The sequence below is a fragment of the Theropithecus gelada genome, chromosome 14 (genome assembly GCF_003255815.1).
Source record: "Theropithecus gelada isolate Dixy chromosome 14, Tgel_1.0, whole genome shotgun sequence".
NCBI classification, from domain to species: Eukaryota; Metazoa; Chordata; class Mammalia; order Primates; family Cercopithecidae; genus Theropithecus; species Theropithecus gelada.
The window spans coordinates 77,995,914-78,284,271 of NC_037682.1; the positions used below are offsets into that span (position 1 = coordinate 77,995,914).

At 39.6% G+C, this 288,358-nt stretch overlaps 1 protein-coding gene, 2 non-coding genes and 2 pseudogenes across 13 annotated transcripts; 4 read left to right on the plus strand and 1 right to left on the minus strand.

The window, feature by feature from the left end:
• The first annotated feature begins 3,120 nt into the window (after nucleotides 1-3,120).
• Nucleotides 3,121-4,103, plus strand: LOC112606508 (annotated as a pseudogene). Its single transcript, XR_003115643.1, has one exon. The product of XR_003115643.1 is annotated as a tricarboxylate transport protein, mitochondrial pseudogene (transcript).
• Nucleotides 4,104-28,339: 24,236 nt separating this feature from the next.
• PICALM (phosphatidylinositol binding clathrin assembly protein) lies at nucleotides 28,340-139,934 on the minus strand. Of its 9 annotated transcripts, none has more exons than XM_025355845.1 (21): nucleotides 138,714-138,943; nucleotides 103,023-103,165; nucleotides 97,899-97,974; nucleotides 93,925-94,027; nucleotides 86,308-86,401; nucleotides 83,345-83,456; nucleotides 82,093-82,199; nucleotides 78,845-78,886; nucleotides 74,664-74,749; nucleotides 72,334-72,457; nucleotides 71,950-72,086; nucleotides 68,423-68,526; nucleotides 61,844-61,993; nucleotides 55,144-55,251; nucleotides 53,469-53,585; nucleotides 53,343-53,373; nucleotides 52,420-52,519; nucleotides 49,071-49,094; nucleotides 47,631-47,690; nucleotides 45,743-45,847; nucleotides 28,715-30,197 (listed from the first exon to the last, which is right to left on the minus strand). In XM_025355845.1, exons 1-21 carry the CDS (start codon nucleotides 138,841-138,843, stop codon nucleotides 30,183-30,185), a joined length of 1,968 nt encoding a protein of 655 aa, XP_025211630.1. In that variant the 5' UTR covers nucleotides 138,844-138,943; the 3' UTR covers nucleotides 28,715-30,182. The 9 variants fall into 9 exon arrangements, with proteins under 9 accessions (XP_025211637.1, XP_025211630.1, XP_025211629.1 ...); XM_025355844.1 differs by having other exon boundaries at nucleotides 53,469-53,600; XM_025355849.1 differs by lacking the exon at nucleotides 61,844-61,993 and having other exon boundaries at nucleotides 53,469-53,600; nucleotides 138,714-139,161.
• A 24,558-nt stretch (nucleotides 139,935-164,492) lies between these two features.
• On the plus strand, nucleotides 164,493-164,596 carry LOC112607503. The gene has a single exon (XR_003115842.1). It is a non-coding gene; the product is annotated as a small nucleolar RNA U13 (small nucleolar RNA).
• Nucleotides 164,597-219,416: 54,820 nt separating this feature from the next.
• On the plus strand, nucleotides 219,417-219,522 carry LOC112607425. Its single transcript, XR_003115779.1, has one exon. It is a non-coding gene; the product is annotated as a U6 spliceosomal RNA (small nuclear RNA).
• Nucleotides 219,523-262,487: 42,965 nt separating this feature from the next.
• LOC112606723 lies at nucleotides 262,488-264,117 on the plus strand (annotated as a pseudogene). The gene has a single exon (XR_003115681.1). The product of XR_003115681.1 is annotated as a protein farnesyltransferase/geranylgeranyltransferase type-1 subunit alpha pseudogene (transcript).
• Nucleotides 264,118-288,358: the final 24,241 nt, after the last annotated feature.

Below are 288,358 nucleotides of genomic sequence, written 5' to 3' on the forward strand. Positions count from 1 at the left end.
CTGAAAGAAAGGCAGCAGCCCCAGTCAAGGGCTTAGAGAAAAAAGTCCCATCTCCCTGTAACAGAGCACCTGGGAGAAGGGGCGACATTGGGCACAGCTTCAGGAATCAACAGACACCTCATAGAGAAGAGCTCCAACTGGCATCTGGCAGATGCCTCTCTGGGATGAAGCGTCCAGAGGAAGAAAGAGGCAGCAATCTTTGCTGTTCTTCAGCCTCCACTGGTGATACCCAGGCAAACAGGGTCTGGAGTGGACCTCCAGCAAACTCCAGCAGACCTGCAGCAGAGGGGCCTGACTGGTAGAAGGAAAACTAACAAACAGAAAGGAATAGCATCAACATCAACTAAAAGGACCTCCACACAAAAACCCCATCTGAAGGTCACCTACATCAAAGACCAAAGGTAGATAAATCCACGAAGATGAGGAAAATCAGCATGAAAAGGCTGAAAATTCCAAAAATCGTAATGCCTCTTCTCTTCCAAAGGATCACAACTCCTCGCCAGCAAGGGAACAAAACTGGACAGAGAATGAGTTTGATGAATTGACAGAAGTAGGCTTCAGAAGGTGGGTAATAACAAACTCCTTTGAGCTAAAGGAGCACGTTCTAACCCAATGCAAGGAAGCTAAGAACCTTGAAAAAAGGTTAGAAGAATTGCTAACTAGAATAACCAGTTTAGAGAAGAACATAAATGACCTAACGGAGCTGAAAACCACAGCACGAGAACTTTGTGAAGCATACACATGTATCAATAGCAGAATCAATCAAGCAGAAAAAATATCAGAGATTGAAGATCAACTTAATGAAATACAGCAAGAAGACAAGATTAGAGAAAAAAAGAATGAAAAGGAATGAACAAAGGCTCCAAGAAATATGGAACTATATGAAAATGATGGGGAGAATGGAACCAAGTTGGAAAACACTCATCAGGAGAACTTCCCCAACCTAACAAGACAGGCCAACATTCAAATTCAGGAAATACAGAGAACACCACAAAGATACTCCTCGAGAAAAGCAACCCCAAGACATATAATCATCAGATTCACCAAGGTTGAAATGAAGAAAAAATTGTTACTGGCAGCCAGAGAGAAAGGTCAGGTTGCCCACAAAAGAAAGCTCATCAGACTGACAGCAGATCTCTCTGCAGAAACCCTACAAAGCCAGAAGAGAGTGAGGGTCAATATTTGACATTCTTAAAGAAAAGAATTTTCAACCCAGAATTTCATATCCAGGCAAGCTAAGCTTCATAAGCAAAGGAGAAATAAAACCCTTTACAGACAAGCAAATGCTGAGAGATTCTGTCACTACCAGGCCTGCCTTACAGGAGCTCCTGAAGGAAGTACTAAATATGGAAAGGAAAAACCGGTACCAGCCACTGCAAAAACATACCAAATTGTAAAGACGATTGACACTATGAAGAAACTGCATCAACTAATGGGCAAAATAACCAGCTAGCATCATAATAACAGGATTAAACATAACAATATTAATCTTAATGTAAATGGGCTAAATGACCCAATTAAAAGACACAGACTAGTAAATTGGATAAAAAGGCAAGATCCATCAGTGTGCTGTATTCAGGAAACCCATCTCACGTGCAAAGATACACATAGGCTCAAAATAAAGGGATAGAGGAATATTTACCAAGCAAAAAACAAAAACAAAAACAAAAAAAAAACAGGGGTTGCAATCCTAGTCTCTGATAAAATAGACTTTAAACCTACAAAGATCAAAAAAGACAAAGAAGGGCATTACATAATGGTAAAGGGATCATGCAACAAGAGCTAACTATTCTAAATATATATGCACCCAATACAGAAATACCCAGATTCATAAAGCAAGTTCTTAGAGACCTATGAAGAGACTTAGACTATCACACAATAACAGCGGGAGACTTTAACATCCCACTGTCAATATTAGACAGATCAACCAGACAGAAAATTAAGAAAGATATTCAGGACTTGAACTCAACTCTGGACAAAGTGGACCTAATGGACAGCTACGGTACTCTCCACCCGAAATCAACAGAATACACATTCTTCTCAGCACCACATCGCACTTATTCTAAAGTTGACCACATAATTGGAAGTAAAACACTCCTCAGCAAATGCAAAAGAACGGAAATCATAACAAGCAGTCTTTCAGACCACAGTGCAATCAAATTAGAACTCAGGATTAAGAAACTCACTCAAAATCACACAACTACATGGAAACTGAACAACCTGCTCCTGATTGACTACTGATAACGAAATTAAGCCAGAAATAAATAAGTTACTTGAAACCAATGAGAACAAAGACACAATGTGCCAGAAGCTCTGGGACACAGCTACAGCAGTGTTTAGAGGGAAATTTATAGCACCAGATGCCCACAGGAGAAAGTGGGAAAGATCTAAAATCGACAACGTAACATCACAATTAAAAGAACTAGAGAAGCAAGAACAAACACATTTAAAAGCTAACAGAAGACAAGAAACAACTAAGATCAGAGCAGAACTGAAGGAGATAAAGACACGAAAAACCCTTCAAAATATAAAAATTAGCTGGGCGTGGTGGCATGTGCCTGTCGTCCCAGCTACTCAGGATGCTGAGGCAGGAGAATGGTTTGAACCAGGGAGGCGGAGGTTGCAGTGAGCTGAGATCATACCACTGCACTCCAGACTTGCCGCAAAGCAAGACTCCACGGCAAAAAAAAAAAAAAAAAAAGAAAAAAAAATTAATCCAGGAGCCGGTTTTTTGAAAAGGTTAACAAAATAGACTGCTAGCCAGACTAATAAAAAAGAAAAGAGAGAAGAATCAAATAGACACAATAAAAAACGATAAAGCGGATATCACCTCTGATCCCACAGAAATGCAAACTACCATCAGAAAGTACTATAAACACCTCTGTGCAAATACACTAGAAAATCTAGAAGAAATGGATAAATTCCTGGACACATACACTCTCCCAAGACTAACCCCGGAAGAAGTTGAATCCCCGAATAGGGATTTAAAGATAAATATGTAACTTTAAATTCATGTATTGAAAGAGAAAGGCTGAAAAATCTTAAGCTGTTACCTTAAGGATTGTGAACTTCGAAAATTTCAGGCAGGTCTCAGTGAATTTAGAAAGTTCATTTCGAGGGCGGAGTTCAAAAGTCTCGGACCCGAGGCCGCCACTGCGCGCAGCCTCCTGCCCGCCATGGCCGCGCCTCGAACCCCACGCGCTCTGGCGGCCGCCGCGCCCGCGTCTGGCAAGGTCAAGCTGACGATCCTGGGGAAGACGATCCTGGCAGGCGGCCTGGCGGGCGGCATCGAGATCTACATCACCTTCCCCACCCAGTATGTGAACACGCAGGGCAGCTGGACTAGCGCTCGCACCCGCTGCGGTACCAGAGCATCCCGGACCGGTGTGGCCGAGTGTCTGCAACCATGGCGTCCTGGGCCTGTACGCGGCCTCAGCTCCCTGCTCTACGGCTCCATCCCCAAGGCGACCGCCAGGTTCGGAATGTTCTGGTTCCTCAGCAACCACATGCGGGTTTCCCAGGGACGCTGGACAGCACGCGCGGGCTGCTGTGCTGCCTGGGCGCTGGAGTGGCTGAGGCCGTGGTGATCATGTGCCCCATGAAGACCATCAAGGTGAAGTTCAGCCGCCACACCTACCTAAACCCCCAGTACAGAGGATTCTTCCGCGGGTTAGGAAGATTGTGCGGTAACAAGGACTGAAGGGGCTGTATCAGGGCCTCACAGTCACGGTGCTGAAGCAGGGCTGGAATCAGGCCATCTGCTTCTTCGTCATGACATTCCCTGCACAGTTGGTACGGAGGGGACAACCCCAACAAGCCTATGAACGTGCTGATCACTGGGGTCTTCGGAGCCATGGTGTGCACAGCCAGCGTCTTTGGAAACACTCCTCTGGACGTGATTAAGACCCGCAGGTAGGGCCTGGAGGCGCACAAATACCGGAACTCGATGGACTGCCTCTGGCAGATCCTGAGAAAGGAGGAGCTCAAGGATTCTACAAGGGCATTGTCCCGCTCCGGGGCAGGTCAGCCTGGTTGTGGCCATAGTGTTTATCATCTATGATGAGGTGGTGAAGCTGCTCAACGAAGTGTGGAAGACGGACTAAGCCCAGTGGGGCCACAGGGGACCGCCCCAGGCACCTCCAGAGGCCCCACCACCCTTGTCTCACATGATTCCAGTGCAGTAGTGCCAAAAGGCTCCTTCCTACATCCCTCGAGCTCTGTGACCTGGTCTGTGCATTGTGGCCATCAAGTCCATGTGTCCCATAGTGCCGTGTCTCCCCTGTGGTCTGTGTGTAACACCACCACTGTATCCCAGTGTCTGGCTCAGCCATGCTTGGTATGCATCTGGCCTGTGAACCTGTGCCTGCTTGTCCATGTGCTTACTGTGAGCCTGTGCCTGTGTTTCAGGTTCTGTGTCATGTGACCCGGTGCCCCGCCTCCTGGGGTGCCCTGTGGCCTGGGTCCCAGTCCGGTGCTTTTCACCCTCCACGGGCCTATCACTGCTGCCTCTGGGCCTGCCCCTGGCTTCTCTGCATTCCAGGGTCTGCTACACCCCCCGGCTCCCGCCTTTGGCCTTAACTGGCCCTTAGGCCCTCCCTCCACCCAGGACAGGGTGGCACCCACCACTCTCAGGACCACTGTGCCAAGGCAGAATTTTTTAAAAAAGATATTTTGCCAAGGTTGAGTACGCACACCCATGACACAGCCTCAGGAAGTCCTGACCACATGTGCCCAAGGTGGTCAGGGCAGTTTGGTTTCATATATTTTAGGGAGACATGAGACATCAATCAACATATGTAAGATGAACAATGGTTCCGTCTGGAAAGGTGGGACAACTGGAAGCAGGGAGGGGGCTTCCAGGTCATAGGTAGATAAGAGACAAAAGGTTGCATTCTTTTGAGTTTCTGATTAGCCTCTCCGAAGGAGGCAATCAGATACCCATTTATCTCAGTGAGTAGAGGGATGACTGAATAGAATGGGAGGCAGGTTTGCCCTAAGCAGTTCACAGCTTGACTTTTCCCTTTAGGTTTGTGATTTTGGGGGCCCAAGATATTTTCCTTTCACAGGATCAAGGGAAAAAAATAAATTCAAAGTAAAGGTAAGAAAATACAGATGAGAACACTGTTTCAGGAAAAACTGTCTCAAACTGTGTTTTTCCTTTACTTTCCCACCACAACAATCAACACAGAGGACCTTGTTTTAAAAATTTTATATTTTTTTACCCAAAACAAAAATAGTCAATAATACAGAAGACTTCTGTGCTCAAATGTGGGTTTTTTTGCCACATGCCAAGCAGTAGACACCAGCTGGGTGTTCTCCAATTCAGTTCCAACACGATCAACCTGGAGATGGTGTCAGAACCCACAGGTTGAGGGGGCTCAGTCCCCAAGACTGCCCCCCTTAAACCCCAAAATCAGAGTGGCGGGGAAACATTAGAGTCCTGCCTTGGGGCAAGTGAAAGGAAGACAGAAGAGATATTCTGTTTACTGAGGCCTGCTGGTTGGGTCTAACACATCCAACATTATAACAACAAAAGATTGTAACAAGGTGTTCCTAGAACAGGTAATTTTTAAAAAAAGAAAAAAAAACAACAATGGATATGGGAATGATGAACCAGGAATTACAGATGGAAACTATATATCATAACACCACAAGCAGAAACCAATTAAAGAGAAAGCTGACGTACACAGGAGAAAATCAACAAACCCAAAGTTGGTTCTGATAAACCCTAATGTAGTGCCTGATGGGTTCATCTTACCTGCTGCCCAGAAAGCCCAACACACTGAGAACAGCAGGGTTTTAAAGAGTTTAATTAGGCCGGGCATGGTGGCTCACGCCTGTAATCCCAGCACTTTGGGAGGCCAAGGTGGGCGGATCACCTGAGGTCAGGAGTTTGAGACCAGCCGGGCCAACATGGTAAAACCCTGTCTTTACTAAAAATACAAAAACTAGCCAGGCATGGTGGCACATGCCTGTAGTCCCAGCTACATGGGAGGCTGAGGCAGGAGAATCTCTTGAATCCGGGAGGCAGAGGTTGTGGTGAGCTGAGATCACACCATTACACTCCAACCTGGGCAACAGAGCAAGACTCTGTCTTAAAAAAAAAAAAGGAAAGAAAGAAAGAAAAGAGTTTAATTAATGCAGGGCTAGCCAAGCAGAAGATGGACTTTATTACTCAAATCAGCTTCCCAGATAACTCAGAGGCTAGGGTTTTTTTAGATAATTTGGTGGGCAGGGGGCTAGGGTATGAGTGCTGCTGATTGGTTAGAGATTACATTGTAGAAATGTAGAAACCAGTCCTTGTGTGCTGTGTCAGCCTCTGCGTGGGGGCCACAAGAGTCATGAGCCACAGGTCCATGTGGAGTCAGTCAGTAGCCAGAGTGCAAAAGTCTGAAAACATCTCAAAAGACCCATCTTAGGTTCTACAATAGTGATGTTTTCTATAGGAGCGATTGGAGAAGTCACAAATCTTGTGACCTCTGGCCACATGACTCCTGAGCAGTAAGGGATTATAGAAAAGCAATCTAGGGAACAATGGTTAGTTATCTTTACACCTACATTTTAGTAGAATTCAGTCTCCTCTCATAACCCTAATCTTGTGACTTTTCATTGGTCTTACAAAGCTGGTTTCAGTCCCAGAACAAAGAGGGGATGAGTTTTACGGAGGACTGTCATTATTTTTGCTTCAATGCTAAACTATAAACTAAATTTCTCCCATTGTTAGCTTGGCCTATGCTGAGGAATAAGCAAGGCCAGCCTGCCTGTGAGTCTAGAAGCAGGATGAAGTCAACCATGATAGACTTCTCTCACTGTCATAATCTTTGCAAAGGCAGTTTCAGTTCAAAACCAGCCTGGGCAATGTAGTGAAACCCCATCTCTACAAAAATGTAAACATTAGCTGGGTGTGGTGGTGCATACCTGTCGTTTGTTTTAGCTACTTAGGAGGCTGGGGCAGAAGATAGCTTGAGCCCAGGAGTTTGAGGTTACAGTAACTTATGATCATGCAACTATACCCCAGCCTGGGTGACAGAGGGGGACCCTGTCTCTAAAAAAGTAAAAATAGACCAGGAGCAGTGGCTCACACCTGTAATCCCAACACTTTGGGGGGCTGAGGTGGGACGATTGCTTGAGCCTAGGAGTTTGAGACCATCCTGGGAAACACAGTGAGACCCCATCTCTACAAAAATTAAAATTAAAAAGTTAGCCAGGCCTTGATGGCATGTGCCTGTGGTTCCAGCCACTTGGGAGGCTGAGGTGAGAGGACTGCTTGAGTCCTGGAGGTTGAGGCTGCAGCGAGCTGTGATCATGACATTGCACTCCAGCCTGGGTGACAGAGCAAGACTTTGTCCCAAAAAAAAGTAAAAATTAAAAAAGAAAGGAAAATGTTGAAGAAACTAAACATCAACAAGAATACAGAGCACCTCAAACTTTCATATAATTGGTGGCGAGAATGTAACTGGGAATGAACACTGAAATATGTTTTGCCAGTATGTATTAAACCTGAACATGTATATACACATATATATATATACTACATGATACAGCAATTCCACTTTGGGCTTTATATCCAACTGAAATGAATGCTTATGTTCACCAGAAGACATGTGTAAGACTGTTCCCAGCAGCTGTAATAATAATAGCTAAAAACTGGAAACAACCCCAATGACTATCAGTAATAGAACCTGTAAGTCAATTGTGCTATTCCCACTACTAAGCACTCAACAACAACAACAAAAAGTAAATTGTGCTTAATCACACTATGGAATATAACACCACATGAAGAAGAATAAACTACTGACACGTGTAGCTATAATATATAAGTGAATCTTACAGATGTAATATTGAAAGAAGGCAGACATACAGTATGATTCAATTTAATAAAGCTCAAAAAGAAGACAAGCAACAAATCTATGATGACAGAAGTCAAAACAGTGGCTATCTTTGTGGCGGGTAATGACTAGGATGAGACATGAAGGGCTTTTCTGGTTATCTTGATCTCAGTGGTAATTAACCTGGGTGTGCTCACTTTGTAAACATTCATCAAGCAGTACTCTTAAGGTTTGTGTATTTGACGGGTGGATCTTACACTTCAAAATGGAGTGAAGTTGCCATTTTTTAAAGAATGGTAAACTTGTTATAGATAAAATTTATCTCTATTTTTCTCAGAAAAAAAAAAATTACTTTCCACTGGGACAAATCAAACTGGGGCAAATCAAACAGCTTCTAGTAACCAACAAAAACAGCCTATGTGGCAACTCTGATTTCAGCAGGTCAACAGAAATTGATTTTTTCTCTCACACTTGGAGAGTTTGGATCATGAGATTAAAGCAAGTCAGTCATAACATGGTAAGAATCCCACCTAATTTGTTAGTTGTGGCCGTTTTTCAGTGCACAATCTGAGTCAGAAGAAAATATCAAGTGACTATATAAGGAAAACGCCTGTGCTTCCAAGACAAGGATACCCTCTCTCACCACTCCTATTCAACATAATATTGAAGTTCTGCAAGGGCAATTAGGCAAGAGAAAGAAATAAAGTGTATTCAAATAGGAAGAGAGGAAGTCAAATTGTCTCTGTTTGCAGATGACATGATTGTACATTTAGAAACTCCATTGTCTCAGCCCAAAATCTCCTTAAGCTGATAAGCAACTTCAGCAAAGTCTCAGGATACAAAATCAATGTGCAAAAATCACAAGCATTCTTGTACACCAATAATAGAGAGCCAAATCATGAGTGAATTCCCATTCACAATTGCTACAAAGAGAATAAAATACCTAGGAATACAACTTACAAGGGATGTGAAGGATTTTTCAAGGGAAACTACAAACCACTGCTCAAGGAATTAAGAGAGGACACACAAAAATGGGAAAACATTCCATTTTCATGGATAGGAAGAACCAATATCATGAAAATGGTCATATTGCCCGAAGTAATTCATAGATTCAGTGTTATCTCCATCAAGCTACCATTGACTTTCTTCACAGAATTAGAAAAAACTACTTTAAATTTCATATGGAACTAAAAAAGAGCCCATATAGCCAAGACAATCCTAAGCAAAAAGAACAAAGTTGGAGGCATTACGCTACCTGATTTCTAACTATACTGCAAGGCTACACTAACCAAAACAACATGGTACTGGTACCAAAACAGATATATAGACCAATAGAACAGAACAGAGACTTCAGAAATAACGTCACACATCTACAACCATTTGATCTTTGACAAACCTGACAAAAACTAGCAATGGGGGAAAGGATTCCCTATTTAATAAATGGTGTTGGGAAAACTGTCTGGCCATATGCAGGACACTGAAACTGAATCCCTTCCTTACACCTTATACAAAAATTTACTCAAGATGGATTAAAGATTTAAATGTAAGACCTAAAATCATAAAAACCCTAGAAGGAAACACATATAATACCATTCAGGACATAGGCATGGGCAAAGACTTCATGACTAAAACACCAAAAGCAATGGCAACAAAAGCCAAAATTGACAAATGGCATTTAATTAAACTAAAGAGCTTCTGCACAGCAAAAGAAACTATCATCAGAGTGAACAGGCAACCTACAGAATGGGAGAAAATTTTTGCAATCTATCCGTCTGACAAAAGGCTAATATCCAGAATCTACAAGGAACTTAAACAAATTTACAAGAAAAAAACAAAGAACCCCATCAAAAAGTGGGTGAAAGATATGAAGAGACAATTCTCAAAAGAAGACATTTCTCCAGCCAACAAACATGAAAAAAGGCTCATCATCACTGGTCATTAGAGAAATGCAAATCAAAACCACACTTAGGTACCATTTCATGCCAGTTAGAATGGCAATCATTAAAAAGTCAGGAAACAACAGATGCTGGAGAGGATGTGGAGAAATAGGAACACTTTCACTTTTACACTGTTGGTGGGGGTGTAAATTAGTTCGACCATTGTGGAAGACAGTGTGGTGATTCCTCAAGGATCTAGAACCAGAAATACCATTTGACCCAGCAATCCCATTACTAGGTATATACCCAAAGGATTATAAATCATTCTACTATAAAGACATATGCACATGTATGTTCATTGCAGCACTATTCACAATAGCAAAGACTTGGAACCAATCCAAATGCCCATCAATGATAGACTGGATAAAGAAAATGTGGCACATATACACCATGGAATACTATGCAGGCATAAGAAAGGATGAGTTCATGTCCTTTGCAGGGACATGGATGAAGCTGAAAACCATCATTCTCGGCAAACTAACACAGGAACAGAAAACCAAACACTGCATGTTCTCACTCGTAAGTGGAAACTGAACAATGAGAACACATGGACATAGGGAGGGGAGCATCACTCACCAGGGCCTGTCGGGGGTGGGGGTTAGCGGAGGGATAGCATTAGGAGAAATACCTAATGTAGATGATGGGTTGATGGGTGCAGCAAACCAGCATGGCACGTGTATACCTATGTAAGAAACATGCATGTTCTGCACATGTATCCCAGAACTTAAAGTATAATAACAAAAAAAAGATAAATAAAGTAGGAGCTACTACATGCTAATTTTAATATTGGTAATAAAAAGCCCGTTGGTTTATTATTAAGTGGTCATTTAATAGTGTCAATAAATTCTAAAACTGGAAAAAAAAAAAAAAAGAAAAAGAAAATGGCTGTGCTTCAATCAGGAGTAGGCCAAGGCAGACATCTGAAACAGCATGACACAGCAGGTTTGGAGCAGAGGCACACAATCCCATGTCCTATGTAATCACATTTATGTAGCCATTTAATGTAACCTGTTTGTGTGAGCTTATATCTGGCTTTAAGCCACGGTTCCCTGTGACAAATATAACTGCACTACTGACTCTGTAGTAGAGGGGGAGAGAATAAAGTCATGTCCCAACTGCCTATGGTCCCTCAAGTGTTCTTTCAGCTACCTGCCACCCATCCACCAGCTCCCTTCAGACCCCAGCCTGAGTTGGAACCTGATAATTGTCATAGTCGGCAGGATTCTGAGGAGAATGAGCCCTCAGCCCCTGATGATCCAGGGTAAGGAGTCATGTGGCCCCAACATGTTATGGCACCCAGTGGCAGCAGTGCTGCTGGGATGGGCCCTGGTGGAAACATGGGGAGCAGTGGACAGGTCCTCTGTGAGCATGGAGAAGGTGCTGAAATACCTGGTAGCAGAGAGCACCAAGAAGGAGCACGCCTTTGCTGGCAGAATTGGATGGGCGCTTTTGACTGAGCTATGGGAAGTGTGCACTCGGCCCTGTAGGATACAACATAGGTCAGGGACCTCCAGGGGCAAGCAGAGTACCTGGAGTCCCAGATACACAGCTTGGAATGAGAATTAGGGGCTGTTGTTAGTGTGGGCTTGAGCCTATCATCCCAGTCAGAGACCCCAACTCAGTCTGATACTGAGAAGGAAGACCCTCTATTATAGGCTCACCCAGTGGTCCATCAGGAAACAGAGCATGAACAGCCATTGGGATCCCAGGGCTGGTTCACGGACTCCCTACCATGATGGAGCACATGTCATACACTGACTATACCCCAACTGAGTTGCAGGAATTAGGTAAACAGTGTTGGCAGCACTTAGGGGAACCCCTACCCACCTGGATGCTTTGCTTTTGGAATGAGGGAACCAAAGGTATCGTCTCCCCTGCCTCTGAAATGGAAAAGTTGGACTCCATTATGACCCATCCCTCCCTCCATCAGCAGTTGCAGGTGAGCAGGCAGTTATCCCAGGGACAAGGTGAGCACACCCTAATTGAATGGCTGATGGTGGCCATACAAATGGTATGGAATGACACCAGAGAAATACCAGAAACTGTGAGTAAATGGCAGTCGTATACAGATTTGGTGCAAAGTAATTTGGGAGACGGGCATACAGCAGGCTATGTTCAATCTGAATACCCGAGGGCCAGATGATGAACGCTTTACCTCCCACATGAGGGACCTTGTATTGGGCTCTGCCCCGCCGAGTGCCTTCGGCTCCCTGACTGCTCTCCTCACTCCATATATGGGGTGCCACATACATGAAGTGACTGCTGCTATGGCGGCCCTTGGGGAAGCAAAGGGCCATTAGTGGGACCTAGGAATCTACACCATGAAAAAAGGAACAGTATCCCTTCTGCGGGGGGCCACCTCACGGGACAAAAACGGGCCCCAGTGGATGACCTGCAAGTCACCAGATATGGATTGATTTGATTTTGGATAGGGTTGACCAGGAGAAAATTGATAGGCAACCCAATGAAGTGCCGTTAAATTTGTGGACGCAACTGTCCCTAGAGCAGCAGTTCTGGAAAATGCCCAAGAGGTGGCAGGATGTTGCTGCTCAACTCAGTCCCCCTGGACACTCCAGCTGAAGCACTACTTGCAGACTGATGGAGGTACAGAACTTTTTGTGTTTGATTAGGGAACTGGCAGAGGTACCTGGCTTGGGGGGACACTGGACAACCAGTGGCCACATGTGGAATTGACAATCCACTGGTCCCCCACCAACATACAGCGGTTGCTGGTGCTGGTAGACACTGACACAGATTGTAGTCTTGTCTATGGGAACTTTGATACATTTCCAGTCAAGGTTGCATATATAGATGGCTATGGATGCCAGTCAGTGAAAGTGAAACCTGTATCTTTGCACCTTGGCATTGGCTGCTTGGCTCCCCACTTATAAACTATGATGTTTCTCCCATACCTGAATACATTTTGGGGGTGGATATTTTACATAGCTTGGCTTTACAAACCACGGCCAGAGAATTCAGACTCCGAGTATGTGTGGTTAAGCTGGTACTCCGCAGACATACTCATCACTAGCTCCATGTCCTGCCACAACCCTTACGGATTACTTCCACCTGTCAATACCACTTGCCAGGTGGGCATACAAAGATAACTGAGACTATTAAGAAGTTAGAAAAGGTGCAGATAGTGTGTAACACCATGGACCCTACAATTTTCCAGTATGGCCAGTCAAGAAGCCTGATGGAACTTGGCAGATGACGGTGGATTATTGAGAACTAAATAAAGTAACACCCCTTTTACATGCAGCTGTATCCTCTATCATGGATTTGATGGACCCCTTGATGATGAAATTGGGAGAGTGCCACTATGTGGTGGACTTGGTCAATACATTCTTCTCAATTGACATTGCTCCAGAGAGCCAGGAACAGTTTGCCTTCCCATGGGAAGGGCAACAATGGACTTTCACATGCTGCCGCAGGCCTATGTGCAGAGACCCATCATATGTCATGGTCTCCTTGCCACGGATTTAGCTGCCTGGAAATGTCCAAAGGGAATCCACCCATTCCATTATACTGATGATATTATGTTAACCTCTGATTCTCTTGCAGGTTTAGAAGTGGCAGCACGTCTCTTACAACAACATTTGGCAGCATGCGGTTGGGCAGTCAACAAATCCTAGGTCCAAGGGCCTGGATTGTCTGCCAAATTCTTGATAGTTATCTGCTTGGGTAAAACAAAGGCCATACCAGAGGCCATCATTGATAAAATTCAGGCATATCCCCAGCCCACAATGATGAGGCAACTACAGACTTTTGTGGGCCTCTTGGGATATTGGTGGGCATTTATACCCCATTTGGCTCTGATGGTAAAACCGTTGTATCAGTTGACAAAAATGGGAACTACTTGGGATTGGGACAATGAGGCTGAGATGGCTTTTCTGGCAGCCAAGTGGGCCATACAGCAAGCACAGGCCCTACAAGTAATTGACCAGGGGTGCCCATTTGAACTTGATGTGCATGTGACCACAGATGCTTTTGGCGGGGCCTATGGCAGCACACAGAGGGCTTTAGAACACTGGCAGGCTTTTTGTCCCAACTTTGGAAGGGAGCTGAGCTCTGGTATTCATTGATAGGGAAGCAGTTAATAGCTGCATATGCCACCCTTCAGGCTTGTTAGAGTGTGACAGGACAAGCAACACTAGTCATGCCTGTAGATGACTTACCCAATAGTGGGGTGGGTACCTTTGTGGGTAATGACCCTCCAGACTGGGACGGCACAGACATCTACCTTAGCAAAGTGGGGCGCCTAGTCAGAACAGCAGAGTACCCTAAGTACAAGCCCCTTAGCAGCAGAATTACAAGAAGTCTTGGGACCTGTAGTGCTGATGCAAGATAAGGCCATGGGTCAGCCTGAGGCACCCTTAAACCCTGAGCCACCACCATTTAAAGAGGGGCACCTCCTCCATTCCCAATGGAGCATGGTATACAGATGGGTCCAGCCAGGGTGTTACTGCTGCCTGGACCGCTGTTGCAGTCCAGCCTAGTACTGATACCATATGGTTTGATACCAGGGGTGGAAAAAGTAGTCAATGAGCTGAACTCAGGGCAGTATGGATGGTGATCACCAAGGAGGAGACACGTATGATAATCTGCCCCGGTAGCTGGGCCGTTTACCTGAGGCCCGACCTTGTGGTTAACTACCTGGAAGGTACACAATTGGCTAGTTGCTCACTGGCCTATTTGGGGCCAGGCCATGTGGCAAGTCCTGTGGAAAGAAGGATGACCTTCTCTGACTAGGCATGGGGACCAACAGTAACCTGTGGTTGCCTGCCCTAATGCCCCTAAAGGCAGGGGAACAAAAAACCTGGCTTTGAACATGGACCCTCCAAGCCCCCAATGCCAACAGTTGGCCATCGTAGCCCTCTGGGGGGAGGACCTACAGTATGATTTACATGCCACTCCTTGGGTATTCAATACATGGCCTCCACGATTGACTGCTCGTAGGGGAGTGCTCAAGGAAGGAACCCCCCCCACCTTGTATTGTCTATGTGGCCTATTGTGGGCCCCCCAGTGACTTTGGCACGAATACAGGACCCAAAGAAACCATGGGGAACTGAGAAGCTGTGGTACCATTGCCCAGGGCAGAAGCCCTTGGTGGCTGCATTGTTTTTTTTTTTTTTTTTGAGACAGAGTCTGGCTCTGTCGTCCGGGCTGGAGTGCAGTGGCCGGATCTCAGCTCACTGCAAGCTCCGCCCCCCGGGTTTACGCCATTCTCCTGCCTCAGCCTCCCGAGTAGCTGGGACTACAGGCGCCCGCCGCCTCGCCCGGCTAGTTTTTTGTATTTTTTAGTAGAGACGGGGTTTCACCGTGTTCGCCAGGATGGTCTCGATCTCCTGACCTCGTGATCCGCCCGTCTCGGCCTCCCAAAGTGCTGGGATTACAGGCTTGAGCCACCGCGCCCGGCCGGTGGCTGCATTGTTATCCAGAGATAAAAGGTTGGCTTGTATTTTGCCTGAGAAGAGTGATTTACCTGTGAGTGCCTGTTTTGTCGTTTCGACCATAAGTTGACATGCTCTAACAGCATTGTGGAATGGGCTATGCTGAGGTGACCAATGTGTCCAACTGTTGGATCTGCACCGCCCTTCCAGTAGCAGCTGCATATGACTTGCCCTGGCACATACATCCAGCTTCTGTGGAAAACCAGATGTGGTTAGAGACTTGGAGTCCCATGGCCAACGTTTGGAACATGACACGGCAAGCTTTGGATAGGGAGTGCCGCAAACCCATGGCGTGCCCACCCCCTGGCTGACCCATAGCATTTATGATGGATAGGGCTGGTTAGTGGGGGGTTAGCCCCCAACACAGGTACCATGATGTATAGAGCAGCATTGGGGTAATGCCACCATGGGGTGGTTACCCGCCATAGCCTGCACAAATATAACGTATGTCACCACACCAAAGGTGTGGTGGAATAGGCAGCTTCATCAAGGCCAGGCCCCAGTAGACTTTGTGCCCCCCTGGGAGTTTACGGGTCTATGAAGACACGGGATGGTTTTTTGCCAGTGAACTGTACTGGCTGCTGTACCTGGGAGTGGACTTATGTGCCTGCCGCTATTATTCCCACATTGCCTAGACACCCACATAACTGAGAGGAGCTACGTTCCTGGTTTTTGCGAGTGCAAAACCAGATGGCTCTACCCCTTAGCATTAGCCATCCGTGGAGCAGGTGTCATAACTGTAGAAATACAAGTTGCAGCCCTTGCTGAGCACACTGCTCAAGCCTTGAATTACACCCAAGTTGTCCTCCTTCTGTTGACAGATGAGGTTGATCAAACCAGGAAGGTAGTACTGCAGAACCAGATGGCCCTAGACATATTAACTGCTCCCCAAGGTGGCACCTGTGCTCTTTTGGGAACACAATGTTGTACTTTCATCCCTGTCATCTTTTGGGAATACAATGTTGTACTTTTATCCCTGACAATCAACAAAATGTAACAGCAGCTTTGCAAGGAGTTTCCCAGGAAATCAAGGCAGTTGAAAGTCTTACCGATGACCCCCTACAAACATGGTGCGCATCTCTGGGCTCTGGCCTATGCTGGACTCTAATAATTATGGGCAGCATAGCGAGAATGTTAATAGTGAGCTGTTGCTCCCTGTATTGCTGCTGTGGCCTCTGGGTCCAGGGCTCCGCCCTGTGGGCACATCTCCCCACTAAGAGGACTCCCTTGGCCTAGTGGGTGGAGTATAAAGAAAATGGCTATGCTTCAGTCAGGAGTAGACCAAGGCAGACATCCAGTGCAGTATGACACAGCGGGTTTGGAGTGCAGGCACAAAATCTTGTGCACTACGTAATCACATTTAAGTAGTAATTTAATGTAACCTGTTTATGTGAGCCCATATCTGGCTTTAAGCCACTGTTGTCTGTGAGGAATATAATGGCACTGCTGACTCTGTAGGAGAGGGGGAGAGAATAAAGCCATGTCCCAACTGCCTATGGCTCCTCGAGTGTTCTTTCAGCTACCCACCACTCGTCCACCAGCTCCCCTCAGACCTCAGCTCAGGTTGGAACCTGACAGACTAAAAAAGTCTTGTTTGCTGCCAAGAAGATGTCAGAGTTGAGAAGGCATTATTTGGAAATGGAAGGGGAAAGAATGTCTGTATTAGTTCATTTGCATTGTTATAAAGGAATACCTGAGGTTGGGCAATTTATTTTAAAAAAGAGGTTTCACTGGCTCACAGTTCTGCAGGCTCTACAGGAAGTGTGATGCCAGCATCTGCTCTAGGCAAGGGCTGCAGGAAACTTACAGTCATGGTGGAAGGTGAAGGGGGACAGGCGTATCACATGGCAAGAACAGAAGTGAGAGAGAGAAGGGAGATGTTCCAGACTCTTTTAAACAACCAGATCTCATGTGACCTGAGCGAGAACTCACTTATCACCAAGGGGATGGTGTTAAACCATTCATGAGGTATTTGCCCTCCTGATCCAATCACCTCCCACCAAGTCCCACCTCCAACATTGGGGATTACATTTCAACATGAGATTTGGAGGAGACAAACATTCAAACCCTATCAATATGCTTTCTTTCCATTAATATCATTTCTTGTGTTTGGGATTTGCAGAATAGCAGTATCTCTAAAATGAATCTGCAGTTTTCTTAACTCAAATTCTAAACAGCTTACAATGGTAGCTTTGTTAATGACTACATTGCAAAGCAACTCTCAATAAAGTTGTACCACTGTGAACTTCCTATGGGTGTCACTCATTCAACAAAGCATTTATGGAACCAGTCAGGCACTGTGTGTAAGGGTTGAGGGATGCAAAATCAAACTGCTTCTTTCCTCAAATAGCTCATGGTCCACTAAGAGAGCCTGAGCCATCATTGCTGCTTTCAGTCTTCAGCAATAACAAGGAGGGAAAGAAGCAAGGAAAGTGGGAGAAGACAGGAAAAGCTATTCTAGGTGTGGTGGGTGAGGCTACCACATGTTTAGCTCACACTGTTTTTAGTACCTTTAGTAATAGGCTTGGAAAAAGCAATTTAAATAAAAATGAGTTTAGGAGAATATTTATGTAGGTTTCAGTTCTCAGAATAACCAAGTATGTGAGTTTTGCATGTTGTTATTCAAGATTCGGGGGGCAGGAACAAGGTGGTTGGAGCTTGAGCTTCAGGCTAGTAAATTGCTCACTTTAGGCCCCAAAATTAGGTAGGTTTGAAGAAATTAAGGTGGTGTAAAGAGACAGAGTATGGGAAAACACATTCTGTGGAGTCAGGCTGGCTGCCTTTGCATCTTGGGCAGTCACTTAACCTCTTTAAACCCTGGCTTCCTCAACTGTACTTTATGAATCTAATTCCCATATTGCAGTATCATTTAAGGATTAGAAAGTGTGTAACCTACACCTAGTAGACATGAAATATATGGCAGTTGAAAAAATTGATATTTAACAGGAATCTCTAAAGATTCTCTGGAAGTAGCCAAAGAGTATGGTTGTCTCTGCAGTGCATTCACGTAAAGGCACACAGAGCAGTCTGTGTCCAATCCGTCACATGGTGTGAGGTGTAAACCAGTCCGATGACAGCCAGGCTCTACACACTTTAAGTTTTAATTTGTATAGATATATGATAGTTTTATATGCATATGGGGTAACTACATGCTTATTAATCCAAGGGCTTGCTCTGTCTTTTGCTAAGAGCAAATCAGTCGCCGCCTGGTATGGGGGCATGGTCTTTATCCAGTAGGCTCTAAGGGCCCAGCCTGAATCTGCTGATCTACTTCAGGCTGTAGGGACAAGTAGTAAACCTAGTTCCAAAATTCTTCTGTGTAGCAGAAGGTGGGGTACAGGCATTTTTGTCTCCTCTCAAGTCATGTAGTCAGACACTAGAACCATTCAGGGAACAGAGAGGCTAGGGCAGTTTTATGGCAACAAAGGGCTGTTTGTTAAAGGCCTGATTGGTCTTTGCTTGTTTTACTAGATGTCAACACAACAGTTCTCTGTATTTTTCTTGGAATTAACTGGCTTTTGTAACAGACACAAGGAAATGCGCCCTCGAACAACTGAGGCTTTCTAAATATTAGTGACTTTAACTTGATTAAGTATTTCCATTTCCTATTTCTTTTTTTTTTTTTTTTTTTTTTTTTGAGACGGAGTCTCGCGCTGTGTCACCCAGGCTGGAGTGCAGTGGCGCGATCTCGGCTCACTGCAAGCTCCGCCTCCCAGGTTCAGGCCATTCTCCTGCCTCAGCCTCCGAGTAGCTGGGACTACAGGCGCCCGCCACCACGCCTGGCTAGTTTTTTGTATTTTTAGTAGAGACGGGGTTTCACCATGTTAGCCAGGATGGTCTCGATCTCCTGACCTCGTGATCCACCCGCCTCGGCCTCCCAAAGTGCTGGGATTACAGGCTTGAGCCACCGCGCCCGGCCCTGAAATTAACAATTATTCTAATAAAAATTGTATGACTGTGGCAGTGGTTGCTATTTTGCCTTTAAATATATTCTCCCTATTAGCAATACTACAAAATAGAAGTGAAAAAAAAAACTATTCTCCTTCTTCTATAATCATTCATTTAGCTGTTTTAGTTGGTGCATGGTCATGCAAATACTTGTTTTAGTCTTTAGGTTTTTAAAAAAATAGCCATATGACAAAGTTCTGGCCAATGGAATGTGAAAAGAAGTGTAAGAAGTGTGCACAATTTCTGAGTTATCTCTTCTCCTGTCCCCACTCACCTGAATCCTGCTGCTTGGAATGTGGTTATGCTGCTCAGCCATATTGGATTGTGCACCTGAGAGTAAGGACTGTGGGACACCAAGACACCTAGACCTGAAAGTGGACACCTAACAATCTTGTGGGGCAGAGTAGCCACACATACCAAGTCACACTTGCATGTGTGAGGGAAAAGAAACTATTTTGTTTGAATCAGTGTAAGTTTACTGTTATACACAACCAAAACCAATCCTCATACAGAGACTGAATATTTCCCTTATGAGAAGTCAATGTTTTCAATAGTAAAATATTGTCTCTGCCAGGTGCGGTGGCTCATGCCTGTAATCCTAGCACTTTGGGAGGCCATGGTGGGAGGATTGCTTGAGCTCAGGAGTTCGAGACCAGCCTGGGCAATATAGTGAGACCTCCTCTCTACAAAAAGTCAAAAAATTAGCTAGGTGTGGTGGCATGTGCCTCTAGTCCCAGCTACTTGGGGGCTGAGGTGGGAGAATTGCTTCAGCCTAGAAGTTCAAGGCTGCAGTGAGCCATGATCTTGCCACAGAACTCTGGTCTGGGTGACAGAGCCAGACCTTGTCTCAAAAAAGAAAAGAGAAAGAAAAAAGTAGTCTCTAAGACATTAAATAGGGCTGGGTAAGTAGTTTATTCTGTTAAAACATTTTTTTAAAAACTGACATTTTGGGCTGGATGATATGAAGAAAAAATATTTTAAAAAGGGCTCAAAGTACATTAGAAAGTATTCTGCTTAGAAAATATCTCTGGGCATCTAAACTGTTGCCCTAAGTATACTTATGTGTGGGGTTGGCTGTTTTAAAAAACGTGTTCTGTCACACCAAACTACAGTACTACTCAAGTTGCCCCAGGACCAAGAACTCCTGCTTGTTGTGAGGACATGTGGAGTCAGGGGTTCAAAGTTCTGCTTTGAAAACCGCTCATGGGATCTCCACAAGCACTGGGCTTTGGTCAGCTATGTAAAAAGGCAGAATGGGCAATGTCAACAATTTAGCAATACAAACAATAGCAAACACTTAAATGTGCTTATTATACGCACTTTACATATACTGATCCTATCTATTATAACCCTATGAGGTAGGGTCTATAATTACACCCATTTTACAGATGAAAAAACAGGCAGAGGGAAATTCTGTAACTTTTTCAAAGTTCTCCAGGTAGTAAAGGAGCACAGCCAGGATTTGAACACAGGCAATTTGGATCGAGAATCTAGGCTCTTAACTACAAACTGTTCTGCATCCCAGTGAGAATAACAGTAATTACATATCATATCTTTATCATATTCTGAGTGTATCTTTTAAATTCATTAAATAAAAGCCAGGCACAGTGGCACAGGCCTGTAATCCCAGCACTTTGGGAGATTGAGGCGGGCGGATCACTTGAGGTCAGGAGTTCAAGACCAGGCTGGCCAACATGGCGAAACCTCATCTCTACTAAAAATACAAAAATTAGCCAGATGTGGTGGCACACACCTGTAATGCCAGCTACTCAGGAGGCTGAGGCACAAGAATCACTTTAACCTGGGAGACGGAGGTTGCAGTGAGTGGAGATTGCGCTACTGCACTCCAGCCTGGACAACAGAGTGAGACCCTGTCTCAAAAAATAATAAATAAAAATTTAAAAAATTCACTATATACAACAGTCTTATGAGGTGGGTACTATTATAATTTTACAGATGAAGAGACTGAGACAAAGGGAGAGTATGTAACTTGCTCAAACTGGGGTTTAAACCCACAGCATGGCAGAGTTGACACCATTACTGCTATGCTGTACTGTCTCATCAAGCAGCAGTTGCTTCCCTCAGTAATGGGGATGCTCTCCAAGGAAGGGATTTCTGCAAATTGTCCTCTGTATATTTCCATATTCCAGGCTCTTCATTTGCCTTTCTTCCATCTCCTAACCCATAACATCTCCAGTCCTAACCACTCAGCATCTTCCCTTTCTCTGATTTTGCAACCTATCTGATTGTCTCTCACCTAGCTATCTCCTCTAGCTCACTACAGCTTTCAGCGGCTAAGTTTTGCTCATGTTAGAGGACTATTATAATAGTCTCCCTATAGTTCCTTCTTAATACAGCCAGAGTGAGGCTTTTAGCAATAAAAGTTTTTAAAGAATCCTGTGGTCAACATTTTCAGTGGCTTCCCCGCTCAGAAAGAAATCCAAGCCTTAGCATGGCCTAGCCTTGTCCCACTGCCTCCCCTGACCTCAGCTCCAACCCACTCATTTTGTTCAATCCTTGCTGGTGGTGGTGCCGTTTCTGACTAGGGAAGCAGGGCCTTTGCTCTGCTCTCTGCCCACGTATGTGGGGAGGAGAGCCACTCTCCACATCTTACCATCCTGCTTCCTTACTTAGTATCTCTGTTCAAAGATGACTTCAGGGTCTTCCTTGACCCTATCCAAAACAGCATTATACTCTGCTCACATCACTCTCTCTACTATTTTTTTCTCACAACACTCATCATCATTTGTCAAAAAACATTTGTTAATTGCCTACTCTCACAAGAAAATAAGCTCAATGAAAGCAGAACCTATGTTTTGTTTATTGATTCTTACACCCAGAACTACTGGCACATTGAAAGTACTCAGTGTGTCGAATGGATGAACAAAGAAGTCAGTCAGTCTGCTTTCTAAAAATCTTCCTTGGCCAATCTTTTGCTTAGTATCTCTTTTAGTTCATAGCTTTTTGATATCTCTGCATTTTCTCAATGCCATGTGGTCTGCCTTCTGTCCCTGCCAATTCCCAGGTGTATCTAGGGGTAAGGTTCAAGTTCCTAATTGCTGGATCCAATGGACAGGTTTTGGTCTTTACTTGTGTTGGCCATTCCCTCCTTCTTCAGTTATATCCTTGACATAATTATCTTTCCTGGTTCTCCTCCTCCTCCAGCTTTGATTGTTCTTTCCTGGCCTTCACCCCTAATAAGGGTGTGTGTGTTCCCTGGGACTCATCCTTGGCCCTTTCTTACTCTGGCACACAGTGGTTCCTTTGGTAATCTCAACTGCTGTGATAGGTATTCTTGTGTGTGGTCTTTTAATAATTCTGGACTTCTTTAGATGTCTAGAAGTGGAGTTACTGGGCAAAGGAGACAAACATTTTTATGATTTTCTGCAAGGGCTGCCCAATTTACAGTGCTCCTAAAAATGATCAGTTGCTCGCTTTCCATCCCAAGAATGACAGACTTCGAATAGGCAATAGGTAAAAACAAAGGAGCAGAGAATTCCAGAGTTCCAATTAAGAGGCAGGGAAGAGACAAAGTTAGCCTGAGCAGAGGCTTCAAGAGCGGAGGTATAAGAAAGGCTGCAAGGCCTTGAATATTTGATCAGTAGTGAGCCACCCAAACACACTGAAGGATTCCAGCTGTTAAAGCACAGGATTCGAGGGGAGGGGCTGGAGCCAACTGGAAACATGAACACCCACCACGTGATGGATCACTCCTGCCCTTCTCAGGAAGCTACATTTGGGCAGAAAATTATCAAGAATGAGAACTTTGTGAATCATGTATGCTAAGTCTTGCGATCAATAAACTGCCTGGTAAATGAAGCTAAAAATGCCTGATGGGTCCTGTAGTTTCCCATAACACAAGACAAGAGGCCTGGGAAGTCCTGCTTACTTCCCAAGTTTCCTGTAAGACAGTAAAATAAACATTGATGAATGGAAAGCACCCTTCTCTATTGGGTGACTGATAAATAATATTGTTCTCCTAAGCCCATTGGACCAGTATTCCTCCTGTCTGCATCAAAGACCAGCCTTCCCCCAAAAAGAAAACCCATCTTTTTCCCTTGGGTTGGCCTGAGTATCAGCAGAGCCAGCTATCAGGTAGTGTAGACGGGGCTCTAATCTGGGATGATAGCAATAAAAATCTGTACTGAATGTCTATTTGTGACCTGTGAGACCAAGGCTCTTTTGTGCTGCAGGTTTGGTCTCAAGGGGTGATACATCCCATTAATCTGACCTCCTACCCTTAGGTATGAATTCCTGTTTTTAAACTTATGTCTCAATTCAAGTTCCCAAGCCAAATTCCCATCCCCAGATTATTTCCCTGGGTAGATTTTCTCAAAGGGAATTATTGGATTAAGGGTATGAACTCTCCAGGTTTCTTAACTATGGCCAATTTCCATCCAAAACAGCTGTACTGGCTTACACTCACCTTAGCCTTAGATAAGCAATCCAACTTTGTGTACTCTTGCCTGTACTGGTACATACACACATGCTACTTGATAAACACAATGGCACTGTATACTCCATTGCACAGCAGTGCTAAAGACCAACAATTAGACCAACAGCCAGACCACAGTAGTTCTGGATGTCAACTTAAGCAGAGTTGATAAAGATTATATACTAAGTGACTTAATCTCTCTGAGCCTCAGTGTCCTAATCTATGAAATAAGTATAACAAAAGTGCTTCTTTCATAGACTCAGTTAAGTGAACAAGTATATATAAAAGCTCTCAGAACAGCCTTACACCTACAAAACACTTTTTTCTTTTTGAGACAGAGTCTCACATTGTCACCCAGGCTGGAGTGCAATGGTGCAATCTTGGCTCACTGTAACCTCTGCCTCCCAGGTTCAAGTGATTCTCCTGCTTCCAGCCTCCTGAGTAGTTGAGATTACAGGCATGCGCCACCATGTCCAGCTCATTTTTGTATATTTTCAGTAGAGACAGGGTTTCACCATGTTGGCCAGGCTGGTCTCAAACTCCTGGTCTCAAGTGATCCACCTGCCTCGGCCTCCCAAAGTGCTGTGATTACACGCGTGAGCCACTGTGCCTGGATTCATTTGAATTCTTTAGTTACTACTAAAGATGATTTTTTTCCCCATTGATCATTAGTATTTCTTCTTTGGTGAACTATTTTTATCATATTCTTTCCTTTTTCCTATTTGGCTATACCTATTTTTTATTAATATGTATTCTATGTGTGTATGTATTTATATACATACACCCACACACACTTTGGGAGGCCCACTTTGGCCTCCCAAAGTGTCGGGATTACAGATACGAGCCACTGCACTCGCCTAAAATTAGCTTATATATATATTTTATATATATATGTGTATATGTGTGCGTGTATATATATATATCTTAATCTACAGAGAGATGAGGTCTCACTATGTTGCCCAGGCTAGTCTTTAACTCCTGGGCTCAAGTGATCCTCTTGCCTCGGCCTCCCAAACTGCTGGGATTACAGATGTGAACCACCTCTGAAATATGTATATTCTTGGCTGAGTGTGGTGGTTCACGCCTGTAATCTCAGCACTTTGAGAGGCGGAGGACAGCAGATCACTTGCCCCTTCTCTAAGTAGGTATTTGGTGCTGGTAAAATTGGCTTATTAAATAGTCCATCTTTTCTTGACTCTTTTGAAATGCTACTCTACCACATATTTAAACACCTGTCAGTTATTAGGCTTACTGTCCTATTCTCTTTGTGTCTTCTGGGCCAGTATCAAATCAGTTTAATTTACTGTAACTTTGTAAGTCTAAGTGAACTCCCATGTTTTCATTTCTATTTTTGGTCCACATAAAATGTAAATTCTGGCCACGACGAATTTTAAGTTCTGCACATCAGTACAGTTGTAAAATATTAGCTCCTGATGACAATTACTATAAACGCCAAGCAAATGAGCACAGCTATCCCTGCACTTACCTTAGGAGAACGCTTGCTAGGCTTCTTGGGATCTCCCACTGAATCCTCCCCTTCTACTTCAGTGTCTCTGTCTTCTTCTGGCCCTTGAAGCTTCCCTTCAACATGTAATTAAAAGGAAGTGAAGTTCATTTCAGTTTCTACCTTGATACGGTTTGGATGTTTGGATCTCTCATGGTTTAGCACTATCCCCTTGCTCAGTTACTTCAAGTGAGATTTGATTGCTTTCAAGTCTCCCGCCTCACTCCCTTGCTGCTTCTCTCAGGCCTGCTCTCTTGTCTTTGGCTACGAGTAAAAGCTCCTTGAGGCCTCACCAGAAGCCAGTGCCATGCAGCCTGCCATGAGCCAATTAAACCTCTTTTCTTTGTAAATTACCTAACCTCAGGTATTTATAGCAATGCCAAGAACAGACTAACACTACTACCCTTCTTAGGACAAAATTGACCAGATACGCAGATTTCATATTTTGTGGCTTACACAGCCACTAAGCTAGCTGGCAATGACAGTGTGGTGTGCTTAATGCTTCCATGTAGTGTTCTTACCCTAGACAGCCTGAGTGGGGGGCAGTGGGGGGCTACTTGATATTTCCTTCCCTATGGTCCCAGTCAGAGGCACGGTAACTCAGTACTTGTTTATCCAGAGCACAGGACAGCTGCCAAGGGACTAAGGCTCAAGAAAGACAGGCAGGGTACCTAACTGGGGAAAGCTCCAACAGAGCAAGGTTTAGCTCTCAAGGTCAATCACACACAATTTTTATTTCAAAACCAACTTTAGGCTGGGTGTGGTGGCTCACGCCTGTAATCCCAGCCCTTTGGAGGTGGAGGCGGGATCACTCAAGGTCAGGAGTTCGAGACCAGCCTGCCCAATATAGTGAAATCCCATCTCTATTAAAATACAAAAATTAGCCAGGCATGGTGGCAGACGCCTGAGGCAGGAGAATTGCTTGAACCCCGGAGGTGGAGGTTGCAGTGAGCTGAGATCACGCCACTGCACTACAGCCTGGGCAACAGAGCAAGACTCCATCTCAAAACAAAAACAATTTTTTTTTTTTTTGAAGCACGGTCTCACCTCACTCTGTTGCCCAGGCTGGAGTGCAGTGGCGTGACCTCTGCTCACTGCACCATCAACCATTCTGGGCTCAAGTGATCCTCCCATCTCAGCCTTCTGAGTGGCTGGGACTTAAATTTTTTTTCAATGTTGTAGAGACGGGGTTTCACCATGTTGGCCAGGCTGGTCTCAAGCTCCTGGGCCCGAGTGATCCGCCCACTTTGGCCTCCCAAAGTGTTGGGATTACAGACATGAGCCACCGCACTGGCCTAAAATTATCTTTTGTATTAGATAAAAAGGTATTTTGAACCAGAGCTTATCAGAAAACAAAACTTTTTCTAACCTCACCTTTCTCTCCTAGTTGTCTGCCTAAAATCAGTTTAATCTTTGCTTCAAGTTACATCTGCCCCGGAACAAATATCATAGAAAGAACTTTCATTAACTTTAACAATGTGGTCAGTTTCATACAACTACATCTACATACTACATCAACAACAAATGGGACACAGTGAGTGCTTATGCTAAAATTAGACTAGGAATACAAGCTAGGAACACAGAAAACCTTTTGGATTGGCGATACTTAAACAGGACTTTACTTCTTAGTAACAGCAAGAAATGAGCTTAACGTTTTCAGTGAGAGACTGCATGGATGATAATGCAGGATTTCTTTTCTGAAACTTTAGACAGCAGAATTCCAGATGGGCTAGTCACACCCATGAATGGCAGCAAGTGTGGCAGAACAAAGATCTAAGCTGACTGCAGAGGCCACTGATGAAAGCTGTGAAGTCTCTTTCCTGGAAGGCAAGAATAAATTCATTTGGCTTAGTACTGTGGTGTCTCCATACACTGTGACCTGGTCACTGCTAGCACACAAGAGCCACACTCACTCTGAAGAGATATTTTTTTTCTCCATGCAATTTTGTAGAATAAGCAAACAGAGTTTGGAACCGTGTCTGTGAGTTATGATAAACGAGAAGAATCTTGAAATTATTTTTAGTTCAAGAAAAACATCCCATAAAGGCCTATTTCCCATAAGTCACATTTTGCTGGCTTCTGGAAGAGCAGAAGACTCCTAGGCTAACATAAGGAAGTCTTCTTCCTAAATATGTATTCTCATAGTCACTGGTTAAGAAAGGGATACCTTTTTAAAAATGCTGAATGCTGACAGATGTTAAATCAAAGGCAAATAATTTTGAAAATGATTTGGGACAGGTATAGTTGTCCTCTGCTTACAGTCTGCTCTCTTATTTCAGCCAATACTTACTTGCTAATTGATTTCAGCCAATACCTACTTGCTAACTGGATAGTAAAATGATGTGAGCATGTATGAGTTTACAGCCTGATGTAGTTATGTAATCAACAGCTGATTTACTTCACTCATATTTTGGTTAAAGATGCTCTTATCGCATGTTTGCATTCTTCCTTGTCAACGATGTCTGGGCATCAGAGGAGGAGGCAGGAAATGTGCTTCACTAAAGACCACTGGGAATAAAGAGTGGCCATCAGTCTAGATTGCAGAGGGAAAAAATCTCCATGTCAGTTTATATATTTAAATTATGTGACAGCAGGTCACAGAGAGAACAATGGACCATGAAATCAAAGATTTGATTTTCATCTGTTAACTTACTGATCTGGGCAAGTTCCTTTTGTTTTTAAAACAGGGTCTCACTCTGTCACCCAGGCTGGAGTGTGCAGTGGTGTGATCCCAGCTCACTGCAGCCTCAACCTCCTGGACTTGGGTGATCCTACCACTTCAGTCTCCCAAGTAGCTGGGACTATAGGCATACACCTGGCTAAGTTTTGTATTTTTGGTACAGACAGCGTTTCACCATGTTGCCCAGGCTGGTCTTGAACTCCTGGGCTCAAGTGATCATGCACCTCAGCCTCCCAAATTACTGGAATAACAGGTGTGAGCCACTGCACCCAGCCCCTTTTCTGATTTCTGCATATAGAATGGGTAAAATGTGGATAATACTTACCACAGCCCAAGTTGTTTAAACAACAAAATAAAAATGGCTATGAAGCACGTCACATACTGAAACATACTTAAAAAAAAATAAGGTAATATGAAAGAAACAAGCCACAGACCTTAAATATAAACACCTCCTCAAACAGCAGAAGAGACAAAAATTTGTAAAGGAGGGTAACTTATAAAAGTACAATTTCCCAGTTTATACGAAAATGGTTTAATAATAGTGAAACTTAGAAGCTGATAAAATTTATTGGCTATGACTACATTTTTTCTCCAATCACAGCAAATATTATGCAGACACTTATCAATGCAAAGCTTTTAATCCTTTATCATGTACTCTGAACCCTATGCACTACTAAATAGGCAACATGATACAATCAAAGGTTTCTTTGGCAGACGTAATTGTATGTACCGAAACGTTACACTTAACTATGGGCATATTATCCCTTAAACTTACCTGACTAAAGGCATCTGATCAAAAGACAGAAAGTGAACAATTTTAATAAGTAGTTGCGTTTATCAGTAAGAGTCTACAAGGTAACAAAAAGTATAAAGAGACATCTTTTTGAAAATTTATATAAAACCTTCCATGTTACTAAACCAACAAATATAATCACCTGGGTATACTTTTATTAGGGAAAAATGATGATATTGATGATAATAAAAAGAGAAAGGGAAAATGAAAATGCATCTCAGACCAGAATACCATAACAAAAGTTTTGTGGAAGCTGCATTTTATTTGAAAATCCACCCATTTTGCTAACATACATTTTAATATTGTAAACAAAAATAGAATCTGCAGAGACAATGCAACAAGAATGCTTAAACTCATGTACAGAATTGCTTTCCTACAATGAACTGTCCTTCTTAAGGCCCCTCTCAACCCAGATGTTAAAGATGTATTTACACAAAGCACCGATCAACAGTGCAGTTTAATTCTTCGTTTACTAAACTCTTGGCTAGACATTAACTTTAAAGATACTATTGTCCCTTATTTAAAAGGTACATGATCATAACATGGCACGAGCCAAATAAAAGGTTCAAGAACTTTGCCCCCCTTACCCCCCCTTGTAACACCTTCTAGAGTTTTAGTGAAAAGAAGGAAAGTCTTGAAGTGAAAGCAATTCCTCACATTCATTTTGGAAAGGCCCTAATGTCAAATGGAAAATAATGACATGCCAAGCACAAAGCAGTAAAGATCCTTCCCAATGCACTAATGCTGAATTTAAAATGTAGTGCTTTTCCTAGTCAGTGAACTGTTCCCTGGCAAAATCCTAGGCACAGAATTGACTATAAGGATTAATGCATTTATAATGCTTCCCTAAATCCCATAGAGGCTGAGAATTCTTAAGAGATTCAGACCTATGGACTTGCCTTAAAATATTTAGTGCTCTGTATGTCAGCTGAGAAAAGCATTCTGAATCAGATTCATTCTTGTGGATAAAAATCAAACATACTGTGCACATCCATACTCATTTTCATAAGGAGGTCTGATACAATATTAATGTTATGTAAAATTGATAATCATAAATAAATACAAATACTTAAGGAATGTCTACTGCAAACTGAGTATAATTTTTTTTTAAAAAAGAAAAGTTAATTTCAGTTACTGTTTCTGTATTTGTGAGGACTGGAGAAAAGAAAGATAATGCATAATTAGGAATTTTAATTTTGATCCCTCAAAAGAGTCCTGTTGAAATACAGTAAAGGACACAGTTCTTCTCTCCAGGCAGCTTTTCCAAATACAAATTTCACACTTTCCAAATAAGGGCTTTTCTTGATAGGTTACTGATTATGGGTATTAACAGGAGTTGAAAGAACTGAAGGGTTAGTCACCAAAAAGACAGATCTTAGTCTTAAATCATAGCAATTCTTGGCTTTATAAACTGTATTGATACGTTCTCCTATAAACTAGTCCCAATTTCCTTCATGGGCCTTCACTGAGTTACTTGTAGCATTCTAGTGGAAGAAGAGAGTTTAAGAGATTTAAGAGACAGCAGTTTGGATTTTGCTGGAAGTAAGGATTTTGCTGCTTGAGCACTTGTCTTTTTGGAGTAATTCCATTTTCTTCCATCAAGTTACATAAACTGTATCTGGAAAAAAAAAAAGTGGGTATGTTAATTCACTGTATTGTAGGATGTCTTCTCCTAAGTAAAAATGCTTTGCGGTCTTTACCATTTAACTGGCCCAGAAGTGTTCACAACATGCTAATCACAAACCCTGTTTATAAAACAAAGTCAGTATTACAAACTTATGTGCCAGAGAGCCCAATATTTGACACATATAGGGACTTCCAAATAATGATTTTTTTTGTTGTTGTTTTTGAGACAGGGTCTTGCTCTGCTGTCTAGGCTGGATTGCAGTGGCGTGATCAAAGCTCAATGGCTGGGCACCGTAGCTCACATCTGTAATCCCAGCACTCTGGGAGGCTGAGGCAGGCGGATCACCTGAGGTGAGTTCCAGAGTTCGAGACTGGCCTGGCCAATATGGTGAAACCCTGTCTCTACTAAAAATACAAAAATTAGCCAGGTGTGGTGGCGGGCGCCTGTAATCCTAGCTACTTGGGAGGCTGAGACAGGAGAATTGCTTGAACCCGGGAGGCAGAGGTTGCAGTGGGCTGAGATCGTGCCACTGCACTCCAGCCTGGGCGACAAGAGCAAAACTCCATCTCGGAAAAAAAGAAAAGCTCACTGGACCTCCTGGACTCAACCAACCCTCCTGCCTCAGCCTCCTGAATAGCTAGGACTGCAGACAGTTGCCACCACAGCTGGCTAATTTTTTGGGAGGGGTAGAGACTAGGGTCTCATCATATTGCCCATGCTGATCTTGAACTACTAGTCCCAAGTGATCCTCCTGCATCAGCCTCTCAGGGTGCTGGGATTACAGGCATAAGCAACCACATCCGGGCCAAATACTTAACTGCTAAAAATCGAGGAATAGCATGTGGAGGAGGAGAAGAAAGATCAATGACCTATTTTTTCATGACAAGTTCAGAAAAATCTCTCCATAAGCACAAATACCACACGCAAAATTTCATTTGGGAAGCAAAATTTGAAATATTATTTCCAAATGATATACAATTAGAGATAATAAAGGGAACAGTAATATATACTAAGTCATTTTTATTAACATAAATAAAAATCTGAAAGAGCCATAAAAAATATTTTTCAATAGGGTACCACTGTTCATTCAAAGATATTTCACTCACGATTTCCCTTAAACTGCCCATCCAAAGATCTATTACTGAAGTAGACGTGCTAATAAACTTGCCAAATCAGAAGACTATAAACTCCCAAAGATCTAGAAGGTATATCTAAACTGGGGGCTAGAGCACCAAGAAGAACAAATTGCACTGTCTTCCAGCAAACAGAGGCAGTGTGGATCATATGCAGAATCCTTCTAATCAACAGGGCTTAAGTATTCACTTGCCCTTAATTAAAAAGCAAACTTTATCCGATCTCATCCATTTACTGTGAGCAGTGGGTGAGATTACTTTAATTATGTTAAAGATATTTTCCAAAAGTTGTTTTTCCTTATGTCCTATCTTTTCATTCTGCACCTAAAGAATAGAGGAAGAGGAGGAAGAGGAGAGGGAACCTAGAGTCCTTTAAAGAAATGAAAGAGAAGCGTGAATTGTGTTTAATGTTTGGTAATTGTTTTTAAGTCCCCATCTCCCACAACAAGCAGCAATACCTAAAGTGATTTATAAGAAATCCTCCAAAGAGAGCTCTGCAAAGGGGTCCTTTCCTGAAGCTCTGTGAGGACTGTGACTGGAGGGGCTGGATGCTGCCGACAGCTGGGGGAAAAGAAGACAGAGAGAGGGAAAGAAAAAAAGATCTCAGAATGACAGAACATGAAAACAGAAAATGTATGAAAGAAGAAGTGGTTTTTGTTTTGTCATCTTTAATAAATATAAGGGCAGTCTTTGTAGAAAATGGATTAAGACAAAAGTTTCAGTAGCATGTCAAGTTAAAAGGTATGCAATGGCATGTGTTTTTCAGAAAACAAACTCTTGCTTCTGAAATTTCAAAGGAATAATGTCTTTTACCCAAAAGGTTGATATAAGCTGATCCATGGTTAAGAATTTTAATGTGTGTATGGGGGGGCGGTGGGGCGGATAGGGGAGGGAATACATAATTGCATTTTTGTTTAAAATTGAGAGAACATGTTTCCTGTGCCCAGGCTATCTGTCCAAAGCTGTGCAACTCTGACCTCAGTCCAGAGCCAACACATCTAGCTGCAATATTCTTTCCTTTCTTTCTTCATAAGGGTCGAAAAGTCCTGTCCTAGGTTCACACACTTTTTACATGAAGTTGTCTCCTGCTCGTTTATCTGGACAAACTGCAGCTGACACACACACTGTGGGAGGTGAAAGGGACCTTAGAGGTCACCTACTGTAACTGTCCACATACTGCCCTGAATATGGGGAATACTTAAGATCTTGGATCCTGCTTCCTGTTGGGACATATTTACTTGATTCTTAAAATCTGTCCTATTGTTTAATTCGAATATACTGTAAGGCAAGTAAACCACTGAACTCAGTATGTACCTTTATTCTCCCAAAGATAGACTATTCTTGGACAAGATACTAATTTTCATACATGTATCCTTCATTAAGCTGACATGAGCGTTTCAAACCCAACATGAACCATTTTACTTTGGAACAAGCTTTTAATTCTTTTTCTCCCTCTGTATAAGACTGCAAACCATGTAAGCACAGAACTATTACAAAATCAGCTATTCTTTTAGGGATGTCCAACTGAGCAATAAAAGTTGACTAACTGGAAATAGTTTCAATTCATACTTCAACATTCAAATCCTATAGAAGATTTCTTTGCTGGTGCCAAGTGATTTCATTTCTTTCTACCTCTTTATTTATTTATTTATTTATTTATTTATTTATTTATTTATTTTGGAAAAGCACTATAGAGAATGAACAGCCAATGAGCTTCAGCAAATATTACATCACTAGTATATGCAATTTGTTCTGGATGCCAAGATCAATTTATAGGCATCAGTTATACTCAGGGTTGAGTAATTTCCTAATGCATATGTTGTTCCCAAAAACAAATGTTCAAAGACAATGGGAAGAGACAAATGGAAGCATGATGGAATCACGCAGGCAGCTACAGATGGGAGGACAGAGCAGCATGCCTGGGCTTGAGGTTTCAAATATCATCCACGCAGAGACAAATTAAGGTGTAACAACTGGAAAGATTCCCCCTCCTCCCTCTTCTACCATGGATGGCCAATCAAAAGCAGAATGATTTCAAGTAAAGCGATCATCAGTTACTGAGCTGGAGGGAGTCCAACATCCACACTTATCTCCAAGATTAACTTCGTTTCTCTCTGAAGCAGATTTTCTTTCACCTGAAGTTAAAACAACAGCAACAGCAAATCCTACTTATTGCAGATAGGCTGTATCTAAAATCAGAAGTTTCCTATGACAGCCCCACACTGAATTATCTTCTTAAATCACATGTTTTCATGAGGGTAGCAGTCTGAAGACCTGACAGACCCACAGTAAAATGCCCCTGAAGAATATAGAAGAGAAAAATCCATTCTCAATATGTGAGCATACTGCTAAACAAGCCCTAGAGGCTTATAAACAATGTTGAAAAGGATCATTTTTCCTTGGGAAAAAGAGTTGGTTTTTTATTAGAACTTCTAGTAGTCTCTTAAATTGGTAAAACACATACATACACGTCTTATGTCTATAAAATGTAGCCAAACTAAAACATGACAGAGACCACCAACAAGAAAACAAGACAACATCCTTGGAATAAGTTTCTTATCATCAATATCCGTATCAAGCAGATGAAATCGTAGCCAGGGCTAGCTTGGCTGACTGCACAGCTCCAAGGAGTGGGACACTCAGCAGCCCCTGACCATCCTACCCCTTCCTGGCATCTTTTCCAAAGCACAGACACACCTTGCACTGGTGACAAAGTAGTCACCCCAGAGAGTAAATAAGAGAAGGAAAGGAAATGTGCTTCATTAGCCCAGTTACTGCTCAGGAAAATCAAGAACAAAATAGCATGAAGAGGCAATGGGATCTTGGTGGGTGAGAAGTAGGAGAATTTTAAAACTGTAAGAGCTGACTCGACTCTACTTATTCCTGTGAGTAAATTAAAGAACATGATGTAGGGTTGCTAAAGAACATGAAAAGGCATAAAAAGTACTAGAGGATAAAAAATTAAAAACACAAACCAGCAACAAAAAGACGGCTATTCACATAAATCACAAAATCATCAAATTTTACAAGAGAGCATGTTATTTGTTGTTCTGGACACCAAGACAAATCATAATTGATCTTTTCAGTCAAGCCCTACTACTATGTTGCCAGGTATCTATCACAAATAAAACTAAAACAAAACACAAACAAAAAGAGCCTTTATCTATTTATTTCAAATAACATTCTCTATCCCAAAATTCCCACAGAGCCAAAAAATAACTGGTATAGCTACCAGTTCGTTCAAATCAAAATGACCTATGTCACAACTGAAGATGTCTAAAACAAAATGGTCAATCGTAATGGTCCAATACAGACAAAGTCTTTTCTCATGTACAGAAAAACGAAATACTGAGAAGAACAGCGTATAAATCAAAATACTAAAATCTGCAAGTGGTTGATGATAGTATCTCTTAAATTCCTTCTCCCCTCCTCCACTACTCTAATCAATCTTTATGAAAAAATACAGTAAAATGTTACCAAAATCTTTGCATTATATCCAGAGCAATGATTTTTTTGGTTATAGAGTGTGTTTCATATAATCTATCTATCAACATTGTCTTGTTCTGTCACCCAGGCTGAAGTGCAGTGGTGCAGTCACAGGTCACTGCAACCTCAATCTCCTGGGCTCAAGTGATTTTCCTATCTCAGCCTCCCAAGTAGCTGGGATTACAGGCATGCACCACCACACCTGGCTTTTTTTTTTAAGTTAAGGTCCTGCAATGTGGTACAGGATGGGTCAGACTGACTTTAATAAAGGACAAACACACCTAGCTTAAAGAAGGTTAAAAAAAAAAAAAAAGTCTATTGACAGACTATCATAAAATAAAAATGGTTACTCCTTCGTTATACTCCTGTTTAACACTAAACAAAGAAAATTTCAGGTTAGAACAAGAAAACACCAACAATCTCAGAAAGTCAGCCTAGTGGAATTAAAAGCTTATGAAAGACTAAATAGTTGGATATTTAGGAAAAAACTTGTGACGTATCATTTGGCTGTACTTAAAATTCTTAGAGAACCAACTTTGCCACATCTTTACATTTTAATTTTTCAGTCACCCAAAAGCCTGGGTAGAAACTTAACAATGCTGTAGAGATTCATTTTGTCTCATTGGCAAAATCAACATCTTAAGAGAAAAATGGATTGTACTCCCTTTGCTTGGAACAACAGTGCCAGGTTTTGTAGAAAGATGGAACTGAATCTAATCCTAACTCTCTTATAAAATGGGATTTAGAATACCAGGCCCAATACCTGTATTCCTGCTTATGGCTGTCTTGAGAATTAAATGAACAGAAGCACTCCGCATGCTGCCTGGCATATATTAAGCAGCTCCAATATTCTTAGTTCCATCTTCCCTACTACCTACCATCAAATGTTCATCTACAGTTATAAGTGGCCTAGTTCAAATGTCATTGCCTCTGTGTTGTTCTTGCTCTTCTGCTGTGCTCTGTATGTCTTTCTTATAAGGGCTCTCATTCTATTATCAACCAGTCACTTGTCCATCTGTATTACATTCACCTTTAGGCTGCTCAGGTGCAAGAAAGACTTTATCTGTCCCTTGTTCAGTAAGTAGCAGTCACTTACACATTGTAAGAATTCTAAAATGTGCAAAATTAAAATGCCTTTTGGTGATAAAACAAGCTCCATATAAAAACAGTCTCCAAAGTGGGGTGTACAAAGAAATTATTACAACTGTACTATTTTTAAAAATTCCTAGTTTTGCATGTTTTAAATGTACCTCATATATTGTTGTAGAAATATATGAATGTAATCTATAAATACACATACAGTCATGTTACATACTTGCTATGGTTTTGAGTGTTTCTTACAAAACTCTTGTTTAAATCTGGTTGCCATTGTAAACAGTATTGAGAGTTAGGACTTTTAAGAGGTATTTAGGTTCTCATCAAGGGAGTGGGTTCGCCCCCTTTTGTTCTCTCTCTGCTTTCTGCCTGCTGTGTGATACCTTCCACCATATTATCATGCACCAAGAAGGCCCTTGCCAAATCCCAACACCTTGATACTAGACTTTCCAGCCTCCAGAACTGTGAGCCAATACATTTCTGCTCTTTATAAACTACCCAGTCTATGGTATTCTGTTACATCAGCACAGACTTAGACAATGTCCTAATACTGCTGTGTAATCAAAACATTTAGAGACCATGGTGCTACTAAATAGGATTCCACAGAGACACTGAGTCACAGAACAGTTAGGCTGTTTTGGGGTAATGTTTAGAACATGACCAGGCCATTACTGGTACATTGAATCCAGTTGCTTAGGGATATAAATATACACTGCTGCATTTCATTTGCTTATATTAAAGATAATGCGATTCCTCAGCTTCCTCTGTCAGGGCTAAAAGACAGGATTTCTCTACTATATACATGTAGGGGTCTATCCTTTGGGTTAAGTCTAGTGCCACAAATAATTGCTTCTTGTGTTTATGCTCAACAAAACCCCACTTTGGGTTTCTGCCTATCAACAACATAACAAAGTTATGCCAACATTAACCCTGTCACCTTGAATGCATTACCCATTTTGTTTTGTTGTTGTTGTTTTGGGTTTTTTTTGAGACAGAATCTCACTCTCGCCCAGGTGGAGTGCAGTGTGCGATCTCGGCTCACTGCAACCTTCCCCTGCAGGGTTCAAGCAATTCTCCTGTCTCAGCTTCCTGAGTTGCTGGAACCACAGGTGCCTGCCACCACGCCCAGCTAATTTTTGTATTTTTCGTAGACAGGGGGTTTCACCATGCTGGTCAGCCTGGTTTCGAACTCCTGACCTCGTGATCCACGCCCCCCTCGGCCACCTAAAGTGCTGGGATTACAGGCGTGAGCCACTGTGCCTGGCCCGCATTACCCATTTTTTAGGGGATGCCACACAGTGACCTGAGAGCATTCCACTTTGAATGTACATTTTATCTGAACCTCTCTAAAACTTTTTTCCCCCAAAGACAGAGTCTAGTCCTGTTGCCCAGGCTGGAGTACAGTGGTGTAATCATTGCTAACTGTAGCCTTCAATTCCTGGGCTCAAGTGATTCTTCCACCTTAGCCTCCAAAAGTGTTGAGATTACAGGTGTGAGCCACTGTGCCCAATTCTCCTCTTAGAATTGTAGAATAAGGACAATTCAGGGAATAGGAACAATTTCCAAAAACAGGGCAACCTTTAAAAATTTTCTTAGTTTCAAATATTTTCATTTGATCCTTAAAGCATAATGATAAAGTACACAAAGTAATACCACAGTTTTACAGGTATGGAAACTAAGGCTCAAAGTTACATAGAGAATTTGCTCTCAACACATGGTTAGCTGAGGAGTCAAGTCAAGACTCTGTTGAATTGTGACCCCCCCCCGCCAAAAGATGTGTTGAAGTCCTAACCTCTGGTGCCCATAAATTTGACCCTACTTGGAAATAGGGTCTTTGGAGATGTAATCAAGTTAAGATGAGGTCATTGGAGTGACCCTAATTTGATGATTAGTGTCCTTATAAGGAGAGGCACGTGGAGGTAGAGACCCATAGAGAGAATACCATGTGACAGGTAGAGATTAAATGGCTACAACTGCAAACTATGGAACGACTGGGGCTATCAAAAGCTGAAAAAGGGAAGGAAGGATCCTCCCCTAGAAAATTCAGAGGCAGCATGGCTCTGCCGATACTCTGATTTTTCCAGAGGTGATAGAAAACAAATTTCTTTTTTAAGAACTTAAAAACTTTTAATATGTTTGATCAAGTTTGTGGTACTTTGTTACAGCAGTCCTAGGAAACTATAATACAGACTCTAATGCAGATCTGCTGGTTCCAAGGCTGGTGTTTTTTCCCTCTTCAAACTCTGCTATCCCAATTAATTTCAATTCATCTAGAATTTATGGTTATATTGAATTTACAGGAAAAAGTTAAAGTGGGAGTACAGAAGTTTTTAAAGGAACTTTTCTAGTAAATGTGAGACAATACATTCCCATGCTTTCTGTATACACATTAACACACATGGTCACTGATGTTTGTCAGGAAGATTCTACAGAACTTCACAGGCACCCAAGAGTTTAAGAACACTTTCTGGTTTTCTTTATTAAGACAAGAAATTAGATTTCTACCTTTTGGAGAATGTCCTCAGCAAAAACCTAGTAACAAGCAAGGTCTTACTCTATAGGTTGTCTTGTTAGCAACAGTGGTCAGAAGATGAGACTCCTAACATTTCTGTTTTGAATGATTCAGGTGTATACTGGGAGCTACAGAACTAGTTTTCACCTATGGTACTACATTCCAATCCCCAAGGAAATGTCCCTCATGGTATTCTGTAGTAGGCAAGGATGAATGATTACAACACATTGCTTACAAGGCAAAAAGCCTTCTTCACAGAAATCCAGCTGGGCAGATTGGTTGACAGAGGAGGCACTGCCAATATTCACAATTAACACACCAAGAGAGTAAAAAAACTACAACAACAAAACCAAAAAACAAAACCAAAACGAAGCCTAAAAGCAGCCACTAGTTCTTAAATACAATAAAAGGCTTTTTCTAGTACTTTTATTATGCAAATATCTAAAAGCAACAGTGTTCCCATTCAGAAGGATAAAAAGCACTCACAACAAGCCATCGTTTCCCTTCAGGCACTTAACTGATGTCAGACTTATTTAAAATTAGCCACTGCAAAAAACAACAAAAAGCAGCAGCCATTTTGCATTTTTAACCATATCCTCCATAAACAAAACTGGCAGTCCTCCTTTAAAAAAAAGTCCTAATACCAGTCAAGAAACCAATAAAACTTGGCCAGGAGCAGTGGCTCATGCCTATAATCCCAGTCCTTTGGGAAGCCAAGGTAGGAGGACTGCTTGAGGTCAGGAGTTCAAGACCAGTCTGATGTACGCTCGCTCTACAAAAAATTAAAAATTAGCCAGGCACGGTGGTGTGTGCCTGCAGTCTTTGCTACTCTGGAGGCTGAGGCTACAGTGAGTCATGATCATGCCACTGCACCCCAGCCTGGGTGACAGAGTGAGACCCTGTCTCAAAAAAAAAAAAAAGAATAAAACAAAAACAAAAAAGAAACCAACAAAACTTTTAATACACTTAATTTTAAAATTAAATGCCCAAAGGTAATACTCTGTATTTTTCATATTGCTTTTGGGAAAATAGGCAGATTGATATGTGATCAGTGGGAATTTTTCACATAAAGAAATAATAAGATGACAACAACCCTTCTCACTCGCAAAAAAGCTTCAAAAATACCTAAACTGCCATATAAACATTCACTTAATAAGTGTTATTTCATACCACAATGACTTTCAAAAGAAAACTGAAATTATAATTGTGTTCATGCTTAGTAACATAATAGCTGTGTATTGCAACTATAGAATGAGTTTATGAACTACTGGCTTAGCAATGGACATTTGAATTTACATAAAGCACCAGTAAGAGAAAGCAGGAGTCCCCCTTTCCAGACACACTAGCAATCTGTACCAAGCAACCAAACAGTAAGACCATGAGGAAGCACATTAGAGAAACAAAAGGAAAACCACAAGGACCTAGAATTTACCACGAAGTTAAACATCTAGGAAGATGCACTAATGTAGAACAACATACTAAAGACAGCTACAATGTTAGGTATGAAACAGAAAAATATTATATCCATTGTTAAACAATTCCATGAAAATATCTAAAAAATACAGAAAAATGACCCAGCACACACACACACACACACACAAAAGGAGAAAAAGGGATGTGTATAGGAATTCATAAGTTCAAAGCTACAGCGCAGTCTACTAAATTAAAGCCATAATGACAATTTCCTTAAGAACTGAATCAAGTCTGAGCTAACAGCCATCTGGAAGGTGTTAGCTGCTTCCTCACAAACAAGCACTAATGCAGTGCTTACAGTAACGTAGATAAAATGTAAAACACACAACACACTGGAATGTCTCACTAAATGGCAACAAGACAAACATATCTGAGAGGGCTAGGGTTCTCTCAAAAATGTTAACTTGATTTAACAGTAATCAGGCAAGAAACCAAGAGCTACAAGTTATGCCTTAGGTAAGTAACAGCTCTCAAAACAAACACTTCAAAGAGCAAGGAAGAACTTTTGGGAATAGCTGTAGAACTGAGATTTGATTAAAAGATTCCATTTTGATGGAATTTCATTTTTCATTTTAACTACCATTTACTTTATCCCATACAAAGAGATGGATGATCTCTGCCCTCAATGATTTTTTAATCCAACTGGAAAAAAGGGAACAAAACAATGAAAGAACAATTAAAAGGTAATTCATTAAGAAAAATTATTTTGGTTTCAGATAGCATTCTATGGACAAAATTAATCCAAGAGACTGGCTGAGAATCATTAAAGCCTGAGAAAAAGCTCATCTAATTCAAAGATAAACAGTTTAATTTTTTCAAAAACCAAAGAGAGTCTCACTATGTTGCCCAGGTTGGTCTGGAACTCCTTGCACTTAAGCAATCCTCCTGCCTGAGCCTCCCAAAGTGCTAGTATTATAGACATGAGCCACTGCGTTTGGTCAACAGTTTAATTTTTAATTATTAAAAATGTTCAATCATGAAGTTAAAGCTGTCTTCAATCCTCAGGTGAGCCATCTAATGTTTTAGCTCACCATAACTATTAGCCAACAAATCTAACCAATTTTAAACACCACTGTAAGTTATTATAATGGTTACAAGTAAGTGAAATGAGAGACTAAGGAGGGGCAGAGTAAGTTATATGATGAAAAAGATAAGTTTACAAGGTGATTCATTTACTTAACAAAAAATGTACAAAAACTATTACATGTCAGGCACCGTTCCAGGAACTAAGGACAGAGAAGTAAGCATGCCAGAGAAGCTTGCCTTCATGAAGCTTATAATTTAGTAAAGAAGGCCCTTGCTAGATTGGATGGATGCCAGGTAGTCACAAGGTCTGTAAAAAAAAAATAATGCAGAATAAGGAAAAGAATTCCAGATCTCATAAGGATGTGAAAGGGACACGAGACGACTGAAGACTGGACAAAGAGTAAACCCACTTTATGGCAGGTGAAGGACTTTTGGAAAAGACAAATAACAGCAGAACACTGGATACTTATTGAGAATTGTAAAAGTATGGAATCAAAGACTTGAATATTCCGTTAACTCATTATTATTCTTATAAATAGGGAGGCTTCATGAGGTAGTTATAAAATGGAAGGAAAGCTGAGAAAAGGCTTTAAATTTTCAGTTATATTTAGATTCACCTCCTTAGGCTGGGCACAGTGGCTCACACCTGTAATTCCAACACTCTGGGAGGCCCAGGAAGGCAGATCACTTGAGGCCAGGAGTTTGAGACCAGCCTGGCCAACATGGTGAAACCCTGTCTCTTCTAAAAATTAGCTGGGCGTGGTGGCGTGTGCCTATAATCCCAACTGCTGGGGAGGCTGAGGCACGAGTTTCAACACAGGAGGCAGAGGTTGCAGTGAGCTGAAATCGCACCACTGCACTCCAGCCTGGGGGACACAGAGAGACTCTGTCACCCACACACAAAAAAAGATTCACCTCCCTAAATGTTTGAGTATGGAGAGAGGTGCTACAAATACTGCCTACAAAAGATTATTCCAGTATTTACAAAATGGATTAAATCGGGGAGGCAAAGAACATGAGTGACTATTGCAAAACAAGCGTGAATAAAGAGGTTCCAATATTGGGTGAAAGCTGTAGAATGCAAGGAGAAGGGTGGGTCTAATTACAGCAGAGAAACAATTAGTGGGACTTTGTGATTAGACACATGGAGAACAAAGGAGTTATAAAGAATTAAAAGTAACATTAACAAATTTAAGATTCTGACTTTCAAATGATTCAAATGACTATGCAGAGAGACCAAAGCTTCTTTGAGCCATTTCATTGCCGCCTGATTTTATTTTTCTAGTTATCAATTTGCTTCCTTCATTTGCTTTTTCAGTAATACTTAAGTACTCATTTCAAATTTTATCTTTCAACTAGAAACTTACTACCCTAATGTTCTCATTCACTTCTCTTCTGGTATAAAGTAGTTAGGAAAAGATATTTCTGTCCCTGTTTCTTTTCATGCACAAGGAAATTCTGGCACTTTTCTGGTTTCTGTGAAAGGGTTATGTGGGTTTTAGAAGGCAACAGGACATAAAACTTGGGTTAAGAGCAGATGCTTGGTGGGTGCGGTGGCTCACACTTGTAATCCCAGCACTTTGGGAGGCTGAGGCAGGTGAACTGCTAGAGCTCAGGAGTTCAAGAACAGCCTGGGTAACATGGCAAAATTCCATCTCTAAAAAAAATACAAAAATTAGCCAGGCGTGGTGGCGCACACCTGTAATCTCAGCTACTCAGGAGGCCAAGGCGGGAGGATGCCTTGAACCTGAGAGGTGGAGATTGCAGTGAGCCAAGACTGCACCACTGTACTCTAGTCTGGGTGACAGAGCAAGACCCTGTCTCAAAAAACAAAACAAAAACAGAGCAGATGCTGGGTGACAAGCAAATTTTTTTTTTTTTTTTTTGAGATGGAGTTTAGCTCTTGTCACCCAGCCTGGAGTGCAGTGGCATGATCTAGGCTCACAACAACCTCTGCCTCCCAGGTTCAAGCAATTCTCCTGCCTCAGCCTCCTGAGTAGCTGGGATTCCAGGCATGCACCACCATGCCCAGAAAATTTTTGTATTTTTAGTAGAGACAGGGTTTCACCATGTTGGTCAGGCTGGTCTTGAACTCCTGACCTCAGGTGATCTACTCACCTTGGCCTCCCAAAGTGCGGGATTACAGGTGTGAGCCACCACGCCTGGCCAACAATTTTTTAAAGGTAGATTTTTGCCAACATTTAAAAAAAAAAGTTTAGTTTTTTCAAAAGCAAAACTCATACACAATGTTTCAAGATTGAAGGTTATTACCCAAAACTGTAGAGGATATTCTTTACAACTACAGTAGTTACATCCTGAATGTGTAAATGTTTACACATTTACCAGAAAAAACAAAGGAGCGTGTAGACTGTTCACTGCTGACAAAAGAAGATGGTGCTACCGTATTGGCCATTAAGGGCTCAGTCCCACTAGCAGAGAGACTGTGGTATAAATGAGCACTGGACTACGAATAGGAGATACCTGGGGATAAATTGATTTCACCACTTAATTAGTTGAAGAACCTTTCCAAATCTGTCTTCTTCACCTATAAAATGTGATGGTGAGAGCAGACCTATCTACCTTAAAGAATCAGGTGACATAATGTATGTAAAAGTAATTGGAAATTGTCTGGTAGTATCCAAGCTTAAGGTAGCAATATATTCTGACAACAGCCTGCAAATCAAGATGCAGAGGGGGTGAAGGGTTTAACTACATATCAGGAAAAAAGCTTCTGTAGTCAAAGGTCCCTAATAAGTCTTTAGCATGGACTATAGCTTTAAAAAAATTACTTAAAATACATTTAGGTTTCTATCACTTAGTCTTCTGTAGCAAAAAAAATAATAATAATTTTTAAAGTAAATGATACATATCTGAAGTTAAATGTACAAATAACAAAATAAAAAAACAAAAGGACATGAAAAAGACATAATCGTTTATCAAGAAAACATCTACAACAGATAGGGATATCATCAATATACTTCTTAAAAGATTATCAAGTTAAACCAGTAATCAGATTACTGCTGGTAAAAGTTCAATAGTAGTTACTATAAATACTGTAAAGAGTCTATTTTATAAAAACAAATACATAAAAAGTAACTGACTTATAAAAGTAATGACTCTGCCAATTATCTTGACTCCAAGTTATTTTCTATTTTCACTGTAAATACTTAACTTATTAAAGAACAAGGAGGAAGTCATTTTAACATGGACAAAGGGCGGGGTAAAAAAAGAGGCATGCTGCTAAATGTATTAATTGCAACCAACATGAATTTTACCGCTTAATCAGAACTAAATTCACTACCCACTCTTAGCCAACAGAGGTATCAATTTATTAAGAAATGCAATATTCAAAAAGGCTGAAAAATGAAACGACTGCCTATGCTTCACTAGTCTATGAAATACAGTCCACTATTTCACCTTCTGTGGTTTCAGTTACCCGAAGTGAACCGTGGTCTGAAAATAGGTAAGTAGAGGATATTAAGATAGCTCAAGAGAGATAAAGACAGAGAGGGAGAGAGCAAGCATGTCCGTGAGCAAGGGCACACATTAACAAAACTTTTATTACAGTATACTGTTACTGTTCTATTATTCATTATTATTAATCTCTTATTGTGCTTAATTTATAAATTAACCTTTATCAGAGGTATATATGTATAGCATATATATAGTTCAGTACTATCTCATTTTCAGGCATCCACTGTGGGTCTTGGAACATAACCCCAAAGAGAAGAGGGGACTACTGTGTATACAGACTAGATTCAAATTGGATCAAATAAACTAATTTTGGCAATGTAAGACGGTATGGTTTGGCAAATGTAATATATATGCATTCAAGTGGAAGGGGAATAACAAGTCCACTAACCAAATGTTCATTCAAATGTTTTCAAATAAGCATTAAACACATACAGTAACCAATCAGTTGGCATTAAAACCATTTAAGAAAAGGAGGAGTGTTCTAACGATTGCATATAATTAACTACTTCTAAATGCCAAACAGTATGAGCAGAGCCGCAGACACAGAAGGATAAACCATCCTATCACTTCACAAGGGCCTCATCCCAGTGAATAACAAAGGAATTTCCTATGTCTTCTAACCATAATGAGTAAAACCTTAAAAAAAGAAAACACACACACACACACACACAAAAACCCACATTCTTCTAATGCAACAATAATGGGATAAAAAACAATGTATATTTATGGCATATTTTCAGGAACTGGGAGAGAAAACCCTTAGAAACACGTGAAGAGGAAAGTCTCTGTAGATTAAACAATCTAGTTTAGCATGACATTTCAAGCTTTTTGATTCCTTTTTTTGGTTTGTTTTTGAAAACAATCCTCGGTGGCAGAAAGTTATCTAATGAAAAAATAACAGTCAAAACTTTCTGGAGAGTTGCCAAGAGTTTCACAAGCATCTCAAGGGCAACACACCCTGCTGTAGCATCATTCTTGCCATTAGCCAAGGAACTAAAGCTCTGAGTTAATGGTTTGGAGGGTTCACAAAGGATAGTACACCAGAATCATGAAGAGCAAGTAGGCTCCTTAATCTCAGAAAAATCATCCTTTGGATCCACCAACTATAAGTTACCAAGAATTTTCTGTCTTTTAGTATTTGCTATCTACTTATCCTTTCCCTCCAAACAATCAATATTCCTAAAGCTCTTATACAAGAAAGATATGAAGCAAGCAATATCCATAATGAAGGGGGAAAGTGCTAGTAACTTGTTTCTCAAGTTGTACAAAAGGGTGTTATAGTATCATATTCCTTCCAAATCAAGCACATTACCACAGCTGCATGTAGTCTGTAATACCTGTGCTCCTGATACAGGGCCAAAGGGGTTTGGTGGTCTCATGACAGGCTGGCTGTATATTAAGGTTGGTTGCGTCATTACAGGGACACTTCCCATTTGTGGAGGCTAAAAAACAGAAAATTATCAAGTTAAAAGATATTATTCCCATCTTCCTTATTGTGACTCAGTAAATAACAATGACAACAGGGATGACAGGTCCTAGTACCTTTGCTTGACTCAAAGGGTAACTTCCTCTGAACATAAGTAAGACTAACAGCTACAAACTTTCAAGAGTATTTTTTTTTCTTTTGGTATGTAAAGCCTTTAACATGCTCATTTTAAAAATGTGGTAACAAAGCCTAACTTTTTCTATTCGATGAGTAGCAAAATTTAAACTTTATTCTAGTACAACAGATAAAATGATTCAGACTAAGAGCTTCCAAATTTATCAGGTTTAGACATCAAGAAAACTTAAGACTCTGTCTTTGCTGCTAAGATATTTCAAAGTAAATTGCCTTTGTATAACAAATCAAGTTCTTATACCATTATGCAAGTGATCACAACTGAAGACAGTTGATTCTCTGAATAAGCCTGCTCTAGTTCTTCCATTTTATTTCACATAAGAATCAAGAAAAGAGCTTAAATTACATACCAGAGATTAACTCTTTCTTGAGTAACTGAAAACAGAATCTCAACCAAATATGTTTCTTTAAAAATTACTACTACAGGGTATAAAATTAAACCTAGTAAGTGACATTACCTAGTGTAAAAATAATGCACATACAGACTACTGTTTTGGTTAAAATGCAATGCTCTAAAATCTTTCAAGAAGTTCTATTTATTGTTTCAAGTAGACTACTATTTGCATTTAGAGCTTCATTTTAAGTTTATGGCCTGAGTTTCTCAGCAGACTTTTTTTTTTTTTGAGATGGAGTTTTGCTCTGTTGCCCAGACTGGAGTACAGTGGCATGATCTCAGCTCACTGTGACCTCTGCCTCCCGGGTTCAAGCGATTCTCCTGCCCCAGCCTCCCGAGTAGCTGGAATTCCAGGTGTGTGCCACCATACCCAGCTAATTTTTGTATTTTTAGTAGAGACGGAGTTTCACCATATTGGTCAGGCTGGTCTTGAACTCCCAACCTCAGGTGATCCACCTACCGTGGCCTCCAAAGTGCTGGGATTAGAGGCGTAAGCCAACACGCCCAGCCTCAGCAGACATTTTAATGCAATGACTGTGAAAAAAAGCTGTGAAACTTCTCCACATGTATAAAAGGAGTTACTTCCATATCATATACATAAAGAAGTAACATAACAGGCACAATAGTAATACTAAGGGACATGGCACTGCCTTCTACCAGGAACAATTCCTCAAATACACACCGGTGGGTTGAAGCTACTAGCACCATTTCTTAAGTGAGTCTCTATATACTGAGAGTTGGGAAAGTGCACATGGTGGCATTTTGAAAGGTTAAGACTGTTTTTGTACTGTAATAACCACTGTCACAGGAAAATTTCTCTAGCCTTTATCAGACTAAATTTACCTCTATACAATTCAAGTGTTAATCCTTACCATGCCCTACAATATTAGGTTATAAGATCTCACTGGTATTTAATATATGGTCACAGCAACAAAGGCTCAGAATTAACATGAATGTTTGAAATATAAAAGGCCAGCAAAGTTATGAGGAGAAAAATAAACCAAGTAATACTATGAACATTAATGCATAAGATCTCTTGTATAATGATTAATCTAGACACGCTTATGAAACCAATGCTATGGTTCTACTGCATTAGGCACTAGGACTAGGTGTACGAGGAGCACTAAATTCATTTTTAGGTTAAACTGTAATAAAAGCATATTACATATGAATCAATATTTTTTCCAAAAGCTGTATCTGGGAAAATACTTACAATTCCATATCCTATCATGCCTGTTGGTGTAGTAGCAGGATAGGCCATTACAGGGGGTGCCTAACATAGTGAAAGGAAAAATAAACAAGAAAGTATAACTCATGTGTGTCAACTGAATTCAAGGAATTAGTAGCTGTAGTTCCACTAAAAAGAATTGCTAAGACAGCTGTGAGTAAGTGACACTTGTGATCATTAAGAACTGTCAATTAATGGTCAGTGAAAAAAAGTGTCCTGAAATTAGCAGAAAAGCAGACTTATTAGAAGGAAAAATATACCACTTAAACTTAGATACAGCAGTGATCTAAGATTTCATCATGCTTTTTACAGCTTTAAAAATCTTTAGATTTAAAAAAGTATCTTAAATAGTTCTAAATAGCTGTAAAATTTAAAGCTTATCACTATCATAAAAAATGTTTACCCAGAAAAAGTATTATTGAATGTTTTCTTACTTAGGTACCTGATTGCTTTAGCATTCAAAGAAAAAAAAAGTAAAGATCTCCAATCAATCAATAACCTGATCTTCCAAAAAGTTAGTTTCTAAGTATCTTACTCTTTTCAAAGAACTCCAAAGGTTTCAAACTACTATTGAGTATGACTATTTCTATGAACCATAGTTCTTATATAAAGTATATATGTTAGCTTTCTAATTTATTCCAAAAATTATTTAAGAGGAACAATCAATTAGGTCAGTTCATGCTTTCATGTTTAAAAGAACTATCTACCACTACGATGTTTAAGTTCCCCTCTTCCTACTACTTTGATTATCTGTAAACATACAATTTGAGAACAGAATCATTTTAGATATAGTTGCTGTCTTAACAACATTTCCTGTGTGTGTTTCTCATAATGAAAACTGAAATTGAATAAAGGTGAAAGACCAATAACACTGCTAAAACATAAAAAAACTGAAATTATATGGCAATTTGAACATATGCATGGAGAAATTAAATGAAGTATAACTTTAAAAAAAACCCACTAAAGTGAACAGTTCTAAGTTTAGTATTTGGGTGAGCGTGTAGGGCTTATTGGTCTCTCCCTACTTAAAAACCAAGATCTGCAAGAGCAGTAGACAAACTGCCAAGAAGAGCAGAAGCCTGTAAGATTTCATGCAGTTGTTATTTTAAACATTACCGCAATCAACATTTCCCTTCATTCAGAAGTCATCAAGTGCATAGTGGCAGCACAGATACACACACAGACACCCAGCCATCTGGCAGCAAATGGCGGAATATTAAGCAAGAAAAAAAATTGGTATTTCCCATGCCACCATCAGAATCAATTCTGCAACACACCCATGAAATCAGTAGATGCTAGGAAGAATTTCTGGCACATTGAAAATCTGAATGTGAAAACAATAGCTGAAAGGTTATGAGATTCTGCTACAGCAGTGGTTAATAGCATGCCAATTTATTGCAAAAAGGCTCGTTTTTGGTCACTTACGTATTGTGGAAAATGCATGCCATTCTGTTTTTCCCAGGGAGAACAATTACATAATGCAATAACACTGGATTAGAACAAGTACTTACACAACAGAAAATACACAGAGAGCATTTTAGTTCACATGTACATTCACTAACTACCTAAAATCCCTTGTATTTCCAGTATCTAATGAAAGAACATCTATACTAAAACACTATCAAGGTTGACAAGGGAATTGTAGTCTTTGGCCTCATCTCTTTATATAAAAATAGTTTATTGATTACAAGTATCATTAAAACATCAATTCTATCAATAGTGTCAATAGTGCAAAATTCTGGGCATCCCATAAACAGGGCTGTATCAGATGTTTACCACAGAAAAAAAACAAGCACTAATTAAAATAATTTGTAGTATAATATTCATTTTAATAAAATTCCAATGAATTTGTGTTAAATTAAAAAAACACTGAAAAACCTTGACAGTGTTTAAGGATTAATAAAAAGGTTAGAAATGTAAAGAAATGTCAAAAGCAGCAGTTTATCTTAAGTAGTGAATCACATTATCAACCCCAAACATTAGGCATTAAAAAGAAAACTCCATAAAATACATACAAATATTTTAGCATTGATACACATTACCATATATAACACAGCAAGATAAAGACTGTTATCAACTTAAATACAAATTCCACAGGACTAAATACCTATTACATTTTAGTAGTCAGTCTTAAGTGCTATCTATGAACTCCTAATATTTCATATAGATTAATACTAACTTCAGAAAATATTCATTATATTTTAATAGTAGCATTGGTATTTATATCATTCCTCATACATCATCAATGTCATAATTCACACATGAGATCATAAAATCCACTACTCTAAAGTCCTACCATACCCTAGTCGATGAGGTGTGTTATAGTGGGAAGAAGAATGGATTCAGACTCAAAGAGATGGATGTCAACTTAAAACTGCTTTTCAACTGCTTTGCATTTAGGGGGAAGAAAAGTCTTTAAAAGTGGGGTGATACATGCTCCAATTCCCTCAAGTGAGCAACATTTACAGGTTTAAGATTGTGTATTTGTGTGTATAAAAATCTAAACTACTTAAATGCACAGTTTTAAAATCAGTGATGGTAGTCTGGGCGTGGTGGCTCACGTCTGTAATCCCAGCCCTCTGGGAGGCTGAGGTGGACGGATCGCTTAAGGTCAGGAGTTCAAGACCAGCCTGGCCAGCATGATGAAACCCCATCTCTACTAAAACTAAAAAAATTAGCTGGGCATGGTGGTGGGCACCTATAATCCCAGCTACTTGTAGGCTGAGGCAGGAGAATCACTTGAACCTGGGAGGCAGAGGTTGCTGTGAGCTGAGGTCGCACCACAGTACTCTAGTCTGGGCGAAAGAGCAAGACTCCATCTCAAAAAAATAAATAAAAAAAATAATAATAATAGCTGGGCGCAGTGGCTCAAGCCTATAATCCCAGCACTTTGGGAGGCTGAGACGGGCAGATCACGAGGTCAGGAGATTGAGACCAGCCTGGCTAACACGGTGAAACCCCATCTCTACTAAAAAAATACAAAAAACTAGCTGGGCGAGGTGGCGAGCGCTTGTAGTCCCAGCTACTCGGGAGGCTGAGGCAGGAGAATGGCGTAAACCCAGGAGGCGGAGCTTGCAGTAAGCTGAAATCTGGCCACTGCACTCCAGCCTGGGCAACAGAGCGAGACTCCGTCTCAAAAAAAAAAAAAAAAATAAAATAATAATAATAATAATAAAATTAGTGATGGCAGTGAACACTATCTATAAAAACAAAAAATAACTGCCTTAAAAAGGTAGCTAAATCTCAATATTACTTTCCATTTATTAAGTCTTAAGCTATATAATAAAATGCACAAATTTTTACAAACATACTATTTTTAGCTCAGTCCTACTAATTTTAACATATCATTAACCCATGGAAAACAGGGCAGTGCTCTGGAAGTGGCTGTAAGGGCAACAGAGGCCTCTAACAGTAATAGGATGGCTCTTAGTAATGTGTAGCCCGTGTAATCAAAACACAGCTACTAGTCTACTGTCAGGAGAATGAATGCTTCAAACTTTTCCACAAGAAGGAGTTTTCTTTGACGAAAATTTGTTGGTTGGTAAGACAGAAACTGGCCTAGGGCAGGAAAATAGCCACAAAGCTATTCTGGGTCTACCATATCTTACAGTAATTAAAAACATGCTAAAACCTCTTCATTACTAGATGCTAATTATTTAATTAGAAAATACAGTTAATCCTCATTATCCATGGATTCCGTATTTGCAAATTCACCTACCTGATAAACTTTGTGACACCAAAAATCAACACTCCTGGTGCTTTCCAGGCCATTCATGCTCATTTGCAGAGTGGCAAAAATTTGATTCATCCAATACAGTTCACTTCCAGCTGAGATGGAACAAAGGACGCTCTGCCTTGGTTCAGCTCTCAGACCAGACCAGAGGATAGAGAAGGAGGATGGGGAGTCCATCATACTGCAAGAAACTCTGACTCTGGGGCCAGCTGGACAGGGCTAAAATTCCAACTCTGGCACCAGTTAGTGCGACAGCCTTAAGCAAGTCACTTAACACTTCTGAACTTTATTTCCTCTTTCGCAAAATAAAGAAAATAGAATATACTACAATGAGGTTTTCTAAAAGGAACATCTATGTGACATATACATATATGTATATATTTCCCCTAGCAAGGGTTCAGTGTTCACTAATTCAGTGTTTGGAGTGACTTTAAATACTTAACTAACACAAATAATGAGAATCAACTGTATAAGTTATATGACATATATATAATTATCAAATATATTGTCATATATATAAATTACATGACAAAACCCAAGCAAGTATAGTTTCTTTACCAATAATGAAACCAGAAGATTTTATATTTTAGAAGAATAAATAAAAAATTTGAGGTCAGTAATATAGAGTAGTGACTAAGGACATATGTTCTATAGTTAGGCTGCCTAGGCTCTAAAAATGCAACGAATCATTTAAGATCTCTGTGATCCTGAGCACATTACTTAATAACTCTGTGCCTCCACTTCCTCATCTGTAAAATGGGGATAATAATAGTTACTAACACATTAATAGAATTATCAAAAATAAAACATTAGTATTTACTGAAATGAACTCTGGCACAAAGTAACCCTTAAATACTTGTTAGCCACTAAAATATATCCGGTAAACATAGGCAACCAGCTTCCTTTAAAAGAAATACAAATTACTTACACTTCTAAACTCAGTAACAATCTATTTATGCCTATCACTTTAAAAACATTTTCATGTTACATATTTAACTAAATTATTCAAGTGTTAGTATATCAGAAGCTTCTTCAACTCACCATTGTTGCAGCATTCCAAGCAGTTGTTGGTGCAACCTTTGGTTGCCAGTTAGATCCTCCAGTTAACTTCTTTTCACCTGGTTGACTCCAATTTACATCACTTTAAATAAACATAAGTGAGAATATTAAATGTCTCTAATTATAAAGTTTCCTTAACTATCTAAGTATATTGAACAGAGTAAGATGCAGACTTTAGGCTGGGCGTGGTGGCTCACGCCTGTAATCCCAGCAATTTGGGAGGCCAAGGTGGGCAAATCACTTGAGGTCAGGAATTCGAGATCAGCCTGGGCAACATGGTGAAATCCCATCTCTACTAAAAATACAAAAATTAGGCAGGCATGGTGGCCCGTGCCTGTAATCCCAGCTACTAGGGAGGCTGAGGCAGGAGAATTGCCTGAACCCAGGCAGTGGAGGTTGCAGGAAGCCAAGACAGCGCCACTGCACTCCAGCCTGGGCAACGGAGCGAGACTCTGTTAAAAAAAAAAAAAAAGAAAAAAAAAAGAAAAAAAAAAGAAAAAAAAAAAAGGCTGGATGTGGTGCCTCAGGCCTGTAATCCCAGCACTTTGGGAGGTCGAGGCTGGCGGATCACGAGGTCAAGAGATTGAGACCAACCTGGCTAACACGGTGAAACCCTGTCTCTACTAAAAATACAAAAAAATTAGCTGGACATGGTGGCAGGTGCCTGTAGTCCCAGCTACTTGAGAGGCTGAGGCAGGAGAATGGTGTGAACCCGGGAGGCAGAGCTTGCAGTGGGCCGAGATTGCGCCACCGAACTCCAGCCTGGGTAACAGAGCGAGACTCTGTGTCCAAAAAAAAAAAAAAAAAGATGCAGACTTGACATCTCTATACATACTTTTGAGATGAAAGTCAAATCAACCTCTAAATAACACATAGAGAAAAAAATGTGTGTATTAAACACTCACTTCTTAGTGGTTCCATTTCCGATGCCAAGATCTAGTAAAGGAGAAAAAAAAAAAGCATTTTATAACACGAGACTCAGTTTAATAAAACAACATAAAAGAAGATTAAAGTATCCAAAGACTACTTACTGCCCACAAGGTTGGCTAAAGATGAATCCAAGTCATCAGATACTAACTTGTTAGGCGGGAGTTTGGCAACAGGAAGGCTCTGGTTCTGAGAGGCCACTGTTGGTTTGAGAAGTCCACCTAGTTCATCAAAGCCTTAAAGTTACAAACAGATGAAATAGAATTTGTAAGGAACTTTATGATGCTATGGTTTTCTAAAGGAGGTATCTGCCTTTTCTCCTTGTTTGTTCACTGGAAAAGTTATCCAAAAAATAGACATCAGTAAATGTCTTTAAATGGAAAATGGAGAAATTTACCACTTCACAGTGAACTGACTGAGAAGGCTGTATTTGTTTTGACAGAAATCATCTCTTATCTCATGACAAAATTACATTAGGGTTAAAGGGGATAAGAGAGAAGTATTACAAAAGGGAAAAAAAGGAATGTAATTCTCCTGCTTGCCCAGCAAAATTTTTTGAAGACTCATATCTAAAGCAACATAGGTTAAAAAATAGCTCTCTGGAACGTTGAAAAAAGTTCCTTTTGCATTAAGAAATAAGATTTTATAGACCTATTTTTAAAAGCAGAGAATGTAAGAGTGAACTATATCTAAGAAACTGCTAAATACTGTAATTGCATAAGCCCATCTAGTAAACGAGGACAATTCTTAAAAATGAAAATAAAATTCTTTAAGTTTTCCTCACCAAAGGATAGAAAATTAAAGAAAATCCAATCAAACTCTCTATGGGACTCAATAGTATGATCTAGGAATATTAGAGTTTGAAAAAGAAAGTCACCAAAGATGATAGTTCATAACAATGATTGGTCTCTCTTTCCACTTTCCCAAGCAAGACAAACTAAAATCTAATGCAGCAAAAAAAATTACCATAAATCTACTAGTGCACAGAAAAAATAAATTCTTAGTCCACACATATTTTTTATAGGCTTGCTTCTTAGTTTTTGGAGGATAACTAATTATATGTTATAAAATTAAGAACATCTCAATATAGTCTCTCTAAATGGCTAAAAGTTAATTACTAACCAAAATCAAAGGCCATCCCAGGGTAAGAACAAAATTATGAGTGTCAAAGTTTTACAGGCACTTCAAATTAACAAGGTATTAATGAAAACACAAAGTGGAAACCTGGCTCTACAGATCTAAAAAGTTTCTTTAAGACAAATGAATTATAATAAGAATCATATAAAACAATAAAAAGCTCCTGTACCCGCAAGCCTGATCATTTAATACATTCTAATTATTTATAATAGATTATTTAAACAAGTCAAGGTACCACAAGTTATATTATTCTAGTTTACAAACATAGCCAATTTCATACATTAAGATACAATACTGTTATTATTCATTTCAGTAAAGGTAAAAATTGCATGCCTAAAAAGGCACAACATAGTCACAACACACAGTCACAAGCAACTTAGCATTCTATAGAGCGAAATCTCTTTTTCTCTCTTATTTTGTTCTAGGACTAACAAAATGTTCCCAAAGTCTAAACTGGCACCAATAAAAGAATAATGACTAAACAGCTCCTTGAAGTTCTCGTCTAGTGCTTGGGGGGATGGGTCAATTTCTTTGGCTACCCCAACTTAATATACTTAAACATTTTAAAAGCAGCATTATTTTTCCTTACACAGAATCTAAATTAGGACACTATAATATTTTTAATAAAATTTTTTTCCTTACCCCCAGAATCTACAATAACATTTGTAGATTTATTTCCAAATACAGATTCAAAGTCCACATTAAGGCCAGCTGAAGGGTGTGGCTGTGCAACTGGAGAAGGAGTGAATCCTGGGTAAACCAAAATGGAAAAAAAAGTTCAATTATTTAATAACTCTACATTTACAACTATTTAATAATAATGACAATAGAATGGAAAATGCAGTAAATTCCCCAAACAAAAACAAAGCCAATCCTTCAAGCAAGATGTTTTCTATATCACACTTTTTGCAGCGATTAGGTTTTCTCTAAGAAAATCATTCTACTGACAAAATTAACAAATAAGCAACTGACACTGAATGGAAAATATGCTTCATTACAGAAATCTTTGCGTATCTTTTACCTTAATTTTGTATGAGGATAATCTTTAAAAAACTAAACACATCTAAAATTACAAGATTTTGCATGAAGCAAAATACATACGCAAAGTAAGGGATCAGTTGAGAATGCAGTAAGAATTCTGTAGTGCTTAAAAAACAAGTATGAAACCTCTCAGTATCCCCAAGATAAAAGTTTTTCTCCCTCCCACCTACCCATTTTCCATATTTCTCTCCATCCTTCCTTCAACAGTTAATCAAAAGCTAAATAGCTTAAGTTCAGTGATGGGATTCTCAATGTTGCAACTCACTAATCCTTATGTCCATCTGTATCCATGTGCTTTTAAAACATCAAAGAAAAAAGATATGCCACTTTCAACTCTCAACCACCCTCTAACTTCAACTTAGTACTTGCAACAGTGGGGATGACAAGCATAAACTCAAGCATACTAATTAAGCTGACTCTACTCTTGAAACACAAAACCATTAACAGACCTTATTCTTTCTTGCCTGCATTACACTAATGCTAGTGGTATTACACAGATAATAAGCTCATGTCTTTAAGATCAGCCTATACAGAGTTAACAAATATAAGGTTTCCAATTATGCGAGGTTATATTTGAGTAAGGTTCTGAATGTCTAAGGGCTGAAAAGAATTAAAATCACCTAAAAATATTAGGGCTGTCATGTGATTTGGAGAACTTTCAATCATTGAGTATATCCAAATAAACAGCAACCTCGCAAGGATCACAAAGAAGAAATTATTTCACCTTTTGGAATGTTATAAGGCTCCTAAGGTCTCTTCCTTTTCTAAATTCTACTGAGTCAGAATATAAAAAACCAAAGAAACAAACAAAAACCACCTATATTAGAAGGTTAACAACTACACCATTAGGGAGAAGTTAAACTTTTGGTGTCCTAAACTTAGGATCCCTCTCTTCCCCTCCTCTATTCGGGTCAGAATCTCACTTTGAATTCTTAATGTATAACACCAGGATGTAAAGAAGTACAATGAAGCATGTTGTACTAGAAAGACTGATCTCAAAGAAAACTGTAAAAAGTAGGACAAGGCCGGGCGCGGTGGCTCAAGCCTGTAATCCCAGCACTTTGGGAGGCCGAGACGGGTGGATCACAAGGTCAGGAGATCGAGACCATCCTGGCTAATACGGTGAAACCCCGTCTCTACTAAAAAATACAAAAAACTAGCCGGGCGCGGTGGCGGGCGCCTGTAGCCCCAGCTACTCGGGAGGCTGAGGCAGGAGAATGGCGGGAACCCCGGAGGCGGAGCTTGCAGTGAGCTGAGATCCGGCCACTGCACTCCAGCCTGGGCGACAGAGCGAGACTCCGTCTCAAAAAAAAAAAAAAAAAAAAAAAAAAAAGTAGGACAAGATTTGGTGAGATGTCCAAGAAGCTCCTCAAAGACAGAAACAACAATTTGTTATTAGCAAAGAATCATACAAGCTGATACACATTAATGATACTACTTTAAAGTAGCATCTTACACATCCTATAATGACTATTCTGTAGCACACACATTTTTAGAGAATGTACCAGTTTGATCGTGTTCCATAATCACATAACCCTTAAACTACTATTAACTCAAAGACATTGGTCATACAATGAGAACACAAAACACTATCAAAATACGAAATAATTTAGTATATAAATCTCCTGACTACTCATGAAAACGATCTGAGAATCCTAGACTTACCAATTTAATAATATTTTTAAGTGTGCAAGCTGTTTAGGAATTATGCCATCAGCTTACTACTACTGGTTGTTCTCTTAACCTTTACATAAAAAGCGAATGTATCTACTCAAGAAAAAAATCTATCATGCTTAATTATGTGCCCATGCTATTATCAGAGTGTTAGTAGTACAGATAACGTTCTTTAAATCATTCTGGTAACAATCTTGGCTATGATGTCACTAACTTTTAGATTATATATGGAACAACAATTTAAAATTAGGCCAATATATCAAATTCCTACTTTGTCCTGCTACTTTGCCTCAGCTTTCTAGAATATGATTGATATAAAAGATAAGTTTATCCTTTATAGTCACACAGAAATGACTTTAATATTTTCTGTAAAAAGAGGAGCCATCTCCTCAAATGCCTAGAATTACCAATCTGTGAAATTACAACATAATTACCTAAAAGTATAAAAGGTTAGAAAGACTATAAAGTAACCCAGAACTTGTATCTCAAGTTTTAAAAGCCTCTATAGACAGAGGAAAAAAGTTAAAAAAAATTAGTAAATTGCAATAGCGAATGAGCTTTTAATATTTGCTTACAGTCACATAGTTATCATGGAGGCAAGCAGTTTATTTCCAAAGTAACAATTTTTTAAGTAATTATTGCATGCCTGAAAAACACATACCAACAAGGTTAGAGTTTTACATCTAATTTCAATGCACATCATCAACTTTTTGTGAAACTATCAGGACTGTCAACTTTTAATTTTTAAAAGTTATTTAAAACAAAAAGACCCAGCTAGTATCACTATTCTAAAAGGGAAAGTTTACAGAAATACACACACACACACACGCGCGCGCACGCACGCACACGCTAAAAAGAGCAGGCGCTGAGCTCTGAGTTAAGGTTAACTTTATGATATTATTACACGGGTCCTCCTTACTCTTCCATTTCACCAAGGCTCAGTGAAAACTTTCTCACTAACCAGCACCAACCCACAGTTTATCATTTAGAAACCACTGGCCTGCAGCATAAATCTCAAGAGGACAGTAATAAATTAACTGAAAAGTACAAGATCAACAAGCTTTGGGGAAAGAAAGGCATTCCAAATACCTTTTACAAAACTTGGTTGGACTGTGAATTGATTTTGGTGGTAGTTTTATAATAAATTAGGGCTCATACTTTTTTGTCAAAGTAACTACTAGCATTTATTAAACACTACTAAACACTATGCAAGGGCTTTATAAACAGGGTATTATTTAAACCTCACATAAACCCTATGACATAGTTATTATCCCCGTTTTACAGATGAGGAAACAAAGAGAGATTACATAATTTACCCAAGGTCAAAGATTTAATAAGCCTGTCAGAACCAAGACTCGAACCCCCATTTGTTTGATTCTAAAATTTATTAGGGGTTTTTCAGTTTAATCCCAAGTATTTCACCTTACATAAAATAGTAAGTAGAACAAGACATTTTTTTACTATTGCTATATAATTAATTAAAAACAACTCAAATTTTATGAACTTCTTGAGCTTTTCATTGCTATTAGATCAAAAAAAGTGAATAATCTTTGGCAATTTTAAAATCTAAAAGCAATAAAGAAAAAAAACCAATGTTTAAGATGACTACATAATTTAGGTAAGAAGTACATTCTAATCATGATGTGGTCCACATATACAAGAATTTTAAATTCTTAAAATTTTTTGAGAGATGGGGTCTTGCATGTTCCCCAGGCTGACCTCAAACTCCTGGCCTCAAGCTATCCTCCTGCCTCAGCCTCCTAATTAGCAGGAATTATGGGCACCAGCTACTGGACCCAGCTCCCAAGATAGTTTTTAGTGGTAGTTGTTTTGATACTTTTATATGCCTAGCAAAGTGCTAGATGTTACGTAGTCATGTATGTAAACCTCAGATAATCCTGCAAGACACTATTTTCCTAACTTGCGTAGCCTTAAAAAGGTTAAATACTTGCTTATAGTCATAGTTCATGAAGCAGAACTAGAATTCAAACCTAAGTTCACTAGGCTCCAAGCACATGCCATCAAACGCCCTAATAAATTCCATTTAAAAAATATTTAGTCCTGTCCAATTCTTGCGATCAAGAGCCTCAATTCTTTAGTTGTGTCAAGCATTCTTTTTAATCCCAACTTAACTACAGTAATAACTACTATGCACACAGAAAATATCAGCTGGACTTCGAGGTTTTACTGCTACCACAATGGTCTTGAATATATGTGGAAAGACATAGATTATACAAAACTTCAGATTCCATAACCTTGTAATATTAAAACGTTTATATGCTTCTAAAAATTTAAGGTTTGAGAATGGAGTAAAGTAAGAAGATGATAAGCATCTATTCATAAAATCACCAAATGTTTAATTAAGGCAAATGCAGTTAGGCAAAAAGTAGTGTGTTCTTTGAAAGCAAGTAAGTGTATTTTTTCTTACCAAGTTTATAAAAACTCATTTTAAGGGAAAAAAAAAATCCTTCCTGCATAAATAAGTTATAAAGATACTGTTATCTAGCTCCGAATGAGCCGGCTACAGTAGAAGAAACTAGGCACATAAAGGTAGTATTAGGAGAAACTTAAGTGACACAAACAATTCTGACAAGGCACACAAGACAGGAAGGCAGGAAAGGAGTAAGGACAGGGAAAAAAAGAGGGGAAGGGGGAAGGAAAGAATCAGGGAAGCAGCTAGGGAGGCAGGCAAGGAATAAGAGGAAGAAGAGAAGGTAGAAAAAAGAAAGAGAAGGGGAGGAACAGTTATGAGTGGGATGGGTAATTGAGAAAACAAAAAATGGGGGGAGCCCAAGCACTTGGCATTCTTCAAATGACAACTTACTAAAAAAAGAACTTAAGGTTCTTTAAAAAAAGAACTTTAAGTACTTTTAAAAAACTATTCTGTTTGCATAAATTAAAAAGAAAAACCCAACACTGTATCTCATTAGAGAAGAAATATGAGGCAGTTGGCTTTTTAGCCAACACGATCCTGTCCTCTAATGTGTGGTTTCACAGGAGAGAAAGCAAGCCTAGACACTTTCACAGACAATCACATATGCAGCATAGTTAAGACCACAACTCAGTCTCCTTGACATACAATTCAGTGTTCTTGAAGCTTCAATGAGGACAAGCTACCTATTACACTATTACCTATTACACATATCATTGTATCAAATGTCTTCCCTCTGTCAAGATCAGAAGCTGCCTAGATACATAGCTATTCTGGTTTTTCTGGATTGTTCTTAATCCTATAGAGTAAGGGTTGGCAACTTTGTATCAAAATGACATGAAAGAATTACTGCAATGAATTATCACACTTTGGGTATATATGTATTTTAAGCTATTAGACTAGTCATATTTTTAGAAGACCTGACTTGGAACTGTTTATTCTCCTTCTACTAACTCGCTTTCTAGTTACTACTTCCTTCCCCTCACTCATATATATCTAACAGAATATTTAGAATGTGGTCACACGATTTGTTTAGGGTATACTGATGACTTTCTGCATGCTGTTTTAATGAAATATTTAAATTCACATTACCCTAAGCTGCTTCTCTGAACTGAACAAAAGAAGTTTCATTGTCTGCCAGGCATGGTAGCTCACGCCTATAATCCCAGCACTTTGGGAGGCCGAGGCGGGCAGATCAAGAGGTCAGGAGATTAAGACCATCCTGGCCAACACGGTGAAACCCCATCTCTACTAAATACACAAAAAATTAGCCTGGCGAGGTGGCGGGCGCCTGTAGTCCCAGCTACTCAGGAGGCTAAGGCAGGAGAATGGTGTGAACCCGGGAGGCGGAGCTTGCAGTGAGCCAAGATCGTGCCACTGCACTCCAGCCTAGGCGACAGAGCAAGACTCTTGTCTCAAAAAAAAAAAAAAAGTTGTTTCATCGTCTTTGGGGCTGGGGGGGAGCAGGGTTAGCATCTTTTTCAGCAGAATTCAAAAACATTTATTTCAGCTTCAGTATATATTTTAAAACTTACTATTCCCTATATAACCTCAGTGTGAAATTCTGCCTTTTTATACTGTAATTACAGAATATCCAAGTCAAGTTGTGTTTCTGCTTTACTATTTAAAATGGAACACATACTTCCTACTTTTATCTCCATACCATCAATAAAGTGAAATCCTTCAGAATGGGATAAAAGATATGCATAGACTTTGGACAATATAAAACTATGACATGCAACAGCTAAAAGAGAAACAAAAGATTAAAGATAGCTGCTAAGAGTGATTAACCACCCTCTCTCCCAAGCACAAAGAGAAAAATATAAACACATATAAACAAGTAAGTTTAAGAGATGTTACTTTTCAACCAGTTCTCCAAACTAAAACAGGAAGCTGCATGTGATACTAGACAGCTAGAGTACTGCATTGTAACATGATAAGAGAACAAAATGCTAAAAAAAAAAAAAAAAAAAAGAGTTCAACATCAAGAGAAATTTTCCTAAAAGTTCGTATAAATATAATTGAGATGCTAGTGTCAATTTAAAAAACTCACTACATGATTGCTGGTTAGTTTTAGAATTTGATATTAAAATCTGAAGTAATTATTGCAGTGCTTTTAAAGTAATTAATGGACACGTAAAATATAGTTAGGCAGTATAAACATTGATTGGAAAAAAAGGTTAAATGGTACTTTACCAACAAACATTTCATGAGTAGGTGTCCTAGTAGTGAAAGTGGATACATCTGAAGAAATGGAAAGGTGAACATCACCACTACTTTTTGTGAGGAAAGGATTTAAGCTTGGAATGGCATCATCAACAGCATCTACAGTAGCAGAGAAAGGATCTGTGCAGTCCAAATGTATTACAGCAAAACGAAGAAAGGAAGTAAATTAATTAGTATTATAATTAGTCAAAAGATGAAAAGTGAAAAATAGTAGCTATATTATTGTTTATTCATCTTAAATATCTAAATTATCAAAAACAAAAAATATCTAATTATCAAGATGGAAGAATTGCATTTAACATATTTTAAAATTAATCCTTAGAAAAAAATCATTTTATTTGTTAACACCAGAAAGCCAACAGTGAGGTAGTTAAAAAAGAGAATAATAACCAAGATATTTCTATAAAGAGCCACCCATCCCGCACCAATCTTCCCTGTCCTAGGTGAGTGTGTTGGTCGCGGTGGTATAGCTGTGTTTACCTGAATAATTGATATCGACAAGAGGTATGTGTGTCGTGAGTAAACTTTCAAAGAAAAAAGAGGGTAATGACCAATTAAGGGTAAGAAGCTGTTTCTGGCATATGCAGATAATACATTCAAAATAAAAAATAAAGATGAAGAAAAAAATCTAAGCATGGGGGAAAAGAATTTTAGATAATTAAGAACAGAGATGAAAGAATGCCCACTTAATAGATCGGCAACAGCTCTGAATGTCTATCTAAGAGCTTTAGTCTTTAAATGATTTGCTAAAGGAACAACAAAAGTGTTGTTTCCCTACTAGAATGATATCAAACATGTACCATTATCAAATACTTTATCTAATGTTATTCTAGAATCAGATAAATATTATACTCATACCTTATTCAAGATAATTATCATTCTAATGACTGAAATCTATTTTTCTTTACTTCTCAAGATTTAAAAAGTTAACTAAATGGGGAAAGAAAAAAATAAAAAGCAGCAAAAATATTATTTTTTTTTCTTTGTAACATAATTAAAAATAAGCGGATACTCCTGTAATTCTAAACAGTAGAATCTTTCTTGTCTGTTCTAGTTTAGTTCTTGACCTTCACTAAAATATACTGGGGTACCTTCACACTACTAGGTACTGTATTTTACTCTCAAGATTGTATTATTGCACATTAAGAAGGCAACACTGGCCTAAGGACTAGCTCATTTACTATGATATAGACACATTTCCTTTAAAGTCAAAAACTTCAAGGCAAGCATTCTGCAAGCTCAAATACAACTGTTTGAAAAAGGAAAAAAAAAATCAAGAAAATACTCAGGTTATGATTTTTAAAATAACACATCTTTTCAATACAACTTTTTCTGTAACATAAGAACTTTTCTATAATAGTATTCTTATGGAACACCAATTCACACTAAAAAAAATAAAGTCCTACAAATCTATTAAAATATACTGATTATGCTATTCAAACGCGAAATCTTTCCCATCATTCCACTCCCCAATAAATGGAACACTGGGAAAAAAGAATCAGAAAACAATAATTAAGAAATAAAAAGTAGAAAATAGTTACAAGAAGTTGTAGGGGGGTGCAGTGGGTTTTTTTTGTTTTGTTCTTTTTGAGAGTGGGTCTTGCTCTGTTGCCCAGGCAGACTGCAGTGGTACAATCATGGCTCACTGTAACCTCAAACTCCTGGGCTCAAGTGATCCTCCCACCTCAGCCTCCCGAGTAGCTGAGACTACAGGCAGGTGCCACCGTGACTGGCTAATTTTTGTAGAGATGCTATAATACCAATGCTAGTCTTGAACCCCTGTCTGGACTCAAGCGATCCTCCTGCCTTGGCCTCCCAAAGTGGTGGGATTACAGGCATGAGCCACCACGGACAGTGGTTTTTAGTACTAAAAATATATATGTATTTTTAGCTAATATATATACTGATGGTCACTCTAGCTTCTTCTTGCATAAGAAAGCATTAAGCTTAAAGTTGGCCAGTTAGGCCGAAAGTTCTGATTTTTTTTTTTTTTTTTTTTGAGATGGAGTCTCGCTGTGTCATCCAGGCTGGAGTGCAATGACGTGATCTCGGCTCATTGCAACCTCTGGCTCATGGGTTCAAGCAATTCTCCTGCCTCAGCCTCCCGAGTAGCTGGGATTACAGGCGCATGCCACCACGCTCAGTTCGTTTTTCTATTTTTAGTAGAGACGGGGTTTCACCATGTTGGCCAGGCTGGCCTCGAACTCCTGACCTCAGGTGATCCACCCACTTTGGCCTCCCAAAGTGCTGGCATTATAGGCATGAGCCACCACACACAGCCAAATGTTCTGTTTTTAAATACATGATATTAATAGCTGCATAGAATTTTAAAAGTACATTGTATTTTGTCAAGTAAAATACCTGTTTTTCATGCAAAAAAAAAAGCCATGAAATAAGTCATTTTTAAAAGAAAATACACACTATTTCTTCAACAGAGCCATTGGTTTATGAGAATACACATGTTCAAGAAAGGTTACCAGTTATCTGCTGTTCTAATGACAGATAGGTTTTATCTAGCACCTAATTTCCCTAGCATCTAATTTCAATCACTTCCTATTACGTGAAACACCTTAGAGAAGAATATCAGAAATATGTGCAAATGTATTCATAATTAGATCAATCGGATAAGGAAAACCAGTTCCTAATCTACTTGACAAAATATTACAGGTAATCTACAAGATGTTAATTATGGACATTACACTATAATAATAAAAACCAATTCATTAAGGTGTAATAATAACGCTCCAGCTATTTCAAGTTAATCTATTAAACTGGCAATTCTAAATCCCTTAAAGTTTTTTTTTTTTTTTTTCCTTTAGATAAGAGTCTTGCTCCGTCGCCCAGGTCGGAGTGCAATGGCACAATCATGGCTTACTGAAGCCTCGAACTTTCTGTGCTCAAGCAATCCCCCCACTTTAGCCCTCTGAGTAGCTGGGACCACAAGTGTATGGCACCATGCCTGGCTAATTTTCTCTTTTTTTTTGTAGAAGCAAGGTCTCGCCATGTTGCCCAGGCTGGTCTCAAACTCCTGGGCTCAAGCAATCGTCTGTCTCAGCTCCCAAAGTGCTGGGATTACAAGTGTAAGCCACTGCACCCAGTTTAAAATTTTTAAATACAGTCCATTATTTTTTTCATTATTCATTCAAGTTTATTTTTTTGAGACAGAGGTTCGCTCTGTTGCCCAGGCTGGAATGCAAGGGCATGACCTTGGCTCACTGCAACCTCCACCTCTCAGGTTCAAGTGACTCTAGTGTCTCAGCTTCCCGAGTATCTGGGATTACAGGTGCACACCACCACACCTAGCTAATTTTTATATTTTTAGTAGAGACGGGGTATCACCATGTTGGCCAGGCTGGTCTCAAATTCCTGACCTCAAGTGATCCACCCACCTCGATCTCCCAAAGTGCTGGATTACAGGCATGAGCCAACACACCTGGCCCAAAAGTTTAATTCTATGCTACACTAGAGTCATTAAAAAAAATCCAAAAAAAGTTAAAGACTAAAATGGCACCACAGTCATACAAGGACTTAGCCTTTAAGTCCTAAACAACTGATACCTACATTCACACACAGTAAACTAATTTTTTTTAAAACATTGTTTGGTAAAGACAAGGTCTTGCTATGTTGCCCAGGCTGGTCTCGAACTCCTGGGCTCACGTAATCCTCCTGCCTTGGTCTCCTACAGTATTGCAATTACAGGTATGAGCCACTGCACCTGCCCAGGTAATCAAATTTTTTCATCAAGTGTTTTGTGTTTCATGCCAGCTAAAAGTAAAGCAAATTACACTTCAGAATGGATTCTATTACACCTAAACTAAAATCTGAAATCTTGCTTCAAATACTCAACGGTGTACCAAGCTGATAATATTGCGTATTTTTAGATATAAAAACTCAAAAGTTTGCTATAATACAAAATGTTCAGGGTAATGAAAACCTAGGTCTCCTCAGGTATTAGTATTCAATACCCACTGCTTGTTTAGACTCCACAACATTTTTTGAAAAAGTCAAGGCTCATTAACAATACAATGAGGGCAACAAGAGAGCTTCTGTTCTCTCATTTTCATTCTACCAAAAGGTGGAATCTTAAATGTCTTTCATATACACATACAAACTTTTCTTCCCTTTATCTCTACCTTATCACTAATATATCTATGACCAGGAATGCACATCATTTCTGTGGTGTTTATAAGAACTACATTAAATACTAGGTCTATTATTGGCATTCATTTTTAGCTAATAAAAGCCAATAAAAGAATAGAACAAGATTTGGGGATTATGAAAAAATCATACCTTTGTTTTGTCATATACTGTAAGAGCAGCATTATATGTAAACTGTTACATATTTAAGTGTTCAGCTAAATAGTTAACTTCAAAATACCCTAAGCATTTAATGTTATGATCTAAGCTTTTCATATATGAGATTTCTTTTCTTTTGAGACAAGAGTCTCACTTTGTCGCACAGGCTAGAGTGTGGTGGCACAAATCTCGGCTCACTGCAATCTCCGCCTCCCGGGTTCAAGTGATTCTCACGCCTCAGCCTCCCGAGAAGTGGGGATTACAGATGTGCACCACCAAACCTGGCTAATTTTTGTATTTTTAGTAGAGACAGGCTTTTGCCATGTTGGTGAGTCTGGTCTGGAACTCCTGTCCTCGTGTGATCTGCCCGCCTTGGCTTCCCAAAGTACTGGGATTACAGGTGTGAGCCACCGCACCTGGCCATATATGAGATTTATTTCAGTCTAACTTTGTTTAGTCAAACTTTAATTTTAAAAATTAAAAAAATATGTATCAATATGATTGTCCTGGATATGAATACTGACTCGAATTAGAACATTCTTGGCTTAAAATACTCCTCAGCATCATGCGGAAGTCAAAACCTTGGTTATCACCAACTCAGAAGCCAAATATCCTTATATCAAAGTCAAGACAGGATTTAATTCTGATTAAACTATGGGACTTAATATGGGGGAAATTTTTACAGAAATAGCATACAAAGCAAAATAAACTAAAATAGAAAAGTAAAACATGATTAAATGTATTCCAATATATTGCAGTCTGTCACACAGAGACTTTGATGGAATGATGTCTTCTAACAGGCCACAGAACAATTCTTACAGATTGAAATTACTGAGAATTGTTCTCCCACCGTAACAGTCTATCTGCTTTCACATGTGACTTTAACAATTTCAAGTAGAAACTTCAACTTGTCATTTTTACTTGTACATGGTGTCCAGACAAAACAATTAGGAATTGCAGTTCAGCTTCTTTAAAATGTTAAATATATTTTTATTTGGCCTTCTGTAATATTTTTAATCTATTTAGAAAAACAACTCAGCCTTAGTTTTAAAAAGACTACTCCATTTTTTAAAAAAGGAAATAAGCTGAAACTGCTTAAATGATCGTGTTAATTCTACTAACCTTTTCTAAAGCAATTCACAATAAGGCAGAAAATAATTAAGAATTCAAAAATCAGAACATACCATCAGGGTATCAAGAAACTCCTTTCTAAATCTTAATTTGCTATCTACAGTTCATTCTGAAATAATTCTAAAATACTTAACAATTAATATCTTGTCATTTTTAGGAATTACTCTCAGATCTTAAGATTTAGCTAAATTAAACTAGCCTTCAAAGTCAACTAGTTTTTGAAATCAAGTTCAGGCTCACAAAACTAGCCTGAAATCTAGTATTTTAGGGTTTCACTATCTGCTCTGTGCCCCACCTTGACACCAAAAGAACTTGTCCAGAAGAGAAAGCGCCCACTTATTCAACTAACGTTTACAAACTACCTGTCAGAACAAAATATTTTAAAATCTGCCTTCACAGAGCTTACTTTCTAGGATATAGTTCCTTAAAAAAAATTTTTTAAATGTTCTTAAATTCAAATCATTAAAATAAAATGAAAAAAGCTTTATTTATATACTGTAAAAACTCATTAGAATAATTTATCTTGCTATGAGAGATAAGCCTATCACTTCAGAAATGCTTGCTGCCCTTAAGCTCTATTGGCACAAGGGGAAAATTCTTTGACTAGCAAAATCTTTCAGGTCTTAATTTAAAAACCATTTAAAACATTTAAGTCTTGACCATACAGCTGGTCAAGACAATCCTGGTCACAACATAGTTCCTGTGTGATAATACCATCTGAGTTTTATTAGAACTTTATCATATACTTAACACAAAGATAAGTTATTTCCCCAAAAGTTAAAACGAAAATTCTACACCAAAATCAAAATAACCACTATGCATTTTCTGGTTATGAAATAAAAATTCAACATTAAAAGAATAATCTCATACCTAAAAATACACTTGGTCCTTCCTCTTACATTTATCTTTATTAAATGTCATTTCATAAATTATTTGAACATAAATTCCTAAATTATTTATAATAAATGAACATACCTTCAAGGGATAAAACTGCTTCACTACCATTTTAATATTTATCAAGTTCTCATGTATCAAGTGTAATAAACAACTACAAATAAGTAAAACACCACAGAATGAGAAGAGATGCATGTAAAATCTAAAATAGAATTCATCAATGCTTACCTCCCCATGTACTTGCTACCTGAGAAGCAGTTGACATAGGATGTACAGATGGGTGAAAAGTTGGCTGCTGCAAATCAAGCAGATCATTGGGCAGCTTTGATGTGCTAGAAAGATATTTTGGAAACGTGTTTTATTTACTAGAAAAACTTTCTACTTTAGTGTCACCTTCTCTGCCCACCGCAGATAAAAACATTAAAAACAAGGAAGAAAAGTCTCATTAATATAAATCTCAAAAGAGGAACAGTTTCTTCATATAATAGCATATTTCTAAGGAGGCTTGGAAAAATAATCTAATATCATATCTTAAGTTTATACAGGATTCAAAGAACAGTAGCTCTTCGGAAAAGGATAAATGTCTTCCCCCGGAAAAAAACTAATTTCCTTATTAAAATGAACCTAAACAATAAGATTCTAAAATACAAAATATCATAGCAATTTTAATATTTTTAAAATTCTTTTAATATTCACAGAACTTGAATCACATTTGCAATACACTACAAAGTAAAATACTCCTTAACCTCACTTCTAGTGCCTCAGTATCCCAACTACGTATCAATGATACAGGGAAAAAATTTTACATGCATTTATGAATAGAGCCACCTCATTTATACAACACACTATTTACATGATATATTTCTTTCTTCTTGTTTTTGAGACAAGAGTCTCGCTCTGTCGCCCAGGATGGAGTACAGCGGCACGATCTTGGCTCACTCACTGTAACCTCCGCCTCCCGGGTTCAAGTGATTCTCCTGTCTTAGACTTCCGAGCAGCTGGGACTACAGGTGCGCAGCACCACACCCGGCTAATTTTTGTATTTTTATAGAGACGGGGTTTCACCATGTTGGCCAGGCTGGTCTCAAACTCTTGACCTCAGGTGATCTGCCCACCTCGGCCTCCCACAGTGCTGGGATTACAGGCGTGAGCCACTGCACTCAGCCTATTTTTTTTTTTTTTGAGACAAGAGTCTCACTCTGTTGTCCAGGCTGGAGTGCAGTGATGCAATCTTGGCTCAATGCAACCTCCACCTCCTGGGTTCCAGTGATTTGCATGCCTTAGCCTCCCAAGTAGCTGGGATTACAGGCGCATGCCACCATGCCTGGCTAATTTTTGTCCTTTAGTAGAGACAGGGTTTCACCACATTGCCCAGGTTGGCCTCAAACTCCAGACCTCAGATGATCCACCCACCTCAGCCTCCCAACGTGCTGGGATTACAGGCATGAGCCACCATGCCTGGCTTACATGATATATTTCTGACCTCAAGACTTCTATGTGATTTTAATGAACAACTCAAAACATGACCCTAGAGTATCTAAAAATTCAAACACAATACAGATAATTTTTTTTAAGGGGTCTGGAGGCTGGGTGCAGTGGCTGATGCCTGTAATCCCAGCACTTTGGGAGGCCGAGGTGTGTGGACTGCTTGAGTCCAAAAGTTCAAGATCAGCTTGGGTAAAATGGCAAAAAAAAAAACACACAAAAAAACGAAAAATAGCTGGGCATCGTGGAGTGCGCCTGTAGTCCCAGCTACTCAGGAAGCTAAGACGGGGGAACGCTCGAGCCCAGGAGGTTGAGGCTGCAGTGAGCCATAACTGTGCCACTGCACTCCAGCCTGGGTAACAGAGTAAGACACTGTCTCAAAAGAGAGAGAGAATAAGAGAGAGACAGGCAAAGAGACGGGGTCTTGCTATGTTGCCCAGGCTAGCATTGTACTGCTGCGCTCAGGCCTTCCTCCTGCCTCAACCACCTGAGTAGCTGCGACAACAGGCACATGCCACTACACCCAGCTCCTAATTTTTAACTTATATATTCTCCAAAATAGAATGTTTTTCTTTTTAAATGGATATACAACAATTGTACATATTTATGGGATACATATGATATTGTGATACATGCATACCATGTAATTATCAGGACATCTATCACAACTCAAACATTCATCATTTCTCTGTGTTGAGAACATTCTAAATCTTCTAGCTACTTTGACATAGATAACACAATTATTATTACTAACTAGTAATTCTACTGTGCTATCAAACACTAGAACTTATTCCTTCTAACTGTATTTTTATAAAAAAGTTTTGAAGACATGTCTTTTAGATGTAAAAGAGTTGTGTAGATAGTAGATATAAATGCATTTAGTGCTTTGGGGAACATATAGAATATACAGTAAGAATTCTATAAATGGGCTGTAAGATTTGCCCTTAATTACTATTAAAAAGGTGAACATTTTTAGTACGTGAGATAAAACAGTGAAATTAGTTCTTTATCCAATAATTTGTTTCAGCCTCAAACACTGAACATTCTTTTCACTTATCTCTCCTAGGACAGACTTCTTTTCAAGGTCTCCATGTTGAGAACTTGCCCCTTAATGGGGTCAATGTTACTTAACTGGGGATTAAAGAAGGTAGCATACATGAGCAAACAAATCATAAAGCTGAAAGGAAAAAGAGAACTAAATTCAGCAAACACCTACTAAGATTTTAGGGAGCAGGTAGCAACTGAGAATGCACACAGCAAGCATTTCACATACTAAAACGTACAATGAGCTTTTAGGCTCAGCTATTAGGAGTCAGTAGGCAGGAAGACGAACTTTCAAGGGTGAGTTAATAAAATAAACAGCAACAACAAAGTGAAAGGAAAAAACTCACCACTCTCTATGGAACATTTAACATGTGCTAATACCGCACTGTGCTCATAACAGCTAGTCATCTGGGAGCATCTTAGAAACAAAAATTCTTGGGCCCCAAGTCCCACCTATTGAATCAGAACTCCAGGATTGGGACTCAGATATCTGTAGTTTAATAAACTCTCCAAATGTTTCTGATGTTAAAGTTGAGAACCACAATCTCACTTGAAAACAAGTTCTCAAAAAAAGTTAAGAACTAAAAGGGCCAGGATTCAAACCAGAATCTGACTTTTAAACTACTTTAAGCCACTCTGAGGTAAAAGACAAAACAGGTTTAGAAAATGTCAATTATTTTACTTTACCCCACAATATTATATTTCCATGTTAAGTAGCTTAAATTAGACAACAAGATTATTAAAGTTAGTGTGGTAGGCTTCAATACCAAGAAACCTGGCAACTAAACTGTCACTATGTTCCAGATTACAGAGTTTAAAACCAGGAAACAGATATGACAGATGTTTAATATCCAATGAAATGGTATTTTAAAATATACATCATACCCATATGTCAAAGAGCTATAAAGGGTCTTGAACCATTAGATTTCTCATAAATGTGTTTAATCATAATTTTTACACAATAAAAAGTTTGCCCAGAGATAACAGCTATATTCCTATTAGCATAAATCAGTGATTTAACTATATTTCATTTCCTAAATAAGTAAAATATAAACTCTCACCACTTTATCTTTAGGTATTATACCAATATCACCATTTATCGTCACCTCTTTGTGTGAATAGATTATAAAAGTATAAATAAAAGTAAACCTGAAAATTCCTGCAAAATTTCTATTAGAAGTCTTTGAACCTACGTATTCAAAGGTAACCTTAACTTCTACTCCTACCTGTTAGAAGAACTAGGGGTAGAAAATATGTCAATGGCTGGTGCAGTCATTATCCCTCCTGCTGAGGTGGATACAGGAGAGGCTGCAGTTGTTAAGGAGGTATGAGGTTTCTTTGCAAGTTCTTTTAGGCGCTGTTCCTGTTAAGAAAGGGAACTACCATAAGGATTCCAGAAACTAGATTTGTTTGTACAACCTCTGAAAAAAGCATTTTCTAATTTGTTCTGATAGCAGATATTCTGTTTTACCTAATTCTATGTCACGATGAAAAGTCAGACTGAGTTTCAGCCCATTAACACTATACATTTAAGACTCTGTGCAGAGGCCCCATTTACCTAATGAACACCTGTACTCATTTTTCCAAATATGGAGAATGCACAAACTTACCTTTAAAGCTTTCAAACGTGCCTGTTCTTCCTCTAATGCTGCCTGCTTTTCCCTTTCATCCACTTTGGTCAGAGATAGACCAGTGCTTGCCAGGGAAGACACTGCATTGGAAAGTGTAGTTGCCCTAGGATAATTGAACAGAGATAATTTGGCTTTTTGCTAAACACTTCACATTACACCCAGGTCAGGAAATGGTCTGGCAACCTTGCCATGGATAGGCACTATAATTATAAACTTAACTTCTGGATTCAAATCCAGTACTTCAGATGAAATATTTCACCCAGTGATCTACGGGATTAGAGCAATTAGAAAAATCTTGACTTACATATACACTCACTGCTTTTAGAGTAAATGTTTGACTTTGGAAAGGGTTCACAAGAGAGTGGGGCACATTGCCTCTTCCAAGCCCCAAGAGAGGAAACCAATGCAATTGGGAAAGAGCCCACATACTCCCACAAAATCCCTGATGGGAAAAAGTGTTGACCTTATCACAGTGAAAACCCTCTGCTAATTTACAGCCTACGTTTTGGCAGTGCCACAGAACACCAAAACATGCATACCAGTAATACGTAACAGAGGTCTAGGTATGTTTCACCTATAACAACATCCCCAGAGGACTTCAGGTTCCTTCAAAAGAAGACTGGTTTCAATCTAGTCACCAGGTCATCTGGCATCTTTCTATGTGCTGCCCTTTTGCCAAACTAGAATTTCCTTTTTAATACACACATACAATGTATCATCTTTTACTGACAAGCCACCTCCTTTCCCTTTTATCAAAAAAGTATCCACATTGTAAACCTCAACATTAACTTTCCAAATGTTAACTCTAGGCTAAGTAAAACAAGTGGTAAAGAATTCTAACCTGAAGAACTACCTTGAGCTTTATTTTCCTTTTACCACACACTAATCATCATTAGTTTCTACTCTAAGCACGTAAAGTGGTAAAAACTCTTTTAAATTTTACATAAAATTAGTATTATAAATAAGCCAATAAAAAGGTACAACTCAGAAGACAAAGGAAGAGTGACATAGTTGACAGAAATGCAAGAAAACCAATACATTTTATGATAAACATTTCAGGTAAATTGGTACACCTGAACTACATGGCTTTTTTCTTCATTATTCTCTCAAAAAATGAGACTTATTGTTTTGACTGCTACTTCGAAAATCCTACTAGAAAATTCAAAGTACAAATCTAGGATTAAAAATAAGTACTAAAATCTAATAATGGCATTTTCCATTGAAAATTATTTAAATTTTATTACTAAAAGAAAGACTAAAGTTCTGAAACAAACAGAAAGTCTAAAAAGAACCAAAGGAAAGTTCTCACCATACAAATTCTTTCTTCATGTTGTTTTTAAAAAAGCTTCATATGAAAACATGAGAGTAACTCAAGTTAATTTCTTAACCCAATGCAAAAATCATGTTACCAGATTGATATGAAATGATATGTGTTACTTTCAATTTGCAAGGTTAACTGGTCTTAGTCTGAGGAATTAGCTTAAAACATAATAAAGTGATTAAAATATAAAATATCAATAATCAACCCTATGAACTGGCATTAGACAGAGATGATGCAATTTGATGTCAGATATTCTAGGTTTGAGTCCCAGCATTGCTACTACATGCTTCACAGTGCTATTGTTAGGATTGAGCAAATTAATACAAAAGTATCTTGTAATTATAGGCCCGGCACGGTGGTTCATGCCTGTAATCCCAGCACTTTGGGAGGCTGAGGTGTGCCAATCACTTGATTTCAGGGGTTCAAGACCAGCCTGGTCAACACGGTGAAACCCTGTCTCTACTAAAAATACAAAAATTAGCCAGGTGTGGTGGCATGTATCTGTAGTCCCAGCTACTTGAGAGGCTGAGGTGGAAGAATCGCTTGAACCCGGGAGGTGGAAGTTGCAAGTGAGCTGAGATTGTGCCACTGCACTCCAGCCTGGGCAACAGAGTGCAATTTTGTCTCGGGGGAGGGGGGAAGAGAAAAAAAAAGTATCTTATAACTATAAAGCATCATATAAAACAATGCACTATCATCTTCAGGAGAACTTTTGACATCATAAACACAATTCTAAACTATGCAGTCACTGTCATTATCTTAACAGATGCTGACATTTATTGAAGGTCAGAAACTATTTCAAGAATTTGCATGTATTAATCCATTTAATCCTGATACTAATTCTATGAAGTTGATATTATGATTAAACCCATTTTATAGAAAATCAAATCAAGATAAAGAGAAATTAAATAGCTTGGAACTTGAGCTGATTTCATCTACTCCCTCAGAAAAATCACTCTTGCTCTTTGTCCTACAAAGAATGATGTACCTGCTTGCAGCTGTAGAATCTTTGATTTTCTTTCCTTCCAAGGAAGCTAAGTGTTGTTCCAAAGCATCAAGAAGACTGCTGGGGGCCTGCAATTGTACAAATATTAAGAATTTCATGATAATTAGGCCACTGGTCAAATTAAATCAAGTATCATCTAATCAGAGAGCAACAAAAATAAACAGGTATGTTTTTCATGTACTAATTAACAGTGGAGTTTTAGCTACTTAATGAGAATGACAATGTTACTTTTATTATACAAACATGACCTAGTTGGAAATATTAAGAAACATTACCAAAAACATTAAGAACAGAAAGCTATGTAAACATGAAACATTTTTTTAAAATCTTGCAAGTACTTAAATTTTAAAGTAAAACCATACTCCCAAAAGCTAGACATACTACTGAGCATGCAGAAGGTACTTAATAAGCACTGCTGAGCAACTGAATGTGTTCAAACATGACTCTGGAATAATTATTGATAAATGACACTGAACACTGGCATCAGGGAAATGAAAATGAAAATCACAATGAGATACATCTTTTCACTTACTACAATTACTAAAGTTAAATATATTAGCAATATCAAATGTTGGTGAGCACATGGAACAACTGGAACTCTCATATATCACTAATGGGAGTTTATCACCTTGAAAATGGATTAGGTTGTTTTTTACAAAGTTAAAATACACACCCACCTTAATGACCCAATTCCATTCCTAACTACCCCAAAGGGATAAAAACTTATCTCTGTAAGAAAAGACTTAATGTTTAATGTGGCTTTATTTACAACAGTCAAAAACTGCAAATAATCCAAAAGTCCATCATTTGGAAAATGGATAGACAAAATTATGGTAAATATTATTCAGCAATAAAGAAGAATTAATGGTATATTCAACAACATATAGACAGCTCTCAAACAATATGATGAGCAAAAAAAGCCAGAATGCAAAAGTAAATACTTGTATGATTACACTTACATTAAGTTTAACAACCAACAAAATTATGCTATTAGAAAACAAAACAGTGATTGTGGAGGTGGGTAAGAAGTGACTGGAAGGGGGCATAAGGATTGGGGAAGTAGAATTTTCCTATCTTGAATGATGTGTTGGTTACACAAATGTTTATCAAACTGCACTGAAATGAGTATTTACCTTTTTTTAACAGAAGACTACTTTAAACTCAGGCTACAGGTCAAATCTCAACTTAATATGAAGAAAGCTTTCAAAAGGAAACCTTTTCAGTGTGCAGACTAAGAACTGTCCACTAGAAGTGAAACAAATGCATCGGTAGCGTTTACTTACCCTAAATATTCTATAGGATTTGAGATACAGTTTCTGGATTACAGGATCTAAAAAAGTTAAAGGGGCAATACCTACTAATTTCTCTATCATTTATGACTTTAACAACTTCTTTCATCCACTATTTCCTCTATATACCAGGACCTTAGCCCAAGGGAGATACAGTAGAAAACCATTTAAAACCAAATACTACATTGGAAGATGAACTTCTTTGTTGAAATGAGAGTACACAAGCACTTCCTACAGCCCCAGCAAAAATGTTTGCTAATCAGCAAGCAAAGCACTGTCTTTAGAGCTTTCAGAAATAAGGAGGATGTTGATGATAGTGGTTAACATTTAAAAAGCTCTCCTCACACAACAGGTACTGCGCTAGCTACCTGGTAGTAGTCACTGAATCTATGAAGCAGACACTACTGGTATATCCATTTTACAGATAAACAACCTGAGACAGTGAAGATTAAGTTATCTGTCCAAGATCACATATTTGATACACAACAGAAGCCAAGATAGGGAAGGTATCTCTGACTTTAAAGACTACATAATTAACTACTATGGTACCAAATCCTAAACTGAAACTCTGGTCATAGAAACTGTAGTTTATCTTTTTTCTGAAGGGTTTAAGCTGTGGCTTACAAATAAAAATATTAAATTACCAAGTTATGATAAGTAAGACAAACCATTTCTAAAATCCCTTCTAAATATATCTGGCTATTCTTTAAAAGTCAAATCCACATGACAAACAGTGAGGAGGCTGGGCACAGTGACTCACACCTGTAATCCCAACACTTTGGGAAGTAGAGGTGGAACGACTGCTTGAGCCCAGTTGTTTGAGACCAGCCTGTGGAATATAAGGGGACCCTGTCTCCACAAAAAAATTAAAAAATTAGTTGGGTGTGGTGGCATATGCCTGTGATGCCAGCTACTAAGGAGGCTGAGGCTAAGGATTACTTGAGCCTGGGAGGTTGAGGATGTAGTGACCCACGATTTTGTCAATGTGCTCCAGCCTGGGTGACAAAGCAAAAGCCTATCTGTTCTCCCCCTCCCCCAACAAAACCCAAAGAGTGAAGAAAATGTGATGCTTTACACCTTAAAAGAATATATAATAACAACAAAAAAAAAGAGTAATCTCAAATTTCCACTCTTCTGCATTACCACCATCTTCCCTAAAGTGTAAACAGCTTTGTTTTATTCACTTTTGAAAATTCTCTGGATCACCCAAAGAATGCCTGGTAAGTTCCCTTTGCTCAGAGATCATCAATACAGAGGAAAAGAGGAACAGAGGTTAAAGAATCCTATTCTAATTACAATAGGGTGAATATTAACATACACAGACACATGATGATGGCCTGTAACTTCTACATCTATCCCGAGGACAATGAATTTTAAATAAAACATAAGGGAAGCACAACAAATGGGGTGGGTAACAGGGGAATCTAAAGTTGCCAAATCATTTTATACTATACGTTATTCAAGCAATGACTTATCTCATGTTCAACCCAGAATAATGTGCTTGCTCTTAATAAAGCCAATTTATTTCAAGTGGACATATACAGGATTCTTTACTTAGATATAACCCAGGACTAGATTTATTGCATACTCTTAGCCTTGACATTAGAGGGAAGAATCAGAACAATTGAGTACAGAGAAGCTCAGTAATAACTGTTAACAAGGCATTTAAAAGATGTCCTGGAGGCCGGACGCGGTGGCTCACGCCTGTAATCCAAACACTTTGGGAAGCCTAGGTGGGCGGATCACTTGAGGTCAAGAGTTTGAGTTCAGCCTGGTTAACATGGCAAAACTCTGTCTCTACTAAAAATACAACAATTAGCTGGGCATGGTGGCTTAAGACTGTAATCCCAGTTACTTGGGAGGCTGAGGTGGGAGAATCGCTTGAACCCAGGAAGTGGAGGTTGCAGTGAGCTGAGATCACGCCACTGCCGTTCCAGCCTAGGCAACAAGAGCAAAACTCTATGTCAAAAAGAAACATAAAAAAAAATGTCCTGGAACAATTCAAAACAAGGTAAAACAGATGTCAACAGTTGACAGAGTTGATGGAAATGTTACAAGGATAGTTTATGCCAGGTACTTTCATTCTTAATACTCAGTAAAGAAAACAGAGAATAAGCCACAACAACCAGCAGGTATGAAGTTTGTTTCCTAGAAACTTTTTGATGATGATGATGATAAAGACAATATTAAAACAGCCAACATTAGTTGAGTGTGCTTAATGCTCTAAATTTTTTTTTTTTTGGCATTAACTTATTTAATCCCCTGAACTACTTACTGTATGAGGTAGGTACTGTAGTATCTTCATTTTACAGATGATGAAACTGAAGCTTAGAAAGTAACTTCCCCAAAGTCACAGGGCCAGCTAATGGCACAGCCGAGACTGAAATCTGGACATATCCCAAACCCTACTCTCTTAATCTAATATTATGTTTTGAAGTTTATCCCTATTTAATTCTCCCAACTGAGTCAAACAGTCAAAGTGGAAGTTTAAAACAGGAAAAATAAATACTGTATAATTCTCTACCAGCAGAATAGTGAAAATTGTTTTTCTAAATATCATTTTCTAAATTCAGGTTCCAAAAAGTTTTTTTTTTTTTTTTTTCCTTTTTTAAATGATGATGATGGGAAAGAAACAGTGATTGAAGAGACTGAATAAATGGTATGACAGTGGGTAGGCCACAAATGTAAGTGGCAAGCAGATCATTTGATGTGGTCATAATGTTAGAACAATCTTTAGGAATACATCAAAATGTTAAAATTGGTCAAAAACTGCACTGATCCCTTTGACAATGGGGGCTACATGTTACTTATCTTAATACTCTTCACAGCTCGTACACAACAGATAGTGGATTGATATTTTAACAATATACTTACCTGTGAAAGGTCTGGTATATCACCTCTGTCAATTCCAACTTGCTGTAAGAAGAAGCATTGTATTTAATAAATTATAATAAAAATGTTTTATAAATAAAATTTGGAAAAATGACATCACAGCTAGTACCAGTAATATTTTAAACAGACTTCTTAAGAATCAGGAAGATATTTAATCTCCAAAAATACTCAACATTTCCAATGGCTTAGATATTATTTGGTGGCCCTAGAAGTTGTTAACAGTAGGGAAACTAGAGTTGGAAAGTCAACAAATCTAAGTTACCATCCCTATGTCTTCTGAATACCTATATATAAGCTACCTTGTCACAATCTGAAAACTCCCGTCTTCTATGTGTAATACGATAAATATGTTAAGAATGAGAAAGCCTGACCATGAACAAGTTCTTTGATGGAAAACAAAAAAAAAATTTAAGAAACAAACCTGAAGACATCGACTTTGTCTTTCTCCATAAAACATGTTTTCCCTAGAAATCACCATAGATAACATTTTTAAAAACTCATGTTCTGTCAGGTAGGCCAGGTTTACAAAAATGTCAAGTGATATCTAATCAGGATATAACTGTCTTCACAAAGCAATTCCAATACACTTTCATGATGCTCAGGCCCTAGGCAATTTCTAGTTAAAAAAGATAGAAATGGTTCCCGTGTATTCTAGCATCCAATTAGAAAACTATTTTCTGTCCCATGGCTGTGTTTCATTTTCTAATCAGTCTCCCTTCCTTTTGTGACCTCTCAGGGGTTGGTCTCAGAATGATGTCAGTAGAAAATCTGATAAAGGCCAGATACACGGTGGCTCACACCTGTAATCCCAGCATGTGGGGAGGCCGAGGTGGGCGGATCATGAGGTCAGGAGATCGACACCATCCTGGCTAACACAGTGAAACCCCATCTCTACTAAAAATACAAAAATTAGTTAGGTATGGAGGCAGGCACCTGTAATTCCAGCTACTCAGCAGGCTGAAGCAGGAGAATCGTTTGAACCCAGGAGGTAGAGGGTGCAGTGAGCAGGGATCACGCCACTGCACTCTAGCCTGGGAAACAAAGCGAGACTCTGTCTCAGCAAAAAGAAAAAAAAAAAAAACCAAAAAACCTGATGAATTCATTATTACTCAGATGTTACTAATCACTGCCTGATATATATGTCCTCTTCAAACATGTTTCAAGACGTTACTCTTGCCTTCTTCCAGGAACTAAGGCATTCTAATTGAACTGCAAGCCCAGAGACAGTCTCGTAACAGAATATTTTAAGGCAAGGGACTCTTAATATTTTTCTTAAATCATATGGAGCAGGCTGGGTGTGGTGGCTTATGCCTATAATCCGAGCACTTTGGGAGGTCACAGTGGGTTGATCACTTGAGGTCAGGAGCTCGAGACTAGCCTGGCCAACATGGTGAAACCTCATCTCTAAAATCAGCTGGGTGTGGTGACGGGCACCTGTAATCCCAGCTATGTGGGAGGCTGAGGCAGGAGAATCTTGGGAGGCAGAGGTTGCAGTGAGACGAGATCATGCCATGGCACTCCAGCCTAGGTGACAGAGCAAGTCTCTGTCTCAAAAAAAAAAAAAAAAAATCATAGATAGCAGAGAGTCTATCCCACCTAAGAATAACTTAACAGCAGATCTGGAGTACAGAAGGGGGCTTACAACTTAAGTTTGGGCCGGGCTCCGTGGCTGATGCCTGTAATCCCAGCACTTTGGAAGGCCGAGGCCAGCAGATCACCTGAGGTCAGGAGTTCAAGACCAGCCTGGCCAACATGGTGAAACCCCATCTCTAGTAAAAATACAAAAATTAGCTGGGTGTGGTGGCAGGCACCTGTAATCCCAGCTACTCGGGAGGCTGAGACAGCGGACTCGCTCAAACCCAGGAGGCAGAGGTTGCACTGAGACAAGATTGCGCCATTGCCCTCCAGCCTAGGGACAAGAGCAAGACTTTGTCTTTAAAAAAAAAAACAAAAAAAACTTAACTTTTAACTACAACTACCAAATGCAAAGAACATAAAAGGCCAAGAGGGAATGTCAACAAATTAAAACTTATCTAAAGAATTTACTAGAATCACAGCATAAACACCACCTTCTTGTTTTAATATGTGACTGACCCTTAAAAAATGGAAAGGATCTTTCTCCTTGAAACGGCAGATTAATAATAAACCTATTGTCTGATCATCCTGTTCTGTCCGATTGCTTCTAATATAGAATCACATATCACCACAGTAATAAAGCCTAGAATCACTAACTTGCTAATTCCAAAGTAACTACTTTGACATAATTGAGCAAATTATCCTAGGAAGAAATCTTTGGTGGAGATGGGTAGAGGCTGGAGAATGGGAGAACAAACAAACAAAAAAACCCTTAAGAACGCCTCTGTAGTAGCAAGATAATGCCTGCAAGTATTACCACACTTGCCTTCTGTGACAATTTCAGAAAATTATTTTTAAGCAGAGCCGCAAAATTAGATTATCCTATTACCTACATTCATGGTTTTCACAATCAAGGATAATAAATACACAAAATTCATTTCTGTTGGTGAAAAAAAGCTTTTTTTTGAGACAGAGTCTTGCTCTGTCGCCCAGCCTGGAGTGCAGTGGTGCAATCTCGGCTCACTGCAACCTCCGCCTCCCAGGCTCAAGTGATTCTCCTGCCTCAGCCTCCTGAGTAGCCGGGATTATAGGTGCCCGTCACCACGTTTGGCTAATATTTGTATCTTTAGTATAGATGGGGTTTTGCCATGTTGGCCAGTCTTGAACACCTGACCTCAGGTGATCCACCCACCTCCGTTTCCCTAAACACTGGGATTACAGGTCTGAACCACAGTGCCCTGCCAACGAAAACATTTTGAACTATGTGGCTCCAGCTGTCTCACTGAAAAGAAACCTGCACTGATACTGGATATTCTCTACCACATTTAACAATAAACATTCTCAAATATATGATTAATTCCAACCATAAAAATCTCTGGCACTACTGTATGTCACTTACTCAATTTTATAGAGAAGTAAACAATTTAAAAACAGGTAACTTTTCAATACTCGCTACTGAATTAAATATACAGCATATATTTTATTCACTATTTTATCATATTCATATCTTGGTACAGAATTCAATACAGCATAATAGTATCACTGAATACTAAATTTAAGACATTTATTTTATTTGGATAGTAAGTGATGACTTCAAAATCCATACTTACAGACAAAAAGACAAGTTAGGAGACAGTCACTTAAAGATAGTTTACCTCTGCAACTTTGAGGAACTCTGAGATTCTTGTCATCCTAGTTAGGAACTTCTTATAGATGTCAAGACCTTCTTTGCATTGGTTCTTTTTCATATCAAAATATTTTTCTGACAAAATAAATGTAAAAATTCTTTTGGTCACATCAAAATATAACACCCAAAAAAGGAAAAAAGAGTAGGTAATAGCTCCAAATAGGTCTCTAAAGGAACATACACACCCTGCTAGAAAAATATCAGTGTTAAGCTAGCTTAGGTATTTAAAGCAAATTAGAATAGAGTTGCTATTATATTAAAAAAAATAGAAACATTACTTGACCCTACTCATATTCCCAGTCTGTGCCACAATACTTTTCCTCACAATTACCTAAGTATATATTTGTGTGTAAACACGTATCACACTTGACCCCGTTTAAAACAGCACTAACATCTATTTCCAATCTTCTTACTAATAGTGTATTATCTAAGATAACAACTTAACCATGCCCAAATGTCACTCAGAAAGTTCATTTAAGTTTAATGTATACATAGGAGTAAAGAGGTTAATTTATACTAATTATAGTATGGAAGACTATGCCTTCCAAAGCTTTATAAAAAAACCTTTATTTTTCACTTGTGAAAAAATAAGCCAAATTTCCCTATCCTATAGATTAAAGCATCCCTGAGTAAGTCCATGTTACTTCAGACTATAAAAAACAGATTTAAATTTTTTAAAAAGTTCATTATGGAGTTGATTATGAGAAAATAGTATTTTTCTGGGACAAAAAAAATTTTTTTTCCATCTTTTTTTATTGTGGTAAAATACATATAACATAAAACTTACTTTTTTTTTTTTTTTTTTAACCAGAGTTTCGCTCTTGTTGCCCAGGCTGGAGTACACAGGGAAGATCTAGGCTCACTGCAACCTCCGCCTCCTGGGTTCAAGCAATTCTCCTGCCTCAGCCTAAAACTTACTACTATCTTAACCCAGCTAAATTTTAAAGGCACTTTTATATTTCTAAAAATTAACAAAATGGGTAGAAAAAACATAGATATATCTAAAAAATAAAGTTCAACTTGCTGAACATCCTGGGTATAAAAGTATGTAATCACTTGCAGAAATAATCAGGTATAAAACTCTTCTCTCCAAATTAATTGTTACAATGAATGAATATATCATAATAAATTTTTAGACAGCTTTAAGTAACAACTCAGTCAATATTATTTATCCATATGACACAAGATAAGAAATGTTATTAAGCTACAGCAGTATTTACCCAACAAATTAATAATTCCTTCATTGTATGCTGCAAACAGTCTAATGGCATCTTTGAACAGGAGCATGAAGGCAGCATTTATTACCCCATTTGTAAGTTCATTGCTATTAACCTAGGGAAAAATTGGAAAATAAAATTAGCTAATCTTAGGTTTTAAATGACACAAAAAGACTTCCTTCAAATTAAAATACAGTAAATTCCAGCATTAGGCAAGTTAGTGAAAAAGACATTTATTTTCTCTAATACATACATAAAGATCCTAGTGCAGTAGCTACCATATAAATAAACATTATTTATTATTATTATTAAGTTTTGCTGTAACCAAATAATTGTACTCATTTGACTAACAAGAATATTGGAAATATTTTTAGTTTTATCTCAAGGAATAAATAAAAAAGATAAACCAAATTAATTCCAAGTTCTTTTTTAGCACATGAAAATTAACTCGTTGTTATATACAGAAAAACTAAGCACAAAATTGAATGGCAAACAAAAAACTGGTTTTAAAAAAAAAAAATATCTGCAGACCATCAAGTAGAGTTGCTGTCCATTATATAGGGAGAATTCTAATAATAAATAAAGTAAATGAAAGCAATTTATAATATAAAAAATACATATGGACAATAACATATGAAAAGAAATACAACTTCACTTATCAGGTAAATTAAAATATAATAATCAAATCAAATTACTAAAGTATCCTTTCCTGAACATCAGACTATATTACTCAGTGCCCATAAGAATGAAAAAAAAAGAACACAATAGCTCATGCTTGTGGTCGCAGCACGTCGTAAGGCCGAGGCAGGAGGATTGCTTGAGCCTGGCAGTTTAAAATGAGACCAGCCTGGGCAACATAGCAAGACCTCCTCTCTACAAAAAACTAAAACCAAGAAAAAGTAGCTGAACATGGTGGTGTACCCCTGTAGTCCCAGCTACTCAGGAGGCTGAGGTGGCAGGATTGCTTGAGCCCAGGAGTTGGAAGCTGCAATGAGCTATGATCACGCCACTGCACTCCAGTCTGAGTGACAGAGAAAAATGCTGTCTCAAAAAAACTACAAAAAAAAGATGAAAAAGCAAAAACAGACACCTGTTGAGTAGTGGCTCACCCTTTTGCAATAGAAGCAATATTTATTAAAAATGTAAATGCTTATATTATTTGAACCACCAAATTCTTTTTCTGGGTGTTAACTCTATTGAAATAGGTTTACAAATGGAAACACACACACACATACATACACACACACACACAGAGACAAGAGACAGAGAGAGGAGAGAGAATTGAGTGCAGCACTGTTTAGGTTAAAAAAACAGAAGAACTAAACATCCATCAACAAGAGGATCAGATAAATTGTTATATATAACAAAGTACAATATAGACATTGAAAAGAATAAGAAATTTTATACAAATACAATATATTAAGAAAAATATGCATGGTTGGACCCTGAGCTTCTATATAAACCAAAATAATGTTGAATAACTGCATCAATACCCCATGCCTTCTAGAGTAGGGGTCAGCAAACTTTTTTTTGTAAAGGGTCAGATGGTAAAGTATTTTAGACTTTGTGGGCCACACAGTCTGTCACAACTTTTCAACTCTGCTGTTGTGACATGAAACAGCCATAGATAATATGTACCAGTGAGGCTGGCTGTGTTCTAATAATACTATTGAGGACACTGAAGCTGGAATTTCATATAATTTCCACCTGTTACAAAATATCATTTAATTATTTTCAACCACTTATAAAACATACAAAAATAGGCAGTGAGCTAAAGTTGGATAATCTCTGTTCTAGTCTATGAAATACCTGTAAGATTTATTGAATCTTACAGTTTCAATAGTGTTGAAGTTTACTCAACACTTACTATGTGCCACGTTAACAGGCAATAGGGGTACAACAGAGAACAAAAGAGACCTAGTTCCTGTCCTGAAGAAGCTTAAAAACTAGCAATTAAACAATTTAAAGGAAAAATCTGTTTCAGCATGAAACTGTCACAGTTCCATTCACTAACTTGCACTCACAATCTCTAAAACAAAATGTCAAATAAATAATAAACAAAACAGGCCGGGCGTGGTGGCTCAAGCCTGTAATCCCAGCACTTTGGGAGGCCGAGACGGGCGGATCACGAGGTCAGGAGATCGAGACCATCCTGGCTAACACGGTGAAACCCCGTCTCTATTAAGAAATACAAAAAACTAGCCGGGCGAGGTGGCGGGCGCCTGTAGTCCCAGCTACTCGGGAGGCTGAGGCCGGAGAATGGCGTGAACCCGGGAGGCGGAGCTTGCAGTGAGCTGAGATCCGGCCACTGCACTCCAGCCTGGGCGACAGAGCGAGACTCCGTCTCAAAAAAAAAAAAAAAAATAATAATAATAATAATAATAATAAACAAAACATTGTAAGATAGATGCCAAAAAAAAACCAGAACAGAGTTGAAAATGCTAACTTCTAACATATTATAAATAAATGACAAAGCTGGCAGCTTGGATGAAGTCATGGTCATTAAAATAAAAATTCCAGGGAACACAATGCCCTTGGGCAATAGCTACATAACAGGCTATTATAAGTGCTATTTAAATTTTTTCTGAATAACTGTCACGCTTCGAGTCCCATTAAATAGACAAAAACAAAATATTAAGTTGGCTATTCATTTAAAAAATACCCCTGTACATTTTTAAAATCTAAAAGTCAATTTTAAAAGAAAATATATTTTCAGATCAATCCTTTCACCACTTTAGCTTGTATATCTTAAAATTCTAGAGCCAGAGAAGCACTAAAGAAATCCAAAACAGTCATAAAAATCAAAAAGTAATTTGACTTGAGACTATTTTATAGAAAATCCTTAGCCATATAGGATATCAGTGAGAAAAACTAGAGTCTGTGAAAACTTGAAGTTAAAAATTCTCATTAATTATAATGACCTAATTTTTTAAAATCTTAAATTACAAAAGCATAAATCAACTTACATTAAAATCAAGAAGTGCATCCATTTGATTCTGAATAATTGGTACAGTTTTAAGGAGTTTTTCTGTGTTCATTGTTCTCATAACTCCATCAGCCCTGTTACGGAAAAAAAAAGAGAAATAAACAAATGAATCTGCAATTAAATCTACATTTCAAACTCCCCTGGTTCTCTACTAAAACAGAGAACCAAGTTGCTATTAAATGCCACATATTTTTAAGTCATTATGAAAACTAAAGCAGAGATCATACAGGAAAAACAAAAACAGGCAACATAATATGTTAAATGTCAAGGTACTCATTTAGAACTAAAAAAGAACATAAAGCATGAACTATAAAAACAAAAGTTTACATTAAACAGCAAGGTCTACAGCACACTTTTCACATGAGGAAATGATCTGATCCTCACAAACATTGGTGTGTAAAGAGTAGTTTTACCATTTTTTAAAAAATTACAAATAAAATAATCGTTTGCCTGAAGTCACTAAACAGTTAAACACTCTGTAGGCCAGGAGCTGACAAAGTCTTAGAGCACTGCTTTATTTACAGTATTTTATTCATGACCCAACAGCAATGGCTTTTAATTCAGAAATGATAACTAAAACCACTTCACTACAAAATAAAGAACAATTTTACCAAGTCATTCTAATCTGGCTATTACACAAGAGATACTTTCAGTGGACAGTCTTTAATAAAATAGTCTGTTAAATATTTCCAAACAGGTATTTCTAAAGATAGAGAAATATTAGCGGCACCAAAACAGATTTAAAAACTACTACGTGAAAGGTACTAGGGCTAACGTACACAGCTAATATTAAGAGCTTATTGCATATCACATTTAGTATTACTCAAGAGATTGCCCTATCATTTTCAAATCCTCATAAAAATTCTACTGATATTCTTATTCCATTTTACGGTTGATGAAATTTTCAGTTCAGTGAGGGTATATGACTTGCCTAAGATCACAGAACTAATCAGTGGTAGCGTCATTATGTAAACCCAGGTGTATTAGACTGTGAAATAATGGCATAACTGTTCGGCTGAGTAACAAGGCATTTCCAAAAAATATGTCAGGTTCCCCTAATTTACAAATGATCTATACTTATAAATGGCTGTTCTACCCTACGATAAACCATGAACTATGACCTCAGATGCCAAAAAACAATTAAGCTATAAAAAGCAACATGTGCTTTGCAGGACACAACAAAGTTTAATAAACAAATACTGGACTACCTTAAGTAGTCACCTATTGATCAGCTTCGGCCTAATTCTCCCCAATGTGTTAACTTATGGATGCCTGTTTCCTCTCAAGTGCTAAACAGCATTGGCTGGAACCAGCTGCTGGAGCTTGGGATGAGGACACCATCCCTTCTTTTGCAACTCTTCTTACTGAAGTCACTTTTTTACCTCCAGTTACTTCTTCATCACAGAAGATTTGAACATTGGCTCAGTCTTTCTTGTCTTCATTAGCTTCAACATCTATATGGACAACCAATCCAACATCTTGATGTCAAAATTCCTGATTCTAACCTTACTGCCCCCAGAAACCACAGCATCCTAGCCCCACCCCTGAACAACAACAAAAAAAAAAAAGGTAAAATTCAGACACCTTATTCCGTGACAATTACCTGTTAACCTTTCAGCTGCTTTGGTCACATATCCCTGTGGCAAAAACTATTTGACCTCATCAGAAACTTCAATGTTTCAACTCCACCACTACCCACACTGATCCTTTCTCATTTTTACTTTCTTCACCTAGCTTAGAATTCCACAGATCATTATTATAATCACTCCCTTACAAATACCTTTAACTTTCTTGCACCTCTTTTCTTCCCTGCATGTCAGTCAACTGGCAAATTAACAATCCTGGCTGAGCAAACACCTAACTAATCCATGCCTGTACACATATAGCTGAGTGCTGGTAAAGAAAACGGCACAACTGGACAAACTGGCAAAACTATAAACTCATGATCATCAACCTCAAATGAATACTCAACATTGCCAGCAATCTTCTTAGCCTTCTCTAATAAAATCCTCTCCTAAGCATCTTCAAGTTTTCTTCTTCTCTTTCCTTGTCTCCTTACACGAAACACATCAGCTCTCAGCTCTTAACTCCCAAAATATTTCATTCTAGAACAGAAAATAACAAAAAGCAATTGTCTGGTCTTCTTGCCACCCAAACTATATTTCTATTTAAAAATAGTTGGCTAAGGCTGGGCGCATTGGCTCACGCTTGTAATCCCAGCACTTTGGGAGGCCGAGGCGGGTGGATCACGAGGTCAGGATTTTGAGACCAGCCCGGCCAATATGGTGAAACCCCATCTCTACTAAAAAATACAAAAAGTGGCCGGGCACGGTGGCGTGTGCCTGTAGTCCCAGATACTCGGGAGGCTGAGGTGGGAGAACTGCTTGAATCTGGAAGGCGGAGGATGCAGTGAGCAGAGATCACGCCACTGCACTCCAGCCTGGGTGACAGAGCAAAACTGTCTCCAAAAAAAAAAAAGTTGGCTTTTACCTCATGTTTTTCCTACCGTGGTAGACTCCAAATGAATCCAAGATTAAAATATAAAACACTGAATCCATAAATATATCTGATGAAAACATAATAATTAATCATTTTAGCTCACTGAGCTTGCTTGAAAGATAAAAAACATAAAAACGAAGATAACGGTTTTGATCACCTAAGACTGTAAAGCTTTTAACAATGTTAAAAAAACAGGGAAAAATACTCATAACCTATAACATTTTCCTAATACACAAAAAGTTCATTTGTTAAGTATTCGTTACATGTTAAGCATTAGATACAATATCCCATTTAATTCTCACAACAATCCTAACAGAAAAGTACTAATTAACATCATAATTTTACAGATGAAATAACTCAGAGCTTAAGTAAGGCGTTCCCAGTTTTGCCACAGCATACTAGCACGGTAGAAAGGGTTATGAGCGTGCCAAGATGTTGACCCTTTTTAACCCTTTAGCCTCAAGTAGTCTCTTGTATAAATAGTTATCAGTTTGTGTGCCACCATGTGAAAGCAGTTTAGCAAGCTGACAGATATGTAACAAAATATCCTTGTTCTTAGAAAATATTCACCAAAGTATTAAAAGATATAAACTATAAAAGGCATCAGGTATGTAACCCTCTCTCAAATGGTTCAGAAAAAAAATGTGTGTGCGTGCCTGTGTGAATATACACAGAAAGAGAAATGCAGATGTGGCAAAATGTTAAAAACTGGTGGTTCTGAGTAAAGTATACAGATGTTCTCTAATATTCTTGCTACATTTCTGGAAGTGAAATTATTTCAAAGTAACATTATTTTTTAAAAGTCAGTAAACCAGCTAAAGTATCTCACTGAAGTCCCTCATCTAATTGGTTTGAAGCTAGAATTCAAACCTAGATTCGTCTGACTAAAAAAGCTTGTGAGTTCTTACCACTATTCAACACAATGGAAAAGAATGAAAAACCCAATAGAGAAGCTGTCAACGGACATCAAAAGACAATTAATAAAACAAATATGGCATTCAAAAGAAAGAGGGAGTGTGCTCAGTATCACCATTTATTATTCAATCAGCTAATACAAAATGAACACATGAGATGCATTTTTCATGATGGAAGAATACAGAATAAGCCAATAATTTGGTATAACTTTTATAAAGCATAATTTGGTGTTTTCTATTAAAATGTTAAATGTATATATATTTATCAATGACCCATCAATTTTAATAATTTATTCTATAGAAAAACTCTCTTAATGCAACCATAAATAAAAGGATGGTCAATCCATTGCTTTTATAAGATTAAAAAAAATGGGAATAAATCAGATGTACACCTGCAACATAATTCTACAGCCATTCATAAGAATGAGATGGATTGAGGCTGGACGAGGTGGCTCATGCCTGTAATCTCAGCACTTTGGGAGGCTGAGACAGGTGGATCACTTGTGGTCAGGAGTTCAAGACCAGCCTGGCCAACATGTCAAAACCCCATCTCTACCAAAAATACAAAAATTAGCTGGGCATGGTGGCGGGCACCTGCAGTCCCAGCTACTTGGGAGGCTGACACAGGAGAATCGCTTGAATCCGGGAGGTGGAGGTTACAGTAAGCCAAGAGCACACCACTGCATCCCAGCCTGGGTGACAGAGCCAGACTCCATCTTAAAAAAAAAGAATGAGATGGATCTATGTGTACAGACATTGAAAATGTCCAAAATACACAGGAGGAAAGAAAAGCAACCTTCAAAGAATCTGATCCAATTTTTATGTAATTTCCTATGTGCCTTTAAATACATGTTTTTATTTACACCCACAGAAAAGATTAGACACACTAAAATGTTAACATTTTCTATGAATTAGGATGGTATTCTTAATTTTTTTTAAGTTTATTACTTTTGTAAATATAAAAAATTATCTTAATAAATCAAACTTCACTACTTATAATGAGAGTCCTCTCCAAAAGGCGTCGCCTACTGAGGTTTTTGCCATGATATAATACATTTCAACTGCTGTCATGTCCTCAATTTATACCTGATATTCTTGATATTTTTCTTTTGTATTTATACAGTCTGATATGCGTATGTGTGTGCGTCTAATGCCACTTTTGCGCTTCTTCTTGGTCCCCACTCAATTATGGCTCCTCCTTGATTCAACTAAGTCAATACTAATTTTATTGTACTTGATCAAGAGCCATTTTCATCCAATCAAAAAAGACTGCTCTATTAAATAAAAAAATTCATCAACTATTCTCAAGACTGGCCCTTCACATTAGAAAAAATGTTACCATTTTAAAAATCTATTATTCTGAAATTGGTAAATACACTGAAGATAAACTTTACTGAAGACACTTTACAGTAAAATATTATTGGACAGAATACAGAGGTTAAAAATCAGACTTCTAAAAAAGTTCTCCAACATAATCTTCTACAAAGTGCTTAAATATATGAAATAAAATCTGTAGAATTTACTCTAGGCATATTCCAAAATAATTGCCTCCTGATGAATTTGGAATGGCAACATAGAACATTTAAATTCAGCTTTAAATTTTCTTGCATAACTAAGAGGTTAATTCTATATTTCAGCTAAATTTTTCACTTCAGTCCATTAATTTAAAATTTCAATAGAACAATCTAAAGGAACACATCAATTGCTTAGACTTTAGGGATCACTGAGCAGCAGAGTGGCTCAGGAAGGCATTCACCAGGCTATTTCTGTACATGACAGATTCCCTTCAAGACAGGACTTCATAGCTACAAGGGTCATCACTGCGGCTAAGAATGTCTTCAGTGGCTTTCTCCTCAGCCCTCATCCTATATCCTAGGAAAAAATCTGCGTATCAGGTGTTATCAGTTATAGAAGCAATGACTGTATCATTCATATGACTGGATCATGTGCTAAGATGATTGTTAATTAGGGTGCAGCAAAAATTAAATGCATCTTCTGCATTTGAGATTAAAAGAAAGCTTAAATACAAAACAGCAGTGAAAGAAATGAGAAGAGATCCAAATAAACAGAAAGACATCTCTTGTTCATGGACTAGAAATTTAATCGTTAAGAATACTCCCCAAGCTGATCAATAGATTCAATGCAATCCCCCACAAAATCCCAGCTATCTTTTCTGCAAAAATCAACAAGCTGATCCTGAAATTCACATGGGAATGCAAGGGGCCCAGAACAGCCAAAACAATGTTGGGGGGAAAAAAGAATAGAGTTGGAAGACTCACATGTTCTCATTTTCAAACACACTGCAAAGCAACAGTAAGCAAGACAGTGTGGGGTACTGGCATGAAGATACACATACAGATCAACAGAACAGAACTGCAAGTCCAGAAATAAACCTTTACATTTATGGTCAATTCATCTTCAACAAGGTGGTAAGACTATCCAATGGGGAAAGAAGAGTAATTTCACAAAATGGTGCTGGGTAACTATATATCCACATACAAAAGAATAAATCTGGACTCATCTCTCACACCATATACAAAAGTTAATTCCAAAGAGATAAAAAACCTAACTATAAGGTCAAAAAATACAAGATTCTTAGAATAAAAAGTAGGAGTACATCTTTGTGACCTTGGATTAAACAATGATTTCTTAGACATGATGACAAAAGTAGAAGCAACCAAAAGAAAAAAATAGATACACTTAATTAATCAGTTAAAAATGTTTGTTCTTCAAAAAACACCAACAAGAAACTGAAAAGACAAGCCACAGGAGAAAAATATTTGCAAATTATTTATGCGATAAGCAACTGGTGTCCAGAATATATTTTTTAAAATTCTTGCAATTTAACAATAAAAAGGCAAGTAACCCAATTTAAAAATGGGCAAAAGGCCAGGTCAGTAGCTCATGCCTATAATCCCAACACTGTGGGAGGCCGAAATGGGAAGACTGCTTGAGCCCAGGAGTTGAAGACCAGCCTAGGCAACATAGTAAGACCTCGTTTGTATGAAAATTTTTTAAAACATTAACTGAGCATAGTGTTGCATGCCTGTGTTGCCAGCTACTCAGCAGGCTGCAGGGGAAAAATGCTTAAGCACAGGAGGTCGACACGCAGTGAGCTGGGATTGTGCCACTGTCTCAAAAAGTGAAAATAAAAAATAAAAACAGGGAAAAGGGTTTGAAGAGGCATTTTTTCAAAAGACAATATACAAACGGTCAACAGTACAAAAAAAAATGCTCAATATCATTAGCCATCAGGGAAATGACAACTAAAAATCACAAGACACTACTTCACACCCAGTAGGATGGCTACAATAAAAAAAAAAAAAAAAAAAAACCAGAAACAAAAACAGAAAATAAGTATGGCAAGAATAGGGAGAAACTGAAAGTGCCATACATTACTGATGGGAATGTAAAATGATTCAACTGCTTTGAAAAATAATTTGGCAGTTCCTCAAAATGGCAAACATAAGAGTTACCATATGACACAGCAATTCCAGTTCTAGGTATATACCGAAGAGAATTAAAAAGATAATCCACATAAAATCAAATGTTCACAGCACCATTATTCCTAATAGTCAAAAGTAGAAACTGTTCAAGTGGCCATCAGCTGATGAACAGATAAACAAAATGCAATATATGTCCATAAAGTAAAATATGATCTGGTTAGAAAAAGGAATAAAATACTGATATATGATATAACATGGATGCTATAACTTGGATATATTATGCTACACAAAGGCCACATATTGTATAATTTCATTTATATGAAATGTGCAGAATAGGCAAGCCCAGAGACACAGAAAGTAGGTTTATGGTTGCCAGGATCTAGGGGAAGAGGGAATAGGAAACAAATGCTAATAGGTACAGAGCTTCTTTTTGGAGGTGATAAAAATGTTCTGAAATTAGTGGTGATGTTGGACAACTCTGTAAATATACTAAAAACCAATGAATTACACACTTTAAAAGGATAACTTTTGTTATGTGAATTATATCTCAATAAAGGTGCTACAAAAAGAACTTAAAAACAAATCCTACCACAAAAAGTACTTGATATACCTCATCAAAGAAAAATGAGGTTCGTCTTTTAAAACTGGCTTTAATTTCATAATTCATAATCTAGTACTCCTATGTTTTACATTTTTAAAAATTCAAATCAATTAGATGCCAAAAAAAGCTTAACTCACCCTCTCTTCACTTTTGTGAAATCAAATGCAACTTGTCTGTATGAAACTGCTTTTTCATTTAAATATCTACTATACCGCCTAATAAATGTAGACATGTCATATCCTGTAAAAAAAAAAAAGAAAAAAAAAAGAAAAAAAAAAGAAACAAGTTTTTATAAATGACTAAAAATCCCAATATTCCTAGAAAAACAATTCATTGTATTCAATGGCTATAATGCCTTGGTATCCCAATTCAATTTAGTGATGTAAATTAAGTAACTTATTAATAATATTACCATTAAATTCTCTTAAGGTTTCATATTTAAATCAGATAAGTCCTATGTAGCTTTAAAAAAAAACTCTTCCTTAGACCTTCACCAAAATAAGAAGTTTCTTTTCTTTCTTTCAATATTCCTATTCTTTATTCATCAGGAGTTAGAAAAACATGTCCTTTTATACAACTTGATAATCTCACAACTCAAATTTAACATCCTATGGAACCACAATCCCATTCCTCAAAACATCAAGCAACTCCATATAATTTTTATATTCCTAAAATCTTTAGCTGTATTTAGAACCATAACTTCTATGTGCCAACCTTATAAAAAGTGTAAAAAATTACTGTCTAATATAACAAATGGCAATAGGCAAGTTTAGGGTGTAACAAAAACAATTATATGTTTTCAATGAGATTTCTAAATGAATACATAAATCATTTTAAGACTGTTTCATCATGTCCTTGATTTGAAAACTTCAGCAACATAAAATCTAATCAATATTATTTTTTAAAAACACCAAAAACTTTGTGTTTAATTATTGCCTGGCTCAAGGAAGTCTATAAATTTTTGCTCCTCATCGCAAATCCATTTTAACTCATATTCATCTAACAAATTAAATTACTTGATCTTTGCTACTTTTAAAAGACAATACCAAAACCACCGAAAATGTAAACTAACTGGATTTCAAGATCACCAGTTCATTTATTTAGCAAAATATTTATTGAGTGCCTATTAAGTACCAGTGGAGAAAAATCAGTGAACAAAACAGAAAAAAAAATACTGTTCTCATATGACTTCATACCTACTACTGTACAGGTCAGGTGTTACATGCTCACACTCCTCAGCTCTTCAATTCATATGGTTCTATCTACTATACCCCATCCTAAGAGGGTAAAGAACCTCTCATCCTTCAAGGCTCACTCTCCTCTACATAAAAAGAGTGAAATTATTAAAACCTTATCACTAGAATTGCTTAATTTCCATCTTAAGAAAATAAGAAATCAGTTGCTAATAAGACACAAAAAACCTACTTGGATATATGCATAAACTGTGCCTAGAGCAGTGCTCTGCATCTTGTTTTCCATACACTTTTAAAGTTAAAATGAACTGACTGAGGGAGGAAGTGAAAATTAAAGGATGAGCAGGCAGTTTCTTCCATGCCCCTGAAAATAGAGACACTCCATTTTTATCTATAATATATATCTGGCTTCTGTGTAAGATTTCAAAAACAGGCCAGGTATGGTGGCTCATGCCTGTAATCCCAGAACTTTGGGAGGCTTACGAGGATTGCTTTAGACCAAGAGTTCAAGACCAACCTGGTCAACAGAGCAAGAGCCCATCTCTACAAAACATTTAAGAACAAAAAAATTAGCCAGGCGTGGTGGTGCACATCTGTAATCCCAGCTGCTCGGGAGGCTGAAGGGAGGACTGCTTGAGCCAGGAGTTTGAGGCTGCAGTGAGCTATGATCACACCACTGCACCCAGCCTAGGTGACAGAGCAAGCCCCGGCCTCTTTCACTCTAGCATCAGCAACAGAACCAGATCCTGTCTCAAAGAAAAAGAAAATATTTTTTCAAGAGGGGGGGGTCTACTGTTTTAATTTTTTTTCCTTAAGTTAGAGCACTATAACTCTTATTAAAATATAATGCATTTTGTAACACTGGGTCCTATGTATAGATTACTGGTCTTCTAGAATGTCTGGAAGATAGGGTATTAAATTCATTTTAAGCAAGTATATACTTGCACCTACCAAAGGGAAACAAGTATTGGACTGAACACCTCCAAACTCAAATATAGCCAGTCACATACACACACACACAAAACAATTCCACTGATCTTTTTTTTTTTTTTTTTTAACACCTCCAGAAGAACCACAGTTCAGGCCTTCATTAGCTCTACACTAGATAACAAGAACAACAACTGAAACAGTCTCAGCATCTTCAAGATTTGGTTTACTCTGATCTAACTTGACTAAGTTATGATGTTTCCTTGTAACACATAATTCTCTCTCCCCTCCTCTCTCTACTGCATTATGAAATTCCAACTATATAAAATATTTTTGTGCTTGATTATGGCTCTGAACAGCTTCTTGAGGGCTATCTGCCACTACATGTTCTCAAATACACCATTCATATAGATTCTCTTCACATTCATTTGCTCTATAAATCTTAAATATTCATATCCATGTGAATGACTTTCACATCCATATACATCTGTGTATCTGCGCTTACTTTCACATCCATGTATTGTACCTGTGTACCTGTGCTTAAGCCAACTCATCTTCTCATCCTTCCCTTGAAGCCCAGCATAAATCTCACCTTCTCTAAAGACACTTCCCTGATTGAGCCTCACTATTGAATATTCCCAACTCATTTGGCATATCCTTTATGAGGTTCTCCCTAAAGCTGACATTCTATAATGCTAACAGCCTAGTTACAACTAAGTAAAAACAGATCCCATTATGACAATGTGCATGGACAGCTATAACCACATTATGTCCATTTCAAGTTACTAAATAAAAAATAACAGGCCAGGTGCGGTGGCTCACGCCTGTAAACCCAGCACTTTGGGAGGCCGAGGCAAGCAGAACATGAGGTCAAGAGATGGAGACCATCCTGGCCAACATAGTGAAACCCCGTCTCTACTAAAAATACACAAATTAGCTGGGTGTGGTGACACGCTCGGGTAGTCCCAGCTATTCGGGAGGCTGAGGCAGGAGAATTGCTTCAACCCGGGAGGGGGAGGTTGCAGTGAGCCGAGATCATGCCACTTCACTCCAGCCTGGTGACAGAATGAGACTTTGTCTCAAAAAAAAAGAAAAGAAAAGAAAAGAAAACAGCTTATGAATGAATACGAAAAAAAGAATATAAATGAACAATTCATCTTAATAAATTATATTTACTTTAGCTACTAAAACATGTAATATTCCAACTACATTTCTTGGAATGAAACATAAAATAATACGATAACAATGAAAGCAAATATTTACACAGCATTTCTTTTTTGTTTGTTTTTTTGAGACAGAGTCTAGCTTTGTCACCCAGGCTGAAGCGCAGTGGCATGATCTTGGCTCACTGCAACCTTCGCCTCCTGGGTTCAAGTGATTCTCCTGAGTAGCTGGGATTACAGGCGTGCACCACCAACCCCGGCTAATTTTTGTATTTTCAGTAGAGATGGGGTTTCACTATGTTGGCCAGGCTGGTCTTGAACACTTGACCTCAAGTGACCCACCCGCCTCAGCCTCCCAAAGTGCTGGGATTACAGGCATAAGCCACCGTACCTGGCCTTACACAGCATGTCTTATGTGCCAGGCACTGTTCTAAGCACTTTGTAGTAATTAACTAGGTTAAGTCTCATGACAATCTTATTGGGTAGGTACTATCACTATTACTCGATTCTACTGATGCAGAGGTGAAGTAACCTGCCCAAGTTCACATAGCTGGTAGGTGGCAAAGATGAGATTCAAACCCAGACAGTCCAGCTCCGGAATTCATGCTCTCAAATAACTACTCTGTACTACCTCTCAGAGAGCTCTGAGTATCTGGTAGGCAAATAAATATTAATTCAAATTAAAAGACAGTTTTTTCTTTCCTACAACCCTCACTAAAATATAAGGTTTAAAGTAGCACATGTTCTAAAAGACAGAGTTCTACTCCAGAGTAATCATCATGTGGGTGTCATTCTTTTGATTTTCTATAATGAAAAAGTTATGTTTACCTTGCAATCCACTTTTATCCAAAAAATTGCTTAAGTTAAACAACGTGTTTCTTGAAGCCAAATACTGAATAAAACGCTGGAAAAAAAAATAATTACATCATATTAAGGTACTGCCATCTCACAAACTCTTAATTCGAAAATTAGGAGGAAAAGTTACGGTTAACGCATTCCATTAAGCTTATCTAGTTTAAATTTCTCATCCTCACTATTCCTCCCATTAACTAGTTACCAAACCTAAAAACATAACACATATTTTTCACTAGCATGCGAGAATTTATTACAGCCTAATTCCCACAGATATATTATAGTATTAAGCCAAAATAATAAAAGCAAATAGGCAGTGGAACCAGTAGTTTGGGTTTTATTACAGCATACTAAAACTATGGCTAATCATTTCTAGGTGGCATCTGTATTTTAAATAGCCATCTGGTATACCAAAGTTTTGGCTTTTAAAAAAAACCAAAATACTTCTAAACATACAAGAAAGCAATAGAGATCCTCTTACCCACTGTCCAGATTAAACAAATTCACATGCTCACTTCAGATCTTATATAAAATCAAAACATTATAGCCTCCATTGAAGACCCACACCTTCAATCTCCCTTCCCTCCCTCTTCAGAGGTGAATACTTTTCTGAAACAGGTACACATTACTTTCACACAGGTTTTCACCATTTTATTAGATATACAAGTATCTATAAACTATCCAATTGCTTTCTATTTTAAATTTACACAAGTATCATAGTGTACTTACTCTGCAATGTGCTTTAACTCAACCTTTCCCTAAGAATTACCCCACTTAACATTTCATTTTAAATGATGTTCTAATATTCCAATGAATACATCATTATAAATCTATTTATTTAGCATGGATATACTTTCTAATTTTCGTTATTATTAACAAAGTTGTATTGACATCTTTGTTCTTGGTCTCTATGCATAAGTATATTCATTTATCAGGATATATACTTAGGGATGAATTATTAGGCCAGCACATATGTAAAAGTTCATCTTCTCAATATTGCCAAAATGCTCTCTGAAGTGCTTACCATAGTAAATAACATTAGTCTCCTTCACATACAGCCTCTAAACAGCTAAAGAAATGCCTTTCAATTTCACTTCTTAGGATTCCTTTACTTTCTTCTTCGTTTTTTTAATGCATGCAGAGGCTAATCATCAACTAGGATGTACACCATCACCTCCGAAATCAGTCCTTTTTTTTTTTTTCTTTTTTGAGACAGGGTCTTGCTCTGTCGTCCAAGCTGGAGTACAGTGGTGTGATCACAGCTTTCCACCCTCCTGATCTCAAGCAATCCTACCATCTCAGCACGAAGCACCACCCACCATTCACTCTTCACCCTCGCCCCCAAGTAGCTGGGACTACAGGCATGCACCACCATGTCCAGATCAGATTTCGTTTTTAGTTTTCTGTAGAGACAACATCTTACTACACTGCCTAGGCTGGTCTGGAACTCTTGGACTCAAGCAATCCTCCCGCCTTGGCCCCTCAAAGTGTCAGGATTACAGGTGTGAGCCACTGTGCCCGGCCCCCAAATCAGTCTTGTTCAACTGAGACCACCCCAAACTAACAAACCAGGATTTTGAAAACCAATTTGTAAACTGAAGACTCATATTTCACAATTATCCTAAAACAGTGTTTCAAAAAGTTATAAAAATATCGTAAGACAATATTAGACTATGATTTTAATAGATTTTGATAAGACTCTTCTTTACCTCTGCATTCTAAATTAATGTAAATAATTTAGTCTACCAAGCCATTTCATTCATGATTTTAGAGATAATAAATCTAAATTTTCCTTTTCATTTTATTAGTCCTTTCTACCTTTAAGACATATATGGCTTTAATCAAGTTGTGGTTTTGGTTTCAACAGCATCCTAATGCTATTCAAAATGGTATTAAATTGAGCACCATGCCAACAATCTGGCAAGTAATAAGGCTTCATAGGTTCCCATTTTGGGTCATAAGCGGTAACCTGAAATGGATTATCCTAAAACTTCATTTAAAGAACGGCAATGTGGAAGATGGGTGATTAGGTACATAAGCATTTGTTATACCATTCACTCTACTACTGTGTATATTAGAAACTTTTCATAACAAAATATTTAAAGAACATATTTCAGAATATTTTACCCAAAATGGTATTAAATACTTTATAAAAAATCCATGCTTGGTTCTATACGTCTTTTTCTAATTTCATCTACAAATTTTTAACTCCACATTTTCATGTATTAATCACCTATAACTTTTCATACTACAATAAGAGCCTTGGTCAATTCTATTTACCATGAAGATACTATCATATTATTGAGGAAGGTCCAGAAGTGACTTACCCAAGTCACCCAGTTGGTAACTGAACAACGGTATAGAAGTACCTACTTGCCTGGTGTCAAGGGTCTATAACACAATGCTCACTCAGCCTTAACCTTTTGAGATTTCTTCTCCGTGGCCAGGTTTCTCAACCTGAGCACTCTGACACTGAATCAGATAATTCTTTGTTGTTGGGGACTGTTCTGCACGTTACTTTTACTTTTTTTTCTTTTTCTTTTTTTTTTTTTTTGAGACGGAGTCTCTTGCTCTGTTGCCCAGGCTGGAATGCAATGGCGCAATCTCGCTCACTGCAACCTCTGCTTCCCGGGTTTAAGTGATTCTCCTGCCTCAGCCTCCTGAGTAGCTGGGATTACAGGCACGCCACACCACGCCTGGCTAATTTTTGTATTTTTTAGTAGAGACGGGGTTTCACCATGTTGGTCACACTGGTCTCAAACTCTGGACCTCAGGTGATCTGCCCACCTCGGCCATCCAAAGTGCTGGGATTACAGGCATGAACCACCGCACCCAGTCTATTCTGTGCATTATTATATGCTATTTTGAAGCAGTTCCGGCCTTTACCTACTAGATACCAGTAGCAACCCCCTTCAGTTGTGACAAATGTCCTCTAAGGGAAAAAAAAATCATCCCCCTTCCCCACTCAGTTTTGAGAACCACCACTCCATGGTATTCCAGTCACCACAGCATAGTGAAATCCTATGTACAGCCTCTAACAAATTAATGGCATCTGCCAATGGGAACACCTGAAGGTTGTACAAACTAGCATAAAAAATGAACAGAGCATGGAATTTGCTTTAACTACCTAGAGGAAGCTAAACATGAGTTTATCAAAAAAACACTAAAATGCTATCTTTCTCCCCTTGTCAATCAATTCTACGAAATGACTGTCAACTTTCTGTTTTGTCTTTACTAACATTTTGCCTCTAGTACTATCAATTACCTTATTTACAGCCTCTGAGAGCCATTATTGATACTTTATCTGGCAGTGCAGCTGGTTATATTTGTGGCTTTTTCTTTCTAAAAAATATACTGTATCAAATAAATAAAGAAGGATAAGAAGAAAAGTACATACACGTTTGGAATTCTTTAGAAAAATCATAATCTTAACTAAACATATTCCTGCCACAAGTAAAAACTATTACCCTAGTTAAGATGTTTCAAGTTACATTTAAGCTAATATAGCCAAACATTTCTATTAGCTCTATAAACTGGTTATGATGTATTAGAAAGCAACTAATGTAAGTCCTAAAAACGGTCATGTCTGTTGACTTAGTAATCACATTTCAGGTATAATTTTAAAAAATTAAAAACTACAAATATAAAACCACTCAATGTGGTGGCATAACAATGAATCAAAAAACTAAATTTCTAGCAAGGAAAATAGTTTAAAACTTGTGAACTATAGGATCAATTACACAGTTATTAAAGATGATAAAAAAATACAACATGGTGATGTTGACAGTGTGTATTATTTAAAAAGCTAAATATATTTCATCTACATTATGATTATAGCCATTTAAAAAACACAAATACTTTTGGACAAGAACCAGAGGGAAGACCAAAATGCGCCAATAGTAAGATGCGTCGGAATGATAAAGTTGTGGGTAAATTCCTGCTTTAATTTTGAACTTTAATAATGCTATATTGGTAGTTGTCAAAAAATAGTTTCAATACTGAAAAGCCCACAATAACACATGACGTGATGGATGTCAGTAAGTCATTACGCTCAGAAAACTAGTACCAATGACTAAAGTTCTTCTCATCTCTAGAGGGTTATCCTTGTAGACTGCATTTTTCTAAGGCACATACCAATGAAGATTTATCTAGTTCTACTCAGATGTTCTTGAAAAGCTCCTATTAATACAATTTTACAAATAAGTTTATTGAGCTGAGAAAATGAACCAAAACTACTAGGCTATCATGGAAAGTAAGACAATTCTCTCAAAACAGAGAATTGCAAAAGTTTATATATCTTATTTGTTACCCTTTTAGGCAACAACGGCTTCAGACACACCTCTCTGCTGAAGAAGGCACTCTTCAATTAGTCCCTCTCAGCAAATGCCATCTTAGTCCTAAATACACAGCTTTGAAGTAGGCAAAGTGCTTCCATAAACAACTACATGAGATCAGACGAGAATCTAAAGCTGGGTGTGATGGCTTACGCCTGTAATCCCAGCACTTTGGGAGGTGAAGGTGGGAGGATCACTTGAGCCCAGAACTTCAAGACCAGCCTAAGCCAAGATGGAAAGACCCCCATCTCTACAAAAAAAATTTAAAAATAAGCCTGGTATAGTGGCACACACTTGTAATCCCAGCTACGTGGGAGGCTGAGGAGGGAAGGTCCCTTGAGTCCAGGAATTTGAGGTAGCAGTGAGCTATGATGGTACCACTGCACTTCAGCCTGGGCAACAAAGCAAGACCCCGTCTAAAAAAAAAAAAAAAATTCTAACTGGGCTACAATAAAAGAACAAATGGATATAGACAAATATATAGTCTATAAACAGGACCAGTAAAAACCAGGGATGCTTATGGAACCCATTTCCAGGCATTAATCTTTGCTTCTTGATCCATTATTGATGTCCTCTGTGCTCTGACCCACTTTTTGCTTTCTGGTTTATAGGCTAACTTTCCTCAGATTGCAGGGTCTATAACTATATTTCTGGCTAGGTACCTTGCCCTTTGTACCTGGAAGCTGTTTCTGAAGTTTCAGTGAGAGAAGCTAGCTAACAATAAGTCAACACATCAGTATACTTGTTCATTAAAAATTCTGCTTACCTCATTTCCATACACCATCAAATGATGAGTCGTAATGAGAGATTTGAAGACCACCACCCAACTACTGTTAGTAGTTCTTTCAAATAAACTGTCTGCCAACTGTGGGATGTTCACATTCATCTCATTTGTGCACTGAATTAAGTCTGCAATAAAAAATTTTTAAATGATTAATTTCCTCTCTGGTTTTAATTTATTGGTAATACGAGATTTGCATACAAACAGGCAAAAGATTTAACACAAAGTGGAGCAGCAATAGATAGTTTGGAGATGTTGTTAAAAATCTCTCAATTAAGAGCAATAGAGACTACCATAATCTACCTAGGAAGCAGGGTACCAACTAGAATCACATAAATGATCGACAATACCAAAAAATAAATCAAACTCCCTCAGGATATAATTAACTCTCAAGTACTTTGGTCATCTCAAAATGAATTGCTGCAAGGTTTTGAGGAAGCTTCCATTTCCTTACTACTTAAAAACTCTCCGTTAAATTACTGGTATTATTCATCTCTTTAAAATTTAACATTTTTCTTTAAATAAAGCTTATTTAAAGAAATCATCCATACAGAAGAATGAACAACATGAAGATCAAACTACCTTTATGAACATCCACCCTAGAATGCTGTCTTTGCAACAGGAAGATAACAGGGCAGAGATCTGGTCTGTAATTGAGCTGGATCTCAGTTTGTTCATACAAAATATTTATCCTCCTTCTCTCCCCTCAGTTCTATTGAATTAGCTCAGATCGGTTGATAACTAGGTAATACTGAGAACAAAACTGGAAAAAAGATTCTTAATAAAACTTAAGAAGACGGCCGGGCGCGGTGGCTCATGCCTGTAATCCCAGCACTTTGGGAGGCCGAGGCGGGCGGATCACAAGGTCAGGAGATCGAGACCACGGTGAAACCCTGTCTCTACTAAAATTACAAAAAATTAGCCGGGCGCGGTGGCGGGCGCCTGTAGTCCCAGCTACTCAGGAGGCTGAGGCAGGAGAATGGCATGAACCCGGGAGGCGGAGCTTGCAGTGAGCCGAGATCGCGCCACTGCACTCCAGCCTGGGCGACAGAGCGAGACTCCATCTCAAAAAAAAAAAAAAAAAAAAAAAAAACTTAAGAAGAGTAACCTACAATCTGTTTAAGAGATACTATTGGTAAACTCAATGAAGAAAATGTAAAATAGGATGGGTGCGGTGGCTCACCCCTGTAATCCCAGTACTTTGGGAAGCTGGGGGCGGGGGGGGGGGGGCGGTTGTATCACCTGAGGTCAGGAGTTCGAGACCAGCCTGGCTAACATGCTGAAACCCCATCTTTACTAATAATATCAAAAAAATTAGCTGCGCTTGGTGGCGGACATGGGTAATCCCAGCTACTCAGGAGGCTGAGGTAGGAGAATTGCTTGAACCTGGAGGCGGAGGTTGCACTGAGCGAAGATAGTACCAGTGCACTCCAGCCTGGGGGACAGAGTGAGACTCCGCCTCAATAAAAAAATGTAATATAATATAATCCAATTTAGAGAGATAACAGAGGAGAAAACCAAGAAATGAGTTGTCTTACTTTTAAAATACATATAAAATATAATGTATAAATGTCTCAGCTATAACTACAATAAAGGGAAAAAAGTTATTCATGACTCATTAATTTGTTCACTTTTAATCTTGATTGTATAATGATTAAATATGAATTCAAATGATCTAACTTGGCCTTGATTGCTAGCAAGAAATGACAATGTAACTATGAACATTTACTTAAAATTTTTCCTTTACTAGGTCCAATTATTATACAAGTTAATATTTGATAAACACATGCATTTTAGATAAGCAGCTACCATGGCCAATATTGCTTAGAGAACAAAGAACAAAGCAGTCAAACAGAGTGCCCGTGGAACAGCAGAATGACACAACGCTTTCACAATTCAGACTATTTGCAACAAAAATGAAACAGTAAATCCAACTTGAATATGCATGCTTCAACTTCTGAGAGTAAAAAATGGAATTTAATCTCTGCCTTCTCTAGATTTTCATAGCACTTTATAACCGGCCTATGGCACTGAACATATTACACTAGACTTCAGTTTCAATGACAGTACTTGATACACACACACACACACACACACAATTTAATACTATATACTGCATGGCGCATGATGTGTGTGTATATATACTGTACTATATATTTACAAAACGTATGTGTATGTATACATACATATATCCATACTATATTCCCTTTGTGACCTGTTCTTCCCCCCACTGCATCACTGCCATCTTCTTTGCAATGCCTCCCATATGCCAAGCACTATTATTCAGGTGTTTGGTACTGTTGTTCCTTCTGCCTAGAATTCTCTTCTGCTAGATACCTATGCTGCTTGCTCCCGTCACTTTCATAGATATTTGCTAAAGTGTCACCATATTAGATAAACTTCCCTGAATACGCAAAATAACAGAGCCTTGGGCATTCCCTACCTCTAAACCCTCATTGTCCCCCTTACTCTGCTTATTTCTCTCCAAAGTATTTATTACCATCAAACTCATCTTAATTTATTTAATGTCTTTCTCTCTCAATTAAAACGTTAAGTTCCATGTGGGCAGGACTTTTTTGTTCTCAACTCTATCCCCAAAGACCTATAGAACAGTGCCTCAAATACAATGATCAGTCACATTTTTTAAGACATTCATTTTGGTATGCATATGGGTACTCTTAACATGCTTTTTTAAAAAGCATCCAAGATTGCGTCCTTAAAAGTTAAATCAACATCTTACAACTATCTGTATAACCTGCTGTTCCCAAAAGGTTGAAAAACAAAGCTAAGCTCAATACATGTGCAAATTTTCAAATTTCAAATTAAAAGAGGATCTAATAAATGAAGGTTTTTACTATAATGCTTATTAAAAACTATAGTATGCTTTAGTATTGATCAAAGAAAAACTGGAGTTATTCTGAAGGATACCTCCAGAAGCTCAAAAAAAAAAAATTCTTCACACATAATAAAACAGGAAAAATGAAGTAAGAATTCACACTGAGATTACGAATCCAGAACAGACCAAATGTAAAACCAAAGTTATGCAAATATTACAGGTGTGGTGGGGAGGATATTGAATAAAACTAGCAGTATATACTTTCTCACAGTATTTAACTCAGCCATTTTCTCCATACAGTAATTTTTCATCTGTAAAATGTTTCTAATACAATAGTACCCTGAAAATGCTTTCAAGTTTGAGCTCCAAGTCAGGAAGGAAAATATTCTTCCCACCTCTGACTAACCAAAAGTAAACTGTTCCAAACAAAAGTTAACACTTATCATGGGACTCTCAATAGTTACTGCTTTTCCCACTCTCAATCCAGAAGATACTATTTCTTAAAAAGCAAAAACTGTAACAATTTCCCTTGCCAACTAATAAGTTACCAAAATGAGGACAGATCTTGTATTTTCTTTTCATTATTTATGTCAAGAATACAAAAACTGAAGTACCTTCTTGAATATTCATTATTAACAATTTCTGAATCCCACACACACTAAAAAAAACAAAACAAAACAAGTACCACATGGTACGTAGGTTCTTTGCTTTAAGTATGAGTGAGAATTTACAAAGATTTCCAATATTTAAGGGATGAAGACAATAGGCCTAAAAATAAGCCTACCATAGAAATGACAATCACTTTTCCATGTAGAGAAAGCAGAAGGAACCCACCATACAAACATAAATGCTCTCACTTTTGTTATTTCACACGCTCCTTCAACAAACAATGACTGAGGTAGATAAAGCTGATGTTAACTGTATTTACACAGGCAAGGTCACAGAAGCTAAATGACAGATTAATGACTAGAATTAAATTTTTGCTAAGGATAAGGATCCATTAAAACATACACCAAGTAAATGCTCAACCAGCCAATTTAATACATGTTCTCAGTTGAAAACGAATTAAAAACAAAAACAACAGAAAAACAGTGAAATGCAAAACAATATTTTTGTATTCTGGGGAAGTCTTTTTTCTTTCTTTTTAACAAAGTACAAAAAATTTAGAAGTAAGCAATTACCAAATGGTTTCATTAATCTTACAATCATATTCCTAGTGTAGGCCTTTACAAACTCTCCCACCAGGCAGAGTTCACCAACTTCAGAAACTTAAATTAGGACACTCAGGGTTCACTTCTACAGTCAGTCAGGCAACCCAGCCAGTGGCCTGCGCCATTAGAATGCAGAGTTCTGAAGTTTCCATCTAAACAGAAACTCACTAGGCTACACCAAAACCACACTGATACCCAAATAAGATTTTCTAAAAAAGAAGCCTGGCTTAAATCAGTATTTGTTTGTTTGTTTTTAAATCAACATACCACAATCATTCAGCCAAACACAGTGATACATATAAAATTTAGTAATCCCTTTCAAAAAGGTCATTTTGAAAGATACCTTTTTTTAACAACTGCCCTCATAAATCTACAACCTAAAATTGATTTATTCAGTCATCTAGAAAATTGGAGATACGGCTGGGCATGGTGGCTCACGTCTGTAAACCCAGCACTTTGGGAGGCCGAGGTGGGCGGATTACCTGAGGTCAGGAGTTCCAGACCAGCCTGGCCAACATGGTTTTTTTTAGTCTTTACTAAAAAAAACACAAAAATTAGCAGGGCATGGTGGCACGTGCCCGTAATCCCAGCTACTTGGGAGGCTGAGGCAGGAGAAGTGCTTGAGTCTGGGAGGTGGAGGTTGCAGTGAGCTGAGATCGTGCCACTGCACCCCAGCCTGGCCTACAGAGCGAGACTCTGTCTCAAAAAAAAAAAAAAGAAAGAAAAAGAAATTTGAAGATAAAATTAATTTCGAAGGCGAAGAAATTAACTGGTTAATCAAATTTTGCTTCACTTATCAAATCTTTGTAATTTTTCCTTGGTGGGAGTAGAAACAAAAAGAATATTCATCAATAAATAGTAACCAGAGGATAAGAAACTTTTATATGAAGTATCAGCAAAAATTATTTTTTCATATAGCAAAATTGTTTTAAGTATTTCAAAACTATGCAAGTTGAAATTAGACATAGGCTAATCAAAGTTAAACACAGGCAAATCTGCCTAGTCTTAAGTGTCAAATGTCTAGGAAATGCAATGAAGTCTTATTTCTTACTCCAATTAGCTGTGAAAGGGATCACAAAATATGGTCCAAATTAAGATGTAACTGTTAAAATTTTATTTGTAAAGTTTATGGGGTCTTCTGTGAGAAACACAACGTTATATTTTTATATAACTTCCAGTAGAATTAACTCAAAACTATGCTCTTCATAGGCTTACACCTTAAGAAATCTAACCAACATATTAAGTGGACTTTAATAACTGGGGAAATACTCCTAAAGGCAGAATATGGAATGCTGAGTACAATGACAAACACTGACAAGATAATCAGATGGCTTTTGTAACAATACTAATGAAGCTAAGGGGCCTAATTCATAAACTAAGCGGACATATCCAAGAGTGAAGAGTTAATCGAATGACACTACAGTCTGACCATGAGATACTATGAGGCCAATGAATGCATGGCACAAAAAATAAAAGCTGTCAGGAGAAAATGTTCACCACATATTAAGTCAAAAGTCATAGCAAAGAAAAATACACAGTACAATTCCATTTTTTAAAACTGTATGTGTGAGGATAGGCATTGTGGTTCATGCCTGTAATCCCAGTGCTTTGGGAAGCGAGGTAAGATGATTGCTTGAGGTCAAGAGTTTGAGACGTTTGAGACAAGTCTAAGCAACACAGCGAGATCCTCAACAACAACAAAATAAATAAAATAAAATAAAATAATTTTTTTTGAGATGGAGTCTCACTCTGTAGCCAGGCTGGAGAGCATGCAACCTCTGCCTCCCAGGTTCAAGCGATTATCCTGCCTCAGCCTCCTGAGCAGCTGGGACTACAGGGGCACACTACCACACCCAGCTAACTTTCGTATTTTTAGTAGAGACAGGATTTCACCATGTTGGCCAGGATGGTCTCCATCTCTTGACCTCGTGCTCTACCCGCCTTGGCCTCCCAAAGGGCTGGGATTACAGGCGTGAGCCACAGCACCCAGCTAAAAAAAAAAATTTTTTTTTTGAGACGGAGTCTACTCCATCGCCCAGGCTGGAGTGTAGTGGCGCGATCTCGGCTCACTGCCACCTCTGCCACCCAGGTTCAAGCAATTCTCCTGCCTCAGTCTCCCGAGTAGGTGGGATTACAGGCAACTGCCACTGTATCCAGCTAACTTTTGCATTTTTAGTAGAGACGGGGTTTCACCATCTTGGCCGAGCTCCTGACCTTGTGATCCACCTGCCTTGGCCTCCCAAAGTGCTGGGATTACAGGTGTGAGCTACCGCACCCAGCCCCAAAATTTCTTTTTAAATTAGCGCTTGTAGTGGAGGTTGAGGCGGGAGGCGGGAGGCGGGAGGATAGCTTGAGCCTAAGAGTTAAAGGTTACAGTGAACTGTGATCACGACATTGCACTCCAACTTGGACAACACAGCAAGACCTTGTCTAAAAAAAAAAAGTTGTACATGTGTAATATTTTCTTGTATATACTGTATTTGACCAAATACAAGGTGATGCATAAAGAATTGAACACTTCCAAAATGATTCAGCAACTATGTCATATATGAAGAGTTAGTGAAAAATAATTTATAAAGGAACTATAAGTTACTTCCATAAACTAATCTCAGTACGTCTCATATCACACAGCACACACCAATTCTGTATTGTAATTTATCCCACACCCTTTAGAACATCACCATGATCAACGCAGAAAGGAGAGCCAAGACACATTCTTTATCTCCTCAAGGATATGAGGAAGAGGTAGTACAAGAATAAGAGTTGCTGGGCCGGGCGTGGAGGCTTACGCCTATAATCCCAACACTGTGGAAGGCTGAGGTGGGCAGATCACTTGAGGTCAGGAGTTCGACACCAGCCTGGCCAATATGGTGAAACCCCGTCTCTACTAATAACACAAAAATTAGCCAGGTGTGGTGGCACACACTTGTAATCCCAGCTACTTGGGAGGCTGAGACAGGAGAATTGCTTGAACCCAGGAGGCAGAGGTTAAAGGGAGCTGAGATTACAGCCATAGCAATCCAGCCTGGGCAACAGAGCAAGACTCCATCAGAAAAAAATTAAACAAACAAAAAAAAAGAATAAGACTTGCATGGTAAAGTAGCTGAGAATTTGGCAGCCACTATGCCAGAAGTATTTTGAACACAAGTTCAATCTCTCACAATGGTAAATGAGCCTTAAGGAATCTCCAGACCCCACACTCAAAGTCAGTCAAAGTCCTGGCCAGGCAGGATGGCTCACATCTGGAATCCCAGTACTTTGGGAGATCGAGGCGGGTAGATCACGAGGTCAGGAGTTCAAGACCAGCCTGGCCAAGATGGTGAAATCCCATCTCTACCAAAAATACAAAAATTAGACAAGCGTGGTGGCGGGCGCCTGTAATCCCAGCTACTTGGGAAGCCGATGCAGAGAACTGCTTGAGCCCAGGAGGCGGAGGTCGCAGTGAGCTGAGATCGCACCACTGCACTCTAGTCTGGGCAACAGAGCGAGACTCCATCTCGGGAGTGGGGGAAGGTAAGTCAAAGTCCTATCTTAACGTATAAATAAAAACCCGGGTGCAGTGGCTCATGCTTATAATCCCAGTATGTTGGGGGCCAAGGAGGGCGGATCACTCAAGGTCAGGAGTTTGAGACCAGCCTGGCCAACATGGTGAAACCCCATCTCTAATAAAAATACAAAAATTAGCTGGACGTGGTGACACATGACTGTAATCCCAACTACTTGGGAGGTTGAGGCAGGAGAATAACTTGAACCTGGGAGGCAGAGGTTGTGGTGAGCCAAGATCACACCACTGCACTCTAGTCTGGGCAACAGAGTTAGACTCCATCTCAAAAAAAAAAAAAGTGCAGCTGTAGGAAAAAAATCAGTGTATTAGCACAACTAGATATGCTATTTCTGTCACCGTGTTCTTAGCGACATGAATGGACTAAGATTCACACACGTAAAAATTAGAAAATGTAAAAATAGAGTAGAACATGGTGACATGCACCTGTAGTCAGCTACTTGGAAGGCTGACAGGAGGATCCCTTGAGCCCAGGAGTTCAAGGCTGCAATGTACTATAATCATGCCTGTGAACGGCCACTGCACTCCAGCCTGGGAAACACAGTGAAATTCTGTGTCTATAAAAAATAAATTTAAATAAATTTAAAAAGGCAACCCTCCCCCCACCAGAAATGTAAAAATAATTCTACCATTTGTAAAACTGCCAGGTAAAATGAGAGCACTTTCCCACTCCAAAAACTATTCAACAGAAAAACTGCCCTAAGTCTTCACAAATCATCTCATTATCTGATCTGTTTATTTTAACAAAGTTCCTTCTAAAGAAGATAACCTGAAAAGACCTCCATCAATGCTAGTTTCAGGTGCTTATGAAGAAATAAAAAATTTAACAGATGTAAGTATTCCTGGGGATATATACCACATAATTGCATAATTGTGTTGGGTGTCTTCAGAACACTTTAAAAAACAACAAAATAAACTTATGTTGCAGAGATCAGAAATACACATGAGGAACGAAAGAAACAAACTATCAGTGTTACAAGAATGGATGGTGATACCCTGTGAAAAAATTTCTAATGTAAATTAGATCTTACACAAAAGGAAAGAAGTTATATAACTTTAAAAAGGGGGTTGTGGATGACCAAAAAACACAAAATATCCAAGATATGCATGAATATAAAATGAGTCAAATGTTATGTGGTGAGGTATATATGAATCAGGAAAAGAAATCACTATTTTAAAATCATAGATTACTTTTCTAATAATTTTTTTAAAATTAATTTATTTATTTTTATGGAGACGTGGTCTCCCTTTGTTGCCCAGGCTAGTTTCGAACTCCTGGGCTCAAGGGATCCTCCTGCCTCGGCCTCCCAAAGTGCTGGGATTACTACAGATGTGAGCCATCATATTCAGCCAGATTACTTTTTATAGTAATTTTTCATATATATTCTCACTAGTGAGTTTCAATATTACGAGGCTGACTGCTTCATCTATATCCCTAACATTTATATATTTAAATAGGTAAAATAAATAAAACTTGAGGGGCTGTCAATGTCTCAGTGGGAAAATGCAGGCTTGCTTTATATTTGGGGTTACCTTACATTCAGGTACATACAGCGTATGTGTATATATGTTTAAGTGTGTGTATATATTCCAAAATGCTTAAAGTGAGATAAAGGATGAAGCCACACACTTTCAGAGCTATCCCTTTTGCTGGAAATGACCTGCATACAGCTCAAACCAACAACTGACTGATTCACCTACTGATGCCAAATATCTAGATATACAAAGCTGAGAAGAAGCAAAATTTCTTCCCTACGAAACTGAGGTCTTTGGGGGTAAAGATACAGCCTCACAATACATTGTGGTGATTGTAATCTGTATGTATAAGATTCAGAGATGGAAAAAAGAGCAGGTGATTATTTTGGAAGGGAAAGCAAATTTTCCCTGGTTTCAATTTCATACTCTCTTATCATACAACAGTTACAGCACTTTTCACACTTCATTACAATTACTAGCTCATATATCAGTCTCTCCCATGAGAGAGGCTCACTAAAGGCAGTACCACGTCTTCTTCATCCTCAAATTGCCAGCACCTAGCAGGGTACACCTTAAATATTTATTAAATGAATCCTAATAAATGAAATTTAACTTAGAAGACATCTGTAGAAAGCAACAATATTCTATTTAGTCTCTGCTTTAGTGCAGCGATAATTCAGAAAAAAAAATTAGCCATCTAGAGAGTAGCATAATTGTTTTTTCAAGTTTATACCACCCCATCCATATTCCTCCTCCTGCCACTATAGTGATATGATGAACTGCCTCAATAAAAAGCCTCTACTTCAAGAACAGAACACAGAAGAGATTTTTTAAAAGGCATTTTCCTGGCAGAGAAAGGACTGACATCCTTTTTATTTGTGGCACAGGAAAGATGAGGAACTGCAAAGAGAATATGTAGAGAAGAACGAATTCAGATAGAGCTGGGTACACAAAGCAAACCCCTAAGATACTACATATTAATATATGGCTGAAATTTAGACTCTTAAGTCATGGTTGAACCCAAGTCAAATTTACTGAACTGTCCAAACTTTAATTTTAAAAGTGCAAATTAAATTGTTTTAAATGAAGTCATTATGTAATTGCTCTAAAATTTTAATCAACACTGAAAACATATTTTTCAAATTAGTTCAATCTACTGTCTCTTAAAATTATTTTTCATTGGCCGGGCGCGGTGGCTCAAGCCTGTAATCCCAGCACTTTGGGAGGCCGAGACGGGCGGATCACGAGGTCAGGAGATCGAGACCATCCTGGCTGACACGGTGAAACCCCGTCTCTACTAAAAAATACAAAAAAAAAAACTAGCCGGGCGAGGTGGCGGGCGCCTGTAGTCCCAGCTACTCGGGAGGCTGAGGCAGGAGAATGGCATGAACCTGGGAGGCGGAGCTTGCAGTGAGCCAAGATCATGCCACTGCACTCCAGCCTGGGCAGCAGAGCGAGACTCTGTCTCAAAAAAAAAAAAAAAAAAAAAAATTATTTTTCATTTGTCTCTTTACCCACTAATGTCATAAATACAAAAACTCTTAGAACAAAAGTGGAAAGTTTAAGTCATGAAAACGCTCTATATAAAAACGTCCTCTTGGGATACTCTCGACTTCACTGCCACTGACTTGTATTTTCAAGTGAAAGAGTTGTTCATCCCCATTCCTCTGATTATCAACATGTTTTAAATTACTACACAAGCCTTCTTAATATAAAAAAGTGTAAACCTAGAGCTTTCCCTTGGCAGTCTGGTAGACTCTGCATTCCTACCACTAGATGGCAGACTGTACAGAGGAACAATAGGACCTTGGTAGGAACACAGATGCATTCAGGCTCATCTGTAAACCACATCCTTAAATCTGAGATTGTTTAGGATTCCAATCTAGTACTCAGGTAAGTTGGTGATTTTCAAAACTAGATACCTTAGGCCCATCCTAGATTCCAAATAAGGATTACTATAAAGGATGAGGAAAATCATATTTTGGTAAGCACCACCTCAAATATTACTTCTATGTCACTTTTTAATTTATCAGAAATGCAAGACAATAAAAAGCTACTTAATGGAATAAAAACTCATCACTTAATATAAGAATTAAAAATTTTATTTAAACTGAATAAGAAAGCAAAACGAAAGCATTACAGTGCTCCAACATGAAAAAATAACATATCCACGGTATAAATTACATTCTCTTCTTTGAAGATCTTAAGTTTCACAATGACAACCCCACCTATAAGAAAGAAAACATATTAAGTATCAAGTAATTTAAGAACAAATGCCAAAATTACAAACACTTTTTTGTATTACATGCTAAGAACTTAACTAATAGTTCATTAGCCCAGTTAAATATAATCAGGACTCTCAAAAAACAAACAAAAAAAAATCTAGTACTGGATCAGAAAAATACAGAAATCTCATTTCCTAAGCAAAACAAAAGTCAACTAATAATACACTGTGAGTACTACTTACCTCCACCAATGCTGTGAACCCAAGCAGGGTCCAGGGTGGGGGCAGAAAAATTCTCCTTTCTTTCCAACAAGGCAGGGAAAAAGAAAGCAACAATTGAGAGGCTCTGCAAGTGCAGATCAGAGTACTATAAAGGAAAAAACATTATCTGAGGAGGTTAAAGGAATTGCGACTAAGTCTGGAGAAAAGTACGTTATTAGTTAGGAATGACCAACCGTCCTGGTTTTGCTAGAACAGTCCTGGTTCACACCCGTTGTCCCAATGTCCCATTTGGATAGTACACCCTCTCACTCTTAAAAGAGATCACCCAAGTTTGGATAACATATTACACATCACCTCAGTTATAAGCACTCTAATAAAAGTTTACATGTAGCTAAGAAATTAATACACTACCAGTAGCAGCTATTCACAGTGCATTTGCATTTTCCTTTTATGAGTGCTATATTCTGGTTCTTTCTCAGTCTCCTTAAAACACAAACACGCTTCTATTCTGCCTACTTTGTCCTCTAACCCCTCTACTCATGACCATTTTTTAACAATAATCTCTGCTCCTGTTTTTTTCACCCTGGGAAACTCATCTAATTTCTTAACCTCAAAGAAAATCTCTATGCAAATCATTCACGAACTTCTCAGAAGAATCAATCTAAGGTTTTCTGGGGGAGTTAGAGACATCAGAATTTTTCACCTGTGTCCTAAAACATCTCACATTCAAAAAACAAAAACACGGTCTCAACAGTAACCTAAATGTCCCATTTTTGTTTTAATCAATAACACTCATTCTCAACTTTGTTACATTCTCAGGAATCCTGTCTCTTTGTAACTTCCACAATGTGTGACACAGCGCCTTAAACATGTGTTCACATGACAGTATAAATATTTGTGGATTTGTAAGTGAAACAAAGGCCCATTTCTCCACTCATAAGATCCAGCAGAGAGAAGGGTAACAGGGAAAAAGCCTTCCCTGTAGGTAGGTTAAAGTTATTCGTTAATAGCCAAACCCATGTCTAAAAATAAAGTAGGAATTCAGAAGATTTTTTTCATATCTTCTCTTAAAATGTTTAAATTCTGCCCAGTCACAGGGAATAATGGATTGCAGTTAGACTCTCTGCCAGAGTCTCCCTCACTCAAAAAACACAAGTTCCGTTCCACGTCCCCAATGCACATAGAACAATGAGAATCTTTATATTCTACCTTCATGAAGCTTTGCAAACCTCAGTAAGAAAAAACAGAAATCCCATTTATTCTAGTATTAACTGCATACTATAATATGCCAATAGTGTCTTAGGAGTTAGAAATATACAATAGTGGACAAAGTTTCTATTATCATCATGGAGCTTATATACTAATGGGAGGAATGTAATCAGTACACAAATGAACAAATATATGTCAGACGGTGGCAAGTGCTAAGAATTTCTCAGCTCTTGGGAGGGATGGAGCTATGTGTTTAGGGGAGGTTGCTAGGAAGGTGCCCCACATAAAATGACTTTTGAGAATTATGGCAACAATGGTAGTATGTCACCAGTGGCCTGGAGGACTATGGAACTGACCATCATGATCAACTACCACCCTCCACACAGTGAGCAAGTGTGAAGGCCTCCCATTCATGCTACATCTCACATGTCTGCTCCACCCGTGCCAAACCAAAGACACATCAAACGGGACTGTCTCTTGGTAATTTTGCAAAGCCTCCAGTTTCACGTATATAGTACTAGAGACAGCAGAAATCTCATTTATTTATTCACATGCTTCACAATTAAAACAATCTCTTCACTTTAAGTGAGTCAAAATTACACCAGCCATTTATTACATCTGATTAAGTGACATACCTGTAGCTAGTAAGCATCTGAAGACCCTACAAGCCAGGAGCTCCCAACCCCCAGGCTGTGGACTGTTACTGGTTTGTGACCTGTTAGGAACTGGGCCACACAGTGGCTGGTGAGCTAGCAAGCATTTCTGCCTAAGCTCCAGATCAGTGGGGGCATTAGACTCTCATAGGAGCGCGAACCCTATTGTGAATTGCACATGCAAGAGATCTAGGTTGTGCACTCCTTATGAGAATCTAATGCCTGATGACCTGAGGTGGAACAGTTCATCCCGAAACCATCCCTCCACACATCTCCTGCCAGTCTTTGGAAAATCTGTCTTCCATGAAACCACTCCTCTTGCCAAAAAGGTTGGGGACCGCTACCGTAAGCCACTGAGTAACAAGTGAAAGTTATTTCTGAAAAGTCTTTTTTCAAACTGCTGGAAATCAACTGCAGTAATGGCGGATGTAGCACCAAATAATAGCCTATCTACGTGGTTTAAAATTTTGAAATAATACTCTGTAAGTGGAAAATATTAGCTATTTTAATACATTATTAATATATCACTATAAAATAAAGCCATTAATAAATCACTACAAAATAAAGCCAAAGTTATTTTTCCTAATAAGTTTAATCTTAAGCCTTTAAGTTTCTACAAGAAGGAAAAATCACTAGGAGTATTCTACAAGAAGAAATAATCACCAGGACAAAAAATATCTCTATCCTCATACACCTCATAACCATACAATTGTTCTTACAAGATTCCTAGCAGGGTACAGTGGTATGCACCTGTAGTCCCAGCTACTCAGGAGGTCAGGTGGGTGGATCACTTCAGCCCAGGAGTTTGAGGCTGTAGTATCCAATGATGACAACTGTGAATAGCCACTGAACTCCAGCCTAGGCAACATAGTAAGGCCCTGTCTTGAAATTAAAAAAAAAAAAAAAAAGACTCCATATAACCCACATTCACCTATTTCTGAGCATTAAAAAGTCTGACTTCACTTCCTGACAAATGCCTTTCTTAAAAGGAATTATAAAATTTTATATAGATCTATATTTAGATAATATCCCATTTATTTTCAAAACCACATTCTATCTACAAATGGATGTATGAAGAGTCTCCTAAATTTCTTAAAGAGTTTATCTTTATCTTGGCTTGTGTGAGAAAGTAATATAAATTTTAAGTGGTCTAGACAAGTTGGAAGGAAAATATAATCATCTTTCTCCCATCATTCTACAGTACCAATCTTTCACCAACTTTTTTTTGCTATGATGCCAAAGGATCTTCAAATAAACCTTCTACCCAACTACTACTTTTCAAGTTAATCTCTTTAAACTTGACAAACACTGGAGAATGTTAACTCGTTTTTATTTTCATTCCTATACTAGATACACTCCAGAGTGACTGGGATTGGCAGGTGTCTTGTCTTTAGCTCTTTCTATATTTCATTAATTTCCCCCATTAAAAATCTTCTGGCTCACATTTATTTGATAGTCTGTCCTAAGCGCTATTCATTTTCAATCTCTGCTTCAAATACTGATGATGAAGATTTTAACTTGCCATCACTGAAGTTCTGCTCTAGACCCTCCGGCTTCCATGCATGGTCCCATCCATTTCCATGTGCTACAACTGTACTGTAACAGGACTAAGCAACACACCAGAATGAGCAAAAAAATCTAGAATCAAATTCGAGATTCATGATTCACCATTGTGATTTCAGGCATGTTAATTAGTCACTCAGTTTCCATTTCAACATTTAAAAAACAGGATTGACACTTAATTTTCACAACATCTTGGTTGAGTAAGGTAATATATTTAGGGTACTTTAAAAGTACCCTAAAGCTTTTAAAGCTTTAAAGCACCATTACAAATACTTTTATTTCTTTCTCACCATCATTTTGTATTCACGTTTTCCCTCATTTTAGGAGACAATTCCTCTATCACCTTTCCAATACAGCGTTATGAAAATACCTCAAACTCAATTACTGCTGCAAAACCTTCAGTATCTAATGTCCAATTTCTTCATCAACTGGGAAGTGTTACCACAGATCATTGCACTCAATCTTAAGAGTGGCAAAATCTTTATAATGCACATATGATTTCTTTCTTAATAAAGACAGGGCCTTGCTTTGTCACCCAGACTGGAGTAGCTGGGACTACAAGTACATGCCAGCACATTCAGCTAATTTTTAAATTTTCTATAGATACAAGGTCTCACTATGTTGCCCAGGTTGATCTCAACCTCCTGACCTTAAGTGATCCTCCCGCTTTGGCCACCCAAAGTCCTGGGAATACAGGCATGAGCCACTGTGCTTGGCCAACATTTCTTTATACATTACAAAATTCGTTCATATCCTTAGTCTTCCAATTTAACAACATCCTTGTGCCAAGGCAAGGAATGCTGTTATAACATCTCCATTGTAAAGATTTAAATACTTGTCTAAAGTAGCACAAACTAGTGGCTGTGTTGGAACTATATTTTTCAAACAGTAACCTTTCCACTAGCGGGACAGATGAAGATACACATTCCCAACACACACACATTCTCCTCTCATTTCCATGTGGTCTGAGTGAGACTGGTTATCATTTTCTCTAATTATTTTAAACTCCACACATTTTCACAAATTCAGTGTTGTGTTTAGTTCTAAAAAATCTAATGCCTAGCATACACAGTAGGCCACCTCTTTTCTGGTTTAGTATATCCTCATTGGCATCATCATCTTCTTTGTGGCTACAATGAACTAAAGTTGACAGACTATGAGGAAAGAGACACATTATTCAACTCAAGTTCACAAGATGCGAAAGTTCTGGGCATTCCCCATCTCCGAATGACTCAAACTGCAAGCCTTAATTTATAAGCAAGCTTAAAGAAGCCAACAATGCCAGAAAACAAACTAAATCAAACTCACCAGATTTTAGGTGAACAGGTCTTATATGATGTTATATAAGAAGAACCCAGAGCAATTTTCCAGTCATCTTTTGCCCTAGAGATTAATTACTATCAATTCTAAGTAATAGCAGAAGGGGTAAACTATATTAAAAGGGGCTTCAACAGTTAAAACACATTCTTGGTTAGTCATTAAGTTACGAAAACATAACTCTGATGAAGAAAGTCAAAGAAAAATCAATTATAGATTAAGTCTATAAGCCCAAGGACAGGAAGCAACTTATTAGTAAGTTTCTCCCTTAAAAGGTTTCCAGCTCGGTGCAGTGGCTCATGCCTGTAATACCAGCACTTTGGGAAGCTGACGTGGGCAGATCATCGGAGGTCAGGAGTTCGAGACCAGTCTGGCCAACAATGGGGTGAAACACCATCTCTACTAAAAATATAAAAAATTAGCCAGGCATGGTGGTGGGCACCTGTAATCCCAGCTACCTGGGAGGCTGAGGCAGGAGAATCTCTTGAAGTCGGGAGGCAAAGGGTGCAGTGAGTCGAGATCACGCCACTGCACTACAGCCTGAGAAACAAGACCAAAACTCCGTTTAAAAAAAAAAAAAAAAAAAGGATTCCAATCTCCTGATGGGAAGAAATGGTTCTCTCCTTGCACTGCACCTTCATGCAGTCAAGGATTATCTTAGTATTCCAAGCTGCTCTATAAATAGCGTTCTAACTTTGCTGCCAGTTGCAATTCTATAGCTAATTTTTAAGTTAGCACCTACGGCTTTTTTTCATTGCTAAGGAGCTATGTCAGGCAGTGTTTCTAGGATAGGCTAATCTATAGAAACCACTTGAAGATAGTGCCTTGATCCACTCTAGGTCACCAAGTCAAAATAATATTTTGCAAGAATACGATGAACAAAAATAAAAGAGGGTTTATACTCTATAAAGTCTAAGACTTTATATTAATACCCAACACAAATTCCAAACCTGATAACAAATACACAAATACATAGTTCTGTGAAGAAAAATTACTAAAGCTAATGTTAAGAAAAGAAAAATAGGCCAGGTTCAGTGGCTCACGACTGTAATCCCAGCACTTTTGAGACTGAGGTGGGCAGATCACAAGATCAGGAAGTCCAGACCATCCTGGCCAACATGCTGAAACCCCGGCTCTACTAAAAATACAAAATTTAGCCGGGCATGGTGGCACATGCCTGTAATCTCAGCTACTCAGGAGGCTGAGGCAGGAGAATGGCTTGAACCTGGGAGGCAGAGGTTGAGGTGAGCCGAGATAGTGCCATTGCACTTCAGCCTGGGCAATAAGAGTGAAACTCGGTCTCAAAACAAAACAAAACAAAACAAAAATTACTGCCTGCTAAACTGTAACTTCTCAGTCATTAAACAGCTGGTTTTACTTCAAAAAGGAAATGTACAAATGGGAATAAGGATAATGTGGGTGTATCTTCCAATTCTGAAAATGGGAGGCAAAGTGACCACATAAAAAACAAATCAGAGGGCTGGGTGCAGAGGCTCACACCTGTAATCCCAGCACTTTGGAAGACCGAGGCGAGTGGATCACATGAGGCTAGGAGTTCGAGACCAGCCTGACCAATATGGCAAAAGCCTGTCTCTACTAAGTATACAAAAATTAGCCAGGTATGGTGGGTGCATACCTATAATCCCAACCACTTGGGAGGCTGAGGCATGAGAATCACTGGAACCCAGTGCAGTGAGCTGAGATTGTGCCACTGCACTGCAGCCTGGGTGACAAAGCAAGCCTGTCTCAAAAAATAAAAAAATTAAAAAAAAGAACAAATCATCAGAACTTTACTCCAGTTCCATACCAAAAGATCAAATGCAACTATCCTGTTAACTTATTTTCTCTTGGATATTCAGTTTTAATACACAAATTTATTGCAGAGCAACCCACTCCATTTTGTACGTATCAATAAATCTTCAAACTGACCTTGTATCTCAAAGCCAAATTCCCCCACGACAGCTCACCTGAAATAAAGCCAGTAACTGTTAATTAGTGAAATTCATTTTCTTTTCTTTTCTTTTTTTTTGTCTGAGACACAGTCTCACTCTGTCGCCCAGGCTGGAGTGCAGTGGTGCAATCTCAGGGTTTCCTCATGTTGGCCAGGCTGGTCTCGAACTCCTGACCTCAGGTGATCCACCGCCTTGGCCTCCCAAAGTGCAGGGGTTACAGGCGTAAGCCACCGCGCCTGGCCACTTTTCTACTCATCTAAGAGAAATGCTACCTTCCAAAATTCTGCCCCTCCCTTTCCAAAGATCCAATCTGAAGACAGATGAACTTAGAGAAGCTAAAAATAAAAAAGTACCAACCATTAAAACTAGTTTGATAGGTAAAACTACATATCGGACACAACTAAAGATTATTCTAAACTACATCAGGCCAGGTGAGGTGGCTCACGCCTGTAATCCCAGCACTCTGGGAGGTCGAGGTGATTGGATCACCTGAGGTCAGAAGTTCAAGACCAACATGGCAAAACCCCATCTCTACTAAAAACAAAATACAAAAATTATTCAGGCGTAGTGTTGAGAACCTATAACCCCAGCTACTCAGGAGGCTGAGGCAGGATAATTGCTTGAACCCGGGAGGTGGAGGTTGCAGTGAGCAGAGATTGTGCCACTGCACTCCAGCTTGGGCGACAGAGCAAGACTCTGTCTCAAAAAAAAGAAAAAAAAAAAAAAAAAAAGAACTGTATCAGTAAGTTGCTTAATTTCAAGTCACAAATGGCCAAAAAAAAAAAAGAAAAAAAAAAGGCAAAAACAAAGTTCACCCTTTTTTGACAAATAACTCAAAACTAGATGTACATGTACTACAAGTAAAAGCAAACTTTTTTGGCTCTTAATGGTTGTCACTGGTGCACAAAAGGCTGTAAGCCAAAAACGTGTAAGCAATTATAGCCACAAAAACTGATACAGCCTTGACCTATTACAGAGTTCTAATATTAAACAGATACATGCAATTCTCCATTCTACAATACATATACACAGCATTCATATAATTTAAGAAACATAGTCCTTCCATCATGCAAATTAAATTAAGGATCCTGGCAACAATAATGTTTATATTTCCGTGTTTCTAAAGAATTAAAATTAAGAGACAAAAATAAGGTGAAGCAATTACTCATCAATCCATCACTTAATAATTTTAAAATTATGTCACTGTGGTAGAACATAAAGAAATGGTGATGGATTAGTGATGCTCCTTATACACCCTCAACTGATCCCCCTAATGTGAACAATACTCAACACATACAAGACAATTTTTAATAAAGGTAGAAACTCCCTTTTTTTTTAACATCCAAGATACACACTGGAAAAACATTAGTTTTATCATTATTATTATTTTCATGTGATAGTGGTCTTGCTATGTTGTACAAGGTGGCTTCGAACTACTGGCCTCAAGAAATACTGCCACCTCAGCCACCTGAGTAGCTGGGACTACAAGCATGCACCACCGCACCCAGCTGAAAATTCACACTTGTGTTGCCCATTTCCTCCTAAAACAAAAATCACATAAGACAATGCCACCTATTCCTACCAATGATAAGGTATGCAAATTCAAACTGTTTCTCAAATAATGATATACTAGTAGATGGGACGGAATACTCTAATGGAGAATGAAGCAAAAGCTCAGAGAGAAACTGTCTCTGGTATTCGTTTCCAAAGGACCAAGCCTATAACAAAAAAAGCTAAAGGAACACAATTGTAGCATCACAGAATAACAGAGAAAGAAGGCAATTTAGAAAATAAACTATTTTCATAACGGATTTTTGTGAGGTCATATGGAGCTAGGGTCAGTACCCTACATTCCAGTTAGAGCTTATTCCTCTTGAAGCATATGGAAAATTTATCTTAAGATAAAAGTGGTGGCTCACTCCTGTAATCCCAGCACTTTGGGAGACGGAGGTGGGCGGATCACTTGAAGTCAGGAGTTCCAGACCAGTCTGGCCAACATGGTGAAACCCCATCTCTACTAAAAATAAAAAAATTAGCCGGGCATGGTAGCATGCACCCGCAGTCCCAGCTACTTGGGAGGCTGAAGCAGGAGAATCACTTGATCCTGGGAGGCAGAGGTTGCAGTGAGCTGACGTCGCAACACTGCACTCTAGCCTGGGCAACAGAGACTCCCATCTCAAAAAGAAAAAAAAAGAAGTATAGAAAGTTGACATCTCAAAATGTAATCTTACATATTTACATAAATTATATTTCTCAAAGAAAAGCTCTCTCCTATCTATATCTCATTCCATATAAGTTTTCTGTGAGCTAAGAGGCTCCCCTTCAGACTGCGTAACCTCTAGTCAAGGTTCTTCAGAGCCATCTAAATGCTGGATTTATTCTCTGTGTCTTCTTACTAGTAGTGTTTTAGTTTAAGTATCTGGAAAATAGAGCCAATAGGACTATCTGATGAATAGGTTTGTATAAATACTGTGTTAATAATGCATGTCAATTGCCCAAGACATAAAAAGGTCTCCTTAAATGTTAGCTATTCTCCCCATTTTGTATGTTATGTCCTAACTAAACCAACTGATACGGTTTGGCTCTGTGTCCCCACCCAAATCTCACCTTGAACTGTAATAACCCCCACGTGAAGTACGGGACCAGGTGGAGATAATTGAAACAGCATGGCAGTTTCTCCCATGCTGTTCTCAAGATAGTGAGTGAGTTCCCATGAGATCTGATGGTTTTACAAGGGGCACTTCTCTCTCCGGCCATCATGTGAAAAAGGACATGTTTGCTTCCCTTTCTGCCATAATTTTAAGTTTCCTGAGGCCTCCCTGGCCATGCAGAACTGTGAGTCAATTAAACCTCTTTTCTTTATAAATTACCCAGTCTTGGGTGTTTCTTCATAGCAGCATGAGAATGGACTAATACACCAATTTTTATCAGATTTTGTGAATCCCTGAGGACTGAAAGGTTTCCTTTCTTTTATAAAATTTCTACTTTCAGATCAAAGTTAGGTTTACATTATTTCTGTTGAGAAGACTTCTTCAATGATTCCTGTGCAATCTAGAGAAATCTCGGAAATCCCCCAAACCTCAGTAATTGCCACCATTCATTCAGTCTATGATAAAGTTAATACAAAAAGCTTGAGGCAGCAAAATCTCATCCTCAGCTTCCAGATCAGCAAAACTCCTTGCCTTTCCTGTTTTCACACTGGCAGCAGAAACTACAGATAAAGTGTAATTTTGAAAAATTGGCTCTAACTATGGTCCAACTTGACCTACAGTAGCCAAAAAGCTGTATCTAAAGGTCATATAATTAAAAGTCATACTCCCTTCACAATCTAGCCTCAATTGTTCCAACTATACTTCTCATTGCACCCAACCTGTCCCTCTCACAGTCCAAAAGCACCCCATTTACAAATTTCTTTGTTCCTCAAACACAATTTTAGCTTCCTGTCTACAAATGTTTGCTCATGCTCTTTCCTCCACCTGAAATGCCTAGTGTTCCTAATAACTTATCATTTAAGGTCCAGTTCTCTTCCCTTATCAAAAGCAGTATCTCACTCCTCTGATTTTTAACGTCATTTGATCTGTACTTATCTCACACTGTCTGGCAATACAGCTATCTACATATGTCATCTTCCCTACCAGACTGAGGACAGATTAGTGTTTCTGCACTTTGATTTCACAGTAATCTCAACACGACCTGAATAGTGACACTGTTAATTAAATTTGGCCTAAAGCTGCTTCCATTAGCAGTGAACTGCACCTCAGTATGGTAAAACTGCAACCTAACTTGAGTATAGTCTAGTCTTGTTCCGAGCAGCTAAGTTTTCTGCCAATCACAAGCTGCAAGCTGCTCAGACGTGTCCAAATAAGGCAAACGTGGACCCAAATACAGACCTGTAATGAATCAGGCTATGTCAAGATATCACTTCTTTTTCTGTCTATAAATCCTGACTATCCACATTGCTGGGTGGAACTTTCCAAACCTTTACTCCTTCAGGGTGCTGCTCAATTCATAATTGTTTCTTTGCTCAAATTAACTGCCAAATTTAATTTGTCTAAAGTTTTATTTTAACAAGACTCAATATGTAATGCTAAAGAGCATATTAATTTCTATAAGACTAACAAAGTCTTTTTTTTGAGACAGGGTCTCGCTGTCACCAAGGTTGGAGTGCAGTGGCATGACCTCAGCTCACTGCAACCTCTGCCTCCTGGACTCAAGTGATCCTCCCACTTCAGCCTTACAAGTAGCTGGGACTATAGGTGTGTGCCACCATGCCCAAATAATTTTTATATTTTCAGTAGAGATGGGATTTCACTATGTCACCCAAGCTGGTCTCAAACTCCTGGACTCAAGCAATCTGCCCACCTCGGCCTCCCAAAGTGCTGGAATTACCGGCATGAGCCACGGTACCCAGCCAAAACTAACAAAGCCTTGTTTGGTAGAGATCCAGCTTTAAAAATGCACAAGTGACAATATATCATTTTCAGATACATATAAGTCACTAATTAAATCAAACAGGCCACCAAAATTCTTACTGACTTTAAACTGATTTAACAAATCTTATGTATTCATACTATCACCCAATAAGATAGTTTGTGTTTAAGTTCATTCATAAATTTAGAACTCAATAAAAGCTCAATTCTCAGACAAGTCCACAAAAACCATGAGTTCACAGTATGCCTGATTTTAGTTATTTGCAGACCCAAACATTATGTATAATAACATTCAGAGGTCCAATTTTGGATGGTAAGGTATACTGAGCCCCCTGCACATGTGCCAGCAGAATCATGCATTCCTTCTTTCCTATTCTTCTCAACAACCCCACTACAAACTGTGTGAAAAGGAAAAAATACATTGCTAGTTTCACAGCACTGGTATCTAAAGCTAGGGAAGCAGCTAATAAATGAGAGAAAGGAGGGCTCTAAAATGAAGATGGAGGATGGCACTGAGGAGCCCAGAGTCTATCAAGACAACTCCTGCTCCTTTAAGGGTTCCCTCTCCAGTCTCATCTCCCCTTATTCCCATTAACACTTTGCATTCTACCACACAAAACTATTCAGTTTCCCACAAACACACCATAAAGTGCTTTTTTGTCCCATGTCACTGCTTATCATCTGCAAATCACCATTTATCCTTAAAGTTCCTGTTACCTCCTCTGTGAAGTCTTTACTAACCTCCTTCAAAGTTACTCTTTCCTATTTGATCTTTATGTAAAAAGTTATTATGCATTTACCTCAATGTACTACAATCAATTATTAGTTTGCACATTTTGCACTATTAGATCTCAGGCTCTTTTTAAGGTAAGAATCAAGTGTTTCTTTCTTTCTTTTTTTTTTTTTTTTTGAGACGGAGTTCCATACTTGTTGCTCGGGCTGTGGGGGTTTCTCCATGTTGGTCAGGCTGGTCTCGAACTCCTGACCTCAGGTTATCCACTCACCTTGGCCTCCCAAAGTGCTGGGATTATAGGCGTGGGCCACTGTGCCCGGCCCACTCATCTTTATAATATTTTCTGGACTGTCACCATTTTTACTTAGCACTCCAAAAAAAATATGATTTTTTTTTTATGTTGGCAAAAATCTACTTTTAAACAATTGCTTGCTGGCTGGATGTGGTGGCTCATGCCTGTAATCTCAGGACTGTGGGAGGCTGAGATGGGTGGATCACCTGAGGTCAGTCAGGAGTTTGAGACCAGCCTGGCTAACATGGTGAGACCCCGTCTCTACTAAAATACGAAATTAGCCATGTGTGGTGGCACACGTCTGTAATCCCAGCTACTTGGGAGGCTAAGGCAGGAGAATTGCTTGAACCCAGGAGGCAGAGGTTGCAGTGAGCCTAAATCGTGCCATTACACTCCAGCCTGGGCAACAAGAGCAAATCTCCATCTCAAAATAAAAATAAAAATAAAAAGATACTCTGGAAACATACAATGACACTATTCTTTGTGGACAAAACAACTTATTCACAGTCATGCAACTATTTGTTACCTTCTTCATATATCTAAGACTATTCTGAAAATGTAAAAAATATACACTGGATCAGATTAAGTGGTTCATCCAGCTGAAAGAATATCTGACCCAAATAATTCCAGTTATCCATCACCAAACTATGCCCAGTAATCCTGGAGATTGCCATCAAGTAACATTTTTCTCCTGCACAATTCCATTTCAACATGACACAGAGGTAGCAGAGTTGTATTCCATGTCAACTTCAAAAGATTAAAAACTCAAATATCTTTGGTTTTCCTTAATGTAAACATGTTTCTTCATACCATATACAAAAAGTCAACCCAAAATTGATTAATCTTAAATCTAAGAGCTAAAATTTCTTCCTAAAACTCTTAGAAGGAAACAGGTGTAAATGTGCACAACCTTGAATCAGTCAACGATTTCTTAGATAAATCAAAAGCACAATCAAAAAAATCAGAGGCTGGGTGACAGTGTGATGGCTCACATCTGTAATCCCAGCATTTTGGGAGGCTGAGGTGGGTGGATCGCTTGAGGTCAGGAGTTCAAGACCAGCCTGCCCAACATGGTAAAACCCCGTCTCTACTAAAAATACAAAAACTTGGCCAGCACGGTAGCATACGCCTGTAGTCCCATCTACTCGGGAGGCTAAGGCAGGAGGATCACTTGAACTCCGGAGGCGAAGTTGCAGTGAGCCAAGATTGCATCACGGCACTCTAGCCTGGGTGACAGAACAAGACTCTGTCTGGAAAAAAAAAAAAAGAAAAGAAAAATCCTGAAAAATTAGACTTGAAAATTTAAAACTTTTGTGTATTAAAAGACATTTTACCAAGAAAGTGACAAGCCAAGCCACAGAATGGGGAAAAAATTACAAATCATATAAAGATCTAGTATGTGAAGTATGTTAAGTACTCTTCCGGTATCCAGAATACATAAAGACCAAATTTTAAAACAGGCAAAATATCTTGAATAGATATTTTCCCAAAGATATACAAATAGTCAATAACCACATAAAGAAATGCTAAACAGCATTAACCATTAGGGAAATGGAAACCAAAGTCACAATGACATAACACTTCACACCCACTAGGATGACTATTTTTTAAAAATCAAAAAACAAAAATCCTGAAAATCACAAGTTTGGCAAGAAAATGGGGGAGAAATAGGAACCTTCATACATTGCTAATGGGAATGTAAAACGGTGTCACTGCTGTGGAAAACAGTTCGGTACTTCCTCAAAAAGTTAAACAGAATCACCATATAAACCAGCAATTTTACTCCTAGATATGTACCTAAGGGAACTGAAAATACGTTCACATGAAAACTTGTATATGAATGTTCATAGCAGTATCATTCTTCATAGCCCAAATGGCTAAACAACCCAAGTGTCCACCAACTAATGAAAATATAAATGAAATGTGGATATCTATACAAGGGAGTATTATTCACCTATAAAAATGAATAAAGTACTGATATGTGGTACAAGGATAAACCTTTAAAACATTATAACTGAAAGAAGCCAGGAAGAAAAGGCAACATATTGTATGATTCCATTAATATGAAATGTGCAGAACAGAAAAATTCGTAGATAGAAAGTGGATTAATGGTTGCACGGGGGCAGAGGACAGCTTAGGAGTGACTGTTAACAGATACAGGATCTCTTTCTTGGGTGATGGAAAATGTTCTAGAATTACATAATGGGGATGGTTGTACACAACACTGTGAACATACTAAATAACACTGAATTCTCTACTTTAAAACTGAATTTTATGTTATGTAGATTATGTCTCAATTTTAAAATTGCAAAAAAAATGTGTATCCTAAAAGGGAAAAAAATAAAAAAAATTGCAAAAAAGAAAATTATGTGTGTGAGGCCAGGAGTGGTGGCTCACGCCTGCAATCCCAGCACTTTAGGAGGCTGAGGTGGGTGGATCATGAGGTCAGGAGTTCAAGACCAGCCTGACCAACATGGTGAAACTCTGTCTCTACTAAAAATACAAAAATTAGCTGGGCCTGGTGGCTCGCACCTGTAATCCCAGCTACTTGGGAGGCTGAGACAGGAGAATCACTTGAACCCAGGAGGCGGAGGCTGCAGGAGCCGAGATCGCGCCATTGCACTCCAGCCTGGGCAACAGAGTAAGAATCTGTCTCAAAAATAAATAAATAAATAAATAAATAAAAATAAATAAAAAATTATGTGTGTGGGGGGGTGTGTGTGTGTATACGTACACACAGCTAACCCTCCATATCAATGGGTTCCATTATCATGGATTCAATCATGAATTGAAAATATACCAAAAAAAGCATCTCTATTAAAAATGCACAGACTTTTTTCCTTGTCATTATTTCCTAAACAATACAGTATAACAACTATTCACGTAGCACTTACATTGTATTAGGTATTATAAGCAACCTAGAGATGATTTAAAGTATTCAGAGAATGTGCATAGGTTATATGCAAACAATGCCATTTTACATCAGGGATTTGAGCACCCTTAGATTTTCTTATCTGTGGGAGGTCCTGGAATCAATCCCCTACAGATACTGAAGGACAACTGCATATATTTATCATCTCTCCTCAAAATCTCCTCTTTATTTTAGCTTTGGATTAGTTAAATGCTAATGTTTCAAATTATTCAATACAGTGCATGAGTCGGATTTCTGCAACAATTGTTTGAAGTATATCAAAAAGACTTGCCAATCCTCTGCAGTGTGAATACCACCCGCTCTTTACTTTTTGCGGCATACTTAGATTACATTAAAATTTTTGCATATAAGATGTATGTAAAATATGGCACGCATTCCTATTTCTTAAACATCCACAAGATAATTATTACCAGCACATAAAATTTTAAGTGCACACACACACAACCCCAAAGATGACCCTTGATCTCAGAGCTTATAGTCACGTGGGACCTATAATCAGAAGAAACATGTACATTAAAATATGACAATTGGGTATATTTTGTGAAGTCCCTTGCAGAGTATATCTGCAATCTTTAGTAAGGAAATAAGCTTTGGAAAGCATGCCCAACTTCCTCAACCACTACTTGGAAAAACTGCCCCTTGATTAAGACTTGGGTCCCTAGGATGCTTTCAAGTAATAACTTTATGGCTATAAATACCAGCACCATTCCCCTAACCACTGCTAAAAATTTCATGTATTCAGATGAAACTTTCAGCAATTCCCACTGGCCCCTGGAATCAACTTACTGATTAATCTAGATTAAGTGATCCTATTTTTACCACCATTGCTACCACCTCCCTAACCTTTGCCTCATACCTCATACAGCTTCCTTCTAAAACAGACACTTCTTTTCTTTTATATTTTGATATCATCTGTTAAGTGTGCTTTATCCCTTCTTATATCAAAAATGAGTCTACTGTACAGTTATACTTTAGGAGGCACCTTTTGCACAAAAAGATGTGATAGGCACCTTCTGGAGTTGTGCAAGGAAGCAGCTCTGATAAACTCTTCAGATCTATTTCTGGTCCTCTGTTAAATTCTTAAAAATTACATTCCTAATTTCAAGAATATGTCCTCAAAAATGTGCATTTTAATATAGCGTTCAAATGGAGCAGCTACAAAAATTCTGAAGTAACAATGTTTTTGGAAGACACGACCTTGCATCTAAAGAAAACTAAACTTCTTAATGCCTCATGAGTTCCATGAAACACAGTAATTTCTTATGTTTTTAATCAATGTTACTGACTTTATATACAAATTTGTAACCAGGTAATTTCCATAGTCACCGTAAAAAATGTCCTTAAATGTCTACTGGTATAGATTTTTATGTCCATAAATTGTTCATGGAATAGTCTGAGCTATGAAGGGAGGTTAAGTATAATCATTTGATATTTACTGAGCACCCATGGGGTTGCTGACTAGGTACTTGAAGAAGAGACAAAGAACAATACAGAAAACAGTTCCTGTTCTACAGAGGAAATGTGCATAAACCCAAAATATATAAAAGCAAGATTAAACTACAGTTTAACAATATTTGAAACTTTATAAATGGTGAGAATAATATTGGACTGACAGGACCAGGGGAGTTATTCAGTGATGGTTTTATGAAAGTGGTTACTTTAAATGTGAATATTAACGGGAGCAAGGTAAAGTAAGTTTAAAAGAGGCCAAGCATAGTGGTTCACACTTATAATCGCAGTACTTGGGGAGGCCAAGGTCAGAAGTTCGAGACCCGCCTAGGCAAGAGACCCCTTTCTCTTTAGCAGGGCATGGTGGCACACACCTGTAGTCCTATCTATTCAGGAGGCTGAGGCAAGAGAATCCCTTCGGCCCAAGAGCTCAGAGTTACAGTAAGCCATAATCATGACCCTACACTCCAGTTTGGGTGACAGAGCAAGACCCTGTCTTTAGTCCAAGGAATCATAAGTCCAAAGGCTAATGGTTTGGTAGTCAAGAACTTTTGGCACAATTGATACCTAACCTGCCTGGCTTTCACAAAAAAAGATAGTTTTGATATTAACAAAAAAAAAAAAGAGAGAGAGAGAGGGGACAAATAATCAAGAGTTCCAATTAATAACTAATTTTTAAGGTCTTTGGGAAAAAAATTTTAAATATTAGTGTTAGACTTTTTTGCCCCAGCAGTTCCCAAGTCATACTGAACACTCCTTCCAATCTACTTATGGACATAAAGTGGACATAGGGATTATGGTATCACATCTCTTGCTTGAAATCTTCCAAAAGTTGGGGCACTGTTACCTACAAAATCAAATCCAAAATCACTCCTGAGAATTCAAAGATCCCTTAAATCTAGTTCCTCTTTGAGTACTCTTTTGTCTCCTGTAACACACACTCATCCCTAAAAGTGCAATTTTTGTAGTCTCAGAACCTTTACACTTTAAAATTGAGGACCCAAGAGCTTTTATATAGGGGTTCTCTATCAATATTTACTGTTAGAAACTGAAACTGAGAAATTTATCAACACTAACTCATGTGAAAAATAACAGTATTTTCAAAAAAGCACCCCAAAATTTAGAAGAATGGCATTGTTTCACATTTTTGCAAAACTCTATTTTGTGGCTTAATAGGAAATAGTTGAATTCTCATTATCTGCTACTACATTCAAACTGTTGCAATATCACACATCACATAGCCTCTGGAAAACTCCACTGTACAGTGGCGAAAGAATAAAAATAGAAAAGGCAAATAATGTCTTAGTACATGAAAATAGTTTTTAACTCACAAACTTGCTGAAACGGTCTTGAGAACCCCCAGAAGTCCCCAGATCACACCTTAAGAACCACTGCCAACAAAGGAGAAACGCAATACAATGCAGCAAAGATAGTCTTTTCAACAAATAGTACCGCACAACTCCACATCCACAGGCAAAAAAAAAAAAAAAAAAAAAAAATGAATCTGGAGACAGACATTACACTCACAAAAATTAACTCAAAATGGATCACAGACCTAAATATAAAATGCAGAATTATAAAGCTCCCAGATGGTGACACAGAAGACAATCTAGATGACCTTGCATTTGTTGATGACTTTTTAAACACAATGATGAAGGCATGACCCATTAAAGAAAGAACTGCTAAACTGGACTTCATTAAGATTAAAATTTTCTGCTCTGTGAAAGGCACTGTCAAGAGAATGAAAAAGACAAGGCACAGACTGGGAGAAAATATTTGCAAAAGATACATTTGATAGCCAGGCTTGGTGGCTCATGCCTGTAATCCCAACATTTTGGGATAACGGAAATGCCACTTTAGCTACCAAAAGAACAGGAAGAGCAAATACTAAGCCTTTACTTTGAAAGTCTAAGGCTACTACTTCCTGGTAGGGCTCTAACCTCTTGCCAAGAAGCCTCTAAGTTTTTCTTTCTTACTTCTTTATTTTAAGTGAGAAATCATGAAATTAAGCATTTTAGAGCTGAAGAAAACAAAGGAGAAACAACTATGTCTACGGTGAACTTTCACATTAACTATTCTAAACGATCATCATGGCCAAATAAATTTACTTAAATGAATGCGATTCTGATTATTAAAATAGATTATTTTTAAACAATCAGTGTATTTTAAAACATCAAAGTAAATGTTTCATATAAATGTCTCACAAAGCATATGAAAGAAAAACACCAATCACTTCTTATGAAGTGTTTCACTTCTCACCTGCCATAGTAACTTTAAATTCAAAGACACCTTTAAAAATTATCCAGATATATAAAATATTTAGTAAACATAAAAGGTATAGATGCCCAAAGTTTAATATTATTTCTTAACATAGCAAATAAATCCATCGGTGAACAATAATTACAAAAGTATTTCAGAATTCATTTGCTAATTACGAATAAGCGGTTACAAAAAACAGGTGAATATTAAGTTATCTTTAGAGTTTCTCTTTTAAAATACATACTATTCAGAAACTTAACTAGATATATCTGGGAGGAAAAAGGATCCATTTGTGAATTTTACTATATAACTCAGGCATTCTGTTCCGCCATGGCGACAGAAAAAATAAAAATAAATAAAATGCCTCAGGCATTTGACATGTATAATCAAATCTTACTCATTACTACCACTTTGATAACTCTATTACTATTTTCTGTATTGCAAAACTACTAAAAGACTAGTAAGGATAATGAAAATATAAATCATATGACTAATTCTTATAGGAAAGAATAGGAAGCCCAGACATTAATTACAAAATAACTGTCTTTTTAAAACCAGCTCCTTTTGAAAAAAAAAGTCCCAGTTACCTTACTTTTAAATAAGAGATATCCTGGGACAGATCTTCTACTTTATTTCTTCCTTATATGCATCTTCTTAGAAACCACATCCTAGTTACCAGATCCTTCTTGACAATACACAAACTAAGCACCCATGATATTAACTGAAACATTAAAAACCATTTGTGCTTTAAAAGAGAATTAATTCAGGTACAGTTTGGCATGTTACATACATTTTTAATGTAGTTACACAAACCCCTAGACCAAATACAAATTCCAACTTCTACATAAGCAAAATATTCAAATCTTACTTTTTAAAAACTTATTTCCAATTTCTAGATTCAGTTCACAACATACAAATAACCATTCTGTATCTACCATAGAGGTATGCTGATAATGGATGCTTAGTAAGAACTTGATCTTGATTTTTAGAAAAGATAAGGCAGTGGGTGAAATGAAATGTCCCTGTAAATTAACTGGGAAAAATATGAATTAAAAAACAGAGACATACAGGATATGGTGACTCACACCTATAATCCTGGCACTTTAGGAGGCTCAGCTGGTAGAGAGGATCCTTGAGCCCCGGAGTTTGAGACCTGTCTGAGCAACATAAGGAGACCCTGTCTATACAAAAATTAAAAATTAGCTGTGCGTGGTAGCAGGTGCCTATGGTCCCGGCTACTCAGGAAGATTGTCTGAACCCGGATGTGAAGGCTGCAGTGAGATGTGATTGCACCACTGCACTCCAGCCTGGGCAACAGGGTGAGACCCACCTCATTTAAAAAAAAAAAAAAAAAAAAAAAAAAAAAAGGAGACATTACAGCCTTTAGTACAAATATTACATTTCAGTGAAATATGTCAAAATATAAACGTCCAAGGATAGTAAATAAGAATAAAGAAAATTAAGAATTCGTATCATAAAATAGGATAAGGGACAGGCATGCTGGCTCACACCTGTAATCCCAGCACTCTGGGAGGCTGAGGCAGGAGGATTACTTGAGCCCAGGAGTTCAAGACCAGCCTGGGCCACATAGGGAGACCCTCATCTCTCCAAAAATAAAAAGTTTCTTTAACCAGGCGTAGTGGCACATGCCTGTAGTCCCAGCTACTTGGGAGACTGAGGTGGGAAGATCTCTTGAGCCTGAGGAGGATGAGGCTGCAGTGAGCTGTGATCCTGCCACTGCACACCAGTGACAGAGCAAGATTCTATATATTAAAAAAAAGGGTGGGTTAAGACTAAAGATTGTAAGATCAGATAAAAATGATTTATATATTAAGAAGTTATAAATTAAAAATTGTGGGCCAGGCACAGTGGCTCACATCTGTAATCCCAGCCCTTTGGGAGGCAGAGGTGGGAGGATCACGTGGTCAAGAGACCCAGACCATCCTGGCCAACATGGTGAAACCCTGCCTCTACTAAAAATACAAAAATTAGCTGGGTGTGGTGGCGTGCGCCTGTAGTCCCAGCTACTCAAGAGGCTGAGGCAGGAGAATTGCATGGACCTGGGAGGCGGAGGCTGCAGTGAGTCAAGATTGCACCACTGCACCCGAGCCTGGGGACAGAGCGAGAGTCCAAGACTCCGTCTCAAAAAAAAAAAAAAGAAAAAAAAAAGAAAAAAATGTTTTTTTCTATCCTGCAATAATTATGGTTCTTTTAAGCATTCTATACTGCTAAACAGAATTAGAGGCTACTTTCTATGTATATGAATTGCCCCCACCTGCAGCTGTGAGACAGGATTAAATGAGATGACGAGAAAGTGCCTGGAAAACTGAAGTCCTTCAAATATAAGGACTGCTATGCCTCTACCTTGATTATGGCTACTAAAAGCCTAAAATTAAATGGAAATCGTGTTTATTTTTACAGACATATTCCAAGTTCAACAACGCTTTCACACTAGGGATGCTAGTCAACGTTATTATCCACTAACACCTACAGTATAAGCAAAGCAAAAAGATCTTTCTTCAATAAATATATAATGTAGTATGAATTAAGCTATAATTCATGGATTATTAATAATCACTTCCTAATATGGAAAGATCTTGGCGAGAAACTGCACAGAAACCACCTCCACACTCTAAGAGCTCATAGGAAAACCAACAGTCCTAAGCATATTTTTTGTTAAATGCTGCCATTTTAAAATGAAATCATTTTCATTAGATTCATACAAAGAAGCATCAGTTGCTAGAGGCATTAAAAGGTGCACATAAACTAAGCTTTCACTATAAAGAAAAACTTCTAAAAGACGAAAAAGTACTTGAAATGACAGGTTTCTGTATTAAAGCCTAAAGTTCATGATGTCAACACCATGAACTGTCCGTAGAAGACTCTTAAATTTTCTCAAAGCATGTTAGTGTGTGCAAGGAAGGTATTTGTTTAGTAAACCACTCACTGGTCAGACTTTACCTAAGATAAAGGTATTTTATTAGTGAGAACTGATTACAGGACATTTTAAACAACAATGTAGGGAAAATAGTATTCCAGTATTTTAAAACCTCATTGAAAAGAAATAGAAGTACACTATCTACACATATATTTTTAAATCAAATACTACCAGGTATACTCAAGTTCCAAAAAGGTGAGAGCTTATAAAAACAGAAGTGGAAGAGAAAAAGAACGACAAATGCAAGATTATCCTCCAAACCTAATCCCAGTTAGCATCTGCAGTAGTGGTTAAAAAAAGAGAAATAGCTAATAACATTTATGAAACCACATGCAAATAGCACTCTTCCAACCCTACCTATTTTCTCCTCTTTTTGGTAATGCGTTAAAAGAACCACTGGTACATTTGAAACAAGACACAAACCTTTATAAAAAACTTTTAAAAGACTTATCGATTATTATTTTGAATGAGGAAAGAGGAAAATAGTTCACACAGTCACAAGTAGTTTCTTCATACTCTCATACCAAAAAAAAAAAAAAAAAAAAAAAACAACTAACAGAAGAATTAACACAGTGTCAGGGCAAACTGTAAGATTTGGTAGGGCAAACCAAGTAGTCACTTGAAGAGCCTAAATAGTAGAAACGTCTACTACACATATCAGATAATCAAAAAATCACATATGGCTTTACGATGCATTTTAAAAAGTTTTCTGTTTGTAAGTGTCACCATTTAAATATATTCTCCATTCTCTAAGACAAACAAGGACTGAGAGTTTAAAAGCAGCTTGAACGCATATCTGAAAGAACCAAGCACTAATGCTTTTTATTTAAAACTTTTTCCACAGTGGAGGAACAATCACAACGAATAATGGGCTTCTGTGTAGCAAAAACTTGTTCTAACAGTATTCATGAGCACAGTAACTTGGAAGAATTTACATTTCGTACATTTTTTTTTAAAGTGCAAACTTTACGGCCAAAGTCCAAATGAGAAATCAAAACAGGCTTCCAGACAATGAATTATCTTTCAGGGCATGCTCACTCTTGCTTCAAACAGTAAAGCAAAGTAACTTTCATGTATGATGAAAGCCAGTCAGACAAATGCGTTCAGTCATTTAAAAAGGGAACTTATTTATCGTGACTATTTCCCTATTTTTCCCTGAAAAGTTTCAGGTCTAAGCTCCATTGGCTTGAGTGATCCAATGAGCTTTGTACCCTGAGGTAAAAGAGCGCAAAGAAAAAGGAGGATATTACAGGTGACTTCCAGGTTAGAAAAAAGTTGCGAGGAGTCAGCTCTACTAATTGTATCTACGTTAGCGAACGGACGAATACTGTGTCGTGTAAGAGAAGCTGGTTCCTCAAAAGGTAACTGGCATAATTACAACGTATCCAAACTCAAGCATCATCAAACATCATTTTGCCAATGTTTTTTAAGGGATGTATGTTATTTGTAAGTAAATTTATCAATCCATTTGGAATTCCAACAGTCTACGCTTAACAGTCAAGCTTCTGAATTCAAGCCGCCAGAGTTAACAGTTCCGGGAACTGATAAGAGTATCAGCAAAAAGCCTTTTTCCAGCTCCCCATTTGAAAAGGTGGGGGGCAGAGTTGACAGTCACAAACTCACCCCAGTCAAAAGTATGGACAACACAATGATTAAATTCCACCAGAGGCAAATAAAAATCCCAACTTTCCAGAAAGCTTTCCCTACACCAAATTGAATCCTTTTACTTTCAATCTCACAAAGAAGGTAATCTGAAATAAAAGTCGGGTAAGTGGGTATGGTATTTAAAATAAAATGAGTCAAAAAAAACTACACTGAAGCTACTAGAGAGGCGATGAAAGGTAACCCAAACGCCGGAGGGAAGGTAGACGAGAAAGCCAGGAACGGATGGGAGAAGCAGCTAGTGGAGCAAAGGAAGTGGGGGATCACTTCAAGGGAGGCAGCCCGGAGGGATAACAGGGATTTGGGTGCAAGGAACCAGGCGTTTGCGGAAACCCGAAGAAGGCTGATGAAGAAACAATGGGGCTGGGCAGACGCTCAGGCGAGGGCGACAAGGCGGCACCGGACGGGTGGGAAGGGAGAACAGAAGGCTGCAGTGGAGACGGGTAGGGGGTGAGAAGCCAGGTGGGGAGGCAAGTTGGTTGGGTATGATGGGGTGTGGTAGCGCACCGGACAGGAGGCGAGGGTCCCCTAGGAATAGGGAGGGGACTGGCTTGTCAGATTTTGAGACGGGGAGCGGAGGCCGTGAAGGCAGGTGTGATGGAAGCAAAAGAACACAGCCCAACGGGCACAGGACCCGCCGTGCCAGAGAGGACGCAGGGAGGGAAGAGGCAGCAGACGGGGGAAAGAAAAGAGAGGGAGAGAAGGACGCGGGTCGCGCGGGCGCCTGGGAGGGGGGCCGCGGTCGGTTTCACTCACAGTCCAGGTGCTTTTTCTTGGGCCCCATGATCTCGTGGGTCGTGGCCTTGCATACTGTCTTGGATACGGCAGAGCCCGTGACACTGTGCTGGGCGGCAGTGATTCGGTCCGTCAGGCTCTGGCCGGACATCTCTGCAGTTTCTCCACCACCCTACCCGCTCAGCAGCCGGCGGGGACTGGGACCCCCAAGAGCCGGAGGGTCCCCACCCCCCACCGCACCCCCTACCCCCACCGGCTCCTTCCCCGCCTGCCGGCCTGGGGCGCGGTTCGGGGCCGCGCGCTGCCACCCAGTCCAGAGAGAACCGGCTTGTATCACCCGCGGAGTCGGACAAGATGTCGGGCACTCCCTTGCCCCCGCCTCAGTTCAGCCCACCCCTTCCCTGGTCAGCTGGAGCCGGGCAGGGTAAGAGGGACAGGCAGCTGCAGGAAAATGGCGGCGCCAGGCTCCTCCTCGGAGCTTTCCGGGCTGCCCCCGGGTCACGTGACTCGGACACCGCCCCTCCTCCCTTCTCCCGCCCCTTTCCCCTTCCCTTTCCTCTTCGACGCCCGCCCTCCCTCGCTCAACGAGGGAAGAGCGGGGCGGCGCCCGCGCGTTACGTGATGGAACTCGCCAGGCAGGCGCAACAGGAGGCCCGCCCGAGGGGAGTGCGCAGCCGGCGCGTCACGTGACTCTCCCTGCCAACAGGTCGCCTGAGGCTCGGCCCGCGGGGTCACAGACGGGGGGCGGGGCGGGAGAGGAATGGCGAGGGCGGCGTGCTGGGGGCGGGGCGGCAGGCTTCTCCACTTACCCCCAACTCAAGTGTGTCCTCGTGTCTGTGGTTGAAACCAACAGCCTGAGAAAGGAGGTGCAGCTGCCGTCACAGCTTCCCCTGAAGTCGGGGGTATTAGGCCTCTGGCTCCCCGAGCTTTCCTAGCAGAGTCAAGAAGGTATTTCGAGACGCCTCCCAAAGCCGCCCTCCTGGCTTAAAGGAGAAGGTTCCAGGCGGCCTATTTTCTGAACCTGCCAGCATGCCTCTCTCTACCGTGGAACTATTGAAGCTCTCCTTATTTACTTACCCCAGAAAGGTTTTTTTTCCCCCCCTTTCCTTTAGAGGCTTGGAAATGTCACCTGGTTTTGTTTATCTCTACTCCGAAAACCCGACACGTTGCTGCCATTCTAAATTTAGATACTAGCTGGCCCGTATTCATTCTCTAGGGTGTGGAATAGGACAGGAAACACATAGCTTCACTGGAATTTGAAAAGGGAAGTAGTAGGATGATGTCAATAGCGATTAGCTTGACCCTACATGGCTGACTGCTGTGGTGATTAAAGGTCCAGACCATAGAAGGAAGTGAGAGGGGCGGTAGATGGAGAAGTCCTATTCAAATAGTCCAGACATCACTGCCTGCCATCTCTCTTGGTTTAGTCTTTCTTTCCTTGGCCTCTTTTCTCTTATTGGGTGAGCCAGATTTCCATGGAAAGACGTTGACACTGCCCTGTGGACATTTTAAAAGAAGTATTATATCCTGAAATACTATTGAATGAGACCCAGACCATACATAACAAAGCCTTTTATATGTTATTAGAGCCCCTACATTTAACCCAGGGTTAGGGATAAGTTGAAAAATCTCTTGAGTGTTAAGTTACCATGATAGTCACATGTAATCTTGCTAGTTTCAAATGAAATGCTAACATTCTCAGAAAGTCTGTGTACACCATCTGCCAGCCAAATCCAAAATACTGTGCTTCAATCTGGTGACTCTCAAAGGATGCAAAGCTGATAGATATTTAACATTTTATGTATCATATCAGGAATTTTGTGGTCTCCCATTCCATATTCCCCACACCCCCTCACGCCCCTTTTTTCCCCACTATGGCTGGTGAAATTCTGCAGCAACATGCTCTTGCCAAGAACACACAGTTCTTAATCCCAGCGGGCTTCATCTTTGTCAAGCCAGCCTCCAATTTCACAAAACTATAATGACTTCCTTCACTGTACTGCAATCCATCTGTGGTTTGGTGCCCAGTTTGCTGCCCCATCTCCATTGGGCAGTGGAATTACCAAATTTTCAAGACATGTTATCAGCCATCATTGCTACTGGTCTATGGGTTCCACTGTATAAGTTACTGGTTGGCTTGAGCCTCTGCATTGGTAAACCCCAAACTGAGGTCAACACTAACATGGTCTAGCTATCAACAGGTGGATATTTTATCCTTAGGGAAAATGTCAGTCATTCCTAAGTACATAACAGGAAAGTATTACACTGCTACTTTTACCAAAGAGGTTCTTTCAGACCACTTTTGTGACAAAAATTGACATGTTTACCCTATTAACAGGCTGCTGTTAGAAATACCATTTTATTTTTTCCAAGTATACATGGTAGAAGTTTCTAACTATGTAAATAATCAGTAATCATTGAAGAGGATTATGTGTAGTTGTGAACTGAAATCTATGGAGAAATTTAGAAGAAGATGGGGAATTGTTCTAAGGATAGACATTACTGACCTATTTTGTCTTACATGTTTAAGTGTTCTCTATGTCAGTTTCCTTGGTCTCTTCAGGAAATATCTCTACCTGAAGTTCCACAGATGCCAACTCACCATGGCCAAAACTGAACTTCTCTTGCCCTTGCCCAGCATCCTACATCTTTAATCCACACTGTTCCCTGTATCTGTTAATGGCCTCACCACATGCCCAGAAGCTCCCCTCAGAAAGCTGTGATTCAGAGTTCTCCTTCTGTTTTATTTCCCTCATCAAGCCTAACCTACTCTCAAATACATCCCATCTCTAACACCACTTCTGTTGCCTTAGTTCCAGCCTTTATGATCTCTGTTGTACTAGACTATTTTAGTAACTTCTTAGCTGATTCCGTGTCTTTTATACCCTGACTCTCCAATTCAGATATTTCTGAAACTAAAATGTGATTGTCTTTTCTTTGCTTTAAAATCTTCCATTAGCTCCCCCATCGCTACCCTAAAGGATGAAATTAAGGACTCCCAACATGGCATACATGGTTCTTCATGATCTGGCCCCGTTTTAGAAGTTTCTAAGTATGTAAATAATCAGTGACTGTTGTAGAGGTTTATGTGTAATTGTGAAATGAAATATATGGAGCAATTTAGAAGAAGATGGGGAATTAGAGCTAAGAATAGGCATTACTGACCTACTTTATCTTATATACTTAAGTTTTCTCTGTGTCAGTTTCCTCGGTCTATTCAAGAAATATCTTACCTGAAGTTCCACATATGCCAACTCATATGGCCACCTAAACCTGTTGAGCCTTGTCTCTTCCCATTCCTCTAAATTCCCCTACCTACCTGCTACTTGTTAAGCCTCATCTCTTCTGATTCCTTTAAATGCACTCCAGCCAATATCACACTACTTGACATACTTGGATGTCATGCTGTTTCACATCCCAATAAGCAGTTACTGGTTTCCTTTTGTTACTCATATCTTATATATCCTTCTGTTATCTAATTGTTATTGTGATTGACTAATTGCACTAACATGGGGGTGCAGAGATACATCCATGCTAGTGTTATGGTTGATGCAAGGTAGATACACAGTAAATGGTGATTGAATGAATGAATGAGAACGCTTTGAAATCACACATTCAGACACACCATCACTCCAAACCTCTCATTTGATAAAATCTGCCCACTTTTTCACACATATAGCATGTCTGCTGGGCATGGAGGCATAAGCCTATAGTCATAGCTACTTGGGAGGCTGAAGCAGGAGGATTCCTTGAGTGCAGGAGTTTAAGCCTACAGTGAATTATGATCCTATCATTGCATTCCAGCCTGGATGACAGAGCAAGACACTGCCTCTAAAAATAAATAAATAAAGTATGTCCATCCCATAATTACCTGTTTAGAGCATCATCCTTATTTAGTACCTTCTTAATTAATTTACTCTTTCAAAAAATATGTATTGAACTGTGTGTCAGGCATAGAGGTTCTAAGTGTTAAACACTATTTACAGTGAACCTATCAGTCCTTTGGGAACTAGTCAGTTCTCAACTTGAAGGTCTCTTTGCTTTGATTGTAAAGGAGCAGACCAAAAACAGAAGGAAAAAACTTGAATAACATATTTCCTAGATATTTCTTAGGCTCTTCCAACTAAAAGGTATGTTGTAGAGAGGCAGGGAGTGTTGGGAGAAGGAACAAGTTTTTTTAATGCCTCCTATGTGCTAGAAACACTACACTTTAAAAATTTAATGCTCATAACAATAACTTCAAAAAATATCATGCCCAAGTATCGTGCCCATCCAATACAAGAAAACAGACAAGTCTTAGAAATTACTTTTTATTTTTATTTTTTTGAGACAGAATCTCACTCTGTTGCCCAGGCTGGAGTGCAGTGGCGCAATCTCGGCTCACTGCAAGCTCCGCCTCCCGGGTTCACACCATTCTCCTGCCTCAACCTCCCGAGTAGCTGGGACTACAGGCACCCACCCACCACCACGCCTGGCTAATTTTTTGTACTTTTAGTAGAGATGGGGTTTCACCGTGTCAGCCAGAGTGGTCTGGATCTCCTCACCTCATGATCTGCCCACCTCGGCCTCCCAAAGTGCTGGGATTACAGGCATGAGCCACCGCACCCGGCCAAATCTTAGAAATTGAGTAACTTTCCAAAATCCCACAGATAACTAAGTGGCAGAAGCAAGATTTAAAAAATAATTCTCCTTCCAATACTCTACCCAGATCCTTTAGCCAGTACTTGAAGCAGCTGCCAATATAGACTAAATTTATTCAACAGATAGTTCTTGCCTGCATACTATGTGCCAGGGTTTTCTAGACACTAAGATAAAATAATGTGCAAGACAAACAGAGCCTCTGTTCTTAGAGATCTTAGTCTGTAAGTGGTAACAAAGGAGAAAATAGGTAACAGTATGCTGCACCTGAGGAACCTTAAGTCGTCATCAATGACTTAAGAAAGTGGCAAAGGAATATGGAAGAGAAAATTGACCAGAATTTTTACTTTTATCATTATACTTTATTATCTAAATTATAACCTTTTGATATTAAGCTAACTAAACTGATATGAACACATGGCAAACCCTTCCTTCCTCACCTTTCTGTGTTTACACTTCCTGATGCTGCCAGTCAGTTAGAGATCATAACTTCACATAACCTTACAAAGGTAAGGACTTTTCTTTGTAGCTAAGTTCCCTTGCTAGAACCTCTAAACAAATGAAGTCATGTGCCGCATGACATTTCAGTCAACAATCACCACAGATACAGGGGTGGTCCTATAAATTATAATACTCTGTTTTTGCTGTATCTGTTCTATGTTTAGATTTATGTTTAGCTACACAAATACCATTTTGTTACAGTTGCTTATTTAGTACAATAATGTGTGGTACAGGTTTGTAGGCTAGGAGCAACAGGCTATAATATATAATCTTGGTGTGTAGTAGGCTATACCATCTAGGCTTCTGTAAGTACACTCTGTGATGTTCGCAAACCAACAAAATTGCCTGATGACACGTTTCTCAGCACTTTTCCCCATTGTTATGTGATGTATGACTGTATTCCACTTCCAACTGCAGGAAACTTATTCAGACTCCCAGCATATGTATTTGTGACAATAATAATAATATGTGACTTTGTTGATTACTTACCCTGTTCTAAGCACGTTACATACATTATCTCAGTTACACCCTAAAACTTCATGACCTTAAGTGGCAGAGACAGCAAACTGTGTCCTTTCCCCCTTGAGCACAGAGTTAGACCACATTTCCCAGCCTCCTTTGCAATTAGTTGGGATCTTGTGAGTGACTTCTGTCCCAGAGAATGTGGACAGAAATAATGAAAGCCATTTAAGTCTTGACCCATAAGGCCTCAAAAACCTCCTACACATGCTCCATATTCTCTTTCTTTCCCTTCTTACAGGCTGAATGAAGACTTCAGAGAATCTAGAGGAGGTCAATACCACAAAATGTAAGAAGCCTGGGGTCACAGATGAATTCTTGGAGGAATGCTGCCCGTGAGAACTGCATGACCAGAAACATAAATTATGCTGCCGAGCGCAGTGGCTCATGCCTGTAATCCCAGCACTTTGGGAGGCTGAGGCGGTGGATCACCTGAGGTCAGGAGTTAGAGACCAGCCTGACCAACATGGCGAAACCCTGTGTCTACTAAAAATACAAAAATTAGCCGAGCATGGTGGCATACGCCTATAATCTCAGCTACTCAGGAGGCTGAGGCAGGAGAATTGTTTGAACCCTCGGAGGCAGAGGTTGCATTGAGCCAAGATTGTGCCGCTTCACTCCAGCTTGGGCAAAAGAGCAAAACTCTGTCTCTAAATAAATAAATCCCCTGAGATTTTTGATGCTGTTTGTTACAGTAATCAGCTACCCTACCTGATACACTTCTTTTCTCTCCATTTTACTGATAAAGAAATTAAAGCTTAGGAAAAGTAAGTAACTTGCTTAAGCTTGCTCAGCTGTTAGGTTGGGGAAGTAGGATTAGAGCTCAGGTCTACCTAACTTTACAGCTGGGCTCTCACTGTTTGTGTTCCTCGTGGAACTATTTCATGTACTTCTAAAATTTTCATAAAAATTCCTTATGGCCCTTTAGTACAAACTGCTACATCTAGCATGGCTACAGAAACAATAATCAGGGTAATCTCCAGCTTCTCTAACAGGTATGAGGCTCTCTTACTATCTTTAACACATTCCTGCCACACTTTCCTTTCTTTCAGATATATTACTTTAAAAATTTCAAAGTAACAATATATTTGGACTTTTTTAGTTATTCAGAGATGATGTCTAGACGGGTTGTTAAATACAACCCGTCCCTTGAAAGGGAAAATTAACCAAACCTTGACCCTGAATCATCATAAAAAACTCTAATTAGGCATGGTACAGTGCCTCAACTGTAATTCTGGCACTTTGGGAGGCCTCAGTGGTAGGATCACTTGAGTCCAAGAGTTAGAGACCAGCCTAGGCAACATAGTGAGACTCCTTATCTACCAAAATTTTAAAAACTTAGCCAAGTGTGGTGGTGTGCAGCTATAATACCAGCCACTTGGGAGACTGAGGCAGGAGGATAGCTTGGGCCCAGGAGCTTGAGGTTATAGTGAGCTAAGATTGGGCCACTACACTCCAGCTTGGGCAACAGAGTGAGCCCCTGTCTCAAACACACATACACACACACATACAACCTCTCTATGAAGTAGAACAAAATTAGTACACATGAGATGTTAACATACCTGGGGGCCATTTTTCTCTGTAACCTAAGAGGATGAATCAAGTAAAAATGTGTTAGAACATGCAACATTGAACTAAAATGAAATCAGAAGCTTAATGCTAATGTTAATATTGGGATATTGAATTTTGACCAATAGGTATCAGAAAAATGAAGGATATTTATTAATTCATTTCAAGTAATGGGAGATATACTGGATTTGGAGTCAGACACATTAGATCTTGAACTTAGGTTCAAAACTCTGGGCAAGTTACTCACTTTCTAATATATAACACAGGGATTATAGTAAATATCTTGCAGATTTCCTCTTAGGATTAACATAATGTATACAAAAAAACTAGTAAAATGCTTGACACACAGTTGTCACTCCATAAATAGGATTAATCAACATTTACCCAGGATTTGCTATGAGCAAAGCACTCTGCTACATTCTCAGGATACAGAGATGACTTAGACAAAATGCCAACACAGTATGTTAAGTACTATGATAGAGGTGTTGCATACAGTATTAAAAGAACAGAGAAAAGGAACCCTGAATTCTGCTTGGAGCAATCAGTGAGGGTTTCCCAGGGGCATAAATTGCCATGTTCTTTATATGTTTATCCTTTTAGCTTTGCATCTTTATCCTCTTGGCTATTTTATTCCCCCTCTTCTGGAGTAAGGTCCTTGATTGTTAATGAACACCTTTGTCCTTTACTCATGGTATTCCTAAGGCATTCAACAACAAATACGGGACCAATTCTTCATACAGCAGTAAGGTTGAACAAACCCTACCCAAATTAAAGGGGGAAAAGACACTTGATTATATAAGGAAGACCTAAATGGATTATGGCACATGCTTTCGTTGTCCACTTTTGAAAACCTGGGACTATGGCTTTGAAATGCCTTGTGAACTCTATAATAATTTTTGTCTTAGTGTCTGTCTGCATTGCAGTTACTAGATAAATGATCATCAGAGTCTTAGATGCTGCTGCACATCCATTGTTAAACTAGATAATTTACAGATGATCATTCAACAAAAGGAATGAGAAGGTTTCATAAAGAGGTCAAAAAAACTACCATGAAAAACTCAATATACCATTGCAACTTATTAAATAGCAATGTAAATCTGGACTGATCATGTTCCAGGTAATAATGGTATTTCTTCCAGCTTGGGTTGAAGATTGGCTGAAAGAAAGGAGACTGAGAAATGAAGCAAAAACTCTAATGATTTGCAAAATGAATCAACTGTACCATTCCATGACATGCAACACAAACACAAAATTGAAGCCCTTATTGTTCTAACGCCAACTTGCTTAGAGACTTACAAGTTAAACCACAGATGAACTGATTTAATGTAACTCTGCACACGCATATGTTCTATAGCTCATCTAGTTAACAAATTTAAACCAATCTCTGCACTGGCTACTAATGTCAGCCATAAATCCCCCCATGATTAATACCAGCCTCCTCTCAAATCCTGTAAGTAATACGTTTTCCTAACTCCCCCTTTTGAGACATTACTAAAATTTTGTTATGGTGATGCTTCTCCTTATTAGTAACTTTAATAAATCCAGATTTTTATAATTAGCAGGTTTTCTCCTGGTTTTTGTATGGAGATGGCAGGCTAAATTGTGTCCCCTCCCTGCCAAAGATGGCAGGTCCTAATGCCTAAACCTATGGCTATATTTTACATGGTAAAGAAATGTTGGCTAGGTACAGGGCTCACGCCTATAATTCTAGCACTTCGAAAGGCTGAGGCAGGTGGATCACTTGAGGTCAGGAGTTCGAGACCAGCCTGGCCAACATGGTGAAACCTCATCTCTCCTAAAAATACAAAAATTAGCCAGGCATGGTGGCACACACCTGTAATCTTAGCTACTCGGGAGGCTGAGGCAGGAGAATCACTTGAACCTGGGAGGTGGAGGTTGCAGTGAGCTGACATCCCACCACTGTACTCCAGCTGGGTGACAAAACGAGACTGTGTCTCAAAAAAATAAATAAATAGAAATACAAAAATTAACTGGGCATGGTGGTGCATGCCTGTAATCCCAGCTACTCAGGAAGCTGAGGCACAAGAATTTCTTAAACCCGGGAGGCGGAGGTTGCAGTCAGCCATGATTGTGCCACTGCACTCCAGCCTCGGTGACAGAGCAAGACTCCGTCTCAAAAAAGAAAAAGAAAAAAAAAGAAATGTTGCATTGCAGATTTAATAAAGTTTAGGATGGGGAGATTATCCTGGCTTATCTGGGTGGGACCAATGTAATCACAGGGTACTTATAAGAAGAACACAGGCAATCAGAGGGAGGAAAAGGCTATGTAATAACAGAAGTAGAGATAGTGATATCGCCTCAATCCAAGGAATGCCAGTCACACCTAGAACCTGAAAGAAACAATGAATAGATTCCCTTTGGAAACTAGAAGGAATCATCCTTGTCCACATCTTGTGTTTGGTCCCACTAGACTTATTTTAACACTAACATAAAAGAAGGTAACTTCTGGAGGTTAGAAGTCTAAAATCAGATAAAAGAATAAATTTCTATTGTGTTAAACCACTATGTTTGTGGTCATTTTGTTGCAGCAACAAGAGGAAACTAATACAGGGAGATTTGGCAGCAATTTGCAAAGTACATTCTTGTTGCTGTGTAGAGAATGGAATGTAAAATAAGAATAGAAGCAAGAAAAATAGCTAAGAAGGAATTGTTGTAGACCAGAAGAGCAGTGATCTGACTTAAATTAGGGTGGTAGGCATGGAAGTCAAAAGAAGTAGATAGATATATGTTGAATAGAGAATCAACAGAATTTGCTGGTGGATTGAATGGTAGAAAGTAGAATCTGGGTACAGTTGCTCAGGTAAAGACTATGAAAGGATGACTCTTAGGATTTTGGACTGAATAACTGTGTGAATGGAGAATAAGGACAGACGAAGTTGGAAGGAAGATAGCTTATATGCCACAATTAAAAAGAGCCTGGGGCCGGGCGCGGTGGCTCAAGCCTGTAATCCCAGCACTTTGGGAGGCCGAGGCGGGTGGATCACGAGGTCAGGAGATCAAGACCATCCTGGCTAACATGGTGAAACCCCGTCTCTACTAAAAATACAAAAAAAAAACTAGCGGGGCGAGGTGGCGGGCGCCTGTAGTCCCAGCTACTCGGAGGCTGAGGCAGGAGAATGGCGTGAACCTGGGAGGCGGAGCTTGCAGTGAGCCACTGCACTCCAGCCTGGGTGACACAGCGCGAGACTCTGTCTCAAAAAAAAAAAAAAAAAAAAAAAGAGTCTGGATATTGTCCTGAAGGCAAGAAGAAGATTGAAAGATTCTAAAGACAGAAATGATACGAGAACTAACTGATCTTTGTGGAATCTCTCATACTTGAAATTCAATTAGTCTTTTAAATGATCCCCTGAGCCAGAAACCAGGATTCCATCTCCTTCCTCTACCTGTATAATGTTTTGGTTTTTAGTTCAATTACAGCCTTGTTATGAGATATCAAGAAAGTTTTGGACAGCTAAATTGTACATTTTATGGTCTTCATTAGGCCTAATTCACAGTGGGATTACAGAAGATTAGAAAACAAAAAGCTCATAAAAATAGTTGTACTCCTTTATAACACTTGTCCCAAGGGCAAGATCAAAATAAAACTAGCTGGTAGATAGAGTATGATAGTGGCATTAGAAATAAGGAGAAGGCTATTGATTCTAGAGGTGAAAATGCATAGGAGTTGGCAAAGAGATGGCATGAAATGGATTAAGGAGAATGCAAATTTTAGGTTGATTCCTAAGTTTCCAGTTGTATCAGGATGCTATTCACTAAAAAGGAGAATCCTGGAGCAGGGGGAAGTTGGAAAGGTAGCAGGGAAAGAATGTTGTATTCAGTTTGAACATACTGATTTTTTAAATTAATAAACTTTTTTTTTTTAGAGAAGGTTTAAATTCACAGAAAAATTGAGTGGAAAATACGGACAGTTCCCACATAGCTCCTGTCCCAACACATGCACAATCTTCACCACTGTGGACATCAGGTGCCACAATGGTACATTTGTTACGATCAGTGAACCTACATTGACACATCATTGTCACTGAAAGTCCATTGTTTACATTAGGGTTCAGTCTTGCAGTTGTACATTCTATGGGCTTTGACAAATGTATAACATGTATCCACCATTATAGAATCATACAGAATAGTTTTACTGACCTAAAAATTCTCTGTGCTCTGCCTATTTATCTCTCCCTTCCCCAACCTCTGGCAATCATTGATTTTTCACTGTCTCCATAGTTTTGCCTTTTCCAGAATATCATATAGTTGGAATCATACAGTATACACCCTTTTAAGATTGGCTTCTTTCACTTAGTAATATGCAAGTAAGATTCCTCAATGCCTTTTCCTCAATTGCGAAATAGCTCATTTCTTCTTAGCACTAAATAATATTTTGTTATCTAGGTATACCACAGTTTACTTATCCATTCACCTACTGAAGGACATCTTAGTTGCTTCCAAGTTTTGGCAATTATTAATAAAGCTGCTATAAACATCTATGTGCATCTTTCTGTGTGGACATAAGTTTTCTTTTCCTTTTTTCCTTTTTTTTTTTTTTTTTTTTGAGACCGAGTCTTGTTCAGTTGCCCAGGCTGGAGTGCAATGGAGCCATCTGGGCTCACTGCAACCTCTGTCTCCTGGGTTCAAGCGATTCTCCTGCCTCAGCCTCCTAAGTAGCTGGGATTACAGGCACCTGCCATCATGCCCAACTAATTTTTGTTTTTTTGTAGAGACAGGGTTTCACCATGTTGGCCAGGCTAGCCTCAAACTCTTGACCTCAGGTGATCCGCCTGCCATGGACTCCCAAAGTGCTGGGATTATAGGCGTGAGCCATTGCACCTGGCCGAACGTAAGTTTTCAGTTCATTTGGGTAAATACTAAAGAGCACAATTGCTAGATTGTATGGTAAGAATATGTTTGTTTTGTAAGAAACTGCCAAACTCTCTTCCAAAGGGGCTCCACCATTTTGCATTCCCACTGGCAATGGATGTGAGTTTCTGTTGCTACACATCCTCTTCAGCATTTGGTATTTAGTGTTCTGAATTTTGGGTCATTCTAATAGGTTTGTAGTGGTATCTCGTTGTTGTTTTAATTTGGATCTCCCAATGACATATGATGTTGAACATCGTTTCACCTGACTACTTACCATCTGTGTATCTTCTTTGGTGAGGTGTCTGGTCAGGTATTTTGCTTATTTTTAAATTAGCCTGTTCATTTTCTTATTGTTGAGTTTTAAGTATTCTTTGTATGTTTTGGATAACAGTCCTTTATCAGATGTTTATTTTGCAAATATTTACTCCCAGTCTATTGTTTATCTTATTCAATTTTACATTGTCTTTCACATAGTAGAAGTTTTTCAATTTTTTTTTCTTTTCTTTTCTCTTTTTTGTAAGACGGGGTCTCACTCTGTCACCCAGGCTGGAGTGCAGTGGCACAATCAGGGGTCACTGCAGCCTTGACCTCCTGGGCTCAAGTGATTCTCCTGCCTCAGCCTCCCTAGTAGCTGGGACTGCAGGCATGTGCCACCATGCCTGGCTAATTTGTTTATTTTTTGTAGAGATGGGGTTTCACTATGTTGCCCAGACTGGTCTCAAACTCGTGGCCCCAAGCAATCCTCCTGCCTTGGACTCCCAAAATACTGAAATTACAGACATGAGCCACCATGCCAGGCCAAGTTTTTCAATTTTAATGAAGTCCAGCTATCAATTATTTCATGAATCATGCATAGAGTTGAATCTAAAAAGTCACTGCCATACCCAAGGTCATTTAGGTTTTCTCTTTTGTTATCGTGCAGGACTTTTATAGTTTTGTGTTTTACATTTAGGTTTGCTGTGGTATGAATGTTCATATCCACTCCCCAAAATCTTAACCCCCAAAATGATGGTATTAGGAGGTGGAGCCTTTGAGAGATCATTAGGTTACTGTGGGTGGAACTCTCATTAATTGGATTAGTACCCTTATAAAAGGCCCAGAGAAATTCCTTCCTCCTGCCATGTTTTGAAGGCACAGTGAAAAAACAGTGATCTGTGAATTAAGAAGTGAACCTTCACTAGACATCAAATCTGCCGATGTCTTGATCTTTGATTTACTACTCTCCAGAACTGCAAGAAATAAATTTCTGTTATAAATAAGCTACCCACTCTATAGTAATTTATTAGAGCATCCTAAATAGATTAAAGACAAGGTCTATGATCCATTTTTAAAATCCTTGATGCTGATTCTAGAGTATGATCCATTTTGACTTAATTTTTGTGAAAGGTATAAGGACTATGTCTAGATTCTTTTTTTTTTTTTTTTTTTGCATGTAGATGTCTAGTTGTTCCAACAAAACTTATTGAAAAAACTATCTTTTCTCCATTGAATTGCCTTTGCTCTTTTGTCAAAGATCAGTTGACTATGTTTATGTGGGCCTATTTCTGGGCTATTTTGTTCCATTAATCTCTTTGTCTATTCTTTTACCAATACCATGCTGTCTTGATTACTGTAGCTTTATAGTAAGTCTTGAAATCAGGTAGTGTCAGTATTCTTCTTCTGTTCGTCTCCTTCAACAGTGAGTTGGCTGTTCTGGGTCTTTTGCCTCTCCATATAAACTTCACAGTTAGTTTGTCAGTATCCACAAAGAACATGCTAGGATTTTGATTGGGATTGCATTGGGAAGAACTAGCATCTTGATGACATTGAGTCTTCCTATCCATAAACATAGAATACTCCTCTATTTTTTCAGTTATGTAATTTATTTGTAGTCTTCCTCATATAGACCTTGTACATATTTTGTTAAATCTATACCTATTTTATTTTGGGGATGTGCTAATGTAAACAGTAATGTGTTTTCAACTTCAAATTCTACTTGTTTTTTGCTAATATATAGGCAAGTGGTTGATTTTTGTATATTAACATTGTATCCTACAACCTTGTTATAATAGCTTATTAGTTCCAGGAGTTGGTTTGGTTGATTCTTTCGGATTTTCTGCATAGATGATCATGTCTTCTGTAAAGAGAGCCAGTTTAATTTCTTCCTTCCCAATCTGTATACCTTTTCTTTTTTTTATTTTAATGCCTTAGCTAGGACTTCTAGTACAATATTGAAAAGCAGCGGTGAGAGGACATCCTTGACTTGTTCATGATCTTAGTGGGAAAGCTTCAAGTTTCTCAGTGTTACGTATGAAGTTAGCCGTAGGGTTGTTGTAGATGTTCTTTATCAAGCTAAGGAAGTTTCCTTCTATTCCTAGTTTCCTGAGAGTTTTTATCATGAATGGTGTTTGGTTTTGTCAAGTACTTTTTCTACATCTGTTTATATGATAATGTGAGCTTTCTTCTTTAACCTGTTGATGTGGTAGGTTACACTGATTGATATTTGAATGCTGAACCAGCCATGAATACCTGGAATAAGTCCCACTTGGTCATGTTTTATAATTTTTTATACATACTTTGATTCAATTTACTAATTTTTTGAGGATTTTTACATCTATATCATGAGAGATACTGGTCTATCATTTTCTCATGAGGTTCGTCTGATTTTGGTATTAGAATTCTGCTGGCCTCATGGAATGAGTTAGGAAGTATTCTCTGCTTTTATCTTCTGAAGGAGATTGTAGAGAATTGATCTATTTTTTTCCCTTAAGTATGTGTTAGAATTCACCAGTGAACCCATCTTGGCCATGTTCTTCGTGTTTCAGAAGGTTATTATTGGTATCATTTTGTAAATACATCTAGGCCTATTCAGATGGTCTGTTTTTTTCCTGTATAAGTTTTTGTAGACTATGTCTTTCACAATTCTTTTTCTTTTTTTTTGAGACAGAGTCGCACTCTGTCGCCCAGGCTGGAGTGCAGTGGCGCGATCTCGGCTCACTGCAACCTCTGCCTCCCGGGTTCAAGCGATTCTCCTGCCTCAGCCTCCCAAGTAGCTAGGATTACAGGCATTTGCCACCATGCCTGGCTAATTTTTGTATTTTTAGTGGAGATGGGGTTTTGCCACGTTGGCCAGACTGGTCTCGAACTCCTGACCCCGTGATTCACCTGCCTCGGCCTTCCAAAGTGCTGGAATTATAGGTGTGAGCCACCACTCCCAGCCTCACAATTCTTAAGTTACTCCATTTCATCTAAGTTATCACATTTGTGAGCATAGAGTTGTTCATAATGTTCCTTCCTTTTAATGTCCCTTCTTTCATCTCTGATATTAGTAACTTGTGTCTTCTCCTGTTTTTTTCTTAGCCTGGTTAGAGGTTTATTGATTTTATTGACCTTTTCAAATAATCAGCTTTTCATTTTTTAAATTTCTCTCTATTAATTTCCTGTTTTCCATTTCATTGATTTTTGCTCTAATTCTTGTTATTTTCTTCTGCTCACATTAGACTTAATTTGCTCTTTTTTTTTTTTTTTTTTTTTTTTTGAGACGGAGTCTCGCTCTGTCGCCCAGGCTGGAATGCAGTGGCGCGATCTCGGCTCACTGCAAGCTCCGCCTCCCGGGTTCACGCCATTCTCCTGCCTCAGCCTCCTGAGTAGCTGGGACTACAGGCGCCCACCACCGCGCCCAGCTAATTTTTTGTATTTTTAGTAGAGACGGGGTTTCACCGTGGTCTCGATCTCCTGACCTTGTGATCCGCCCGCCTCGGCCTCCCAAAGTGCTGGGATTACAGGCGTGAGCCACCGCGCCCGGCCAAATATATAATTTGCTCTTATTTTTGTCATTCCCTAAGGTGGTGGCTTAGGTTATTGATTTTTAGATCTTTCTTCTTTTGTAGCATATGCATCCAGTGCTATAAATTTACCTCAAAGTACTCCTTTTGCTGTATCCCACAAGTTTTGATAAATTATATTTTCATTTTCATGCAGTTTAAAATATTTTTAAAATTTATCTTGAGTTTTTTTTTTTTTTTTTTTTACTCGTGTTATTTAGAAGTGTTTTGTTTAATATCCAACTATTTGGGATCTTCCCACCTTCTATCACTGATTTCTAGTTTAGTTCCATTTGGCCTGAGAGCAGATATTGGAAAATTTTTATTCTTTTAAATTTTTTAAGGTGTATTTTATGGCCCAGAATATGGTCTTTTTTGACAAATACTTTACATGAGCTTGAGAAGGATATATAATCTGTTTTTGTTGGATAAAATGGTCTGTAGATGTCAGTTATATCTAGTTGAGTGATAGTTTTGAGTTCAACTATATCCTTGCTGATTTTCTCCCTGCTGGATCTGGTTATTCCTAATAGAGGAGTGTTACAGTCTCTAACTACAATAATGGATTCATGTATTTCTCTTTGTAGCCGTATCCATTTTTGCCTCACATATTTTGATGCTCTACTGTTAGGCACATATAAGTTAAGTATTGTTATGTCTTCTTGGAGTATTGACCGCTAAAGGGGATAAATCATTATGTAATGCTCCTCTTTATCCGTGATAATTTCCTTGCTCTGAATTCTGTCCTGTCTGAAATGAATAGTAGCTACTCCTATATTTTGATTAGTGTTAGCATAGTATATTTTTCTATATCACTTCATTTTTAATATGTATATTTCTTTATATTTAAAGTAGGTTTTTTGTAGACAGCATATAGTTGGAGCTTGGTTTTTGATCCACTCTGACAAGGTGTGCTTATTTTTTGCTTGCTTGTTTGTTTCTTTGAGACAGTCTCACTCTGTTGTCCAGGCCAGAGTGCAGTGGTGCAATCACGGCTCACTGCAATCTCTGCCTCCCAGGTTCAAGCGATTCTCCTCCCTTGGCTTCCTGAGTAGCTGGGATTACTCAGGCATGCACCACCATGGCCCCGCTAATTTTTGTGTTTTTAGTAAAAACTGGTTTTCTCCATGTTGGCCAGGCTGGTCTCCAACTCCTGGCCTCAAGCAATCTGCTGGCCTCAGCCTCCCAAAGTGCTGATATTAAAGGTGTGAGCCACTGAGCCTAGTCTGACAAGGTGTGCTTAGGCCACTGATGTTTACAGTAATTATTAATATAGTTGGGTTAATATCTACCATATTTGTTTTTGTGTTCCATTTATTGCCCTTATTCTTTGTTCCTATTTTTGTCTTCCACATGTTTTCTGCCTTTGTGGTTTTAATTGAGTGTTTTATGTGATTCTGTTTTCTGTCCTTTCTTAGCATATTGATTGATTATACTTGTTTTGCTTTTACTTTTGTAAGTGATTGCACTAGTGTTTGCTATATACATTTACAACTAATTCAAGTCTACTTTCAGATAACACTATACCACTTCACAGGTAGCACAAGTACCTTATAATAACAAAGTATTCCTAATTCCTCCCTCCTATCACTGATATTACTGCTGTCATTTATTTCACTTATCCATAGGTATACATAAGCATGTATATGTAATATACATATATTGTCAAATACATTGTTACTATTAATATTTTGAACAAAATGTTACATTAGAAAAATTAGGAATAAGAAAAATAAAATTCCCAAAGCTCTTCCTTTCTTTATATAGTTGCAAGTTTCTTACCTGTATCATTTTCCTTCTCTTTCCTATATCATTCTTCCTTCTTGAAAGAATTTCTTTTACAATTTCTTGCAGGGCAAGTCTACTGGCAGCAAATTCCTTTCATTTTTGTTTGTCTGAGAAAGTCTTTATTTATTCTTCACTTTTTTTTTTTTTTTTTGAGATAGAGTCTTGTTCTGTCACCCAGGCTGGAGTGCAGGAGCATGATCTTGGCTCACTGCAGCCTCTACCTCCCAGGTTCAAGTGATTCTTCTGCCTCAGCCTCCTGAGTAGTTGGGACCACAGGCACACACCACCATGCCCGGCTAATTTTTTTGTATTTTTAGTAAAGGTGGGGTTTTACCATGTTGGCCAGGCTGGTCTCAAGTTCCTGACCTCAACTGATCTGCCTGCCTTAGCCTCCCAAAGTGCTGGGATTATAGGCATGAGCCACCATACCCAGCTCTTCTTTACTTTTAAAGGATAATTTTGCAGGGTACAGAATTCTAGGTTGCTGGTTTTTTTCCTTTCAACACTTTAAATATTTTGCTCCACTTCATTCTTGTTTGTATGGTTTCTGAGGTGAAGTCAGATGTAATTATAGGTAAGGTGTTTTTACCCTCTAGCTTCTTTCAAGATTTTTTCTTTATTTTTGATTTTCTGAAGTTTGAATAAATATGCTTAGTATAGTTTTGGTGGGCATTTATTTTGCTTAGTGTTCTCTGAGCTTCTTGGGTCTGTGGTTTGGTGTCTGACATTAATTTGGGGAAATTATTGCTTCAAATATTGCTTTAGTTCCTCTCTCTCTTTCTTCTCCTTCTGATATTTCCAACCTGTAAATTCCACTTTTTGTAGTTGTCTTACAGTTCTTGGATATTCTGTTGTGGGTTTCTTTTCTCCAGGAATTTTTTTTCTCTTTTTCTTTCATTTTTGGAAGTTTCCTTGTCACGTCCTCAAGCTCAGAGATTCTTCCCTCAGCCCAGTCCAGTCTACTAAGGAGTTCATCAACGGCATTCTTTATTTCTGTTAGTGTTCTTGATCTCTAGCCTTTCTTTCTGACTTTTTCTTAGAATTTCCATCTCTCTGCTTATATTTTTCCATCTGTTCTTAAATGTTGTCTACTTTTTACATTAGAGTCCTTAACATATTAATCATATTTGTTTTAATTCTCAGTCTGATAATCCCATGATCCATGCCATATCTGAAACTGGTTCTGATGCTTAAGTTTCTTCAAACTTGTTTTTTGCCTTTTAGTGTGCTTTGTATAGTACTATTTTGTTGGAATCTGGACATAATAACTAGGTGAAAGAAATCCCGGTAAACAGGCCTTTAGTGATAAGGTTTGGGTAAAGTGGTAAGGTTTGGGGGGATGAAAAGCATTCTATAGTCCAATGATTTGATTCCAGTATTTTCTGAGCATGTGTACTTCCAGTCCTCCAGATAGGTTAGGCACTGAGAGTTTAGTCCCCCAGTAGGTTAGGCTCTTGTGGTATCATATAAAATACAATAATCTTGTGTATAATACAAAAATATATTTGGTCTGTTCCTGTCTTCTGGCACAGAACTCCTAAAACCTTTGGAATTTCCCTTGGAATGATAGGAGTGCCTTTGTTATTCATAACGAGCCCCTCTCCACCATGTCTATATTTATACAAATAAGGTGGCTTAGGGTGGGGCCCTTAGATGGCCTCAGGATAGAACTGGTCTCTAGAAAGAACAAGTGATTAGAGGGTGAGAATTTTCAGCCCCACTCATCAACCTCTGGGGAGGGAATGGGGACCTGGAGATTGAGCTCTATCAAAACTCTTGAACAATGAAATTCAGAGAGCTTCTGAATTGGCGAATACATCCATGTATTGGAAGGGTGGTGCATTCTAATTCCACAGGAACTGAAGTTTCTGAGCTCAGGACCATTCCAGACCTTGCCCTGTGCATTTCTTTATCTGGTTGTTCACTTGTGTCCTTTATATTAAACCAGTAAATATAAGTAAAGTGCCTTCCTGAGTACTGTGAGCCATTCTAGCCAATTACTGAACCTGAGGAGGGGCTCATGGGAACCCCATATTTATTTATTCTTTTATTTTATTTATTTTGAGATGGAGTTTTGCTCTGTCACCCAGGCTGAAGCGATCTCAGCTCACTGCAACCTCTGCCTCCCAGAAAGAACCCCATATTTATAGCCAATCAGTCAGATGTATGAGTGCCCAGGGACTTCTGATAGGCATTTTAAATGGAGGAGGTCTTGAGAGATTGAGCCCTTAACCCTATGGCGCCTGAAGCCAACTCCAGGTAGTTAGTGTCAGAATTGAATGGAATTTGTTGGCATCCAACTGGTATCCAGAGAATTGGAGAATTGGTTGCTGGTGTTGGAAAAAAAATCCACTCAGATAAAATAGTTTCCCATGATGGTAGACCTTGTTAAGAAAGAAGTGCTCTATCATATTTAAAAATGGTTCCTTTTTCTCTTCCCCTGCAAGAAGCATGAGGGATTTTTCTCCAGTATTGACTGTGTGTACCTGGTAGAGCTTCAGGAGGTAAAACTCACAAAAGTGTTAGGGCCTCCTAGGACAAGGTCCCCCTGGAGTTTATAACTCGAAGACTTGTCCACACTGAACCTCCAGCAATTTGTTAATTATAGGTTAGGTTTTCCTACCCTGGCACTGGCTCCCTGTATCTGCCTGCCTGTCTTCAATTTTGGGGCAGCAGTCTGCCCTGTGACCTGTGACCTCGTTTTTTTTTGACAGATCTAAGAAATGTTGTAGATTTTTCTGTTTGGTCAGCTTTTTTATTTGTTGTTAGGATGGAGTGGTGACTGTTTTTTGTTTTGTTTTGTTTTGTTTTTGAGACGGAGTCTCACTCTGTTGCCCAGGCTGGAGTGCAGTGGCATGACCTCGGCGCACTGCAACCTCCTCCTCCTGGGCTCAAGAGATTCTCCTGCCTCAGCCTTCCAAGTAGCTGAGATTACAGGCGTGTGCCACCACACCTGGCTAATTTTTGTATTTTTAGTAGAGACAAGGTTTGACCATGTTGGCTAGGCTGGTCTTGGACTTCTGACCCTCCACCCACCTCAGCCTCCCAGAGTGCTGGGATTATAGGTGTGAGCCAGTATGCCTGGCGAGGGGTGACTTTTAAGCTACTTACATGCCAGAATAAAAACTGAAAGTCCTAGACATACTGATTTAGAGTTGTTCCTGAGATACCCAAATGGAACTGTCCAGTATGCCAAAGGATATTGATGTGGCTTTCAGTAAGCTGGAGATCAGACCCAAACACTGTGAGTGTGTAAGCAGTTGGTGAAATCATGGAATGTATGAAGTTAACCTGGGAGTGAGCTAAAGACAGTCCTGGGTAATTCCAACATTAAAGGGCAGCATACAATTTTGAATGAGCACTGAAGATATATAGTCACTCTCTGATAAAATTAAGTTTTCCCTGGTACCTTGTTATAGCTCATATAAATTTATCAAAGTTCATTACCTTTTACTCTTTTACACCCACACCTCCCACACCTCGTTTAACTAAAGCAATTATATTACATAATCTGCTCATCCTGGGGCAATTTTTAAGACGTAGACTTTTTAACAGTGGAATAAAGTATTTCCAACTATCTTTTAAATAAGGTTCTATAGATTAATTCAAATCTTTTGTTTAAACATATCACTTTAAAGCAAATATATTTTATTCCAGTTGGCAAACTAGAGAAAGTTTCAAGTACTGAATTCTAAACCTCCAGAAGTAGGATTAAAATTTTAGATGCTTGAGGATTCCAGGAAACAGCAACATTTCTGCATGCTACAGTAGAATAAAGGCTGGAGGGACACATCTGCCCAACTTTATGTTATAATTAAATCACTTTGTACTGACATAGCTGTAGTTTAGAAGAGAATGTTTGTGGGGATTTTTAATCAGATAAAAATAGGGCTGCTGTTTTCTCTATACCAATTAACATAGTTGACATTTAGCCAGATCTACCCTGGACACAGCAGGGGATGTACAGTTTGTCCTGGTTCTGTGGGAAATGGGAAATGCAGTACTTGGCACAAGAAAAATATGTGAGCCCAAAAAAATGTCAAATATAGCAAGTCAAATTAAGTAAATTGATTTACTGAAGGGCAGTCTATGCTTTCGAGAGAAAAAAGCTGGAAGAAAGACTCTCTAGACTACTTTAAAAAGCTGAAGAGACCTTGAGTTTAACTATTAATATTATATGTTAATAAATGAGCATCTTTAGTTACAGTCATTTTTCTAGCACTTAAATATGCAATTCTTGTGATGAGTTTAAGAAAGGAACTGGTAGTGGCTCATACACAGTATATGAAGACATGTTAAGGCTGGGTGCTGTGCTTCATGCCTGTAATCCCAGCACTTTGGGAAACCAAGGCAGGTAGATCAGTTGAGGTCAGGAGTTCAAGACCAGCCTGGCCAACAGGGTGAAACCTTATCTCTACTAACAATACAAAAATTAGCCAGGTTTAGTGGTACACACCTGTAATCCCAGCTACTCAGGAGGCTGAGGCAAAAGAATCGCTTGAACCTGGGAGGAGGAGGTTGCAGTGAGCCGCGGTCATGCCACAGCATTCTAGCCTGGGTGACAGAGCAAGACTCTGTCTCAAAAAAAAAAAAAAAAAAAAGACATGTTAAAAATTTTTAGCACAGAAAGACTACTTACATGCCATCTAACCCATTCCGTCACTTACAGATGAGAAAAATTGATCCCAGGGATGTTAAACCGCTTTCATCAAGTCACACTGATTTGTTGCCCTCTCAGAACTTCTGCCACACATCCTTTGGCTCATGCATCAAAAACTTTATGAGAATATCAATGATATAGTAACATTTCAAATAACTACAATGCTTGAAGAACAAATAGTTTATTCTCGTTCATTTGAAATTCTGATTAATGTTTAGAAAGAAAAGTATTTTTATATTTATACCTTCTTAAAAATTTATCACAAGTGTCTTAGCTCATGGTAGCACCTTTATAAATAATAGGCTGAAAACATGAAATTGCTAATATTAGCTACATTTTTTAACCACAAAAATAGCAAATTTTGATCAAGTGCGGTGGTTCATGCCTGTAATCCCAGCACTTTCGGAGGCTGAGGCAGGCGGATCACCTAAGGTCAGGAGTTCAAGAGCAGCCTGGCCAACATGACAAAACCCTGTCTCTACTAAAAAAACACAAAAATTAGCCAAACGTGGTGGTGGGTGTCTGTAATCCCAGCTACTGGGGAGGCTGAGGCAGGAAAATCGCTTGAATCCAGGAGGTAGAGGTTGCAGAGAGCCAAGATCACATCACTGCACTCTAGCCTGGGTGACAAAGTGAGACTCTGAAGAAAAAACAACAAGAAAGAAAGAAAGAATGAGAGAAAGAAAGAAGGAAAGCAAGAAAGAAAAGAAAGAAAGAAAGAGAGAAAGAGAAAGAAAGAAAGAAAAAATTTGGGGACTTGTACTAGTCAGCATCCAAAATGGATCTAAGTGACCTTTACCTCTTGGTATTCAAGTCCTTGTATAGCCCCTGCCCATGATGAACAGAAATACCTGTGCAACCAATAGAATATTGAGGAATTGAGGATGTTTGACTTCTGAGGCTAAGGTCATAAACAATATTGCAGCTTCCACTTTGCTCTTTCCTGGCTTACTCACTCTGGCAGGAATCAGCCACCAAGTTATGAGAACACTCAAACAGTCCAAGGGAAAGGTCGACGTGGCGAAGAACTCAGACCTCCCGCCAGCAGCCTGCACTAACTTGCCAGCCTGTGAATGAGCCATCTTGGAAGCAGATCTTCCCACACCAGAGTAAAGCCTCCAGAAGCCCTGACCAACATCTTGATTACAACCCCATGAGGCACCCTGAGCCAGAACCAACCAGCTAAGCTCTTTCCAAATTCCTGGCCTATGGAAACTATGTGAGATACTGTTTTTCGTTTATTTTTTTAGAGACAGAGTCTCCCTATGTTGCCCAGGCTGGGAGTGCAGTGACTATTCAAAAGTGCACAATCAGTACACTACAGCCTGGAATTCCTGGGCTCAAGACATACTGCTGCCTCAGCCTCCCAAGTAGCGGGGACTACCGGCACATGTCACAGTGCCCACTGAGATGCTATTGTTTTAAGTCACTAAGTCTTGGGATAATAGGTAACAAATATGGAGCTTTTACAAATATGTATCTGGGCCAGGCGCAGGGCCTCATGCCTGTAATCGCAGCACTTTGGGAAGCCAAGGCAGAAGGATCTCATAAGCCTAGGAGTTCGAGACCAGCCCAAGCAACATAGCAAGACCCTGTCTCTACAAAAATTAAATTGAAATAATTAGCTGGGTATGGTGGGGTGTGCCTGTAGTCCTTGCTACTAGGAAGGCTGAGGGAGAGAGGATCACTTGAGTGCCGGCGTTTGAAGTTGCAATAAGCCATGATCGTGCCACTGCACTCCAGCCTGGGAGTGAGACCCTGTCTTTAAAACAAACTGTATATACATATATATACACACACACATACACACAAGTATACATATGTGTGTGTGTGTATATATACATATAATATATAGAGAGAGGCCAGGCATAGTGGCTCATGCCTGTAATCCCAGTACTTTGGGAGACTGAGGCAGGAGGATTGTTAGAGCCTAGAAGTTTGAGAACAGCCTAGGCAACATAGTGAGACCCCATCTCTACGAAAAAAAGAAAGAGGCTGGGAGCGGTGGCTCACACCAGCACTTTGGGAGGCCGAGGTGGGCAGTTCAGGAGGTTAGGAGATCGAGACCATCCTGGCGAACACGGTGAAACCCCATCTCTACTAAAAAAAAATACAAAAAATTAGCCGGGCATGGTGGCGGGTGCCTATAGTTCCAGTTACTTGGGAGACTGAGGCAGGAGAATGGCATGAACCTGGGAGGCAGAGATTGCAGTGAGCCAAGATTGTGCCACTGTACTCCAGCCTGGGTGACAGAGCGAAACTCCAAGTCAAAAAAAAAAAAAAAAGAAAGGAAAAATAAAATATAAGACTAGATAGTATTAGGAAAATTTACAGCATTACTATGGGGGAGACAGAGGAATGACATTTTGTTTGTTTTAAAATACGGTTTATAGTTCATGTGGTTTCCTTGAACCAATAAGACCCTTCCTAAATCCATTCCAGAGATGATTATTTTGGGTTTCATTTCCTTCTTAGAGAGCCCTCTAAGAATCTCTCCCTGCAAGGTGACTCAAGTTCACACCAATGTTTCTCTGCTTGGATCCTCAGTAAAACTTGTTGGACTTCACAGTTCATTCTTTTAGTATCTAATCTCTAATTGTTTCAAGTATGCATTGCTTATCTCTTCAATTAAATCAATTAGATTGTAAAATTCCTGCAGCCAGGACCACATCTTTTACTTGCTTTAGACCTTCAACATTGTCATCTGCTGGGGACACATTACATGAATATCATTACTCATTTATTGATTGACCAAATTAATAGAATCGCTTCTTAACATAGTTTTCCTCCTTGAAGATCATTTTATCCTAGAAACCATTCTTTATTTCAACATGGATGTTTTTCTACCAAGAAAACCATACAGTACTTTAAAACACCCAAGTCTATCATATAATCCTCTTTGAGTTATTCATACTTCAGAAATGTGCTGAATTTTTTGCTATCACTTCATGACTTTCTCCAATTGTGAGGCTACTAATTTAATTATATTATTTTATAATTGCTAAAATACAAGTTAGGCAAAAAAGATCTTGCTGTGGTAACTGTGCATGGACTCTGTCTGAAAGGCCCACCCCTAACATTTGTAATAGTGGGACCAGATGATACATAGCAGCCTATACATCATGTGTCTAAATATTTCAAAGTCAGGTATCAAACTGTCAAACTTTTAGAAAAAAAAAATAAGTATGTTCTCTTTTTGCTATCTTGACAAGTTTTCTTCCTAGTTATTTCTTCTCTGTATTTCAGTTTTGTATTTTCTGTTTCTATCTTGACCTTAACTTGTACTCATTCTCAGAGTCCTAAAAGATTAAAAAAAACCAAAGTGACTGTATTCAAAGTGTTCAAATATATCTTCCATCAAAAAATGTAAAGTAAATTCAAAAACTGGAAATTCCCATTATTTAATGTTTGAAAGGTATTTTTCTAAAATATTCAAAATAATCTCTCCTGATCCTTTTGTAGTTCATGAGTGTAATGATTGAGTGTTCATGCACATGTGTGAGATATGCCACCCTTGAACCTTGTTACACTGTTGTCACATTACCCGTTTGACGTGAAAAAAAAGAAACAAAAGAAGAATCTCCCTAAAATTTCTGAAGAGGAAAACAAATTATAATCATTAAATATCAACTTCTTTTTCAGATTCATTATCTGCTCTGAAAATGTCAAAATTTTAAATCAAAGTAATTAAACAAAAATGTTTTAAAAATCTATTTGCATCTATTTAAATATTTTAATAACAATAAAACCATTTTTAATGATCACATTCAATGCCCATTCAGTGGCCAATGTAAAGAAATGGTATCATACTTCATACATGTTATGTATAACCTTCATATACACACACTTGAATAATATAAATTGTTTTATCTTAGAAAATATTCCTCAGCCACCATATTTAATTATTGCAAATAAAATACTAGTTCACAAGTAGTCAGGAAACACAAATTAAAACATGAAGAAGGCCAGGCACAGTGGCTCATGCCTGTAATTCCAGCACTTTGGGAGGGCTAGGTGAGTGTATCACTTCAGGTCAGGAGTCTGAGACACCAGCCTGGCCAACATGGCCAAACCCCGTCTCCACTAAAAATACAAACAGTAGCTGAGTGTGGTGGTGCAGGCCTCCAGCTACACAGGAGGCTGAAGCAGGAGAATCACTTGAACCTGGGAGGCAGAGGTTGCAGTGACCCGAGATCGTGCCACTGCGCTCCAGCCTGGGCGAGAGTTAAGACTGTCTCAGGAAAAAAAAAAAGAAAAGAAAAGAAGAAAATGGATACTTTGTGTGTTGGAAAATGATACTGCATTACACAAACATCTTTTGCACTCTTGCTAACTGAAAGATCTGAAAAGTTAGTCTCTTCTCCTACCTAGGTGCTTCTGTTATTCACATTCTCCTAAATTGCTCATGTTCATCTTCATATCTTGTGGTGGTATAATCCAGAAGATAGCACAGATGATGGACACAATTGCCTTTTCATTTAATGACATAGGATAAGAGACATAAAGAAGCATTTTCCTGGGCCTTAAATGCTGTTAAGCATGAGTGGATGCTTAAGAACACACAGTCAATGCTAAGAGCCAGATCTTGAGTATCAGAAGTGCCCGTGTATTGTTAAATAAATTTATTTTGGGGGGAGGCCGTGTATGGTGGCTCACGCCTGTAATCCCAGCACTTTGGGAGGCTGAGGCAGGTGGATCACGAGGTCAGGAGATCAAGACCATCCTGGCTAACAAGGTGAAACCCCGTCTCTACTAAAAATACAAAAAAATTAGCTGGGTGTGGTGGCGGGCGCCTGTAGTCCCAGCTACTCAGGAGGCTGAGACAGCAGAATGGTGTGAACCTGGGAGGTGGAGCTTGCAGTGTGCCGAGATAGTGCCACTGCACTCCAGCCTGGGCAACACAGTGAGACTCCATCTCAGGAAAAAAAAAAAAAAAATTATTTTTTGCGTCATGATATGTAGGGCCTTCTAAAGCACAGTGCCTAAGACTAGGGCCACTTTGCCCAGCTAGCAAGGTTGTACTATTGTATCAAAAGTTAATCACCAAAAGTCAGAAAATTTTTCTAGTCTCATGTATGATTTACAGATTAAATAATAATTTTTTTTTTTTTCGTGGCAGTGTGTCACTCTGTCACCCAGGCTGGAGTGCAGTAGCATGATCTCAGCTTACTGCAACCTCTGTCTCCTAGGTCCTAGCGATTCTCCTGCCTCATCCTCCCAAGTAGGTGGGATTACAGGCATGCACCACCACACCGGCTAATTCTTATATTTTTAGTAGAGACAGGTTTCACCATGTTGGCCAGTCTGGTCTCAAACGCATGACCTCAAGTGATCTGCCCACCTCGGCCTTTCAATGTGTTGAGATTACAGGCGTGAGCCACTGTACGCAACCCGAATTAAATAATTAAGTTATTCGTGGCGATAGAATAATGAGAGTGTAGACTCTGGAGAAATGGCGATTGGGTTCACATCTCAGCTTTGTCACTTAGTTGTGTGACCTCGGGCAAGTTACCCAACTTTCTGTGCCTTAATTTCCTCAACTGTAAAACAGGGATAAAAATAATATCTTGAAGGATGGTTGCTATGCTTAAAAATACCAATCTTACTGAGGAAGGTGCTGAGAACAGTACATAGATCATAGCAAGCTCTACATATGTATCGCTCTTACTGTATGTGCACTCTCCAAAGCATTCTGTAGAACCTAATCCACTCTTGGAAATAACACAATAATTAATGATAATTATAATAATTACAGTGTTTGAATACCTCCCATGTGCCAAGCACAGCATTTATATTATTTCATTTAATCCTCGGAACAACCCTGACAGGTAGGCATTAGTCTCAATTCTCAGAGGAAGAAACTGAAATTTGGAAAGTTGAAGTAATCTGCTCAAAAGCACAGATAGTAAGTGACAGAGCTGAGCTTTGAATGGAAGTTTTCTGAATCTTAAACTTGTGCTCTTTCTACTTCATTCTTGGTGGACAAACCATGTTGCTTAATCCCAGATTCCTGGTTCTGAGATCCCAGAATACAATGATTCTGTTATTTGTAAAGATGAAAATTACAAATAATTTGTAATCACCAAACTGAACTCTTTGAGGGGATAGATTGTTTCCTTCTGCCCCCCTAGCACCATGCCTGGAACACAGTAGATAATATTTGTCCAAACAGTGATGATTAATCTGGAGTCAACAATATGCTAGGGAAATGAACAAACTTTTTTTTTTCTTTTTTTTTTCTTTTTTTTTTCTTTTTGAGACATGGTCTTGCTCTGTCACCTGGGCTGGAGTGCAGGGGCACAATCATGGTTCACCGTAATCTGGAACTCCTGGGCTCAGGTGATTCTCCTGCCTCAGCCTCCTAAGTAGCTGGGTCTACAGAAGCACACCATCATGCCCAGCTAATTTAAAAATTTTTATTTTGTAGAGATGGGATTTCACTATGTTTCCTAGTCTGGTCTCGAACTTCTGACCTGAAGCAGTCCTCCACCTCAGCCCCCCATAGTGCTGAGATTATAGGTGTGAGCCACTGCACACAACCAAACATAACATTTTGTGAATTGACAGTCTATAGGTTCATTGAGACAGCTGCAGTACTTCCTCTACTTCATGTAACAAATTTTTATAAGTAATAATTTTTCAGCCTGAGCAATATAGTGAGACCCTGTCTCTAAAAACATTTTAAAAAAATAAATAAACCAGGCACAGTTGTGCATACATACCTGTAGTCCTAGCTACTTGGGAGGCTGAGGTGGGAGGATGGCTTGAGATGAGAAGTCTGAGGCTGCAGTGAGCTATAATTGTGCAATTGCACTACAGCCTGGGTGACAAGGAAGAATCTTGTCTCTTAAAAATAATGATCATCATCATTTTTGAAATTCAGTTATACTTATGCCCTCTGTTCTTGCTTTGACATTTTTAACCATGACATATAGACCTTGACTGTCCCTTGAATTTTTGAAATGAAAACCGAGTTTATTCAAATTTCTTCTGGCTTTAACTATTATTCCCATGTTGCTTGCTAGAAAACAAATTACAGGATATTTGGAGATGTTTCCTTGTTTAGATTTGAATTGCCTGGGCTATTTTTTTTTTCTCAGAAAAATCTCATAGTACACACAGTTTCATAGCAGCTTGGAACATGGTTATTTGGCCCATCTGCCATTTTAAATAACATTTAAATTTAGGTTTATATATTTTTAGGGATATGGTGGTGATGCTATAGAGTTTTATTCTGAGAGTTTCAGTTCTTCAGGAGTTCCACAACAAGCAACTTGCATGTAGTCTGAACAATGTCTTTAGATGCATTTCCCGGCGAGTTTTAGGGGAAAAAATTAAACTCCTCAAGTTCATCTCTCTTTTACTTGACCAGAGGAACGGCAATTTATTTACACTTGAGTTCAGATTAGGAAAAAAGAGGAAGGGGGTTTCAAGCAAACTCATACAGCTCAAGCGTCTGGCAACTGTTAACCAAAATGGTGGTGGAAAGAGAAGACTTGTGTCACACAAAATCTCAAGTATCTACTTCCTCATCCTTTCTTAGTGATGAAAACTTTATTTTGGCTGGGTTTATAGCCACTCGAAAAGAAAAGAAAAGAAAAGAAAAAAAAAAAACCCTTGCAGTTAGGTATGTAGGTATGTAGGTATGTGACTAAATTCTAACAAATGAGATGTCATTGAAATTGTTCTTTTGAATTTCCAGGAAGGCTCCTTAAAGGGAAATCATGCAGACAGATCATCTCCATCTCCTTCATTTGGGCTGGAAATAAAACATGATGGTTGAAGCGTGAGTAATGCTTCTGGGCTATTAGGTAGAAGCCATGTGGCAGAGCAATGGGGTAGAAAAATTCTGTGTGCATGATGATCATAAAACTGTTATACCAACTCTGGATGACTTACTTCTGGACTTCTTTTATGTAAGAGAGAAATGAATTTATATATTGTTTAAGGGCACTTATTATTCACTGTTTTCTCTTTCTCATCTATACCCAATTCCAAGAGACAGAAGGATCCATTAGGATCTTCATATATTGTTCCATCTTGGAAAAAGTAAAAAAAAAAGCATCTGACTATATCTCCATGATACTCTTTCCACCTGGCCTATGAAAGCCAAAGACGTCTGGACAGCCTCTTCAAAGAGAGGAAACTTGTCAGTTAATCCTAGTTTATGAATATGATAGCAATTTCTCAGATAATATGCTTATGTTCTCCCAAGATGGACAAATTAAATATTCTGGGTTTTGTGCTGTGAAATTAGCGTAAACGATTTCTCTGTATTTGACACAATTCATTAATTGTTAATTAACTGTTAATTGCCGGGAGGCGGAGCTTGCAGTGAGCTGAGATCCGGCCACTGCACGCCAGCCTGGGTGACAGAGCGAGACTCCGTCTCAAAAAAAAAAAAAAAAAATTAACTGTTAATTGATCCTTTAAGATCTCTAGAATCATTTTTTAGAGTACCAAGAAAGGCAAACTAGCCAAATGTGACTTTTTGACTTTTTTTTTTTTTTTTGAAATGGGTTTTCACTCTTGTTTCCCAGGCTGGAGTGTAATGGCATGATCTTGGCTCACTGCAAACTCTACCTCCCAGGTTCAGGTGACTGTCCTGCCTCAGCCTCCCAAGTAGCTGGGATTACAGGCGCCCTCCACCACACCCAGCTAATTTTTGTATTTTTAGTAGAGACAGGGTTTCAACGTGTTTGTCAGGCTGGTCTTGAACTCCTGACCTCAAGTAATCCGCCCACCTCGGCCTCCACAAAGTGCTGAGATTACAGGGGTGAGCCACCGTGCCCGGCCCCAAATGTGACTTTTTACCTCAAGCATCAAACTATTTTAGCATTACATTGAAAAGTACCTCACAGCTGTTTCCCCAGAAAGACTAGTTTTCTTTTCAAATATTCTCTCATTTTTACATTCTAACCTCTAAAATGTTTCAATCTGCTATAATATATTGAGTCTTGTAAGGTTATAAATTAATTTCTTTTTAAGTTTGATTTTTACCCTGAGAAAGATATGTTACATGATCAATAATGAATAATTAGCAGGGAGGTAGCCAAGAGCAGAGGACAGGAGGAGAAAAGAAAATGAAAAAAAATTAAACTTTAATACAGAAGAAAATTTATCTTTAAGTTTTCTTCCACGTTAAACATTTAGGCTAAGTAAATTCTTATAAGGAAAACCAAACGATTTTTAACCAGCAGAAACAAATGTCTGATAAAACCAAAAGACAGGTTTCCTTATGATCTAATAAGGTAATTTTGTCTTCATAATTAGCGAAGTGCTATTGCTAAAATAGCACTTAGGGTATGATGCTCAAATATTCCCCCAATGGGAATATGTACATGATTCAGACTGTGAGCAATGACAGCACAGGATAACTTACACATTGCCAAGTCGTATCCCTGGGCGCCAGAATGTGTGTGAATCTTCTACCTACTACCAACTCACGTCTCTAAGTATGTTGACAGACCTATTTGTCATGTCTCTTTAGTCTGCAGTGTGGTGTAATACAAAGAGCACTGGGTCGAAGGTCAGAAATGTTAGAGTTCTGGTTCAGGCTGTAACACTTGTGGCATTGTGCATGTCACTTGACCTTGCCTGGTGTCAGTTTCCTCATCTGTAAATTGAGGTTAATGATACCTACATTACTCGCTTTACATGTCTGTTATGAAGATCAAATGGTATGTATTTATTAGTGCTTTGGAAATTTTAAAACGTTAAATATTCTATTACTGTAGGTTTTTACACATATACCTTTGGCCCTACTTAGGGGTCCCCTCCCTTCCTCCCTTCTTCCCTTCCTCCTTTCCTCCCTCCCTCTCTTCTATTCTTTCTTTCTCTCTTGCTCTCTTTCCTATTTATTTATTTATTTATTTATTTATTCATTTATTTATTTATTGAGATGGAGTCTCGCTCTATTGCCCAGGCTGGAGTGCAGTGACGCCATCTTGGCTCACTACTTCCTCTGCCTCCCAGGTTCAAGCAATCCTTTTGCTTCGGCCTCCTGAGTAGTTGAGATTACAGGCATGTGCCACCATGCCCAGCTAATTTTTGTATTTTTTTGTAGAGATGGGGTTTGGCCATGTTGGCCAGGCTAGTATTTCTTTCTTTTTTGTAGGGATAGCATCTTGTTTGTTTTGCCTGGGCTGGTCCAGAACTCCTGGCTTCAAGTGATCTTCCTGCCTTGGCCTTCCAAAATGATTTTTTTTTTTTTTTTTTTTTTTTTTTGAGAAGGAGTCTCACTCTGTCACCCAGGCTGGAGTGCAGTGGCACGATCTTGGCTCACTGCAACCTCTACCTCCTGAGCTCAAGCAATTCTTCTGCCTCAGCCATCTGAGTAACTAAGATTACAGACAGGTGCCAACACCCCCAGCTAATTTTTTTTGTATTTTTAGTAGAGACAGGGTTTTACCATGTTGGTCAGGCTGGTCTCAAACTCCTGACCTCAAGTGATCCACCAGCCTCAGCATCCCAAAGTGCTGGGATTACAAGCATGAGCCACTATGCCCAGCCCCAAATGTTGAGATTACAGATGCGAGCCACCGTGCCCAGCTACTTCTGACATTTCTTTTCCTCAAAATCTCTTTGAAAATTAGAACCCAGTCTAGGAGATCTCTCAGTGACCTCTCCGAAGAGCAAATCACAACCTTCTGAGCCTCTATTTGTAAATGAGAAGTTGGAATAGATTAATAGGCCCAAATTTTATTTTGAAGCAGAACATTTTTTAATAAACTTATTCTGAAGATCAGCAGGTGAAATGGACAGAAACGGGTTTGCTCTTGGTTGAGATGGTAGAAACTGGAATGAGGAGAACTCAGAGTCCTACCTAGTCTTCTTTCCCCCACTATATTCCTAGCTCTCTTTTAGGCAGCCACTGAGGCTCCTCACAACAAACCTCAGATCCTTCCCACTCTAACCTTCTACAGTGTTGATGGTACGATTCTAGCCCTTATATTTCTATCATTCTTCAAGCAAATTATATTATAAAGTAGTAAAGAATAGCTGTAAAATGTTATAGATGGACAGATGTCTTGGCCTCTCCAATGACTTAAATACTAGGTAGTCCATCATTCCATCATCTGAATCATTCTGAACTCTTGTTAGTCACCCAACAAATTTGTTGAAACGTAGCCAAATCAATCAAAACAGATAGGTACCAAATTTCTTGAGCTAGAAGACGACTTTAAAAAGAATGTAAAATATCTCCAAAGCTCTCATGGAGTAGGAACTCTGCTTGAAACTATAAAATATCGAATAAGCAATTCTCCAAGTTGTTCTCCACTAAATATACAGCAATACTGCAGGCTCTTTGAATCTCTTTTAAGTAGGAATGATTCAGAGATTAAGAAGCCATTTATAATAAAGCAAACAATGCAATGCCGTATCTCAGTGGCCCAAACAAGAGAGATTATTTTGGGAAGTTAGCTCCAGAATACACAGATCACGTAATTGTAGTGTCAGAGCTGGAAATGATGTTAGAGAGTAACCAGTCTATTTTACATATGACAAATATGAAGTTCAGAAAGACTGTGAGTGAGCTGTCCAAGATTAGGGATGCATTCAAGCTTCATTAAATAAGTATTAACTGAGTGCTATGTGCTGGGCGATAGGGATAGGAAGGCAAATAAAACATGATCTTTGTCCACATAGTGGAAGAAGACAAATAAGTGAATAATTGCAGTTAGACTGTTGCATAACTGGGACTCCAATTCTGTGTCCAAGTTCATAATCAAAGGTCTATCCCACTACCTTATACTGCCTCACAACTAAAAAGCTTGAGAAATTAGTAGTGGGGAACCATGGTCAATATATCCAGAGATATGTTTATGTCAACTAAGCTTTAGTCTTTGGGGTGCCCAGGTACTTATCTACCTTTCTTGAGGACCTGTGAATAATAAAGAAGACTCTATTCTTATATGAAAGGAAATTCTTACAAAGATTTTTTTGCCAATACTTATAAGGACTTCTTAGAGCATTGAGGAAACCATGAATGGTAAAGGCTTACAAATCAAAGTAATAATACTTTGCTCTGACTTTTTAAGAAGTTACCACCAAGGTCAAAGTCATGAAAAATTATATTACCTACTGGCACACTTTTCAACCTACTTAAGTAAGAAAATGATATTTTAATTATCTGTCTGCATTTGTTTCTTTTTCCTTAGTATGTAAAATATTGAAGAAATATACAAATATTTCAAAGATCTGTACCATCATCCAGAAAGAACAACAAACGCAAAAGCCAAACAACAGCCTGGGCAACATAGTGAGACCCTGTCCACCCTCACCCTCATCAGCTGTCCATTCAATAAAAAATGAGCAACTTTATGAAGAGATATTATGCATATAAATTAATTACAATAGAATGTAAGTGTGCACTCACATTTTTATGAAAAAATGCATCTATGCATAAAAGCAAATTTGGAAGACTACACATTGAAACATTAAGAATAAGAAAAACCTTTAAGCAAAATATAAACAAATACATAACAGTTTTATAGAATACATACACAATAAAAGTAAAAAGAGCTGAGCTTGGTGATGTGTGCCTGCAGTCCCAGCTACTGCAGAGGCCGAGGCAGGAGGATTGTTTGTGACCAGGAGTTCAAGTCTGTAGCATGCCTGTGAATAGCCAGCGTTCTCCAACCTGAGCAGAATAGCAAGTGCTCATCTCAAAAAAGAAAAAAAAAAAGAAAAAAAAAGGAAAAGTAACCAAAATCCTTTCTTTAAAACTCTTATGTATAATTTTTGTATTTTGTAATGTCCCTGGAATGGAAAAAAATTCCCTAATCCAACCATTGAGGGTATAGTTGAGAATTGTTAGTGACTGTGTTCAGACTTTTCATATGACTGGTACTTTCAGACCTTCCCAAAACAATACATATCAAATATTTAAGTTACGGAAATTATCATCAATGTTACTTACCGAATGTCAAAAGAAGAGAAATAGTCACCAACAAGAAACTATAATGTAGTTAATTAGGCAAAATATTTATTTAATTGAACCAACATTTGAGTACCCTCCATAAACATAGTTTTATCCCGGAAAAAAATGTAGAAGTGTACTAGCTAAAACAAAAAAGATAATTTAGTAGGAAACAACTAAGGAATAATGTGAAAGCAACTTATAAACAAATATATGGTGGTATAATCTAGATTCCAGATAATGTCTAATGTCTGATTTAATAACCCTAAAGCATGTTCATCTCAAACTACAGTGGATAAGAGCAAAATAAACAATTAGCTTTTTGGGGCGGCACTGACACAAGATAGACATAAACATATGCACAAACTTATAGGAAGTTCTGAAACAGAGCATCAGCCACTGTGTGGTAGTTATGCCCTATGGCAATCAAGAACAGCCTCGCTCTTTTTAACGAAAATTATCTGTAAGTCACCAACAATTGCCATTGCTCTAGCTGATCACAGGGCTCGGAGGCACAACTGAAAACAATGAATCAACAGAACAGTTAGTAGCTATGTTCAGGCGGTGAGGACAGTAGCTGGCTCCTAGTAAGAGCTTATTAAATGCTCTCTGTTGAATAATCATTCATTTTTAAAGAGCTGCTGGTGATACACTAGTCTATCCAACTCTTCTCACACCTTTTCCTCTTCATTTTCTCACTTCTCTGGGTCCCTGTCATATACAGCGCACCAAGAGAATCATCATCCACAATGTCATCTTTGAAGGAAATAGAAAATTTATATCTGGATGCCAAACACTTAAAAATACAAAGGTTTCTGAACCTAAAAGGTACAATTAGCTAGAGGTCCATCAGAAAAAAAAGAAAGAGTAAAAAAGCAATTTGGGTTCAAATCAGAAGAGATTTTTGTGTTGTTTTTATGCGTAATATTTCAAGCTTTGTCTCTATGAAGCTTAGAGATTTGCTAACAGCATATTAAAATGAAGCTAACTGGTTAACTCACAAGTCAAGTCTTGTAGGTATAAACTATTATTATTTTAATTGTTACAGTTAATTATTATAATAAACATTCATATAGCACTATATATTACTAAAATGCTTTATAATATTCTTGGCTTTTATTCTTCTAATGCTAAATTAGTTAAAACTAAAAGCAATTATTTTTTATACACTAATGAGAATGAAATTTGACTGCTTTGTGGAATCTACAGAGAAAAAGACAGGTGGACTTAAAGTTTAAATATTTAGTGTAAATTTTAATTAAAATATTTAACTGGATAATTTAACTAGGAGCATAAGAAGTTGTACACATTAAAAAATTCATTTATTAAAATATTTTATTTTGAATTTTGCTTATAATTATGGAACATAACAGATACTGCTAGTCTATATCAGTGTTTTTGCAACTTTTCTCATGGTATGAATCATAAGGAGTGTTTGTTAAAAATATAGTTCCTTAGCTTCCAAGTCTTGGAATTTCTGAATCATCAAGTCTGCGACGAGACCAAGGAAATTGTATTTTTAACAAATACCATAAGAAATTCTTATTATTGGGGAAATTTGGGAAACAGTCATTTCTGTGAACTAGTATCCAATTCTCTGGCCCCATAGAAACTGGGAACATATAAATTTTACTTGTATCTTCAATCTTTCACCCACTAGGCTCAAGAGTTTTGACATCTCTTTTGATCTTCATAGCATTCCATAAGATAGAGAGTGTTACCATTTCCAGGAATCAAACTCTGAAAGTTTGAATAACTAGACCAACAGAAAAGTTGAATAACTAGACCAAGGTCTCAAAGCCATGTCTACTTGGCTCCAAAAGCTGTGCTGCATCAGTACAGTGTATTTTCTTCTGTACATTGCCAAATCTTGCATCTCAGACAAAAAAAAAAAGAAAAAGGAGAAATAAAGAAGAAAGCATAATTCCAGTAAGTGCACTCCAGATTTTCAAGAGGTTATTGCATATATACAGCAAATTAAAAAGTTAAATCCACCTTAAAAGTCTCCAGTTGATATTTAAAATTGTTTTAAAAGACTCATGTAGAAGTCTCAGGGGAAGATTAGGAATGGTCACAAAATAGATTGAAGATTATAGTTAATTCTATATTAGTGTTGAGGTAGATGTTATTTTTGTTAGGAAGAGCCCCTTTTGGTTAAGGAAATAGAGAAAAGAGTAGGTCTTGATATTTGATGGGATCTAGTGTATTATTTCTCTAAAGCTGGCAATTCAAACTATAAGGTCATTCTTTTTTGGTAGGTGCAACTCTTAATCTTGACTGGAAAAAAAACTAAGAAAATCATGCACAGTACATATGTCCAACTTCTTGTTCTACCTTGATGCTGAGAAGGGAAATCCTTCAAAGTCTTTTGATAAGTACGCCTAGTTATAAGGATCAGGTTGTCATGTACAAATGCAAGAAATAATTCACCTGAGTCAAGCTAACGTTTTCAGAGAATGCAAGCTGAGTTGAGCTAGTTTTTGTGCAGAACACAGGCTCTAATATTACCTTGAGAGACCCAGCAAACAAAACCTTCAGGCTTTTGATGCAGAAATGGGACAGACAATCTGTGACAAGAAAAGGGGGAATATGTCAGCAAGTTGCTATTGAAATCAACAAATCCCGCCTCCCCCACCCACACACCCTTTTATTTTGTGCTATTGGTTTAATGTAGACAATGGTGATTATTTTTTAAATTTCATTACAGGATATGGCGGCTTCCTTGGCTTTCAAAAAATTCTACTTCCTCCATTTGTTTCTGTCAGTGTGTTATATTTCTGCTTTACAACCATGAAGGGAGGTGGTCTTGGAAACAGACTAGTGTCCATATGCAGCGGGGTGGGGTTGGATTTATGGCTTAGGGGAGATCACAGTTTGGTAACGAGCTTACCCTCAGGGGGGATTCCAGAAAGGTAACAGAGGGATCAAGCAGCAAGAGGACAGTTACAGCTACAAGCCTGTATAGTGAGAAAAGAGTTAAAGGGTCTGATAGGCCGAAAGGATCTTGCTATAAAGCAATTGTCAAAAACCATGGCATTCCATTTCTTCTTATGTAGACATGATACACCAGAAATTAATCTAGAACTTTGTATTAGAAAAGCTAAGTAATATCCCAGGGAAGAAGTTTCAACATTTGGAGGAAAATGATTTTCAATCACTTTGAAAGTATAATTTGCATATGAAAAACTATCTTATTGATTATATAGCATTCTAGGTCCTAAGAGCTACCATTGCTTTGTTAACCTTGACAGTGTTTGTTGGTCTCTAGTCTGTGGGATGTCTGGCTACTAATTTAATTCTTTTTGCCCCAAGATAATATTATTCTGGTCACTACTACAGTAGCCCAAAGCACATATTTCCTTTGGTGGGTTGATTTAACTACCAGTGTCTTGGAAGAAAGGCCAAAAGTCAAGAGAAATTGAGGGGCTTTGGGCAGTGGTTAAGCAGCTACTTCGTATTTCAAAGGACAGACACTTGAAGTCCACAGTGAACTCCAAGGTATGAGTAGAATAATTCACCTGCTGTATTAGGCCGTTCTCACACTGTTATAATGAAATACCTGAGACTCGGTAATTTTTACCTGGAAGCATGGCGGCATCTGCTCAGCTTACTTATAATCATGGTAGAAGGGGAAGGGGAAGCAGGCACATCTTACGTGGCCGGAGTAGGAGCAAGAGGGAGAGTCGGGGGAGGTACTACACACTTTTAAACAACCAGATCTCACAAGCACTCACTCAGTCACTATCACGAGAACAGCACCAAGGGGATGGTGCTAAACCATTCATGAAAAACCACCCCCATGATCCAGTCACCTCCCACCAGGTCTCACCTCCAACAGTGGGGATTACAATTCAACATGCGATTTGGGTGAGGACAAAGATCCAAACCATATCACCTGCTCACCACCAGCACATCACTCTCATGTTCATTTGCTTTTGCTCTTCCTCTCTTTCACTGCCTATTTTTCTGTTTCTTTGTATGTGTATATCTTGTTTGTTTTCTTTTTCTCCCGTCTCTTCCTCTCCTCCTTTATCAATTGTTTTCCCGTCCCTTTTTGTCTCTTTCTTCGACTTTCTTCTTTTAAAAAAAATATAATTAATTAATTTTAATAGACAAATGATAATTGTACATATTAATGGGGTACATAGTGATGTTTCAATACTTATAGTGTATAGTGATCAGATCAGTGTAATTAGCATAGCCATCCTCTCAAACATTTATAATTTCTTTGTGTTGGGAACTTTCACTGTCTTCCTTCTAGCTATTTGAAACTCTATAATGTATTATTGTTAATTATAGTCATCCTCCACTGCTATAGAACACTAGAACTTGTTCCTCCTATCTAGCTGTGATTTCGTTTCATTTAACAAATCTCTCCCTATCCCTTCCTTCCTCCAACTTTCTTTTACCTCTTCTCCTCTTTATTCACCTCCGCTCTCATGGCCATCTCTGAAATCAACCAAATATGAAACTTAAATACAGCATTTTAGATATTCATATTTGTAGAAAATAATTTTATGCTTGCAGTTCTTAATTTTACAAGCATATAAATTTGTGTATCTCTTTCTTAAAAGAGAATTTAAGACCAACAACTTAAATTTTACTTCTGACAGGATTTTTATTGTTTTCTATAGGTCAGTGAGCCTGAATAGACAAAATATTTCCTAGCAAAGCCCTCATATTTAATACTATGTGAATTTCAAGTTTTTTAAATCATAATTGTAAAATAAATATTTAGTAACTCCTTTATGGGTAGACTTTCTTCTAAATTGTGCTAATTTAATGGTGTTTTGTTATGTAAATATATTGGTTACATTAACATTAATACAATAATCTAAATATAGCATAATTTTTAAAATGAGTTTCTCTATATTTTTTAATTTTTTAATTTTTAATTTTTGTAGAGATGGGGTTTCGCCATGGTGCCCAGGCTACTCTCGAACTCCTGGGCTTAAACAATCCTCCCCCCTCAGCCTCCCAAAGTGTTGGGATTTCAGGCATGAGCCACCATGCCCAGTCGAGTTTTGCCTATATTTAATGTATTTCATTCACTCTTAATTTTGTAGCTGAAAATATGTTTTGAGGAACCTGAAGGCGTTAAGTAAGAATGTTGAAGAAAAGGACAAGTTCTCCAAGGCAGAAGATGCTATTACAAAAAGTAGTATGATTCTTCTAGGCATTGTGTCCCTGAGATCAGGGGCTAAACCAATTTTTTTTTTTAGATACACCCTATCTAACATCTATAAATCTAGGAACCAGAATCTGAAGTGGAAGAGTCTATGTATAGGAAACATGTCATTGTATTATTTCTTCACATGATGCCATCTTCTATCTATGTGCCAAGTGAAAAAATGTCACTGGAAATGCTTTTGGCCAAATATAACTCTGTTCTGGGAAACTACTTCCTTCATCAACCACAGGTATCTAGACACATCTTAGAATATACTACAGCTTTCCAAGGAGTGCCCACCATGCTCCTCTGACCCCAAGAATCAACTCTCAGGAAAAAATTGCACATTAATCACAAATGCATCTGGACTAGCATGCATGTTGCTTCTTTTTCTGGCAGATCCCTAACCTAGCCAACCAGCTGGACGTGCAGTGTGAGAGAGGGGAATTGGGAGTATCCTGTAATAGCCAAGCAAACTGGCTTTTAGAGATCCCCTTATGATTGTCTCATAGGTCTATCACACTTTAACATTTTCAAATCAAAACCCAATCCCCAAAACATGTTCTACACCCAGTCTTTCATATGTCAGTAAATAGCACCACCATACCCCAAAGAGTTCAAGTCAAAACCTAGGACTCTGTCTGGTTTTCTTTTTGCCTTGCTCCCAAAATCCAATTCATCAACAAATCCTAGAGGTTAATCCTCCAAAGTAAATCCTGAATTTTACTATCACCACTGATATCATCCTAATCCAAGCCACCATCATCATTTACCTGTACTTTTGCAAAGGATTCCTGTTTTCACAGTTGCCCCTCCATACTCCACCCTCTGTCCAGCAGATAGAATCATCTGTTAGAAACAAGTCCACATCTCTCCTTTGCTTATTCCAACCCCATCCATAGTCTCCCACTGTAATTAGAACATAACCAACAGTTTTTCCATACCCTGTGAAACCCTATATGATCTGGCCTTTCTCCACCTCTACAATCTCACCTCTTACCTTTCACCCTTTTATTCGGTTCATTTTAACTACATCGTACTTTTTCCTCCTATCTCATTAACCTGCACACCAAGCTCATTTGCACTCAGAGCCTTTGGATTGCTATTCCTTCTACCTGATGTGGTTTTCCCCAGGCCTTCTCGTAGCTGTCTCCTCATAATCCAAGTTTCAGCTCAGTTATCATCTCCTCAGAGGAGCCTTTCTACCCCACCTCTCCCAATTAAAGTATTTTAGAATTACATAAATTTTAAAAAATTATTTGCATCGATTCCAGCTTTCTTTTGATTGGTAAAAATTTTAAAAAATAGAATTATGTGCATCCATTTCTTTCTTTCTTTTTTTTTTTAGACAGAATCTCACTTTGTCACCCAGGCTGGAGTGCAGTGGTATGTTCTCAGCTCGCTACAACCTCTGCCTCCCAGCTAAAGTAACTCACATGCCTCAGCCTCCCAAGTAGCTGGGACTGCAGGCGTGCACCACCTCACCTGGCTAATTTTTGTATTTTGTTTTTAGTGGAGACAGGGTTTCATCATGTTACCCAGGCTGGTCTCAGACTCCTGGCCCCAAGTGATCTGCCCACCTTGGTCTCCCAAAGTGCTGAGATTACAGGCATGAGCCACTACACCTGGCCGATGTGCATCTATTATTTTGATATTTTAAGTTAAAGTAAAAACAAACGTATAAATAACCAAAATAGTCTCTCTAGTCACTATTATATCACTTTGCTTAGTTTTCTCCATTGAAGCAATTATCTCAAGTTATTTTCTTTGTGTATCTACTTGTGTTTCATGTGTTTCTCACTACAATGTAAGCTACATTAAAGAGGGGATTTGCTTTAGTGACCCCATGACTACCATGCTAACCTCATGTCCTATCATGTATCCCAGCACCTTCAAAGTCTTCTGTACGTTGTAGACTCTCAATAAATATTTGTTAAATGAGTAGATTTCAGGTATCCAAGAGACAGGCAGTGTTCTTTTGGCTGATGGTTATATGCATTCACTTGAAAAGAGTGTTGTAACAAAATTTGTTCAAGTTGGGTTTTGTTTGCATATTAAGATACTACTGCCAATAGCCATGCATATGGAATGGGTCTTTGATGCAAGTGAGAAATTGCCAACATTCATTTAGAGCCTATTAATAAATGGGCTTTATCCTATATATTAGTATCTATGTCCCTGTCAACATGGCAGTGGTAAAGTTCACATCAAAGTAAAAATTGAAAAACAAAATTAATGTTGATTTGGATTTAAAAGCTCATACCTGAGTTCTGCTTTCAAGGCAGTGGGGAACTGTGGGGAACTGTCTGGAACTGTTGATGCTGCAGGTGAAGCTAAAAAATGAGAATGCTATAGGCTGGTTTGTAACACAGTGAAAACGGAAGAATAAGAGGTAAGGCCAGTTGCCCGGAGACTCTAAATAAGAAACATGGTTATGAGGAAGTGGTTTAGAATTAGGGCTTTGAAAAATAATAGCTGTCATTGATTGAGTGCCTACTATGTGTCAGGCCATTCTCCATAATCCTTACGGAAATTCCTAAGCTAGGTATTATCTCTCCATTTTATAAATTAGTAAGCTGAAGTTCAGGACGTTAAATGACTTACCAAACCATATAGTTATGTAAAAAGTGGAGCAATGATTTAAACTAGATTTTTCAAATCCTAAAGCTGACATGCTTTCCACTGTACCACAATGTCTTCCTTTGTACTGGTGCACTCCATTTATTTCTGTGATTCCTGGCACCAATTTTAGGGCTTGGCACAGCATCCTAATGGAATCATGCCTAGCTGGATAGCAAATGCCTCTGCTGCCAGTAGAGGGGCAACTTAAGAGAAAGGTCCAAGCCAAATTGGGTCCAAGAGTTTCTGACTAAGCAGGTTTCAAACCTCCTGCTAACACCTCTTCCTCCTCACTTTATTTCCCAGCATCCTCCCATAGCTCACCTCCACCTCTGTCCACTGGAGACACCATCCTCCAGGTGCTAATAAGAAAGCTACTCTGGCTATGGAAAAAGGGAAAGAGGCAGCTCAGCAAAATCACTGCTGAGAGCCTGGGCAGGCTTAGGCAAAGTGATCTGAAGAGCTGAAGTGTGCAGCCCACAGAGAGAAATAATAGGGTAAAATGCAAAACTAAAGAAGAGGATAAACCTAAGAGGAAAATCTTCCTGACAGAGATGAATTAGTTATGGGACTAACTCCCCGTGGAAGAGATTGGGCTTCATTCCCTGAGGCTCCCTGAGCAGAAAGCATGCTACAGAGAACAAGTAGGGGGGTGGTAGTTAATGGGGACATCAATGACTAATAGGTGCTTTCCACCTCTGAGTTTTATGAAGATGAATGGAGCGTTTTTGAATAGAGAAAGAAATGAAAATAGTAACTAAAATGGAGAGATGGGGCTGACTAAAGCATGGCAAAGATAAAGAGGAATGAGGCTGTTGGCCCTCATACTGAGTGTGGAAAATCATTTCTTCCAATTGGAAGATGCAGAGGTGATCAGTTCAGAGGTTTAAATTCAGAGTCCAGGCTCTGCCACTTACTGATTATATGAACCTGAGCAAATTACTTAGCCTTTCTAAGCTACAAAATAGGAATAATGCGCTATTTTTCAGATTATTTCTCACTACAGATTAGGAGTAATGTCATTGAAAAGGTTCTTATGAAGATTAAATGAGATAACTCATGTAAAAAACAGTATCTACTTAGCATGAAGTAAGCACTCAAATGACAATAATTATTATTGGGGCATGACTTCATGTGGAGGGGGAAACATAGCTGGGTAATTATTATCAAGGTCACCATATGGGGATAATTTTCCCTTTGGACTTAATGATGGTGTCTCCTTGGTTTAATTATTTGCTGTGTTGATAGCTCACATCCTCTCTACTGACTTGGCTTTCAGCTCACAGGGAAGATGAAGCCCAAATACAATAGATACCAAGGCAAGCTTGCTGAAGAGCAGCTCAACCCATACTGGTACTCAGAGTCATTCTAAGGATAAAGCTGTCTCTCCATGGAGAAGGGTATTGTACACAGGAGATAATACTAATGACACCATCCATTTATTTAATCTCTTACAGTTTACAAAGCACTCTTGCCTGGGAAGGGTTACTATCTTCATTTTATAGATGAGGAAACAGAGACTTAGAGAGGTGAAGCAACTTAATTAAGGCTCCATAGATAATTGGTTGTGGAGATTCACTCCCAGGTCCTCTGACGTCATGTCTGGGGCTCTTATACCACAAGAATGACAAGATGCTGCAGGGAACATGAAGAAGTAGCAAATTAGGAGACTAGTTGCTTTCAATCATAAAAATAGTGAATTTAGGAACAGGAAGAAACTTTCAGATGACCTAATACCGTGGTTTTAGACTGTATCCAAGGGTCTAGTAGGCAGTGGAGGGAGCCAAGCAGGAGGTGGGATCAGCTTTTATCAATTTAAAAAAGAAAAAGAAAGTTAGAAAAACCTAATCTAGTTCAACTAACTGTCTCATTTCCCCAAGAAGGATATTGAGGCCCAGAAGGGTTAAGTAACTTGTCCAAATCAGAGCTAACACTAGCATAGCACTCAGTCCTCAGTCACCTGCATATTTGATAAGCATGTCATAAATGTCCTCATTCTCCAAATATTTTCCTTTGATTACCTCAAGCAAGTCACTTACATGTAATAATCAAATCATTGAAGAGAAATTAGCTCTGGTGTGAGTCTCTTCTGATGACACCATGTGACCTTGGAATAGTCTATTGATCTCTGAACCCTCAGCTTTTCTATAGGTAAAATGGGGATCATAATTTCTGTCTAGGTAACTGTCAGTGGGGCTGTTGTGATGAACGTAAAAGAAAAGCCCATATGGAAGTTCATGGAGTTCTTCCTGGGAAGGAGACTCAGCAAGCTCAATGTCTTATTCTTTAACAATACCTACCAAGAGTCACTGCTTCTAAGCTAATCTCTGCAATTTACCATTCTCATTTATTTGTCATTCTTTCTCAAAAAGGCAATGAGGTTTGTAACCATGTCAGTACTACTGGTTTGTGAAAGTCTCAAAAAGTTCTTATCATGTTGGCTTTCTGATAAGACTTTGTGATTTCCACTACTTACATGTGGAAACTAAATCATTTTAGGTTAAACACCTTTCGTTCTAGACAAGTAACAGAGGCAGCTATCACTCAGGGTGTTCTAGCAAGCCTGGGGAGCTCAAAGCCAGATGAGATCACAGGACTTGTGTGCAGGTTGCAGAGTTTGGAACTCTCCCACCTAACTGGCAGTTTCTCCTCCTTTGACAAGGAATACTAAGAAAATATTATCACAAACCCTTAGGCAGCTCTTGAAAACAGCCTAATGTGCTTGTGACCTTGGCCAAATTCTTGATCTCTCCAAGCTTCAGTTTTCTCACCCGTATCATGTACACTTTCCACCTTACAGGGTTGTCAAGGATCAAAAGAGAGAACACAGGGCGTTTTTGAAATTGTCGAGCATCTACTAACTAGAAGGATTGTTATTTTTAAGAATGTGTAAATTATTACAATTATTTACAATGTGCATTTCAATTAAATCCTTTCAATTTGTTAGAAAAACCCACTTGATTAGATCAACTACTAAGATTGAAGAGAACAGTGTTTTAATGTACTCTGGTCTCTATGAAGAAAGTAAAATGGTGATACTGAGCAAGACAGAGTTAGAGCTAGGGAGCCAGTTAGCCCCTTACTTGGCATCATCACAAGACAAGGAATACTTTCATATTTTCATTAAGAACATTTTAAATTTAAAAAGAAATTTTAAAAGCCTTTACCAAAATTCTGGGTTTCCCAAATTTCTAACTACATCCCTTAGTTAACAGCATTTCTATGCTTACCCATGTTGATACTTTAAAAAATCTAGACCTAGTTTCCATTATGCAGACAGCCCAGGCACAGAAGCCAACCAGTATTTTAAGACTGCAATGTTTACTAATGGATGTCTGGCTAGAAACAGTGTTGGCAGAATCCTGGCGGAGGCATTTACTCTCACTAATGATGTGGAACAGGGCTGCATAATTATGTCCACTTCTATTAAGTCTACCTAAGACTGTGATGTTTTGTAGTGGAACCGGAAACAAGTATCCCAAAAACTCCTGGGATTTTCCTGCAAGAGGCATTACATCAGAACTGGTTTAAGGCCGAGCACAGCAGCTCATGCCTATAATCCCAACACTTTGGGAGGCGGAGGTGTGTGATCACTTGAGGTCAGGAGTTTGAGACCAGCCTGGCCAACATGGTGAAACCCCATCTCTACCAAAACATACAAAAATTAGCTGGGCATGGTGGCAGGCACCTGTAATCCCAGCTACTTGGGAGGATAAGGGGGGAGAATCACTTGAACCCTCGGTTGTAGTAAGCCGAGATCATGCCACTGTACTCTAGCCTGGGTGATGGAGTGAGACCCTATCTCAAAAAAGTAAATAAATAAATAAAATAAAATAAAATAAAATTTAAAAAAATTAAAAAGAACTGCTTCAAACATTCTCACAGTCTTTGCCCAGCCATTCATATCATTTAAGGCCTTCTTCACAAAAATGACTTCACAGAGTACAGAGGAAATCAGACTGCTTAGCAGAAAATTTCGGGACGTAAAGACAGTATATACCATACATGGACCATCCCAGGCCAGGAAAAACCTATTAAACATTTCCTTGGAAACAATATGAGGTACTTTTCTTGTACATATACAAATGTAGAAGGACACTCAATCTATCCCCTGCTCCCTGCTCCAGGAAAGCTGTTGAAGTTATACATTATCATTTTCTTTCCTAGCTGTACCTGGGACTGGAAGCATCAGCAGTTATTCATCAACAAGGAAGGACAATTACATTCATTGGGACTGCCTGTACACTATTCTTGTGGAGAGTAATTTCTGCCTACTAAAAGAGATAGATTCCAAACTTAGATATGTGGGAAATCATTTGGTATTTAATAGAACTCAAGTCATTCACATAGCCCTAGAAAATGATAATTAATAAGGAACTATGCATTGAAAATGAATAGCAGCAAGCCTTTAAAATGAAAATCCTTAGAATAAAGGAATAGCTGTTGTTATTATTATGTTAGTATTACTTAGTATTAAAAAGGTCAAGATACTGTCATCAGATTTCTTTCCCATCTGCGTAATTCCTAGACCTGCAGGTAATCTTCATGCCATTTTCTGAAACGGAATGCCGCTTCAAAGATTTTGGAAGTAAACCATAAAACGAGAACCTTAAAGAAGCATTGATCTTTGCAAATTACTATTAAATAATATCTTTATCCCATATTAATAATTTAACCACAATGTTCGTTAAATAATCTAAAACTTTGACTGCTTTAGAAAATATCCAGTATTATCTGAAACCAAATATTAGGGTTTCGAATGAGTTGGAACTTGGATCTGGGGTAAGAAAAACTCTCATGTCCCTCCCTCCCTCCCTTCCTTCTTTCCTCTCTCTCTTTCTTTCTTCTATTCATCCTTTCTTTTTTCATACTTCTGGCCTTTTGGTGCCCCTTATCTATATCTAGGGTAACATTTAAGTGGAAGAGATTCTAGAAAAAAACAGTGCGTGGCATTCAAATACAGAGAGGTATTTGCAAGGCAAGATGTTGTAGTTTCTGCCGTTCCCATGAATCCTCTATCAAGATGTTTGTCCCTCAATTGTTGATGCAGATGGTCAAAGATTATCCCTTTAATCTTTAACAGTGTCAAAGTTAATGTATACCCTTTACTTTTCAACACTGTCAATGTTAATATAAACCTTTTAATTTTTAACATATTCAAAGTTAATATAAATCCCATTAATGTTTCTCAGTTGATCAAACACAGGAATGATCACTATAAACTAGTTGTATCAGTAGTTTTTCCATTCAGTAGCTGGTACATATTTGGGGGTATGATATCATCAATGGTCATAGTGATAACTGCCCTTAGTTATAGCATTTTTAATACAAAATCATATCATCTTTATTATTTCATTTGAGACTCCCATAGACCACTGCTTGCTACTCCAGAAACTGTTCCCAATTGCGTCTGCCATTTCATGCCCTCTCCTGAGTGCTGCCGCTCCCTCTCCCCTGAGTTTTATTCTCTACTCCTTCCTTCATCCTTCCAAGCACAGTTAACACAGGTTATTGTGTTTAATACACTATACTAAATGTATTGGTTTCTTAGAGCTATCATAACAAACTACCACAAACTGAGGGGCTTAAACAACAAAAATTTATTGTCTCTCAGTTCTGGAGTCTAAAGTCTGAAATCAAGAGGTCAGCAAGGGTATTCTATCTGAGGACTTTCTCCTTAACCTGTTGATGGTTATATTCTCCTTATGCCTCTAACATCATCTTCCCTTTGTACTCTCTTTGTTTTTGTATCCCAGTTGCTAGTCCTATAAGGATGTCAGTCATACTGCACTAAGGTCCAGCCTAATGACCTCTTTTAAACTTGATTATCTCTGTAAAGACCCCGTCTTCAATTAAGGTCACCTTTTTTTTTTTTTTTTTTTTGAGATGGAGTTTTGCTCTTCTTGCCCAGACTGGAATGCAGTAGCATAATCTTGGCTCACCACAACCTCTGCCTTCTGGGTTCAAGTGATTCTCCTGCCTCAGCCTCCCAAGTAGCTGGGATTACAGGCATGTGCCACCACACCCGGCTAATTTTGTATTTTTATTAGAGACAGGGTTTCTCCATGTTGGTCAGGCTGGTCTCGAACTCCTGACCTGAGGTGATTTGCCCACCTCGGCCTCCCAAAGTGCTGGAATTACAGGCCTGAGCCACCATGCCCGGCCTTTAAGGTCACATTTTGAGGTACTAAGGGCTAGGGCTTCAACGTATCTTTTTTGGGAGAATACAGTTAAACCCATAACACTAAGCCTCGAAGATAACAGATGAGAAACACAATGTAGAAAAGAAGAACTTAAATGGAATCTCAAGTGTCATTATCATGAAACCCATTGGCCATGCCTGGTATAGGGCCTGATTGTGTCACTCCTTATGTCCAACCTGCTACCATGTTTCTGGGGCCAGCTCATCTCCTTGGATGGAAATCTGATCATGCACATTCCTTTCTTCCCGTGATCATTAATGTTATGTGTCAAATTGACTGTGCCACTGGGTGCCCAGATATTTGGCCAAACATTATTCCAGGTGTTTTTGTAAGGATATTTTGGAGAAGATTAATATTTAAATCTCATCTGGGTAAAGCAGATTGCCTTCCACTTTATGCGTGGGGCTTATCCAATCAATTCAAGGCCTGAATAGAACAAAAGGCTGATCCTTCTTTGAGTAAGAGAATTATTTTGCTTGACAAATCTTCAAACATGGACATTAGTTCTTCCTGGCTCTACAGTAGCTTCCAGCTTTGAGATTCAAACTGGCACATCAGCTCTGCAGATTTTGTACTTGTCAGCCTTCATAATCATGTGAGCCAATTCCTTATAATAAGTCTCTCTCTCTCTCTCTCTCTTTTTCTATACTCTCTCTGTCTCTGTTTCTCTGGAAACCCTAGTACACACTCTAAGACCAGGTCTCACTTAATGAAGAAAAATCACAAACCATATCAGCATCCTTTCAGGATTACAACTTATGAGCCCCAGAGCAAGCTCTTTATCTTACTAGACACAATACTCAACTTCCCTAATCTGAAGCCCCTACATCTGGGTTATTCCTCTGGGTTTCAGTCATAAAGATGACTGAAATCTGCCCCCCTATCCCCACTGATCTCTCTGAGAATAAAACAAGATCCTGTCCCAAAGTCAAGTCCAGCTGCTAATCTTAGTGCAATCATGGACTGAAAAATACTGAGATCAGAAATCAGAGTACTCTGCTACATGCACAAAACTTTTCATATCTTTGCATACGTTTCAAACCTTTGTGGACTTTCTCAAATTCTCCCTATCTAATTTCATTTAGGGCTTTTAATTTCCTCTACCAACTGTCTGGTAATTCCTTTACTAACTGCCAGTTAGGTAATTACCCAGATTTCTTTTTTTTTTTTTTTTTTTTTTTTTTTTTTTGAGACGGAGTCTCGCGCTGTGTCACCCAGGCTGGAGTGCAGTGGCACGATCTCGGCTCACTGCAAGCTCCGCCTCCCAGGTTCACGCCATTCTCCTGCCTCAGCCTCCTGAGTAGCTGGGACTACAGGCGCCCGCCACCACGCCCGGCTAGTTTTTTTTTTGTTTTTGTATTTTTAGTAGAGACGGGGTTTCACTGTGTTAGCCAGGATGGTCTCGATCTCCTGACCTCGTGATCCACCCGCCTCGGCCTCCCAAAGTGCTGGGATTACAGGCTTGAGCCACCGCGCCCGGCCAATTAACTACATCCCTTAGAGCACAGCATTTCTATGCTTACCCATGTTGATACTTTAAAAAATCTAGATCTAGTTTCCAATATGCAGGCAGCCCAGGTACAGAAGCCCACCAGACAATTCCTTTACCAACTGTTTTTTATAGCTCAATAATGTATACATGTGACTTTGTAAAGAATTAGCCTTGCCTACTTAAGGCTCAATACAAAACCTTCCAAAGTTTTCACAGATTAACCAAATTAGTTTTGAAAGAATGTCTCCAGGTTAGAAGAGGGTAAACCACTCTCCCTGACTCTGCAGCCTTACTCTCATCCCTACTTTGGGTCTCTACTTTCCAGATTCTGTCACCATATCACCTATTCACCCCTCCCCCAAGGTGGTATGATTCTCCTTTAAAAATTTTAATGTGCACAAAAATGTTTTCCCTTGGCATAACTGAGACAGGCTGGTATTTTCAAGAACAGCTTTACTAAACATGAGGGAAAACAGAAAAGAAATAATTACAGAAAACATACACAGTATAAAAATAGCCAAGTTTCCAACTGCAGGTTTCTGTTTCTAAAAATTCCATTTGAAGTAGGAACTCTTTACTGGGCCTCAATCTCATTTACCCTTAGTCAACCACATCCCTTAATTTTGCTACATCCTGTCTGGACTCCTTCTCCCCTTCCACCAACACCTCATCCTTCCCTGAGCCCTGTGATCTTGAGCCGCTATCTCTGTTTTTTGAACCCACATCTCAAAGAAAAAACACCCAAGAACTTACTTTTAAAATTAAACTTACTTTTTATTCTCCTAATTAAAATTATCCTGGACTCACGAAGAGCTGCCAAATTGCTAGCTTACAAGAGATTTTCAAGTTTTGATGTTTAAGATTTACTGGGTTTCAAATATTAGTCCTTCTCAATACTGATGTTAAACCAGCATAAACCAAACTGTAATCTAGGAAATGATCACTGGGATAACAAATATTCTTTACAAAGGCAGGTAGTATTCTATAGTCAAATAAATCTGAGGAATGCTGGGTTAAACAAAGTTTCATAGTTTTCTCCATTGCATAATTTCTCAAACCGTTCCATGCAGTTAACAAATATTTATTGAGCACCTATATTGTGCTAGGCACTACTACAGGTACTGAGGATTCCCTGGTAAAGAGTGAACAGGACAGATAAAATCCTTACCCTGCCCTCATGGAATTTGCCTTGTAGGTGGGGTTCGCCACAAAAGATCAACAAACAAATAAGAGCATTTCAAATCATGGTATGGACTTTGAAGACCTTAAGGGGTAAGGTTATAGGGTATAACTGGAAGTGGGGAAGCCCAGGAGGCAGAGGAAACAGTGAGTCTAAAGACGTGGCGGGAAAAAGCTTGGCCTGCTGGAGGAAGAGAAAGGAGCTTCTGTGGTTGGAGCTGAATAATTAAGGTGGGGAGTAGAAGTGAGGTATGATCTTAGAAAAGTAAGATGTTGTTGGTGCAATGGAAAGCAATTTGGAAGGTTTTAAGCCCTGGCATGATTTGACTTACAATTTGAAAAAGAAAAATTCCTTGTATGTTGTGTGGAGAATGAAATTTAGAGGCTAAGATTAAAAGTGGAAACCGGTTAGGCTCTTGTAGTAGTTCCTTTGAGAGATGGCAGGAGTGTCAGTGCAGATAGAGAGAAGTGAATGGCTTCAGCACATATCTGAGGCGTAGTGACAACAGAACTTCCTGATGAGTTAACGTGAGAAATAGAGATCAGAGAGAAGACACTGATGACTTTCACCTTTGGGGCTTGAGCAATTACATACATGATGGTGGTATTGACTGAGCCAAGACAGACTAGGAAGCAGAGGCTTAAAGGGGTGAAGGAAATGAAGCCTTATCCGTGATAAGTTCGAGATACCTATTTAGATTGGTGCAAAAGTAATGGTGGTTTTTGTCCATGAAAGTAATGGTGTAATACATGTGTAAGAGGTGCTATCAAGTAGATAGATTATATATATATAACATAATAAGTAATATATATGATAATTTATAATAATATATTTATATGAGTCTGGAGTTTAGGAGAAAGGTTTGAGATATATGTTGGGAAATCATCAGCATACAGATGGCATTTAAAGTCATGGAACTGGGGTTGGGCGTGATGGCGCATGCCTGTAATCCCAGCACTTTGGGAGGTTGAGGCGGGTGGATTGCTAGAGGCCTGTAGTTCGAGACCAGCCTGGCCAACATGGCAAAACCCCATCTCTACTAAAAATACAAAAATTAGCCGGGTGTGGTGGTGCATACCCGTAATCCCAGCTACTCAGGAGGCTGAGGCATGGGAATTACTTGAACCCAGGGGGTGGAGGTTGCAGTGAGCTGAAATTGCACCACTACACTCCAGCCTGGGTGACACAGTGAGACACTCTCAAGGAAACCCGAAGAAACAAATAAAGTCACAGAACTGGATGAGATCACCTGGGGAGAGAGCAGAAAGGAGCCAAGGCCCAAATTTAGAAATCTGGTACAGACAGGAACCAACAGAGGACCACTTTTAACATGTTCGTGGGCATTATGACTCTATAAAAGGTGAATGCAGAAGGCAGCATTTCCCTAACTTTTTTGACTTTGGAAACTTTCATCGTGTAGCATGTCACAGGACTAGGGTTTTAAGGAAAATATTTTGGAAAATATTGCTCATACCCTTCTAGCTACACTCCATTATGGCATTATATATTAATTCCTAAGGTAACACAGGCTTTCTCTCTAGGTAGAAAGGTATTTCAATAAAACTTCATCCATCACTAAACCAAACAGTGTCCTGAGGATCCAGGCCCCAAAATATACCTATAGGAAGCACACATGTGCCAAATGCAGTGAGCAGCAAGGAGGGCTGTCTCACCACAGCCTTGTTGAGCCCAACCTCAAATGCTGCCAGGTTTTAGCCTTTTTTTTTTTTTTTTTTTTCATATTTCTAATAGTATTTCGGTGGAGGAGTAAGATTGAAGGTCTGGAGAGAGGCCTGGGAGTAAATGGTCCTTTTTTCTGGTGATGTATGTAATATTGTTCAGAGTACTAGCATTTGGGTGTTTCTACCTATACACACTATATCAGTGTCAGAGTGTCATTTGATGCTCTAGAAAGAATTAAAGTTTTTTTCTATTTTCTAATGAGTGAGGTTTTTGTTTGTTTTGTTTTTGTTTTTTGTTTTGGTTATAAGGCCTCACTCAGAGGCTCCGTAAGTAAAAAATGTATGAGGGAAATACTGAAAGGGAATTTATCTGGTGATAGGAAGTTAGAATCTGAGGCAGCCCTAGGGATAGGTTTCTCTCCAGGACAAGTCTTCTCTTTCTCTCTCTCCCTCTCTCTCTTTCTCTCTTTCTCTCTGTCTCTCTCTCTCTCTCTCTCTCTCTCACACACACACACACACACACGCACGCACATTCACAAAGGCTCAGAGGCTGTATGATCTTTCATAGTACCTCTGAGAACTCTCACATTTTATAGTTATACACTAAGAAATCATAATAAAATCTTCTATGTTTGCATACCACAATCTAAGTAAGTCTTGAAGATTTGCTTTGTAAACAAGGAGACAAAGGCCCGGGGAGAAGAGACACCACCCAGTGAAAGGAGCCCTAGTTGGGTTTAGTAAACCTGAATTCTGCTCCTGTGTAGGCAGATGGCTTCATCTGGGTTTCAAATTCCTCTTCTGAAAGGGAAGTGACTGGATAGAGATAGGTGATCTTCAAGATGCATTCCACAGTGTAACATGGCTGTGGTCATACAGCTGGTAGATTACAGCCAAGTAAGAATCATATCTCCTGTTACCTGGTCCAGTGTTGTGATTTGTTTCATTACGCTACACTGCATTTTCATGTTTAAACTTTTTAAAAATCTCAACCCATTTTTTTCCTCATCTGTTTGGATTGCTGTGAAAACACTTTAAGAAGGCAATATGGTACTGTGAAAAAACTATAAGCGTTGAAACCAAAGAGACAGATTTGGATCTGGGTTTACTGTCAGCTCTGTGATTTTGGAGCAGTTACTTAACCTCTTCCGCAGCCTCAGTTCCATCATCTGTAAGACAGGTATATATAATACCTGCCTTGTATCATTGTTGATAACATTAAATGAGATCGTGTCTATAAGCATCAAAGACAGTATGTATAAACATTCCATCTCACATTTTACATCTCCATGCCTCTTAATTATTTAGGGAGATAAGGAATTACAGCAAAGCATTTATGAACCAAGATGAGGATGAGGCATGTGATGGCTTTATTTTCTGCATAAGTAATATTAGAGACATATTTTAGGTCAATTTTTCTGTTCAAACATTTTCAAAATATCAGTCCATGTTCCTTCTTGAGAAAGCACACACACAAACTTTAGGAAGATTATAACTGAGTCTTCATTGATGATTGAAGATCTTGCTGTGCCTTGGGCTTATTATTTCAAACTTGAATTCAAATCATTCAGCTGCCTTGGAAAAACGTGCAGAAGGTACAGAACTTAGTTGGAATGTGTTGAACTCAGGAAATCTTCTAGAATTTTGTTGTTTGTTTTGAATTGAAATTCTTGTTAACAATTTTCTCTGTGGTTCAGACTTCTAAATAGTACAAACATTCCATTTACAGTTGAGGATCTTGGGTACTGTGCTCTGGTTAAACAAATGATCCACAGAATTTTTTGTTTTTTTTGAAAGCCTACTTTGTTGAAGGACCTGAACCAGATACCATTTTGGATACGAGCAAATATCAATATTAATATGAGGTTTTAAGGAACATACACACTCATTAATGAGGCAAAACATAAACTCATAAAAAAGTAGCTACAACTGAAGTCAAAAAAATGAGAGAAGGCTTTATAAAGAAGTCAGTACTTGAAATGGGACTTGAACTATGGTAGAATTTGGACCAGCAGTGCTCAGTGGTAGGAGGAATGTTTGATGGAGAAGGATCTTTAGGGCTGAGAGAATAGTTTGAATAAATGCATGGGGATGGGAAAGCTTAGGATATATCTGAGGGACTTTAATTTGTTCGTTTTGGAGATAATTAAGGCTAACATAGATATTTAGTTGAGACGTTCCTAGTTTTTCATAGCATCTACTGAATGTACGGATGTCTTGAAAAGTGTTTCTTAGGCCCTAGAGTGATGAGAAACTGATTTGCTGTGCATTCTTTTGTATGTTAGTTTATCTCTGTGGGCTGATAATATGTAGGTCACAAAAGAAATCATAGGGCTACCAATTTACCTGTTTGTTAGAAGCTAAGACCCATTTCTTGGACATCAGAGATGTCTGGTACACTCAACAGCCTTCCCAGGTTCCATTCTCCTATCTAGAAAACCTTTAGAGCCACGGGCTAGGTCCTGAGTTTGGGTATCCATTGCCCCTCTGTAAACAGCTCAAGCCAGGAATATGAAGGAGGAGGGCACTAGGTTTCTCTAATGTTCTTTCCATTTGCCTCACTTGCCCTTTGTCAGCCCAATCCTGTGCCCAATCTCATGCTTAAAAACAAGATTCCTTAAATACAAGGTCACGTTTCTCAGAGGGAAAGATAGCATTTCACCTAATGGTCAATGGACTTACATATTCCCTCCTTATAAAAGTGGAAAATGAGGGAAAGTTGGGGGGAAATCCATGCAGAACCCTGGTGTTATGGGACATCTCTCAATCTACTTTGCTGAAGCTAATGCTTTCAGCAGAGGTGAAAAAGGCATAACACAGCAATGTGTATTCCATATTAAAGTATCTGGGTAGTGAGACTGTCATGAAAAATTGCTAGATAGATACTCTTTTGAACATTTCTAAGCATTGATTGATTCTGTTGATATGGTTTGGCTGTGTCCCCACCCACAACTCATCTTGAATTGTAGCTCCCATAATTCCCATGTACTATAGGAAGGACCCCATTGGAGGTAATTGAATCATAGGGGTAGGTTTTTCCCATGCTGTTCTCATGATAGTGAATAAGTCTCATGAGAACTAATTATTTTATAAATGAGAGTTCCCCTGGACAGGCTCTCTTGCCTGCTGCCATGTAAGACGTGACTTGGCTCCTCATTTATCTTCTGCCATGATTGTAAGGTCTCCCCAGCCATATGGAACTGTAAGTCAATTAAACCTCTTTCCTTTATAAATTACCCAGTCTCAGGTATGTCTTTATTAGGAGCATGAGAACAGACTAATTCACTGTTAAGGAGAGAAAACTGAGATTCTCAAACGTGGCTTTCTACATGTAGAGCAAGTCTATGCCAAGTAACATGACAGTTTTGTGTTTTAAAGAAGCAGGTCTTTGATCAGGGACACCTAATGAGGAAGGTTCTCTTCTTGTCTTCTTTTTTTGTTGCTGTTATTTTTCTGTATCTGGCTTCTTTGTTTCTGCCCTTCACTTTCAACCATAATGCACAACTTCTCCCCATTTAATGAAAAACTCCTTTCCTAACATAGCACGGGGTCAGAGCGGTAGAGCTGGGAGGGAACTTAGACATTATTGAAGTCACCCTACTGACTTTTGAGATAAGGAAAATAAGCCCCAGAGAGATAAAATGATTTTCTGACTGTAGAGTGGTAGGGATAGATGTGAATGTTGGGAAGTTATGCGATAATTCACAGAGTGTTTTATGGTTTACAGAGTGTTATTACTTATGTGATTGCACATGATCTCATAACACCTGTGATGTAGGTGATATTATTATGTCCATTTTATAGGTGAGGAAACTGAGACCCAGAGCATTCTCCTATAAGGGGAAAGAGTATATACTTTTTCATCAGGGAAACTGCTCATGGCAAAGCCTAGTGACTGTGAAGTGCCAAACCCTGTTCTGAAGGGCTAGGCATACAAAGATTAATAATGACTGCCTCTGCACTCATATCTGTTAGGAGGAGGTTGTTGGTCTCCCCAAAGGCCACACACAGGGCACCCTAATGCTGTCAAAAATTACCTGAACTCTAGAGGAACTGCATCTGGTACAGCCATTTGACTCCCTCTAAGCATGGCCATGTAGAAACTCTGGACAGGGCAACTCTTCTAAAGAGGAACCTACACTTTAAACTGTATAAAATTGAGAGTCGATGTAATGTGAAAAGTGAATAAATTAAGTTGGCTCAAGATCATAGAAGCATTTGGGTTTTAACTGGCCGGGGAAGTTGAGTGGGGATGAATTAGGGGCTTTCAGATCTCTTCTTTTCTATTCTTTTTTGTGAATAGTCCCCATCTCTGTGGCCCTGCTTTTTCAGAGTAACACTCACAAATACATACTCTTTTTATTTTTCATTTTTATTCTTGGTAAAATTATCCGATCAATAACTGCATCATACCTTCATGGATGTTGCAAAATTCTGGAACTTTTGTTTATCCAAGACAAGGGTCAGCAAACCACTGCCTGTGGGCCAAATCTGGCTGCTGCCTGTTTTTATAAGCTTGTGAGTTAAAAATCATAAATCCATATATATATATATATATGTATACACCCCCATATATATATATATATATTTGGAGACACTCTGTTGTCCAGACTGGAGTGCAGTGGCGAGATCTTGGCTTACTGCAACCTCTGTCACTTTGGTTCAAGCTAAGAATAGTTTTTATACTTTTTAATGGTTGAAAACAATCAAAATCAGAAAGCTATTTTTTGATGTAAATATAATATTAAAATTTCAATGGCAAAAAATAATGTTTTACTAGAATGCAGCTACTATATATGGCCTGCGGAACCTAAAAATATTTACAGTCCTGCTCTTTACAGAAAATCTTTGCCAATACCTCTCTTACAGCACCAATCATACTGTATGAGAATTCATTCTCTTTATAGCCATCTCCCCACCTTGACTTTTGAGCTTATGGAGGGCTCCTCTTTGCTTAAGATGAGGCTTTAACTCCAGGTGGGCACTCTAAATATTTGTGGGACGGAAGAGAAAATGAATCAATGATGTGGGCTTGGCAGAATCAATTCCTGCTTTGGGGTCTCAGCTTTCTTTTTGTGAAATGAAAGAGTTGGTTAAGGTGACCTCGGTCTCCATCTAGCTCCAACATTCTATATTAAGGTTTCTGTAGCTAAAAATAAATATCATGCTTGGTTCATTGAACTTCAACTTTGAGTTCTCCCTTGCTGATCTGCTAACTATTGGTTGGTTTCCCAGGTCTTTCAGTATCATGAAAGGGATGCCCTTATGAGCTAACTTCCCTGGGCATATTATGTTAGTGTATGTGGTGTGTGCATTGCATGCAGTATATAAATATATTACATTAAGAAATCAGTAACTTCCTTCTTCATTTCTGCATGTCTTATGTGAATCTAGTGACATGATTTTCTCAGGGTCTGGACATTCTTTTTTTTTGAGATGGAGTTTCGCTTTTGTTGGCTGGGCTGGAGTGCAATGGTGTGATCTCGGCTCACCACAACCTCCGCCTCCTGGGTTCAAACGATTCTCCTGCCTCAGCCTCCTGAGTAGCTGGGATTACAGTCATGTGCCCACTACACCCTGCTAATTTTGTATTTTTAGTAGAGATGGGGTTTCTCCATGTTGGTCAGGCTGGTCTTGAATTCCCAATCTCAGGTGATCCGCCCACCTCAGCCTCCCAAAGTGCTGAGATGACAGGAGTGAGCCACCATGCCTGGCCAGGCCTGGTCATTCTTAAGAATCTGGGACCAGGCGCAATGGCTCATACCTCTAATTCCAGCACTTCGGAAGGCCAGGAAGGGTGGATTGCCTGAGCCCAGGAGTTTAAGACCAGCCTAGGCAACATAGCAAGACCTCATCTCTATTAAAAAAAAAAAGTACAAAAATTAGACAGGTGTGGTGGTGTGTACCTGTAATCTCAGCTACTTGGGAGGCTGAGGTGGGAGGATTTCTTGAGCCTGGAGTTCCAGATTGTAGTGAGCTATGATCACACCACTGCACTCCAGCCTGGGTGATGGAGTGAGACTTTGTCTCAAAAATAAAATAAAATAAATAAAATAAAATAGATGTTATAATCAATATCCTTGTATTTGAATCATGACTTTACCTTGTACAAACTGTATACAAGTTATCTTGTGTATATTAATATCTTATGTATATATTCGTATCTTCATCTTGTATATATTAAGACAAATTATTTAATTTTGATTTTCATTTTCCTTAGCTGTCAAATTGAATTGAAAATACCTTCTAGAGCCTGTGTAGTGTAGTGTAGTGGCCTGTGCCTATAGTCCCAGCTACTCTGGAGACTGAGGTGGGAGGATCATTTGAGCCCAGGAGTTTGAGGCTGTAGTGAGCTGTGGTCCTGCCGCTGCATTCCAGCCTGGATGACAGAACGAGATCCTGTCTGTTTAAAAAAAAAAAAAAAAAGTCTGAATGTTTGGAGTTCAGAGACCACATACTGGAGTTATGGCTACTCCCTCACCTCTATGCATCCACACAATAGACTCAGAAAAAAACCCATCTGCCTTTACTTGGAAAATCTCACTACTTAGAAAAACTTACTACTTGGAAAATCGTGTTATTTTCAAACCAAATGGAGATTAAAATGCTTGTGGAAACTTTAAGAGTGCACAGTGCCATTCCCTGAAGTGGTTCAAAGAACACCTTCATCAGGCTGGGTGTGGTGGCTCAGGCCTATAATCCCAGAACTTTAGGAGGCCAAGATGGATGGATGGTTTGAGCTCAGGAGTTCAAGACCAGCCTGGGCAACACAGCAAAACCCCGTCTCTGTTAAAAAAAAAAAAAGTAAAACACACACACAAAAGACAAAGAACACCTTCACGAGGCAAGGTCAGGGCCAGACATAATATCAGTGTGATTTGATTTAAACCATTATCCTGGACTGTTTCCTCCCAGAAATGTCATTGCCTCTCTTCAACCCCATCATTGTTAAAAAATGGACAGAATCTTAAGAGTTGAGACATATGTGACCTAAGGAAATGTACTTGCTTATAAATATGGTCCTATGAAGTCTGCCTGTACTGAAGCCAAGAGCAGCTCTCAAGCAATAGACAAAATTTCTTTTCCGGACTCTTTTGTTATTTGTTCTACCCTTTCCTCCCAGATTTCTAACACTGTTCACTGATTATCATGGGCCTCTGCTATGATGTACCCAGTGTGGAAAACATCTAAGCCTTCAGTTCAGTATCTCCCTTCCCTTCTCACTACCCTTAAAAGGAGGGTAGCAAGGTATAGTGGAAAAGAGTAAAGCACTAAGACTCAAATAAATCTGAGACCCAGCTCCTCCATTTGTTGATGGAGCCTTAGTTTCTATAATCTACTAACACTTGTTATCTCCTACCTCTACTAATCATCCCTGAGTCCCTTACTGTCAAGAACCATGCATTATTTCTTCTTTTTATCTCACACTACTTAGTGTATAGCATGCAGCAGAGGCTTGACACATGCCTCTGGAGTAAAATTGAACCGACTTGACATCTAATCTTGCATGGATCATGAAATGTGGAATGTCTGTGCTAAAAGGAACCCAAAGACCTACCCAGTTCAGTGTCTGCAAATGGAAGGCAGATGCAACCCACTCCCCTCTTCTGTGCTAAATGGACAGAAATGACTAAATAGTCACAATATTCTTTCTAGCGGAGTGTATTTCCTGACCTAAGCTTCACCATTTTCAATGGCGCTCCCTTGGAGGCCACTGCTGAAATTAGCACTGGAGGAAAAAAACCTATGTACCACTCTGGATTGAGTATAACTTGCACTTTATAAATGAAGAAACCCAGACCTAGATAGGTGATATGATTTGGCCAAGGTCACACAACTAATTGTAGGGTGAATTCAAAATAGAACGTAGGCAGCCTCCATATCCACAGATTCCAAATCAGAGGATTAAACTAAAAACAGATTAAAAAAAATTCTGAAAAAAGTTTTTAAAATAACACAATAACAAAACATAATACAAATGTAGGCTGGTCGTGGTAGCTCATGCCTGTAATCTCAGCCCTTTGGGAGGCCAAGGTGGGTGGATCACTTGAGGCCAGGAGTTCGAGACCAGCCTGGCCAACATGGCAAAACTCTGTCTCTACCAAAAATACAAAAATTAGCTGGGCATGATGGCATGTGCCTGTAGTCCTAGCTACTTTGGAGATTGAGACATGAGAATTGCTTGAATCCGGGAGGCAGAGGTTGCAGTGAGCTGAGATAGAGCCACTGCCCTCCAGCCTGGGTGACAGAGTAAGACTCTGTCTCAAAAAAAAAAAAAAAAAAAAAAAATTAAATATAGTATAACAACTGTTTACAAAGCATGTATTTGTATTAGGTATTATTAGTAATCTAGAGATGATTTAAAGTACACAGGAGGATGTGCATAGGTTTATATAAGGGAATTGAACATCTGAGGATTTTGGTATTCATGAGGACTCCTGGAGTCAAACTTTCCCCGCAAGCCCTGTGCATACCTAGGGACTGTATAGGTCTCCATGCTGTCCTTCCAATGCTCTATCCACAGCTTAACATTTGGATTCTAACAGAAGTCTCAGTGCCTTCAAGGCAAGGAGTGAGTACTGGGGAGAATTTCTAGCAAGGACAAATGAGCTTTTTGGTGGGAGTGGTGGGGTGCTTGGCAGACAGGAGAGCCTTAGAGTCATGTGGATACCTTCTTGGTATTTCAGAAGGCAAGTCAATTGCTCAGCACACTTTCACTGAAGGCCTCTTCCAGGCACAGATGCAAGGCCTTAGAGGCATAGATAGATAAAAAGAGGACTCTGCCCCGGGGCTTATAGACCAATAAATAAACACTGAAAAAAAAGAAAAGCAGAATGATAAGTGAACTAACAGAGATATGCCTAGACCCTTGCAAGGGCAAAAGGACATGACCACACATTGCCCAGAGAAGTCATAGGGAGCTTAACTGAGGAAGTAGCATCTGAGTTGATTATTTGAAGAGAAGTCACAGTTTTCCCAGGAAATTAAGAAGGAAAGAGTGTTCCATCACAGAGAACTGTGTGTGCAATGGCAAAGGGCTGGGATAGAGACTGTCATATACTGACAACAGCAAAGAGTTCTGTGTGCAATGAGTTCCAAGTGTGTGATGAATGGGGGCGGAGAAGAGAAGGGAATGAGGGCAATGTCCAATGTCAGGAGAGGGATCTAGAGAGAGAAGCAACACCTGCTTTGAAGGAGTCTACAAAGTCTGATAAGACATGCGTAAATCATTTATAACGCATAGTAGAATGATCCAGTGTTTTTCAGAGGATCAAAGGAAGTAGAGGAGAGCTCAGAGAAGGGAGAGATGACTTTTCACTGGGAGTTAGGGATATATTACTGATAAGTCAATCAGGGTTCAAATTGATCCTCTTTTCAAGTAGAAGTTAAAAATCTGCAATACAATTACTTGCCCAGTCGTGTTCTCATTGGGTCATACCTTTAACTTGATAGACCTGATCCTAAGTCCCAACACACTGCCCAGTGGGGTGCCCATTCCCATTACATAACATATTGTGTGTTTTCTTCACCACTCTGTTACCCAGTGCCTACAACAGTGCCTGATGCCTAGCAGGTGCTGAATAAATATTTGTGGAATCAGTCTTTTAAATGATATATTTTTATTATGGCAACTACACACTCTAGATTTTTCCCAGTGTCTTAAAAAATCTGTCTCCCTTGGGAGGCCGAGGTGGGTGGATCATGAGGTCAGGAGTTCAAGACCAGCCTGACCAACATGGTGAAACCCTGTCTCTACTAAAAACACAAAAATTAGCTGGGCGTGGTGGCATGTGCCTGTAATCCCAGCTGCTCAGGAGGCTGAGGCAAGAGAATCTCTTGAACCTGGGAGGCGGAGGTTGCAGTGAACCAAGAAAAAAAAAAGTCTGTCCCTTAGTTGCCATTAGTACCACTGTATTTGTCATGCATCTGGATTTCTGACTTAGAAAATACGGTAATAGAACCCACAGCTACAATATAGAAAAGCTTCATTCTCATTCTCAGAAACTCCCCCTATGCGAGCTGGAATTTTCGGGAGGGAGGTGGGAGAGAGGTATGGTTTAGTAAGAGCACACCATTTCCAAGCTGGAGGCCTCAGCCACTCCCTGCTGCACAGTTGGCTGCCCATGCAGTCTTGGACCAAGTCATCTTGTCGTCTTGTTCTTTGCCCACTGAACACATAGGCTTTGAGAGTCTTGGGTGAAAGTGGAAAGCATTCGCATCTTGAAAAGGATGTAGTTGGGGCACTTGTGTCCTTGTTTGTTTCTTTCCAGAGCTCTGGCTGCTCTATTGGAAAAGGTAAACTTTCAGATTTGCAGGGATGAAAAAGTGTGTTGCTTCACAAACTTAGCACCTACCTGATACTCCCTGGAATGTAACATTTCATGTGTTTGATTATCATGGTCAAATGAATTATCAGTGAAAATCATTATCAACTAAATATGTTCTTTCTTTTTTTTTTTTTTAACAAAAGATTCCAACTTTTTTTAGTTTTAGGTTCATATGCCAAGTTTTTTTGAGCTGAGGAATAGGCTTGCTTTATATTCTTACCTTTTACAGTCTCTACCTCTACCTCTCCTTAAAAATTTTGAATCCCTTCTGTATTTAGGAAGTAATAGAGAAGGCTGTCTTTCCTAATGGTTTCACCAGCCTCTCATCAACCGAAACTGAAAGCCTTTGGAATTCTCTCCACCATTTCACCACTACATTCTTGAGTCCTCTTGATTCTATCCCCAGATTATTCTTACATGTATTCCCTCTTGTCCAGCACCTTAATTGAGGTTCTCAGACTGAGTTATTCTAACTGCCTTTTAACCAATCTCTCTGACTCCAAGATCTCCTTATCAAGCCAGCCTTTGCACTGCTACAAAACTAACCTCCCTAAAACACAAGTTACATTATGGCCCGCTCTTCCTTTCTGGGCTAATCCTTATAACACAGGGAATAAAATGCAAAATTCTAGCATGCTATTCAAGGCCACCTCAAGTCTTGACAATGCTTTATGAGCCTAACCTCTGGAAAATGAAAAATAAACAGAAGAAAAATAAATTTATAAAATAAGCTGGATATAGTACATAAAATCTGTGTCCAAAAATCTACTGCAAAAAGTGTTTGTGTGTGTGCATACAAATATACACATAGATAGATAGAGATATGTATACTACACACAATGTTATAAATGATTAAGATTTCTAGACAAGCCCATACAAATCTATTTAATGTATAATTTGGAAACAAACTACTGTGCATGGGCCACAAAAATTACTCTGCAATGCCAATAAATAAAATAGAAAAACCATTAAAATTTAAAATAATTTTTAAGAATATATCTTGACCACTGACCCTTGAGATGACAAGATGGACAGACAACTCCATTTGTCTTTATAGCTAACTTTTACAATGTGCTTACAATATGCCAGGCCATATTCTAAGAGCTTTACAAGCATTAGCTTTACAAGTATTTGATCTCACAACAACCTTACAAAATAGATACTATTTCTCTGTTTTGTAAACAAGGAAACTGAGGCATGGGGTAATTAACTTGCCCAAAGTCAGATGCAAAGTGGTAAAGGTGGGATTTGAATTCAGACAGCTTGGTTCCAAAGTTCCCACTGCTTAAATTAGTATAGCCATTATGGAAAACAGTATTAAAGTTCCTCAAAAAATTAAGCATAGAACTACCATATGATCCAACAATCTCACTACTGGGTATATATCCAAAGGAAATGAAATCAATAAATTAAAGAGATATCTGCACTCCCATGTTTACTACGGCATTATTCACAATTGTCAAGATATGGAATCAACTTAAGTGTTCAACAATGGATGAATATGGATGAAGAAAATGTGGTATATATGTATATATACATATATATATACCACAATGGAATACTATTCAGCCATAAATAACGAAATCCTGCCATTTGCAACAACATGGATGAATCTGGAAAACATTATGTTAAGTGAAATAAACCAGACGTAGAAAGACAAACAGCACATGTTCTTACTCATATGCAGAATTTTAAAAAATTGATCTATGGCTGGGTGCAGTGACTCAGGCCTGTAATCCTAGCACTTTGGGAAGCCAAGGCGGGAGGATCTCCTGAAGTCAGAAGTTCGAGACCAGCCTGACCAACATGGTGAAACCCCGTCTCTACTAAAAGTACAAAATTAGCCAGGCATGGTGGCACACGCCTGTAAACCCAGCTACTGGGGGAGGCTGAGGCACGAGAATTGCTTGAACCCAGAGACAGAAGTTGCAGTGAGCCAAGATTGCACCACTGCACTCTAGCCTGGGCGACAAAAGTGAGACTCTGCCTCAAAAAATAAACAAATAAGTAAAAATAAAAATAAAGATAAACAACCAAAGTTTCCACATTTAATGACAATTCTATCTTGAAAGCCACTGTAGAGTTACCAGGAAGAGCTAGAGCTGTTTAATGGTGGAGAATGTGCAGGAAGTGTCTAAAACTGTCAGGGCTAGACTGACTGGGGAATAAAACTGGGTAGTCAGGATTGGGTATTGGGTACATGATGTTTTACTGAGGTAATTTTAGTGCCAGTGATATTTCAATGTTCACAATTCATTACTGTAAAGAATAAATTATTAAATTTTCAACTTTTACAAAATCATCAAATAATCTGTGTAAATAATCTCCTTTATGTCAAGATGAAGTGAGGGTCAGATAAGGAATTCAGGAATGGGGCTGGACACAGAGATGTGGTGAGAGATGTTGAAGCTTATGAATGGGGTAAGGTTGTTACCCATGTCATTTGTTCGTTTTTTAAAAGTGAAACCAATTTCTCTGACTCTAAGATCTCCTAATCCAGCCAGCCTTTGCACTGCTACAAAACTAACCTCCGTGAAACACAGGTGAGACTATGGCACTCTCTTCCTTTCTGGGCTGCTCCTTATTGGCTTGATTTTTAGGGTCCAGTATATCTAAAGTGTCAAAACAAAAAATTATTACTTCAGAGGGACATGCAAGAGGAAGAGGTTAAGCACTGAGTGCTAACCACAGTCTGCCTTGGGCGAAGCAGAAAGAAGCCTCAGGCCAAATGATAGAAGAGAAGTTGCTTTCTGTTCTGGTTGCTGGAAAGGGCAAAGAATCAAAACACCACTTTTGCAATGAATGATTTTACAAAATTGCAATAACTGTGACAAGACCTGAAAGACAAAACGAATTTTTGAAACATCTTCATGCAGTATCTTTTTGCTTTGAAGTATTCCCCATTTGAAAATTGGGATTATTTGATGAGGTAGCATCATCTCTGGTATCAAGATAAATACCAAGACAAATCTTGGTGTGTCAAGACAAATAAAATATTGTGAGAAAATTGGGATACAGAACCAGGTTCAAATCCAGGCTCTACCACATGTCAGCTGTGTGTTTTCAGGCAAATCGTAACCTCACTGAATCGCAGTTCTTTCATTAATTAAAGGAGAATAATTTTACAACCTGAGCCTTACGATTGTTAGGGTGCCTCAGCTAGTCAGCATTCAGTAAATATTCAAATATTCATCAAATAGCAAGAGTTGTTAGTGGGATTATAGTCGATTCTTTATTTTATGTCTCTGTATTTCTTAGATTGTGTACCATGAATATATGTTGTTTTTGTAATTAGAAAGAAAAATAAAACATATTCTTTTTAAAAATGAAGACCAGAGGGCTGGGCATGGTTGCTCATGCATTTAATCCCAGCACTTGGGGAGGCCGAGGCAGGAGGATCACTTGAGCTTAGGAGTTGGAGAGCAGCCTGGGCAACATGGCAAAACCCTATTTCTATCAAAAATACAAAAATTAGTGAGGCATGGTGGTGTACGCCTATAAATCCCAGCTACTTGGGAGGCTGAGGTAGGAGGATAGTTTGAACCCAGGAGGTGGAGGTTGCAGTGAGCCGAGATCGCACTACTGCACTCCAGCCTGGGCAACAGAGCCACACCCTGTCTCAAAAAAAAAAAAAAAAGGCCTGGTGAGGTCACTCATGCCTATAATCCCAGTGCTTTAAAAGGCCAAGGAGGATCGCTTGAGGCCAGAAGTTCAAAACCAGCCAGGGAAATGTAGACCTCATCTCTACAAAAAATGGAAAAAAAAAAAAAATTTAATTGAGTGTGGTGACACACACTTGTAGTCCTAGCTATGTAGGAAGCTGAAGCAGGAGGATCTTTTGAGCCCAGGAGTTGGAGGCTGCCGTGAGCCATAATCATGCCACTGCACTACAGCCTGGGCAACAGAGCAAGACCCTATCTCAAAAAAAAAAAACAAATTAAAGATGAGGGGCATAATTTCTCATATTTTTACATTCGCTCTCCCCACCCTTGTCTCTTTTATGTCTCTTTCTGCTGTTATAAAGAGTGCATCCTGTCTATACAGCGATATTCAGAAGGTACCATAGAATGACAGTCATTCTCTATTCTCCAGCACAGTGCTTTTGGGGTCAGCTGACTCTATCCAGGCCTGCAGTACTGAAATGAGGCTCAGATCAGGGTGGTAGCTGTGTCCATGGGAGATCTGTTCTCTCGATTACATATCGATTCCTATCCCACCATTTCCTCAGTTTGACACTAAGCTGGATGCTCCCAGCCATCCCCAGTCCTCAGAGAACTGTATTTTTGCCTTCTAGTTTCATTTATTCAGCACCAAGGCCTAGTGGCACTGACATGGCTGCAGGAGTCAAGCCTGCAGTTGGTCTTTGGAAAACAGGGAGAGTGTGGGCGAGTGCATTAAAGGAAGCAAAGCTCTGGAAGGAAACCAGCTTCTAATCTTGACGCCACCCCTGGTTCTCTTCTTTTCTTTATAATTTTAGGTTTGTGGGTCCCAGATCTCCATATTTGCCTTCTGGAGCTGCTTTAGCAATAAGAAAAAAGATGAATGAGGAAATTAGGGCCAAGTTACTCCAGCCCCATGAAGCACCCCAGCACCAGGAAGCATAACCTGAGGCTCCATCACGTTTGGAGCTGCCTGCTTTGCAGTGGCCCACCCTTCTCGTGCAGAGGGCCTATTTTCAGAGTCACAGAGGTTGGGAAGGAGCCAAAGGGCCAAAGTCTTTCTGAATATGTGGGCTTTGGGAGTGCAAGGTGCCCATGATCAGAGTCCTTTCAAACCCGTTGCTGCTCGCTTGTTCCCATCTCAGTAAACGTTGCTGCCATCCACCAGCTGCCCAAGTCAGAAATCTAGGAGTTGCTTTGGACCACCTACCTTTCTTCACAAGTCACATCGAAGTATACACGCAATCCCGCTTACTCTACTTTGTAAAAGTGGCCCTTGAAGCCGCCCACTTCCCACTTCCAACTAGTGGAGACAAATATGCTCTTCTGTCTCTATAACTGGTATCTCCCAAATAGGACAATTGTTTAAATGCCTGCTAGTCCTAAATAACAGCAAGAGAGCATAAGGTCACACAGATAGTGACACATAGATCCAGAGGGGGAGTGCAGGCTTCTGATTCCTAGTCCAACACTCCTTCTGGATTTGTTCATTTGTTCAATATGCTGTATTGAGCCCTTAAGAGATGCCAGACACACTTAACTCTGGGGTTTCTCCAGGGTCACCTCTGAGGTGACTTCCCATATTGCATTATGGTTTTCTGCCTGTTATTTTATGTCCCTTTGCTCTGGCATATCACAGAGTAAGGCATCCCTCAGACCCCTGCTGGACCTCTCATCCTAGCATTCCACAAGTTGGCTTCTGTGTGGCCTTACTCACAAACAGCTTCTGAGCTATGGGGCCAACAGAAAATACACACATTGAGGCATTTCTCCAGAGGAAGAAACTATGTGAGTCAAACATTTAAGCCACAAGTAAGTGCAAATATTTCCCTCTAGACCAAACTTCTCTACATAGGAAAGGGGAACAGGAAGGTTGATCTGGGTTCAGTTTTCATTCCCATCACACTCCATGACATCTTGGGAAGGAGGAGCTCACAGCATAAGTCCTTAGCATATCCAGAATTCAGTGATTCATTTAACACGTTAATAAAGGTGTGTCATGTGCCAGGCATCAGTATGGGTTCTGGGAACACAGTGCTCTGTCACACAGATGGAGATTCTGTCCTAGGGGATTTTGTAGACTCACACAATTGGACCTAACCTACTACTTAGTTTCCTTTTAAATACATTCATTTTTGAATGCCGTATTCACAAATTTCCAATAAAGGATTGTAGAATCATAGAATACAGGAGACACGAAGGAGATATTCATTTAACCCCATGCCTCTCTCCACTTAGTCAATGTTTAAATCCCTTTCCCAATATCCCTCTCAAGTGATCATGTGATTCCTCCTTGGACACCTCCAATGACAGAGGATTTCCTGCCTCCAAGGTGATCTATTTTACTTCTAAACAGCAGTAGGGGTTAAATGTTCTTCCCTGTGTGAAGCCAAAGTCACTTTCCCTAAAACTTGTATTGCATTCTGCCCTTTGGGCCTATACAGGACAAGACAGTCTCTTCCATTCTGAATGGGCCCTAGCTATGTGAGGATGGTTGTTATGGTGCCCAAGCATTCTACAGACATCTCCCCTTGATGCTCCCTCTCCCCATGAACACGGTTTTGAGCTCATCCTCTAGTGAAATGGCCAACAGAGCCACCCTCCCCTGCCCAACTCTGTGGAAGGGCCTTCACGTAAACAATATTTTCCTCGATTCTCCCACATTAAGTTCAGGTATCATGCCCCTATAGAGCATCCTTCTCTCACCTCTACAATACCCCATCACTTGTGTAACTCTGTGTGTAGCATTGAAACAAGCAGGCAAACTAGAGCTAATAATATTGAGCTTTCAGGGTGGCTTTGATTAAAAGAGGTAATGAATGTTGAATTAAACACTGCAACAAGTATTGATTGAACACTCATCCTGCACGGACACTGTGCTGAGCTCTGTGTGTGACACCATCCTGAGGAAGATAGAAAAGGCCTCTAACCTTATGGAACTTTTAGCCTACATCCTGAACATAAGCCCCTCTCCAAGGCTTGTACAGTTTTAACCAAAGCCGGGGGTCCTCAGAAGCAAATCTCCATGACCTAAGCTGAAAGCTCAAAAATGGTACCATTATTATTGTCATCATGATGAACATAGATACAACCATATTAATGCCAATAATGCCTTTAGATGTTACAATTTCCCTGCAACAATAATACTTTTGGAAACCTAGGAAAGTCCATAGTGGTATTTCTTATGAATAACAACCATGATATCACCTATTGCCTCATTTTTTCTTACTAGAAACTCCGTATTTCCCATAAATCAAGGAGTTTTATAATAAATGATCTGGGTTAGCTTCTACTGAGTGACTGTTCTAATCTGGATCACTTTTCCCACCTTGGTCAAACCAAATGTGAGATTCTAGTGCAAAGCAGCAGTTTTATAGAGGGAAGTGCACTTGCACTTACAGGTATGGTGCCAGGCGCCTTTCCTCCTTCCACTGTCTGCTAGTCATTATCCTGACCACAGTTCTCTTCGGCCATCGTCTTATTCAGCATGCTACAGTTGACAGAATTCGCATCAAATATTAAGGAGGCTTTCAGCTTTTCCAAAAGCTGTGCCTTGGCTTCCTTATCATTTCACATTACGGCTTGCACATTGTTTGGTCAGGGAACTGATGGGAATGGAAGTTATTTACTGTAAAATATGTAGTCTCTTACTTCAGTTGAAACCACTATTCTTCCTGTTTCTCTGGTACTGTCAGATAATCCACCATTTTGGGTGGGGTGTGCATGAAACCACTACCTAACATATGAGTAGGGGAGGGAAGTGACCACAGGATATCACTATCTGTGTCAGAAGAGTGGCAAATATTTAGCAGGAAGCACTTCACATTTACCGGTAAAGCAGAGTTGTATATCTGGGAAGATGGTCCATGGCCACCATGTTACTAGGATGAGAGTTAAGGTCTCTTTCATTAAGCCTCATCCACTGCCCCTATATGCTGACAAGATTTATTAATACTATCTACGCCTTTGGATATTAATCATAATTTTTGTTTTGAGATAGAGTTTCACTCTTGTTGGCCAGGCTGGAGTGCAATGGTGAGATCTCGGCTCACCACAACCTTCGCCTCCTGGGTTCAAGTGATTCTTCTGCCTCAGCCTCCCGAGTAGCTGGGATTACAGGCACGTGCCACCATGCCCAGTTAGTTTTTTATTTTTAGTAGAGATGGGGTTTTTTCATGTTGGTCAGGCTGGTCTCGAACTCCCAACCTCAGGTGATCTGCCCACCTTGGCCTCCCAAAGTGCTGGGATTACAGGACTGAGCCACCACGCCTGGCCTATTAATCATAATTTTATCCATGTGGCTAATATTATCTACAATTAGCCTGGCATTGTGCTTGGCACTTTTTGTACTCTATCTCACTCAATCTGCACAATAAATCTTATGTGGTAAGCATGGTTATTCTGTTTTCACATGAGAAAACTTGTTCAGAAAGGGCAAGTGGGTTGCTCAGGGTAACTTTAGTAAGATTCAGGCCCAGTGTGGTGATGCACAGAGCCTGACATCTTTTCACTCTCTTACTTTACCACCCTGTACACATGAATCCCAATCCAGAAAAGAGGAGGCCCCTCTCAGAATGCCCTTCCTTCCATACTTGTTCACTTCCTCCCGTTATTTGTGTTTTTATCTCCTACACAGGCTTGCAAGTTCCAATGAGGGGAAGATGCCATTCATCTTTGTAGTCTTCCCAGAGAATAGAATACGATAGTGTCTCAAAAAATGCCAAGTGAAAGCACACACACAAACCAGAATATAATGCTATAGCTGGAATTTCCGGCTCCTAGTTCAAAATTGAAGAAAGACTTCCTTCTTAAGTTTAATAATGAATCAAATCTTATGTAGCCTATGTGATATTAATAGTAGCCTTGCAGTGACTGAACAGTAAAACCCCTTTTTCACTGTGGCTCCAAATTGCACATCCTCTTGGTGTCCAAAGCCAAAGAGAATAAAAATCCTCCCACCCAGAGTGTGCCACTCAAAAGTAGCTGAGTCAAGACATGCAGTTTCTCAAATGTGAGTAGAAAAACTTTCCGCTCTACATGAATAGGAGAAGCTTCCCCAGAAGCACAAGAAACTGGTGGGAGTCATTGTGCAAAGAGCATAAGAGGAGAGATCTCCTCTCTATATACAAAGTTGGCTTTGCTGGGACCAGATGCAGACTGAGAGGCAGTGTTCTCAGCCATTAGTATTTAAGATCCTGACACCTGAAAATCCTCATTCCAATTAGAATGGAAGAAACATGCAAGAAATAGGTGCACGGGGATCAGCAAGCCAAGAAAGAAAGTGGACTGGGATGGCAATAACTCTTCAAATTTATGGAGGGCTTCCTATGTGCAGGCACTTACTTTATTAGTTTTAGTATTTGTAACAATTTGAGGGGTAGATCTATTTTGCAGATGTAGAAATGAAGCTGTAGAGAAGTAACCTGCCCAAGTTTTCCTTGTTGGTAAATGTAGAGCTGAGAGAATTGAACTCAATTGTCTGACTCCAAAACCTAAGTGCTTAACCATTAATGCTAATCATTAACTACACTTAACTAACCGTTTCATCTTTTCCTCGGTGAGCAGGGACTGGAGGTTACATACAAGAACTCCACTGCATATTCTTTATTGTCCTTATTTACATTATGAAAAAACTAAATGTACAGTCCTCATTCTGTAAAATGGATGCAGTCATTCAAAATTAATCTTTTTGTTGCCAATTTCAGTCCTGGGCTAACAACCTCCACTAGATAATGTACAGAGACACCTGGACTCAGTGTCTCCACACTGACAATTTTATTCAAGAAACTCGTGTCCAGAATGGCCGACCAGATAAGCAGCAGCCGTTATGCGCTGGAGCCTGATAAGAAATGTTGCTTGAGGCCGGGCAGGGTAGCTCATGCCTGTAATCCCAGCACTTTGGAAGGTCAAATCCAAGGCGGGTAGATCACCTAAGGTCAGGAGTTTGAGACCAGCCTGGCCAACATGGTAAAACCGTGTCTCTACTAAAAATTAGCCAGGCCTGGTATTGTGCTCCTGTAATCCTAGCTACTTAGGAGACTGAGGCATAAGAATCGCTTGAACCTAGGAGGTGGAAGTTGCAAATTTTTTTTTAAAAAGCTGCTTATTTCACTTATATTGGTAGAGTGGATTATAGTCTACCATGCACTTCATATCTATTATTTCATTTGGTCCTCTAAAGAATATTATGAGATAGATAAAATAAGTAATATTATCCCTATTATATATATGAAGAGGCTCACTTAGAATTACAAAATTAGAGCCAGGTGCAGTGGTTCACACCTGTAATCCCAGCACTTTGGGAGGCCGAGGTGGGCAGATCACCTGAGGTCAGGAGTTCCAGACCAGCCTGGCAAACATGGTGAAACCCCGTCTCTACTAAAAATACAAAAATTAGCCGGTCGTGGTAGCAAGCGCCTGTAATCCCAGCTACTTGGGAGGCTGAGGCAGGGGAATCACTTGAACCCAGGAGGCAGAGGTTACAATGAGCCGAGATCATGCTAGTGTACTCCAGCCTGGGCAATAGAATGAGACTCTGTCTCAAAAATAAATAAATAAAATAAAATTAGAAAGTGGTGGAACTGGGACTCTAGTTCAGGAGGACTTCGAGTTCAGGTCCTGATAATCCAAAACCCAAATAAACAAACTTCTAGCCCTTTAGAAATATGGATGGAACCACGCTCAAATCTTGATGTTATCACACAAGTCTATCAGCTTCACACATCACTATCACATCTGCCGAATAAGGATGAGGATATCTGCTTTGCAGGATTGTTCAACTGAATGAAATAATGTAGGTAAAACCCTTTCAATAAAGTAGTGAACAGAACAGACATGGATCCTGTCCTCCTGAAGTTTATAGTCTGGAATCAGGAGGTGGGGAATAAGAATAAAACATTCAATAATACACACTTAACTATCAAGTTATACAAATAAGAAGTGTTGTAAGGGAAAAATGCAGAGTGCTATGCAAGTGTACAGCGGGGTGACATAACTTAGAGTGTGGTCCAGAGAGGCTTCCCTAGGCAGTGACAGCTAAGCTGAGACAAGAGGATGCAGGACAATAAGCCAGGTGACATGGGGAAGTGTGAGGCCATGGGTGTGGGTGTCGGTTACAGCAGAGAGTGTTCCAGGCAAAAGAAGCATTTTTGAAGAAGTGTGGTGGCCATGAGAAACAAAGGAATTACTTGTGGGGCTGGAGTGTAAAGAGACCTAAGAAGAAGATGTGACAGGATGTTGGTGAGGTTGGCAGCCTTCATGCCATGTGGGGCCTTGTTGGTCAAGTTTAAAATTTTGAACTTTATCCTAACAGCAATGGGAAACAACCAAAGGGATTTAGGCAAGGGGGCAACATGAACAGATTTGAGCTTTACAAACTTTCAATTCCTAACTAGGGAAAGTTGGGATCTTTTTAAAACTTTTCCTTTGGCCGGGTGTGGGGGCTTACACCTGTAATCCTAGCACTTTGGGAAACTGAGGCGGATGAATCGCCTGAGGTCAGGAGTTCAAGACCAGCCTGGTCAACATGGTGAAACCCCGTCTCTACTAAAAATACAAAAATTAACTGGGCGAGGTGGCAGGCGCCTGCAATCCCAGCTACTCAGTAGGCTGAGGCAGGAGAATCACTTGAACCTGGGAGGCAGAGGTTGCAGTGAGCTGAGATTGTGCCATTGCACTCCTGCCTAGGCGACAAAGCGAGACTCCATCTCAAAAAATAAAAACAACAACAACAAAAAACTCTTTTCTTTATTTTTTGAACAAACACTTCCTTAGTACCTCTTACATTGCAAAGACAGCAATAGGCTGTTTGTTTCAAATGTAGAATCCAAAGACTTTGAATGGGGCAAGAACCAACACGTCCCTTTAAGGAGCTAGGACATGTCACCTCAAAGGCTGCCTCTGTTCCCGCCACCTAATGCAGTTGCTTCTTACTCTAAGCAAGAAGTAACCTCCAAATCCTAAAAGTACATTAAGAACCAGTGGGACATTTCTGGGAAGCTCATTTATTTGTTCTTTTCATTGAGCAGACAAATATAAGCGTCAACTATGTACCCAGCACTGTACTGGGTGCTGAGGGTACAAGATTGATAAGATGGAGGTCCTGTACTTTAAGAACTCATGGTTTGGGGTCGAGGTAGGCCAGAAAAATAACAGTCCCAACAAAGTAGAATCTGTTAAAAAACCAAGAGGGAGTTGCTCACGGAACCTAGAGTGAGGAAAGCTTTAGAAGAGGTGATTAGCACCTAATGTGTGCTCAGTAGCTGCAAACTGAGTAAATTAAAGTTTGAGCTGAGTCTTTAAACTCTTAGCAGGCAGAATAAGAGGAGTAGGGAATGAACAAGATCATACATATCAGAAGAGTGGCTTTTGAGATTATTTTATCAGCAGTAAACTGGATGGGTTGAAAGGGAGAGATTATAGGCAAGGAGATCAAGTAAAAACCTGGAGCAGTGATCCTGCTGAAAATTGAAGAGGACTTCATGTGCACTCAGCAGTAATTGGGACTGTTCTCAGTTTGCCTAACCTTAACTTGAGCTCGGTGGTACAGTGTATGGCTTATAATTGTTATTTGCATCTCCCCATGAATGCATGCCTGTTCTCCCTCACTAGGGTGGAGACTGTGTCATTGACTGAAATCTTTACATTCCTTAATTCTGTGCCCTGCACCGCATGCATCCCCATCAAAATTGGGTTGATGACTGGATTCCTTGAGATGCGTGGGAGTAGGAGAGCTGGAACAAGGGAGGAGGGAGAGGAAGGGAACCAGGGCTGGCAATGAGGGTCAAAAAGGATTTCATGTTATCTTAAATTTTTTTCACAAGTGTAATGATGCCTTTATGTGTTCATGACTTAATTAAATAGTTTTTTAAGGTAATAAAATCATTAAGAATATGCAGTATTGCTTTTCACTGCTTTTCTATTTTTCTTTTTCCTTTTTTGTTTGTTTGTTTGAGGTGGGATTTTGCTATGTTGCAGGCTGGAGCACAGTGATGCAATCATGGCTCGCTGCAGCCTTGACCCTTCAGGCTTGAGAGATCCTCCCACCTCAGCCTCTTGAGTAGCTGGGACCACAGGGGTGGGCCACCACGTCCAGCTAATTTTTTTTATAGAGACGAGGGTCTCACTATTTTGCCCAGACTGGTCTTGAACTCCTAGCCTTAAGCAATCCTCCTGCCTCAGCCTCGCAAAGTGTTGAGATTACAGGCATGAACCACTGTGCCATGCCCAGTAGTGCTTTTAACAGTGAAAAGTCTGAAGTACCTAAATATTCAGCAAGAGAAATATTACCAAATCAATCATGATACAATTTCAATGGCAGAATTTAACAAAAATAATGTTGTTGAAGTATATTCACAGATATAAAGAAGTTAGTAATTTATAGTTCCACTTAAAAGTAAGTAGATATTAATTATTATATTCTGAATTATCCCATTTTTGTTAACAAATATATGCACAAAACGGTTTAAGATACTTTCATATAAGAAGTTTACATAGTTTCCACATCAGCGGGATTCTGTTGTGCTTTCTTTTACTTCTCTATTTCCTAATTTTTAAATAAAAAATAAATAGTAAGAAAACCCCAATTTTAAAAAAATGTAAATGAAATGAGAAAACTGAACTAGGAACAAAGAGAGCAAGAAAGCTAAGAGGAAAAAGTGTACGATGGTGCCATGGTGGATGAGGATAATAAAGTAGAGAAAAGACGTTCTTGGAATTGTTTTTTTGAAAGAGATTTTCTTATTTTCCATAAAGTTAAAGGGAAAAATATTTTTGTTCTCAGAGTTTTTCAGTGTGCTTTCCAAGCCATCAGATTCCTAAATATAACCAAAGTTGATGATTTTACAAGTAAGCCAATATAAACACAGTAGATGTTTATATTTCGACATTAACAACGTGACATTGGAGCTGCAAAAGATCTTCCCAATTGGCCATATTTTATTTTTCTCAAAAGTTTCCATTTTCAGTCCCCTATTAAAATACACCCAGTCCCCCCGTCTCCGACCCCCCCTCCACCCCTTTGTGGCTTTAAAATTTCAAGAAAAGGCAGAACCAGATTAACAGAGTGACACTGGACAGAGCATGTGGAATAAAGGAGCAAGAGTGAGATGGTAGAAGGTTAAGCATTTGGGGAGGAAGAGGAAGAGAAGGATTTTTTGCAGAGCCTTGCCTCAAAGAGGTACTACTACTCAAACTTAGTCACACCATGTAGGCTCTTGTTAACATGCAGATTATGATTCCGCAGATCTGGGTGGGACTCCCTGGTGATACCCATGCTTACTGGTCCATGGACAACTTTGAGCAGCAAGGCCTTAGACTCTGGGAATTTGCTCCTCCACCCTGGTCACATTTCACATGGGCAGCCTCTGGCTGTGATAACCTCTTTCTTTCTAACCTAGTAGGGTTTTATTATTATTATTATTATTATTATTATTATTGTCAAAATACCAAATAGTGGAAACTTTTCAGAAAGTCATTTAACTATGAGCAAGGTGCAGTTCAAGGCAGTCTCCGTGGAAGAGAGTAAAACGGGAAATACAATATGGAATGGGTAGGAGCCCCTGGTATATGAATGTTATTTGTTATAAAGGGCGTGGTGTTGTGGAAAAATCCCCGGACTGGTTGTCAACAAAACTGGCTTCAATCCTAGCGATTACTAACTAGCTATATGTCCTTGTGCCCTTCATTTTTATCTGGTTCTCTGTTTCCTTTCCTGTTCAATAAAATAATTGGTCTACATGGCTTCTAAAATCTTTTCAGCTCTGACACTTGAGGAGTCTATAAAGGAGATCGTATATCAACAGGAAGGGAGGGAAAGGGATGTGCCACCACACGCGCAGCTGCCAAGGATCCTGCACATGTGGTATTATTGTGGCGGAATCTCCCCCTTGTCTGCCCAGATGCAAAAATGTTATTGGAGTGAGAGACTGGGAAACTTGCCTGGTATGAAATCCTAGTACCCCAACTTCCTGGTTTTGGCAATTTAGAGTCTTGGGAATCAGTCCCAGCCCCTATAAAAGAAGGCAGACCCTGTAAACATGCCCTCCAAGAACCTCCAATGTAGTTCTGGCAGCTTTCAAATTCTAAGGTCCTCAATCCTCCATTCTAAGGCCACCCTCGGGTTTCACCTCATTCCCCTATACTGGTCAGCAGCCAAATTCTGCAGCCTCTTTAACTTAAGATCCCAGCCAAAAAGCCTGACTGCCCTCCTACTTGTGAACAAATCCCAATTCTCAAAGCAACTCCAGCCCTCCCCAACAGACTCCCCTCTGGTCTGAGGGGAGTATCTGGGAGTATCTCCCAGATACTCAAACTCACTTCAGCCCTGTAGCACTCAAGCCTCAGGGATTTGGGCTGGCTGGTAGGTGACACTTCTCTGTTTAAGATAGTCCCATCTGCAGAGCGAGGATCAGCCCCTAAATTGATAAGCACAGGGTGGGAAAGCAACCTGCCTTAGTGAGATTACCCAGACTCTAAAGTAAGGTCCTGCAGCTCCACCTCATACCTCCACAGACACACACTCTTCGGCTTTTAAGTTATGAAACAGGCCTGTTGCTATTCTAAGGAAGTCTCACAAGTCATCTTATAAACATGCCGCTTCAGGCAGCTTCCTGTGGTTTGCCAAAGGCCAGCTGGGAAGGCAGCCAGACTCCCGCCATGGTCCTGGAACCCCCTCCTCTAGCAGACATTCACTCAGGGCATGACCTCCTGAGGTGCCCACTTGGGATGCAGGAACTTAGTGGCTGTGAGAGTTGTTATTTTTCCCTCCAGCCCCAGCCTGGGCTGGGCTGCATGATGTGGCTGGCTGGTACAAAGGCTGCTTTTTATAATGTTCTTCTTTGGTATTTTTGGTGTCTGGAGAGGGTTTCCTTTCCTCCCACAGTTAATTAGCAGCATCAAGCATTTCCCTTTCTCCAACAGAAGTCTGTTCCCACCCCTGAGGCCAGGCAGAGGGGGTGGCAGGTGTGGCTAAATGCCCCCTGAGGTTAACCTCAAACTTAAACTTAGAGCCCCACTTGGTTAGAAGTGAAGTGAAATGCAGGGCTAGCTTCCATTCTGGGCAGAGTCGGCAAGCGGGCACACGTCCCTGGCAGGCTAGCATCCCAATCAGGTGAGGGGACAGAGAAGGGGGTGGGGAACCAATGTTTGTTTGACACATTTGTGAATTGTTTCTACAACAAAGACTTTTTTAAAACAACAGAGTGAAGCTTTATATATTTGAATGAGAAGCACACAGAAGGACCTATTGTCTGGAGGAAAAATTGCATGAGTAATTGTGCATGACTTCAGACTTCCCAGTTGAAATGTTAGGCGTATTAAGGATGATTGAGGGCATTCCAGTGTTTTCAGTGTGGAGAAGAGGGAGGACGGAGCTCCTGGGACAAGGGGAGGCAGGTTGTGTAGCAAGACAAGGGAGGAAGGAATCTGAGGAACTCTACTCCCCACTTTGCCTCTCTGGTTTCCATTTTTTCTCTATTTAATTGAAGTGCCACCTCCTACAGGAAGCCTTCCTGACCCTATCTCCTTCCTCCACCTGTCACTTTAGGTGTTCTTGATACATATCTCCTGTGTTTTCATTATTTGCTCGACTATGATACTATGGATGGACCATAGAAAAGTGAGGATGGACTCCAGGACCTGACTTTGCCGCTTCCTGGATGTGTTACCTTGGACAAGTTACTTAGCCTCTCTGTGCTTCAGTTTTCGTGTGAGACTGAATAATACTTACCTTCTAGGGTTGTTGAGAGGATTAAATGTGTTAAAACACATAAGGAACTGAGAATAGTGCCTGACATACAGTATGCATTCTCAATAAATGTTAGCAATTATTTATTTTTATTTGCATCCCCTCTTGTTTGCGCAGGACCTAATATATCATGGGGCAGCTGTGTTCAACCCTCATATGCATCATAATTGCTTGAGGAGCTTTAGAAATGTATAGGTGTGGCCTAGGTTCCATTAATCTATGGGTGAAAACTGGTAATGGTATTTTGGAAATGTTCCCTGGGTGGTTTCATTATGTAACCAGGTTGAAAACCAGTGTCATAGATGCTCAATGAATATTTGTTGAATGAATGAATGAATGAATGAACCAAATGAGATTAGAAAGAACAAACCCTGTGCTGGCTTCGGCAGCAAATATACTAAAATTGGAATGATATGGAGAAGATTAGCATGGCCCATGCACAAGAATGAAACACAAATTCATGAAGTTTCCATATTAAAAATATATGGAGAGAGAAAGAACAAACCCAGGTTACCCCATCTTTAGGAATGTGAAGGCATGATGATTCTGTCTCCTTCAGAAAGTTGGCTCTTCCTGAGACAGGTTTCAAGAGAAAAATATGACAGAGAATATAATGGAATACATGAAAGAAAAAATCATAATTCTAGTCATCTCAACATGAAAGTATTGAAGAAATAGAAAAACAATTGCCTGGAGCTCATATTAGAGATTAACAGTTATTTCCTCTTGCTCTCCCTTCTGTGCATGCAGATTTATTTCCTGGAGTTGCTATAATGACTCTAGCTAGAAGCTGAACTTTGACTTTTCCTCTAGTTTTAATTTCGATTTGCTACTCAATCTTTAATTTAGTGGACGTAAAAACTTAAAAGACTCAACTGAAGCATTTGCACCACTCTAATTTATATTCATGCATGATGATAGCATAATTATAATTAACTGCTTTACCTAGTTGGTCCACAAAATTTAAACTGATTACTGCTTGTAGAACATTAAGTCGGGTACCTCAAAACAGAAATAGGAAACTAGGCTGGGGTGGTGGCTCACACCTATAATCCCAGTACTTTGGGAGGCCAGGGAGGGTGGATTGCTTGAGCTCAGGAGTTCAAGACCAGCCTGGTCAACACAGGGAAATCCTGTATCTACCAAAAATACAAAAATTAGCCAGGTGTGGTAGCACGTGCCTGTAGTCCTAGTTACTTAGGGGACTGAGGTGGGAAGATCACTTAATTCCAGGAAGTCAAGGCTGCAGTGAGCCATGAAGGAAAATTAAATTTAAGAAAAGAAGATGCTATATACAAGCAACAGTGACAAGGTGAGAAACTAGCAAACCTACAGTTGTCTAAGCAGTTTTTGATGCCCAATATTAAAAAAGTTAATAAAAATCTTGCATTAATTCCCAAATGAAGAGAACGGGAAGTTTTAGAAAATAAAAATACTTAAATCTAGCAATAAATATTCTTTATGACTTCACTAAACAACAAAAAATAATGGGAGAGATGTACCATTTCCTGGATGAAGGATCAGTAATGTGAAGGTGTCAGTTCTCCTCAAATTGATCTATAAGGCTGGGTACGGTGACTCATGCCTATAATCCCAGCACTTTGGGAGGTCAAGGCGGGCAGATCACTTGAGGTCAGGAGTTCGAGACCAACCTGGCCAATATGGTGAGACCCTGTCTCTACTAAAAATACAAAAATTAGCCGGCATGGTGACACATGCCTGTAATCCCAGCTATTCAGAAGGCTGAGGCATGAGAATCGCTTGAACCTGGGAGGCTGAGGTTGTAGTAAGCCGAGATCGCACCACTGCCCTCTAGCCTGGGCAACAGAGTAAGACCCTGTCTTTAAAAAAAAAAAAAAAAAAAAAAAAAATTGATCTATAAACCTAATAAAATCTCAATTAAAAAACCAGAAATGTTTTTTTTCTGGAACGTGATGAGCTGATTCTAAAGCTCATTTGGAAGAGACAGATGGTAATGAAAACAATGAGTTAATAAAGCAGACTCAGTAAATTCATTCTAGAGCCCAGAAACAGGCATATGCATAGATGGGAATTTGTTAGAGATAAAAGGTGACATTTAAGATTGGAAATTAAAAAAAAGGATTATCCCATAAGTCACGCTGGATAATTAGCTTTCCGTTTGGAAAACAAAAGTTAGATTTTTGGGGCCGGGCATGGTGGCTCACTCCTGTAATCCTAGCACTTTGAGAGTCTGAGGCGGGTGGATCATTTGAGGTCAGGAGTTCAAGACCAGCCTGGCCAACGTGGTAAAACCCTCTCTCTACCAAAAATACAAAAATTAGCTGGGCATGGTGGTGCAAGCCTGTAATCCCTGCTACTCTGGAGGCTGAGGCAAGAGAATTGCTTGAACCCAATAAGTGGAGATTGCAGTGAGCTGAGCTCATACCACTGCACTCCAGCCTGGGAGACAGAGTGAGACTCCGTATCAAAAAAATAAAAGTTAGATTTTTACCAAACACAAGGTAACTTTCAGCTTGACTAAAGAGCTAAATAAAAAAAAATTAATAGTAAGACAAAATATAGGAGACTATTTCTATAGTACGAAAATGGAAAAGTTCCTCTTAAGCAAATTTCAGAACAGAGAGCATTACCAAAGATAAGAGGGACCGATTTGACTAGAGGGTTTTAACTTTTTATTTTTACAGAAGTGGAGTGAATGGTGCAATGATCCCTTCTGTGTGCATCACCAAACATAACAATCATCAAATTCATAGCCAGTCTTGTTTCATCTATCTGCCCACCCTCACTGGATCATTTTGAAGCAAATATCAGATGTCATTTTATTCATAAATATAGTTATTATACCCAAAATACTAATAATTAACTATGTTAAATATACAGTTTTACTATTTTTTAAATTGAAGACTTTCATACAACAAAAATACTATAAGCAAAAGTTAAAAAAGAGTGAAAAGGACAGATTAGTTGCCAAATATACAACAAAAGATTAATATCCTTAATACATAAGGAGTACTTATCAATGAATATAAAATACAAATTAAACTAAACTATTTAAAAAAATGAACCAAGGAATTGAACAGGTAATTAAACGGAGGAAGAAATGTAAGTTTTCAATAAGCATATAACAATGTTCAGTCTTATGGGTACATAAGGAAATGTAACTTAAAATAAGTATGAAATATTTTTAATCTTCAGATTGTCAAAAACGAATAAACAATAAAATCCAACATTAGCAAAACTTCAGGGGAAATGACACTCTCAAACTCTGTGGGAGTATCAGTTGTTATCACAGTTTCTAGAGAGCAACTTGGAAGTAGGTATGAAAATTTTCCATTTCTAGCTATCTAACCTGGAGAAAAGTTTGTAGAAGAGTCCATTTACGCAGTAAATTTAGCAAAAATTAGAGAGAACACCAGGAGACTCCCATAGCACAGCCAGTAAACAGTGCCAACACTGGAGTTAAAGTGCTGTGGTTCAAATCCCAGTTTGGCTACTTACTAGTCCTGAGACTTTGGGTGAGATTACCTTAGCTGCTTCAGCAGTCAACTAGGGATAACAATATGCAGTACCTATTTCATAGGGATATTCTGAGAAACATTTTTCATGCCAGGTGTGGTGGCTCACACCTATAATCCCAGAACTCTGGAAGGCAGAGACAAGAGGATCGCTTGGGCCTAGGAGTTCAAGATCAGACATGCAAAGGACTTAATGTCAGGGATAAAATACTTCCCTCTGCCAGGGTAGTCCACCTATCTCTTTCCCAAATGCCTGGCCCTGTATACCATTGCATGTTCCTAAATATGTAAGTGTGTAGAGAAACTTACAGCAGAAACTGAGAGCACAACAATTTACAGAAGAAGGTGGGGTTGAGTGGGAATATGTAAGATTTTTACTTTTTACCTTCTACTTGTTTATTTTAAAACATTTTGCAGGCCAGGTGCAGTGGCTCATGCCTATAATCCCAGAAATCTGGGAGTCAGAGGTAAGAGGATCGCTTGAACCTAGGAGATCAAGACCAGGCTTAGCCAACATAGTGAAACCTAGTGAAACCCTCGTCTCTTAAAAAGAAAAAAAAAAAGCAAAGAATGTATTCATGTATTTATAATCACTTGTGTAATTAAAACTTGTTAAATTTGACAGAAGAAATAAGATGGTAGGCAAAAGTATTTATCCCAGGAAGTTAGAAAAATGGAATATGATGATAGCATATATCATGTCCTAGATATTTTAGATGATGGAATATGAGTTAGGTACAGAGACTGGGTTTTCAGAACTAAAAATCAGAACCCAATGTCTACCAAAGGATTTTTAGTATAATTTCTGTGTTGGAGAGGCAGCCTGGATCGTTCAGTCTGGATGCCAAAATAATGGACTTTCTGGAACAATGTAACGGTTTATTATTACAAATAAACTGAAACTGGGCCTGTTCAAAAATTCCCAATCACATTCCAATTTTGGATCCTGTTGGAACTGAATTCCCCCTGACCCAAAACCAGTTTAGAACCTGGCATTCAGCCTGCCTTATACTAACTCCGCTAGGTCCAAGGCCTTGCAGATTTCCTCCCTGTGAGATCTCCCAGGAGACCTGGCAGAGGATTTCTAACTTCTCAATTGCTTCTGTGGCATCTCCAGGCACACTGTCTGCCCTCACCTGCTAGGGAAGCTACTTTCCTGTCTCTGTCATCTCCCTGATTCCCTACGACCAGCCCCCATCCCCCAGCCCCAGCCTGGCGTGAAGCTGAGCCAGCTCAGGCCTGGCCTGGGCTTCTGATACCAATCCTGCTGAGGTTAGCACAGACAGTCTGAGACACAGGGTAAGCTGAGGCCATGGGAATGAATTTCTGGGTAACAAAAGGAGGAGGGCAATAATGTCAGAGATAGCAAAGAGTTTGCCAGGAAACCAGAGACATGGGTGCTGAGTGGAAAAGAGAAGTCGGAGCAGGACTCACTGAACATCTTGAGGCCACTTAAAGGAAGTGGGAAAAAGGTAGGAGCAAAACATACACAGCAGTGTTAGCTCTAAGTGTGAGAAAGGATGACTCTCATATCATCAATTGATGACCTTGATCATCAATGATCAAGGTAAATGCATGGGTTCATCCCTGAGAAGGACAAAACAAAAAGCTCCAGCGGGCCCCAGAGGGTTCTGCTGGGGAACAGGGAAAGAAATGAGTCAGAAAAACCTGCTTCTCATCCTGGCTGTGTGATGTGGAGCAACCACCTTTACCCCCTGAGCTTTTCCAGCAAGTTGTGTTCCTTCTAAATATTAAATGTGTTTGGGTAACTAAGGCTCTCAGTCTAGTGTTTGGTAAATCTGAATTTCTTTTTTTCTTTCTTTCTTTTTTTGGAGACAGAGTCTTGCTCTGTCGCCCAGCCTGGAGTGCAGTGGCATAATCTTGGCTTACTGCAATCTCCACCTACTGGGTTCAAATGATTCTCGTGCCTCATCCTCCCAAGTAGCTGGGACCATAGGCATGCACCACCATTCCCAGCTAATTTTTGGTTTTGGTAGAGACGGGGTTTTGCCACATTGGCCAGGCTGGTCTTGAACTCCTGACCTCAGGTGATCTGCCTGCCTTAGCCTCCCAAAGTGCTGGGATTACAGGCCTGAGCCACCGTGCCTTGCTGGTAAATCTGAATTTCTCTCTTTTTCCATCAAAATGTTGATGATGATGAAAACTCACCCCAGCCTCTTGCTACCCATGTCATCCTCAGCGTGAGCAGTCAACACACCATGTAATAGTTGTGATAGATAACATTTACTGAAGTGTGTATTATTTGCAGGCTCTGTTCTGAACCCCTTGCAGTATTAATCCTCACAATAACCCTATGAAGCAGGTAATATTATTATTCCTGGTTTACAAATAAGAAAATTGAAGCTCAAAGAAGTTTGGTAACTTGCCCAAGCTGAATAGCTAATAAGAGGCAGATCCAGGATGAAAATCCAGCTCTAATTGCAAAACCCATGCTCTTTACTACTGTACCATATGCCTTCCTGACAGTAAGGCAGAAAATAGAAAAATAGGTAAAACAGGGGAAGGTCCTAGCAGAGACAATGAGGGAGATTAAGAGGAGGCCTCTGATCCTGTGTAGGAGCAGCTGTTGAAGGAGGCTTCCTGGAAATCTCCCATTTGACAGTGGGATCCAGGGGAGAAATGCCACTGCTAAGATGAAGGAGTAACCTCCTCCCCTACTGTGGGAGATGGGGGATGGCATCTGAGAGGAAGCTGATCACAGGTATAACCTGTGCAAATAAAGCTGTAGGCTGGGTTATTGCTTCATGTTATGAAAACATCTTGCAATAAAGGAAGGTAATGTGGTAATAAGTCCAAACAGAAGGGTGATGGGTTGGCATGCAGTTTGAAACAAGCCAAGTCAAAGTTTGTTCATGTGTCTCTAGCTCTGCCTACTCTGATTTCAAGTGTTCTGTCCTAGTTCTGCAGGCAAAATCCCTGGGGGGAGGAAAAGGGCCTGAAGGAGATGTTTCCTGGAGAAAGACAAAGCACAAAACAAGTAGAAGACATTATTCCTATTAATGTAGTAATGCCAAGGATACTAGAGGTTTTCATTAAAGTTAAAATCATTGCCACCATTTCATTTATTCACTCACTCATGTATTTATCCAGGATTTCCTTATGGAGAACCTCCTACACTCCACGCCCTCTGCTAGATGCTAGGATGTGATAATGGGGCTCTAGGAATTTTCTATCTAGTCAGGAGACAATAGAGAGTGGGCTCTTCCAACCTAATCAGGTAAAAGCGCTGCTGTCAGTGAGGGCCTGCCACATGCAAAAACATGGCCCTTCCTGCAAGGAGGTGATGTGCTGGTGGGGAGTCAGGAAGTACCTCCTACAATGTGCAAGACAGAAAGGTCCTTTGGGAAGTAGTCCAGCTTTCTCAGTGTATGGAGAAGAAACCCATGAACCTGAGTTACAAACGGGATAAACTGCAAATCAGGACTCCTAGAAGAAACCCATGAACCTGAGTTACAAACAGGATAAACTGCAAATCAAGACTCCCTAGGGTAAATACCAGCTGAATGGCACCATCGCAAGTGCAGCAGGAGTTTGAGGGAGACAAACATCACTGTAAGTCAAAGAAGGCTTCCTGGAAGAGGTGGGACTTAAACTAGGCTTTCCTGGAAAAATAAGGGGTGTGTGTGTGTGTGTACACTTGCACACAGGCATGTGTATGTAGGGAAAATACCTGGTTCTTAGGTGTTCGTCAGTTTGTTCCTTAAGGCTGTTTAATTTTTTAATCTGTTTTTTTAGTCACGAAAAGTCCCTCAGATCTGCAATTGTGTGTTTGAGAAGATCTAGCACCAGATGTGATATGATTAGTTGCACAGGCTTTGGAATCTGATAGGCCTGGGGTCAAATCCAGGCTCTGCCATTTTCTAGTTGTATGACCTTAGTTTCCTCATCTGTTAAATGGGGATAATTATACCTATCGTAGGCTTATTATGAGTATTAAATGAAATAAAATACGCAAAGCATATATCATAGGGCCTGAGACTCAGGAATCACCTAGCCTAATTCCATAAACATAATTATTTACCTGTATTGAGCCTGTTTTCAGTGTCCTCTGATTTATTTAAATTCCATTAATTTTTTTCATCCAACTGTTAGGCACAGTGCCATCCAACTGTTAGGCACAGTACCATCATCCTGGATGGTAGACACAGCCATGTGCCAGAGACATGTTCCTTGCCTACTCAGGGCAGTCTAGAGGGATATCAGACACATAAGCACATTATTGCAGTACAGTGTGAGGTGCATTATGAATAGGGGCAAGTAGTGGTTATTGGTGGTCATCTCTGAGTGGGCTATGGACTTGAAAGGCCATACAAGAGGCCAGTGGGGTCTGACCTCACCAGGATGCAGCTGCTCTGGAAACCCACCGGCAAAGTCATTACCACTTCTGGACAGCTCTAAGTCTGCTCTGTATTATTTACAATGTCATTTTTGTTTAATAGCAGAATAATGTAAATAGAAAAAAAAAGTTCCCTCTTACTAGCCCAATATCCAGCAGAGACTGTGAGAAGCAGTAAAAATGCACCTGGACTTAAGCTTCAAAAAACTTTTCCTGGCTCCTCTTCTCTCCCAGTGTGTTGGGTACCTTCTATAGCAAGCATTCCAGGTGGCTCCCAGTGAGCCCCACCTCCTGGTTTTCACACCCTTGTGTAGTCCCCTCCTACTTTGTACCAGGATTGATCTCTGTGACCAACACACAATGGCAGAAGTGAAAATGGCAGATCTCATATACTGCTTGTGAGATTAGGTTGTAAAAGACACTGCAGCTTCCTCTTGAGGGCTTTCTTAGATGCGCTCTCTCTTTTGTGTATCCCTGGGGAAAAGCCATCTTGAGCAGACCTACAGAGAAGGTCACATGACAAGGAACTGTAGCCTCCTGCCAACAGGCATGTCAGTGAGCTGGGAAGTAGATTTGTCGTCTCTAGTCAATAGTCAAGTCTCTAAAGATTGCAGAAGGCCAGGTGCGGTGACTCACGCCTGTAATCCCAGCACTTTGGGAGGCTGAGGCCGAGGTGGGTGGATAGTTGAGCCCAGGAGTTCAAGACTAGTCTGGGCAACAGGAGTTCAAGACTAGTCTGGGCAACAAAGTGAGAGGGAGACCCCATCTCTAAAAAAAAAAAAAAGAGAGAGAGAGAGATTGCAGCCAACAGCTTGATTCCATGAAAGTTCCATGAAAGGCCTGAGCCAGAACTATCCAACTGAGTCATTGCCAGATTCCTGACTCTCAGAAATGATATGAGATAATAAATGTTTGTTGTTTTAAGCTGCAAAGTTTTGGGGTAATTTGTTTTGCAGCAATAGATAACTCACACTGTGCCCTTCCTTTGTGCTTCAGGCATTCTGCCCCTCCCCTGATATGGCACATACACACTGTGTTGTATTTACCCATGTACTTATCTGTCTCCTCATCAGACTGCAAGCTCAAAGGAGATCATGTCTTATTGTCTTTGTACCCTCATCATGGCACATGCCTGACCCATACCAGGTGGTCAAAAATATTTGCTGGATGAATAACTTGCATTTGTATAGCACGTTAGAACTGACAAAGCATTAGTATATTGATACTCTTTCGTAGTCTTCAGGCAACCCTAGAAGTAAGTACTGAGATCCTATTCCCGTTTAACAGATGAGGAAATTGAGGCTTGTCAACTCACTTGAATATCTCATAGCTAGTAATTCATAAAATCAGGACTCAAACTTAAGTCACTAAATTACTAGTCTGTGCCCCTTCCTGTATACCAAACTGTTCTTCATTTAGCTTGGTGAAGGTAGGGGTGGGAGAAAAACTAATCTGAGGAATGAGGTGCAGTCCAATCATGGATGGAGCTCTAAAGAAAGGGCAATGGAGAAGAATATTATTCACTTTTGAGTAGGCTAGGCCTCTGCAGGCCTCCACACATATGTTCAATATCTTGTTTAATGTTCACAAAAACCCTAAAATGGATTGGTAACTTTTATTCCCCCTTCACAGGTGAGAAAACCAAAGTATGGTTTCGCATCTGTTAAATAACAGAGCTGGAATTCAAGCAAATGTATTCAAACTTCTAGTCTAAGTATCTTTTTGTAAAACCCAAACTGCTTCTCCTTTTCACAGTACTGGACAGCTGGATTTGAGCTCCAGATCTAATTCCTGATTCCAGCGGGAAAACACTTGCAAAATATCATGGAGTCTCAGACAGTGAGCAGACTCTGTCTTATGTAAGGATTCTACCTGGGGCTATGTCCTACCTTCTCCTGTGCTGAGCTCTAGGCACTGTTTCTCCGGCCTAAGGTCAAAGGTTCACAATATCTCTTTTATTAATGAAAAACAAAAAGTGCTGTTGTGCTTAGAGTCAGTTTCAGTTTACACATCTTTAAAAGAGGAAAATAATTGCCATGATGATTAAACAAGAAAAAAGGTGTATGTAAGATGGCTGGTACATAATAAGTATTCACAAGCATGTAAATACAGTTCTCTGGGCTCTCTCCTATATGCCTATGGGACATTTTTCAGGACAAGAGCATACATCCTTTTGTGAGCCTCTGTTCTCCACATAAACTGAAGTGTTAGCAGCAGCCATGGAAAATAGAATAAGAGGAAACTTCTGAGGGCTCTGTGCACAGTTTCCAGCCTGAAGGGAGCTCTGCAGTGGGATTTCTGCTTTATGTCAGCGGCACAGGGGCCTGGAAGTCTTCTACGCTTGGGGGGAAAGTATGCCAAGGAGCTGAGGAACATCTATCAAGAAGAAGCCCCAGCTGTTATGTGGGCCCTAGTGGAGAGTGGCTGGGGGTTGCCTGAGGCCATGCTGGGTTGGGTAAACTTGGTATGTTCACTTCCATCCGGGAGACCTTTCACCTTGAGGGCTCAATGATTAGAAAAACATCACAGAAGCCAATAATTTCTCATTCTCCAGGGAGCCAGGAAGCATTTTCTGGGCTAGATATCAGGACAAACCCATGAACTGTGAGAGGTCCTCTTTGCTGAGAGCTCCATCTGATCCCAGGAAATAGAGTGCTGGTTCCATGTGCTAGAAGACACAACTTCCTGCCAGAAAGAGGATCTGCGTCTCATCTCCATGTGCGCCAGCGTTCAGATACGGCTGTCTGGGCTTTCATGGATGAGTCATGCAGTGGCCAAGCCTCAGCTGCAAGTTGGGGTGAGCCTGACTCTCATAGTCCTAGTCAAAGCAGTTCAGAGCAATTAAACAACCAAACGAGAACCTACTAGGTGCAGGCCTCTGGGGAAGGAGGGGTATTGTGGAAAGGTCGTGGGTTTTGAAGTTTGAAAGAAAGGGGCTTCAATTTAAATATTAGCTTTTCCACCTACTAAGTATAACTTGGGAAAGATACTTAGCTTCTTTAGACCTCAGTTTCTTTATCTTTAAAGTAATGGCAACAGTAGTATTTAATTAATTAATTAGTTTTGAGATAGGGTCTTGCTCTGTTACCCAGGCTGGAGTGCAGTGGCATGATCACAGCTCACTGGAGCCTCCACCTCCCTGGCTCAAGCAATCCTCCCTCATCAGCCTCCTGAGCAGCTGGGGCTACAGGGGTATATCACCGTGTCAGGCTAATTAAAAAATTTTTTTGTAGAGACTCGATTTCACTGTGTTGCCCAGGCTGATCTCGAACTCCTGGGGTCAAGCGATCCTCTCACTGTGGCCTCCCAAACTGCTGAGATTACAGGCATGAGCCACTGTGCCTGGCCAGTAAATAGCAGTAATAGTAATGGTAATGGTAATGTAGGCTTTGCAGGGCTGAGATAAGAATTAAGTGTTGTTACCAAATATAAAGGGGACAGAATAATGCCTACTATCTGATCAAGGCTCACAAAGCCCAATCTCAGTATTAGATTTTATATAGAGAGAAGTGAATAACAGTCACAGTTAGGGAGACAGTTCATGTAAAATTCAGTATAACTCAGTTGATTTTTTTCAACCAGCATATATTGTAGAACGTTCTGAGTGCTGGCAACTAATAATGGCCCCTGGCCTAGAGGAACTCAGAGTTTTGCAACTGAGATAGATGGATGAGTAAGCAAATTTCTATCAGGGTTATAAGGGATCTGACATAAACAAGAGAAAATGCTATGGGAGCAGAGTGGAGGAGGTGCTCACACTCACTGAAGGAGTTAGAAGAGGCCTTGTTGAGAAAGCAACTTCTAGGGCTCCACTGGCTGGGTCTTAAAAGATGAACAAAGAGGAGCTCACCAGGTGGAATGAGTGTAGAAAGTTGTTGTTATTGTTGGTTTTTTTTTTTTTAGACGGAGTCTCGCTCTGTCACCTAGGCTGGAGTGCATTGGCGCAATCTCAGCTCATTGCAACCTCCACCTCCTGGGCTCAAGCGATTCTCCTGCTTCAGCCTCCCAAGTAGTTGGGACTCCAAGTGCCCACCACCATGCCTGGCCAATTTTTGCATTTTTAATAGAGATGAGGTTTCACCATGTTGGCCAGGCTGGTCTCAAACTCCTGACCTCAAGTGATCTGCCTGCCTCAGCCTCCCAAAGTGCTGGGATTACAGGTGTGAACTACTGCACCGGGCCAAAAGTTGTTCTGATATCAGAGCCCATGTGTAGAAAAAACACAGAGGCATGAAAGAGCTTGGTTAGAGGAATGGGGCCATGGAGTAATGGATATAAGGAACTTGACAAAGGATGACCAGTCTCAAAGGATGACCTTGCTTGATTGCAAAGAAGATGGACTTTGCTCTGGAGGCAGCAAGGAGATTTTAAAGCAAATAACCAAGATGATTAATTTATTTTCAAGAAAAATAACTGGGTGGAGGATGGGTGTAAAGGGGAAAGACAGGAGGCCAGAGAGTGGAAACCTATGGAGATAAGAAGCTCATCTAGGTTACATAATCGAGAAGTTGAAGCGGGGTAGATCAGGAAGAGAAGCTAGACCTCTTGGCTCCTAGTTTGAGCCTTTTTGATTAGATTGCTCCCCTTCCACATCTATGAAACCTGCCTAGTAAGCAAACCCTGATCTAAAATTACAGTGCTTGTGTGAACAGGAACATAAAGCAACAAATTGCAAGTAGGTTTGAATTTGACTAAGGCGCCTGTTTTTTTAATCCATGGTTTGTCACAGCTTTAAAATATATTCAGCATTTTTCTTGGCACTCACCCTCTAAGGTCTGTCTTCCCAAGGAGAATGCAAACTATTACTGATTTGGGTGGGTCATCCATCCATCCATTCAATCCGTCTGTCTATCTATCTGTTGGTCTACCCACAGACATGTATTGGCAGCTACTATGTACTTAGTCTTTGGTTAAGTCCTGGGAATATAGAGATGAAAGGCAATTTCTGCCCTCAGAGAGCTCGCAGCCTAGTGGGGAGGGAGACAGAAAACTAAATAGACAGGGACAATCCAATGCGATGAGTGCTGATCCAAGGAGAAGGATGTGCTAATTGTTATGGGAGCTCGGAGCAGGGATACCCAACAGTCTGAGCCATGAGGAAAGGAGGGGATACTTGTGCCAAGCCTTGAAGGGCAAATAAGAGGGCACAGATGTATTCTAAGTAAGAGGAAGAGCATATGCTCTTTGGGGGTACAGTGCAGTGGTGGGAGTGATTATAATTTGGGAACTCAGCAATCTTCCTAGTCCTGAAGCCAAACACATGCTTTGCCTGTTTTAATTACATAAACCACATTAATTCACATCTTAATTTATGGCTTCCCTCTGGCATACAAGGCTGCAAACCAGTGCCACTTTCTCCAAATTACCAAATACGTAACTGCTTGGCATTTTCTGACCATCTTCTTTTAGTGCCTTTTTACTCCCCCATTTCTGGCTCCAGTGCCTTAAGTTGGTCCTCCAGCAACCGAGAGCCCGCTTTAGCCCCAGCTGGGCAGTGGCCCAGGTTTCCAGTCTTTGTCTGTTCTTACTCACTTTCCTATTAAGTCTTAGCTTGTGGGTCAAATTCTGCCCAGCTTACTCTGTGAAACTGGCAGGCTATTGTTCATTCTACTTTCTTAATAACCGCTAGCCAACTTAAAACATTCACCTTGTCAGAGATATCCACACTCAACATTGTCTTTGCTCATGTGCTTGTCCCCTGTGAGGACCATGTTTCCCCTATGCACACTTTCTCCTTGTGATTTTCTATGAGACCCCTTCTCTGGGTCACCTCCTATACTGGCAGCCCCATAGTACAGCCCTATCATGATAATCATCAAAGACAGAATTTTAACTATCTGCTTATTTCAGTCTTCCCCCCAGAAAAAAAGTTCTGTGTCCTACTCCTTTTTCTCTTCCTAGTTCCTGCACATAGTGGCACTACTAAACATTTGAAGAATGAAGGAATTAGTAAAGGAATGGACAGAAGTTTGTGGAATAAACTCCTGCCAATGGAACACTACTCTAGAAATAGGAACACCAAACATAAGAAGCAGGTTGGACCTAGGCGATATAACCATTCAGGACATAGACACGGGCAAAGATTTCATGACAAAGATGCGAAAAGCAATTGCAACAAAAGCAAAAATTGACAAATGGGATCTAATTAAACTAAAGAGCTACTGCACAGAAAAAGAAGCTATCAACAAACAGACCACTTATAGAAGGGGAGAAAAGTATTGCAAACTGTGCATTTGACAAAGGTCTAATATCCAGCATCTATAAGTAACTTAAACAAATTTACAAGAAGAAAAGAAAACCATTAAAAAAGTGGGCAAAGGACATGAACAGACACTTATCAAAAGAAGACATACATGCAGCCAACAGTCATATGAATAAAAGCTCAACATCACTGATCATTAGAGAAATGCAAATCAAACCACAATAAGATACCATCTCACATCAGTCAGAATGGCTGTTATTAAAAAGTCAAAAAATAACAGATATTGGCAGCGTTGTGGAGAAAAAGGAACACTTATACATTGTTAGTAGGAGTGTAAATTAGTTCAATGACTGTGGAAGACAGTGTGGCGATTCCTCCAAGTCCTAAAGACAGAAATACCATTTGATCCAGCAATTCCATTACTGGTTATATACCCAAAGGAATATAAATTGTCCTCTTATAAAGACGCATGCATGCATATGTTAATTACAACATTATTCACAATAGCAAAGATGTGGAATCAACCTACATGCTCATCAATGATAGACTGGATAAAGAAAATATGGTACATATATACCATGGAATACTATGCAGCCATGAAAAAGAGTGAGATCATGTCCTTTGCAGTGACATGGATGGAACTGGAGGCCATTGTCCTTAGCAAACTAATGCAGGAACAGAAAGCCAAATATGGCATGTTCCCACTTATAAGTGGGAGCTAAATGATGAGAACACATGGATACATATAGGAAACAACACACCCTGGGGCCTATTAGAGGGTGGAGGGTGGGAGGAGGGAAAGGATCAGGAAAAATAACTAATGGGTACTAGGTTTAATACCTGGGTGACAAAATAATCTGTACAACAAACCCCCATGACATAAGTTTACATATAACAAACCTGCACGTGTACCCCAAACTTAAAAGTTCTTTTTCAAAAAGGAAGAAGGTTGGAGAATCTACTTTTGAGACTTCTGGCACCCCTCTATGCCATAGGCTTGTACCTACTTGTGTCTTAGGTTAGTTATAAGAAAAGACATGCAGCTTGAGAGCAGGGAGAAGACAGCATCTTATACCTTAATTTATTTAAGCTCTGTTTGGCCTAATTTCTCCAGGCCCATTTCTGTGGACCTGTGCTACTTTGTGTGGCTCTTATTCATGAACTAGGTACTATTAATGACACACCAGGAGTTGATATTCTACTTGACCTGAATTATGCTTTAACTTTAATGCTGTGAAATTCACTGAAGAGAAGAATTAAATTGAAGTTATTACTCAGTTTAAAAAAAAGACCAGTCCCTGATTTATTATTAGAAAAATCCTGGCCTTTGTTCTAATTTTATTTTATTTTTATGTTAAGATCCCAAAATAAACTGGGCATACTAGCAAATGCCTATAATCCCAGCCGCTTGAGAAGCTGAGGCAGGAGAATTGCTTGAGTCTAGGAGTTTGAGACAAACCTGGGCAAACCAGTGAGACCCCCATCTCCAAAATATATATATATATATATACACACACCCCAAAAAGTCTGACTAGCCACACAGAGCATATGCTGAGAGTCCTCAGTCGAAGCCAAATATAGGAAAAGCCCAACAGTGTATAGAAAACAAACAAATGAATCACAGTGTTGGGTAAACTGCTATTTGGCATAAATCCATGAACACAGGCCAAAAAAGTATCTCTGCAAAGATGTAAGACATAGCTGTAGAAAATATCTCAGAAATAGATCTGAATTTGACCTGAAAACTTGACTACAATGGAACTTTGAACAAATACATAATATTTTCCACTAATACATGTTTGTCTACCAATTTGTCCATGGATCACGGGTGAGGCTGCTCTCTGCAGTGTGAGCTGCTCCATGGTGGCTTTGGCTGTTGTGCATGGCCAGCCGGAGCCAGACTAACCTACAGTCATGGGAAGCAAAGATAATACAATTGGGTAGTTTGGAGCAGTGGAATGGGCCCTGGGCTGGGAGTCGGGAGCCATGGGCCAGAGTCCAGGCTCTACTGTTAAATAACTGTACACCACATGTGTACAATTCTTTAAAAATGTCTGTCCTTACCACATGTACTAATATGAAACTGTCTATAGACTGTTTAATCTAATGTCCTATTTGAAATTCAATTAGAGTAAGTCTGTTTAATTCATGGAATCACTAATTTCATGTAAAGGCACCTTGTGGATATGAAAAGGGGGAAAAGAGTTGGCCTTAAGTTTTCTAAAATCTGTCAAATAATTAATTTTGTGTGTTGACTATATTCTAGGCATAAAAGGAGCTTCAAAAAAATAAGCAGGCTTGGCCGGGCATGGTGGCTCACGCCTGTAATCCCAACATGTTGGGAGGCTGAGGTGGGTAGATCACTTGAGGTCAGGAGTTCAAGAACAGCCTGACCAACATGGTAAAACCCCATCTGTACTAAACACACACAAAAAATTAGCTGGATGTGGTGGTTCATGCCTGTAATCCTAGCTACTTGGTAGCCTGAGGCAGAAGAATTGCTTGAACCCAGGAGGCGGAGGTTGCAGTGAGCTGAGATCATGCCATTGCACTCCAGCCTGGGCAACAGGAGCGAAACTTCATCTCAGAAAAAAAGAAAAAAAGAAAAAGAAAAAGAACAGGCACATGTCCTCCTACCCTCAAAGTGTACAGTCTAAGAGGGAACATAAGACAGATATGTTATTATTTTTATTTTTATTTTACTTTTTGAGACAGGGTCTTACTCTGTCACCAGGCTGGAGTGCAGTGGTACAATCTTGGCTCACTACAACCTCCACATTCTGGGCTCAAAAGATCCTCCCGCCTCAGCCTCCCAAGCAGCTGGGACTATAGGCATGTGCTACCATGCCTGGCTAATTTTTGTATTTTGTGTAGAGATAGGGTTTTCCCATGTTGGCCAGGCTGGTCTCAGACTTTTGGACTCAAGAAATCTTCCTGCCTCGGCCTCCCAAAGTGCTGGGATTACATGTGTGAGCCACTGTGCCTGGCCCAGAGATGTTATATTTGTAAAATGAGGTAGAAGGAGAGGAGTAATAATGACAGCTAGCATTTATTAAACAGTCAGTATAGACAAGGCACTATTCTAAATGCTTTATATTGGGCTGGGCATGGTGGCTCACGCCTGTAATCCTAGCACTTTGGGAGGTCAAGGTGGGTGGATCACTTGAGGTCAGAGTTCGAGACCAGCCTGGCCAACATGGTGAAACCCTGTCTCTACTAAAAATACAAAAATTAGCAGGACATGTTGGCATGTGCCTGTAATCCCAGCTACTCAGGAGGCTGAGGCACAAGAGTCATTTGAACTCGGGAGGCAGAGGTTGCAGTGAGCCAAGATTGTACCATTGCACTCCAGCCTGGGTGACAGAGCGAGAGTCTGTCTCAAAAATAAATAAATAAATACTTTATATTTATGGCCTCATTTAAACCTAACAGAAACCTTAAGAGGTAGGAACTACCATCAACTCCATTTTTACAGGTGAGGAAACTGAGGCATGGAGAGTTTTTGTTTGTTTGTTTTAACTTTCCCAATATTGCCTAGCTAAATAACCCTGGAGATTCGAAGCCAGGTGGTGTGACTGAAGGTCCTATGTGCCTAACCTCTGTGCCACTTGGTCTACCAGGTACCACCTGAGAGGTACATACAAAAAGTATCCTGGGAGCTCCACTGAGGGAGACATTCACTCCCAAAGAGAAAGATTACCTCTACTTTGCACATTAAGCTTTGATGAATGGGAGGATTTGGACATATAAATGTTGGTGGTGAGATTAGAGAAAGAATTCAGACAAAGGGAGAGAAGTGCTTCCAGGTGAAGAGCAGCATTAGTAAAACATGAATGCAGTAAACACACAGGATCTAAGGAAATAGCCAAGATCAGTCTGGTTATAACAGAATGCGTGAAAGCAAAATCATGGGAATGAGGGTTGGGAGAGTAAACTGGAGCCGGACATGAAAGGTGGGCTCAGGCCAGGTGCAGTGGCTCATGCCTGTAATCCCAGCATTTTGGGAGGCCGAAGAGGGCATATCACAAGGTCAGGAGTTGAAGACCAGCCCTGTTTATTTTGCAGAGACAGCAAATGAAATTAAAATGGTCAAATAGATTTACTCAAAGTCACCTGGCAAATAAAATCAAAGTCATCAAGAAAAATCACTCTTGACCATGGAATTTTTGAAAAGTAAAACAAAAGCTTTCGTTGCACGTTTATAAAATCTACACGTACAGTAGACATATCAAATGTTCTTCTGTCCCAACATTCATTCATGAGTCTTTGACATTTGGTTAAAACACAATATCCAAACAGGAGGTTTTTACAGTGGTGAACACAAAAATTTTTCATACTTAGAAAAGTGATTATTTATATGCCATGCTACAAAATAAGTCAGTAGAGATGTTAACATTAACAATAGCTGACCCTGATTGCCCACTTGCTCTGTGACAAGCGTGGTTCTGAGCACTTAAAATGCATTTTCTCTTATCATTAAGAAAATAATCCTTGCAGAGGTACTACTGTTATCCCCTTTTTATGGTAGAGGAGTCTTAAAAGACATTTAGTAACTGACTCAAACCTAGGACTGCCTGATACCAGATTTTATGGTTTGCTTTATAGTTTTTGGCTTCTTTTTTTTTTTTTTTTTTTTTTCCAGTCTGTGGCCCAGACTGGAGTGCAGTGGCACAATCTTGGCTCATTGCAACCTCCACCTCCTTGGTTCAAATTATTCTCCCACCTCAGCCTTCTCCCGAGTAGCTGGGACTACAGGCACGTGCCATCATGCCTGGCTAATTTTTCTATTTTTAGTAGAGACAAGGTTTCACCATGTTGGCCAGGCTGGTCTCAAACTCCTGGCCTCAAGTAATCCACCCACCTCAGCCTCCCAAATTGTTGGGATTAACAGGCGTGAGCCACCGCGTCTTGAGCCACTGTGTGTGGCTGAATTTTGTGTAATTAAGTATTACAATACATGATCTCCATAGCAAGTAGAGGATGCCGCTTACCTTCTTATCAGAAAACTTTAGCCAGAGTAGCTGTAGAAACTAACAAGTTAAATCTTTAAGAATTTCTGCCCTTAATTGAAAGTCTCTAGGTAAACAACTTTTAATAAGATTCCTTAACTGCCTCTCGTGACCAACCATCTTTGCTGGGAAACAGATGCCCTTGGTTTATTGCACAGTCAGGATTTCAGTGAGGGTTTGCAGGCTGTAGCCTGCCCAGTGGCCATCAAATAGCTGCCCTGCCATGAGTGAAGCCTGCCTGGTTAGCCTGGGGCCCTAGGCAGGAATCTGGAGTCTTGAAAAGCTATGCTTGGTCTGGCGTGGGGCCCAGCCTCCTGCTCTACTTGGCCCTTCCACTGACCACCAAGTCCCATTAACTGCATTTAAGAAATGGTGTTTGGTGGGTTCTCACTTATATGTAGAAGTGTAAAAGGTTGATTTCATGGAAGCAGAGAGTAGAATAATGGTTACTAGAGGTGGGGAAGGGTAGAGCAGAGGGGGAATAGCCAAAGGTTGGTTAACAAATACAACAGTGCAGCTAAAAAAGAGGAAGTTCTAGTGTTCTACAGCACTGTAGCATGACTATAATTAACAACAATTGATTGTGTATTTTCAGATAGCCAGAAAAGTGAATTTTGAATGTTCCCAACATGAAGAAATGAGAAACGTCTGAGGTGATGGCTATGCTAACTATCCTGACCTGATCATTACACATTGTATACATGTATCAAAATATCACCCTGTACTTCATAAACATGTACAATTATTATATGTCAATTAAGAATAATAAAATAAAAAGAAGAAATGGCCTTTGACTCTGCTTGCTCTCTGTCCTTACTGCCACTGCCCTTCTTTAGACCTCCATCAGTCATCTCTTGCCAGGACTACTCTAAAAGCCCTGTAAGTCCTCGGGCATCTAATTTGACGCTTTCTAATCCTCTCCTCTGCTGCTAGTGTGCTTTCTTTAAAACTGATCATGTTAATCCTCTTCTCTGAAATCTTTGATTTCAAAATACAAACCACACGCCTAAGCATAGCCTCTGATACCCTTAACAATTTGGCCATTACTTACCTTCTAGGACTCAATAAATATTCGATGAAAAAGTGAATGCTCTCCTGCTAGAAATCCTGTTAACAACATTCCCTACACTTCTTATTTAACAGTCAAGTTTAGTGAGTGTCCACAATGCATTAAATTTTAACAATAACTATTTTATCATAGGATAATAGAAACAGTTGGAACATAAGGTTGAGTCCTGCATTTGAATGCAGATATGGCTTTTTCTCTTTATACAAATCTGAGCAAGTTAATTCCCGCTTGTGGGCCTCAGTTTCTCCATTTGTGTAAAAGAGGGTAAACATAAAAGATCTCTAAGGCCCTACAACCCGTGTCTATACTAGTCCCCTGACACTACCACCCCTTTGAAGGAAGGAACCAGGAAGGTTAGTTCCTAGCCTGCCAAAGATGTGTGCCCACAGCTAATTCCTATACTCAGTAGCTTGAAGGCATCCTTACTTTATCACCTTTAATGCTTCAGCACTGTCTCTTGTAATCTCCTAACTGGGCCCTCACTGAGTCACAGTACTGGGGTTTTAATCTTCTATATAATAGCATCTGAAGCTGAGACAATGGAGCTCTCAGAGCCTTTAGCTATGATCTCATCTTCTGATCAAGATTTTCTTGGCTTGTGATTGCTCAGCCATGATGGGGTGGAGAAAAGCCCCTACTCTAGGAAGTGCTAGTGCTGACTTAGCATGCTGCAGGTCTGGAATTGGAGCAGAAACTTGTGTGGACCTGCAAAGACCTTGCAGGCTTAAGGAGGAAAGAAAGGAAAGGGCCAGGCAAACCTCAGGGAAACAATCCTGAAGGCAGAGATTTCAAGACATGCAAAACAGCAGGGTTTCTGTGAAGGAGAACTTCTTTACTGAGAACCTTCCATGTAGTGGACACTTTAACCTGGGCTACAAATATGCAAGGCAGGTGTTATTATTATCCCATTTCACACATGAGGAATCCACAATTCAGAGATTAGCTGGGTGCAGTGGCTGATGCCTGTAATCCCAGCACTTTGGGAGGCCAAGGCGGGTGGATCACCTGAGGTCAGGAGTTCAAGACCAGCTTGGCCAACATGGTGAAACCCTGTCTCTACTAAGAATACAAAAATTAGCTGGGCATGGTGGCATGCGTTTGTAGTCCAGCTACTTGGGAGGCTGAGGCAGGAGAATCGCTTGAACCAGGGAGGCGAAGGATGCAGTGAGCTGAGATCACACCACTGCACTCCAGCCTGGGTGACAGAGTCTTGCTTTGTCACACACACACACACACACACACACACACACACAATTCAGAGATTAACTTTTCCAGACCCATATGACTAGTAAGTAGCTGTGGGGTCCAAATATAGGTCTCCAAAGGCCTGTGCTCTTTTCTTTCACACACCCTGAGAGGTATCTGAGAGGGACTTAGGAAGTCTTGAGAGTAAAACTAGATGCTCAGGGAATGCCCATTGGATGGTAATTTCAAGCAAATGGACAAAATAATAATGGGATAATATTGAGTCCTAAATCACCAGCAGTAACTCTGAGAAGGGTAGAATTACAAACTCCATGCTAAATAGCTTTAGGTCATAAATGAATGTTGTCCTTTGGAGGATACAAAATGAAGTGGTTTATTCCTTGAACACCAATGTGACTAATAAGCCAGGCGTGGCATCCGTCATCTTGTCTGCACAGCTGTCTGGGTAGGCTAATCTCTGGCTTGAGGCCCTGGCTCCTGTCTGCCCAGTGGCATGCTGCACTCTGGTCTCCTGGCTCCACAGTGAGCTTGACATTTCTCTGAGTCTGACTCACTTGCTCCCAGCCTCAACTGTTCTGTGCCAATGCAGACTTCTTTTATAGTTGGCCTACTTAGAAACACAGGATGTTAGTGTTGGAAGAGAGATCCTTTAGAAGTCACCTAGTGCAATCCCCTCACATTACAAATGAGAAAACAGGCCCCAGATGAGGCTTGGTGATGACGTGCCTAAATTCGGGTGAGTTTAGATATAAGGCATGATGAGACCTCAGCCACATGGCCCATAGGGAGGAAGCTGGGAATGAGCAGGACTGGAGCTGGCAATGCTGCCTCAGCTGCAGGACTCCTAGGGCTGGGGTGGAGCACAAGGAGTGGATCCAGCCCCTTGGAAGAATGAGCTGGGTTAGGGAAGCAAAGCGTCAGGAACCCAGCCAAGCAGTGTAGAGTTCAGGGTAGCACTTTTGAAATATGTGGCTGGGGAGGAGAATGAGGCTGAAGGTCAGTTGTGAAGACTGGGCCAACATGCCCAGGAGGGTGAAGTTGGTGTGAAGAAAAGTCACAACTTGAGGCTATCAGGTTGTGCAGAGTTCACCCTAGATGTGATAAAGTCCAGAGTGGTAGCAGCACACTCCACCCCCATGCTGAGGTGTGGCTGGTGCACTTCTTGCCCTCATTTTTTTTTTTTTTTTTGAGATGGAGTCTAGCTCTGTCACCCAGACTGGAGTGCAGTGGCATGATCTTGATTCACCACAACCTCCACCTCCTGGGTTCAAGTGATTCTCCTGCCTCGGCCTCCCAAGTAGTTAGGACTGTAGATGTATGCCACCACACCCGGCCAATTTTTGTATTTTTGGTACAGACAGGATTTCACCATGTTGGCCAGGCTGGTCTCGAACTCTTGACCTCAAGTGATATGCCTGGCTTGGTCTCCCAAAGTGCTGGGATTACAGGCGTGTGTCACTGTGCCCAGCCACTTATTGCCCTCTTTAGGAAGGTTCCGAGCTGGTGACTCCATATAATAGCCAGAGAGCTGGGGAAGACAGCACTAAAGAACACCATCTATTCTGCCTCCCAAATGTCTCTAAGGTGTCCTTTACCTCCGTTTCTAGTGTCACCACCCTGAGCCTTGGCTGTCACCCACCTGAATTATTGCAACAGCAGTTTAGTTAACCACTTATCCTCTGTCTGTACTATTTCTAATGCACTCTTCTCATTGCCACCCAAGTGATGTTTCTATGACATGTGAAGATGTCACTTGCTTTCTATAAATGTTGGATGGCTTGCCAATGCCTAGCAGCCTTTCTCTCCTGGGCTTCTATGTGAGAACCAAGCCCTCCAGAAAATTATTTGAGTGACTATTTCAGGTCTTTCTAGGATGGTACATAGTTAATATCATTCTAGGTGTACAGGGGAGAGAAATTTATTTGTACAATAGATGTCTTAAGTCATCGGAGCTTAATTTTTCTGGTGGAATCCTGGTTGAGAAGAGCTGGATAGTACAAAGCCCAGATATATGAGTCTGGCACATTAGATCTACGTGACTTCAGCCCAGTGTTCCTTCCAGCCTCATCTCCTATTCTCCTCACTGTGCATTCTATGCTCCGGTCATACCGAACTCTTGCCATTCCTTCATCTAGCTATTCTGTTCATCTGTTAATGTTCCTGCTTCAAGCTGGTCTCCTTCTTGGACTTTAAAAATCTTAGTTATTCATCCTTCAAGACCAGGCTTAGATGTCACCTCCTCTCTGAAGTGGTGCTTTCTACAGCCTTCAAAGGCACATCAAATTGTTCCTTCCCCAATGTGCCAGTATTATTTTTGTGTGTGTGTGTGCCATTCCATTATTCATAATTGGAGGTTTACAAATCTGTGTGACTTACAAAATTTTGAGTTTCTGCACAGCAGGGAACATCCGCTCCACCTCCTGACCTGAATAGATGTTTGTTTAACTGAATGGCCTGAAGCCCACTGGATAATCAATGATAATACTAATTCTGGAACACATGACTTAACTCTTATTCCATCATTATTTGGGTTTCTATACATGACTACAACTAGATCGAACATTAAGTATGTCACTGTCAGATATGCAGCTGTGCATGGTGATACTGTGGGCTGGGAGAAGACTTTCTGAATAATTACTGACACAGTGAGGGAGTAAGACCCGGCAGGTCTAAGTGGAAATGGGAAATGGAGCCAGAAAGATGTTAGATGAGGTATAGGGGTAGACTTCATCAAGAGGTATGCAGAGGACCAATTTCATAATTTCTACAGGAAATAAGAAAAGGAAAAAAAAATAGTAGTGGGGTTAAGTGAAGGACATATGTCAGGAACTAATGTCTGAAATGACTCATCAAAGCTGAAATCTGATAAAGGGAATTTACATTTGCGTAGTGTAGAATATTGTCACATAGATGATCTCATTTAATTCTCAGAACAACCCTGAGGTGGAGGGTGGGGTGTGTGGAGGGTGGGTAGGGAGTGTTGCGCTGTTGTTACAGTCCTCTCTTTACAGAGGAGATGACCAAAGCTCAGAGAGCAGAAATTACATGCCAAACATCCACCGTCCCTAAGTGATGCAACTGGAACCAGAGACAAGTCAGCCTGTCTCCTGGTCCAAAGCCACATTCACCTTTTTTTTTTTCAGAATGGAGAGGCAGCTCCTCTGATCTAAAAGCTGAAAGCCTTCATGAAATCAAATAGAATGGCTAGGCACAGTGGCTCATGCCTGTAATCCCAGCACTTTGGGAGGCCAAGGCAGGCGGATCACCTGAGGTCAGGAGTTCAAGACCAGCCTGGCCAACCATGGCCAACTTGGTGAAACCCCATCTCTACTAAAAATACAAAAATTAGCCGGGCATGGTGGCAGACACCTGTAATCCCAGCTACTTAGAAGGCTGAGGCGGGAGAATCGCTTGAACACGGGAAGCACAGGTTGCAGTGAGCCAAGATCGTACCTCTGCACTCCAGCCTGGGTGACAGAGGGAGACTCCATCTCAAAAAAACAAACTACAACAAGAACAACAACAAAATCAAATAGACTGACATGTAGAGGTTTTTCTAAGCAATGACTCAGGGATTCTCTGTAAACTCAAATTTTTCTAGGCTGCTTTAAAATGAGGATAGAACACCATTTAGTCAGCTGACTTTCAGGGAATCAGCTGATACAGAGTAATTCTCCACTTGAACTGGGAGAAGTCTGACTTGACTAGAGAATCTGGGGCAGAAAAGAAGAGCAGAGAGCAGTTTATTTTTTACCTGCCTGTGGCTCTAGGGGTACACAGGACAACCAAAGATGATGCCGCACTTTTTGGTCAACTCTAGACACAGAGAGAGAAAGTCTCAGGGTTATGGAGTGAAAGAGTTGGGAAGACAAGAGGTCTCTTGACTGGCCCTCTGCTTCTCAGATCTACCCACAAACCTTGGAACCTGTGAGACTTAGACTGTAAGTACCACTGACCAGGCTCTACAGAGGATTCTTTCTGTTGTATTTAAACAGAATACAACATTTCCTGTCTCCCTGACAAAATGGTCAAACCCTCAGGGGCACAGAGTTGGTTTAAATAACTTTCTACCCCACTATATAGCGCTATGGTTATAAAAACACAAGTCTCAGGAAATGGCTTTTGATTACAATTAAGATTTCAAGTTTGTTAAAAACTTCTTTTTGTTTCTCTGTCAAACTCTTCCATTCACAAAAAAGACAGATTTTGATGCATCTTAAAGAAAGCATGCTTACATTTGTCTTTTACTGCTGGATTTCTACTCTTGACCTCATAGGGCCCAGTGATCATGCCCTAATAGCATACTCTCGATTCGTGCTTACAAAAGTGTTTCTCTGTCAAACTCTTCTACTCACTGAAAGAAAACAGCTTATGATGAATCTTTAAGAAAGTACTCTTACATTTGCCTTTTGCAGGTGCATATGTAAACCAGTGGTATATGACCCAATAAAGACACATGCTCTAATAAAAAAATCTTTTATACATTTTCACATGATGAGATTCCTTGATTTCTCATCCCTCTCCCTCAAAAGTTAACCAGATAGTTTTTTTAAAAAAAATCCTCATTCATTTATTCAATGCTAATATTTTTGAGTTCCCAGTATGTGCTGGGTGATACGATGTGGTAGGCTATGCTAGGTGCTAGGAGATTCCTCATGCTTTCATGGAGATTAAAGGTTAGGGCAGCGCAGTGGCTCACACCTGTAATCTCAGCACTTTAGGAGGCCGAGACAGGCAGATCACCTGCGGTCAGGAGTTCGAGACCAGCCTGGCTAACATGATGAAATCCCATCTCTACTAAAAATACAAAAATTAACTGGGCATGGCGATGCGTGCCTATAGTCCCAGCTACTCGGGAGGCTGAGGCAGGAGAATCACTTGAACCTGGGAGGCAGAGGTTGCAATGAGCCGAGATTGTGCCACTTCACTCCAGCCTGGGTGACAGAGCAAGACTCCATCTCAAAAAAAAAAAGAAGAAAAATGAAAAAGATTAGGGCAACATAGGCTGGTGTGGTTGAAAGAGACTAAGAGACTAAAGACACTGTTCAATTCAAATACCTCATTTTAGCAGTGAGAAAATGAAGGCCCAGAGAAAGGGCCTTACTAGATCACACAACCAGTCCATGGCAAAACCAGATAAAGAAAATAGTTCTACTTTTCAATTAAGATCCTGATCTGGTTGGGCATGATGGCTCATGCCTATAATCCCAGCACTTTGGGAGGCCAAGAGCAGTGGATAACCTGAGGTCAGGATTTCGAGGCCAGCCTGACCAACATGGAGAAACCCTATCTCTACTAAAAATACAAAAATTAACCAGGTGTGGTGGCGCACGAGCCAAGATTGCACCATTGCACTCCAGCCTGGGCAACAAGAGTGAAACTCCGTCTCAAAAAAAAAAAAAAAAAAAAAATCCTGATCTGAAGTTATTCAGGAGGCCAAGGAAGTCATTCTCTTCTTTCCCTTCTGTCCCAACTCAGTAAATCTTGGCTTCTTGATTATTGGAGAAAGTAAACATTTTTCTATGCTGTCTTTTCTGGGACTAAGCATGGTCTGTAAGTAATAAACAAGAGTTTCTTCATTCTCTGGAACTCTATCCTCTATATCCTTTGTAAACCCCACTCTCTAAAAGGCTCTCAGTTTTATGACTGGAGCCCCAGAACCAGGGGAAACATGCTGCCTGGGTTTTGCTTTTTCAGTGGAAGCAGATTATATCAACTTCTGTCAGAAAACATCATGAACTTCTGTTTCACTGTTGTTTAAAATAAATATTTCTGTAAGAAATGCTGACAAAATTTGTATTAGTCAGGGTTCTCCAGAAAAATGGAACCAACAGGATGCATGTATGTAAGTTGTGTGTGTGTGTATGTGTGTGTAAAAAGAGCGCTAAAGAGATGTTAAAGAATTGACTCATGCAATTATAAAGGATGTTTTAGTCTGTTGTCTGTTGCTTCAAAAGAATATTTGATCCAGTGTATATTCTGTACTTTAAAAAAAAAAAAGAAAAAAAAAGAAAACCTGAGACTGGGTAATTTATAAAGAAAAGAGCTTTATTTGGCTCACACTTCTGCAGGATGAGAAATTCAAAGGCACGGCCCTGGCTTCTGGCGAGGGCTTTCATGCGGCATCACAACATGGTAGAGAAGGTCAAGCTGGAGGCAGACACATGCAAAGAGGGGAAGCCAGGGGAGCATCTTGGCTTTATAACAAACCACTTTTGCAGGAACTAATCATTCCTATGAGAACCAGTTCAGTTTCTTGAGAGCGAGAACGGACTAACTTGAGAACACCACGAAGCCATTCATGAGGCCTGTCCCCGTAACCCAAATACCTTCCACTAGTCCCCACCTCCCAACACCAGCACACTGAGGATCAAATTTCAATATGAGCTTTGGTGGAGACAAACAACCATATCCAAACCATAGCAGATGGCAAGTCCAAAATCTGCAGGGCAGACTAGCAGGCTGGAGAACATAGAAAGAGTCAATGTTGCAGTTCAAGGCCGAAGGCCATCTGCTGAAAGAATTTCCTCTTGCTCAGAGGAGGTCAGTCTTTTGTTCTAGTTAGGCCTTCAACTGATTGGATAAGGCACACCCACATTATGAAGGGCAATCTGGTTTCCTCAAAGTCCACTAAATTAAATGTTAATTTCATCTAAAACACCTTCACAGAAACATCCAGAATAATGTTTGACCAGTATCTGGGTATTGCAGCTCAGCCAGGTTGACACAAAATTAACCATCACAAGACCATAAGGTGAAAGTTTTACAACCCAAGAGTCCTATTAGAATTATGGATGAGTGCCAGTTACTGGGGGAGTCACTGCACATAAAGGTCTTCATAATACTGGACCTCGCAAAACCAGGTATCTACATCAGAGGAGAGAGAAGGAAACCTGGCAAAGATGGAAAAATCATCAGGTAGACAGAAAGGTTATGACTGGAAAAGAGTATTTTGGCAAACAGAGATTCCCTAGCCCTAATCCCTTTGCTTCTGTTTTGTTTGTTTGTTTTTATTTTGTTTTGTTTTTTTAAGACAGAGTCTCCCTCCATTGCCCAGGCTGGAGTGCAATGGCATGATCTCAGCTCACTGCAACCTCCGCCTCCCGGGTTCAAGGGATTCTCATGCCTCACCCTCTAGAGTTGCTGGGATTATAGGCGCCCGCCACCATGCCTGGCTAATTTTTATATTTTTAGTAGAGACATGGTTTCACCATGTTGAGCAGGCTGGTCTCAAACTCCTGGCCTCAGGTGATCCGCCTGCCTCTACCTCTCAACATGCTGGGATTATAGGCGTGAGCCACCGCACCAGGTCCTTCTGTTTTGTTTTATAAATTAAACCAAAGGCCAGATAGGGGAGACACTGCCTTGTTTTACCTTCAGATATACTTGGTGGACTGAAGTTCCAACAACCAGACCTTTGGGGCTGGGGTAAGTTTTTCCTCCTAACTCCTCTGTGTGGGGAACTGAGACATTTGGCTTCCTGTTAGGAAGTTAAAGCTTGTGGCTGTAGAAGAAGGCCTGACTCTTGGTGAAGCTGCAGAAGTCTTAGAGCTCTGAACATAGGGCTTTGGACATGGAGATTCTTACATATGTTCAACAAGTATCCTTTGTGCCAGGCTCTGTTCTACATGCTGGCAACATAGCCTTGAACAAAAGTCACAGAAATCCCTGCTTTCTTGGAGTTTTCATGCCACCAGGGGAGACAGACAATAGACAATATGAGTACGTGAAATACAACATACAATATGCTAATTACAAGTGGTAAAGAGAAAAATAAAGCAGGGAAGGGGACTAGCAAATGCTGGGGAATAGATGTTGTGATTTCAGATAAGGTGGCTAAGGAAGGCCTTGCCAAGGAAGTAACATTTGAGTAAAGACCAGAAGCACAAGAGAAGGTAAACAGTGTAGACATCCGGAGCAAAAGCATTCTAAGCAGAAAAATAACTGTAAAGGCCGTTGTTGTAGGTTGAATTATTTCCCATCGCCAAAAGATATGTTGAAGTCCTAAGCCCTGGTACCTGTGAAATGTGACCTTATTTGAAGACAGGATCTTTGCAGATCAAGTTAAGATGAGGTCACTAGGGTGGGCCCTAATCCAATATGACTGGTGTTTTATGAGAGGACACAGAGACAGAGAGACACAGGGAAAGTGCTGTGGGATGACAAAAGAGAGATTTAAGTGATATAACTGCAAGCCAAGGAATGCCTAGAGTTGACAGCCACAGCCAGAATCTCAGAAGAGGCAGGCAAGAGTTCTCTCCTACAGGTTTTAGTGGGAGCATGGCCCTGGTTAACACCTTGATTGTGGACTTCTCACCTCCGGAACTGTGAGACAATAAATTTCTGTTGTTTTGAGCCACCCAGTTTGTGGTACTTTGCAACGGCAGCCCTAGAAAACTAATCCAGCCATGAAACGGGAATGTGCCTGGTATGTTGAAGGAAGATGGAGGCCAATGTCACATGGGAGGGAGTCATAGGAGATTAGATCAGAGAAGTTACACAACAGATGGCAAGATCATGTGGCACCTTATGGTCAGAGATGTGACATGATCTGACTTACCCTTTAACAGGCTCACATACAGTTATAACTGTGTGTTACATTCATGGCTGAAGGGAGATGTATAGAAGAACCCAGACTATATTACGTACACTAGATAATCATAAGAGGTAGGTAATAACAAATTGCGTAAATACTAAAATCACTGTGCTTATAATTAAATCTTTCATTTGCTCTTTAGGTATATTTTAATCTGTAATGTTAATGTGTAACTAATTTTTAAAAGATGAAATTAAAATTTTTATTTTCAAAAACAGACTATTAGGTGGCAAAGCATGAATTTGCTGACCTCAGGTGAACACATTAGTGACTATCTGGTTTCCTCTGACCATAGTCATGGCATACCCCTCACCTGGTGTCATAGACAAGGAGACCTATTAGCTAGATTCCCCTTCTAGGAAGGACTTGATATTCAGTCAGGAGAAATATGGTCAGCAGACAGCCTTCAGCTCCTTCAAGGTTTGTCTCAGCTGCAGAGAACAGGCTATCTTGTATCTGGTTCTAAGACAGAGAAACAACTAAGTTAGCTTAAGAGACAGGAAATGTATTTATGAAGGATTAAATATATCTCACAGAACCCAACATCATGAAGGACTGGAAATGGAAGAAGATGGTCTCCCTGTTTCTGTGTCTATCATCATCATCATCATCATCATCATCATCATCATCATATTCTGTCTCATGGTAGATCAACTCTCACAGCTCATCAGATGACATGACCCAAAACAGAAGTCCCAAAACATCACCCTCTGTTGCCCTTGTTCTCTGCCACCATATAGGTCCAGTGCCTGTAGCCAACTGATCCTATGTCTCTAGATTCCCAGGAGAGATAGTCTGACTGGGCTCTCTCTTTGGTCAGACGTCCTCTCCTAGCCAGTCAATTATAGCTGGAGACTGGGTCATTTTGAATGGAAAACTGCCCTTCTTCAAAGGCTGTGGATGGAGTTTATTTTCTAAGAAGAGATGTGATGTTAGGAAGGATATGCAGTGCATCTCTAGCACGAAAATCCTCACAGCTATGATATTGTAGAAAAAATGTTCAACTTTGAAGCCACGTGATCAGTTTTGAGTTCTTGTTCTGCCATGTATTAATTGTATGAACTCAAATGGAATCAATTAAACTTTTAAGCCACTGTTTCCTCAACTGAAAAATTTTACATTTTTTGAGATGGGCACTAGGCTATGCACCAGAAATACAGAAAAAAAGATACAGTCCCTGCTGTAGACAGATGCTCACAGTCTAGCAAAGCAGGCAGGTAGGAAAACCAATAACTACAGTTCTAGGTGATATGCAGTGATGGAGAGAGCACGCCTGGGTGAGGTACCCTCCTTGCATGCCCCAGTGTGTGGGTGTATGGGTGTGCATGGTGTGGATAGAACAGAAGAGGAAGGGAGGAGAATGGGGGACAGCTTCCTAGAGGAGGTCAACCTGGGGTGAGAGCTTGATAGACAGGCAGGAGATAAATGTGGGGAGGGGAAAGTATACCCAGGCAAGGAGAGCACCATATGCTGAGTCACAAACATGTGAAGGAAGTTGCTCATCTCAGACACATGTAAATGGGAGGGCAGGGCCGAAGTAAAGAACAGCATCTGGCATGGAGCCAGGCAGGTGTGATGGAGTGGCAAGAGATGAAGCTCCTCTGATTGAGAAGGAAGACATGTGGGCAAGTGCTCTGAAAACAGACTGTGCTACAGACACAACAATGGTGAACAGGGAGTGTTGATTATGTGAAAGCAGGAGCCAGGCTACTTTGTGTCATGAATGTGTCTCTATGAGGCAGGTAATATAATCTTCATTTTACAGGGCCTTATTGAGTCATAGTCCCAAGGTCACATGGTGTCTTGGTTTGGGTTCTCTCAGAAGTAGACCTTGAGAAAAGGATTCAAGCAAAGGTAGTTTATTTGGGGGGTGATCCTAGGAAACCCCAGTCAGAAAGTGGGGAAGCGAGGTACAGAAGAGAAGGAGCCGATAAGGTGTGTGCTATCAGAGACGTTACCACTGAGGGTACCTGGAGCTCAATCCCACCGGGAAATTTGGGAAGATCGTGAGGAATATGCCTCCGAAGTATTTCCACCAAGAGGCAAGGAAGCCGAGGTGTTTCTCTCCAAATCTCCATCTGTCACTATTTGAGGACTGTTTCTCAGATGTTAACTCTGGAATTCCCAGCTTCCCCTCGCACAGGGGCCCAGCGTGCTCTTCAGGCAGTGAGTCATAAGTGTTCTCAGTAAGCAGACTTCAAGCTGCACAGGGGAGGGCTGAGAGGTTATGGGCAGAACACTGACCGCATGTGCTATGCACAGACAGTAAGGAGGGGAGCAAGGGTTTGGTCCCAAGCAGGCTGGCTTAGGTTTTAGCAACAGTGTTATACTCTTTCCCAAACGTAGAGTATCATTAATAAACATATTTATACTGATACTTATAGTACTTTCAGAAAACATAGTATTGAGCCTAGAATAGAGGGAGTCTGTTGTCCTCATCAATGATTGACACATAATGGTTACTTAATGAATATTTTTGGATGAATGTTTTAAAAAGTCAAAACATAAATAATTCAGTGTTATTTAACTATAAAGAGCCTTTGGCTGGGAATCAGAAGATTTGGATTGTAGTTTGAGTTCTGCCATCAGTTTGGGGACCTCAGGGAAGCCATCCAGACTAATTGAGCTTCACTTTTCTCATTTTAAAACCTCATTTTATTACCACCCCACTTGCCTACTGTTAGAGTTGATGTGAGGATGAAATGTAATAATGAATGTGAAGGGTTAAAAGTATGGCAAACTAAGGAGTAATCCTGTGTCTCTGCCTTGAGTTTGAATCAGGTAGAAGTTGGCCTTTGGTTTTCCAGGACCCAGGACCATGTACTGTGAGGCCACCAAGTCCATCAGTCAGGGCTCTTGGTTGTAACAGGTGCTAACTCTGACTATCTTAGTCAAAAAAAGAGTTTATTAGAGAGATAGCAGGAAGATCACAGGATTGACAAGCAGTCTAGAGAATCAAGCTTGGAAAATGGACAGGAACTGAAAGAGAACCACAGGGAAGACCACACCCCAGAAACATCCTGGTTAAAATGCTGCTTCCTCTCTTACTGAGCAGTGGACACCAGTGCTGCCACCAGCACAAATTCTAAACTGTCCCAGTTTCTTGGGTCATTTGCTTCAAACTTAAGTCTCAGGAAGTAATATCAGGGGGGCCAAGATTAGGTCATATGCTTGTGCACCAGCTGCCAGGGACCCAGGAGGGTAACTGTCTGGCCTTTTTTCCAGCTTCCATCAGGGGAAGACACATTCTACCTCCCAGCATGTCTTATGCAATGGCAGTTTCCCCAGACACAGGAAGGGGGCTCAGACGCGGGGCAGCCAAGAAGAATGTAAGTTCCATCCAAGTCAGAATGTAGGGAAAGTGAGGATACTGGTTGAAAATTGAAAAACCAAGATAAAGAGAAGGTCATGATTTATTAAGTAGTAACATTGACTTGAGACTTTATTAACCAGGAACTGTTCAAGGTGCTGGGTACAAAGAGGACTAAGACACAGGTACTGGCCTCAAGGTGCTCTAGCCAGTTAGGAAATGTATATTAAAATAAAATGTGGTAAGATGTAACAAAATTCGATGGGAGCACAAAATAAAGGATTAATGCTGGGGATTATGTGGGTGGTCAGGAAAGTTTTCACACAGATGGATCTTGAAGGATGGAAAGAGAGAAATGAAAAAGCATCAGAAGCAGAGCCACTTCTGGTATCTGTTACTCTTTCTAACCAGCTGGAATCTGGGTCCGGTATTTCCTGCTCAGTCCTTTTCTACAGCCACCAACCACAACACATATGCTACTACAATTAAAGTCTAAAATTAGTATGATTAAGGTCTAAGCAATGTGAGGGTATTGTTCAAGCCAGGATTTTCTTCCTTGGCTCTCCCCAGACTCTCTAGTGCAGAGGGATATTGGCAAAAATTATTGCTGCTTTTGTTGTTTTTAGTTATTTTAGATGAAAGCATATACTCAGACCTGAGTTTGTTTGTTTGCTTGTTTTTTAGACATGGTGGTCTCACTCTGTCACCCAGGCTGGAGTACAGTGGTGCAATCATAGCTTACTGTAACCTTAAGCTCCTGGGCTCAAGCAATCCTCCCACCTCGGCCTCCAGAGAAGCTAAGACTACAGGCACATGCCACCATGCCCTGCACTTTTTTTATTTTTATTTTTTTGTAGACATAGTCTTGCCCTGCTTCTCAGGCTGGTCTCAAACTCCTAGGCTCAAGCGATCCTCCCGTTTTGACCTCCCAGTGTTGGAATTACAGGCATGAGCCACCATGGCCAGCTAAACCTGAGTTTAAATAATGGCTCAGCCACTGACTGAAATCTCTCTGAGCCTTGATTTCCTCAAAGATAAAATGGGAATAAAAAATACTTGCCTTCCAAGTATTCCAAGGACTTTTGAAGATTAACTGAGATAATGTCTGCAAAGTGCCAATGATCGGCAGTTGGCAGGTGCTGTTATTGCTGTTGGTTTGAAACAGTTCTCTGAAAATCTGGTGATGAAGAGGAGACTTTACTGTTCTTCCCCTTTGACCTCAAGGGTTTCATACAAAGAGGGAGATTACAAGAAAGAAATGTCTTCTAAGAGAGAAAGAACCCGGAGGTTCTGCCAAAAATACGAGACTATATGGGGGAAGCAGATACGAGCTACTTTCAAAGCCTGACTCGGTGGTGGGACTGAGAGCCTGGCTCCTGAGTCAAGAGAAGCTTTCCAATCCCACAAGAATGACTTCAAAAACAGCCCTCTTGGCACTAGTGATGTTTGCCTCTGCCCATTTCAAGGAGGAAACAATTTACCCAGATGCAGGCCTGCTTAGGCTCCCTTCTCTAGCAAGATCAAGCCAAGAACTCGGAAGGGTGGAGGACAGCACATTCATGAAGCCATTTTCACATACTGTTCCCGCACAGCCTTTGAAAATGTGTGCCTTGTAACAGGTTGAATAACACTGGTAGAATCGCATTGTGTCCGTTCCGAATAACAAGTATGATATTTGAGAGGAATTAGCTATGGGCTGAAGAAATTTAATAAACGGGGCAGATACAGATGTGAAAATGCTGTGTGGCTTGGAACAGACACCAAATTATGTGGAGTATGAATTTAAATCTCTTTTCTGAAATTCCTGGCCTATAATTTAATAGTCTCTTCTGCCTAATAAACAATGGTGTTCTATTCCAACCTTGGACTTCTAGGTAAATTCTGACCATTCATTCATTAAACAGCTATATGTTGAATACTTACTACATGCCAGGCATTGCAATGGGTGTATAGGATCTTGATTCTGATTCTGGAAAAAAGAGAGGAGATTGTTTTGTAAACATTCAGGGCTTCTCCCTTCAAATATTATTTGTGGGAAAGCATGAATGTCTCCCCTGTCTGCATATGGAGAAAATAAATTCATGTAGAATGGCGTAGTTCTGGTGTTTACTGGGCTCATCATCCCATCTGGGGGTAGGCCCAGGACTGGGAAGGATAGAGCAGCCAAGAATGTTGCTATGGTAACTTGGCATTAACACACCTTAGCTCCTTTGTGTCGCCCCCAAATTACCTTTAAAACAAGTGTACATTTTCAGAATTTGGAAAGCTTTTCTTAATTTTCACATGGCCAGTTATAAAGGCATTTTTCGAAGCACTCAGGCAAAAGTATGGTCATTTCTTTTTGAAGCTGAGGCTATGTTGATGCTATTTTCTAGGCCAGAAGTGTAATCAGGATCTAGACTATCTTATTCTTTCATAGGAGGTTTCACTTTCAAATCCCTTTCACATATGTTATTGTACTTTTATTGCCACCTTGTTTTAACCTCCCGCTTAAGCAATCCTGAAGGGCAAGAAAATGAACCCACTAAACATTTATGCCTCAAAATAACTATGTGAGGTAGGAACTAATACCTCTACTTTATAAATGAAAGAACTAAGGCTCAAACAAGGTCACATACTTAGAAAATAACAGGAGGAGGAGGAATGGAACCAGGCCTATAGATTGCAGATCTGGTGTCTTTCTGTTATACCGTCACTGACTCCCAGTATCTTCCAGCCTTTGTTACTTTATAAGAGTATAGATGCTTACAAGGCAGGGACTAGTTTGTGCTTTTCTTTTCTTTCTTTCTGTCTTTTCTTTTTTTTGAGACGGAGTCTCTCTCTTGTTGCTCACACTGGAGTGAGTGCAATGGCACGATCTCGGCTCACTGTAATCTCTGCCTCCTGGGTTCAAGCAATACTCCTGCCTCAGCCTCCCAAGTAGCTGGGATTACAGGCATGCACCACCACACCTGGCTAAATTTTTTTGTATTTTTATTAGAGATGGGGTTTCTCCATGTTGGTCAGGCTGGTCTCTAACTCCTGACCTCAGGTGATCCACCCGCCTTGACCTCCCAAAGTGCTGGGATTACAGGCGTGAGCCACCATGCCCAAGTATGTTTTTCTTTCTTTCTTTTTTTTTTTTTTTTTTAAAAAAAAAGCCTTGGATGGGCACGGTGGCTCACACCTGTAATCCCAACACTTTGGGAGACTAAGGCGGGTAGATCACAAGGTCAGGAGTTAGAGACCATCCTGGCTAACACAATGAAACTCCGTCGCTACTAAAAATACAAAAAATTAGCCGGGCATGGTGGCAGGCGCCTGTAGTCCCAGCTACTCAGGAGGCTGAGGCAGGAGAATGGTGTGAACCCAGGAGGCAGAGCTTGCAGTGAGCCTAGATGGTGCCACCGCACTCCAGCCCAGGCGACAGAGCGAGACTCCATCTCAAAAAAAAGAAAAAAAAATGCTTTATTGAAGTTTTTGTATGTATATTATATATTTCTTCATAAAGTTTACCCACTGTAAACATACTATTTAATGATTTTTTAAAAAATTTGTAATAGCTTTATTGGGATATAATTCACATACCATACAATCCACCCACTTAAAGTGTACATCCAGTGGTTTTGGGTATATTCACAGAGTTGTATAACCATGACCACAATCAATTTGAGGACATTTTTAGCATCTCAAAAAGAAACCCTGTACCTTTTACTATCACATCTGAATCCTCCCATCCTCCCCACCCTTCCCAAGCCTAAGCAACCCCTAGTCTACTTTCTATCTCTATATATTTGCCTATTCTGGACATTTCATAGAAATGGTTTCATATAACATGCGGTCTTTTGTGACTGCCTTCTTTCACTTATCATAATGTTTTCAAGATTCATCCATGCTGAAGCATGTACCTACTTTATCCTTTTTACGGCCAAATAATACTCCATTGTGTGAGTATAGCACCTTTTCTTTATCATTTTATCGGCCAATGGACATCTGAGTTGTTTCTACCTTTTGACTATTATGAGTAGTGCTGTTATGAATATTTGTGTACAAGTTTTTATGTGGACATATGTTTTCATTTCTCTTGGGTATATACTTAGGAGTGACATTGTGAAATGATAACTCTATGTTTAACTTTTTGAGGAACTTCCAGATTGTGTTTTCCAAAGTGGCTGTACCATTTTATATTCCCACCAACAATATATTGAGGGTTCCCACTTTTCTATGCCCTCACTGATACTTACTGTGGTTTGCTTTTTTCACTTAACATTATTTCATAGATATATTTCTATGTTCACATGGTTATCAGTTTCAGTGGTTACACAGCATTCCAAATCAGTCGGACATTATTTAAAAATTACTTTAAAGCTGAGGACTTGGATTGTTTTCATTTTGGGCCATTATAAATAGTGGGACTAGAATCTTCACTGCTTACTACATTTTTCCTTTAGCTTATGTCTTTGAGGTATGTTCCAACGTGGAACAGAGGACACATACAGCTCATGTACTGCTTCCCTGGTTACCCTGCAGAAAAATTGACTGTACCTAAAATGCTATCAGCAAAGTTTGCGCTTGCCTTCCTCTCCACAGCCTCTGCTAACATAAGGCTTTGTTGCTTCATTCGTATATATTAATGATATAGTTACTGTATTAGTCTGTTCTCACACTGCTAATAAAGACATACTTGAAGCTGGATAATTTATAAAGAAAAGAGGTTTAAATGACTCACAGTTCCACATGGCTGGGGAGGCCTCACAATCAGGGCAGAATGCAAAGGAGAAGCAAAGTCATGTCTTACATGGTGGCAAGCAAGAGAGCTTGTGCAGGGAACTCCCTTTTATAAAACCATTAGATCTTATGAGATTTATTCACTCCCATGAGAACAGTATGGGGGAAACCGTCCCATGATTCAATTATCTCCATCTGGCCTAGCCCTTGACACCTGGGGATTATTACAATTCAAGGTGCGATTTGGGTGGGGACAGAGCCAAACCATATCAGGTACAGGTACATGATAGAACCTTACTTTTTATTTTTATTTTTATTTTGAGACAGAACTCTGTCACCCAGGCTGAAGTACAGTGGCACAATCTTGGCTCACTGCAACCTCTTCCTCCCGAGTTCAAGTGATTATCCTGCCTCAGCTTCCCCAGTAGCTGGGAATTACAGGTGTGCACAACCACATCCAGCTAATTTTTGTATTTTTTAGTAGAAATGAGGTTTCAGCATGTTGGCCAGGTTGGTCGCAAACTCCTGGCCTCAGGTGATCTGCCTGCCGCGGCCTCCCAAAGTGCTGGGATTACAGGCATGAGCCACCACACCGGGCCTGAATCTTAACAATTTCAGGCTGTTCAATTTGCATTTCTTTCATTGTTGATGAACTCATGATATTTTAACAGCCATCAGCTGTTACTCTAAACCATCTATCCAAAAAATCCAAGCAGTGCGGGAGAATTTAGGGCCATAGCAAAGGGCAGAAGATGGGGCTTAAAGAAATTCCCTGGGTTTGGGCAGGGCGTAGTGACTCACGCCTGTAGTCCCAATACTTTGGGAAGCCAAGGAGGGCAGATCACCCGAGGTCAGGAGTTCGAGACCAGCCCAACATGATGAAACCTCATCTCTACTAAAAATACAAAAATTATCCTGGGCGTGGTGGCAGTCACCTATAATCCTAGCTACTCAGGAGGCTAAGGCACAAGAATCGCTTGAACCCAGGAGGCGAACGCTGCAGTGAGCTAAGATCGCGCCACTGCACTCCAGCCTGGGTGACAGAGTGAGACTCCATCTTAAAAAAAAAAAAGAAAAAGAAAAGAAAAGAAAAGAAAAAAAAATCCCCGGGTCTGGGAGCAGGCTCAGGAGGTATATTTCATAGGGTGACTGCAGCCTCAGCTGTAGATGAAGAGGACACTGGTAATGATGCTGGACTGATTTAGACGTCATATCCTTTTTCCACATTCTCCTTTCATTTGGCACTTCTCCTGGTTCTGCTTCTCCCTCCCTGGCCATTCCTTCTAAGCCTCCTTTCAGAGTTTCTTTTCTTCTACCTGATTCTTATACGTTGGTATTAAAAAATATAGGATTTCATTCTTGGATCCTTCTTTTTTAACTTAATACTCTGGGCAATCTCATTCACCCTCATGGCGGTAATGACAATTTAAATGCTGAAAATTCCCAAAAATGTATTGTCAGCCTAGACTACTCTCTTGAATTCCAGAAGCACATATCTAATTTCCAACTGTATATCTCCATTTGAATGTCCTCTAGGCACCTCAAGTCCAGTATCTCCCTCTCCGATCACTCCTTTTTTTCCCCATATGCACTACCTTTATGATTGTAGCAACAGCAACACAGTCACTGAAGCCAGAAATGCGGAAGTCACTCCAAACTCTTTCTTCTGCACCTACATATTCCTAAATGTGCACCTTCTTCTCCCTAAACCTATTACACAAATTTGATTAATGTTTCAACTATATCTCCCAATAACTCTAGCATTGTTACATGGTTCTATTGGTTGCAACTTGTCGTTTCAGAAGGGAATGGAAAAAGATTTATTGAATGTATACATGTGTGGAATGAAAGGAGAAACTGAGAAATCATTGCAGAGAGGCAGGCTTCAGAGTGGCTCTGGGGACCTCAGCAGCAAGCAGGTTGTTCTGGGCCTTCTCTGGAAAGTCTGCTATGAATATGACTTGATTCCAACAATGCTCAGCCTCTGCATCTCTTGGATCAAAATTCCAAATTTCTGGGGAAATCTGGGCACCAGCAAAGATTAAGAAGGTTAGGAAGGTTGAGTCATGTGATGAGGACACAGCTCTGGAGGATGACTTCTACATATTAGAGGCAAATATCAAAGAAAAAAGAGATGGCATGAGATGGACAGTCTTTCCAGAAATTGTCTATGACATTGCCACAGTTTCTGAACTGGCCTTCTTGCCTCTAGTCTTACATTTCACCATCCACATTGTGCCAGAATGATCTTCCAAAATACAAGTCTGAGAGAAAAAAAAGAAACTATAGGCATGAAATCCTTCTTCAACTCTTACTAAGTCTGGGACTTTGAGCAATAGCAACTACCATCTGAGTTCTTCTGATCTGCCAGCACTGTGTCAGTACTTTACATATGTTATTTCTACTGCTCATGACCACTCTGCAAGGCAGATATTGTAATTACTGTGCAAAAGAAGAAAGTGAGTTTGGAAGGAATTAGGAAGCGTGTCCTAGGGGCCCTGACTGGCAAGTAGCGGAATTTACCTGACTAAAGGCATTTATTATTGGATTATACTCCCTCTCTGAGATTTTCAGTGTCTTGGTTTATAAAGTGAGTATAATTTTTTGTTTTTCAGGATTAATGTTAGAATTAGGCAATACTGGCTACATAATTTGTGAGGCCCAGTGCAAAATGAAAATGCAGAATAGCCCCTTGTAAAGTAATTATTAAAAATTTCAAGAGAGCAACAGCAGGGCATTAAACTAAGTGTGGGGCTCTGTTTTTGTGAGGCACCAAACACCCAAACCATATCAGTATATGAAACCATCTTCGGGGGACCATTATTCAGCCCACACAATAACAACATTCTTATTCTTATTATTTTGTTTTCCTTATTTCATGCTTCAGTGGTTTCAGAATAAAGTTCAAACTCTTTTTCAGGACATGGCTAGCCCATTGTGATCTGACCTATGCCCATCATTCTAATTTCAATTCTTTCTACCCTCCAACGTGCCTTGAAAACTCCAGTAACATTGAACAACTTGTGATTTTTCCACTGCAATCTGCTGTCACTTGCTGACCAGCCTCTTTCATACTGTTATTTCTGCACAGAATATTCTCCCCCATTTCCCCTTTTCACCATCCTTCTTCTCTTTCATTTCTGTCTGATTTTGTTGTTGTTGTTTTTAATACTTAGCCCAGGTTTTCTCCTTGGAAAAACTTCTCTCCACCACTTACAATTTTGGAAAAGTTTCTTCTCTATTTTCACATCTAAAGAATGAAAATCACAGAATAACACCTGCATTATTATGAGGCTCAAATGACATAATCCACATAAAGCACTTGGCAGACTGCCTGCCAGGTGGTGAGTGCCCACAAAAAAATTATCTATAATTATCATAAATATTACTTGACCTTCCCCTATGGTGATATAAGAGCTTTCCCCTCTGTCCTCTACTAGCAACAACTGCATAGAAGGTGGCAGGCTTTCCGGTAATTTACTGCTCATGTGTAAGTCTGTTCTGCTGTAATGACCATTCTTTGAGATCAAGAGCTCAGTTGTTCATTTCCATATCTTTAGTGCCTAGCACAGGGTTTGGACATATGGCAAGTTAATATTTATTGAAGCAAAATAGGGAAAGAATTCTTAGGAGGACACATGCTAATTCTGTTCTCAGAATATTTTTTTAAAACATTCATTCCATTCTTATGTTCCTGCAGTACAAGTCTAAAAATATTTCATTTGTCTACCTTCTATTTAAATAAAAGTGCAGCATTAACAAAACTTACCCTGTTGTGCCAAATTTCCTTTTGTCTTCCTTTGCTCTAGTCACTTCCTCTTTTTTTCTTTCTACTTCCTCCTGGTAAGGGTCATTTCTTTCTGTGTCATAATCTCACCTTTTTTTTTTTTTTTAAATAATGTCCGTGTTCTTCCCAAAATATGCGTTCCCAGAAAGCTGCGTAGTCATTACCCGTAACAAGGAAAACCCCACCCTTCCTTTCCTCGCCGTGCTGCAGCCCTTGAAGTCTCCAGGGTATCTGTAACCTTAGCAAGGAGTCAGTATGAGCTCCCTCTCCTGGCAGGTTATAGTCATGCTAAAGCTAGACACAGGGCTAGAGTATCCCAGTCACACATCCATAAATGATTATAAAGCATGAGATAACCCAAGCCTGCTTGTTCCGTGAGCTCAGATTTAAGGAAGGTGTGGGGCTATCTAATTTGTTTATAAAATCATTCACTTGACAGGCATCACAGAGATCTGAATCTCATCACATCATACCATTTGGAGGAAAGAAGCTGCACCATTTATGAAAAGAATAAGAACTTGGATTTGTGCCAAGAACTTCAAGAACTTGGAGTTCTACCAGTTATCTAGCTGGCTGCTCTTTTGGCAAATTACTAATATCTGCATGCCCCTGGATCTTCAACTTTAGGGTAACTTTAGACCTATTTCACCTACCTTATAGGGTAGATGTAAATTTTAAAAACAATATAAAAACAGTGCTACTTATTGGGTAATAGCTATGCTTCAGGCACTGATAGGTGCCTTATCCCTGTTTTGTATATGAGAAAACCACAGGTCAAGGAGTTGTCACATAGTAACTCTGTTAACACATGGAGAGCCAGGATTCACACCCAGGTCTTTCTGACTCAAAAGCCTTTCTTGATGTTGTTTTCCCTTTAATTACACCAGGCTGATGTTCCTGAATTATGCATCTGAAAACATTTCGGGGGGGGAAGTAAAATTCTATACTACAAAGTTTAATTTTTATTTTATAGATGACGAAATTGAGGCCCAGAGAAGTGCAGTAACTTTCCCTAGGAGTCGATGGCAAATACAACTCAATAGTTGATTAAGGACTCAATAGTATTTACCCAATAGGGCTAGCAGGTGTGCAGGCTACTCGGGTGTTAAAGTGTAGCTGCACCCAGGTGAAAGGGAAATCCAACAAAGGTTTTAGGTACTTCAGACTTTTTTTTCACATGCTTTCCACTTTATGGTTGCACTGGACAGCTTAGGTGACACAATCTCAATGACACTGTCCAGGTCACAAGGGTTTCCTGAGTCCTTGTTGTGAAACACAGGAGGCCCTCTGCGTGACTTGGTCCCAGCATCAATTTCCAGCTTCATCTCTCCCTAGGTCTCCCGGGTCATCATCTAGCTCCAAACCTCCTCCTCAGTCATGATGAACTGCTTGCAGCTCCTGGAATGTACCACATGGATTTGTGCCTCAGAACCTCCATTCCTTTACCTAGAATACATTTCACTCACTGAGCATCTACTCATTTTCCAAGACTCTGTTTAAATGTCACTTTTTGGATACAGTCTTATTTGATCTCCTACCACCCCTCCCCACTTGAGATAGAATTAACCATTCTCTCCTTTCGGCCTCTAATATCTTCTCTACATATTTTGCATTGGGACATATAATGTTTTTATTGCATATTGGTGCAAACTGGTTTGTTTGCACTTCTGTTTGTTAACACCGTCAGAATAAGGACTATCTTCAGATGGTGGCCACCGAGGGGGTCGGGAGGCTGCCCAAGGCGGTGAGCCTGGGCAGCTGGAGCAGCCCCCGCCCTAGCAGCATCCACCCTGCCCCAGCAGCAGCACGAGGAAGAGATGGCAGCCGAGGCTGGGGAAGCCGTGGCTTCCCCCATGGACGACGGGTTTCTGAGCCTAGACTCGCCCTCCTACCTCCTGTGCAGGGACAGAGCAGAATGGGCTGATGTAGATCCAGTGCTGCAGAATGATGGCCCAATCCGGTGGTCCAGATCATTTATAGTGACAAATTTAGAGATGTTTATGATTACTTCCGAGCTGTCCTGCAGCATGATGAAAGAAGCAAACGAACTTTTAAGCTAACCTGGGATGCTACTGAGTTAAATGCAGCCAATTATACAGTGTGGCATTTCCGGAGAGTCCTCTTAAAGTCACTTCAGAAGGATCTACATGAGGAAATGAACTACATCACTGCAATAATTGAGGGGCAGCCCCAAAACTATCAAGCTGGGCATCATAGGTGAGTATTAGTGGAATGGCTAAGAGATCCATCTCAGGAGGCTGAATTTTTGCTAATATTCTTAATCAGGATGCAAAGAATTATCATGCCTGGCAGCATCGACAATGGGTTATTCAGGAATTTAAACTTTGGGATAATGAGCTGCAGTATGTGGACCAGCTTCTCAAAGAGGATGTGAGAAATAGCTCTGTCTGCAACCAAAGATACTTCGTTATTTCTAACACTACTGGCTACAATGATCATGCTGTATTGGAGAGAGAAGTCCAATACACTCTGGAAATGATTCAACTAGTGCCACATAATGAAAGTGTATGGAACTATTTGAAAGGGATTTTACAGGATCATGGTCTTTCCAAATATCCTAATCTGTTAAATCAATTACTTGATTTACAACCAAGTCATAGTTCCCCCTACCTAATTGCCTTTCTTGTGGATATCTATGAAGACATGCTAGAAAACCAGTGTGACAATAAGGAAGACATTCTTAATAAAGCATTAGGGTTATGTGAAATCCTAGCTAAAGAAAAGGACATGATAAGAAAGGCATATTGGAGATATATTGGAAGATCCTTTCAAAGCAAACACAGCACAGAAAATGACTCACCAACAAATGTACAGCAATAACACCACCCAGAAGAACTTGATGGAATGCTTTTATTTTTTATTAAGGGACTCTGCAGGAGTTTAAAATGAGAAGGATCTTTCCCTTTGCTTGTGGTGTAAAAGTGCATCACACAGGCATTGCTTTTTAATAAGAACTGATGCTCCTTGGGTGCTGCTGCTACTCAGACTAGCTCTAAGTAATGTGATTATTCTAAAGCAAAGTCACTGGATGGGAAGAGGAAGAAAAAGTCCCATAAAGGAATTTTTGTAGTCTTATCAGCATGTAATCTATTCCCTTAGCATCAACTCCTTCCTCAGTGGTACACATGTCAAGATCTGTAGCGGTAATAACTGCGGGTCACTTGTATGTAATGGATATGAGGTAGCCGAAGTTTGGTTCAGTAAGCAGGGAATACAGTGGTTCCATCAGAGTTGGTCTGCACAGTCACATTATCTTGCTAGCACTGTAACCGACTAATGCCAAAAGAACGATTTTGTAATAAAGTTATAGCTGTATCTAAAAGCGAAAAAACAAGCAAAAAGAATAAGGACAATCTTGTTTGTCATTGCATCTTTAGTCTTCAGTATTCTGAGCACTTGGGGGCAGAACATCACGACCGGCTAACCCAACAACTACACCCAACATATCTTTTGCCTGCTTGCTTACTATAAAAGCCAGAAAAAATGAATCACTTTTCCCAACCTCGCTTGCGACCATTAGATGCTACACACAAAAAAAGCTCTGCCCAATAACATATGAGCAAAGATCTTAGGGAGAAGCAGACTGCTTCTAGGAGCACTTTTGCAATTCTGATAAAAAGGCCAGAGTGACTGATACAAACTGTCTCCCTTTCCTTTGTCTTGAATACAAACATGATGCTCGAGTTGGAGTGGTGCCATCTTGCAACCATAAGGAAAAGCCTAAAAGGCCGCTGAGCCACCAAACGAATGCAACTGCTGCATTTCTGTTACATGAGAAGATTGTACCCTCGCTGATTCAATCTGCTGTGGTTGGGTCATCTGTTACTTGCACCTGAGAACATTCCTAAGTAACCTATAAATTAATAATTTTTGTCACTTAAAAACAGGTAATTTTTTTATTTCAAAGGTTTTCAAATGTCTACTACCAGAAACTTCTCCTCAAGAGGAATTTTAAACTAAGCCCAATAAATAATGTCGATCAAAGGAGAGGTGTTCTTGTTGAAGAGGACAGGAGATTGCTGTGTGGACTACCAGCCCTTTTCTTACCCGCTTCTTTTCCCCGGTAGCTCCTGAGGCACCTATTTAAAACTCTTATGGCTTCTCTGAATACTGAACCACTCTCTAACACTAGATGGGAGTGTAAATTTGAACAGTCTCTTTTGTGCACAGTTTGGCAGTTTGAGAACAATTCCTATCATGTTGTTAAATTATGTAATCTTTGACTCAGCAATTCCATTTCTAAGACTCTGTTCACAGAAATACTGGCATTGTTGTACAGAGATGTGTGTGTGTATATATATCGAAGGTGGTTCATTATAGAATTGCCTAAAGGTTAAAAAAAAAGAAAAATGTAAAAAACAATGTAAATGTCCAATAAGGAACTGATTAGTTACTTTGTAACACATTCGTCCTCTGGCATATTCTGCACCCATTACTGATATTGAAAGGTCTCCAGGATATATTAAAGTAATATACCTTTAACATGTATTTAAAAAGTAACTCATAAAATACTATTAAAATAAAAATCATATGAGTAAATAAAATATACATTTGTAGGTATGTAAATGCATAGAAACATGTCTTGAATGAAAACAATGTTAATAGTGATTACTTTTGGGTAGTGAGATTGAGAGAGAGAGAACTTCAACTTTTTACTTTGTAAACCAGTATATTGTTTGAAAAATTGGCATGTATTTATTTTTCTTAGGTGAAAAATAGAGAGTAGTACCTTTCCAAAGGAGATAAACTGATGATAAATAAGCACCTAAAAAGATACTCAACATTATATGTCATCTGGGTATTGCAAATTTAAAAAACATTGAGCTACTACCACTAATTAGAATGGCAAAAATCCGAGACACTGACAGTACCAAATGCTGGTGAGGATATGGAGAAACAAGAAAGCTCATTCATTGCTGGTAGAAATGCAGAACGGCAAAGCCATCTTGAAAGATAGCTTGGCAGTTCCTCATAAAACCAAACATCTTTTTATATGATCCAGCAATTATGCTTCATGGTATTTAATCAGATAAGTTGAAAACTCATGTCTATATAAAAACCCACACACAAATGTTTATAGCAGCTTTATTCATAATTGACAAAACTTGGAAGTAACCAAGGTGTTCTTCAGTAGGTGAACCAGTAAATAAACCATGGTACATTCAGAGGACGGAAAGTTTTTTAGCACTAAAAAGAAATGAGCTATCAAGCATGCAAAGAGTGGCATTCTCTCTATTCTCCGTGAAAAGACATAAAGGAAACTTAAATCCATATAATTATACTAAGTGAAAGAAGACAACTTGAAATGGCTCCATACTTTATGATTCCAGCTATATGACATTCTGGAAAAGACAAAACTACAGAGACAGTAAAAAAGATCACTGGTTGTCAGGGGTTCGCAGGAATGGAGGGATGAATAGGCAGAACATAGAGAATCTTTAGAGCAGTGAAACTACTTTGTATGATGCAGTGGTGGATACTTGTCATTATACATTTGTCATAACCCAACCATGTACGTGTAGCACCAAGAGTGAAGCCTAATGTAAACTATGGACTTCAGGTGGTAACAATGTGTCAACGTAGGTTCATTCATTGTAATAAATGTGCCACTCTAGGGCAGAATGTTGATTTTGGGCTCAAGCAATCCTTCTGCCTCAGCCTCCCAAATATCTGGGATTACAGGCGCATGCCACCACTCCCAGTTAGCTTTTTATTTTCGTTTTATTTTTTTGTGGAGACAGCTCTTGCTATGTTGCCCAGGCTGATCTCAAACTCCTGGCCTCAAGTGATACCCCTGCCTCAGCCTCCCAAAGCACTGGGATTACAGATGTGAGCCACCATGCCTGGCCTAGCCCAACATGTTTATTCAACAGGATGGACTAGGTCCTGTGAGGGTACAGTGAAAATGTAGACATAGTTCTTGTTCTCTAGGTGCTTGAATATAATACAGTGAAGTTTTAAAACTATACCATACTATAAAGCATATTTTTTAAAACATGCTGTAAGAAAAACACAAGTAACCGATTATGAGAGTCTAGAGAAAGGAATGAGTTCCTCTCTTCTGATTAGGGAGAATATGAGAATACTTCACTACGGCAGAAGCATATGAGTTGGATCTCAAAATATAAATACATTCTTGTCAGTCAGATAGAGTGGGAAGGGAACAGGAAGAGCACTCTAGGCAGAGGGAACAGCACAAGAAGGCCTGAAAATATGTATTATATGTGAGGAATGGTGGCTGCCTGGATGGCTATCACTTAAGATAAGAAAAGGGATACCTTGGGAAATAAAACTGGAAAAGAAAAGTGGGGTAAAAGCATGCAATATCTTGTATACTCCATGCTAAGCTATTTATGTTAACAAAATACAGGGAGTTAGCACAGGTAGGCCAAGTCAATCACTGGTAGGCTAGATCTGTTGTCCTGCAGCTAGGATAGGACTTAAGAGGCATAGGCCTCTGTCCAGGGGCCTGGGCCAGGGTTCAAGAGGGATAGGTTCTGATGAGCCCACACTCGGAAGCCTGCAGCGGGAGCACCAAATGCTTGAACTCCTGGCTCAAGCAATCCTTCTGCCTCAGGAGGATTATGGGGTTGCGCCAACAGCCAATTAAGGGCATCTTAACACCTTTTGGATCTGAGCAGCTCTGGCCTCCCTGCTCAGCCCCTCTCTGGCTAGTAAGACCTTCTGTAATTAGAAATCATGCTTTCTCATGCTTGGTGTCCCCTTTTAGGGTTGTCTTCTCTAGCTAGACAGAGGAGCCTTGTGAGGATACTGGTAAGGATCCGTTTTCTTCTTCCTATACTCGCTGTTATAGGAGTTGGGTAGGAACATGTCCCTATTGACCTACCCCTCTTGAACCATCTATAGTTCAACCAAGGAGTTTGTACTATGGCATGTTCCTCATTTCTCTTGATTCTGGTTTTGTAAGCTCCTGACATTAAATTACTCTCTTATTTTTTCTCCATGGTTTGATTTGTGTTCCTGGCTCTGATTCCCAATTATTCCAAAACATATTAGTTTAATGGTTTGGCTCTACATTCAACCTTACTGTGAATGTCAGCCTTAAATGCCCCCAAAATAAGAGCTTTCTACCTAATATAGACCCTGTATCACATCATTGCTCCTAAGCTGCATATGCTCTTATCAGGGATACATGATTTTTAAACACTAAACAAAATATAAAGTTGAATAGAATTAAACTGTAAAACATCTTGCAGTTAACAAAAAGTAGTAAAATGTAGTGGGAAAGAAGATGCATTCAAGACATCTGGATTCTAGTTTTAGTTGTCACTAACTGGTTGCAGGACTAACCAAGTCTCTTAATCTCAACTATAAAATTGAAGAATTGTTCTATATGACTTCTCAGAGAACTTTAAACTCTGTGACTAAGTGCTATGTGGGTAGAGAAAGGGAGAAATCTCTTTGGGTGGGATTTGTTAAGTCTTCTGGGAAAAGAGAAAAAGGGATATAAGGTGAGCATTAAAGATGTGTGGGATTTTTTATTGGGAAGATGAAAGTGAGAGCACTTGCAGAGTTGGAGGTAAAAATTTTGGTAAAACAAGGATGGAGGAATGAGCAGAATGGCTCACAGCACAGCAAACACCAAACATGCCAGCCTGAGCACAGCAGCTGGTAAGCAGTGGGAGAGCCCTGGAGGGGCAGGCTATGGTGAATGCTGTTGGACATGAGGCTGAGGGGTCGCAGAGGACCTTTGTGGAGGGAAGATTAGTCTGGAAAGAGTGGGCAGGATGGAGGGGTGGGCGAATGCATTGGAGAAGAAGAGAGGAGTTTATGACCATGGTCCAGGTATGAGTTAAATACATTTGGACTAGGGTAGCTGAGATGTGAGTAGAGAAAGTGGCAAATCTGAGAGGCATTTTGAAGCAGAGATTGAATAAAGAGGAATAAGAAGAGGAAGTGATCTAAGTTAACTAGCAAGGCTTGAGGGGAGATTTTGTTAACAGAAAAGGGAAAGGAATTTTTTGGGGGGAGGTTTGATCTTCTAAGGAGTTTCATTGTTTCATTCTTAGACATGAACATGTGTGAACAGTTGTACTGGGAGTCTTTTAAAATGGGTATATTTTTGTAGGCAGTTAGAAATGTGAATGTTGTTGTCAAAATCAGATAGATGAGTTTCTAATTATTCATATTGAGGCAGTAGTTGAAACTGTAAAAACAGATGCTCTGTGTGAAGAAGAATATTACAAAGAGAAAGACATACAAACAATTAGAAGAAAGAAATCATTACACATTTTATAATGCTTAACTATTTAGCTTTACATTTTATTCCTTATTTGAATCCAACTCTTATAGTACTCCTTTGACCTGTCCCACAAATTTATCTCTCTCAATCTTTTTTTTTGCATAAATATTAGCAATCTTTTCCTTTTCTTTCTGGGTAACTATATTAGTAAGGACAGGTTAGCTTATACTAACACTCCAAATCTTAGTGGCTGAAAGGTATTTCTCATACACTCTACGTGTCTATCACTTCTCCTCACATTTTGTTGGCCAATGCAAGCCACACAGCCATATCAACCCTCAAAGGAGGTGGCAGTCTGATCCCCTGGTGTACATTAATGGGAAGAGTGGGACTATTTGTGAAAAGTTCTAATGATAACCATAGTAACACACTTTTTTCCTTAGATCACTATCTACAACCATGTCTCCTCTACCTTCTTATTTGTATCGTCACTAAAACATTTTCAGTATGAATGTTTTATAAGCAGCAGTATGGTGGCATAATTCTATGGCATGATTCCAAGTCATTTCTGCTGCTTTGCTCTTTTCTCCTTATTTTGATGCTGTCTTCTTTTGGTTCCATGACAGGCTCTCTTCTTTTCTTCCTTTCCCTATTCTTAGAACTGAAGAGACTCAAGGAAATGCTACAACGGAATCAAAACAATTTTTACCCCATCTCTCCTCCCTGTGGTTGGTTCCACTTCTCTTCCTTCTTTAGCAAGAGTCATTTCTTCCTCTTTGGGTCCTGCTGCACTTCCTTCTTCTTTCTCACTTCCATGTCATTCAGAGGTTAAGGCAGTTGTGGAGCAAAACAACCAGCTGACAAGCAATAGATCTGATTCAATCCACCATTTATTCTGTGCAACATTAATTAGCTGGTTGTCCTGATTTTCACAGCCTGTGCCCACCCCATACATTGTTGACTTGATTACTTCTAATAAGAATTAATCTTTTTTTTTCCATTTGAATCCCACAGAATGTGGTTTCAGTCTCTAATTTGATTATCACAGTCTGCCCTTCCTCAGGGTTATTTTTGTATATGCTTCCTCACTAAATCACCACATCCTTATAGGTTAAACAGTGATGTGCACATAATAGATGCTCAATAATTGTTAATTCAATGATGAGTCCTATATTTGACTAACTTGCCACTGGTTTTGGTGACATTTGGGTAAATCTTGATTCAGCAGTTGGCACTTAGGCTTTTGCTCATATCTAGAAAAAAAGGACATATGTAAATAGAAAAAAAATATTAAATAGAAAAAAAATATTATCTGTTGAAGACCTTTCTATTTCTCACCCTCCATATTAAGATTGTAGTACTATTGTTCATTTACAATTCATACCATACCTGCTTTCTAAGAGGCTTTAAGTAGATGTATTAGGCAATATATTCACTTATTCATTAATTCATTCATTCACTGATTTACTCAATAGTCACTTAATGAGTCCCTATCATAGGCTAGGGATAGGATAGAAAGTCTAATAAAAGGTTGGGCATGGTGGCTCATGCCTGCAGTACCAGCACTTTGGGAGGCTGAGGCTGGCAGATTGCCTGAGTTCAGGAATGCTAGACAAGCCTGGGCAACATGGCAAAATCCTGTCTCTACTGAAAATACAAAAATTAGCTGAGTGTGATGGCACCCGCCTATAATCCCAGCTACTTGGGAGGCTGAGGCACAAGAATCACTTGAACCCAGGAGGCAGAGGTTGCAGTGAGCCAAGCTGGCACCACTGCAGTCCAGCCTGGGTGACAGAGTGAGGCTCCGTTTCAAAAAAAAAAAAAAGTCAAATAAAATGTGGTAACCTCTTTCAAAATCTGGGAGCAGGTGGGAGACACATAAGTAAAGCAATTGCTATAGTGCCATAAACACTGTGGCTTAGAGGAGAAGCATCTAAGTCAGACTGGAACTTTTTGGCAGATGAGACCCCTGAAACTAGCTTTGAGATTAAGAGGAGGAGATAGCTGGAGAATTGGGGATGGTGGAACAGGGGTTTTTATGAGGAGGAAATGTGCCATGTGCAAAAATGAGATGGGAAATAAAATTACTTGCTCCAGAAACTGCTCAAGAAATTCAATAGGACAGATCCATAACATCCTAGTTGAGGAATGGCAGAAGACAAGCTGGTGAAATGAACATGTGTCAGATCTAAAAGTGTCTTAAAGTAAGGAATAGTAACATCAAAGCTATGGAACACGTCGAAACTCCTCTGCCAGGCCAAGTGAGGTCTCAGATGCCATTCTGGGATTATACTTCCAGAAGCTGGGTCTGATTATGGGTAGGGTAAGACTTTCTCCATAATATGCATGGAATAGAACTGAGAGGATCTGAAAGTGAGGGCCCAGGGTACAAAGCTAGGATTAATTCAAAGCTGATAGGAAACCAGAAATAATTAATATGAAACATGATCAGAAAGTACTAAGAGCAAAGAGGAAAAAATGCAGGATGAGAGGCACAGCATAGTGTCTTTCTGTTGTTGCTGTTGTTCAGACAGAATCTTTGGTCTGTTGCCCAGGCTGAAGTGCAGTGGCGCAATCTCAGCTCACTGCAACCTTCACCTCTTAGGTTCAAGAAATTCTCATACCTCAGCCTCCCAAGTAGCTGGAACTACAGGTGTGCACCACCACACCCAGCTAAATTTTTGTATTTTTAGTAGAGATGGGGTTTCACCATGTTGGCCAGGCTGGTCTCAAACTCTTAGCCTCAGGTGATCCACCTGCTTCAGCGTCCCAAAGTGCTGGGATTACAGGCATGAACTACCGCGCCCAGCCACAGCTCAGTATCTTAAAGCCACCTTTTCCCTTTTTGGGCTCCTTGAGCCAGTATCTGTATGGGAGAGGAATATTTTGAACCGATTTGGACCTAAGGCTATCCAAGTATTTTAAGCAGAAGAGTGATAGGACCTGCTGTTGCTCTCTTAATTCTAGACACACAGCATCTTGTCATGTCCTGTGAGCTCAACCCCATTTGTGTCTGGCCCAGAGTAAGTCCTCAATAAATAATTAGTGAATGGCATGGACTTGCTGCTAATTGTTAAGCACAGGAATGTTTTGTTTAGTCTATTCATATATTATGTGAGTATAATGCTACAAGAAAACTGATTTAATAGAAACCCACAAGAATGTACTCTTCTATTTATTTTAATAAATGTCCACAAAAATTATGTTATCTACCAGCCATTCAAATGTAAAATTAATCTTTTTTCCAACAGTGTCGCAGACATACACATTTAAAGCATACACATTAAGGAATAAGACAATAGAAAAGATAACCAAAGCAGCAGAACCAACTAAAATATAAAAACAAAATAACAGTTTACCAATAAAGTGGTATACGTTTGCATAACAACAATACAGAAACAGTGGCTAAGAAGATTGTAAAAGATGGAGTTAAGCAATACAAAGCTGCTTACAAGACTTGTAATTGTTGACCATAATTGAACTAATGGTGGTGAAAATAAAGTTAGAATTTCCTGGAGATGTCAGGCGTGGTGGCTCACACCTGTAATCCCAGCGCTTTGGGAGCCTGAAGCAGGAGGATTGTTTGATCCCAGGAATTCTAGGCTGCGGTGAGCTATGATTGCGCCACTGCATTCCAGCCTGGGCGACAGAGAATGAGACAGTGTTTTCTAAATAATAAATACATACATAAAATATTAAAAAGAAATAAAAGGAATCTCCTGTGGGAAGCTTCATCATTTGTCTGCCATTCTAAAGTTGGGGTGGGGGGCAGAATAGGTAAGCTTTGGGTCCAGTTTATCATGAGAGAATGCATTAAGCAAACAACAGTTGAACAGAGTGTGGCCAGCCTGTACACATGTCACAATGGTGCCATCATGAGACAAGGCCACGTAATATAAAAAGTGAGGAAGGAAATACAAACTCCAAGTAAAGACCAAATTGCTAAGGGCTGCAGGGCCTCCCAGACTGCTCTTCATTCATAGCACAGGCTTCAAATGTGCCTTGTGAATGTGCATATGTAACATCTGAATGGATGTGCATTCTAAGTTAAAGTCACCACACATTTAAACCTGTACAGTTTTAGTTATTGATATGAACTTTCCGTCCCAGATTTTAGAATGATTTCTTCATGCCTAGCAACATCACCAGATAACAAGAAGCAGCATGCAAAGATGTCCTTTATGGTATTATAAAAAGTAAATATTTTATCTTTGTCCCAGATTCCTGGCATGCAGCTTCTGAAACATTTTGGAATCCTGGGAATGATAAGGGTAAGAGTATATTTTGCATGTTAATTAGATGTCTGGTGGCTGAGGGCCCCTAGGTAGCTTCAGGATAGGGGCTGGAAGCCAAAAAGGCCAAGCCTTGATTAGAAACTTGGAACTTTCATCCCCATTCTGCTGCTGGGGAGGGGAGAGCGGGTAGAGATTGAGTTCAATCACCAATGGTCAATGATTTAATGAATCATGTCTACTTAATGAAACTTCCATAAAAACCCATAAACAGTGGAGGTCAGAGAGCTTCCCAGTTGGTTAACACATCTGCATTCTGGGAGGGTAGCACACTCCAGCTCCATGGTACAGAAGTGTTATGCTTGGGACTTTTCTGGGCCTCGCCCCTATACCTCTCATCGGCTGTTCATTTGTATCCTTAAAATACAAATGTAAGTTAAGTGCCTTCCTGAGTTCTGTTGGCCAGTCTAGGAAATCACTGAAACTTAGGAGGGGGTTATGGAGATAGCTGATTTATGGCTGGTCACATAGAAGTACAGGTGATCTCAAATAGCATGGTACTGGCATAAAAACAGACATATAGACCAATAGAACAGAATAGAGAGTCCAGAAATAATTCCACACATTTATGGTCAATTGATCTTTAACAAAGGCGCCAAGAGCACACAATGAGAAAAGGGCAGACTATTCAATAAATGGTATTGGGACAATTGGATTTCCACATGCAAAAGATTAAAATTGGACCCTTATCTCACACCTTACACACACACACACACAAAAAAACTCAAAATGGATTGAAGATTTAAATATAAGACCTGAAACTGTGGAACTACTAGAAGAAAATATGAAAAAAGCTTCTTGACATTGTCCTCAGCAATCACTTTTTTGGTTATGACCCCAAAAGCACAGGCAGCAAAAGCAAAAATAGTCAAATAAGAGTGCATCAAACTAAAAAGCTTCTCTATAGAAAAAGAAACAATCTATGGAATACAACCTATGTACAGAAGAAAAGAGACAAGAAACAACCTATGGAATGAAAGAAAGTATTTGCAAGCCATATATCTGATAAGAGGTTAGTATTCAAACTATACAAGGAATTCAAACAACTCAATAACAAGAAAACACATAACCAGATTTTAAAGTGGGCAAAAGGGTCGGGCGCAGTGGTTCACATCTGTAATCCCAGCACTTTGGGAGGCCAAGGTGGGCAAATCACCTGAGACCACCTGAGGGAGTTCAAGACCACCCTGACCAACATGGAGAAATCCTGTCTCTACTAAAAATACAAAATTAGCCAGGTGTGGTAGTGCACGCCTGTAATCCCAGCTACTCAGGAAGCTGAGGCAGGAGAATTGCTTGAATCCGGGAAGTGGAGGTTGCGGTGAGCTGAGATTGTGCCATTACACTCCAGCCGGGGCAACAAGAGGGAAATTCTGTCTCAAAAAGAAAAAGGAAAAAAAAAAAAAAAAGGCAAAAGACCTGAATAGACATTTCTCAAAAGAAGACGTATGAATGGCCAACAGGTATATGAAAAAATGGTCAACATCACTAATTATCAGGAAAATGTAAGTTAAATTAAAAGCACAGTGAGATATCACCTCACACATGTTAGAATATCTATCAAAAAGACAAATGATAATACGTGTTGGTGAGGATGTGGAGAAAGGGGAACCTTGTACAGTGTGGGTCTGAACGTAAATTGGTGCAGCCACGGTGGAAAATCACGTAGAGGTTCCTCAGAAATTAAAAATAGGACTACCTTATGACCCAGCAATCCCACTTCTGGATATATATCCAAAAGAAAGGAAATCAATATATTGAAGAGATATCTGCACTCCCACAATCACTGCAGCATTATTCACAAAGGCCAAGATGGAAAATCAACCTAAGTGTCCATCAATGAATGAATGGATAAAGAAAATGTTTTACACACACACACACGCACACACAAACACACATTGTAATATTGTTCAGCCTTTTAAAATACGGAAGTTCTGTCATTTACGACAATCTGGGTAAACCTAAAGGATACTATGCTAAGTGAGATAAGCCAGTCACTGAAAGACTACAGATACTACAGATCTCACTTATATGCGGAACTCATAGATGCAGACAGTAAAATGGTGGTTAACAGGGCCTGGGGGTAAGGAGAAATGAATGGGGAGATACTGTCAAAGGATACAGGGTTTCTAACTGTTAGGATGAATAAATTCTGGAGATCTATTGTACAGCATAGTGATGCTAGTTAAGAATGCTGTATTGTATTCTTGAAAATTGCTAAGACAATAGATTTTAAATGTTCTCACCACAAAAAAAAGTTGTATGTGCAGTGATAGATATATTAATTACTGTCATTAAATTATTTCACCACATATACATATATCAAAACCTCACATTGTACACTGTAAATATATACCATTTTTATTTGTCAACTATAGCTTAATAAAGCTAGGGGAGGGTGGAGAAGTATGGGTGATCTGATATTGCACCTAGCATCTGAAATGAGGGCAGCCTTGTGGCTCTGACCCCTTAAACTGAAGAGTCAGAGGCCAACTCTGAGTAGTTAGTACTAATTGAATTGGATTGCTGGACACCCAGTCAATTTCCAGAGAGGTGGAGAATTGGTTGGTGTGAGAAAACAACCCTAAAAGTTGGTGTCAGAAGTGTTGTGAGTAAAAACAGCTCAATTCTGGTAAAATGTATCTTACTAATTTTACTATTCTATTTATCTGGTAAAAAAAAAAAAAATTAGTAGAATCTCACAGGTTCTGCATGTGTGTTCATGAGAAGTTTGGTTTGGTATGTGCAGAAGTTTGGCTTTAGTGGGTGTGGAAGTAAGCCAAGGTTTTTTTTCCCCGAAATATTCCAGGTCTAGGTTTAGTCCTTGCTTTGTTCTTTCTCCTCCATATTCTATATTCCTTACTTCCTTTAAGTAAACTTAAAGTAAACTCACTGTTTTTGGAAACCAACATCAACCTCATTCAACTCAGTTACCTCTACTTGGTTCTGCCAAATACTCCCGTGTTTAACACATTCTTTAAGGCAGTGGAGAGCTGTGGAAAGGTTTTAAATCTGGAGCACATGGTAAAATTTACCATGTGATTTTAGGTAATCACTTGGACCAGAGGCTGCATACCAGAGATGTAAGGATAGAGGCTTTCTAGTGTAGTGCACAAAAAGCACAAGTTTTGGAGTCAGCCAAACCTGGGTCCACATCTGGTTTTCAACACTTATTGGCTGTATAACCTTGAACAAGGTACTTATTCTCTCCAAGCCTACGTGTCTTCATCAAGTGCAATAGAAATCATTTTCAGTTAAGTCATGTTTGTAAAGTGCTTAATGTAAACACCGGCAGGTAGAAAGCACTCAGCAAATAGTAACTAGTAAGTTAATTGCTATGTTGTTCTATGAATGTTTTCTTTGTTGTTTCATGAGTCTTAACTGGATTTTAAACTCCTTCCGGTCAGCATCTGTCTCTTTTACTTCCCACTAAGGGTACCTGATACAGTGTCTGAGTAGCTTCCATCCTAGATTCAATCCTTTTAATCCAGGGCTGACCTGATACAGTCCTGACTAGAAGGTTACTTGAATGTCATTCCATTCCAGCTCTGGGCAACCTTATGTCAAAGGAAGATAGACTAGGCCAAGGTGGTCTTTGACATCCACTTCTTTCTTTTTCATGACCCTGAAACCTTAAAGTAGGATCACTTTAGGCTTCCCCTTCTGAACTCATACCTCACTCAATGCCACGCTCCCACACCACTCTTCTCCTGCCCACCTAGAATGATTCCCTCGTTAAAACTGACTCTGGCTGGGCACAGTGGCTCATGCATGTAATCCCAGCACTTTGGGCGGCCAAGGAGTGCGGATCACTTAAGGTTAGGAGTTCGAGACCAGCCTGGCCAACATGGTGAAACCCTGTCTCTACTAAAAATACAAAAATTAGCCAAGCATAGTGGCCAGGCCAGAAGTCCCAGCTACTTGGGAGGCTGAGGCATGAGAATTGCTTGAACCTGAGAGGTGGAGGTTGCGGTGAGCCTTGATCACACCATTGCATTCTAGCCTGGGTGACAACAGTGAGACTCCATCTAAAAAAAAAAAAAAAAAAAAAAAAAAAAGACTGCCTTTCCAGCCCTATCTGCTCGCTAATTCATTGAATATGTTCAACAAACTTTTGCTGAGTGCTTACAGCATTCTACAAACTGGGGAAATAAAATGGAAGAGCTACAATTGTTACACTCCAGTAACACGTTTTGCTTATGCTATAATACAATTAATGCTGGAATTAGTGAATTTCATCTCCTGAATTAGAACCACCTGTGAAGCTTTTAAAACTACAAATGCTTATGTTTCAGCTAATTTAGTAAATTTAGGTCGGACTCAGATATATAAAATCTCTGAACCTTTTTCGAAGATTTTACCGAACAGCCAGGGTTAAGAACTACGGGACGTGTTGCAAGTAGAAAGGAGATAGGGATCACGGAGTGTTGGATGAGCTTCTTTTTGGAGCATTAAATTGCATGCTGAAGGAGGTGTGGTTTTCCAGAGAGGGAAGAGCATTCTAGGAAAAGGAAAAGCATAAAGCCAAAACCTAAGGCCTTTGAATTTATCAGTATAATTTTTACAAATATATGAGTTGAAGAGCGTTAGAAGACCCACTGTTGAATAACATTTATGCACACTAACTATAAACTTCTGAGCAAAATGTCCTTATTTTTATCCATCAGTGCAGTTGACACATACTATAGTAACCATTTGTTTTCATGTTTAGTTTATTCTATATATTAAGACCCTCTCAAAGGAAAGACATACAACTTAGTATTTGCAACCCCACAATTGATACACAGTAGGTTTTTCAATCCATGTGTGTTGAATGAATGATGGTCATTATGTCATGATCTTAGTAATGAGAATTTCAAGTCAAGTGAAAGAGGAAATCTTTGGACGTGAGCTTTCAACTCCACTTGCAAAGCATGTAAGTGATCACCTCTTCCTTGTCTGTGTTGTGACCCTGTTTTGAAATATTCAAAAACACTGGGCGTGTTGACTCATGTCTGTAATCTCAACACTTTGGGAGGCCGACGCGAGTGGATTGCTTGAACCTAGAAGTTTGAGGCTATAGTGAGCTATAATCATGCTACAGCACTGAAGCCTGAGTGACAGAGCAAGACCTTATCTCTTAAAAAGAAAAAAGAAAAGAAATACTCAAAAGGTATCCATTTATTTGACAAGAATTCATTGAGTTTCTCTGGTATACCAACCTCTCTATTTATATATTTGTTCTCAGAGTGATGCGAAATAATTTTTTTTTCTTTTTTCTTTTTTTGAGACGGAGTCTCGCTCTCTTGCCCAGGCTGGAGTGCGTGGTGTATTCTCAGCTCACTGCAGTTTCTGCCTCCCAGGTTCAAGTGACTTGTGCCTTAGCCTCTGTACTTATTCTGACTACCAACCATGTGTTTGGTACTTTATATAGCTCCATGTCTGATCTGTAAAATACCATTTAATTTTTAGTCTTCACATGAGTCTTGAAAATAATCTTCCCCCTGCCATCGCCATTTTTACAGATAAGGGAACTGACACTCCAAAGGTGCAAAGTCCAAGATTGTATGGCGCATGGACAGAAGCACCAAGATTTGGACCTAGCTTTGTCTTCCTTCAAAGTCATTTTTCCTCATACTATACCATCTCCTGGGTTGAATCTGTGAGCAAGGCCAGATGTGAATGATTAAGAAGTCACTATTCAACAAACTGAGCCCACACGGTACACAGCATCAAAATGCCCACTTTTAACTAGCAAATTATCCCAAAGATAATTGCTGTAACTTGATCAGCTTCTTACCACTAATTCAGCAGTCTTGGAAATACAGCTTATGATTGAATCTATGAGCATGAAATGAAATGTGGGTTTGTCAGTTTTTAAATAAAACTGGATGACTCTTAATTGGCTTTTTTTTCCTGGTTTTGCTTGTTTTTAGGCCATTTCATCCAACTCCTGTTACTTCTAAACAACATAACCTAGAATGTTAGCAATTATCTGGTTAATTTGACCAGCGTGAACATCCAGCTTAGATAAAAATAACACTCAGTTGACAACTAGAAAGTAAACTAGGGTGAAATTCAAAATTAGATTTCAAAATTATTAGGTCATACCATCACTAGGCCAAAAGTCTTGAGAAATTTATCCAAGTAGTTCACAATCGTGGGTAGATATGGGGGCGGAAGAGGAGGATAGGATGGAGAACTAGTTAGTGTTCCCTTGTCAGGAATGAAAGGATTGTATGATATACACTATTCTCTACAGGGTATGCAGATATTCTCCCAAGAGCACTTCCATGCTGTGGCACTGGCTGGGCCATAGTACCAGAAAGGTGGTTCACAGACAGACTCAAAACTCTGGACTCTATGTGGAAGGTTTACGGACTCTTGTTCCTCAGACCTTACTCTTTAATCCTTTCTCTTGGATGTATTTCCTATCTAGTGCCAGGGTTCTATGTGCATGAAATCTTGACTGTCCCTCTTGGGGAGTCCATGGCAAGATATGCTGGAAGCAGCAGAAGGTCCAGGGCAGTGACTCTGCCTCTAACCTCCGGGTAACCACCCAGATAGAAGGAGTCTCCTCAAGATAGGAAAGACATCAGATGTTCTAGCTGAGTTCTGGGATGGTGGTTCACCTTTAGCAGACAGGAATTTTCTTTAGTCAGTCACTGAGTAGCACAACCCACATGTTCTCTGAATCAGGCTGTAGGGAAGGTACTCCAAGTCCTTGACAAAGTTCTTCAGGAAACTGAGGAAATGGGCCTAATAAAAATTTAACTGTTGGTAGGCTGTGAAAGCCCAAGAGCATGATTTGTGCATTGGGGAGAATATTAGTTAGAACTCTGCCTGCGAAGTACCCCCCAGTCCTTTAGGGCACACAGTCTCAGCAAGCAGGGCAATGCGGTCGAAGAAAAGAAGCCAGAACTCAGTGGGGCAGTGTTGAACCCCAGAGTCAGAGACTACCACTGGGAGCAACAGTAGGAAAAAACAGAGCAGAGCCTGTGAGGCAGTGAAATTGAGAGATAGGTACTCCCAGATTCTGGGCACTTCATGTATACCTGGGATATGTGCAGTCACCCTAGAACCTGCCTAGAAAGGAGGCACTTGAGGGACTAGTGTTCCTGCTCAAAAGGGCCTGGGTACCATTTTGCTTCTTTAAAGTGGCTTGCCATTGGTTCATTCTCATTCATTATGTACTGGGTTGTTATTGCAGTTGTTGTTTTATCAAGTCTGAATTTCTGTTGGTGTTTGTGTTCTACCCACACTTATCTTATTTAGTGAGATTGAAAATAAATAACAGACATTTCACAAGGCAGTAGAGCAAAAATGGTTAATAGTTTGGGCTCTGGAGCTAGAAGACTTCATATTCTGACTCTGCCATTTTCTATCTACATATCCATGGGCAAATTTCTTAACCTTAATTTCCCTGAGACTCAGTTTTCCCATCACTAAAATTAGAATAATAAATGTCACAAAATTATTATGAGGATTAAATAAGATGGATATATGTGAAGTGCTTAGCTCTGTGACTACACATAGTAACTCTCAATGAATGCTATTTTTTGTTATTATTATTAGGGTTTTAAGGTTCACAAAGCACTGTTATGTGTATTTTCTCATTGGAATTATTTAGTGTTGACATACATTGCAAGTTAGGGGTGTGAAAGTAGATGGATAAGGGAAGAGACTGGTGAATGAGAGGTCCTTTCTTCCTCCTTGCTCTGGCATCTAATGTAAGATCAACTGTATAAGCCATCCCCAAACTCTGGATCTCATGCGCTCTCCTTTTCCCTCCCACTGGCTTTCCTCTCCCCTCCTTTTAACTCTGTGGCTGGAATGTCCCGACATGAGGCTCATCACTGCTCCAGCACAACCCCCTCCCCTTCACTTCATCATCCAACTTTTCTCCATCTCAATCAGAAGATAGCTAAACCCCATCAACGGCAGCAGGTGCACAGCCCACAGTGCTCACTGTCAGAGCAGGGCCTCTCTGGAGGAAATGCCAGAGCAGTGGGAGGACCGGGAGAAAGCCTCAGTGTCACCCACAATGTTACCTCTTTCCTCTTCCTTGGGACTCCCCTTGTGCTGTGGCTGGGGAAATCCAGCCCAGTCATCTCTGAACTAAGAGGTTGATCTTCCACTCTGGTTGCTTTGGGTGGGTAGAGCAGGCTGAAGTGACTGTCCCCACCCACAACCAATGTTTCATGCTCATCTACTCAAACCCTCCAAAATGTTCTGTTCTCTTCAAGGACCACCCCTACAATCTCCCAAATTAGACGGAATGACAGACTCACACATGGAGCAGTTATGATTGGCATACTTTTTCTGTAAGGTCCTCTAGTCAGTATTAAAGATGATCACCCCTACTGGTTTCCCCTCCACACTCCTGAGAATCACTGAGAGAGGTGGTTGTGGCTCAACCCCATACTAGGCTATTTAAAACAAGGTTATTTGACCGGGTGCAGTGGCTTATGACTATAATCCCAGCACTTTGGGAGGCTGAGGTGGGCAGATCACCTGAGGTCAGGAGTTTGAGACCAGCCTGGCCAATATGATGAAACCCCATCTCTACTAAAAAATACAAAAATTAGCCGGGCATGGTGGCAGGTGCCTGTAATCCCAGCTACTTGGGAGGCTGAGGCAGGAGAATCACTCGAACCTGGGAGGTGGAGGTTGCAATGAGCTGAGATTGCACCACTGCACTCCAGCCTGGGTGACAGAGTGAGACTCTGTCTCAGAAACAAGCAAACAAACAAACAAACAAATAAAAACAAGGTTATTAAAGAGATTAATTAGTCCTCCTTAGCATACTGGAGTGGGTAAAAAGAAAAAAAAAAGAGGTTAATTAGTAGCATGTAATCAATAATGCATTAAATCAGTAGATGAACCATGAAAACTGAAAATTCCCTGTGCCACCAAAGTCCCTTTCTTTCGAATGCCCTTCACCTTGCTTATGGCTGATGATGAGGTCAGAGGTCTTTCTGCTGAGGCTTGTGTCTACAGCCTCCACCAGGTCCCTCTGATCCATTTGTGCCTCTGGTGCTTGACTTGGACCTCAGCTGTGGGTTCTGCTTCTACTTGTGCCATCTCAGACGCGTTCTCAGTTGAGTTTTCAGCTACTTAAAAAGTTTGAAACTCACAGCCTCCATGCAGAACATTCAAACTCTTAACCTACAGGAAGTCCAAAATCTGCACGTCAGTTCCCTTGGTATAGTTGCCCTTTTCATCTCCGGATCCAATATATTAACTCTAGCTATCAAGGTTTTTCCAGGAAATGAAACCAACTTCCGGGCTGGTGCCTTTGAAAGATCCTTAAACATGATCACATTTGCAAAGACCTTTTTTCCAAATAAGGCAACATTTGCAAGTTGATATCTTTGAGTGGCCATTACTCAGCTGACTACAGCTGCTATCATTGGCTGAGCTAGAGGATCTGTGGACTAATAGTAAGAAGGGATGGGGGAAATTTTTTCCAAGAAATAGCCTAATATATTGAAAGCAATTAATCTCTGGATGAATTATTTCTTTCTGTACAATTTTTCTCCATTTTCTAAGCTCACAGCAATGTACAGCTAATACTTGTATAATAAAAAGTATTATAAGGGAAAGATTGTAACAGATAATTTATTGACATTAAAATAATTTCATAATCACTAAATAAAAAAGCTACAAAACAATGTAAATTTTGATAATTTTTGTTTTAAAATACACACACACATACAGTAAAAAATAGTACAGGTGCATACATCAAAATGTTAATAGTGGCTAGGCCTGGTGGCTCATGCCTGTAATCCTAACACTTTGGGAGGCTGAGACAGGAGGATTGCTTGAGCCCAGGAGTTCAAGACCAGCCAGGGCAACAGAGGGATACCTTGTCTACAAAAAATTTAAAAATTTAGCCAGGCATGGTGGTGTGTGCCTGTAGTTTCAGTTACTCAGGAGGCTGAGGTGGGAGGATTGTTTGATCCTGGGAGGTTGAGGCTGCAGCGAGCCATGATTATGCCATGGTACTGCAGCCTGGGCAACAGAGCCAGACCTTGTCTTTAAAAAAAAAAAAAAAAGTTAATAGTGCTTACCTTTGAGTGGTAGAATTATGACTAATTTTTGTTTTACATTGTATTTCTGGTGTTTTCAAATTTTCTGCATTAATTGCTCATGAATTTAATAAGAGATAAAAAGATAAGTATTATTTTAAAAAAATAAGACAGGCCAAGCTTAGTGGCTTATGCCTGTACTCCTAGCAGTTTGGGAGGCCGAGGCAGGAGGATCACTGGAGCCCAGAAGTCTGAGACCAGCCCAGACAACATAGTGAGACTCCACCTCTACAAAAAAAATTATTTTTAAAAAATTAGCTGGATGTGTGGCATACGACCATAGTGCCAGCTACTTGGGAGGCTGAAGTGGAAGGATCACTTGAGCCTGGGAGGTGGAGGCTGCAGTGAGCCATGATTGTAGCTACTGCACTCCAGCCTGTGTGACAGAGCAAGACCCTGACTCAAAATAAATAAATAGAATTGTATAAGAGATATTAGAAATTAGAAGTATGTAAATGATAGGATAAGAAATTATTGTGTTAGAACCCATAGGCCTTCATATTAAATTATTTTAATATCAGATGGCATGCTGGAATAATAATGTGACTCCTATAACTGGAACCATAGAAGAGAATGTTTTTAAATGCTCTCTGAATGTATAAAGAAAAAATAAGATTTAATTGTGACATTCTGACACCCACATGCTAGGGTAAGTTCAACACCTGTGCAGGCTGCCTTCCCTCCCAGACAGTTGTATCTGAACACCACTGTGGACTAACAAAACTAATAATTTACAATATTGGCATGCTTCTTCCATATGTCATTCACAGGTCTGCTTCATTCCTACAGATTAAACACCTCTCCAGGATCCTAGATTCATGCCATTGCTCCTAGCACTTCCACCTTCTCACTATTAAATTAAATGAGGGCTGGCTCTGTCCAAGAACACAATTTTTATTTTGTAAAGAAGGCATCTACCTCACATTTGGCTTTGCATTTCTCCAAATTCCAGACTTCTGCTGGCAGGATGTTCAAGTCCCAAAAGTGAATCCTGGCAAGTCCAGATTCTGTTCCCACCACAGGGGATGGAGCCTCACAAATGTGCAGCTAGGTGCCTTGGTAGTCTAAGCCTCTCAAGAGTACATTTTCTGGTGCTAGAAATAGGTCTCCATCTCTGCCTGTTGGTAATCACTAATTAAAGGTTTGGGTAAGATTTCCTCGCAGCAAGAATCCTGCTGTGAATTTCCTGCCTCCTAAATCTTAGTCCCTTGCCTGACCACACCAGATGCCAATCTTGTACAATTAGGAGGTGGAAGCAATCTGCCAGGATCCTGAATCCTGCATGTGGCTGCACAAGCTTCTCATCCAACACATACACAAGAGGACGCTGGACAAATGCCCATGCTTTGCTGCCAGTTCATGCTGGATTCCAAACCCTATCAGGTCTCTCGCCTCAGCAGCTGGACTGAACAAAGTGGACTCCCTGAGGTTATTTTTGCCCTCCTGACTTGAGAACGTCCCACACACGAATCCCAAGGCAGGGAAGAGATGAAAAGATGAAAGCATTACAAGAGTTAACCAAAGCTGAGTCGCCAGAGGTCACTGACGGGGAAAGTCTTCTCTCAGCCCACTTCTGTTTATAACCACTTTATTCCTTCAACAGAATCCCCTGCAGAATCATCTCTCTGAAATCTCCATCTATATCTGAAATCCCCATTTTTGTCCTGGAGTCTCTTCAGAGATCCTTTTTCTTTGAAAGGAAGGATGGAAACCTTGAGCGCCCCCTGGAGGTAGGAGTATGTTAGTAAGCGTCTCCTTGGACTGTGGTTCTTTTTGTACCAGTTGATAGCAGCTTTAGTGCCAGTTGGTTGATACCTCTGACACCTGAATTGCTGATTTTCGCCGTTTCCAGTGCTGCCTCTAGGTGACCTGTCTACAACTTCTATGACAGCTGACTGGGGCTTCCACCTTCTTTGTATTCTAGCCTTGATAAGGGGAAGGATCCCTTGCCCTGCTGCAGAAGTAAAACAGCCTGTTTCTCAGCCTTGTCCTCCATTTTCTCCTCTCAGTTTGTTACTCCTACAATTCTACTTGACATCTCTCTAACTCGCATTGCTCCCTTCTTCTGTATCCTTATTACTGCTCTTCAGTTTGTATAAAATTATTGTCCTACTTTCAGCCCTCATCCTTATGAAACCCTTTTCCATTCTTTAAAAGCCCAGTTCACTGGCCACTTTCCCCACACCTACCTCTGAAATCCTGTAGAACTTATTTACAAAGTTCTTATCATACACTGCCTTGTATTTTAGCTATCTCTATATATATTATCTTACCGTATCCAACCAATTACCCAGCACGGTGTCTAAGATCCAGTATGCAGTTAATAATCATTAGATAAAAGTTGAATTAAGTTGTTGAAGGATGTTTTCAAACACCCAATTTTCTAAGAATAGAGAAAACGTTACTGTTAAAGATGAAAAAATACAAAGAAAGGAAGAAATAGAAAAAATAGATGGGGCAGGCAGAGACACAGGAAAGAATAGTGACTATATAACTATAAGTCAATACATGAGAATACCAGTATGTTATAGAAAGAGCACAGAACTAAGTGTCAGAAAACTGAGCTCAAGTCCCGTTTGGTTTTTAATGAACTAAATGATCACTAAACTACTCCCTGGGCCTCAGTGTTTTCTCTAAAGAACCAAAGCAGTGGGTTACATGACCTCTGAAGTTTATTACCACGTTGGCATTGTATGACCATCTCTATATTCAGGCATAGTGGTAGTTGATTAAACAAGATAGCGCTCAGATTGCACCTGTCACAGAGACTGGCATAATATGTGAGCTAATAAATGCTAGTTCCTCTTTTCTTCGCACATAATGGAAATATTCTGCAACATTCTCAATTTTAATAAAGGGAAAAGTTCGCCTTTATCCATTGAGGATGGAGGTATACTGAATATTTGTCTGATAACATGGTAAAAGAGAATTGTACAACTTGTTTAGTCTTATTTTATGGAAGAATTTTCCAGTGGTTAAGTCGTTTTTTTCCTCCAGGTCTTGCCATATGCTATTTCAAGGGGAAGCTTCTGTTCTACAACAGACTACTTTTTGAGTCAAATGAAGAACTGAAAAATAGTTAGGCTTAAACAAATTCTTAGTCAACCACATCATGGTCTGGAAAGACACAAAAACCATTTGGCAAAGATTGTTCTAAATACTGTGAGAAAGGAGAAAGGTAGCAGGTGATGCCAATCAAAAAGGCGAACAACTTTAAATAGGATATTGGCTGATTCCGGAGAATTAAACTAAAGTTTTTGGAACCTATGACAATTGCAGATATTCAGATTAATATGTGTAGGAACAACTTATGTATCCATGATTTTAAAGGAATAAGGAGGTCTATTTGTGGGACTTTTTGCATTTACTAAACTTTAGTTCTTTATATTTCTAAAAACTGATTTAATTTCACCATTTTATCAAGATCTTTTCCTGACTTATTTAAGAGAAGTCTAAACTACCTGCCATTCCTGCAAAAATGTGGTGTTCTTTCACTCCTCTGTGCTTTTGTGGGTGCTGTTTCCTCCTCCTGCAAGTCTTCCCTCCTATTCTACCCTTCAAAACCTATTTTAAATATCTGTGAAGACATGCTATACTCCAGTTAGCAAAGTTGCTCCACTGTGATCCACCAGTCTTGGCTCATAGCTCTCTTATTTTCATAATCACTGAGGCCCTCACTGGGTGAACACCAGGTGCACCCAGTTGGGGATCAGTGTAGGATTTGAGGAGGAAGCTGATTAGGACACCAGCACTCAATTATAAGAAGCTAGGAGCCTTTCTTTATTGAACATCTAATACTATTATATGTTTAAAAAAAAAAACTGTATGTAATGTTTTCCTCTGATGCTGTTCTGAGTATATTCTGAGAGGCTCTTAATAGAAGTGAAATTGTGTGGGGAGGAGTGGAGGGGATCTACAAGAGGAGGGTGCTGAGATAGGAGGGCAAAGATAAGAAACTCCAGTCCTAGAAGTTTTTGCAAGACACAAGGTCTAAGTTTACCCATTCCCATATTCTCACTTAGTTGACCTTTTATGGTTCTTCAGATTTCAGCTTCCTCAGGAAAGTGTTTCATGATCTTTCTGTTGAGAACAATCACATCATAAACCTCTCATCCATAGTATTTAACATAGTTGTAAATGTATCTGTATATGTGATTTTTTGATGGACATCTGTTTCCACTAGCAGACTCATGAAAATAGAAACTTGTATCTGGTTTTGCTTACCACTATTCTCTAGGATAAAACCTGGTACGTAGTATGATTTCAATATTAGTAGAGTAAATTAATGTTGTTGCATAAAAGGCAGTAGGGTAAACCAAATTGAAACATGGATTTGAAGGAACTGCTTAAAGTAACTTATCAGTATTGCTAATCATCAACGATAGAATCATACAGGTTTGAGAACTCTGTGAAAGGGCATGAAAAGTTTTTTTCCTCCTGACACCAAACATATGCTATCTTTTCCAACATCACTTCTTCAGCTCTCTGACACCAATTGAATGTCCAACAATTCAATTAATTTCTGACATTATCTACCTAGACTTAGCATCAGATCCCATAGTTCAAAGGGTTCAGTCCTACAAGACTGCCCCCGCTTCAGATGCTGTTTGCAAGTTTTGGGCCACCAGTACTTCTGACCAACCAGCTGTAAATCAGGGTTCCTTTGATCCCCTCCCTCATGTTTGACAATTTGCTAGAACAGCTCACACAACTTAAAAAGGCTCTTTGCTTACGTTTACTGGTTTATTATAAAGGATATTAATGAACAGCCAGATGGAGAAATATATAAGGTGAGGTTCAGAAGAGTATCTGCAGGAGCATCTGTCCCCATGGAGTTGGGGTGCACCACCCTCCCAGTACGGGTGTTCACCAACCTGGAAGCTCCCTAAACCCCATAGTTTAGGGGTTTTTGTGAAAGTTTCATTACATAGGCATGGCTGATTAAATTATTGGGAAATGGTAAACAAATTCCATCTCCAACCCCTTTCTC

Coding starts and splice junctions, on each gene's coding strand:
- PICALM (XM_025355844.1), bottom strand. CDS start 138,843: ATGTCCGGCCAGAGCCTGACGGACCGAATCACTGCCGCCCAGCACAGT. Junction 49,095..52,419: donor CTTGGAATGCTGCAACAATG/GTGAGTTGAAGA, acceptor TGGGAAAAACAG/AATGGCATGCATTTTCCACA. Junction 47,691..49,070: donor GCATGCATTTTCCACAATAC/GTAAGTGACCAA, acceptor TCACTATGTTAG/GCACCCCCTGTAATGGCCTA.